The 280,763-nt window shown below is 53.6% G+C and overlaps 6 protein-coding genes and 2 long non-coding RNA genes across 30 annotated transcripts; 2 read left to right on the top strand and 6 right to left on the bottom strand.

Annotated features, from left to right (window-relative positions):
• Positions 1-52,901: 52,901 nt before the first annotated feature.
• On the bottom strand, positions 52,902-91,813 carry UBE2G2 (ubiquitin conjugating enzyme E2 G2). Of its 5 annotated transcripts, none has more exons than XM_055279921.2 (6): positions 91,665-91,813; positions 72,052-72,087; positions 71,912-71,957; positions 61,144-61,262; positions 57,379-57,519; positions 52,902-55,351 (listed from the first exon to the last, which is right to left on the bottom strand). In XM_055279921.2, the coding sequence occupies exons 1-6, from the start codon at positions 91,705-91,707 to the stop codon at positions 55,239-55,241; spliced, it is 498 nt and encodes a 165-aa protein (XP_055135896.1). In that variant the 5' UTR covers positions 91,708-91,813; the 3' UTR covers positions 52,902-55,238. The 5 variants fall into 5 exon arrangements, with proteins under 5 accessions (XP_055135896.1, XP_055135898.1, XP_055135897.1 ...); XM_055279923.2 differs by lacking the exon at positions 91,665-91,813 and adding an exon at positions 91,412-91,546; XM_055279922.2 differs by lacking the exon at positions 91,665-91,813 and adding an exon at positions 89,343-89,475.
• A 3,747-nt stretch (positions 91,814-95,560) lies between these two features.
• SUMO3 (small ubiquitin like modifier 3) lies at positions 95,561-108,580 on the bottom strand. Of its 2 annotated transcripts, XM_063640504.1 has the most exons (4): positions 108,321-108,580; positions 104,350-104,478; positions 99,321-99,392; positions 95,561-96,984 (listed from the first exon to the last, which is right to left on the bottom strand). In XM_063640504.1, the coding sequence occupies exons 1-4, from the start codon at positions 108,339-108,341 to the stop codon at positions 96,895-96,897; spliced, it is 312 nt and encodes a 103-aa protein (XP_063496574.1). In that variant the 5' UTR covers positions 108,342-108,580; the 3' UTR covers positions 95,561-96,894. The 2 variants fall into 2 exon arrangements, with proteins under 2 accessions (XP_063496574.1, XP_063496575.1); XM_063640505.1 differs by lacking the exon at positions 99,321-99,392 and having other exon boundaries at positions 108,321-108,499.
• A 17,990-nt stretch (positions 108,581-126,570) lies between these two features.
• Positions 126,571-151,657, bottom strand: PTTG1IP (PTTG1 interacting protein). Its single transcript, XM_055279927.2, has 6 exons — positions 151,427-151,657; positions 143,267-143,319; positions 138,596-138,704; positions 133,142-133,313; positions 132,156-132,202; positions 126,571-128,611 (listed from the first exon to the last, which is right to left on the bottom strand). The coding sequence occupies exons 1-6, from the start codon at positions 151,539-151,541 to the stop codon at positions 128,565-128,567; spliced, it is 543 nt and encodes a 180-aa protein (XP_055135902.1). The 5' UTR covers positions 151,542-151,657; the 3' UTR covers positions 126,571-128,564.
• Positions 151,658-163,365: 11,708 nt separating this feature from the next.
• ITGB2 (integrin subunit beta 2) lies at positions 163,366-209,167 on the bottom strand. 4 transcript variants are annotated; one of them, XM_055279931.2, is made up of 16 exons: positions 208,760-209,167; positions 188,556-188,616; positions 188,116-188,204; positions 184,702-184,882; positions 181,032-181,202; positions 179,160-179,401; positions 177,993-178,148; positions 176,712-176,807; positions 172,488-172,577; positions 170,932-171,072; positions 169,205-169,392; positions 167,322-167,566; positions 166,617-166,836; positions 166,034-166,236; positions 164,146-164,312; positions 163,366-163,842 (listed from the first exon to the last, which is right to left on the bottom strand). In XM_055279931.2, exons 2-16 carry the CDS (start codon positions 188,611-188,613, stop codon positions 163,780-163,782), a joined length of 2,310 nt encoding a protein of 769 aa, XP_055135906.1. In that variant the 5' UTR covers positions 188,614-188,616; positions 208,760-209,167; the 3' UTR covers positions 163,366-163,779. The 4 variants fall into 4 exon arrangements, with proteins under 4 accessions (XP_055135906.1, XP_055135905.1, XP_055135907.1 ...); XM_055279930.2 differs by lacking the exon at positions 208,760-209,167 and adding an exon at positions 197,835-198,147; XM_055279932.2 differs by lacking the exon at positions 208,760-209,167 and adding an exon at positions 191,518-191,696.
• On the top strand, positions 198,154-206,569 carry LOC129483101 (uncharacterized). 3 transcript variants are annotated; one of them, XR_010121169.1, is made up of 4 exons: positions 198,154-198,365; positions 203,802-203,999; positions 204,619-204,661; positions 204,846-206,566. It is a non-coding gene; the product is annotated as an uncharacterized lncRNA (long non-coding RNA). The 3 variants fall into 3 exon arrangements; XR_008657893.2 differs by having other exon boundaries at positions 198,277-198,365; positions 203,802-204,661; positions 204,846-206,569; XR_010121168.1 differs by lacking the exon at positions 198,154-198,365 and having other exon boundaries at positions 200,892-203,999.
• A 2,324-nt stretch (positions 209,168-211,491) lies between the features above and the next one.
• On the bottom strand, positions 211,492-217,221 carry LOC129483099 (uncharacterized protein encoded by LINC01547). 7 transcript variants are annotated; one of them, XM_055279934.2, is made up of 4 exons: positions 216,877-217,196; positions 214,796-214,935; positions 212,583-212,846; positions 211,492-212,071 (listed from the first exon to the last, which is right to left on the bottom strand). In XM_055279934.2, exons 2-4 carry the CDS (start codon positions 214,859-214,861, stop codon positions 211,613-211,615), a joined length of 789 nt encoding a protein of 262 aa, XP_055135909.2. In that variant the 5' UTR covers positions 214,862-214,935; positions 216,877-217,196; the 3' UTR covers positions 211,492-211,612. The 7 variants fall into 7 exon arrangements, 1 of the variants encoding a protein (XP_055135909.2); XR_010121166.1 differs by lacking the exons at positions 211,492-212,071; positions 212,583-212,846; positions 214,796-214,935; positions 216,877-217,196 and adding exons at positions 213,446-213,631; positions 213,937-214,312; positions 215,702-215,887; XR_010121161.1 differs by lacking the exons at positions 211,492-212,071; positions 212,583-212,846; positions 214,796-214,935 and adding an exon at positions 213,446-214,312 and having other exon boundaries at positions 215,881-217,221.
• Positions 217,222-217,225: 4 nt separating this feature from the next.
• On the top strand, positions 217,226-255,866 carry SLX9 (SLX9 ribosome biogenesis factor). 7 transcript variants are annotated; one of them, XM_063640500.1, is made up of 7 exons: positions 217,278-217,470; positions 220,950-221,078; positions 230,259-230,280; positions 236,962-237,030; positions 243,875-244,022; positions 250,553-250,618; positions 253,760-255,866. In XM_063640500.1, the coding sequence occupies exons 1-7, from the start codon at positions 217,342-217,344 to the stop codon at positions 253,881-253,883; spliced, it is 687 nt and encodes a 228-aa protein (XP_063496570.1). In that variant the 5' UTR covers positions 217,278-217,341; the 3' UTR covers positions 253,884-255,866. The 7 variants fall into 7 exon arrangements, with proteins under 7 accessions (XP_055135913.2, XP_055135914.2, XP_063496571.1 ...); XM_063640499.1 differs by having other exon boundaries at positions 217,280-217,470; positions 250,550-250,618; XM_055279938.2 differs by lacking the exon at positions 230,259-230,280 and having other exon boundaries at positions 217,226-217,470; positions 220,950-221,055; positions 250,550-250,618.
• Positions 255,867-274,608: 18,742 nt separating this feature from the next.
• On the bottom strand, positions 274,609-279,938 carry LOC129481934 (uncharacterized). The gene is made up of 2 exons (XR_008657552.2): positions 279,654-279,938; positions 274,609-275,054 (listed from the first exon to the last, which is right to left on the bottom strand). It is a non-coding gene; the product is annotated as an uncharacterized lncRNA (long non-coding RNA).
• Positions 279,939-280,763: the final 825 nt, after the last annotated feature.

The following is a 280,763-nucleotide window of genomic DNA, read 5'->3' as shown; positions in this document are numbered from 1 at the left end:
AAGCAGGCTGAGTAAGTGCTGCATTGCTAACAAGGGAATTCACGGCCCAACAGGCCCTCACAGCACAGGAGGGAACGGCAGCCCGTCCCAGGTCTGCTAACTCTGCCTCCAAACGACAAAAGAGAAATGTCCCAAGAACTTCCCCCAAACACATCCTTGTGCAGGCTGTCACTCAATTTGTCTGCTTCAAGGGAAATAGAGACGATCAATAGAAGAGGAGGAGGGGTCCATCCATTCTCTAAGGACACAGGTTGTTAATCAAGTCAGATCAGTAAGCAAACCCCAGGAGGTCATCATGGGCTTCCTCAAGCTGCAGAAATAACCCTGAGCATGTCATTGTTTGGCCAAAGGTGGCTGTGAAGTGTGTCCATGTCTTTAAACGTTCAACATGCCCCAGCCAGGGAACAATGCATTCTCCAAGAAAACAAGGAACAGAGCTCAAAGAGAAGCTGGAAATGATAACTGTATGTTACAAAAATAACACTCTTACATTCACTCCTCCAGTTTTGTATTCTATTAAACTAAACCATCACTTCTGTGGTCTATGAACCCCAGAAGGACTTTGTATTTTGGTTTTTGTTGTTTCTTTTTTAGAGATAGTGTCTTGCTCTGTCGCCCAGGCTGGAGTGTAGTGGCAAGATCATGGCTCACTGCAGCCTGGAACTCCTGGCCTCAAGTGATCTCCTGCCTTAGCCTCCTAAGTAGCTGGGACCAGAGAAGCACATACCATCATACCCAGCTAATTTTTAATTTTTTTGTAGAAATAGAGTCACTATGCTGCCCAGGCTGGTTTTTAATAATTTAAAGACACGAAAATTCTTCCAGGATACACCATCACTTGGTATATAATGACCACTGTTGTATGACATTTGAAAAGGTATCTGGAAAAAAAAGAGAAGGCACACACATGGCGTCTGACAATGAGTTTAGATAGACTGGGGAGTACTTGGCAAGCTTGGACAATGAGCATTAGCCAACTCTCTGGGTGATATGGCCTGGCTCTGAGTCTCCACTCAAATCTCATGTTGAATTGTAATTCCCAGTGTTAGAGGAGGGACCTGGTGGGAGGTGATTGAATCATGAGGGCGGATTTCCCCCGTGCTGTTCCCGTGGTAGTGAGTGAGTTCTCAGGAGATCTGATGGTTTAAAAGTGTGTGGTGCTTCCCTCCCTTGCTCTCTCTCTCCTGCTCCACCATGGTAAGACGTGCTTGCTTCCCCTTCACCTTCCACCATGATTGTAAGTTTCCTGAGGCCTTCCAGTCATGCTTCCTGTTAAGCCTGTGGAACTGTGAGTCAAATAAACCTCTTCATAGATTACCCAGTCTCAGGTAGTTCTTTATAGCAGTGTGAGAATGAAATAATACACTAGGGTTATATGCTCTTGGGCCAGGCCCTCCAAGGCTGGGCTCCCCATCACTGAGCAGTTGGGTCCATCAGTCACTGAGTCAACTGGCCAGGCAAAGTGAGGTCCATTGTCTCCAGAAAATGCATGCTAGAATTCCAATTTGAAAGTCATTTAGATATCATTAGTTAACAAGAGAATAAGAGATTATTTTCTCACATAAAGAGTTTTTTTTTTTCAAACAAGAACTACTGTAGGTCTTTTATATTACTAAGAACAACATAATTATTAATCTTGACCTCCAAGGAGAGGAAATTTTGGTTCTCAAAATCTAACACTAGAATCTGACCCTTGACCTATTACGTTAGGGTTCCCATTTATTTTTCTTTTTCTTTTGAAGAGATCCTTAAATAGTAGGGTATTACCCTTTGTCTGCTTTATCCTGCTTGCTTCTTTGTGTGCGTGTGTGTTTGTGTGTGTGTGTGTGTGTGTGCGTGTGTGTGTGTTTAGAGATGGGGTTTTGCCATGTTGCCCAGGCTGGTCTTGAATGCCTGAGCTCAAGTAATCCACCTGCCTTGGCCTCTCAAAGTGCTGGGATTACAGGCGTGAGCCACCACGCCCGGCCTGCTTCCCTTTTTTGGATGCTTTGTTTTACCTTGTCATTTTACCAGGTATTTTAAATGTTCATTTAGTCAGCAATATTTTCTTTGAGACTTTATGGGTCTTAAAATACAATTTTTATTCTAATGCTCGCTAAACTTGGAGACAATTTTTGAATTACAATTTTTAGACTTTTTTGCTATTGAATTGTATGTGTCTATTTAGATCTCTCTTCCATCTGGAATGTGATTTTGCATATGGAATGCAGTGAATCTAACTCTGTTTCCAGAAAGTCATTATACACATTCCATTTATTACATACTTCTTTCCCACCACCTTGAAATGTCACATTTATGATTAATTAGGCTTCTATATATACTTGGATCTATTCCATGAATCTTGGCTCTATTTATCTCTGTCAATTACCTTTGCCAGCATTATATTATTTTAATAACAGTATTTATAGTAAGGGTTCATACTGATAATATATGCATTAGTTTCCCTTTTCAAAAATGTGTTAGAAATTCTAACATACTTACTCTTCCACATGGACTTTAAAAATTATTGGTTTCCATCTGCACCTTCCAAATCAAAATCAAACAAACAAGGAAAAAACACTACAGAAATACCTATTAGAATGGCAATGCATCCATAGATTAATTTGAAAATGATGGACATTTTTATCTCAGATGGACATTTTTATGATATGAAGTCTTCCCACTGAAGATATCTGTTTATTCCAATCTTCAATTATTTTTTTAATTATAGTTTTGACTGTAGAGGTCCTGTATTTTCTCTGTAAAGTCCCTCCTATAAATTTCTTTGTGATTTTATCATTATTGTAAACATATTCGCCCATTTCTATTTGTAATTGGTTATTGCTTGTATAAAGAAAATTGTTTCATTTTGTACAGTTATATCTAGCAACCTTGAATTTACTATGTGATTTTAGAATCTCTTGTTTTTCTAGGATAATTTTCCTCTTCAGTTTTACTATGTGTACCAATAGATTTGTTTTCTTATTTTATAGCATGAACTAGAACCTTCAAAGCAAATGTTGAAAATAGTGGCCACAGTAGACTTCTTATTTCATTCCAGATTTCAGTGCTAATGGCTGTGGGGTTTGGTAGTCATTAACATATTAAAGAATTGTCCCTCTTTTCCTCTCAGAGTAGGAATGGCTGCTGAATTTTCTTAAATGCTGTTGCACATCAGTTGATATGGTTTCACATTTCCAATTTTAGTTGTTAATGGAATGAATTACAAGTATTGCTTTCCTAATGCTGAACCTCCTTACAGTCCTGGAATAGATTCACAGAGTGAGGATGCATTTTTCTTTTAATACGCTGCTGAGTTCAGTCTGATGTCGCATTTATACACATTCTTCTCTTCTTAGTGCTCTTTCCAGGCAGTCCCCTCAGGCTTTGGTCTTCCCTAAATGCAGAGATTAAGAAATGGGTGCCACAGCCCACCCCTCTCCACTGAGGTGGGAAATGTTTCCCATCTCAAAAATGACCCCCCATCCAGGGGTTCAGGCTAGAAATCCTCACGTCATCCTTGGCATCTCTCTCAGGAAGTCCCACTGAGTTTAACCTCAAGCACTCCTGCTCTCCTTCCTGGCCACCTTCCTGGTCCAGCCACTTTCGTTGCCCGTGGCCTTCACTGCCCGACAGTCTCCCACATCCCCTTCAGGTCCCCTGGACCTATTCAGAGCAGTCTCTGCAAAACCCGGAAATGGTTAGGCCAGAGCTCCCTTCAATGACTTCTGGTTGTCCCCAGAATAAAGACGACATTCCAGGATGTGACCTATAGGGCCCCAGAGTGGTCTCGCCTGCCACCCAGCTGCAATTTCAGGCCTGCACATGCCCTCCCTTTTCTGCTGCAGCCACTGGTGTCTCCCAGGCATGCATCCATGATGAGCTTCCGCCTACCAACGCTGCCCCCAGGCTGGGCCCTCTCCCTGAACACCGTTCCTCTGTCCCTGTCCCAATTAACTCCTCTGGGGAAAGCCACCCCATTAGGAGCTCTCACTGCACCATGTGCTGCCCCTACTTCAGGGTGGTGGTTTTCATCCTTTGTTTAGGTGATCATTGTGTGTGTTTTTGCCCAGACTGGGAGCTGCAGGTGACCCAGACCACGCTTCTTTAGGTTCAGCCTTGTATCTTCAGTGCCTGCCGTTCAATAAATGCATAACCAATCAGCGAATGAACTCATTATCTTGAGTGTGGGCTGATACTAAGATTATGCTAGCTTTATAAAATTAATTGGAGGGCTTTTCATGCTTTTATATGGTCTAGAATATTTTGGCTAATAAAATTTGTTTCCTAAAGATAAACTGGAACTCGTTTGTGAAAACTTTTGAGCCTTCTTCACCTTGCAACATTTAAAACACTTTTCCAGCCTACAGAAAATTTGACAAACACTCTTCACCCCAATGCACTGCTATTTACTACTTTGTCATATTTGCTTTCTCTCTCATGTCTACATGTGCCCATGTAAACTCTTTTTTATTGTTGAATCATTTAGATGTAAATTATTAACATGATTTTCACTCTTAATTATTTCTGCATTGTCACCTCAAAATAAGGACACTCCAAATTTCTACAATAAGATTATCACATCTAAGAAAAATATCGTTGATCCCATAAAAATAGCTAATATACACTCTACATTTCAATTCCAGCTGGGGACTCTTTAGGTGATAAATGCTTTAAACTTTCATATTTCTCGTATGATTATCGGTTCATTCCGGTTTTTTACTCTTTCATGAGATAACAGTGATGACATAGTTTTCTGGAAAATCACCTACTTCCTCCAAATTTTCAAATTTATTAACAAATAATTAACATAAAATGTCCTTAAACTAAATCTCTTCTGCATCTGCAATTCTGTTTTCTCATATTTAATGTTGCATATTTTTGTGCTCTGTCCTTCTTCCTTAAATTTTCTCATGAGTTTATCTATCAGTCTTTTGAATACCCAAGTTTTCTAAATGTATGTTAAAATTATGTTTTACCAAGCCCTTAGATACTGTGTTTTTCCCCTGGACCTGATATTTTATTAGCTTTATAATTGTTCCTTTCAGTTTTTGATCTTTAATACATTTAGACATATTTTAAGTACTTGGGTACAGTTCTTACTCTGCTTTTTCTCCATATAGTAGACAGTTTTACCAACATTGCCTACAAAACAATCCATTCTCCTACAGTTTGTGTGAGTGTGTGTGTATGTTTCTGAGCTCTCTATTCTGTTCCATTTCTCTCTCTAATTCTGTCTATTGTTGTATTATAAATTCTGATGCTATATTGTTAGGTGCATATATGTTCATGATCATTAAGTGCTCTGCATTTCTTTTTCCCTGGTTGGCACATAACATTCCTGTTTATGCCTGAAGCTCTCCTGAGCAGCTCTAGCTCTGCCTCGGCCCTCACTCCACCAACATTCACAATGTTTGATGTCCCTGTCACTTGTCTCTGCTTTCACTCACCAGACACCACCATACAGACTTCCACCTGACAACAAAAGTACCACAAGAGCCTACAGGAGGGGTATGGCTTTGAGGAGTTGGTGAAAGAGTCACAAAATGGGAGACATTTGAACCAGTCCTAAAATAGAGATACTTTGTAAATCTCCACGGTAAGGAGCCCAGGATTAACTAATTAATTTCATGTCAAATAGAACCTAATGCCCAGCTTATCACCACCCTCTGCTTTTCCTCTTAATCACTTCTTTTTACCAGACTGAAAGGAGTGGTACTATAAAATATCATTCACGATATTCAACCAAGTCAGTAAAGAAAACTGTGCTGGACATAAACTGAGTCCCACACTCTCAGGAAAGCTACCCCTTCCAGGGATCCAGGACTGCCTGCTCAGAGCCCATGAGAAGTATCCTCAGAGAAAGTGCCTTCATTTGGAAAAGTAATGATGCTCTTACATTTGCTAGTGTGATGGTTAATTTTATGTGTCAACTTGGCTAGGCCATGGGACCCAGATATTTGGTCAAACATGCCTGGATATTGTTGTGAAGGTATTTTTTAGATGAGATTAATATTTAAATCAGGAGACTTTGAGTAAAGCAGATTACTCTCCATAATGTGGGTGGGCCTCTTCCAATCAACTGAAAGCCTTGAGAAAAAGATTGACTTCCCCATGAAGAAGAGGGAATTCTGCCAGAAGTTGGCCTTCAGATTCGAAGTGCTGTACCAACCCTTCCCTGGATCTCCAGCTTGCTGAACTCACCTGCAGATTTTGGACTTGCAAGCCCCCACAATCACATAAAGCAATTCCTTAAAATAAATCACTCATATATGTATATACACACACACACACTAGGAAGTGGGTGATTTTCCAGAAAAACATGTCATAGATAGATAGATAGACAGATGATGATAGATAGATAGATAGATAGACAGACAGACAGACAGACAGACAGACAGACAGGGCCGGGCACAGTGGTTCATGCCTGTATTCCCAGCACTTTGGGAGGCCGAGGTGGGCGGATCACCTGAGGTCAGGAATTCGAGACTAGCCTGGCCAACATGGCCAAGCCCCGTCTCCACTAAAATTACAAAAATTAGCCTGGCCTGGTGGCATGTGCCTGTAGTCCCAGCTACTCAGGAGGCTGAGGCAGGAGAATCGCTTGAACCCAGGAGGCAGAGGTTACCGTGAGCCGAGATTGCACCACTGCACTCCAGCCCGGATGACAGAGTGAGACTCTGTCTCAAAAATAAATAAATAAATAAATAAAAAGATAGGGCAGTGCTTCTGAAATTATTTTCCAACATACACCCTAAGGTAGGGTGGGGAGAGTAGAGAAGGTGGAGGAAGAGGATGGAGTTGAACTAAGGGAGTGAGGTTCCTGGATCTTCACGTCTTCACAAACAGAGGAGTTCTGCTTTTATTATCATCATATATTGGAGTTCTATGTAATGTCACTTTGGGGGAAAAAGATTCTCCTAAATTAAAGTGTAAAAACCTGGAAACCACTGTTCTAGGGAATATATATATATATATATATATATATATATATTTTTTTTTTTTTTGAGATGGAGTCTCACCCTGTTGCCCAAGCTGGAGTGCAATGCCACAATCTCAGCTCACTGCAACCTCCACCTCCTGGGTTCAAGCGATTCTCCTGCCTCAGCCTCCCGAGTATCTGGGATTACAGGTGTGCGCCTCCACGCCCAGCTAATTTTTGTATTTTTAGTAGAGAACGGAGTTTCACCATGTTGGACAGACTGATCTCGAACTCCTGACCTTGTGATCCACCTGCCTTGGCCTCCCAAAGTGCTGGGATTACAGGCGTGAGCCACTGTGCCCGGCCCTCTAGGGAATTTCAATGTGACCTATTTGATGGTAAGAGCTGTTTTCTTTTCTTTTTTTTTTTTTTTTTTTTGAGTCAGAGTCTCACTCTGTCACACAGGCTGGAGTGCAGCGGTGCAGTCTCGACTCACTGCAACCTCTGCCTCCTGGGTTCAAGTGATTCTCCTGCCTCAGCCTCCCACATAGCTGGGACTACAGATGCATGCCACCCCGCCTGGCTCCTTTTTTTTTTTTTTTTTTGTCTTTTTAGTAGAGACGGGGCTTCACCGTGTTAGCCAGGATAGTCTCGATCTCCTGACCTCGTGATCTGCCTGCCTCTGCCTCCGAAAGTGCTGGGATTACAGGCGTGAGTCACAGTGCCTGGCCGGGATCTGTTTTCAATGGACCCCCTTCCTTAAGTAGGTTGACACATGAATTAGGCATTTATTTACTGTTTTCCACAATATTCTGCTCTATAATAACATCCCATAAATTTCTATGACTCTTTAGTATGAACTCAGCCCAGACAAACCCTTTCCAAGGACTCAGTAAATTACGTCACATTTGCAACTTAAGGAGGGCCCTGGAGTGTCTCTTTGAAGATTCTGGGCTCTGCCACGTTTGTCCACAGTCGGCCTGATGTCCCTGTGCAGAAGGCAGGTGTGGAGTGGCTGAGGGAGCCATGCGTTCCAGGAAGACAGAAGGCAGCTACTGTTGGCGGGGGGTGGGTAAAGGCTTCCTGCATCTCTACGTATGACATCTCCGCACGCAAAACTCCCCTGCCCCAGCCCAGGCCATCATTTCTACAATCATTTACTGCTGGAGACAAAATCTCCAAAGGACTGACTTAACAGTATGTTTCCTCGCAGAGAATCAAGGGAACAGGGGTAAGAAGGAACTGTTTCCCTCCTTCTCCCTCAATAACTGACTTTTGGCTTATTTCAAATACCAGAATCTGCATCAGTGCAAGCATTCAACTTAGTTTTCTTAGCTCGTTAAGGAAAGGAAGCCGACGTTCAGCTGGCAAGGCTTTCTGGTCTAAAGGCACAGGCAAGGGAGCGTTGGCCATTTGTTTCCTAGACGACCAGGCTGCCTCAGCCACGGTGGAGGCCACCGGCGCGCCTTCCCCTCGGGTTCACCAAGCCTGTCATTTTCAGCTTGCCCGAGGCACCAGTTCCCACCTCCAGGCAAAGCCCACCCTACCCAGCCAAGCATGTTCTTAAAATTCTTGACAGATTAACCCACATTAATCTAAACCCGGTAAAGGCAAACGTTTTCCCTTCCACCGTGAGCTGCACTGTAATTTACCCCAACAACCTGTTGAAAAGACCAAGGGAGCTTAGCAACCAGCCGTCCCCAGGGCCCTGGAGGGAAGCTGCAATTACCGGGTGCGAGGCCGGCGGGGCCGCAGCCCCCACTTCAAAGGCGCGGGAGGAACCCAGGGAGGCAGAGCTGTAATTAGTGCGGCCCCGCCGGGCGACCACGGGCCTGCTCACGCCTCGCGGCCTCCAAGGAGCAAGGAAAGGCCCGCGTGGGAGCGAAGAGCCAGGGAGGCACAAAGACGCCTCCTGTTTGATGTGAATCACCCAGAACTAGGGAAGGGAGGCGGGCGCACCTCTCCCGCCCAGTCCCTGCAGAGTCAGGGCGCAGAAGGAAGCCTGGCTTAGGGGCGATGGCATGCGACGGCGACCCCGCCCTGCCAGTGCTCCCCCAGCGCCTGAAGCAGGATGGAGATGCCCTGGTCTGCCTCCCACCAGGCTCCCTGGACCTTTTGGGATCTGCGGACAAGGGCCTGGACTGGCCACATCCCTGCTCCCAGACAGAGCACAGACCCCGCTGGGGCCGGCCCTGGGTGTCCGCATAGGGAGGGGGCTGGAGAGCAGTAGCCCCCCCGGCCCGCGCCTAAGGGGACCAGGAGCCATGGGGAGGGTGCTGTGGGGAAGCTTCCAGAAGGAGCCACCCAGAGAGAAGGAAGGGTGGGATTCAAGGTGGCCGACCACCAGCCACCTGCCTGATGGCTTGTTGATCCCAGACTGCCTCCAAGTCCGAGTATGCTGGCCTCCATATTGGTGTGCTATGCCTGTTATCTTAAGGCGTTTTTAAAACCGGGTTTTCTAAGGACACAGATGCAGGATGTGGCCTCCGGCAGCAAAGTGCTGACTGGGGCTCAGGGTCTGTGTGGGTGGGTGCGCCTGTGAGTGCGGACAGGTGTGTGTGTAGGCGTGCCTTCCTAGAATGAATCCAAGAGGAGCCTCCGTGGGGAAGGTGGTGGGGCCAGGTGGGAAGGCTCTGGCTCCGTGCACATTTCTGTAATATTTAAATATTCCAGGTTTCAATCATGGATTACTTCTTTTCTAGAAGGACCAAAAGGGATCATTTGGGATTATGAGCTATTTTTCTTCTTAAGATTTTCTAGTACATTTTTAAAAATCTGATAAAGTGGACAGGCGCGGTGGCTCACGCCTGTAATCCCAGCACTTTGGGAGGCTGAGGCAGGCAGATCACCTGAGGTCGAGAGTTCGAGACCAGCCTGACCAACATGGAGAAACCCCATCTCTACTAAAAATACAAAACTAGCCGGGTGTGGTGGTGGGCACCTGTAATCCCAGCTACTTGGGAGGCTGAGGCAGGAGAATTGCTTGAACCCGGGAGGCAGAGGTTGCAGTGAGCCGAGATTGCACCATTGCACTCTAGCCTGGGCGACAAGAGCAAAACTCCGTCTCAAAAAAACAAAAAAGTCTTAAACTAGGACCATGCTTTTGGGGCATGTCGCAGGGATCTGAGGCCTGGGGTAAGCCTTGGAGACTGGCTCATTTGGAGCTTTTGGAGCGTGTTGCGGGGACCTGGGGCCTGAGGTAAGCCTTGGAGACTGGCTCATTTGGAAAGGGCTCACCAGGCTGCAGTCACTGTGTGGACTTCCCAAGGGCCACCCTGTGCCTTGCTTAACATTTTGCCAAAGACAGAAATGGCAAGTTCAAAAAAGTGAGGTTGACAAAGTGAAGAGATAACCCACAGAATCGAAGAAAATATTTGCAAACTATCCATCTGGCAAGGGATTCATAATCCAAATATATGAGGAGCTCAGATAACTCAATGGCCAAAAAAAAAAAAAAAAAAGCAGCCAGGTGCAGTGGCTTATACCTGTAATCCCAGCACTTTGGGAGGCCAACGCAGGTGGACTGCCTGAGCCCAGAAGTTTGAGACCAGCCTGGGCAACATGGCAAAACCCTGTCTCTACAAAAAATACAAAAATTAGCCAGGTGTGGTTTTGCACACCTGTGGTCCCAGCTACTCCGGAGGCTGAGGCGGGAGGATTGGTGATTCATTGCTTGAGCCGGGGAGCAGAGGCTGCAGGGAGCCATGACTGTGCCACTGCACTCCAGCCTGGGCAACAGAGTGAGACCCCATCTCAAAACAACAATAACAAATAATAATCATCCCGATTAAAAATGGGTAAAAGGTGTGAACGGACTTTTCTCAAAAGAAGACATACAAAGGCCAACAGGTGTTTTAAAATATGCTCAAAATCACTAATCAGCAGAGAAATGCAAATCAAACCACAGTGCATTATCATCTCAGCCCAGTGAAAATGGCCTGTATCAGAAAGACAGGCAATAACAGACGCTGGTGAGGATGTAGAACACTGTGGGTGGGAAGGTAGCACAGTACAGCCCCTGTGAAAAACAATACAAAAAGCAGAACCACCATGTAATCCAGCAATTCCACTACTGGCATTTATCCAAAAGGAAGGAAATTAATATGTCAGAGATCTCTGCGCTCCTGTGTTTATTGCAGCACTGTTCACAATAGCCAAGATGTGGAATCAACCTAAGGGCTTATTGGTGGATGAATGGATAAAGAAACTGGTAAATATACACAATGGAATATTATTGAGCTATCAAAAAGAATGAAATCCTGTCATTTGCAGCAACATAGATGGAACTGGGGGTCATTATGTTAAGCGAAATAAGCCAGGCACAGAAAGACCAACATCTCACGCTGTCACTCATGTGGAAGCTAAACCAGAGGCTCCCGTGGAGGCAGAGTGGAATGGTGGTTCCTAGAGGAAGCAGGCGGAGAGGCAATAAAGGAGGGAAATCTAAACGTGTTTCTTGTCACTGAGCTGTACGCTTTAAAATGGTGCAGATGGTACATTTTATATGTATGTTATTCCTCAATTTAAAAATTAATTTTAAAAGCGAGGTTAGCGTTGCAAATGTTGTCACTGAGGCACCCACGTGTTTACCTTAAATTGCGTTTTGTGGCACTCAGGGACAGGCAGGCTATTTAAAGAGTGCGCATTTTTTCAGCTTCACTAGAAATAGAATTTGTGGCAGTTTGTGGACTTTGTCACGAATCAAGCTTTCCTTTGGCAAGATCTTTCCTGTGTGGGCTTGGGTGAGTGCCTTTGCCTGCTGGAGGGAGGGGGAGCCTGCCTCAGTGGTGGTGGGGGCTGTGGGGATGGGGGGGTCTTTACCCCATAAGGAGCTCTCAGTGTGCCCAGGCACCTCATAGGGATTGCACCCACCATCCCCATGGTGGGCTGATTCCAGGACTCACCAGCAGCCCTCATGACCCACCTGCTGGGCACCGCGAGCCCGTCCCAGCTGCCCTGCAGATCACAGATACCAGAAAGGCTCCCGGTGCCTGCTCCTCCTCCTGCAGCTGAGCAGCCAGCCACGCCCGCTCCTCCTCCCCAGGTCCACAGCTGCCAAGTTCTGAGTATCCCCCACCCCAAGCCTGTCCCTGTATCCACCAAGGGCCAGCACAGCCATCTGGGTTGTCCACACCAACTCCACTCCACAGTCCTCACTCCTGAAGGCACCCCTCCCTGCTTAGCCCCGCTGCCTCTTCCTCTAAGGGACCCCTCCTGGACAGGGTTCTCAAAGTCTAGTGCACGCAAACCCCTGGGGGTTCCAGCTTGTGAGGTCAGCATGGGCTGGGAGTGCCCTGACCCCACTTTGAGAAACACCACAGCTCCATCCCCAGCAGAGGTGCTAGTCCCCCCAGGGTCCTTCTCCATCTTGGAGGGACATGTGCCCCTCACTTGCTCCTACTCAGGATCTAGGCCTCCTTGCTGCGCCCAGCACAGCTGCCCTGAACTCCCCCTCCTCTCCGCCGCAGCCTCCCCTCCGCCACAGCCTCCCCTCCGCCGCAGCCTCCCCTCCGCCGCAGCCTCCCCTCCGCCGCAGCCTCCCCTCCGCCGCAGCCTCCCCTCCGCCGCAGCCTCCCCTCCGCCGCAGCCTCCCCTCCGCCGCAGCCTCCCCTCCGCCGCAGCCTCCCCTCCACTGCAGCCTCTCTGGCCTCCTGTGAACTCCTTGGCTGTTCCTAAGCCTTGGTCCCTGGACAATCCCAGGTCCAGCTCAGCACCCACATCCAGGTGATGCTCAAATGGGCCCAGCTTCAACTCTCAGCCCGCAGAGCTCAGAGGACGGCTGAGGCCTCCGGTCAGAAGACCCCAGGCTTCCCCGAAGGAAGGGACACCTCACGAGGACAGCCTGTCACCACAGTCCTAATGGACTTCCAGGGACCACAGTGCCAGCACTTTCCATCAGAATGGCTGACAGTATTAGAGATCATACGTCATTCATTTGCCTCACGAACCCTGAGGGAGTGCTTGCTCCAGAGAGACCCCTGGGCTCCCAGAGCCTGGCGCTGGTGACAGTGGCATGGGAGGGGCACGTGAGCCGGGTGGCACAGCAGGGCAGCACAGTGACCCTAGGGGTGCTGTGGGCGGAGAAGATGGGGGCAGTCCTGGGCCGCTGAACTTCTCTGAGGGGTCATCGTCCTTCAGGCAAGTGGCAGGAAGTGGCCCACAGGCTTCCAGGCCGCAGGAGCAGAGTGAACAAGCAGCAGGAAGAGCTGAGGGTCCTGGGAACAGCGGAGGCTGCCTGGAGGGGACAGGAAGGGGGATGGAGTCCGGGACAGCAGTGAGAGACCCAGAGGACAAGAGGCCCGGAGACATCTGCAGCCCTGGGAGACGCCCTGGCAGCCAGGGCTCCGGAAAAACCATCCTCAGAGAAGACACACGAGGTCAGTATTCAGAACAAAACTAGGTAGATAAAAGCATATCCTTTGGGAGGCTAAGGTGGGCAGATCACCTCAGGTCAGGAGTGCAAGACTAGCCTGACCAACATGGAGAAACCCCATCTCTACTAAAAATACAAAATTAGCTGGGCGTGATGGCGCATGCCTGTAATCCCAGCTACTTGGGAGGCTGAGGCAGGAGAATCACTTGAACCCAGGAGGCAGAGGTTGTGTTGAGCCGAGATCGCGCCATTGCACTCCAGCCTGGGCAACAAGAGCAAAACTTCGTCTCAAAAAAAAAAGCATATCTTGGCATTAGTGCTATTCTCAGCATCAGAAGTCAAATGGCAACTCATTAAGCATCACCACCAGTGATGTTTGTGGTGGGAGAGTGGAGACCATAGACCCCCAGCATTGATAATGTTGGTCCAAGTAAAATGCAAGAAATTCAAATGCAAGGGTCAGAGTGTCCCTTGAATAACCGCATTTTTCTCGGGTAGAATTCCAAATTACAGCGAGTTCATAGCACTGGTCCTGCCCCTGCCACGACGACCCACTTGTTGATGGACGAGAACGCGCTTGTGTCTTACTCATGCATTTTGCTAAACTAACAACCGAAAGGCCGTCGCGCCCTCACAGTTTTATTCCCCACTGACAGATTTGAGGGGAGCTGTCAGGTGGGAGGCTTCTGAGAGCGTTCTAGCCTATTACACCCAGCAAATAGATTACATCACTTAGACATACATTTGCTTTTAAAAATAACTTTATTTTTCCTGTGACACAAGTAATAATAGGCCCCTTGTTGAAACCTCATCACATATTGATGACAAAAAGTAGGAAATGAAAACTGATCACAATTTCACCATCAGAGATAGACACTGAGCATCTCGGCACCGTGCAGCAAGAATGTATGTAGATACCCATGGTAGATAAGATATATGATATATGGGCATAGAACATGGACTGTCCCATCATCTTCTGTGAGCCGCCAGCACAGCTGATGATGTGGGTGGCACAGGCGTTGAGTCACCGCTGGGAGTGGTCGTCATCCCTCTCCTGAAGAGATGGCGGATAGGAGGGCCCGTGGGGCACCTGGGGATCGTCCCCTCCTCCACATGGCCTGTGCAGCTGGTCAGAGTGAGCTCACCAGGAGCACCGGCTGCTCCCAGCCCTGGGCCCCCTTGAGTTCTCCACCAGCACCCCACCCCTGTGAATATGCACAGATCAGGGGGACAGGGCCCTGCTGGGCCACAGAATCAGGACAGGTGACCATCCGAGAGGGCCAGGAAGGGGCGGGTGCTGGCCATGCCCTTAATGTTCCCTTCCAAACACACATTCTCATTTTTTTACATTATGCATAGGCTGAGGATTTTCCAAATCTTTAAGTTCTGGTTTCTTTTTGTTTAACAGCTTGGTCTTGAAATCATTTCTAGCATCTCACATTTTACCCTAAGCAGCCAGGAGGAACTAAGCCATCCCTTCAACACTTTGCTTACAAACCTCCTCAGCCAAGTATCCTGTTTCATCACTCTCAAGTTCTGCTTTCCACACAACACCGGGACACGCACACAGTTCAGCCGAGTTCTTTGCCGCTTTTTAACAAGGTGGTCTTTCCTCCAGTCGATGCTAGCATGTTCCTGGTTTCCATCTGAGCCTCCCCATCCAGGGTTCTGCTCACGATCCCCTAGGCGTCCTCTGAGAAGACAGAGGCTCTCCCTGCAGTGCTCCTCTTCTTGCTGAGCCCACAACAGAATCACCTTTAAAAAGCTGTTCGTAGCCATCTAGGCTTTTTCTAGCATGTGGCTCTGAATGATTCCAGCTGCCCCCATTCATCAGTTCCAAGGCCACATCCACATTCACAGGTGTTGGTTGCAGCAGCTCTCACTCCTTGCACTGATCTGTCCTGGCTTGGGTGCCGCAACAGTGCCTGTAGACTGGATGGTGTTCAGAAAACAGGCATTTATTTCCTCACAGTGCTGGGGACTGAGAATTGGAGACCAGGGCACCAGCACAGTTGGGTTCTGTTAAAAGCTCTCCCAGGTTGCAGATGGCTGTCTTTTCGCTGTGTCCTCACACAGTGGAAGGGGCAAGGCAGCTCTCTGGGGCCTCTTTTATATGGACACGAATCCCATTCACAAGGGCTCCACTCTTATGACCTCATCAGCCCCCAAAGGACCCATCTCCTAATACCCTCACCTTGGGGGTTATGGTTTCGACAGATGTATTTAGGGGAGACACAAACATTTAGTCCATGACAATGACCACAAAACCCAGATTTTAAGTCAGTGAAATCCAAAGAGCATGGCAAGACTCCTGGCATCAAGATGCTCAGGTTTTATGTCACATGGAAAGCTAGTCACAGCCCCACCTAACACAAGTCCTATCTGCAAAATGCTGACAACCTGGTGGCAAGAGGACGGTGAGGGAAGGAGAGGGATGGGCAGGAAAGGCAGGCTCCACAGAGGAGATGCAGGTGAGGGGAAAGGAACACTGGGAACGGCTGGGCGTGAGACTCACAGCCAAATACACAGCAGTAGAGGGACTTCTGCCCCTGCAACAGTGAGGAGGCCCCTGCGGCCTGGGCACCTGCAGCCTGGGCATGGGAGCTCAGGAAGCAGCAGGCTTGGGAGATGCCTGGAGCTGAAGGAGCGCAGCCACAGCAGGGCCCAGACCAGGCACGTCCTGCAGGGCTCAGCTTTCCTCAGCACAGGTTTTGTTCTTCAGCTCAGTTTTAGGTATAGGATAAAGCGGCATTAAAAGACAGAAGCAAGATGGGGGTAAATGAAAACAGACTGTGGTTTCTGACACCAAATGTGTGGGTTTCCATACCAATTCTCCAATTCTGCGTCAGTGCCAATGGGGTGTCCCGCAATCTAATTCAGTTCTGACACTAACTGACCAGGGTCAGCACAGACCCCTCAGGCCGAGGGACGGGCCCAGGAGACTGTCCCCACTCCAAGTGCCAATCACAGGTCCCGGGGTGTCACCTGTCCCCAGCACCTCGGCTATAAATTGGGAGTTCCCATGACCCCCTGCTTGGGTTCAATAATTTGCTATAAGGATTCACAAAACTCAGGGAAACGTCACTTCCGTTTGCTGGGTTACTCTCCTAGTAAAGGGTGTGCTGAAGGACACACACGAGCAGCGGGTGAGGGGTGCACAGGGCAAGGCCCAGAGGGGGAGCCCGGGCTGCCCCGCCCTCCCAGCTCAGGATGTGTTCCCAGCCCGGTAGCTCTCTGCATCCGCTGTGTGGGGGTTTGAAGGAGCCTCCGTGATGCGTGACTGGTGAAGTGAGTGACTCCTGGTGACTGACTCAGTCCCCAACCTCTGCACCGAGGTCACAGTTTCCAGCAAGTCCCAGCCTCAAATCCTGCCTTGGTCTTTCTGCCACCAGCACCCCATGAAGCTGCCTGGGGCCCCGCCTCCTGCCCTGGTCTTTCTGCCACCAGCACCCCATCCTGAAGCCGCCTAGGGCCCACCTCCTGCCCTGGTCTTTCTGCCACCAGCACCCCATCCTGAAGCTGCCTAGGGCCCCGCCTCCTGCCCTGGTCTTTCTGCCACCAGCACCCCATCCTGAAGCTGCCTAGGGCCCCGCCTCCTGCCCTGGTCTTTCTGCCACCAGCACCCCATCCTGAAGCCGCCTAGGGCCCACCTCCTGCCCTGGTCTTTCTGCCACCAGCACCCCATCCTGAAGCTGCCTAGGGCCCCGCCTCCTGCCCTGGTCTTTCTGCCACCAGCACCCCATCCTGAAGCTGCCTAGGGCCCCGCCTCCTGCCCTGGTCTTTCTGCCACCAGCACCCCATCCTGAAGCTGCCTAGGGCCCCGCCTCCTGCCCTGGTCTTTCTGCCACCAGCACCCCATTCTGGCGCTGCCTAGGGCCCCGCCTCCTACCTTGGTCTTTCTGCCACCAGCACCCCATCCTGAACTTGGCTAGGGCCCCACCTCCAATCATCTGCCTTGGTCTTTCTGCCACCAGCACCCCATCCTGAAGCTGCCTAGGGCCCCGCCTCCTACCTTGGTCTTTCTGCCACCAGCACCCCATCCTGAACTTGGCTAGGGCCCCACCTCCAATCATCTGCCTTGGTCTTTCGGGCCACCAGCACCCCATCCTGAACCTGGTTAGGGCCTCGCCTCCAGGCATCTCATCAACAAACAGAAAACATTCATCTCTCCCAAGAGTCCAAGGGTCTTAGGAGCTAGGACAAAATACTGTAACACACGATGTTTCTCTCACTCCATCGCTCAGGAAGTTACAAGGGCTTTAAAAGCTACATGCCAGGAACCCCAAATCTATATTTCTGATTATGTCGCGGGGCCTTCTAGTACCGGGGCAGAGGCTGCATCCAGGCTACTGCACGGCTGTGTTTCTGGAATAGCAGATCCATACGGAGTGTGCCCTGACTCTTGGGCAGGTTTTCGGCTGTCTCTGATGGCTGTGCCTGCCTTCCCTGCCCCTGGAGCTGGGCCTGGCGGTGGGTCTTCTGGGTGGGGGCGATTGCTGGTTCTTGGCTCTGACTGCTCGCTTCCTGGGCTTTGGGCCATGGGCAGCAGAAACTCAGGGCATGGGGTACTCCCTCCCCTTGAGCCTTGGGTAACTTCAACCCTCCTTGGACTTGTGACATGCAAAAATAGATGTTGGCTGTTTTGACCCACGGGGATGTGGGCTGCGCGTTATGTGAGCTGAATGGCGCATCTGGGCCAGTGTCTCGTGACTGACTCAGCTGCTTTGGCTCTTGGCCTCATTGTGTAGGGTGCCCGGCCTCAGAGCATTACCCCTGGGAGGTAAAACGCTTGTGGGGTCAGGACATGTCATCTATGAGAAAGTGCCACGTGGCCTGAAGTCAGCCTCCCCACACGTGCTGTGGCTCTCTGTCCTCTCCGAATGTCACTGCTCAAGATGGGGCCTGGCTTGGGTGGGGCTGCAGGCGGCTTAAACCCCCCCTGGGTGAGAGGGAAGAGGCAAATCCCTTCACTTCGCTGGGCTTCCATTTTCTGACCCATAAAATGGGAACCCTGCTGGTGGCCAGTGTCCTGCCTCCCCAAGTTCCTACAAAACAGGTGGCCTGGGTCTGGGCTCAGCCCCTCCACTGGGCCAGGAGATAATGCCGTTCATGTAACCACAGCAGTGGCCATTCCCAAATGCCGCTCGGCCCCTGGAAACTCAGCCTTCCATCCAAAGGGTCCCCGAAGTGGGGAGCAGCCCTTCAGTCATTCCACACAGCAGGGCCCACCCACACCCCCGTGCCGGGGATACATGTGCTCAGGGCACACTCCACATGGATCTGCTGTCTACCTCGATGACTTTTCACCCACACATGGTATTCAGGGCATGATACGGGTCTTCAGGACACATTTGTTTAATTCCTGAGCTTCCCAAAACTTGGAGGTTTGGGAGAAATGGGGCTGGAGCTAGAGCAATAGCCATGTGCCCTGTGGACTCTGGCCGGCTCTTGCTGCCATCCCGCCTGCCCCGGCCCCGTCCTCTCCCAATTCCCATTTCCAGCCCTGCCCTCCGAGCCTGTCCCAGAGGATTCTGCCTCCTCGCTGTGGCCAACGCCAGGTCATTCCCTACTGTCAGAGCCTCCCTCTCCCAACCCCAGGCCCCGGCTGCAGGGAGGGTGCCAATAGGAGGGGGCAGGACAGGAGAGGCCCCAACCCCAGAAATGAGGCCAGAGCTGCTCTGGGAATGGCCAGGGCTGCCTGGCGGCAAGTCACCAGCAGGGCCTCACTGTCCCAGCGTGGCTTCCCAGCCTCCTGCAGGGGCCAGGGCTGGGGTGCATTCTCTGTCTTCTCAGTGAGGAAGCGTAAATGTTCCAGGATGGAAGATAAATGTTCAGGAAAACGAGGACCCAGAAATTCTTCATGGGCTGCATGAGTGCTGAGGCCCAACTGGCAGGCCACTGAGGTCACCTGAAAAACCGTTGACAACGGGCGGGCTCAGTGGCTACCCAGAGACGATCCGAGCAGGCGGAAGAGCCGCACTGGCATGGAGCTCCCAGGCTGTGGGACCCCAAGCACTGCTCTCCCCAGCCCTCGAAGCCAGGCTGGGGTCCCCAGCTCCTAGTGTTTATCCAGCAGGCCCTGCCTTCTGACTAACTCTGAAAGGCATAAAACGTGTGCTGTGTGCTTTGGCTCTCACCTAAGATAGATGACACAGCAGAACACATAGAGGGTGTCCCACTTGAGGAGCCTGCACGCAGGCAGCGAGGTAATCCAAAGCTCCGAATTCCAGGTCAGGCCCACGCACCACGAGGAGAGAGGAAGCAGATGGTCCTCCCTGCAGGGATGTGTCACGTCCTCCCACAATACACGGGGTCTCCATCCCCCAACGGGGTCATGAGTGCTCCCTGCAGAGTATGAGACAGTGTCCTTCCTCGTGGTCTAGGCTGGAGAAAGGTAGACTTCAGGGGAGAAGAGCTGGTTCCTCTCATGGTGGTGGCCAGGGGAGAAGAGCTGGTTTCTCTCATGGTGGTGGCTGGCTGAGATGTCAGGAGTGCCAGTGTCCTGGGGTTGCTGTGACAAACAGCCACAACCCGGGCAGCTTAAAGCAACAGAAAAGTCTTGTCTCAGGCCTGGAGCCAGAGGTCCCAGATCAGAGTGTCACTGGGCCACACTATCTCTGGAGGTTCCAGGGGAGGATCTTTCCTGCCTCCTCCAGCTCCTGGCAGCTGCAGTGTTTCCTGGCCTGTGGCCGCATCACTGCAACGTCTGTCTCCGTTGTCATGAGGCCACCTGCTGAGTCTCTGTCTCCACACGACCTTCACATAAGGACATATGCCTCTTGGGTTAGGGCCACCCCAATGACCTCACCTGCACTTGATTATACGTGCAAAGACGCTTTTTCCAAATAAGGGCATATTCACAGGAAGAGGACTTCAGCATCTTTTTTGGGGTGGCCATGCAGAATCATGGGTGTTTCTGTGAGCCACTGCAGAGGGCCTGAAGTCCAGCCTGTCGGTGGTGAGCTAGGGAAACTGAGGCAGAGAGATCCAGAGGCTTCTTTGAGGCACAGCAAGCTGGAGAGGAGCTGGGCCCACTCCTGGCCGGATCCTCTGGGGCTCTCCAGAAGCCTTGCCTTGAGGCCATCGCAAAATCCCTGTCCTGTTGCCACATCCCTGGGTACCCCAGGCCCACCTGACTTCCCACTCTGTCCTAGCCAGCAGCAGCAGGGCCATTGCAGGCTCCACATGCTTCCAGGGCACCAGCCCTCCCTGAGTGACACTCCCTTCTCATCATCTGCCAGTTCACCCACACAAGAGTGGACAGGAGGAATGGGCATCTTCTTCAGGGTCCCTGTGGCAAAGCTGCACAAGGTTCACTGAGATGATCATTTACAGTAGGCTGCGTGTCCAGAGGCCAAGGAAATAGCCTGGTGGGAACAAGTTAGCAAACATGGCAGGACACCACAGTCCAGCTGAACTCACAGAGCACGGGCACCAGGCCAACATAGTGAGTGATGCAGCTGCCCTGACTGGGCCGGGCATCCATGGGAGGGGCAGATACCGATGCTTAGCAAGGACCTGCAGGGCCCTGTGCCCTGAGATAAATCACAGTTCCCTCCTGAGAGCCCTTCTGGGTGTCCCCCATCTGCTGTGGGGCCACAGAGGCCATGTTGTGGTGGACCATGGAAACAAATGTCCCACAGAGGGGACAGCAAAGAGAGACGGGGCAGCTGGGATGCAGCAAGCAACCAGCCAAGCCTCTCTGAGAAGGGACTTGATGCAGAGGCCCTCTGCAGGGGACAAGGCTGAGGTTTCCAGAGAACAGCCAGGGGAGGGGTGGGGAGGGGGAAGGACAGGTGGGGGCTGGGCAGGTGAGCAGGGGAGGGACAGGCGAATGGGGGCAGGCTTCATCTGTTTTGTGGGCAGGGAAGGGTGTCTGTGTCTTACTCTGGTGTAACAAGGAGCCAGGGAGGGTTTGAACAGGGTGGGGTGCATGATCTGAGCACTGGGGAGAGGAGACTTGGGGGCAGAGGTGGGAGCAAGAGACTGTTGGGAGGATCTAGGATGTCCTGGAGAAATGATGCTTGGATAAAACTAACATATTTTAAAGGCTGGACAGACAGAGCTGAAGGAGGATGAGATGTGGATGTGAGGGAGGAGAGCAGGCATGGGGAGCCCTCTTCCCTCACACACCACTGCTTGGCCAGACAGCAGGCAGAACAAAGGATAGGGATAGCCTGCCACTGCGTGGACTCTGGTTTTTCTCCTACTGGTCAAAAATGCAGCATGAAGAGTGATTTGGGGGAAAATGAATTTAAAAGGTATCATATTCCAAAGCATTTTGAGTAATAAAGGAAGTTTCTTCCAAATGGATGAGGGAAATAAATGATTTCCCCCAAATTGTCCCCTCTCAGCCCAGCCCTCATCCATTAAACAGGCAGCCTGCTCCTTCTAAACAGCCCACTTGAACAGTGGAGTTTGAACCCAAAGATGGAGGAAGACCCTCAGAGCATGGAAGACAAGAGACTCAGCCTGGGCGTGGCAGGGAGGGCTTCCTGAAAGACAGGGTGCATAAGACAGGTTTTGAAGAAGGGGTTTTTGGGTGGAAAAACAAGGGGGACAGGAGTTTCAGGCAGAGAACATGTTGGTGGATGCCAGAGCATCCAAAAAGGAGAGTGCAGGAGAGTCTCAATCAAGATATGCTCGCAAAGGAGCCGACATTCACCAGAAAGCTCATTAGAGGCCTTAAGAGCTCACCACAAATTGTCATGAAGGCAGAACCAGAACCAAATGTTTTCTTTGTTTATGAAAGGCAACATTGGTCTTATGCACCTGGTGGAATGTACAAGTCATGTTTATTTGCGAGCAATCTCTCAGTATTTAAAATGGCAATACCTCTGACCCAGTGATTCCTGTTTGGGACTTTTTTTATATATACAGATTTACCTCCACATACATATAACAACATAAGAACCAAAATATTATGGCAGTGTTGTTTAAGAACAGAAGATGGAAACAAACTGGCTGTCAATACAGAGGGGACTGAGTAAAGATTGAGATGTCAATTCAAGGGACACTATGCAGACACTCAAATGAAGGTGGTACATCTGGACATTTTCCATGACACAAGATCCCAGACAGATCACTAAGAGAAGCAAAGATGGCAAACAACCATCTCTCCAAGGATGTATGAATCCAGCAGCTGGCAGAAATGGGTTGGAGGAGGTCATCATCACTCTATGCAACTCTAAATCATGTTCCTGCATCACTATTCAAAACACTCAATCTAAGTCAAGGCCTTGGTCTGGCAAGCACCAGCTAAGTGGGCTCTCTGTCCTTCCTGCAGAGACCTCTGAGCAGCAGCTGCCTGGTGTCCTCCACAGGGGCCAGCCGCTGACCTGGGAAACCCTGATGAGCCTTACCTTTCCACTCAGCACACATGAAATCAAGAGGAATACATCCTGTTTCCAAGCTTTCTCCTGTCCTGAAACCAGGAGCCCCAAGTCCCCTGAATGGCATAGGCCCCAAGGCCAGCCAGGCACCTGTTAGCAGGGGAAAGATGAGTGGGTGCTGGACAGGCCAAAACCATATACATCCCCACAGAGGCAGTGGCAATAATCCCAGTGAGAGAGGAGCAAGAAAGAAGGAGGGACAACTATACACAGACTTAAGAGATGCAAGGGGAGTGAATCAACAGCAACCTTAGAAAAAAGGTCTTCAACCAGGGGCTAGCCCCACTCTCTCAAGAGCATGCAGTCCTCAGAGGATCCAAGCCCGAGAGCTTTAAGAGATTATTTTCTTGAAATGTAAAGTGAAAAGTTGGCATTAAAAAAGGGATGTTGAGGCCACAATGGGGTGCTCTGAAGGTAGAGTGGGCACAGTGGCAGTTATCCTTAACTGCTCCTTTTCTAGCCCCTGCACTTGCCAAAAAACACATTTCTCCTGGGGCAGTCCTGTTCAAGCAATGACAATGTAGGAAGAAAGCAAAGATGGCAGTGTAGATCCCAAGTCCATGTAGAAGACACCTGGGACAAGCTTCAGTGTCCCTCCCTCTGTCCATCCACCTGCCCAGCCATCCATTTATGCATCTATTGCTCCTAGACCTAGGGTATCATGTTACCCAAACAGCATGCTGTGAAATGCCACTCTGCATCCTCTCTGTTCTGGGCCATGAGAGAGGGCTCCACTTCTGCCCCCTGCACCTCAGCCCCAGGGTCAGTTGTATATTTGCAGCATCTCAAGGAGGAGGAGGTGGGAAGTTTCACATTTCCTTCTGATGGACCAGTAATAAATCTTTAAGGAAAAGGACACACATCAGAACTCCCTCTCCCTCTTTCTTCCTCTCCCCCATCTCTCAGAGCCCAGCTGCCATGTAAAAATGTCCAGGCTATCCTGCTGGACAGGCCATGTGGTACAGAACTAAAGCACAAACTGACTGCCAGCCCTGTGAGGAAGCTTTCTTAAAAGTGACACTCCTTTTAAACCCTGCAGATGATGCAGCCCCAGCCAACATCTAACTGCAACCTCATAAGATGTTCTGAACAAGAACCACCAACTAAGCTGCTGTTGAGTCCCTGACCCCTAGAAACTGTGTGCCATAATACATTTGGCTGTTTTAAGCTACTGTTTGGGGACAGTTTGTTACACAGCAGTAGACTATAGTGCATACTATAAATCCAGAGTCACTTTGCATTTGGGCACAAGTCTTTCTTCTTGCTGCCCAGCTGCTATGTTTCCACTTGTCCATTCAGTCCTATCAGTCCTGACTTGACTTAGATCACATGAACAGCAACACAATGCCAATTCTAGCTTAAATAAGACATGTAACAGTCTTCAAAATACTCATCCTAAGCTCCAGACTTATTAATGGCCAAGACATTATTATCTCTTTGCTTTTAATTTCTACAGAGCTCAGTTTCATTCTATCACAAAATGATGATAGATGCAGGAGGCAGATAAGTGAGGGTCCCCAGAGAATCCCCAGCCCACCCCACAAGTGTTTATATCAGATGCTTTTGTGCAGATGAGGAAACTAAGGAGTAAAATCCTGCATCATTTTGGTGGCTCCTACAGGGACACAAGCAAAGGTGAGTAAATGTGGACCAAAACATCTTTTTCCCTTTTGTTTTTGAGCCTATTTGTCCTCAGACTTCTTCTGAAGGTAAAGGAAACAGGTCCCCACTCTTGCCACTCCCAGGGGTCAAGAATGTCGGCCTCGGTCCAACCCAGACTTCCTATGGCATTTTCCTTCATTGTTTGGGACACGTGAGTGAGTGGCAACTCCCCCCCTCCCCCGGCCTCCCCTCCCAGCTGGGGCTGGGGTGCATAGCTCAAAGGCTGCATGTGGCAGCTGGACAGGCCATGTGGTACAGAACTAAAGCACAAACTGACGGCTGGGGTGCATAGCTCAAAGGCTGCATGTGGCAACTCCCCCCTCCCCCGGCCTCGCCTCCCAGCTGGGGCTGGGGTACATAGCTCAAAGGCTGCATGTGGCAGGCTGGCCAGCATTCCTCACCATGTGTCCATAGTGTCTCCCCATTCCATGACTGAGGAGTCCAGCTCCATTCACAGCAATAAGTTTCTCTTCCTGTTGGAGGAAACTATTTGCATAAGAATAAGAGGTTCTTTCCCAAGGCATCTTTCCAACCCTGCACTTTAAGCTTTTTTTCTTTTCTCCACGAGGTCAGGAGTTAACTTTTAAGTAAGAGGGTTTTTTCCCCCCTTTTAGAAAGCGTTTTACTAGGCCAGGACCCTAGCTATCATTGTTTTTCTCTGTAAAGTTTTAATTATGAAAAAGGATTTGTGGGCCAGGTGCAGTGGCTCACACCTGTAATCCCTGCACTTTGGGAGGTCGAGGTGGGTGGATCACCTAAGGTCAGGAGTTCAAGACCAGCCTGGCCAACCTGATGAAACCCTGTCTCTAATAAAAATACAAAAAGTTAGCTGGGCATGGTGGTATGCACCTGTAATCCCAGCTACTCAGGAGGCTGAGGCAGGAAAATCACTTGAACCCAAAAGGCAGAGGTTGCAGTGAGCCAAGATTGCGCCACTGCACTCCAGCCTGGGCAACAAGAGTAAAAAAACAAGGAAGGAAGGAAGGAAGGAAGGAAGGAAGGAAGGAAGGAAGGAAGGAAGGAAAGAGGGAGGGAGGGAGGGAGGGAGGGAAAGAAGGATAGAAGGAAGGAAAGAAAGAAGGAAAGAAAGAGAGAGAAGAGAGAGAGATGAGAGAGAGACAGGAAGGAAGGAAGGAAGGAAGGAAGGAAGGAAGGAAGGAAGGAAGGAAAGATTTGTGAGTTGGTCTTTAGCTACAGCCAATCTGGTGTGCTCTGCATGTCTTTCTGTATGGTCAGTAGCAAACTTTGCTGCAGGCCTCCATCTTGTTTTATGTCCTTGGGAGCATGACCTGTAATGACATGGCAGTGCTTTGGTTTAGCCTCCACCATTTTACAATGGCAGCCCAGGTCCAATCCTGGCTTAGGGAATGAGTTCTTTCTGGTTTGATATCTACATGACCTTTGCCATTTGTTGATTTCCTCCCCCTCCACAAACTGCCTTGGATTTTCCTTTCTCTGCACCTTCAGAAAAGTCTGAAAGCCAGAAATATTGGCCGCTTGGCATGGCTAAAGTTGGGTAATGAGATTTAAAAGGATTTTATTAAAGAGCACTCAGCTTAATTAAAAGTGGATATCCAAGTTATAGGTATATTTAAAAGGCCTTTGTTTTTCTCTTCTTGGATCTTGTTTTGCTGGAAAGAGGTTTTTTCTCAGTCGACTGAATTATTTTTCTCCATTTTGCCTTGCCACTCTTAATGCACACATGAGAGAGGAGAGACCTCTGATTTCCTCAAGGAGCCCCAGGAATTAGAGGCAGATGGATCCCTCTCAAAATCTGTTTTTGTCTCCCAGCTATACTTGTTTATGAGAGCCTGGAAACTGCATGTTTTCCTAGTCTTGCTCTTAAAGGGGTCCACCCAGAGGCCAATAATCCAATTAGGAGATTGGTAAATAAAAAATAGTATAGCTACTGAATCTTCTTCTGCCTATGTAGTTATATATGTGTTGTGTGTGTGATGTCTATAAAAAAAAGAGCTCTAATTAATTGACTTAAGGAAGGATAAGCACTTGGATCAAATATTTTTTAAAGGGAAGACAAAAGCTGTGGTACCTTTTAGCTCACATGACTTTAATTTATGGCTTTTCCATAAATTGAGCATTGAAATAAAAGCCCAAAAGGGTTCTCTTAAGACACTAATCTGCTATCTAGCAAAATTTGTAAAGGGTTATAAAAAGTTTTTGCTTCTTAAAAAAATGTCTGAGTCATCATTTTGGTGAAATAAATAACTTATGGAAATCTGGAATTCTATTTCATAACAATAACTCTTTTAAACCTCTAACATATTTGACAGGCTTTCCAAAATCAAACTCCTGTTTCAAAAATTGTCATTCCTGATCCCTGGCTTTTGGATGCTACAGAGGGCCCCTGGAGCACCCAGAAGAGAGGTAAACAGGATTACCTGACACAGTTAGGTACATGGGATTGCCAAAATGATCTTTAATATTCTTCAGGTTATATTTTAGGGAATAATATTAATATATGTGTCAAAGTTATATGGGATTTCTAAAATTCTAATGTCTGAGTGTCAATCACAATTAAGGTTGTTAAGTTATTGTAAACTATGGAGATAACCAAATGTATTTGTCAATCACGTTTCTGACTGTAACTACCCTAGACATTTTGTTATTCATAGACAATTGTTGTCTTGTTTTGATCCTCTTCAAAGGATGGTTTATAATCAGCTACAGAACTTCGCCAGGTGCTCTCAAATGCAGGTTTCTAATAACTTTGGAGATTGTGACATTAGAATAAAGGAAAAATGTACAGGACTCATGAAGAGCTGAAATGTTCACAAATATCAAGTAAAACAAGAGTTAACTGAAAGGACTGAACTAGTAGAAAACTGAAGTAATATTTTTTACTTTTGCTTGGAAAATTGCTGATCCTTGTTTTGTTTTCAGAGTCAAGGAAACATTTTGAGCTATTTACGGCTTTTAATAACTGAGTAAGGTATACTCCTGTGAACACAATTTGGACCATATTTGTCTCTCTCTCTGCCTGGCTTCTCCAGGATTTGGAAACTAGTTGTAAGTATTCTTAACTTATGGCAATATAGTTGTTTGCATCAGTGCAATAAGAATCCATTTTCTTTTGCAACAAGACACAATTGGAGAAACTGGTTGTTTTACCAAGGCTTTGATTAGAAGGGTATGCTCACCTTGAAGGAGTCAAGCTCGATTTGCAGAGCCAATAAAAGCCCCTTGGGAACACTGGCCTCATACCTGGTCTACACAGTCCCCATACAGGGTTCCTAACCTGTGGTGAGTAAAGCATGTCACTTTCTAACAGGTCCAGGAACTCCATGCTATTGGGACCTCAAGAAGAGAGGAGTTTACCCAGCTCACAAGTATTTGAGGGTACAAAACCCATGGCTGGGCTCAGCTTTAGAAAGTCCTATCTGAGATTCCTTGTGAAACAGAGTTCCATCAAAGCCCAGGTAAATCTAAAAGGCCCATGTTAAAATAATTATGCTTGCTGCTCTTTATGCAAATAATCAGGCCAAGTATAAGACTAAAGTCTATTTTGCAAAAACTCAGTCCTATCATGATTTGTTTTTAACAAAAATGAGGACTGGAGAGAGAGACATTATGTTTCAAAACTTATCATATATTTGTCATTAAATTCTATACTCATTCGTTGTTTTTACGTTTTTGCCTACATTTTAGACTAACCCTGATTATTCCTGTGAACCAACCAGCGATCTCCAACTGTAGCTCAGAAGGAACAAAAGGGGATGGGTAATGTAAAAATCTGGATCAATATTTAATTCTGAGCAATGATCCTGCAAATCCTGCCAGGTGATGGGAATAAATATAGTGCCTATCACCTGGAGGTTTCCTTTTTGTGAAAGTAAGACCAAGGGAGCTAACCAAAGCCAAGCCCCACGCACCTAAATCTTAGTAAGCATAACTATATCCACCAGTTATCAGGGCGTGTCACAGGACATCCTTTTCTCTCCCTTGTTGGAGGAGGACTCAATTCCACAGCTTCACCTTACCGTTCAACCTCTGATAAGGTGTCCATGCAACCTCCTTGAGACACATTTTTGTCCCAAACTCAATTCCAAGCTTCGGGTCAAAGCCCTAGGGAACAAAATTGGATCTGAAGGACCCAGAGGCAGACGATAATGAAGTTAAAAGGCACAGCACAGGTGATTCCTGCAGGTTAAGCCGAGCCTCCTGTTTCATGCATAAAGGTCATGCTAGTATCCAAGGCATAAGCGCGGTCTAGGCAATTCAGAGGCTACTGATAGCAGGGGAAATAGGACGTACATGGGTGAGAGCAGATACTCCCACCCCCTAGGCCCCCCTGGTAACATGGGTGAAGCCGATTTGACACCCATGGGTGGCACCCTGTCGTGGTCGCTGGGACCCAGGGATATGAGGATGGAAGAAGAAGGTTGCCTCACTTTATCTCCCTCACATACCCCAGGTATCTGCTAGGAAGAGAAGGGAACCTGGGATGCCTCAATTCCCTCCTTCTAGTGGGTAGCCATCCACCTTCATCTGTACCCCTTTTAAATGCCATCCTGACCCCCTGGGACTCCTTTGAAAAAAAAAAAAAAAGCTTCTTTTTTTCCTCTCTCTTCCTCTGTACTGTCTTCATAGATAGGTAATTGTGTCTCTGTACAATGGGACACTCCCCTCAGATGCATCCTCCAAACTGAGAAAAGTTAATTTCCCAGACCTTAAACTGGTTGGCTTAGGATTGGACGCGGGGAAGGGATCCCAGAAGTGCAACATGCCGGCAAAAGGGTCAAGGTTTTTCTTTTTGTTTTGTTTTGTTTTACCAGTTGGGTTTTTCGCCTCCCTCTCCTTCTGCAGACTGGGAAAAGGCCTCAGGGTTTTTGAGTTGTCCTTACCCCCCAATTATTTCATTTCGATACATGTTTTCTAATAACCTGGTTTGTCTCCTCTCACCTTCAGACCATCAAACTCCAATCGGTCTTGCAAGGGGGGCCTCGGACGATAGCCCCTTCTGCTGGGAACCCTTAAATAGGCCTCTGAGGGAGCTGACTGCTGTTTCCCCAAAACAGTGCCCCTGTCAGCAGGAAGCAGTTAAGACTTCATCCTTATTCTTATACCAATTAGATGTACTTCTTTAGAGGGGGAATGACAGCCGCAGGAGACAGATGAGGGAAGCTGCCCAGGGCTTTGTCTGGGCATGCCCACAACGGACTGGGGGCCCACCTGCGTACTGGGAGCCCACCTGCATACTGGGAGGATGCGGTGGAGCCATGGGAAGTTTGGGCCTTATGCAGGGGGAGGAGCCTTGTCTCTGGCTCATGTGTGGTGGCCTGGAATTCAACCTGTGTGGTGGGAGCCTGTTGGCAGGACCTCTTCTTTTGATGAGAGCTTTTTTTTTTAGTAAATTCTGCTTTCCTCACCTTTCAGCATGTTCATGTGCCTAACTTCTTCCTGGTTGTGGGACAAGAACCCAGGTTTTCACTGAGCTAAGGAGGAGAAGTCCTGTATTGATGACACACGGACTGCGTGAATACTACATGGAGTATGGACATGTGAACTACAGAAAAAATCCCACCACCTAAGCAGGAGACACACTTTCCAAACAATTACCTACTTCACTTTTCAGTATTTTATTAAATATTATAATTATGTTTGTGGTGTTAGCAGAAAAATCAAACTCTGTAAAATTAAATTTTAAAGAGATATTCTGAGCTAACATGGCTGATGATGGCCCATGGAAACACAGTCTCATGAGGCCTGAGAAAGTGTGCCTGACATGTTGGGTTATGGTTTGTTGTTGTTGTTGTTGTTGTTGTTGTTTTCAGACGGAGTCTCTCTGTCGCCCAGGCTGGAGTGCAGTGGCATGATCTCAGCTCACTGCAACCTCCGCCTCCCGGGTTCAAGCGATTCTCCTGCCTCAGCCTCCTGAGTAGCTGGGATTACAGGCATGCACCACCACGCCCAGCAATTTTCGTATTTTTAGTAGAGATGGGCTTTCACCACGTTGGTCAGGCTGGTCTCAAACTCCCGACCTCAGGCGATCTGCTCACCTCGGCCTCCCAAACTGCTGGGATTACAGGCCTGAGCCACCATCCCCGGCCCATGGTTTGGTTTTATACGTTTCAGGGAGACAAGAGTTATAGGGAAAGACATAAATCAATACATGGAAGGTATACACTGGTTCAGCCCAAAAATGAATGTGAAAGGAAAATCAATCTTGGGGCCCCAAAATCACTAAGCTAAAGGGAAAATTCAAGCTGGGAACCGCTTAGGTTAAACCTGCCTCCCATTCTATTCTGCCGAGACCAGCTCGGTCCAGGAGACCCTAACCCAGCAGCAATAGAGGAATTAAAGACACACACACAGAAATATAGAGGTGTGGAGTGGGAAATCAGGGGTCTCACAGCCTTCAGAGCTAAGAGTCTTGAACAGAGATGAGATTTACCCATTTACCCACGTATTTATTGACAGCAAGCCAGTGATAGGCATTGTTTCTATAGATTACAGATTAACTAAAAGTATTCCTTATGGGAAACAAAGGGATGGGCCGAAATAAAGGGATGGGCTCTGGCTAGTTATCTGCAGCAGGAGCATGTCCTTAAGGCACAGATCGCTCATGCTATTGTTTGTGGTTTAAGAACGCCTTCAAGCGGTTTTCCCCGCCCTGGGTGGGCCAGGTGTTCCTTAACCTCATTCCAGTAAACTTACAACCTTCTAGCGTGGGCGTCATGGCCATCAGGAACATGTCACAGTGCTGCAGAGATTTTGTTTATGGCCACTTTTAGGGCGAGTTTATGGCCAGATTTTGGGGGCCTATTCCCAATACTATTCAAAGTCATCCCTCTGCTCACTGAGATAAGTGCGTATCTGATTGCTTCCTTTGGAAAGGCTAATCAGAAACTCAAAAGAACACAACCATTTGTCTCTTGTCTACCTATAACCAGTAAGTCCCCTCCCCACTTTGAGGTGTCCCACCTTTGCTTCAAGTTGTCCTGCCTTTCTGGACCAAACCAACGTTCATATTGTTGGATGTCTCATGTCTCCCTATAATGTTTAAAATCAAGCTTGCTCCAACCACCTTGGGCACATGTCAGGACCCCTTGAGGCTGTGTTACTGGCAGGTGTCCTTAACCCTGGCAAAATAAACTTTCTAAAATGACTGAGACCTGTCTCAGATATTTGGGGTCACAGGCAGAATATTGTGAATGGGGGGCAGAATATTGTGAATGAGGTTGTAGGTAGATTCAGAGATTATTTCATTTGCAATTGGTTAAAGGAATAAAGCTTTGTATAAAACTTTGGAGCAGGCAGAAAAGAATGTTTAACATCAGGAAGTCTTCGAACCAATACACTGGGTCAGCGTGACCTATGGGGTGTGTGACTTAACCCTTGTCTGGCATGAGCTTAGGTCCTGTTTATACTTTGTCAGTTTTGGGGCATTGTTTTGAGACACGGTCTTGCTCTGTCACCCAGGCTGCAGTGCAGTGGCGCGATCATGGCTCACTGCATCTTGGAACTCCTGAGGTCAAGGGCTTTTTGCGCCAGGAAACAAATATGTTTTTCAGGTTTTTCTGGGGTCCCCTTGGCCAAGAGGAGGTCCATTCAATTGGTGGGAGGCTTCCAATTTTATTTTTAGTTAACAGTGCAGTTTTATACATTTTTGTATTAATATTTAAGGGCAAATCTAGAGAAAAAAATAAAAATATATATTTAGCACTTAGATCCTTATGTTCATAGAATTTTTTAAACTTTAATTTCAATTAATATATCTATTTTTTGTTGCAGGTGAGTGTGATGAGCAACAAAAAGACTTTCTGGAATAGAAACACCTCTTTTACAACTGTGAGGAAGCAGATCCTCTGTGTCTTTGGAAAACCAGATCACGTTCCATGGTATTCTCCGGGCCTTCGCTCCTTTTACTCTCCCTGGCCCTTGCAGAAGGCTGGCTTAGCGGGGTCTGAGTCCACTGAGCCCTGTGCCGCCTCTGTTAGACCCCACAGGGCATCAGCAGCTCTCAGGGGGCCCCAGCCCAGGCCTGAGTCAGCCTCTTGGAGGCCACCAGCTGCGTTCACCAGGCGCCAAGGTTGGGAAGCATGGCTCTAGGGCAGAGCCTCTCAAAGGCTTTCCCAGACCAGCCCCAGGGCTATCACCTGGGAACGCATTAGAAATGCAAATTCTCAGGCCCCACCCAGCCCTTCGGAGTCAGCAGGCAGGGCTGGGGCCAGCCCTGTCTTAACAAGCCTCGGAGTGGCTCCGATTCTCTCTATGGACTGGGAACCAGCGCTGGGGCTTCAGGGAGAAATTCAGCCACGCTGAGACTAGCACTGTAAGGCATTTGGAAAGTGGGGGCAGTGGATGAGGAGGGGCAGTGGCAGGCAGGGGAATGAAGCCCAGGTTGACGAGAAAGAGTGAGATTTGAGTAACTGCAAGGAAAGGCCAAGAATCCCGCAGTCAGCTCACGGCCTTAGATGTGGCCCACAGGCAGGGACGGGGAGACCTTGCCGGCTTCAGAGGGTGTCAGGGACCAGGATCCTGGAAGCAAAGGATGGGAGCAAGGAAGCAGCGCGACCCTTCACACCCCACCTGGAGGCCTCGGTCGGGCCTGGGCGCCGGCACGGAGCTGGTGAACAGACATCCTCGGGGGAGCTCCCGCCGCAAGCACTGCGGCTGCCCAGGCAGGCCGGGAGAGACCCAGGGTCGGCTTCTTTCCAGACCTCGCAGTATTTCTGTGCCCTCACCTGGCTGTGAGCTGCAGGTTCAGAGAGAGGCCAGGACCGAGGCAAGGGAGCCCAAGGAGAAGGCCGGATCCCCTCACGGGGGTGGCCCTGGATTCCTTGGCTGGGCAGAGCATCACTGGGGGTCTCCAGACAAGGGACACAGGCTTTGATGAAGGGGCCCCAGCGAGGATGTCGGTTCGCCAGCTCCGTGTCGGCGCCCTGGGCCAACCGAGGCCTCCAGGTGGGGTGTGAGGGGTGGCGCTGCTTCCTTGCTCCTAACCTTTGCTTCCAGGGTCCAGGTCCCTGACACCCTCTGAACCCAGCGAGGTCTCTCTGTCCCTGCCTGTGGGCCACGTCCAAGGCTGTGAGCTGACTGCGGAATTCTTGGCCTTTCCTTGCAGTTACTCAAATTTCACTCCTCCTGGGCTGGTCCAGGAGACCCCAGCTTGGGACAGGGCCTGTGGCCCCCCCAGCAGCACGCACTGTGCCCACCCACCACTGGTTAGGAGCTTCCAGGAGAAACACCGCCATCCAAGGGCAGCACCCCACACGACTGGCCTCCCCGCACTGGGCCGGCACCTCACAGCGCCAGTCACCCACCCCACACGGCTGGCCTCCCCGCACCAGTGCCAGTACCCCGCAATGCCAGTCACCCACCCCACACGGCTGGTCTCCCCGCACCGGGCTGGCACCCCACAGCGCCAGTCACCCACCCCATGCGGCTGGCTTCCCCGCACCGGGCCGGCACCCCACAGCACCAGTCACCCACCCCATGCGGCTGGCTTCCCCGCACCAGGCTAGCACCCCACAATGCCAGTCACCCACCCCACACGGCTGGCTTCCCCGCACCAGTGCCAGTACCCCGCAATGCCAGTCACCCACCCCACACGGCTGGTCTCCCCGCACTGGGCTGGCACCCCACAGCGCCAGTCACCCACCCCACGCGGCTGGCTTCCCCGCACCGGGCCGGCACCCCGCAGCGCCAGTCACCCACCCCACGAGGCTGGCCTCCCCGCACCGGTGCCAGCATCCCGCAGCGCCAGTCACCCAGAGTCCTCCTGCCCCAGGAATGAAACCATCCTCAGGCTGGGCGCTGTGTCCTCGGTGGTGGTGTCTAGGAATGGGGTACACAGCCCAGCCTCTGCCCAGGGGTCAGAAGCCCTTGGCCAAATCCCAGCTACTCCCTGCTCCGGCAAGCTGAGCGAGGTCCGTGCATGCTGAGCCAACCAACCAACAAATGTCCCTGCCGTGTGTGTGCCGGGTGCGTGCCGGGGCGGACGGCCTGCTGGCTATGGATGTGGGGCTCCCTGCAACCCCATGAGGCTTGCAGCAGCCTGGCTGTGCCCCTGCACCTCTGTGTGTTGGCAGAGGTCAACAACACCTGAACGCTCCACACTGGCCCCCTGCCTCTCCATTCCCGCTTCCTGCCTGTGAATGTGCCGTGCCCTAAAGTCATGCTTCCTCCACAGGCTGCACTCCATCTGCCCAGGTGATGAGAGTCACTCAGACACTGTTGCGTATACAGCCGCACACACATCACTAGCTGGTTTCCTGTTCCAATAATACTGGTATTTTTTAAAAGCAAATTTAATTCCTTGATCCACCGTGGCTGGGTGGAGTTTTGTAAAAGGTGGAATTAGACACCAGGTGTGTGTTAGATAATTGAACCAAGCTCACAAGGCACAGGTTAGTGAGTGTGACAATTGTCAGAGGCAGGCAGAGACTGTGATGGCCTCGGCTCTTACAGAGAACATTCCCCAAGGGAGCAAAGCCTGGCAGGAGGTGTCCCTTGGAATTCACTGGAAACTTCAGATGCCAGTTACAGGGGAGCATCGAAACCGAGAACGCCGCATTTATGCCCAGGCCCTCGCCCGCAGCGACCTAACCCCTTCCAGAGGCTCTGCTGGCTGGGGCTTGCACCTCTTCCCTGCAGCTGCTGCAGCTCCTGTGCCTGCTCCTGCACTTCGCAGGGTGAACCTTCAGAGACCCAGCGCCAGGCTCCCTGTGCTGCTGAGAATGAAACCCGCCCTTGGTGGATGAAGCCGACACCGGCTTCGGGCTCACAGTGTCGCTAAAACATCCGGCCAGGTTCTGCAAAACGGCGTCTCGGGGGCACAGCCTCTTCACAGCCATGGGGCCTCCCAGGAGGAGCACAGGCTTCTGGGTGTGCTCTGTCCCTGGGACCCTCAGCTCACAGGCCAGGAAACGGCCGCACGCTCCCCATGTCCCGTGCGACTGCTACGGAAAGATTCCCAAGAGGAGTGGGGGAGGGGGCGCCACCCAAATCAGGGAGAATGGGTGCTGTGGCCGAATACACAAGCATGTCGCCGCAGCATCTCACAGGCCCCACATCCAAAACAGGGCCCCACATCCATGGCTCCAAACCTGTTTCCGGCCCCTTGGTCCTCCCCATGGCTCCAGCCGCCCCCTGCCCAGTGTCCCACTGGCAAGCCCTCGTCCTTTCTCCCTCCGCCCCCTCCGAGCCATTGGCCCATCCTGTGGATTCCACTCCGAACCCATCTCAGATTAATCAGCACATCTTGTGGACTCCACTCTGAATCCATCTCAGATCAATCGGCCCATCCTGTGGACTCCACTCGGAATCCATCTTGAGTGCACCTGCTGTCTCCCTCTCCATAGCGCCCCCGCCCCCACTTAAGCCTCCGGCCTCCCAGCCTCCTCCTCCCTCAACCCGACTCACCAGCAAGAGGGACCCCTTGAAGACCCGAGTCCCAGCATGTGGCTCCTCAACCTCCTCCAGCCTCTCCTCGCAGGACGGTAAGCTCCAAACCCTGAGGTTGCCCGATGGAGCCCACGGCACCAGACCTCTCCCCACCAGCTCTGCCCGGGAGGCCTCTGCAGGAGGCCCCGGCCCGCTGGCTCCTGGACCCCTCACCCTCTGCTCAGCCCGGCCTTCGCCTGTGATGCTCCCAGAACGACCCTTTACAGCCACTGCAGATAGGAAGCCCCCTCCCACCCGCCCAGGGCTGTGTGGGTTCACGGCGGGCGCCCTGGGCTGCTCCTCACCGCCTCGAGCACTGGGCTGTGTGGGTTCACGGTGTGCACCCTGGGCCGCTCCTCACCGCCTCGAGCACTGGGCTGTGTGGGTTCACGGTGTGCGCCCTGGGCCGCTCCTCACCGCCTGGAGCACTGGATGCTCCCTTCATCCATTTTCACTTGTGTATCGTCCAACTCCCCCAAATCCACGAGGCCCACAGCTGCCGAGTGTTTTCTCCACTGTTATCCTAGCACCAAGCACAATATGCCGGCCACCTGATGGGTAGTAAATAAGTGCGGAGAGAAAGAGGGAGAGAGGAAGGAAGGGAGGGAGGGAGGAAGGGAGGGAAGAAGGAAGGGAGGGAGGGAGGAAGGAAGGGAGGGAGGGAGGGACAAAGGGAAAGACCGGGGAAGGAAAAGGGAACTTTTAAACTTCTAACATTTAACAATTTGTTGACAACTTATTGCATAAAGATGTGATTTTGGCAACAGGAGCCAGGAAATGCTCAGTGCTTCTTCATGTGCTGAGCCTCCGCCATTGCACATGGCCTCACTGCCCGGGGCCTACAAGCTGTGTGTGCACACAAGAGTGCATGTATGTCCATGAACGCATGTGACCGTGTATGCATGTGTGAGTGCGTGTGCATGTGTGTGTGCATGCTTGTGTGCATGTGTGCTGTGTGCACGTGTATGTGCATGTGTGTGAGTGTACCTGTCTAACCAGCAAGAGCAATAGCCTCATTAGATTCCAAGGCTGCGTGAGTCACCTCCTGCCACAGGTAATTAAAACTAGGGAAAGGCCCATGGCTTTGAATGGGGCAGATAGAATCTAGCCAGATAAAGGAAATGATTGCATCTCCAGGTGGCTGAAGGGGAGGAAGCTGGATTCATTCCGAGTGTGACTCCAGGTTTTCAAGTGTAAAACACGAGAAGATGTCAGTCGGGTGGCACTGCTAATGAGGCAGCCCACAACTGGTCTCGACGTGCGTCTGTGCCTGTAAAAGATGAAAGTGCGGCACCCTGAGAGAAATCACACATCTTCGCCGTCCGTGCTACCTGTTCTGCGTGTCTGTGGCTGGGCCGTGTATTCGTAGTAGAATCCTGTGTCAAAGCACCCACGCTCAGAGGCTCCTGGGGGAGGCCCAGTTCTGTCCAGCAGCATGGGAGAGAGATGGTGCTGATGAAGAGGACAACACGGGGCTGCTTGCAGAGCACCTGCCATGCGCCAGCCTCTGTGTCCACAAGCACGGCGGCTGCTCCCACACGACGGAGCTCATGCGGCAGCTCCAGGACTGTCTGATGCCAGAGCCCCAGCTCTCCGCCAGCCCCAGGCCACTGTTCGAGGCCCTCAGTGAAGAGGGGGCCGTGACTCTGGCTGCAGGATGCATGGGCTCAGGGTCGGTTTCAGTCAATCCTTGATTTCTCATCGTTGCAGCATCTCAGAGGAGTCAGTTCACAATGAGCAGAACAGCTTCCTGGAGAATCCTCCACACAGGAGGTAACCATGGAAAAAGTGTCTACATATGGCTCTGATATGAAAAACTAAGCTCTGGACTTAAAACAGTGTAGCAGTCCATAAACTAGAGAGGTGAAGTGAAGAGACCCACCTGAGTCTGTGCAGCAGCAGCCCAGGCCGTCTGTGCCCTCCTCATGCTGAAGACCTTTCCAGAGCTCGAAAAATATGTCTAAAATCTCGTGAATATCATCAAAGAGGTAACAAGCCAGTGAGCACTCCTGAGCCAAGACCCAACAGAGGACAGAAAGCCAAGAGATGGGCCCAGGGTTTGCAACCGCTTTGCTCTGGAGGCATTTGACAACCTGCAGGAGGCAGCTAAGTGGCTGAGCTGAGTCGCCCATGACCTGGAGAACAGGAACTGAGGTCTGCCTAACAAAGGTGGGTGCCCCAGGCTGGGCGCAGTGGCTCACGCCTGTAATCCCAGCACTTTGGGAGGCCGAGGCGGGTGGATCACGAGGTCAGGAGATCGAGACCATCCTGGCTAACATGGTGAAACCCCGTCTCTACTAAATATACAAAAAATTAGCCAGGCATGGTGGCGGGTGCCTGTAGTCCCAGCTACTCGGGAGGCTGAGGCAGGAGAATGGCGTGAACCCGGGAGGCGGAGCTTGCAGTGAGCCGAGATCGCACCACTGCACTCCAGCCTGGGCGACAGAGTGAGACTCTGTCTCAAAAAAAAAAAAAAAAAAGATGGGTAACCTGGGAAGCACCTCTGCCTCATGCCAGGACCCAGAAGGTTTGCACTCTAGGACCAGGTTGAGCAGAATACAAGTTAGCCCTTGCACAGCCTGCAGCCTGGCTTCTAGGCATTCAGGCCAGGAAAACATCAAGCCCAGAAATTATGTTAAGGCAATCTCCAAATACTGATGCCAGCAGGCACCTAGCAGAAGTAATTTGTAAAATCCTATCTGGAAGAAAATAACACTATCCCAGGCCTCAAATTATTTTTTATGAATAAGTTTCCAAATAAAATGCCCAGAATATAAAGATGACCAAGCATACAAGGATACACAACCACATGAACAAAAACTGCCGAAAACAACAGAAAATAGACCCTCGAAGACTCCAGATTAGACATAGATGTAAACATCCAGGCAAGCTTGGAAATTTTGGCAGGAAATGAGAAATTATGAAAAGTGGAATCTGCATGTTTGAAACACTACAAACAAATTGCCACAAACTTAGAGGCTTAAAATAACATAATTTATTGTCATACAGTTCTGGAGGTCGGAAGATCAAAATGAGTCTCCCTGGACTATTCCAACATATTTTTAACTCCAATCCCAGAAGGAAAGGGGAGAGAAAATGGGGGGAAAGGAACATGTGAACAGAGACTAGCTGGCAATTTTCCAAAACTGATAAAATGCATCATTCTGCAGATTTGGGAGACCAAGAGAAATCCAAGCTGGATAGATAAAAAGAAACACAGAGTAGACTCATCATAGTGAAACTACAGAAAACTAAAGTCAAAGCATTACAGCAGCCAAAGAAAACTGCAGTTTTCCTTCAGAGGAGCCACAGGAAGCTGCACAGTGGCTGTGGAAGCCAGGAGACAGAGGGCAGGCATTTCCGGTCCACTCCCAATCTACAATCCCCCACCACGCAAATGCCCCTGGATGTGACCTCCATTCTTTGTACAGCAGCTGGGTTGGTAAAATGGAAACTTCAATATCCTGCCACCTGGGGGCACCACTCATTCCCCAAACATTTATAGGGGACTGTTCTGTATAATGGGTTAAATGTCCTCTGGGTGACACAGCAAGTCTCTGTCTCAAAAAAAAAAAAAAAAAAAAAAAAGAATGCCACCTTGACCCTCTTCGTAATAATTTCTTTGAGACCCTTTGAGACCACCCCCCTGCCCCGTAAAAATTCAAATTACTTTTTAATTTGCAAAATTTATTTAAGGGCTGGGCACAGTGGCTCACGCCTGTCATCCTGGCACTTTGGGAGGCCAACGCAGGAGGACCACTTCAGCCCAAGAGCTTGAGACCAGCCTAGGCAACACAGCAAGACCCCATCTCTATAAAAAATACAAAAATTGGTCAGGTGTGATGATGGTGCATGCCTATAGTCCCAGCTATTTGGGAGGCTGAGAAGGGAGGACTCCCTGAGGCTGGGAGGTTGAGGCTGACGTGAGCCGTGATTATGCCACCACACTCCAGCCTGGACAACAGAGTGAGACCCTGTCTCACACCCACAAAAAAATTTAAGAATGAACAGAACTGGAGTGATGCAGAAGAGGGAGGGCACTACTACTGAAGTTCAGGAATGTGGGAAGGTTCTAGAAGGCCAATGGCTACAGCACCAAAGCATGCTGGAGCAACAGGGAGGCAGGACCCAAAGGGCCCCAGATCTGCTTTGCAGGGCCACCAGACCCCACATCTAACCCCGTGGACAAACATTTCTCTTGAGACTTGTCTGCTGCAGTTTGCCATGGTTACTACAGTTACCATGGGACTGAACGAAGGAGGACAAACGCAGAAATGAAAACTTGAACGGTTTTAAAGAAGGGGTCTGGGGAAGAAGAGGGCTCCCTGCTTCTAGTGAGCAAGGGCCACTGCCCCGAGCTTCTACAGCCCTTCATATTTATTAGGTAGAAAGAGCAGGAAGGCGGTAACGATCACTCAGCTGCTTGACTGATCACAGGTTCACATTATTGCTCACAGGCTTCAGATGTGCCTAATCACAAGAAACACTGAGCTTGAGGCGTAACTGCCCTCAGCATTTCTTCGGGGCAGCAGACGCAGTTTGTCAGTTTGCCAACATTCTGCATTTATGAGAACAGTTTGCTGTTTACTCGTATAGCCTCCAGTGGTATACTGAGCTGATCACAACCCTCACTCTTTCGGCCTGCAACACTTGTCTAAGCATGTGATGGGGCCTCTGCTTCCCTGCTCCCCTCAACAGCTGTCCAGCCATCTTAAGGACACAGTCAAGAATATGAACAAAGATAGTGTTTGCAATGGTTTTCATGGTAGAAAAGACCTGACTGCCACAGGGAAGACTGATAGGGCCTCTGAGGTGGCTCTGAAGTGGGGGACCACTCAGACGCCTGAATGCCAACTGGAGGGAATGTGCGTAGGGGCTGAGAAAGGCCGTGAGTCTGGGATCAGGAGACGTGCAGGGCTGAACGCCGTCTGTGCCCTGGAGTCGGTCACTATAGTCCATCAGGGCCCCATCTTGGTGCCGGAGACACCAGCAGGCAGCATGAAAAGGCTCCCACTTGCTTCTGACCAGGCCCACCCTCGCCACCTCTGCCATCCCCAGCATCCTGGTACAGAGCCCTGTGCCGGGTATTAAAATACCCAAAGACAGGGCACAAGACCAGGGCACCAAGAAGCAATTAGCAGCAGTGCTGATCCAGACCATGGATATATTTTAGCTCCAGCTTTTTGCTAACCTTTCTTTTCTAATTTCTCCAAAATGATCATAAATTGATTTTTCACTGAAAATTAAAAGGCTTTTTTTCAGTGTTTTGTCTATTTAAGGAGAGGCCACTGCCACGGTCCAGGTGAGAGAGAACAACCTAGAACGCAGGTCGGGTAGTTTGAGAATCACCAGGACATGGGGCCATGTGTTCAGGCAGGGCCTGATGGGGAAGACACGGGGACCCTGGGGCCTGATGGGGCAGCTGGGGCTGGTGACTGGAGCTCCAGCCACAATGACTGGACCACTCAGACGGTTTGGGACAGGGAGGGTAGGGAGGGCGTGCACTGACGTTTTCAAGAAAACCATGAGGAGACTGTGGAGGGAGGCAAGTGCTGGAAAGCAGATGCTCAGTTGGAATCCCAGAGAGCCCAGGTGGAAGAGGCAGTTGAGGAGGGGCTGCCAAAGAGGAGACCGCACAGCAGAGAGCTGGGGGGTGGGGGTGGGGGTGGGGGTGGCGGGTCACGACAGGTGTGGAGGAGACCGCACAGTAGAGAGCTGGGGGGTGGGGGGGTCACAAGAGATGTGGAGACGGAACCCCAAAGTCCCTGAATGCTGAAAACCAGCACAAGGCTGGGTGAAATATGAAAGCATCAGGGGAGGTAGTTTAAAGAGGAGCTTGGCCGACCGTTCCCCTAAGCCCCCAGCAGAAGCAAAAGCAAATGGTCTCGGGGGAAACACACCTCCAAGGCATGCCTGGCTCAGAATGGACTGGGCACACAGAGGGAAGGCCCCACTGTCTGGGGGGCTGGACTCCCTTCCTAGAACTGCCACAAGGCAGTGGCAGAAGCCCCACCAGCCTGGGTCCCTGAGTGACTCTGTGGAACAGAGCCCCTCTGAAGATCTCACTGGACTGGTTGGTAATGAATGAGAGAAGCAAACTTACCTCAAGCCCTAGGATTTGGGGACCATTTGCTTCTGCAGCATAAGCCAGACCCACTCTGACTAACAGAAACACGTCCCCAGCCGGGACCCTGACAAAACCATACGCAGGCCACAGGTATTTGCCGCATGAGTGGCCACAAGCAGCCTCATGTGGTCCACAAACCCCCAGGGCCAGTTCCTGAGGCCCAGCATGGTCCTGCAGCCAGAGGGTGCCACCTCCCTGGCCTGCGGTGTCTTCCCCCAGTGCCACCCACTCAGCCCTCAGGGATTGGTGGAAGGGGCCAGCCAGTGTCCGAGGCAAACCCCTCAGGCTGCACTCTCTGCCAGTGCGGAGCTCCAGGCACCATGAGCGACACCCTCAGCCACCAAGGCCCAGCTGGGGTGTGAGCCGGCACCCACGGGTGACCTCCTCTACCACCTGCAGGTGGACATGCCAGCAGCAGCCTGATATGGGGGGCTGCAGGGACCCCAGCTCCCCCTGCAGGGACACTCACCTGGTAGCCAAGCCTGTGTAGGCTGGCAAATCAGATGATTCAGGTGGCTAATTTATTTATGACAAACAGGCTAAATTTAGGTTAATTACTTTGTAATCATTGTCTGGAGAGCACATGGTAATACCAGAGGCAGTCCACACACACTGGGCGCGGGCAAGTGAGCGCTGTCTCAAGGACCTGCTGCCAGCCGCCCGGGGCCGTGCAGGCTGGAGGTATCTGCCCGCGGCAGGCGCCCCAGGAGTGGGACGAGCCCAGGTGGAGGAACATCAGGCGTCACCTGTCCAGGGCTTGCACACTGGCGCCCTGGGCAGTTCGTGGTGCACACGTGTGTGCATGCAGAGCCTGTTTGCCCCCAGGTCCTGCAGCCCCTCATCCTCCCCTGGAACTGTGTGTCTCTGTGGTCCCTCGTGAATGTGGGGCCCCTTGTGATACCTGGGGCGGCCCCTCCTCACTGTCGCCAGCTGGCCCCTGGGCTCCCGCCACAGTCTCCTCCTTCCTCGACTCCATCCTTTCCCACACAACAGCACAAGTGAACATTCCCGAAGGTCAGTCTGGATCCCGAGCTGCAGGGCCCCCCAGAGCCGTGCCATGCCTCCCTCACATCCCCCACACCCAGGCACAGCCCCACCAGGCCAGCTTAGGAGCCCCTGCCTCTCCCTAAGCTCCAAAGCTCCATCCTCATTCCAGAACGAGCTGCTGCCCTGAGCCCTCCCCACCCTGACCTGGCTCCCTCTGCTGAGGCTCCAGCCTTCCCTGAGCCTGCTGAGGCCGAAGCCCCACCTCCGGGCCACACTCTCCAATCAGCTGGCCACTCTGGCTGACAGTGGCTGGTAGGCCTCTCCAGCTCCCACAGCCATGGAAGCAAGGGACTGCTCCACCCCTACAGAGGGCTCTGGTTGGGCACACAGCAAACCCCACCACAGTGGGAGGGCCGGGCCACCAGGCCAGCATGGCCTCCTGCCGGCCCCCTATGAGCCACAACCCAGAAAGAGCCTGGAGCTGAGCGGCCCCTGCTGCCCTGTGGCCCCTCTTCTCCCCATGGACACCAGGCCAGCAGTGTTGCCAGATGACCATCCCTGCCCAGAGGGATTTGCCCTCATGGCAGTGGTTGGTGTCCTTGCACAGAGCCTACTGACAACCCCCCAAGGCCAGCTCAGGGCACCGACACTGATGGGCAGCGGCCTCTCTGAGATGGGGCTTCTGGCCTTTCCTGCTTCTTTGGATGGGCCTTAGCCAAGGTCTGTCGGAATCTCCAAACGCCAAGTGTGGGCTCAGACGCCCAATGACTAAAGCCAAAATGAGTATCACGTAAGCTCTGAATGCTCTCTTTAAAGGGTGATGAACAGGCATCAAAACTGAACTTATGTTTGCTTGTGTCCCCTCCCTGTAGGTGTGCGGCCCTTACTCTCTCCCTGCAGCAGACTTCAGGAGAAAACGCAGAAGATTTGGCTGCACCCACTCCTGCCCCTCAGAGTGCTGAGCGAGAGCGGTCGGTCTGAGCAGTCGGGCAGAGTTGTACCTGCAAAAGGCGGGCCACAGATTTTACCAACATTCCCATCGCTATTTCATGATTTTCAAATTAAAAAAGTGACACATATTGGCTCTAACAAGGGAATCAATACAAAACAAAGGTGTGAATTCCCTCAAGGTTCTGCTGCTGACTAGAATGGGGGCCTAGTCCTGGACCAGCACGTCTGCCCTAAATAGTCAAACACTGGACGGAACGCACAGGCACCTGTCTACAGGCGCAGGTGGGTGAAGGCTGTGATCCAGGGGGAAGGACACACTGCAGGTGCCACAGCTCCCTTCCCAGGGCAATTTGTACCCAGGCACAGAGGCTAGACTCCAGGCAGAGCCTGGCAGGGCCCCCGAGCCTAGGAGCTGGAGACGGAAGCAGGAGTGCACAGAGGTGGGGCCTAAAATTCATGGAGCCCCAAGGCCTCAGCTGGGTGCTGCTGCATTTACCCAGAGGGAGCAGGTGGCAACCGACAGAGAAGCTGCCTTGGGCTGCGGCGGGAACAGACAAGAAGTGGAGGGTGCTGGGGACACGGAGCTCTGGCCAGGCCAGCATGGAAAGAGCCCTCGAGTCCCTCTGAGATCCCCTGAGCATCCAGCCGAGAAACTAGAAAGGCCACAGCTGAGAAGTGAGGAAGACGCCCTCAAGTAAGGTCTACCCTAGACGCTGGCCATGCCTAAAGACAAGCCCTGGCAGGAGCCACAGGGGAGACGGAGGGTGGACACGGAGTCTCACTCAGGTACAGAGACTTGGGAGGCCCTTGTGACATTTCTCAGATCCCACCCAACAAAGGGTAAAACCAAACTCGGACCAATTCAGGTGGACCCACCAGTTCTCAAGCGCCAAGGGGACCAAGATCAACAGTTGTCTTCTGGAGAAGGGGAGAGTCCAGGCCATCTTCCACGAACAGTTACATTGCTTTTCTCTCCATGCTCATCACTGCCTTGTTCTGAAGCGGCTCCAGCTGTGCTGAGCTGCACGGAGCAGGGGAGACATTCTCAGAGCATTCCAGATTCCAGCCAGAGACGGTGGGGAAGGGGCCCTGGAGCTCCTGGGAAGAGGGCTGGGCAAGGCCTCTCACTCAGGCATGGACCAACGAAAGTTCTTGGCTCCCCAAAGCCGCACACACAGAGAAAAGTTCCATGCCGCACAGAAAAGCTCCCGAGAGCTCTGCCGCTACCACCAGAGTCTGGAAACATAACATTCAAAATACTCACATAAAATTACTCAACATATAGTGAATTTAAAAATTACAATTCCCGAGGAAAAGATAATCAACAGATGCCAACCCCAAGACGCGGCCGAGGCTGGAACCATCAGACGAGGCTCTAAGGCAATTCCGGTAGCGTCCTCTGGAGGCGAAGGTGAGCACACCTGGGCTGCGTGAGGAGACAGGTGTTCCCAACAGAGAAACGGAGAGCAGGAAACAGACCTACACAAAGACTGTAGAACTAAAAAATACAACACACGAAATACAAACTTTACCCCATGGGCGCATAGCAGAATGGAGATGGTGGAAGAGTCAGTGGCCTTGAAGATGGGTGAATAGAAACGGCGCATTCTGAAGAACAGAGGGCAAAGGGTGTGTGTGTATGAGTGAGCACATGTGAGTGGCTGTGTGCCTGGGCGTGTGTGGGCGTGGCGCTGTGTGGGTGCGCAGGTGTGGGGGTCTGGCACGCGAGGGTGGTGCAGGGGCGTGGCCGGCTAGCTCCCTGGTCCATTCCCCACCCCACTGCCCTCCAGCACCTGGTGTTCGGCGTGTCACGGGCTCTGCCCTCCTCTCCTTCCCTGTCACCACCCACATCGTTGTCCAGGGCAAACCCCGGCCCTGGGTTCTCAAACAGAAGCAGCCCAATGGAAGATTAGGCTGACTCGGTCCAACTGAGTTCCGGGGTTGGGTCCCTGTTTGGAGGCCCACTGACCAGCACCCCAGCCTCTACCCGCTGGAGGCTGACAGCACACCTCCCCCCGCTGTGACAACCAGAAAGGTCTGCAGATGCCGCCCAGTGTGCCCAGGAGGCCAGGCAGCCCCTTGTTAGGAACCCCTGTGACAAACACAGAAGGCGACTGGGTTGGAGATCACACTCAACTGGAAGTTACGTTTTCACGTTTCTTGCTGGAAGCAGCTGGAATGGACAGGCACTGGCAAGCCGATTCCAGGACCTCTGGCCAGGAAGCCCGGGGCCTGCAGCTCTCTATCCAGCTCCCAGTGTGCTAAGAGTCGACCTTGACCGTGCCGCAACGGCCAACTTCAACCAGGAAGGGCTGCCACAGCCAGGCTCGCTAGGTACCCTTGCTAGGTAGCTAATTCAGTCTCGTCAGAGCCACCAGACACAGACTCTCAGGACCCCACGTCATCAAGGAGGGTTACGTGGCTGGTGGAGGCAGGATGAGGAGCCAACCTCTCTTCCATCCACGGACACAGCTCCCAGGCCCAGATGGCAACCCAGCTCCACCCAGCCCTGGGGTCTTTGAGGCAGGCCCAGGAGTGGCCAGCTAAGGGCAGGTGTTTGTCTTGCCCATGTCCCCATCAGTTCCAGGGATCAGGTTCTTACCACATCCACCTCTCTGCAGCCCCTGTGGGAGGAGAGACGGGTGTGCTCCAACGCTGGCTGCTCTGGGGCTATCTCTACCATGTACGCCCCTGGAGCCCACGAGCCGCTGGCCTCACTGCCCCTGGGCTCCACCCTCCATAGCAGGTCAGGGCTGACACGACAGGACACCTGCGGAGCATCCCAGGTGCGAGGGAAGAGACAGAGACAGATGGAGAGACAGAGACAGAGAGATGGAACTTCACAAAAGAGCAGGCCAAATGTTTTGCTGCAACTGCTCCAAAGGCACACACAGGCACACACACTCTCACACACGTGTGCACACACACACATGCTCGGTGACGTGGAACCTGAGGTCTGGGTGGGATCGGCTGCCCCCGGGACATTTGGGATCGTGCTGCAGCCCCGTCCTCTGCTTCAGGAGCTCCTTCAGGTGGGAACCAGTCCAGCAGGAGAAACCCGTGAGAATCCTCAAGTCTCTTCTGCCCTTAAGCTGCAAATGTTTCATGTGGTTCCAACTCATTTAGTATATTATCCAGGATTTCAAAGATCCATTAGCAAAGGACAACCTTCCACGTTTGTTTCCATCTGAATTGGTTCCAACATGAGACAGTCCTCTGCCAGAAAGCCCCACACACACACACAACCTGAGAACTCCTCTGGTTTCCCGCTGCTCCTCCACCAGCCCTGAGCAAACAGGAGTGCCGCGCACAGAGGCTGGGGCCATGGCAGGTGTCCAACGTGCTCCCTGCCCAGCAGGGATGTGCCTGTCATGGGATGTCCAAGGGACAGGCACCCAGCACACCTGGGGTACCCAGCACACCCGGGACACCTACACGCCCGGGCACCCAGCACACCTGGGCACCCAGCACACCCAGGACACCCAGCACACCCAGGGCACCTACACAACCAGGCACCCTGCACACCCAGGCACCCAGCACACCTGGGCACCCAGCACACCCGGGGCACCTACACACCCAGGCACCCGGCACACCCGGGACACCCAGCACACCTGGGCACCCAGCACACCCGGGACACCCAGCACACCCGGGGCACCCTACACACCCAGGGCACCAGCACACCCGGGACACCTGGCACACCTGGGACACCCGGGGCACCCAGCACACCCGGGGCACCTACACACCCAGCTGGGGCACCTACACACCCAGGGCACCAGCACACCCAGGCACCCAGCACACCAGGGGCACCTACACACCCAGCCGGGGCACCTACACACCCAGGGCACCTACACACCTGGGCACCCAGCACACCAGGGCATCCAGCACACCCGGGACACCTGGCACACCCGGGCATCCAGCACACGCGGGACACCTGGCACACCCGGGACACCCACACACCCAGGCACCCAGCACACCCGGGGCACCTGCACACCTGGGGCACCTAACACCCAGGGCACCCAGCATATCCGGGCATCCAGCACAACCGGCACAATTGGGGTGCCCGGGACACCTGGCACACCCGGGGCACCCACATACCCAGGCACCTACACACCCGGGCACCCAGCACACCCGGGACACCTACACACCCAGGGCACCTACACACCTGGGCACCCAGCACCCGGACATCCAGCACACCCGGGACACCTGGCACACCCGGGACACCCACACACCCAGGCACCCTGCACACCCGGGGCACCTACACACCCGGGGCACCTACACACCCGGGCATCCAGCACACCCGGGACACCTGGCACACCCGGGACACTCACACACCCAGGCACCCAGCACACCCGGGGCACCTACACACCTGGGGCATCCAGCACACCCAGGACACCCTGCACTCCTGGGGCACCTAACACCCAGGGCACCCAGCATACCCAGGACACCCTGCACTCCTGGGGCACCTAACACCCAGGGCACCCAGCATACCCGGGCATCCAGCACAACCGGTACAATTGGGGCACCCGGGACACCTGGCACACCCGGGGCACCCACACACCCAGGCACCCACACACCCAGCACATGCCGCCCCAGGCCCATTGAACTCGTGCTCTGATCTGAAAGTTCTCTTCAGACTCAGACTGTAATGTTGAGGATCCGAGATGGTGGCTGCCTGGTAGGGACCTGGCCCTGCAGTGGGAGGGTGAGCAGCTAGGCCCAGGCCTCTCAGTGGGTGACCTCCTGGAGGGATGCCATGCAGGGTGGGGCTCCATCCACCCCACGTTGGAGGAGCTCTCTTTCGGACAGGCCTGGGTGGGAAGGCATCCAGGAGCCATGTTGCTGACTGCTGCCAAGTCTCAGGTGGCCCCGTGGCTGTGCCCTGGAGGTGGCCCCATGTCACCCTTGTGAGGACGATGCCCCCTTCCCTCCTGGCACGCGTGCCCACTGCCACCTGAAGAGCTGACCGGGCAAGGGGCACAGCTGAGGACAAGATGTCCTGGCCACAGCTCAGACATGCGCTGGACTGGGAGGGACCAAGACAGGAGATCCTGCCCTGAGAGGCGGGCGGGGGCAGCCTCCTGGACACGCCCACGACAAGGAGGGATGCTGTCTCCCGAGCTGCTCCATGTTCCCTGTGCTTTGCACACATGCTCTTTCATCCTCACCACCACTTAGGGCTGGGGTGTGACTGCCATCAAACCCATTCCCAGACCAGAAAACAAAGACCTAGACAGCTTCCCTAGCTAGCCCAGGTCGTACAGCTGCTGGGGTCTGAGGAAGGCCAAGCCCCAGCAGGCTGGCCAGAGCCACCTTCAACTGCCAGGGCCACAGCTCACCCACAGCCACTGACCAGGCAGCAGTGGGGCTGCCCCATGTCAGCCTCTGCCCACAGGGCAGGACCACAGAACATACCCTGCCCTCCTTCCGACCCTCCCCCCCACCACCACCCCACACCAACTCTGCCCATGCCTATTCGGCGAGCCCCAGACAACAGTCCTGGCAATGCCATAAGCAGCTTTCAGGTCTGTGGCCCCCACACGACGGCGCCTAGCCCCACCCACAGTCACACGACAGGGTGCCACTGCAAAGCCTAAACCGGGGATAGAGACCTGTGTCGTCTCCCGACCACAGAGATGGAGCTGAATGCTCTGTGCTTACACACCTGAAAAACCAGTTCCTTTCACTTTGCCATCCCAGCCTCTCGTGAAATTGTACTCAAAAAAGAAAGCGATGGCAAAAGAAAGCTACAGTATGCGTTCTTGTTATCCCTATGACAAGCAACTTAGAGCAACAGCACTGCCAACTACCAGGCTGGCCGATCTTCACCCCAGCCCCCGGGGAGTTCTGATAAGGATGTAGGGGAGTGAGTCACCTGACCAGTGCACCACCCAGCTGGGGGCAGGGCCGCAGGCGGCTGCAGGGCCATACTTGTGGGAGGTGGACAACATGCGTGGCCACTGCAGCGGGAGGAAAATCTGGAGTCTGCAGCAGAAGGAAAGTGGCTGGGGCGTCCAGGGCTCTTCCCCGCTGAGCTGGTGGACAGAGGAACTTCCAGGAATGTAAGGGAGGGTGCTGAGGGCCGGGCCCTGGTGTCTCCTGGCCCCGAGTGGAAGGTGAGGCTTTGCCAAGTGCAGCAGGTGGGCTAATGAGCCTGATGGTGGGGGTACTTGGAGGACCAGATCAGGGTGCGAGAAGAGGTGTGAGGTGGCTGTGTCGCAAAGGCCAGCATCTGAAGCAGGGGAAGGTGGAGCAGTGGAGGCTGCCCAGCAGGCCCCTGGGTCTGGGTGGACACTGCAAACGAGGGTGCAGTGGGCCTCATGCCACCAACCGCACCCCATGGAGGCAGAGGGGCCACAGTCCTGGAGGGTGGGGGGCTTTGCAGATTCAGTGATGCATCGGGGCATGGCGAGGACCATTTCTTGGCTGGGGCTGTGGCAAATGACCTCACCTCCCCCACCTCAACTCCTCAGAGCACGTCCTCGGACATCTCATGGCTGGGTTCACAGGGAAGCTTTCAGAGGGGAAGATGCCCGGACGTGTGAGGACTTGCCAACTTTGGTGTCAGAGCTCGGGCCCTGGAGGTCAGGTCACAGGCAGCAGCACTCACAGTCCAGGCATGGGAACGGGGGCACAGGATGGGCACAAAGGTGGAGAGCCCCATCTCCCTGAGGCTCCTACAGAATCCCCGAACCGGTGCACCCACCCAGCAGAGGGCAGGGCTGGTCATTCAACGGGGTGAGGCCAAGGGCTGGGGTTACAGCTGTTCGCCAGGGGATGACGAAGGGCATGTGCCAGCTGCCTCGGGGGCACCAGACAGTTGGCACTGCACAGTGGGTGGGTTCGGTAGGTGTTGAGGCCTGGAAGGTGTGTCCGGGACGGGCAGGGGGTGCAGGCTATGGCTGGCTGAGTGGTGCTGGGGTTTGGGGGAGGAAGCTGGTGTTTCCTGCCTCTGCAGGGAGGTTCACATTGCTTTGTCCCCTCAACAAAGCCAGGCTCTCATGACAACGGGGCACAACCTGGATAGATCCGAGGAGCTGAACACCTCCAGCTTCCACAGGGCTCAGCCAGGACCTGGGCCCAACAGCATGCCTCCCAGATGGGGCCACCACCCCACATCAGCACAAGACCTCCTCCCAGGGTGCCCCCCACAGCCCAGGGTCCAGGCCCCAGGCCAACACCCAGAGGGGTTGGCACTGTCCACAGCCCCTCTCCAACCCCTGCCCCCACCCCAACCAGCCCCACGGTCCCCTCCAGGGCAGGGTTTCCAGAATCCACCTGTCCTTAGTGTGTTCACTGCCACTTGGCAGCCCCGAATCTTTGTACCTGTTTCCTGTCCCCTCCTTGTGTCCAGGTAGCATCCCCAGGGCCCTCGCCTCCAGCACAAATTCCAGCCTGCAGAAACCTTGTCAGCTCAGGGGGCCACGGTGCAGGGCACGCCCAAGGGAGGGAAACTGGGGCTGCCCTGGGGTGCCTTTCTGTGCAGCTGGAGCAGTTCTGTATCCTATGAAGAAACTGATACAGAACAGCACTCCTCTGAAAAATTAGCAACCTCATCTACACAGAGACTGGACTGGAGAAGCCCCAGCAGGTGCAGCAATCCTGGAAGTGAGAGTCAGAGCTGTGGACGCCACCCCTGCTGTGGCCCAAACAGTGAACTGGGGCCGCTAACCCCCAGAAAGGGTGAAAAGCCCCAACACCCAGAAGATGAGACCCTAGAGCTTCCCTGGCCACCCCAGCAGCCCTCCCCATCCCAGGAAGCAGACAGGCGCATGGGAAAATCAAGGACGGCACTCAGCCAGACAGGCAAACAACTGTGGCAAACCAGTGCCAGCAGACAAAACCCAGAAACACAGAGCAAATGAAATGGTAAAAATCACTATCAACCCCTAAGGCTATCTGTGCAGAAAGGGTCCATACAGTGGGTGGGGACGGCCGTCCTGAGGCCCGCTGGCCGGGCTGGCCCTTGGCTGGCATCTGGGAACTGGGATTTCCGAGGGGCTCTCCGAGCCCCGCCTCGCTGGGCCTGTGCTGTTTGCACAAGGTGGTTTAGGCAGAACACCCACATCCCTGCTGAGTCTGGAATTGTAGCACAGCCCAGGCAGAAGCTGCTCACGTGACCAGTCCCCAGGTACATCACCAGGCAGGGCATCCCCAACATCGCATGCGCAGCGTCCCAGCTGCTTGCAGGGGAGTGAGGCGCGTACTGCGTGACCCCCACCCCAGGAGAGGCCTCCAAACCTGAGCCTGGTGCCTCTGGACTCGGCCCCAGGAGCCTTTCCCTTGGCCGATTTTGCTCAGTGTCCTCTCTGTGGGAAATCACAGCCATGGGTACCACGACCTGCGTGGCCTGTGTCCTCCTGGAGAATCACCGCCCTGGTGGTCTTGGGGACCCCAACTCAGTATCACATTAGAGTTCTTAGTCATTAAAAAGTATGCTTAGTGAGAACACTGGGCAAAGGGCAGAACAAACATGCCTGGGGGCCTGTGCTGAGGCACTCGCCCAGTGCACCCCACCAGGAGCAGCCTGGGAACCAGCCCAGGGAACGAGGCGCCAGCACCTGGGGAAGCCTGGGGACCCTGCCTCACAGGATTACAAAGGAAAGCTGACCACCAACTACCAAAACAGAAACAGCAAATCACTGACACAGGAATCTGCCTCTTTATTGACATGCTAAGTAACAAGACGCAGAGGCAGGTCTCATCGCAACCGACTGTGACCACAGAGGACCACAGAGGAGTGATGACAGGGAGCTGTGCTTCTACGCAACTGCAGGAGGGAAGGGCGGTCGGAACAGCCTGCTGGCTTCTAGTGGTCAAATGTGCCACTCACACGATGGCATCTGCTGAAAAAGCTAAAATGTCATTTATAGGTTAGTGAACACATCCGTCTCACAGACCCCAACTAACCTGAGAATTCCAGAGAAAGACCACAGGATGACGGAAGGGAGATCAGAAACAGAGAAGAAAACGTGCCAGAGCTAACCCAAGTCTGCAGAAAAGCCCCCGCCGTGAGGAATCCCAGCTGGGATGACCAGGTGTGCTCCCTGGGGGCAGTGGCCACAGGCTCCTCTGACAATACGACAAAGGGACACACACTGCAGGGCAGGGAAAACACAGAACTTTATTTCAACAGTGATTAGGTTCCACCACACAACAGGGACACCACGGCATTGTTTTTTCATTTAATAAACACAAATGAATAAAAATACTTTATTTTGTCAAGAGACTGCCTCTCCTCCCTCTCCCGATCTCACAGAAGCCTCCATGCAATTGTGTGCCCCTCCAGGGCCTGCACCCACAGACCCCGTCTACTTGCACAAATGACTCTTCTTTACAGAGAGGGCTCCATCTCATTTGCCTGAGAATACTACTTAGGTACAATACCGCTCCTTTCCCCCATCTCCTTCCAAATACGAGTTCTTGCCCTGCGTTCCATTTCTTTTTTTTTTTTTTTTTTTTTGGAGACGGAGTCTCACTCTGTCGCCCAGGCTGGAGTGCAGTGGCGCGATCTCAGCTCACTGCAAGCTCCGCCTCCGGGTTCACGCCATTCCCGTCTCAGTCTCCGGAGTAGCTGGTACTACAGGTGCCCGACACCATACCCGGCTAAGTTTTTGTATTTTTAGTGGAGACAAGGTTTCACCATTAGCCAGGATGGTCTCGATCTCCTGACCTCATGATCCGCCCGCCTCAGTCTCCCAAAGTGCTGGGGTTGCAGGCATGAGCCACGGCACCCAGCCTCCAAATTTTGAATGAGTCCCTTGTGAGAAGGAAAAGAATCTGCTGTCCACAGAAGCCCAACGTGGAGCTACTTCAACCAGAAACTGTCACCCATGACACTCTGTGTGGGTTCAGTCACACAGACCACGATCCATTATGGAAGGGAGGGAGAAAAGGATCACATCAAATCTACTGTATGCCTCGCAGACCATCCCTTATTTCAAAAATAGAAATTCCTATTTAAATGCCGCCTGTGTGCAACAGGCCTAATATTTGCTTCTGCATGTGGCAGATCTGTTATTGCTTACACAGTGGCCTCCTGGCCTGTGCTGCTCAGCTGGCCCTGTTAGAGAACATGGGAATCACATCAAAATCCTAAGTCATAAAATAAGGGCTCTGTCCCCAGCCTGGGCCCAGAGGCCCACATGCCCACCTCCACAGCCCAGTCAAGTGTGGGGATAAGGCACTCCTCTGTGCTCTGAGCTACAGTCCCTTCTGACTTTTGAGTTGCAAAGAATGATTTTGTGCTAATAAATTCCCAGTGCATCCAAAATGTACAAAAACCCTAGAATTTCCAGTTTTTAGATTGGAAAAAAAAAAAATTTCCGTAGATCCAGAAGAAACTTCCATTGAAACTTTAAAGACCTCACCTGCACCTGCTCTAGTAATGCACTAGTTACTAATATGCAAATGTAAATCCTTGATGAGTATGGTCGGGAAAAAACTGTCCTTGTGATCAGCAATAAATTTCTTTTTTTTTTTTTTTTTTTTTTTTTTTTTTTTTGAGACTGAGTCTCGCTCTGTTGCCCAGGCTGGAGTGCAGTGGCAGGACCTCAGCTCACTGCTACCTCTGCCTCCCAGGTTCAAGAGATTCTCCTGCCTCAGCCTCCTGAGTAGCTGAAACTACAGGTGTGCACCACCACGCCCAGCTAATTTTTTGTAATTTTAGTAGACATGGGGTTTCACTGTATTAGCCAGGATGGTCTCAATCTCCTGACCTTGTGATCTACCTGCCTTGGCCTCCCAAAGTGCTGGGATTACAGGCATGAACCACCGCGACTGGCCAATCAGTGATAAATTTCTATCTACCCCATTTCTTATTAATTCACACTTTAAAAAAGCATTTCCTGGAAGTATTTCTAAGTGTGATGGTTTGTAATACATAACAAATGAAAAAGATGTAATTAGATTATAAGAAAAGCATCTGCCTGTAAAATATGAAGGAAGAAAGGAAGTAATGGACTTCTCATGGGGCCCACAGGGAACCAGGAGGGACCCAGAAAGGGTGCCGGGCCCTTCCCCTGTGCTGCAGCTACAGGGCCCCATTTCTTCAGAAGGAGCGTTCTGGGTATTCCATCGTGCCCTGGAAGTCTGGCAGGTACAACCCCCTCAACACTCCAGGGATGGAGGGAATCCACAGGAAGCCATGAACTGCTGGTTTCAGCGGGGAGAGGTAGTGCTGACAGCTCTGATAATCTACCTGAAGCCCTTTGTGAGGAATACTGTAAAACTGCAGTAAGCTGTCAATATTCGACATTAAGTCATCATTTCAGAAGAGAAGCCTGTTTGAAGTGGGAAAGGTTTGAAAAAAAAAAAAAAGATGCTGTGGTTCTTGCAAGTCTGCCTTGTTTGGTACCAGCACAGAGTATCACTGTCACTAAGTGCTCGGGGGAGAATGCTGAGCTGCTTGGCGGTGTGTGTGCGCCTGTGCGAGGCCCGGTCTTACAGTCCCAGAGACTTCTGGACGATCTGCTTGGCAATCTTATAGAACTGCTCCCGGTCATCGCGCCACATTTTGGACGCATCCACGTTAGCTCCACTTTCATCATTGGGCTCTGAAAGAAAAGGGAACACCCTCCATGTAAAAGGGATCTTATACATAAGCAGGCTGGCAAGGTCTCCCATTTATTTAAAACACTGGAGGGGGCTTTCAAGAGCCGTGTCCCAGAAACAAACAAGAACCCGAGAACCGCGTGGGGTCGGTCCCACCTCTAGAGTGCTGGCCACGCAGGTCTCAAAGACAGCCACTCTCATGACTCCTGCGTGAGTATCTGAAGACACCAGGACAAGTCTTGCTGTGAACATGCGACAACCACCTAAGCACAGGCCCACATGGCCTCCCACAGCAGCCCCCTGGGCCACTGCACTTCTGGCACCTGGACAAGCTACACGGGGCCCACCTACTGCTTATTTCACCTTTCTCAAGACACTCTGCAGTGTGGCTTCTCTCTCACAGAGCGCCCTCTCAGCAAAACTGCCCCTCACAGCTCCTACCAAGACAATCCCAAGCAAATGTGCAGCCTAAGGTAGACACCAGACCCCAGGATACCTGACCCACCCCCTAGCCCGCGGCACTGGCAGTCACTGCAGAACTGCAGTTAGGAGGCACGGAGGGAGTAGCCAGGGCCTGCCGGAAGGCAGAAACGAGAGAGACCACCAGAACTGGATGACATGTGCTGAAGCAGCAGCTGTGCAGCGTGGCGGCGGCGGCGCTGCTCAGAATGCACGTGGGGACTGGTTCAGAGCAGAGTTGATGAGGATAAAACCCACAGCTGACATCTGAGGACAGCCTGAGCCACTGCCTTCCTCCCAATCTCCAATCCCCTGGCCTGGCTCCCTCCACTCAGCACATGAAGAGGGTTCCGCCTCAGCCCTCTCAGGATACACACTCGCGTCACAGGCCCCGACGTCACATTCCTCTAGACCCCACTCCACAGCACCCAAGGGCTCTGCAGAGAACAGCTGAGGGGCCTCACTCTGGCATCGACCCCTGGCCCTCTGCTGGGTCTTCTCTTTCCTCTCGGACTCGCCGCCTTCCTTTCCCACACCCTTCCTCCTGCCTGCCCTGGAAGACTCCTCCCTGCTATGCTGTCACCCTCTGCCTCTTCCAGAAATGACCCCACATCTTCACTCCCATGTCTGACCCCCTTTTGTGGATGGAGGCCCCTTGTCCCACACACCTCAAACTATTCCCGAAATCCTGCTGTCTCCTGAACCCAGAGCAGCACCTCTGGTAGACAAAGAACCAGGAGTCCCAGAGCCTGTACCTTCAAGGTCTCCCAAACCCACCCCTTCCTCTTAGCCCTGGGACCACTCAGCCCTTCTCTTTTCTCTCCAGGCTACTGCAACACCACGAAGTCTCTGTTTGTCTTCCATTACACTACTGGTAACTGCTTCAAGGATGGCCCTTCAAAGGCACAGCTCACAGGACGTCACACCCCCAACTCCAATCCCCAGGGTCTGCTGGGGCTCCTCTCCCTGCAGCCTTGGCTCCAGCCAAAATGAGCTGGCAGTGCCCCCATCAAGTCAGCCACCTCCTGCCTCTGGGCCTCAGCCCAGGCTGCTTCCTTTGCCCCAAAACGTCATTCCCTCCCTCCTACCTCATCAACACCTACCTGTCCTAAACACACCCCAGACAGCCCCACCAGGAAGTGGCCCGAGAGTCCCTGCATGTGTCTGATCTCAGAGTGCATCCCACTGGCCTCTAACTGCTGGTAGGCTTGGACAGTTGCCTAGAATGTAGGAACACAGAGTTGGGGTCTTTGTCACACAAAGCTTTACACCCCCAGTCCAGTGTGTGGCATGTAGCAGGTCCTCAATCAACACCTACTGAGGGAAAAAGACGATCAAGGACCAGAGACCAGTTAACTATGGCCGACAATACAACATACGACACCAGGCTGTGCTAGAAGGTATGCTTACAATTGGAAGAGTGTATGCAGATAACATTAAATGGCAATAGCATGTGTAAACTAACTGCAAACGAGTAAAAGTACATTATAAAGACAGGATGACGCAAGGCAGGAGAACACCTGCAGCCTGGGTGTCCACAGCAGCTCCTGCCAGGAGGCTCAGGCCTTACCTGCCAGCATGCTCACCACCGACAGCAGGATCTTCTCCACGCTCTGCACAGGACTCCACCGCTCCGCGCTGCTCTCGTAGCCCATTGGGTCGTCACCTGGCGCGTGGAGGATGGAAATGCAGACTCTCCCATCAGGGTAGACTGCAAGGGTCAGAGGCAGCCAGGTGAGCCCAGGAATGGTGCCCAAGGCGTCGCCGCGCTTGGGCAGGCTCCACAGATAACGAGAACAAGGATTGCAGACACAGCAACCAAGCTGTTTGCACAGCTGGGGCATAGCCTGGGGCCCTGAGTGTCACGCTTCATGTCTGCAGGAATCCTGGTGGGGCCTGCTCACTCACTGACAGGCTCCAGGCTGACCCAGCCAGTTCTAATCAGCTGTAGTAGTCTAATCCACTTTCATATGAATGTTTTTCAAGCAATACATACAAAAAGAGTAAATGAAAGGTTATCTGGCAAATATTTTATCAAAATATCTGATGTGATTAGGATTATTTACAATACTTTTCAGAGCTAGTTCCTTAGATATTTCTAATTCTACCATTAAATCCCTGAACTGGCCTGTGTAAAATATATGTTCACATGGCTACGATAAAGGCAACTGGAATTATTTAAATATCTACAAAAAGAAAGGCACCAGGATTTCTCTTGGTAGCTTACTCTAATAATAAGTAAATTATCATCAGTACAACCTGGAATGTAGGTCCGTGTGTCTAAATCAAATCCCTTTCCACCAAATATCATCATTAAAAAGATACACAAGGTCTGATAAAGAGAAATAAATTTTCAATTCACAGCATGTAATCAGTCCTCTTCTACATATAATTGAGAGGAATTATCAGATGGCTCCGTATATACTCAGATATCCAGTAATCCATCTAGATAGACTCAACTGTAAAATTATAAAGCCATTAAAGTTATAATAATAGAAACAGCAATTTTAAAATACATTTATTTAACTCACCTGAATTAATGAGTTCTGAATTTCATGAAAATTTACAAATGCTAACGGTCATCATTTACCTTCAAACAGTCTTGTCTTTCATACCTGGTCCTATGTGTTTCCACTCATCCATTGTTTCAGTGGTGAACGTTCAGCGGTGAACGCTCTCTACTATCCAGGAACTGAATCACAACTTCTCATTCAAGAAGAGTGGAAGAAACTAGAGGCATACTTGCCCTGGACATCAGGCTGTCCACCTAAGATCCACATCCACAAAATCAGGAAGTTTCCCACTTCTGTGTTGCCTTCTCCAGGAGTTGGTCCCATAGGGTGATACTGCATCCACAGAAGCACCAAAAGCACCTGTGTCCCTGCCACAGCCCCTCCTTCACCAAGTCCCAGCAGTGCCACATCCTAAACCTCTCGTGGATCCACCCACATCTCTTTATCTTTAGTGCCCACATTTAGTTCCCAAGTTGCCGGTGTCTCTACCCTAGACCACTATGGCCGAGGGCCTGCCTGGCTTCCTGCCACCTGTCCTTTGCACTGTACCCAGAGCGAGCCGTCAGAAATCATTCCGGTCATGCCACTCCCTTGGAGTCTTTCAATGGAGTTCCCCCACTCCCAGGAGAAAATATCAAAACCTTCAGTATTGACCAAAAGGCCTGAGGTAGTTTGGCCCCGGCCTTCCTCTCCCGTCACTTCCTGCGCTGGGCCTTTGCACATGTGAAGGGCCACTCCTCCCCAAATCACTCAGGTAACTCCTGCTTCACTCCCTACAGATGGTCCATCCAACCACCACCTCTTTAAGGTGCTGCCTGGAACCTCCTGATGTGACTTTGCGTTTTGTTTGTGTGATTCACCTATCAATGTCCATCCCTGTCCTTGGAATATAAGCTCCTGAAGGTCTATTATTATTTGCTCACCACTGTATAGCAGCAACTTTCAGTAAATGTGTTGAATTGCTTTTATTTACTGACTGTCTAATTTTTATGATATTGGTAGATCTACAGTTCTCAAAGATAATTTTTAAAAAATCAAAATAATCCAATTACACTAAGGCAAAAATTTAAAACTATATTATCTAAGCATTAAAACTAATTACCAGAACATTAAAAATAATAATCAGACAACCTGTAGTACAGTCACATAATGTAATCAGTTTATTGATCATATTTGTCACTAATGCCATGTCACAGGTATTATTCTGAATAATATATGTATCCTCAATACAATCTTAGTATTTTAATTACCTACAATCCTCTTCATAGTTGCATTTTATAGCTAACCAACTTGAAACTGACTACTTCAATTACTCTTACATATCAATTATATTTTTTAACTTTTTATTATGGAGAATTCCAAAAACACACTCAAGTAGACAGCGTATGATGAACCTCCATGTTATCATCTAACTCGGGCTCATGGCCAGTCTCCCTGAAGAAGGCACGCTTCTGAGCATCTCCTGTGCACACAAGACTGAAGTAGCTTTGAGATAAGAAAAGAAGTACCGAATGGTCTCTCTCAGGCGGCCGCCTACTACCTATGTGTACCAATATCTGCAGTAAATGAGAAATCCTAAACGAGGGTTAGGACAGCAAGTCTAACAGCAGACAGCATTTCCACCAGGGAAGTGGCCGGGGGTGGGGGGGCAGTCCTGAAAACCCCTATGGCAAGGATGTAAAAGGAAGAATGTAAAAGGAATGTAAAAGGAAAAAATAAAAACTACAGCTGTTCAGGAATTCCAATTCCTACTACTGGACACATTTTCAAGTAAGCTACAGTACAATTCACTTAAATGACCTTATTTTTTTCCTCCTTTTAAAATTAATATATATTAATTTTAGGGCAAAAAAAGATTTACAAAAAGGAAAAAAAATTTCAATCCGAAAAAAGAATCACTTTTAACATTTTTGTGCTTACTTTTCCAGTTATATATTTACATGTGAATTTATTTTTCAAGAGGAAATTATAACAGTCCTACTGCTTTTCCCAGTCAATATAACACAAATATTACTTTGTATCATTGATTCTTATTTTAGATCATTTTAAAAATCTACATCACATTCTAACATATATGATATAGTTTGGCTGTGTCCCCACCCCAAATCTCATCTTGAACTGTAGCTCCCATAATTCCCACGTCATGGGAGGGACCCAGTGGGAAGTACTGAATCATGGAGGCACATCTTTCCCATGCTGTTCTCATGATAGTGTATAGGTCTCACGAGATCTGATGGTTCTGTAAAGGGCAGTTCCCCTGCACACACACTCTTGCCTGCTGCCACTAAGATGTGCCTTTGCTTCTCCTTTGCCTTCTGCCATGATTGTGAGGTCTCCCCAGCCATGTGGAACTGTGAGTCCATTAAATCTCTTTCCTTTATAAATTACCCAGACTTGAATATGTCTTTATTAGCAGTGTGACAACACACTAATACAATATATAACTTAATTTATCCTTGTGTTAAAAACCTAGGTTAAGTCAAAATTTTCACCATTACAAATAACACTATGACAAAGATTAGCATAACCCCTTCTGAGCACACACCAATGTGTAAAACTTCCTCCCCGGTGAAGTAGGTGGCTGGGTCAAATGGTATCCAGTTTTAGGTGCCTGTTGTCTTTTATCTACATTAAACTGACCTTCAAAATTGAAATCATGTGCTTAATACCACCATGCTTACTTGGCTGAATTTCAAAACATAAGAAGTGTTTTCTAAAGATCTACATCATAGACATATAGAATATACCACATTTCAGGTGGCTGATAATATTATCTCCGTACCTATCCTGGTACCACAAAAACTACTTCCAAAAGCACTTACTGTTGGGATGAAACATCTCACAGGTAAATCTCATCTTTGGGGGACTTAACGGGTAATCAAGTGGGAAACTCAGGATGGCAGGAAAAACGCCAAACTCAAAGCAGGTGTCTTCTGGGCCCCTAGAAGATATAAAATATGTAGACTGAACTTCGAAGTACATTTTTCAACGTTGAACACAATTGACAAATGGGTTAAGAACATTTTTACCACTTTAAAAATGCACATGAGGCCGGGTGCGGTGGCCCACGCCTGTAATCCCAGCACTTTGGGAGGCCAAGACGGGCAGATCATCTGAGGTCAGGAGTTCGAGACCAGCCTGGCCAACATGGTGAAACCCTGTCTCTACTGAAAATATAAAAATTAGCTGGGTGTAGTGGCACATGCCTGTAATCCCAGCTACTTGGGAGGCTGAGGCAGGACAATCATCTGAGCCCGGGAGGTGGAGGTTGCAGTGAGCCAAGATCTTGCCACTGCACTCAAGCCTGGGTGACAGAGCGAGACTCTGTCTCAAAAAATAAGCAAAAATAAAAATAAATAATAAAAATGCACACGAAAATATTATCTAAGTAACAATGAATTGGTACTTTTTTCTCAATGGAAAGCAATGTCTCATTCTCCTGTTTCAATCTGGTCTAAATCTTAGGTACAAGTACAAAGACTGAATTCCAGGCAGTTTTCACACTTATAAAGGTTAAGAGTCAAGCAGCAGAACCTCTTGATAAGAAGGGGATCAGAGAAAAGAACTAATGTCAATGCTCTAAGATCTGGGATTTTTTTCTGCAGATGTTGTACAATCACATTTTAGGATAAGGGTATGAATTACGGCACAGGGTATAGCAAGATTCCATTGTATTTCAACAGATGAGGGGCTAAGGGTTGTATTTCAAAGGTGATTTTTAATTTTTAAACGTGCCCAAGAAGGCATCTTTGCAACCTTCAAGAAGCAGATGAGGAGCACATGTGATCACTGCTGCATGCTCAGTGAAAGGCTAGGCACACAGGTACCACCACTCCAGGCTGCACCTGCAGGCCCACGTGCTGTGCCTCATCCCACTGATGCAACATTGAAGCAACTCCCCGTCATGGACACAGACACAGGCACGTGAGTCTCCCTGGACCTATACTTTCCTCACGTGTAAATGGAAGAAACAGATGAAACCATTTCAGAAATCCTGCTTAAGGTTTAAAACCCAACAAGTATAAATTAACACTATCTTGACCAACAGTTCAAGGCATGATGGCCACAGGAGAGGAAGAGTGTCAGCCACCATGTCTGTACCTTCACACCAGAGACAAACTCCTCTTCTCCTACAAATCACATTAATAAAACACACATTCGAGGAGTTCTAAAAGATCTTGCACCATCTTTCTTTGATAAGAAAGCAGGACCGCTGAATGACAGTGACAGACACTGAAACAGTGGAAACTGCATTGGGTGTGACTCATCAGATCAATAAATAAGTCAGTAAATCCGTTCTACTTCTATGAACTGAAAGAACAAGTCCCTTCATAAACAGCTCTGCTCCTCTAACAATAAAGGCTAAGGCAGAAAGAACAGTTACGCAGCGGCCAAGGCCTGGATGAGCAGAGGACAGTCCACACCAGACCTACTGCCTTCAGAAAGAATCCAGGATATGGCACAGGAAAAAAATAATTTTAAAAAATATACATTTTTAATCTTCAGTTAAAAAACAGATTTCTTAAAAGTAAAAATTTGTTTTAAAAATCTTAAAATTATCTTGGTTCAGTGAAATTAATAACAACAGATTTGGAAATATTTATCTCTACAATTAAAGGAAAAAGACAAAAATCAAAAAGAAACTGAAGGAAGAGCTTTAGCTTTCACCTGGAGGCGGCACTCAGGGCTGTCGGCAGCAACAGCAGATGCCAACACGGCTCATGGCCCTGGCGGGGCTGATCTGCGGGCAACAGTCAGAAGAGAACAAAGCAGTGATTGCTTCATGGAGACAAGATTTTTCAATCTAAAAGACAAATTTTGATTCTGAAAACTGTCTTTGCTACCTTTTCGGAAGAAGATAGTGAATATGGCCACTTTGTTTTGGGGAGCCGGGGTGGGTGTGGGGGGGTTACTGTGTGACAGTCCCCAGAGCCTCAGCATGACCAGCACAGGGAACGCCACCGAGGGAGGCACGAGCATGAGCTCTTGCTACTGGTAAAACAGCCACGCTGGAGAGGGCAGTGTCCGGATGAGTACCCCCCCACCCCGGCCCACACTGGCACCCAGCGCCCGGCAGCCTGGGGACGCCTCAAGCCTAGGTTACTCTGCTCCCCCTGCAATGGCCTCAACAAACACATTCCTGAAGCCCCACCTTCTCAACACAGGATGGGCACACACCGTGTATCAGAGTGATGCGTGGCCACCCTGAGCCTCCTGTCCAGTACAAGAGCTCATAGCAAACGATAACCGCCACCCATTCACTCTCCACATGCCCTCTGATGAAAGGGCACCAAGGATTGTGGTTTTCATTTTACAGTCAAGCAAGGCTGGAAAATCCAAGGATGAAATGACTTAGTCAAGGTCCTAGATCAATTTAGTATTAGAGTTAAGAGAACACAGTTCAAACTGCGAAATCAGAAGTCAGGCACATAAAGATACTATCTTTAAAAGTAACACTGTTCATATGTCAGGAATGCTTGCCAGCACTCAATATTTCTGGCACCTCTGAGTCTAGAATAAGAAAAAATGTCTGGGTAGTGTTTTTGGAATGAGCCAAATGGTATTTGCTCAATACTTTGATAACAGTTCTTTGTTTCTCATAATAGGGCTTTCTTTTAAAAAAATTTTTTTTAATCCACCGGGTCGTTCCTAGCCTCAGAAGCATGACCAAACATTTCCTGAAGTGCGCCCACATCTTAAATATCAAAGTTATTTGCAAATGCTCCGGTTTACTACTGGTTTGAAACTGGGGTTTCTTTCTCTTTTCTAGAACGCCTGGCGCCCAGACAGGAGGGCAGGTGGGCAGTGGTGTGCAGCAGCATGCCTGACCCTATGGAACATGCCTTCCAGGCAACTCCCGAGCCAGGAGTGGGAGACGCCACAGTGCTGTTTTTGGACAAGTTTTATTGCCATAATCCCAGACAACCTCACTTCTCTTTCACCGAAGATGGCCTTACCTGGGAATCTTCAAAAGAAACAACAAGAACAAGGAGGACGCAAATATATCCAAAGCAAATGTAAATTTTTCAACGCCTGCAAATTATGCTGTCTTATTGATTGAAATCATGACCTAAACTGTTTTGGAGCTGAGCTAAGGACAAGCATTAGATGAAGCATCATAACCACCCTGCACTCTACACAGGAGGCACGCTTGCAACAGCTCAGACTGGTTTGCTGTCTTGTGGGTGATTTTAGATACAAAAGCCAATATTGAAAACACCCACGGCCTACTCCAACTGACTAGCAATTCTCCCGCCTCACAAAGGACAACTGCCTTGTCACTGTCCTCCCCCAGAGCTGTGACCATTCCTCAGCAACAGTGTGGGTCACTTATAATGCCAGTGAAAAGCGACGATCAGCCTCTTCCGTCTTTCCACACTCAACTCAAGGGAGAGATTGTTCTTCTTTGCATTGCCTTTCTAACACTTTTTACTTTCTAGATAACAGAAGCGGCAGGCAGGTCAGAGTGCCTTATGGAGCACCCAGGGCAAGTGGGTGCCCTGAGCTTCGCCAGCAAGCGGTGCTCCAGGAACTGGTGTGCTCGCCACTTCAGCTGCATGCAGGTGCTGGGAAAGCCGACTGCTTTTGCTGCTGTTCTCTTTATCAAGTTTGTCACAGCACATAGACAAAAAGTCTCCAACGCACATGTGATAAAGAATTAAAATCACAGAGAATGCAAACTCATCCATCAGTATTTAAAACCTGAAGTGGATGACTAAGGGACGATGACCCTCCAAAAGCTGGAGCCAGCTGAGCTGGAGACGGGAAGGGCAAACTGCTTCACGGGCACCCTCCACTCTGGGGGAAGGATCCGCACCTCCCTTACACTACAGAATTGACAGAGGGCACCCAGCAGGAAGGGCATGAGGGCGCCTGGCATCTGAGCTTGGGTGCGTCTCCTTCCTTCAGTCCCTGCTCTGCAGTTCAGCAAAAGCTTCTTGCCGATGTCCCCACCCCACTAATGCCCGGGACAGCAGGACCAAGGTGGGCTGCACACACAGCCCCCACACCGGGCACTTTAAAAGCCCTAGGATGCCGGTTCTGCTATGCCAGGTTGTGCTTGTTGCTGTGCCAGGCAGTGAGGAGTTAAACAGAAACTGATCCCAATACCCTCGTAGCAAGAGGACGAGGCTGTAAAAAGCCATGATTTGGGGGAAGTGCCTTCCTGCACTTTCCTCGAGCACTTGGTCTCCACCAGGATGACATATTTGACCCTCACCCCCACAGCAGGGCCCTGGCTCTGGTCTAAACCCAGAGATCCCCTGTGTTTCCTTTCTGTTTTGTGGTGTTCTAGGCACTCCAGGCGATGCTCAGATAGATAACCAATGCTAAGAACTGCTGGGAAGAGAAGGGGGAACATTTCCATTTTATGAAATCGTAGTGGGGCAAACAGAGCTTTTGCTCCATCTAATTATTTTCATAGTTAAACCTGTCCAAAAGGCCGCTACAGCTACACCCTAATTATTTTTTGCAATATAGATGTTTCTTAAAATTTTTAAATCCAATATATTTGAACTATAAAGCATACTAAAAAAGTTCATCAATTATAAGAACTTTACAGTATATTCTAACATAGACAATCACTTTTACAACATAAACTTTGACCTTATTTAACTAGGAAAATAAGTTAGCCTGGCGTGGTGGCGGGCGCCTGTAGTCCCAGCTACTCGGAGAGGCTGAGGCAGGAGAATGGCGTGAACCCGGGAGGCGGAGCTTGCAGTGAGCCGAGATTGTGCCACAGCACTCCAGCCTGGGCGACAGAGCGAGACTCCGTCTCAAAAAAAAAAAAGGAAAATATAAGAATGTTGGAAAGTATTCAAATACAGAAGTATATAAAATAAAAAGCAAATACCTCCCTCACTCCCCCTCCCAAAATCACCTCCTTGAGGTAACCAGAGTTAAGTTTGGTTATTGTTCCAGCTTTTCTCTGTGTGTGTATAAATTCATATACTCTGATCTACAATACTGGATTTCTAAAAATTCAAATGTATCATGGCATTGATGAGAATTTGAAAACAACTAAATAAATGGAGAGACAGTCCATGTTCATGGATTAGAGCACCTCAGTATTGATAGGATGGCAATATCCCTCAAACTTATCTAAAGATTCAGTGTAGTCTCAATCAAAATCCCACCAAGCATTTTGTAGAAATTGACAAGCTGACCCTAAAATGTAATGGAAATGCAATGGCCCAGTAAACAATCTTGAAAAAGAACAAAGTTGGCAGACTTAAATTTCCCAATTTTAAAACTTACCATGAAGCTACAGTAATCAAGACAGTGTAGTAATGGCCTAAGGAGAGGTATTGATCAATGGAATGCAATTCAGAGTCCAAAAATAAATCCTTGCATTTATAGTCAACTGATTTTTGACAAAGGTGCCAAAATTATGCAATGGGGAAAGAACTGTCTTTTCAACAAATGGTGCTGAGACAACTGGGTAACCACATACAAAAGAATGAAACAGACTCCCACCTAACTCCATACATGACACTAACTCAAAATAGATCAAAGGCCTAAATGTAAAAGTGAAAAAACACAAAACTTCTACAAGAAAACATAAGAGAAAATCTTTGTAACCTTGGGTTATATACAACACCAAAAGCATGCTCTATATAAGAAAAAAAATGCAAAATCGCACTTCATCAAAATTAACAACTTTTTAGTTTCAAAAGACTCTATTAAGAAAACAAAATGGAGAGTTGCAGATTGGAAGAAAATATTTAAAAATCCTATGTCTAATGAAGGACTTGTATCAAAATATATTTAAAAAACTCTTATGTCCCACCAACAAGAAAACCACCTAATATAAAAATGGGGAAAAGTTCTGAAGTTCACCAAAGACGATACACGAATGGCCAATAAACCCATTAAGAAATGCTCAACATCATTAGTCTTCAAGGAAATCCAAGTCAAATCTGTAAGGAGACCCCACTTTACACCCACAAGAACAGCTGTTATCAGACAACAGCAGTGTTGGTGTGGAAGTGGAGAAACTGGAATGCTCATACACTGCTGGTGGGAATGCAAAATGGTGAGCTACTCTAGGAAGATAGTCTGACAGTTTCTTAAAACATTAAATGCAAATTTACTCCACACCCCAGCAATTCCACACCTCTGTATCTGGTCTAGAGAAATGAACTCCATGTCCACACAGACAGTGTGACATGACAAGTGTTTACAGCAGCATTGCTCAAAAGAGCCCAAAAGTAGGAAGCCCAAATGTCCATCAACTTGGGAATGGAAAAGGAAGGAGCTGCTGATACATGGTGTAACATGGATGAATCGCAAACATGTTCTGCCAAGTACAAGGAGCCAGGCACAGATGATGAGACAGTGTATGATTCCACACATAGGAAAAGTCAGAAAAGGAAATCTATAGTCAGAGGAAAGAGTAGGGATTGCCTGTGGGTTGGAATGGAAACGGACTGCAAATAGCCATAAGACTCTTTTTGGAAATGTTCTAAAACTGGATTGTGGTGATGAGTACAAAACTCTAGAAATTTACTAAAACCACTAACTTTTATACTTAATGCAGGTAAAACTTACAGTATGTACATTATCTCAATAAAGCTGTTTAGGCTGGGTGCCTTGGCTCCTGCCTGTAATCCCAGCACTTTGGGAGGCTGAGGCAGAAGGATTGCTTGAGGCCAGGAGTTCGAGACCAGCCTGGGAAACAGAGCAAGACCCCATCTCTACAAAGCATTTTAAAAACTAGCTGGGCGCGGTGGTGTGCACCTGTGGTCCCAGCTACTTGTGGGGCTGAGGTGGGAGGATTGTTTGAGCCTGGGAGTTTGAGGCTGCAGTGAGCTGTGATCAGGCCACTGCACTTCAGCCTGGGTGACAGAGCTAGACCATGTCTCCATAAGAAAGGGAGGGGCGGGGAGGGAAGAAAGGAGGGGAGAAAGGAAGGGAGAGAGGAGAGAGGAGAGGAGAGGAAGGAAGGACGGACAGACGGTTCCAGACCTATTATTCTAGAATCTGCCTTTTCCATTTATATTGTGTACATCTTTCCATGCCAGGATGAAAATTCCACCTGAAGTGTTTTACAGCTACGTGGCATTACTCTATATAGATGCTCCATAAATTATGTGGAACAGTGATGTTTCCTTTTTTATTATTACTGCAATGAATGTGGCAATAACTTCTTCATATAGGGATCTTTGTAACACTTTTGTTGAAGAAACTGCTATGGTGAGATTACATACAATACAAATTATAAACACCTATTTTATTATCTCAGGTTTATTTTAGCAAGGCATAATACTGCCAAGAGATGCTCTGTGACAGGCTTCAGTCAACAAGAAACCTGGACATAAAGGGAGGCTACTGTGCCCCGACACTTGCCCCCAGTGTGAGAAGGGCTCCTGGTAGAAGAAGTGGCAGCCTGGGAACCCTCAAGCTGGCTGCCGTGAGCCAGCTGGAGAACCTGAGAGCATCCATCCACCAACTGGGCCCCAAACACATCATTCAGTAAAGGAAGGTCCTTCTTATTTCACCACAGCCTCTAGAACCACTGGTCTGGGGAGGTGACAGCAGTCAGGCATGAACCAAACAAGAAGGTCACCAAGCCAGCTGATTTAGGAATGCTGGGGCAGGACACAGAGGACAGCAAGGGCCAAGGGACTCCACGTCTTGTCCGGCCACTGGGGATGAACAGCTATCAAGGGTTCCTTCTGTCCTACATAAGTGCATCAATGAAAGAGGGCATCCACCCTCTCTGCAGCTACACCCCTGTCACCATGGCTTAGTGGCAATGGGGTCACAGGCCATGGACCCTAGAGCTGGGTAAGACCTGTAACCATCTGTCTAGAAGATGCTGATAAACCTCTCTGTTTTGATCCAAGTAAGTCAAAGAGAGGCAAAGTGACTGGGCCAAGAGCAGCAGGCCATGCTAGCAACCACAGCCACGGTGGCCACATCCCCTGGTGTGCCGCCATCCCAGCCACACTCCATTTGATCCCAGGCTCAGACTCCACCTGTTCTTCCAAGGTAAAGATTTCAGTGCATCTTTGACATGTCTGCATCCTCAGACAAGGGTCCTAATATATAAAAGGCACTTAGATATCTAAAACGACATTTTCTTCACCGGCCCTTAAGGCAATCACAACAGCAAAAACCAACAGCCATTCGACTTCCGTGAGGCAAGCCCGGGTTTTAGAAATACTAGGGTAGAGAGGCGGCCCTGGAAGCCATCAAAGAATAAAGAGAAAAAGACGAAACTTATCACCAAGGAGCAAAGACTTAGCCAGATGTCTGCCAAAATAGCAGGGTGAGACAAATCTATGGGAGGACAGTTAATTCCCTAATAGGCGTTCTAAGTGCACTTGTAAACGGCCTCTTGTTTGTGAAGGGTCTGGAACAGAACCAAAACCCACAAACTCACCAGGATCTTCAAGCAGGGGAATTCCAAACTAATGCAAAAAGCCTTGTTCAAACACAAAAGTGCTCTACCTAAAAATAGTTCTAATTACTTTTTAAGACAGGTTTTCAAAATATTGGTTTAATTTTATACTGTTTATTTAAAATTCGTAATAGTTACCCTAATCAATTTTTAACAATGAACATTTTTTTAAAACCACACTGGACGGCTCAAGTGTTCCTTTAATGAGCTTCCAAATAGGCCTACTGAGGAGCCAACATCCCCCAAATACTGCAGACCCGACAGGCGCCTTCAACCTCTACACATAAGACAGGCCTCCCGCCACTCTGCCCCGCTGGCATGAGTGCAGGTGCGCCTGCGTTAACACATGAAACAAGCAGGTTACACATCAGTTCATGTATATGATCTCCTGCTTCTACAGAAATAAAAAGAGCTGCCCCAATATAAGTACACAGCCCCACAGTCCACTAATGAGGACAGCCCAGACTGTGGGACTCGCCACCCATCTCATAACTGCCTTGGGGGCCACATTACACACAAACACAGATTCCAGAAACCTTCAGACACAGAAAAAACGTGTGCCATAGGCCCAAGCAATTAGGATATTACAAATGATCAGGAAATGGCAGGCGTGCTGTACCATCTGAATAGCGTTTGATGATTTTTTTAAAAACATTTTGTTTATCCAAAATACTAATTTTCATATCAATTTAACCTCCACAGACAACACTTAGCTGCAATCTGTTTCTCAGACCAACCCATAGAGCATTAAGAATTAATGTGATCCAAGCAACTGGCAAATTCCAAAAGCATAATGAAGTTTAAGGTCACATCAAGCCAGAGCTCACACTTCTTTCACGGCCCTCACTTTTCTGGTCCTTGCCCTCTAGAGCACTTCTCAATGCAACAAAATCCAACCCGAGACCTTGCTGCAAATTAAAAGACCTCACTAATGAGAAAACAGACTGGGCTTGGCGCGGTGGCTCACACCTGTTATCCCAGCACTTTGGGAGGCCAAGGCAGGCGGAACACCTGAGGTCAAGAGTTGGAGACCAGCCTGGCCGACATGGGGAAACCCTGTCTCTACTAAAAATACGAAAATTAGCTGGGCACGGTGGCAGGTATCTGTAATCCCAGCTACTAGGGAGGCTGTGGAAGAATCACTTGAACCCAAGGGGCAGAAGTTGCAGTGAGCCAAGGTCATGCCACTGCACTCCAGCCTGGGCAACAAGAGCGAAACTCCATCTCAAAAAAAAAGAAAGAAAATGAAAAGAAAGAAAACAGAGACTGATTACAAATTTCAACTTCCTGGCCGGGCACGGTGGCTCATGCCTATAATCCCAGCACTTTGGGAGGCCGAGGCAGGGGGATCACATGAGGTCAGGAGTTCAAGAACAAATTTTGACTTCCTAAATTTTATTTAACCTCACTTTGCTGAAAATACACTAAGAATGGCCAAAAATTGCACATCTAAGGTAGAAAGAAGAAAAAGCAAAGTGAGTCAAGGCCACAGAACACTCTAAAATCAGGGGTCCATGTGTTTCTCTTTCCAAGCAACGTCACCCTAAGTGTAATGCCATGAATCCCAGAACCACACTGCTCACTTACTAAGCCATGTCTTGGGTCAGAAAGAATGCAAGGCCAACAAGCCCAGACAAGGCAACAGAAAAAGGAGAAGCAGCACAGGAAGATACGAAGTGGGAGGAAAGGAGAAGAAAAAGAAGTCCTGGCCCAAAGCAGGGCAGGCGAGGCTGCGCTAACATGCCTGGCATGGTCAGACACATCTTTGAGGACCCTTTTCTCATTAAAATTTCAGACACATCTTTGAGGACCTTTTTCTCATTAAAATTTCAGACCTGTAGGGACTACTTTTGGAAGCCAAAGCCACCTACACCATTTGAGGTTATTTTAACCACGATCATACAACATTCCAAAATTACCACCTTAAAACTCTCAAATATATAATACATATATTACATAATTATAACTAAACCTTTGATTGGCTCTAAGGAAACACTCGGTTCTTTTGGATCAACACTCAGGTTCTCTGCTTTCAGACCAGCAGCCTAGACGAGAGCTGGGCATTACTGGAGAACTTAGTCTTTTTTCCAGCTGATGCTTTTGGGCATAGTCACACTGGCTGATGTGATTCTTACATCTGACTCCCAGCAAAGCCCTAAAAACTAGTACACCTAAGATTAACTTACATGATCAATGCCTCCCATTCAAAAAAATTCTCTTCATTCATGGGGCCTGTAGGGTGAGAAAAAATTTCACAACATTTTAACTTTGAAGGAACTTTGGCAATTAAAAGTAAATTATAAGGAAGTTAACTTTGGTACCTTACCTGCTACAATTCCTTCCGGAGGATTCAGTGTTAATTCTATAAAATTAATAAGTAAAACCATTACCAAACAGAATAAATGTTACATTGTCATTTTAACAAAACACCTTTACAAAATATATAAGCCTATAAACCATAGAATATGCATATTAACAAGTGAAAATTCTGTTTGCCCAAAGTGAATACCTAGTACAATAACGGTTCTGATAAAGACTACACAAACAGTTTTTTGTTTTTTTTTTGAGACAGAGTCTCACTCTGTCGCCCAGGCTGAAGTGCAGTGGTGCGATCTCAGCTCACTGCAAGCTCTGCCTCCCGGGTTCATGCCATTCTCCTGCCTCAGCCTCCCAAGTAGCTGGGACTACAGGCACCCACCACCACGCCCAGCTAATTTTTTGTATTTTTAGTAGAGACAGGGTTTCACCGTGTTAGCCAGCATGGTCTAGATCTCCTGACCTCGTGATCCACCAGCCTCGGCCTCCCAAAGTGCTGGGATTACAGGCATGAGCCACCGCGCCGGCCCAAATAGTTCTTTATACCAACAAAACATAGACTTTTCATTTTTGTTTTTACAAATGCAAAAGCAAACATAAGGGGTAAACTGTCTTTCCAAACTGTTCCTGCTGGTTACTTTGTTGTTTAGTTTTGAGACAGGGTCTCACTCTGGTTGCCCAGGCTGGAGTGCAGTGGGCAGAGTACTGGGGAAATTAATAAAACAGTAAGCAAACATACAGAAAAAAAAAAAAATCAATGAAACCAAAAGGTGGTTCTTTGAAGAGACAGAAAATTAATAAATCCTTGCCAAATAAATATAAGGTATAAGGACTGAAAAAGAAATAAAACTCATTATTCACAGATGCTATATCCATATACACAGGAAAGCCCAAAAGAATCTAAAGATAATTAGTAAAAGTGAGTTTGGCACAGTTGCTGAATATGAGGTGTGTGTGTATATATATATATATATATAGAGAGAGAGAGAGAGATATAAAGAGATATATATACAAAGATATATAAAGAGATATATATATAAAGATACATAGAGAGACATATATATAAAGATATATATATAAAGAGACATATATATAAAGATATATATAAAGAGATATATATAAAGATATATAAAGAGATATATATAAAGATATATATAAAGAGATATATATATAAAGATATATATATATAAAGATATATATAAAGAGATATATATATAAAGATATATATATAAAGATATATAAAAATGCAAACAATCAAGAATAGCCAAGACACTATCTTTAAAAAGAATAAACAGAGGGCCGGGCGCGGTGGCTCACACCTGTAATCCCAGCATTTTGGAAGGCCGAGGCGGGTGGATCACCTGAGGTCAGGAGTTCGAGACCAGCCTGGCCAACAGGGCAAAACCCCGTCTCTACTAAAAATAGAAAAATTAGCCGGGCGTGGTGGCATGCACCTGTAGTCCCAGCTACTTGGGAGGCTGAGGCAGGAGAATCACTTGAACCCGGGAGGTGGAGGTTGCAGTGAGCGGAGATCATGCCACTGCACTCCAGCCTGGGCGACAGAGCAAGACTCCATCTCAAAAAAAAAAAAAAAAACAGAAAGCTTCATCTATGAGTTACCAAGCCTTCCTTACAGAGCTATGGAAATTAAGGCAACGGAGCACTGGCTCAAAGTTAAATTGAACAACGGGGCAGAAGAGAGAACCCAGAAGCATACCTGTGCCAACATAGACCCTGACTCGAGGGAACACAGAGCTATGGCCCAGAGGCAAAGGGCAGTCTTTTCCATGAATGACGCTCATCTCTAAGACAAAAAAAAAATCAAACTTTCCCCATCTCACACCACATATAAAAATCAAAATAGGTAAGAAGAAAAATGGAGGCAGAGTTGAACAGAGCCACTGCCAGAGTCAACACTCTGTGGTCCAAACGCCTGTGTCCCCCAAAAATTCCTATGTTGAATCCTAATGTATGTGGTATTGGGAGGTGGGGCCTTTGGGAGGAGATTAGGTCAGGAGGGCAGAACTCTCACGAATGGAGTTAGTGCCTTTGTAAGAAGAAACGAGAGGTTTGCCTCTTGGCCATGTAAGGGCACAAGGAGAAGACAGTCATCTGCAAACCACGAAGACAGCCCTCACTGGACTTCCCAGCCTCCAGGATTGGGAGCAATAAATGTTTGTTGTTTAAGCTCCCTGGTCTTTGGTATTTTTTTACAGCAGCCTGAACTGACTAAAACAGACGGCAAATAAGCACATGAGAAAATGCTCAACAGTGTGAATCATAAGGTAATGCAAATTAAAACCACAATAAGATACACCTCAATAGCTTCAGCATTATCAATATCTTTAGTCACAAAAGAATGGCCAAAAGCAAAGACTTAAACTGCCGGCAGGCTTAGCAAGTAGATCTCTCATGCACCACTAATGGGAATGCAAAATGGTTTGGTTACCCTTTGGGAAAGAAGTTTGACCATTTCTACTAAAATTAAATATATACTGACCCTAAGACCCAGCAATTGTACTGGGTCTTATGTTGCCATAGACTTTTGTGTGAATGTTCATAGTAGCTAAATTTGTAATAGCCCCAAACTGGAAACAACCCAAATGTCCATTGATATGGTTTGGCTTTGTGTCCCCACCCAAATGTCATCTTGAATTGTAATCTCCAGGTGTTGAGGGAGGAACCTAGTGGGAGGTGACTGGATCATGGGGGCAATTTCCTCCATGCTGTTCTCATGACAGTGAGTTCTCATGAGATCTGGTGGTTTTATAAGTGTTCGAAAGTTCCTCCCTCACTCTTCTCTCTTTCTTGCCACCTTGTGAAGAAGGTGCTTGCTTTGCCTTCGGCTTCTGTCATGATAAGTTTCCTGAGGCCTCCCTAGCCATGTGGAACTGTGAGTCAATTAAACCTCTTTCCTTTATAAATTACCCAGTCTCAGGGAAGTTCTTATAGGAGTGTGAAAACAGACGAATACAGTAAATTGGTATCAGGGGTACTGCTATGAAGATAACCTGAAAATGTGGACGCAACTTCGGAGCTGGGTAGCAGACAGAGGTTGGAACAGTTTGGAGGGCTTAGAAGAAGGAAGATGTGGGAAAGTCTGGAACTTCCTAGAGACTTGCTGAATGCTTTTGACCAAAATGCTGATAGTGACATGGACAATGAAGCCCAGGCTGAGGTGGTCTGAAAAAAGACATGAGGAACTTCTTGGGAACTGAAGCAAAGGTCACTCTTGCTATGTTTCAACAAAGAGAATGCTGAGATTTTGCCCCTGCCCTAGAGATCTGTGGAACTTTGAACTTGAGAGAGATGATCTGAAATTGGACCTTGTGTTTAAAAGGAAAGCAGGGAATAAAAGTTTGAAAACTTTGCAGCATGACGGTGCAATAAAAAAGAAAAACCCATTTTCTGGAGAGAAATTCAAGGCAGCTGCAGAAATTCACATAAGTAACAAGAAGCCAAATATTAATCGCCAAGACAATGGGGTAAATGTCTCCAGAGCAGCAGCCCCTTCCATCACAAGCAGGGAGGCCTAGGAGGGAAAAATGGTTTTGTGGGCCAGGCTCAGCCCCGCCGCTACTCTGTGCAGCCTTGGTACTTGATGCCCTGTGTCCCAGCTGTTCCAGCTCCAGTCATGGCTAAAAGGGGCCAAGGTACAGCTCAGGCTGTTGCTTCAGAGGGTGCAAACCCCAAGCCTTGGCAGCTTCCACATGGTTTTGGGCCTGTGGGTGCAAAGAATTCAGTAACTGATGTTTGGGAACCTTCACCTACATTTCAGAGGATGTATGGAAATGCCCGGATGTCCAGACAGAAATCTGCTGCAGGGGCAGGGCCCTCATGGAGAACCTCTGCTAGGGCACTGCAGAAGGGAAATGTGGGGTTGGAGCTCCCAGAGTCTCCACTGGGGCACTGCCTAGTGGTGCTGTGAGAAGAGGACAACCATCCTCCAGACCCCAGAACAGTAGATCCACCAAGAGCTTTGCACTGTGCACCTAGAAAAGCCGAAGACACTCAATGCCCACCATGAAAGTAGCTGAAGGGGGTGGGTGCAGGAGGGCTGTACCCTACAAAGCCACAGGGGTGGAGCTGCCCAAGACCATGAAAGCCACTCCCTGTATCAGTGTGCCCTGGATGTGAGACACGGGGTCACAAAGGAGACCATTTTGAGCTTTAAGATTCAATGACTGCCCAGCCGGATTTCAGACTTGCATGGGAGCCTGTAGCCCTTTGTTCTGGCCAATTTCTTCCACTGGAAATGGGAGTATTTATCCAATGCCTGTATTTCCATTGTATCTTGAAAGTAACTAACTTGCTTTTGATTTTACAGGCTGCTAGGCAGAAGGGACTTACCTTGTCACAGATGAGACTTTGGACTTGGACTTTTGAGTTAATGACGAAATGAATTAAGACTTTGGGGGCCTTGCTGGGAAGGCATGATTTGTTTTGAAATGGAATGGTTTTGAAAGGAACATGAGATTTGGGAGGGGTCGGGGGAGAAATGATATGGTTTGGCTTTGTGTCCCTACCCAAATCTCACCTTGACTTGTAATCCCCAAAGTGTTGAGCAAGGAACCTGGTAGGAGGTGACTGGATCATGGGGGCAGTTTCCCTCATGCTGTTCTCCTGATAGCGAGTTCTCAAGAGATCTGATGGTTCTATAAGTGTGTGGCAAGTTCTTTCTTGGCTTGCTCTTCTCTCTCCTGCTCTTCTCTCTCCTACCGCCTTGAGAAGGGGTCTGTTTCCCCTTCTTCCATGATTATAAATTTCCTGAGGCCTTGCCATTTATGCAGAACTGTGAGTCAACTAAACCTCTTTCCTTTAAAATTACCCAGTCTCAGGTAGTATCTTTGTAGCAGTATAAGAACGGGCTAATATATCGATTAACCATTTAATGAACCCACAACCTTGTGTAGAACAAGGCCTACCCAAGGAAAAGTTATTTCACTCAAAATGCCACTAAAACCTGCTGAGAAGCCCTGATCCAGGGAACAGAGGTCCTGAAGAGACCTAAGTGCTGTCACAAGGGTGTGCTGACACCCAGAAGTGAGAGGAGGCAGAGTGGCAAGGAGGGGCCAGCAAGGCAAGCCAAAGGCAAGTGCTGGCCCCAAGGGCCAAGTGCATTAAACATTTCAGGGGCGGATGGGAACTGAATGTGAATGAGGTCAAGTACCAAGCCGACTAAGACCTTGGATTTCACAAGACACACCCTGATGGTCTCCCTCTGTGTCTCTTCATGTGGAGCAGATCAGGAGAAATAACCACAGAACCTAATTTGCCAGGCTTCCTACACCCAGTCATCTAAAATCTAGTCCCATTCTTGTGTCTCGAGCCAAACCGCCTAATTATAAGAAAAAAATAACAGATTAAGGCAGACAGACTGTAAACTGCTAAGCAGGTGGGGTGCGGGAGAAACACAATGTCAGTGGGCAACTAAGTAGAGGCCTGGCAGCAGAACACACAAGTTTTACAAATCACTTTCGTGGGACCATGAAGAAGAGCTCGTACCAAAGAGAGCTGGCTTTATTCTTCATCTGGAGTTCCCCTTTGGCACTCCCCTGTGTGACACCCTCCCTTAGGGAGGGGAAAGGGTGGTCTAAAAACTGCAGCTCCAGACCTGCTCCTGGCAATGCAGGCTCTGCACACAGACCTGCCCGGGTGTGTGCTTGCCTTCCCGCCAGCTTTGTTATTCAACAGTGACCTCTACTGGTCAATAAAGAATTACAGCAAATGAGTTCAGAGGCTGGAGGGAATGGTTCTGGACACTTGATTTTTTCCATTTTGTTTTTTGCTTCCAAAGCATATACGTGCGTACACAAAATAATATACAGTTTCACGTTTACTGATAAGAAACAAGTTCAAAAAAAGAGACGAATCTTAGTATCAGGGAAATTTTCAGAGGCCATTCCTTGCCACTTAAAATGGCTTAACAAATAGCTACCACACAAAGTGAAATATAAATTTAACCTTTGACCCAGCAATTCCATTTCTAGGAATCCATCCCACAGATAACATTGGTGAAGATAAAAGATGTATACACAGGCTATTCATTTCAGGACTATTTGTAAAAATAAAAAGAAATTAAAAAGGACTCGAGTGTCTATCAACAGAGGACTAGTCAAATTATGATACATATACCAGTGGGGTACTTTGCAGCTATAAATACCTCTACCTGCTAGTACAGAACAAACTTCAGGACATATTACATGAAAAAAAACAAGGTGGAGAAAAGTGTGTAACTAGGGCCTTTAATGAGGTAATTAAAATTAATGTGGTCATTAGGGTGGACCTTAATCCAATCTGACTAATGTCCTTTTAAGAAGAGATGAGGACACAGGCATAGAGGACAGGGCCTCAGAAGAAACCAGCCCTGCCCTATCATTGATCTTGGACTTCCAGCCTCCAGGACTATGAGGAAATACATTTCTGTTGTTAAAGCCGCGCCCAGCCTGTGTGGTAGAGCAGCCCTAGCAAACACAGTGCTGAAACAACTGCACTGACATTCACAAATAATTTACAAATAAACCTTGGCCTTTATGTCACACCATATGGAAAACTTTGATATGGATCCTAAACCTAAATATAAGAGCTGAAACTATAAAACATCTTTCAGAAATCATAGGAGTCCTTCCTTCCTTCCTTCCTTTTCCTTCCTTCCTTCTTTCCTTCCTTCTTTCCTTCCTTCTTTCCTTCCTTCTTTCCTTCCTTCCTTCCTTCTTTCCTTCCTTCCTTCTTTCCTTCCTTCTTTCTTTTCCCTTCCTTCCTTCCTTCCTTTCCTTCCTTCCTTCCCTTTCCTTCTTTCCTTCTTTTTCTCTCTCTCTCTCTCTGTCTTTCTTTCTTTCTTTGCCTCTGTGGCCCAGGCTGCAATCTACTCGGCTCCCTGCTGCCCGCGCCACGGACTGCCTGGGACTGCCAGCGCGCGCCACCGCTGCCTGCTTTTTCTCCTTTGGCTGCAGGCACGCATTCGCCATCTTGGCCATGCTGGTCGCCAGCTCCTGACGCCGAGTGCTCTGCCCGCCTCAGCCTCCCGAGGTACTGGGACTACAGACGGAGTCTCACTCACCCGGTGCTCGGTGTTACCCGGGCTGGCCTCGCGGCAGCCTCCGCCTCCCAGCCGCCTGCCTTGGCCTACCAGGGTGCTGGGATTGCAGCCCCTGCCCGGCCGCCGCCCCGTCTGGGAGGTGGGGAGCGTCTCTGCCCGGCCACCCATCGTCTGGGAAGTGAGGAGCGCCTCTGCCCGGACACCCACCGTCTGGGAAGTGAGGAGCGCCTCTGCCCGGCCACCCATCGTCTGGGAAGTGAGGAGCGCCTCTGCCCGGCCACCCACCGTCTGGGAAGTGAGGAGCGCCTCTGCCCGGCCGCCCCGTCTCGGAAGTGAGGAGCGCCTCTGCCCAGCCACCCACCATCTGGGAAGTGAGGAGCGCCTCTGCCCGGCCACCCACCGTCTGGGAAGTGAGGAGCGCCTCTGCCCGGCCACCCACCGTCTGGGAAGTGAGGAGCGCCTCTGCCCGGCCACCCACCGTCTGGGAAGTGAGGAGCGCCTCTGCCCGGCCACCCATCGTCTGGGAAGTGAGGAGCGCCTCTGCCCGGCCACCCATCGTCTGGGAAGTGAGGAGCGCCTCTGCCCGGCCACCCATCGTCTGGGAAGTGAGGAGCGCCTCTGCCCGGCCACCCATCGTCTGGGAAGTGAGGAGCGCCTCTGCCCGGCCGCCCCGTCTGGGAAGTGAGGAGCGCCTCTGCCCGGCCACCCATCGTCTGGGAAGTGAGGGGCACCTCTGCCCGGCCACCCATCGTCTGGGAAGTGAGGAGCGCCTCTGCCCGGCCACCTATCGTCTGGGAGGTGAGGAGCGCCTCTGCCCGGCCGCCCCGTCCGGGAAGAAGTGAGGAGCGCCTCTGCCCGGCCACCCATCATCTGGGAAGTGAGGGGCGCCTCTGCCCGGCCACCCATCGTCTGGGAAGTGAGGAGCGCCTCTGCCCGGCCACCTATCGTCTGGGAGGTGAGGAGCGCCTCTGCCCGGCTGGCCCGTCCGGGAAGAAGTGAGGAGCACCTCTGCCTGGCCGCCCCGTCCGGGAAGAAGTGAGGAGCGCGCCTCTGCCCGGCCGCCCCGTCCGGGAGGAAGTGAGGAGCGCCTCTGCCCGGCCGCCCCGTCCGGGAGGAAGTGAGGAGCGCCTCTGCCCCGCCGCCCCATCCGGGAGGAAGTGAGGAGCGCCTCTGCCCGGCCGCCCCGTCCGGGAAGAAGTGAGGAGCGCCTCTGCCCGGCCGCCCCCTCCGGGAAGAAGTGAGGAGAGCCTCTGCCCGGCCGCCCCGTCTGGGAGGTGAGGAGCGCCTCTGCCCGGCCACCCATCGTCCGGGAGGTGAGGAGCGCCTCTGCCCGGCCACCCATCGTCCGGGAGGTGAGGAGCGCCTCTGCCCGGCCACCCATCGTCCGGGAGGTGAGGAGCGCCTCTGCCCGGCCACCCATCGTCCGGGAGGTGAGGAGCGCCTCTGCCCGGCCACCCATCGTCCGGGAGGTGAGGAGCGCCTCTGCCCGGCCGCCCCGTCCGGGAGGAAGTGAGGAGCGCCTCTGCCCGGCCGCCCCGTCCAGGAGGAAGTGAGGAGCGCCTCTGCCCGGCCGCCCCGTCCGGGAGGAAGTGAGGAGCGCCTCTGCCCGGCCGCCCCGTCTGGGAAGTGAGGAGCGCCTCTGCCCGGCCTCCCACCGTCTGGGAGGAAGTGAGGAGCGCCTCTGCCAGACCACCCACCGTCTGGGAAGTGAGGAGCACCTCTGCCCGACCACCCATCATCTGGGAAGTGAGGAGCGCCTCTGCCCGGCCACCTATCGTCTGGGAAGAAGTGAGGAGCGTCTCTGCCTGGCCGCCCTGTCTGGGAGGTCTACCACGGAGGCCAGAAGCAATGTGGGGGCTGGACGTGGTGGCTCACGCCTGTGGTCCCGGCACTCTGGGGGGCGAGGCGGGTTGATCACTTCGGGCTAGGAGTTCGAGACCAGTCTGGCCAACTTGGCGAAACATGAAAAATACAACAGACAAACCAACCAACCAACTCAGTGACAACAAAACAGGTCTACCCTGGAGTCATACTCTAATTTTTTTCTATTTTCCTCCCTTTCTGATCCTTTATCCCACTTTCTTTTTCTTCCTCTTCCTTCTCCCTCTTCTTTGTCAAATAGAGGATTGAGTTATTATCACTGATCCATATAAAGTCCCTCTCTCATTTATTTTAACTCCCACCCCCCATTTCTATTCTCCGACTTCCCATGTGCAACCTTCCTAATATGTTTGATACACATCTTTTGGTTTGTATGTATTTTTAGAAAATGTTTATTGTTTTTGTGTGCAAAAAAAATTAATTAAAAAAAAAAAAGAGGCCGGGCGCGGTGGCTCAAGCCTGTAATCCCAGCACTTTGGGAGGCCGAGGCGGGCGGATCATGAGGTCAGGAGATCGAGACCATCCTGGCTAACACGGTGAAACCCCGTCTCTACTAAAAATACAAAAAATTAGCTGGGCGTGGTGGCGGGCGCCTGTAATCCCAGCTACTCAGGAGGCTGAGGCAGGAGAATGGCGTGAACCCGAGAGGTGGAGCTTGCAGTGAGCCGAGATCGTGCCAGTGCACTCCAGCCTGGGGGACAGAGAAAGACTCCGTTTCAAAAAAAAAAAAAAAAAAAAAAGAAAAAAAAAAAAAAAAGAAAAAAAAAACAAAAACAGAAATCATAGGAGAAAATCCTACTGCCACCTGATGTTTGGCAGTTATTTCTTAAATATAACACAATAGCAAGAAATATTTTTAAAGTCAATAATTGAATTTTATTGAAATAATAAAAACTCTCCTTTTTTATTTTTTTTTATTTTTTGAGACGGAGTCTTGCTCTGTCACCCAGGCTGGAGTGCAGTGGCGCGATCTCGGCTCCCTGCAAGCTCCACCTCCTGGGTTCACACCACTCTCCTGCCTCAGCCTCCTGAGTAGCTGGGACTACAGGCGTCCGCCACCATGCCTGGCTAATTTTTTGTATTTTTAGTAGAGAGGGGGGTTTCACCGTGTTAGCCAGGATGGTCTCGATCTCCTGACCTCGTGATCTGCCAGCCTCGGCCCACAAAGTGCTGGAATTACAGGCGTGAGCCATCGCGCCCAGCCAAAGAACTAAAACTTAAGAAAATCAACAGTTTTAAAAGAAGCAAAGACTCAAGTCACTTCATCAAAAAAGACATATGGATGGCAAATAAACACGTGAAATGATGCTCAACAGTCTTTTTTTTTTTTTTTTTTTTTTTTTTTTTTGAGACGGAGTCTCGCTGTGTCCCCCAGGCTGGAATGCAGTGGCGCGATCTCAGCTCACTGCAAACTCCGTCTCCTGGGTTCACGCCATTCTCCTGCCTCAGCCTCCCGAGTAGCTGGGACTACAGGCGCCCGCCAACATGCCCGGCTAATTTTTTTGTATTTTTTTAGTAGAAACGGGGTTTCACCGTGTTAGCCAAGATGGTCTCGATCTCCTGACCTCGTGATCCGCCCGTCTCGGCCTCCCAAAGTGCTGGGATTACAGGCGTGAGCCACCGCGCCCGGCTGATGCTCAACAGTCTTATGGAAATGCAAATCAAAACCTCAGTAAGGGTCGGGGGCGGTGGCTCACGCCCATAAATCCCAGCACTTTGGGAGGCGAAGAGAACTCCTAAGGTCAGGAGTTAGAGACCAGCCTAGCTAACATAGTGAAACCCCGTTTCTACTAAAAATACAAAAATTAGCCAGGTGTGGTGGCACACGCCTGTAGCCCCAGCTACTTGGGAAGCTGAGGCAGGAGAATTACTTGAAGCCAGGAGGCAGATGTTGCAGTGAGCCGAGATCATGCCACTGCACTCCAGCCTGGATGACAGAGTGAGAGCACCTCAAAAAATAAAAAATAAAAAAAAAACCTCAGTAAGACTGCTATACACCCAATAGAATGGCTAAAATTTTTAAAACTGGATGGGCGCAGTGGCTCACAGTTGTAATTCCAACACTTTGGGAGGCCAAGACGGGCAGATTGCTTGGGCCCACGAGTTTGAGACAAGCCTGGGCAACATGGCGAAACCCTATCTCTACCAAAAATACAAAAATTAGCTAAGCGAGGTGGCATGCGACTGTAATCCCAGCTTCTTGGGAGGCTGAGGTGGCAGGATTGCTTGAGCCTGGGAGGCAGAGGCTGCCGTGAGCCATGATTACACCACTACACTCTAGCCTGAGTGACAGAGTGAGAACCTGTCTCAAAAAAAAAAAAAAAAAAAGAAAAGAAAGAAAAGAAAAGAAAACAAAAAACAACTGGCCACGCCAAGTGTCAGCAAGGAGGTGGGGCAACAGGAACGCTTAATACACTGCTAGGGAAATGTGAACTAGAGGAAAACAGTTTGGCCATTTCTTTAAAAATTAAACATATACTTCCCATTATAACCCTGGTTATTTACACAGGAGAAATAAAAGCATATATCCACAGAAAGACATGTACACAAATGTTCATAGCAGGTTTATTTCTAATAGCCTAGACCTGGAAACAATCCAAATGTCCATCAACAAGTAAATACATAAACAAATTGTAGTCTATCCATGCAATGGGCTACTACTCTGCAATAAAAAAGAACAAAATACTGACAACAACACAAATGAATCTCAATATAATAACGCTGAATGAAATAAGTCTGACAAAAGGAAAATACAAAACAACCTACATGGTAGGTGAAAGTAGATGGGTCACTGCCTGAGAACTGGGGCAGAAGAAGGGAGGAAGCGAGAGATGAATTAAAAAGGGGGCAGGAGGAAACTTTTGGGGATAATAGACACATTCATCACCTTGACTGTGGTGATGGTTTCATGGGAATACACACATATCACAACTCACCAAATTCTATGCTTCAATACATCAGTTTACTATACATCAATAGTACTTCAAAGCCTTTTTTTTAAGGTGGCTGGGGAAAAAAAGACAGCATAAAGGCTAAAAAGATGAAGCACAAACAGGGACAAAATAATTATAGCATGTATAACCAACACAAGATTAGGGGTACATAAAGGGATGGGAATATAGAAAGAACTCCTACAAGTCAATAAGAAAAAGACAATTCACGTAAAATTGATTAAAAAAAAAACATGAACAGAAATTTCACAAAGGAAAAAATATGAATGGCCTATCTACATGGAAGGATGCTCAACTTCATTCAGAGTCACAGATGTACAAATTAAAACCTCAAGATACCACATCATACTCATTGGATCACTAAAAATGAAACACAGCACACCACCAAGGTGTTAGCAACCATGATCAGCACTGGGAATGTTCAGCTGCTGCTGACAGCAATACATACTGGACAACCACACTGAAAAACAGTTCGGCATTACCTAGTAAAGCTGATTATGAGTGTTCTGTGACCCTGTGTTACGACCCAAATGTGTTCACCAAGATACATATTCAAAAACATTCACAGCAGCATTATTTGTAAAAATAAAAAATTGGAAATAACTCAAATGTCTAAAGATTAAATGGATGAATTCTGGCTTATTCACAAAATGAAATACTACTCAACAGTGAACATAAACTAAGGCTACAGTTATGCACGACATAATGCCATTTCAGTAGAGGATAGGCTGCATATACGAAGAGGGTCCCCTAAGATTATAATGGAGCTGAGAGATTCCAATCACTAATGATGTGTGTTACATTTTGCCTGCAGTATTCAGTACAGTCACATGCTGCACAGGTTTGTAGCCTAGGAGCAACAGGCTCCACCATATAGCCTAGGTGTGTAGTAGGCACTACCATTTGGGTTTGTGTAAGTACACTCTAGGATGTCTATACAATGACGAAATCATCTAACAACACGTTTCTCACTACCCTGGCATTAAGTGACATGACTATAAATGCTTCAACATACATGAATTTCAGAAACAAGGCTGAGCAAAAGATTTGATTCACAGAACACATATTGTATAATTCCATTTCTACTAAGTTCAAAAACAGGTAAAAGTAAACACTATGTTAAGTGGTATATATAAAGAAAAGAAAGATTTATACAAAATTCAGAAGGGCAGTTAAGTTTTGGTGGTGGTAGGATGGAGCACAAAGACTTCCAAGTTGCTGCCACTGTTCCATTGAAACTGGTGCCATGGACACAGATATTCATTTTACCATTTAATCTGAACATACACCTTTTCTATACTTCTACGTATACAATATTCTTCACAACAAAAAGTTTTAAAACTGGGCAAGACCCTGTCTGTACAAAAATAAAGTTTTTAAAAACTAAAAAGGGGCAATCATGGGGAAACATGACAGTAATAGGAAGGACAGATTGAGTCTGGTGGTTCAGGGAGGGCTCCTCCTTGTAGTGGGGAGGGCACAAGTGATGAAACCAGCCAGGGAAGGAAACGGTCACTGCACCCAGGAGCCCAGGAGAGGAGCATATCAAGCCTGGAGAGTTAGTGGACGGCAATGAGGCCAGGAGGGCTGGAGGAGAGGGAGCCAGGGGAGAGCATGCAGAGCCACACAGGGCACCATGAGAACTCTGGTTCTGCTGCGACAAGGGTCCTGAGCAGGGCGGCATGATCACTCTCTGCCACGCTGAGGGCAGAGGAAAATGTGTCAAGAGCAGGCAGTAGAGGACCCAGCTGGATTCTACGCTAGAATCTAGGCCAGAGGTGAGAGGTGCTTGGACCAGCAGGGAGCAGTAAGTTAAGGCTGGGATGAAGTCTAAAGGAAGGACACCAGATTACACGTGGCTATAAAAGAGAGGTATTAAGGACATTCTAAGGATTTTAGCCCAACAACTGGAAGAACAAGGCTGCTGTCAGTGCAGAGGGGGAAGGTTGTGTCAACAATGACAGCGGAAAACGCAGCTCAGTTTTAGAGCTCAGTTTCATACATGTAAGTTTTGGGTTCCTATTAGATACTGTACTGGGTTAGCGTCCCCTGAAAATTCAAGTACACCCAGGCTCTGTGACTGTGACCTTATTTAGACCAGATTGGGTCTTTGCAGATGTAATTGAGTTAAAATGAGGTCACATCAATTAGGTGGGCCCTAAACCCAATTACTGGTGTTCTTTTAAGAGAGAATATGGGCACCAATGCACACAGGGGGAAGATGGCCAGGTGAAGATGGAGGCAGAGATTGGAATTACACTACCTCAAGCAAGAGAACGACAATAAATGCCAAGGATGACCAACAATCACCATTAGCTGGAAGAGGCAAGTAAGGGTTCTCCCCTCCAGCCCTCAAGAGGAAGAATGACCCCATCAACACCTTTATTTTAAGATGTCTGGTCTCCAAACCTGTAAAAGAATGAATTTCTGTTGTGCTAAGCCCCCCATGGGCAGCCCACTTCTACCTGGGTCTATCTCTGACACTCCTAGGAAAGGCTGGATAATGAATGAAGACAGAACATCAAGATAAGACAGCAGTTTACAACAACTGAGTTCTTTCCTGGCTCTCCTTTTTTCCTGTTAATGAACCTAGGCAAAATCATCTTGTCTGTTCCTCAATTCCGTAAAATCTGTAAAATTAGGGGGCCTGAACAGAATCATAGCCAAGGTCCCACCGCCTCTGAATTTCTGCAGTTCTACGAGTACTCCCAAATACAATAAAGTGTGCCTGAACATCTATCCAAATCTATCTAAACCCCTTCTATGTAGAGATTGATTCTGTCAAGTCCACCTTTACACTGGAATGTGCTACCTTAAAATACGTTATGAGGACAAACTACTAGATGTTAAGATACACAAAAAAAACCACTAAATGATACACAAAAAAAAACACTAAATTTTATCACATTATTAAGACACAGTCCCCTCAATAACGAAGTCCCCTCAATAACACGCCGTATTCATCTTCTGTCACTGCTGTAACAAATTACCACAAATTTAGTGATTTAAAACAATACTCATTGATGATCTCAGAGTTTCCAAGTGTCAGAGGTCTGAACACAGCATGGGCCAGCTAGTTCTCTGCTCAGAGTCTCACCAGGCCTGCCACTACAAGTTCACTGAGGTTGCTGACAGAATTCATTTCCATGGGGCTGTTGGTCTGGGGTCATTCTCAGCTTCTTGAGGCTGCCCCCTTCCTTAGGTCATGGCTCCTTCTTCCATCTTCACAGCCAGCCACAGAAGGTAGAGATCTTGTCATATGTTGAATCTCTCTGACTGCCCCCATCCTGCCTTCACTGCGTGCTTTTGAGCCTTATGTGATCATTGGATCCTCCAAGGTAATCCAGAATAATCTCCCTCTCTTTAGGTCTGCTGATTAGTAACCTGACTTACATCTCCAAAGTCCCTCCACCGCAGTACTAGAAAGTGCTTGAATAACTAGGGCATGGGAATCTTAGGGAGATATGTTTAGAGTTATACCTTCCACACATAGTCCAAAATTTCATGTTAACATGTAAAAACAACACAACACACTTCTGTGACAAACCTTCGGAAATCAACCATTATTTAGGTCTTATTACTGCAAACTAATTGACAATATAATTGAAATAACAGATGAAGCTTCTGTCAGGACAGTAAAAAGGAGAACATACCTTTGCTAATGCAAATACCCTTAGAAAATGCAAGTTCAACAATGCAAAGACTAGCCTGAAGCAGCAGCCTGAACTTAATTTCCTATGCAGGGGTTTAATGATTTTCTTCTCAATAAAAATGAGAAAATACCTGCTCACAGTCTAGCCTAACCCTAGAAATAGGGCTAAAATAAAACTAAAACAGAGACACAAACACAAACCAGGATACCAAGAAATGGTAGGTGTTCACACATCTGACCCACCAGCCAGGTTTCCCATGAGGACACAGAAGTAACAGTCCTCCACATCCAACCCTCTGTTCGAGTATGAACGTTGTCAGAATCAAAATGGAGTCACTTTCGCCAAATCCTGACAACATGGAGGGAGGTCAAGATGAAGACAGAAAAATCAGCCAGGTGTAGTGGCACGTGCCTGTAGTCTCAGCTACTCAGGAGGATTGAGAGGATAGCTTGAGCCCAGGTCAAGGCTTGCAATGAGCTGTGGTTGTGCCACTGCACTCCAGCCTGGGTGACAGAGCAAGAACCTGTCTCAAAAAAAAAATAATAAATAAAAATAATAATTATTATTATTTGCCAAAATACGCTTAATTTTTATTGCTAAAAAATGCTAACAATCATATGAGCCTTCAGCAGGTCATAATCTTTTTGCCGGTGCAGTCTTGCCCGGATATTGATGACTGCTGACTGATCAGGGTGGTAGTTGCTGAAGGCAGGAGTGGCTGTGGTAGTTTCTGAAAATAAGACAACAATTAAGTTTGCCACAGGGACCGACTGTTACTTTCACAAAAGATTGCTCTGTAGTCTGTGATGTTGTTTGACAGCATTTTACCCATAGTGGAACTTCCGTCAAAACTGGAGTCAATATCCTCAAACCCTGCCACTGCTTTATCAACTAAGTTTATGGAACAGTCTCAATCTTTTGTCATTTCAACAATGTTCACAGCATTTGCACCAGGAGTAGATTCCATCTAAAGAATCACTTCTTTGCTCATCTATAAGACTCAACTCCCCATCTGTTCAAGTTTGATCATGAGATTGTAGCAACTGAGTGACATCTTCAGGCTCCACCTCTAATTCCAGTCCCCTTGCTATTCCTACCACACCTGCAGTTGCTTCTTCCCCTTAAAGTCATCCATGAGCGTTGAAATCAACTTTTTCAAACACCTGTTGTTGATATGGTGACCGCCCATGAATCACAGATGTTCTTAATGCCATCTAGAATGATAAATCCTTTCCAGAAGACTTTTGATTTTCTTTGCCCAGATCCATCAAAGAAATCACTTTTCATAGCAGCTATGGCCTTATGAAATGTATTTCTTAAATAAAAGTCAAAATTGCTCCTGGATCCATGGGCTGCAGAATGGGTGTTGTGTTAGCAGGCATAAAAACATTTATCTCCTTATACATCTCCCTCAGAGCTCTTGAGTGACCAGGTGCACTGTCAGGAATAATATTTTGAAAATAATCTTTTTTTCTGAGCAGTAGGTCTCAACAGTGGGCTTATATTCAGTAAACCATGCTGTACAGAGATGTGCTGTCATCCAGGCTGTTTTTCCATCTCTAGAGCTCAGAGTAGATTTAGCATAATTTTTAAGGGCCCTAAGATTTTCTGAATGATAAATGAGCACTGGCTTCAACTCAAAGTCAACGTAGTGACCGACATTAGCCCCTAACAAGAGAGTCGCCCTGTCCTTTGAAGCCAGTCATTGACTTCTCTCTAGCTGTTTACGTTGTATATGGCATCTCCTCTCAGTACTGTATAAGGCTATTTTACGTACCTTGTAAATCTACTGCTTAATTTAGGAGCCACTTTCATCTTGATCTTAGCTAGATCTTCTGGAAAACTTGCTGCTTCACCTTGTGCTTTTGTTATGGAGACAGGTTATTTACTTCAATCTCATGAACCAACCTCTGTTAGCTCCCAATTTTTCTTCTGCAGCTTCCTCACTGCTCTCAGCCTTCATAAAACTGAAGAGTTAGGACCTTGCTCTGGTTTAGGCTTTGGCTTAAGGGAATGTTATGGCTGGTTTGATCTTCTATCCAAACCACTAAAACTTTCTCCGTATCAGCAGTAAGGCTTTTTCACCTTATCATTCATTGTGTTCAACAGAGCAGCACTTTCAATTTCCTTCAAGAACTTTCCTTTGCATTCACAACTTGGCTAACAAGAGACCCAGCTTTCAGCCTATCCTGATTTTCAACATTCCTTCCTCACTAAACTTAATCATTTCTAGATTTTGATTTGAAGTGGGTGGAGTGCAACTCTTCACTTGAACACTTGAGCCCACTTGTACAGTTACTACTGGCCTAATTTCAATGTTGTGTTGTCTCAGGGAAGAGAGAGGCCGGGAAAGAGATGGGGAAACAGCCAGTCAGTGAAGCACACACAACATTTATTAGGACTACCATCTTTCATGGACATAGTTCGTGATGCCCCAAAATAATTACAATAGTAACATCAAAGATTACTGATCATAGATCACCGTAATAGATTAAAATGTGACAGAGAGACACGAAGCGAGCAAAAATGGTGCCAACAGACTTGCTCCCATGCAAGGTTGCTTGTAAAAAACTTGTAAACTTGTAAAAAACGCAAGATCTGCGAAGTGAAGCTCAATAAAGCAAAGCGCGCGGGAAAGTGAGGTGCGCCTCTATGTTCTGCTTTAGCAGACACTAGGTGGCGAGCGTTATTTGAACGTTTACAGGAGGCCCTGTGTATCTGCGGCTGCATATCCACGGATCCGACCAACCAGGAATACAAAATTTGAAAAAAAAAAAAAAAAACAATAAAAAATGACGATTTAAAAATACAAGTAAAAAAATCAGTATAACTATTTGCACAGCATTTATATTGCATTAGGTACTATAAGTAAGCTTGAGATAATTTAAAAGTTATGACAGGCTATGCATACATTAAATGCAAATACCACGCCACTTTATAGTAGGGACTTGAGCATCCGAGGATTCTGGTATCTGCAGGGGGGCCTGGTAACAATCCCCTCCAGATACCAAGGGAAGAACGACCATAAGTGAGTGGGCCTGTATTTGCAATGTTTGGGTCTGCTTAAGCCAAACATCAACTCTCACTGTGCAGTGTCACCAACAGTTTTACGAAATCAAGCTACATGTATAGTCACCACTCTTTTTTTTATCACATTCATTCTTTTAGCTTATTTTTTAACTTTCTTCCAAAACCACCCTCAATCTAATTACAAAAGCAGCGGCTAACTTTATTAAGAGTTACACATCAGGTATTTTGCTAAGCACTTCACCTGCAGTATCAAGTTTAACCCTTTCAGATAGGGAAACTGCAGAGACAGAGAGAGGAACAAGGTCAAAGAGCTAACAAGCAGAGAGGCCGGGTCTGAACTCAGGCCCTGCTCTTAGCCGGCTACTGTCTTGTCCCCACCAGCGAGTCAGGCTCCTGGCGCTTTCCACACAATGGCATTCCAAGACTTCTCGCAGCAGTTCTTCCAAGCGGGCATTCGGTGGAAAACGATGGAATGCCAAGTGTTCCTAGGTTCTCATTTCTCCCTTCGCTCTCCTCAGACATTAGAAATATCTAATTTACCGGGTACGAAAGCACTCAAGAGGTTTTCTCAACACTACCTAAGAGGAGTGACAGGTGGCACTGTTCAAAAACCCTTTTCCTTCATTAGAGGGAAAGCCAAAATCTGACCTTTCACCTAAGGCTCCACCAACGAGCCTTTCCCCTTTTAACGCATACACTTTTCCCTCCTAATTCCGCAGCAGCAAGTCAGGCCTTCTTCCTCAAGCTCTCACTGCACGTTCTCAAGGCTGCCAAGAAAAAATAGAAGAGAAAAAAAAAAGCCCGCAAAGACTCAACTGTGTGTGCTCCCAACTAACACGGCGCCGGCGCTGCCTTTACTGATGCTGGGAAGGCTTCTCTTCACGACTCCACGCGTGAGACCGGGCAGCGGGCGCAGAGCGCGGCACTCCGCGGGACCCACAGCGGGGCTCGCGGTGGAGGCCCCGGGCCCGGCTCCCCCGCCAGGCTCCCTGCCCCAGCCCCGCCAGACGACGCGGGCCCGGGAGCAGGAACGCGGGACGGTGCTAACGGCCCGGGTCCCCGAACTCACGTTTGTACTCGGCCATCAGCCTCTTGAGCGCCGTCCCCGCCATGGCCCCGCAACAGCTGCGCTGAGCGACCTCGCCTCAGCAGCTCGCGTCCCTCCTGCCCCGACACCGGGGACTGCTTCCGGGCCACCGTCGCGGGCCCAGGAATTCTTCCGGGGCGTGGCGCGTAGCGCGTGTAGCGCGCGTGCGCGATCGCCGAGGCGCGCTGTCGGGGCGGTGGGAGGTCAACCGGCGGCCGGGGGTACGGTTCTCTTGGCTCCTGCCCCAGCCTTAGTCGCTCTGCGGGGTTGGTTCGATCCCGGCACTTCCAGAGGCCTCAGGGTCCTGGTCTTGTAGAGACTTCCTGAACGGTGGCGCCTGTTCTGTGCCAGCCGCGCGCGGCCGAAGGGCGGGAGGACAGGGGTTGTGGAGGGGAGGATGGTGGTTGGGGAGAGAGAGCGGGGACGAGATAGGAGGTCGGGGGGTGGGGAGGATGGTCGCGGGGCGGTCCGGGGCTGGGGACAAGGGGCCTGAGGCGCGGGGACGCACTGAACGTTCCGACCGTCCCCGGCCGGCCGGGTTTCAGGTTTGAAAAGGTGGGAAGGTTAGCTGTCCTGGCGCATTTCCTCCACGTGTTGTGCGGCTCCGCTCGAGTTCGGGTCCAGCACCTTCTACTCCGAGGGAGAAAGCCGCGGGGAGAGCCCCGTTCGGGCCCGCGGCTCGAACTGACCGCCGGCTCTGCCGAGCAGCCTCGACCCCAGAGCACCCCCGGGAGGGAGGGCGCGGCTCAGGTCCCTGCCCGAGCCCCTGGGGTGCTGAGAGACTCCCCAGCGCCTCGCGTGGGCGCCCGGCCTCTCCACAGTTAAGGATCCTGTAAGGCGCGAGCCCTTTTCCCATAATGGCTGTAGTGAGTGGGTGTGCTTTCTGGATTGACCAGCTGTGAGTAGGTGAGCGATTTTAACCCACATCCTTACTGACTTCACAGCACAGTAAGTGCTTCGTGGCTGTCCAGGGCAAGGATGTATATACACACACACCTTTGCAAAAAAAGTTTGCATCTCTTGCCTGGCTGTTTGTTGCAATAACCTATCATTTGTCTTTTCCTTTCCAGCATTGCAGATGATCCCTTTAAAAGAAGTCTGATCACATTCACAAGCTGCTCGGCCCATTTCACTCAGTAAAGCTTAAGTCCTGCAGTGCTTTGCTCTGCCTCCGGCCACCCCGCCGTCCTCCCAGACCCTCCCTCCCTCTCACTCCACTCCAGCTGTCCTGGCCTGGTTCAGACTCCCTGACTCTTCCCTCCCCGGAAACACTTTCTAGCGGCTCTTGTCCCCGACTCTTCCCACCCTCTTTCAGTCTTTGCTCCAACGTTGCCTCTTCAGCTTGGCCTAGGCCATCACCACCCGGCCTTCACCGCATACATTTTTCTCTGCAACACCTACTCAACACACTGTACTATAGAACCTACTAGCATGCTATAAATGTATTACCCTTATCTGTTGCCTCTAACCAAAAGCGTGTTCCATGAGAGCCATGGGTCCCTGCCTACTTCTGTCTTGTTTCTGGGGCAGCCTCTGTACCTGGACACCGTATACTCTTAACACGGATTTGTCAAATCAAATGAAATTTAACAATACAAACTTCACAAGTATGCATAGTGTAGGAAAATTCCCAAAAATTCAAAATTTCAGACTACCTCTATCTTTTCAAATGACCACAGTGCTTTATAAAAATGACATGGTCTTTTGAGGCTGTTTCAGAGAGTACTTTGTGCAAATGCAATGTGCAAAAAGTCACAGTGGAGGTGTTTCCTCCCCCATTCAAGAGCTGCTCTCTCTCTAATCAGACAGCACCCCACACCCCAAGGCAGTCTGTCCAGTGCTACTAAAGGAAAGCGGCTCCCCTATTCCAGTTACGGGAAATGTGGGCAATAAAGCATTACTGTCAATGCCGTGATGCTCACTGTAACATCATATGCTTGATGTCTTCATAATTTTATCAATCTTTTCCAGACATCTTACTGTAGAACACTGTATGTTCTCCAATTATTATTTTTCAGAAATGTGCTTTACAACTTCTATCAGGATTAGCTTCAGCTTCAAGTGACAAAAATCCAAAATATGAGTTGCTGAAACAAGATGGCAGTCTTTCCCCTCAACAGGGGTGTTACAACACCTTATCTTCAGAGAACCAGGCTCTCTGCAACATTTCATGGTCATCGTTCAGTACCTTATGTGAAATTCAAGTTTCGCTGGGCATCCTGTATTTTAATTGGCTAACTCGTGCAACTCTCAACTTGGATCAAGTGGCACTGGAGTCCCAGGGATTCTGAGCAGCCAGTGTGTAATACTGCATGGCAGCACACCCTGGGGAGGCCAACTGTACAGAATAAAATTAATGCTTTCTATCTTTAGCAACTAAAGTTCTGAAATATAAAAAGGACCTCACAGCTTAACCCATGTTATATGGTGGGGTTTTCCCGTGAACATCACGCGTTTCCAGCTGGGCACTCCTACAGCATGGCTAAGATGACAACTCAAGTTTCCTGGGAGTGGGGGTTCCTGGGATGTGAACCTTTCGGTGCAAAAACGAGAAGTTCCAGTTGGGACCCCAGGCGTAGATACCAGAATAAATAGGGCCTCTCTCCTCCAGGAGCATCAATTCAACCCAAAGATTCTTGGAGTCAGTTTCACATGAGTAATGTTCCTGAAAATAGTAATCCCAACAGATGTATTTTTCTGTACCATTTGCATACATCTCAGAAAAAAGACAACTGCAAGAACATACCTTTGTTGGGCACCGTGGCTCATGCCTGTAATCCCAACTACTTGGGAGGCTGAGGCAGGAGGATCACTTGAGGCCAGGAGTCTGAGGTCAGCTTGGGCAACTGATTTATGGTTTGGATTTGTGTCCATGCCCTTCCTCTTCTGCCATGATTGTAAGTTTCCTGAGGCCTGCCTAGCCATGCTTCCTGTACAGCCTATAGAACTATGAGTCAATTAAACCTCTTTTCTTTATAAATTACCCAGTCTCAGGTAGTTCTTTATAGTAATGTGAGAGTGCACTAATACAGCAATATAGTGAGACCCCCATCTCTACAAATCTTTTTTAGAAAGAAAGGACATCCTGCTGGTTCTGCTGTGAGGTGTGGGTGGAAGTTCAAGCAGCGCTGCCCTAATACATCCACATAACGCTCCTGGCCATTATTCTCATCTAACCTACGGTGCCTGGGACACATCCCTTTCCTCATGGATTTTGGCAGCCGCTTCGCCCCAGGCTGCCTAGGGAATCTGGCAGATGTCTCCATCTCTGTATTGTGCCTTAATCCATGCACTCTTCCTGGTGCGGGCGTATCACGTGTTCCATCTCCACAGCTGCCCATCTTTCTTCACCTTGGGTTCACTCAACTGATGGGCTAAAACAGCTCATTTTCAACCTGAGTTTTGTTACACTATTGCATACTGGGAAATTCTTAAAGCCAAATCAATGTCAGTTCAGTTTCAAAGCAGATAGGTAAGTTGTCCATGGCAGAAGGAAAGCCGACTTACATTCAAACACCAGAAAACGAGAGATGTCCTAGACTAACACTCAAGCTCATCTGCCTCTAAAATCCACCCTTTCTTGACATAGGAAACCCAGGAGAGGGAGGGTAACACGTCACAGTGATGCTAGCTCAGACAGCTGTCAGCCAGGAGGGCTCTGAGGAGAGGATGCTTCCCTCAGCAGGAAGAAGGCTGGACTAGCGTTGGTGATGTGCCAGGGGAGGGGAAATGAGCTGCCAGGTGAATACTAACCTTCCAGCGGCTAGCTTCTCAATCAAAGTTTCTCAGTGCAGTGGCCGCGCGGAATGGTCAATTCAAACACTGAATTGTACCAGTACGCCCCAACCTTCAAATGCAGTGTTTAGTAGAAGCCAAGAGACAGAATACCAAACTATATTTACTGTTTACAGTAGTAAAGGACAACAAATAATGTACAAATTGGTGAATAAACACAACAGAGGCAACAAACATCCCACCCCAGCCCATACAGCAAACAGGAAATGAGAACATTTCAGCAAGATTTCAAGCAAGCAAGAGATGATGGGTCGTTGTTCAGGTGACTACAAAAGGCAGAGAATGGCCACCAAGCAGCAATGGAGCCTCCGGGAAGGACAATAGGCAGAACTATGAAGATGTTTAATTGGTATAGATCCCAAAATATTTCACAGAACTGAAATCACCAGACTAATGCATAAATTCAATACATATTTGGAAAGCAGCACGGCACAAACCCACGAGAAGAACATGAAGTCATCATTCCATGGGTTCATTTGTAACCACACTTGAAAGTAGCTCTTATACACGACAACATAACTGCAAATTCAGCAATACTTAATCTTACTTTTTAATGTATAGACCATAATTATTCATCAGAAGCAAATACTAGAAGAAATCTGAGGCCACAACACCATTACCAAATGAGAAATGTGGGAATTTCTTCAATATTAAGAGGAAGAAAAAAGCCAATTTTGGTTGTGCCAATCCTTGCCTGTGTACCAACAGGCAACAGGTACTGAGCAGGGAGTGGGGTGGGAGGGGTGGCAGGGGGTGGGTCCTGGGCCTCAGACCCCGAGGTTACATGCTTGAGGGCCAGAGAGCATGTGGGGTCAAACTACCAAAAGACTCGGTTATTTTTTAACCTTTGAAGAAGCATTCCAGTATTTTCCCTTCAACTTTTCCATATACTGACAAAGCTTAAATTTGCAATATTTAGCATTTTAATCACCTGTGCCTGTAACAGCAAGTGACAGTCTGTCCTCCCTACCCACCTTGCCCCCAATACCTGTCTAACAGCTGCATCCCCACTGCGGGAAACACCAATTCTCTATGTGACTGGAGTGAGCAGGGGAGAGGCAACCAACTCAGGAGTCAGATTCCTGGCCAGACTAAAAGCGAACATTCAGGCTACAATTTTGGGGTTAAAAAAATGTTTTGGGGGGCGGGGAACACAAATGAACGCACAAAAAAACCCAAAATATCTTGCAACTCATTTTACCTGAACAAAGATAACAATTCTGATTGGCCCAATTTAAGTTACAGATTCATCCCTGCAGATATAGTTTTGAGTTGCACTTGAAGTACATCAAAGAGAGGAAAATCATTGTGGTGAATGTCCTCGAGTTTCCGCAGACGCCTTTGTGGTCGGCATGGTCACGTGCTCACCATTCAACAGCAATGCGAGGACGGATGGCCCGGGCTGGGGACAGGCCCTCTAGAAACTGTGCCCTGCCAGGCTGCTCTCCGGCGCACCTCCTGTCTGCTGCTGGAACACGTCAATGGTGTCCTCGTCCTCCATCTCCAGCTGTCATGGTTGTCACAACAGGCACAGCGAGAGAGAGGGGAGCCTGTTAGTTTTCATCAGACAGTGGGAAGATCCTCCCTGACACTAGCGACATCACCTGGTCACACCTTGGCTCTTGTCCGTCCCCTCACTGCAGCTCAGCACGCATGGAAGAGGCATTGCTGTGTGCTCTCTACAGCCCTTAGGGTTCAGCAAGCTTCCCCTAACAAAACTCACAGAAGCAGATTCAAAGCTAAAATGTTAACTGAGAGAAAAACTGAGTCTAGAAGATAAACTGAAATGTCTAAAATTCTTACTGAAAATTACACAAAATCAGATTCTAATTAAGAACATCTGATTAGGAGCAGAGAGTCCTACGACCCACAGGAGGCTTGCGATTCTTTTTTTTTTTTTTTTTTTTTTTTTTGAGACGGAGTCTCGCTCTGTTGCCCAGGCTGGAGTGCAGTGGTGCGATCTTGGCTCACTGCAAGCTCCGGCTCCCGGGTTCACGCCATTCTCCTGCCTCAGCCTCCCGAGTAGCTGGGACTACAGGGGCCCGCCAACACGCCCGGCTAATTTTTTGTATTTTTAGTAGAGACGGGGTTTCACCGTGTTAGCCAGGATGGTCTCGATCTCCTGACCTCATGATCCGCCCGCCTCGGCCTCCCAAAGTGCTGGGATTACAGGCTTGAGCCACCGCGCCCGGCCCCATGGCTTGCGATTCATACCAAGTGCGGGGGACCATGCCATGAAAGCCAAAGCCCCCAGCTCACAGAACGGCCCGTCAAGTGAGGGTCCACTGCCGGCTTCTCCCCGCCCCTCCCCGTTCAAAGCCCAGGCAAGGTAGTGCAACACCCCCGCTCACTTCTCTCCTCCCGACACAGTGGGCGCAAAACACCCACCCTGATCTTCTTCCATCCTCTAAGCAAGAGGAAGCTTCTGCCAGTTCCTACAGAGACTCAGCAAGGCTGGAAGCAGTCATGCTCCCAAATGGAAAGGAGTCCCATCAGGGCTGTCGGCCACCCTCACCCTGCCACCGACACTACGGGCTGGAGGGAGAGCCCCCAGGCAGGGCTCCCTCTGCCTCTCGGTCCACCTGTCCGCAGCCTGCCCCCTGACCCCCAGTCACGCCCCAGAGACTCCATGAGGCCCTCCCTGCTCAGCTGCTCTCAGCAGCTTCTCCCTGGTGAACACTCCCAGAGCTGCCACTGTCTCAGCGGTGTGTAGACTTCCCAAAGCAGCTAGAAATGGATACTTATTGCAAAGATGTTTTCAATGTTTTTTAAATACTGAATATTAAATATTTAAAATGTTAAATGTTTTGCAAAAATATTTCCACATAAAACATTCCAGTGGATTCTCACAACTGTGAAAGGGAGAAAAAGCAGGTATTAGTTCCATTTATGGACAGACAAAACTGAGACTCCACAAGATGAAGTGACGGTTGGTCACAGGGCCATCAGCTGACAAATGACAAGAGCTGCAACTTGAACCAAGTTTAAAAAAAAAGTCTGTTTTGGCCAGGCGCGGTAGCTCATGCCTGTAATCCCAGCACTTTGGGCGGCCGAGGCGGGCAGATCACAAGGTCAGGAGATCGAGACCATCCTGGCTAACATGGTGAAACCCCTTCTCTACTAAAAATACAAAAAAAATTAGCCAGGAGTGGTGGCAGGCACCTGTAGTCCCAGCTACTCGGGAGGCTGAGGCAGGAGAATGGCGTGAACCCAGGAGGCAGAGCTTGCACAGTGAACCGAGACTACGCCACTGCACTCTAGCCTGGGCAACACAGCGAGACTGTGTCTCAAAAAAAAAAAAAAAAAAGTCTGTTTCCAAGTCCAAAGCTCTTTCCACGACAGTATGATGCCCTGCGACGTGATAGATGAAATCTCATTCATTTCGGCATGTGCCTGAGAGAAACGAGCTGTGCAGACTGATAATCAGGTGTTATGGCACATTCTGCCCACCCACGTCACTTGTGCAAGATGCTTAAAGGGCACAAGAATCCAGCTGGGCCCTGAGCTGCACACGGGCTACAACGGCAGGTGTCCAGACGATGAGTGGGAAGGGGCCACTGAGTGGTCCTTGCACCCCCGCTTCCCTTACAATGAGGAGGGGCCCAGCACTTGGCTCCATCTCCAAACAGCAAGAATGATGTCTGCAAAGCAGTTTTCTCATTTGAAAATTTAAATTTAAAATTTGAAAAATAAATAATCTAATAATCAATATCATTAAGAAAAAAAAAGGAAGGCATTCTGTATGAGCTGCCATCTACGATTCTCAAATAAGCGTATCCCAAATGGCAGTTACCCCACGCAAATTGGAAGTTGCCCTGGAACCACGCGAAGCCAGCTCCATACCTGTGCTGGAGTGTCAGTTTCATTAATTGGTTGCCCGTCGAACCTGAATCTAATCTGTCTCATTGACAAGCCCTGAAAAGGAAAAGCAATGGCCATTAAATATTTCCAGATGTAGCTTAATTCAAAAATCAAATATTTTAATCCAAGTATCAGCATTCTGATATGCAGATTTATGATCCAGCTCAGTATTAAAAACTCACCAGTGGGCCTACAATCTCTTTCACACGGTGCCTGACACCACTGCTTTCAGAACCCACTCTTCTACCATCTTCTCTCTGATGAGCTAAAACAGCTCATTTTCAACCCGGGTTTTGTTACACCATTGCATACTGGGAACTTCTTAAAGCCAAATCAGTGGCAGTTCAGTTTCAAAGCAGATAGGTAAGTTGTCCATGGCAGAAGGAAAGCTGACTTTCCTTCAAACACCAGAAAACAAGAGATGTCCTAGACTAACATCCAAACTCATCTGCCTCTAAAATCTACCCTTTCTTTACATACGAAACCCAGGTGAGGAAGGGTAACATGTCGCGGTAATGCTAGCTCAGACAGCTGTCAGCCAGGAGATCTCTGAGGAGCAGGAAAAAAGCTGGACTAGCATTGGTGATGTGCCAGGGGAGGGTAAATGAGCCGCCGGGTGAATACTAACCTTCCAGTGGCTAGCTTTTCAATCAAAGTTTCTCAGTGCAGTGGCCGTGTGGAATCGTCAGTTCAAACACTGAATCTTCTCTGTCCTGGTGCCCTGACCTGTCCTGGGTCATCCCTCCCATTTCCTTCCAGAAGCCGAGTAGAACTTCTACAATGCTGGCACCACTACTTCCCCCCTTAACAAAGTTCTCAGCAAGGAACAGGTTGTGTGCCAATGAGGGACAGATAAGAAGGCTGCGTGAGGCCAGGGAGCAGTCACCACCATGACTTTGGCCTTGAGGAGGGCAGCAGGAAGGAGAGCACGCAGCCTTTCTGCGTCCTGAGGGAATGGAGAAATGTGATCAGGGGCAGAAACATTTCCTCAACGAGCAGTTCTGATTTAACTGAAACAGGACAGACGGGGTTAAAACGTGCATCTCTGCTCCCTCCGGAAACCCCACTGAAATGACGTAAATGAAAAAGGCACAAACAGGAAGGACAAAGAAAATGGGAGTGGGGATGGGAAGAGATGTCAATGCTGGGCTGAGCCAGAGGCTACTGAGGCGTGGACACTGGTGGTCTGATGGACACTGGACTAGTATCCTAGGGCGGAGGGACTGGGCACACCCCGACCTGTGAGGCAGAGCTGTGGCAGGCGGCTGATTCTGAACAGCTGCCTGGAAGTTCACATGCAGACCCCTCAGGCAGGACCCCCACAACCCTGTGCCTCCCACGGCAGCACACAGGAGATCTGCTTTCTCAAGAGGTGGGTGCAGAGCTCCAGGCGCAGGGTGGAAACAGGCCCATGAAAGCACGAGCCCTCAACACTGCGCGCCAAGCCCCCTCTCCCCTCCAGATGTGCCCCCAGGAGGCTGGCCGGAGCCTGGAGGACTCAATTCTCAAACTGTAGCATCTGGGTGCCTCCAGAACCTGCAATCTAGACAGATCACCCCATGTGGATGCACAGCCCTGGCAGCACAGCCATCCATGTACACAGCTTTTCAGCAGCTTCCCGGTGCTCCATGCTTGCACAGAAGTCAGCCTGCGTGAGAGCAGTCAGGGAAAGGCTCACTGTGCAGCAGCCCAGAGAGGAGGGGAGGAGCGCAGAGGAGAACGGACAGGAAGGAGGCAGGAGAACACTCCCAACACAGGCCCACACACACGCGCACACACACACATGCACACACACACGCACATGCACACACACACGCACACACCCACACACGCACACACCCACACACGCATGCACACACGCGTGCACACACACATGCACACACCCGCACATGCACACACCCATACACACACATGCACACACACCTGCGCATGCACACACACACGCACACAACCGCACATGCACACACACACATGCACACACCCACACATACACAGATATGCACGCACACACACATGCACACACCCACGCACACATGCACACACACATGCACACACCCACACATGCACACACCCACACACACACATGCACACACCCACACATACACATGCACTAAGACACGGACATACACACCACACACACCTACACTCACGATTCAAATTCTATGGGAAGTAAAAAATACTACTACCTTCAGAAAACAATTGCTACTGAGGATGGGTGCGGTGGCTCACACCTGTAATCCCAGCAATTTGGGAGACCGAGGCAGAAGGATCGCTTGAGCCCAGGAATTGGAGACCAGCCTGGACCACATAAGGAGACCCCATCTCCACAAAATAAAAAAGTGAGCCAGGCGTGGTGGCGTGTACCTGGAGTCCCACCTACTCGGGAGGCTGAGGCGGGAGGATCACTTGAGCCCCAGGGCTCAAGGCTGCAGTGAACCGTGATCACACCACTGCGCTCCAGCCTGGGGGACAGAGTGAGACCCTGTCTCAAAAAAATAAATAAATTGCTACTGAGAAAAAAAGAACACTCAAAGAACAGAAAGAAAAAAGAACTTTTGGAAATTAAAAATCGTGACAGAGATGAGAATGTCCACAGAAAGTGGAAAGATAAAGTTGAAATGACCTCCAGGAAAGGAGCCCAAATGCAACAATAAAGCCCAAAGCAAAATGGGAGAAAAATTATCAAATTTAAAATATCTAGGACAATGAGCAGCAGGAGAAACAGGAACTCCAAGAAGAGGGAACAGAGTCTGGAGAAGGACACAAATTATCAAAGAACTAACATAAGGTGTATTTCCTGAATAAAAATAAACATCCAGACCCATAAAGTACCCAGCAGCATGAGTGAGAAAATCACCCACCTCTGAGGCACATAAGGGAACACTGGAATGCCAGAATATGGTCCCAGATACTTCCAGAGAAAAACCAAGTTACAAAGCACAGAGAATCAGAATCCACTGAACTTCTCACCATTTTTTTTTTTTTCTTGAGACAGGGTCTTGCTCTGTCACCCAGGCTGGAGCAGTGATACGACCTCAGCTCCCTGCAGCCTCCACCTCCTGGGCTCAAACAATCCTCCCACCTCAGCCTCCTGAGTAGCTGGGACTATAGGCTTGCACCACCACACCTGGATAATTTTTTTAATGTTTCGTAGAGACAGGGTCTCCCTGTGTTGCCCAGGCTGGTCTTGAACTCCTGACCTCAAGTGATCCTCCCACATCAGCCTCCCAAAGTGCTGGGATTACAGGCATAAGCCACTATGCCTGGTGAACTTTTCACTTTTAACATTGGGAGCTATTCTCATGGCTGACCTCTGAAATAAAAAAGAAAAAAAGAGGGGAGGGACAGCATTAGGAGATATACCTAATGCTAAATGACGAGTTAATGGGTACAGCACACCAACATGGCACATGGATACATATGTAACAAACCTGCACATTGTGCACATGTACCCTAAAACTTAAAGTATAATAATAATAATAATAAAGAAAAAAAAAAGAGTTTCAACCGAGAATACTATGTGCAGCCACATACTGAAGCGTGAAGGTTTATAAAAGCAAAAGTCACGTTCAGCCATGCAGTGTCTCAAAGACGCTGCCCTTCTGTGCCCGTTCTGACAAGACCCTGGAGGATGTGCTCCACCACAAAACACAAAAGGGAGGAGGACTAATCCAGGAAACACCCAAGAGAGAACCCAAGTTTCTAGAAGGATTTGAACAGGAGGCCCTGGACCACGGCTGAGCAGCCAGCCTCACAAGCAGCAGTGCAGGTGGGGCAGGAGGGGAGCCCCAGGAGAGCAGGGAAAGGGCAGAGCCCCCACCACATGTACACGGCCCCGCACGCCTGCCATCCCGCAGTGCAGAGAAGGTGGGCACCCGGGAAGTCACACACACAGTGGCCACGAGCCCAGGGAGCACAAACTCCAACAAGGGCCAGGGTCCAGCACCAGGCAGAGGCTGGATCACGGGGCCTGCACGGCGCCAGGCCACTCACTCTGCTGGGAAGACCGGGGCCGGCGTGTCTGGAAGCTCAGTCTCACCTTTCGCAGGTGAAAATAAGATCTGCCATCAGCAAACACGAAGAAAGGAAGTCAGAAGGGCTGCTTGCCAATAAAGAATGCAAGGCGGTCGCCAGTGACTGCCCCTATGAGCAGGGTACCCAAAGTGGGAGGGAAAGAGGAGGAAATCTAACTGAAAATCCACAGGCAAAAGAGTAAAATAAAAGAGCAACGAGCTGCTGTATTTTCAAAGCGGCTGAAGAAAAGCAGCCTCTAAGTCCCACTCAGGCAAGCAGGGCTCCCTGGGAAAGGGCACCTGGCTGCAGGGCTGGGCCCCCGACACACCAGGCAGCAGCTGGTGGGCAAAGCCCATAGAAGTGGCCTAGAGAGGGACCCCTTGGCCCAGGGTGAGTCCTCCACAGCATTACCAAGAACAACAGACACACACACACCACGTCACACACAGCAGCCAGAAGGCATCTACCCAGCTGGGCACTGCCAGTGAAGCAGCTCATTATCCTGAAACTGGGGAAGAAGGGGAAAGAACCACGCACTTTCTTGCCTTTCCTAACAAAATGGAAAACCACACTGCAGATGAGGGCAGTGTCTCTCCAGGGTCACGCCAGCTCATACGCAAGGACGGGATGACAGCAGCATGGGGCACACGCCACCTGCAGCCCCAGAATGGCCAGACCTGAGCAAGGCCCCCAAGAGCCTTCAGCATCACAGACTTCACAGATGTTAGTACCCCATGGAGAATACAGCACCCTGGGCAGCCGCCTTGTCAGGAAGAAAAACCCACGACATTTCTCCAAGCCTCTAGGTCCCTCCACCTCACAAAAGGCCATGGGGGGCAAGCCCAGCCTGGGCCAAGTTTACAGCACAAGCCCCCGCCTGCCCATCCATGAAGAGGGCGCCTTGAGCAGCTGCATCTGGGTCCAGCCCCAACGCGCGTGCTCTGGGGATGCCTGGAACGCACATGGGGAGGCCCTGCAGGGGAGCGAGGTGCCGCACCTGCCTCTCGCAGTAGGCCTTCATCAGCTTGCTCAGCGGTGTGTGCCTCTTGATCTTGAACTGCACCACAGAGCCATCCTGCCCGGCCACCTTCAGGTTGATGTGGTCATTCTCTGTCTTCACGCCCTCCTGCAGAAGACACCAGAGACTGGCCTCAAAACTGTGTCTCAAAATAACCGCGACTTGAAAGGGCAAGTCTTTAGGTAATTGTTGGCTTTTTAAAGTCATTAAAACCAACCTAATTCTTAAAATTCTCCAGCAATTCAGAGTCACTCGTGATGGTTTTATTTTTACACAGAATTTATTTTTAACTTCCACTTAAGCATCCATGTGTAAAACAATGCAAGTCTATGGTCCTCTGACATTGTTAATTCAAAGAAAAAAACCTGGTTAATAAATCTAGGGAAAAATAAGAGAAAATCCATCTTTATTTTAAAGTTATTCTTGTGGGCTGGGCACGGTGGCTCACACCTGTTATCCCTGCACTTTGGGAGTTGACGTGGAAGGATGGCTTAAGCCCAGGAGTTTGAGACCAGCCTGGGCAACATAGCAAGACCCCATCTCTTTTTTTAAAAATTCTTATGAAACCAGTAAAAACACATATCCAAAAGTCATGCAGCTATACAGCACTAGTAAAAGAAACCAAAAACAGAAGAAAACATTTGTGACTCAGAGGAACCCTGTGGGACATTCGAGTGGTGACTTCGGGAATCCACCTGAGGACAGCCACTCCCCACAGCAGGCGGCCAGGCTCCTTCTTGCTGCCCTGACATCGGCAAATGTGAGGGAAGCCACCTCCGAGTACTTTCTGGTTTCAAACTGTCCTATCTGAACGGCAGTAGGTGGTACTATTTTATTTTTTAATTCATGCCATACTTGAAGCTACTCAACAATGGCACAATCAGGGTGTCTTGTTGCCTGAAAATGCATTTTGAGTTGAGGCAAAAAGTTGACGTCAAGAGACTGGGAGCCAACTTCGGGGCAGCTCAGTCTGAGCAGAAAAGTGGGGCACCCCTCTGCCGGCCTGCACTGCTGGGATGAAGTCGTTTGTGAGTGAAGCAACGAGGCAGGGCCCTCCGGCTCACTCTGAAAGTCAAGTCTGGAGCGTCCTGGTACCCTTTCACCCCATGCTGAGCTGCTGCCCTCAGGGAGCACTGTACATCACATGCCTTTTCTCTCCACTTCTCCTTTCCTTCCCTGGCTGGGAGAGGGACAACTGTCCCAGCGATGCCCAAATACAGCGAGTGGGATGTAGAAGGCTTGCCCGAGGGTGAACCCGGGGACTGTACCCATGCTTGGTTCCTGGAGACCCTGGGGAGGTATGGTGCTGTCAGGGGGGCTAGAGTGGCCTGCAAGGGGCCTTGGTGAGGGGCTCCAGCTGCGAGCCTGAAGGTGCGTGTCCTGGGGCGGCACTCGCCCCCCAATTCCAGTCTTGGGCCAGACACCCCTGCCCACTCCCGGGACGCCAGTGGCTTGGCGGCAGCCTGAGTGGTGAGCTGGCACACCCCATCCCCCCATCCCGAATGTGGCCTCCAGCGCAGGGAAAACTGGCCTAGGAAGGAAGAGCATGCAAACAGCTCCAGGCAGGATGGAAGTGGGGACCCCTGCATGAGCCCCCTTCACTTCCCCAAGCATGAGGATGCACTGGCTTCTTTAGGGAAGGAAGATATGAGTGTGTTCAAAGGCACAGATGCAGGGCCCAGACATGCCCCCACGGGGTAATGGCTGCAGCCCCGAGAGAGGCTGGGGCAGGGCAGGGCCACAGTGCCTCTGCTCCAAACAGATGGACACCAGGAATGACGATCTGTCCCAGACCCCTGGTGAATTCCTAATAAGCAAGTGAACTCATGAGTTAAAAAGTGAAGCCCTAAAAACATGGGCCTCAGTTTGCTACAGTCAATCTCCACCTCAGCTATCCAGGGAAGTCAGAACCATTCTCCTGCCTGACCCAAAAGCTCTTCTTTCCAGCACCACTGGGCCCCAGAGTCCACTTCTTCCCCTTCCTCAGAGCCCCAGAGGGCAGAGCTGCTCCCACATGGGCTCAGAGGGGACCCACCAGGAGCGGGGCCTGTGAGGTGGCAGCCACTCAGTCATTCTGGAATTAAACAAGTGTTTTCAACAGAATTGGAGCCTGAGATTGACCACGGGGCAGAGTTAAGTGTAAATACTGCTGAGAAAATGAGTATCATATGTATTTTATTACATTTATTCTTCATTAAGAGGAAACCACCTACAAAAACATAAAGAAAGGACATTTATATTTGGCCTAGTTTTAACAAGTATTTAAATATTCAAACAACCCCAGAGTGGGAGAACTTTGACTTCACTGGAGTCAAAATGTAAAAAGCAAAGGTCACTCCAAATGCCATCTGGATAGGGCAGGTTTCCCTGAAGTCTGACCACAGCAAGCAGAGTGCAGACTTCCACAGAGGCCGCGACCACAGTTCCGGACGGTTCCACCCCACTTCCCGCCAGTGTCTGGCACTGAGCCTCCACCCTCATCTGTAAAGGGAGGGTGGTCACCTCCAGGACCAGGCCAGTATCAGAGATAGCCTCCTTACAAGCCTTTAGCTGTAGCCATCTTCCACTGGGATGTAACATAGAGGCCGACAGTGCACACCAAGGGCTTCGGAAAGGTTCTCTTTTTATGAACACTGGAGAACGCGACTACAGACCCTCCCAAGAAGAAATGGCCAGGGCACCTGAATGCAGGGTGCATACCCGAGGACTGAGACTGGAGGGAGGCACACCCCAGCGTGGCAATGGGGGAGACTAAAGCCCACCCAAGGCTGGATAAGGAGGGGTGGGCGCGCATGGCGGGGGAGGCGCAATGCGGAGAAGTGGGCGCACACCGTGGGGCGTGGTAGGGAGGGGTGGGCACACACTATAGCGGGCATGATGGGGAGGGATGGGCGCACATCGTGGAGTGGGTGATGGGGAGGGGTGGGCGCACACTGGGGGTGTGATGGAAAGGGGGACGCGATGGAGAGGGGTTGGCGCACACTGGGGGACGCGACGGGGAGGGGTGGGCACACACTGGGGGTGTGATGGAGAAGGCGACGCAATAGGGAGGGGTGGGCGCACACCAGGGGGCGCGATGGAGGCGGTGGGTGCACACGGGGCGCGATGGGTGGGAGTGGGTGCACACTGGGGGCACGATTGGAGAGACACGAAGGAGAGGGGTGGGGGCACACTGGGGGACGCGATGGCCGGGACGCGATGCGGAGAAGTGGGTGAATACCGGGGGCACGATGGGCGCCCTGGAAGGACTGCAGTGCTGCTCACAGGGGCCAGGACCCTCAGAGCGCGACCCTCGGGGGTAACCCCAGACGGTTGTTCCTGAGCCTACTCCGCGCACTCGACACGGGATCCCGCACCCAGAGCGATGCCAGGGGAGAGGGCGACCCCACCCAGCAATGACTCAGGAGAGGACCACGCAAAGACGCTTCGGGGACACTGCCGGGGCGGGATCCGAGGGCGCCGCGCTCGGCAGGAGCAGCAGCGCGGGGCCCGACACCCGGCGGTCAACGAGGCGCTAGGCGCGCGCCTTCCCAGCTGGGGAGAAGACAGGCGTGGAGCGGAGGCGTGGCCAGGCCCGGAGGGGACGGAGCTCGCGGCACGGCGCCCTTCGCGGGGGGGGGAGAGGGGCGCGCCTTGGGCGGGCCCACTTGGGGGCGGGGATGGGGCGGAGCCTGGTGGGGGCGGGGCGAGGGCGGAGCCGGGCTGGAGGCGGAGCCAGGCTGGGGGCGGGGCGCGCCGCCGAGCGCCGCCGAGCGCCGCCGGGCGGGGGAGGGGAGCGGCGCCGCCGGACGGGAGCGGGGGAGGGGCGGGGACGCGGGCGGCGCCGCAGGCCTGGGCGCGGGTCCCCGTGGGCGCCGCGGTCTCCTAGGGCCACAGGAGCGGCGGGCGGCGGCGGAGGCGCCCGGGACGCCTGCGAGGGCCGCGCGTGCGGGCGGCGGCGCCGCGCTTACCTTGGGCTTCTCCTCGGACATGGCTGCGCGGGCGGCGCGGGCAGGCGGCGCGGGGGAAGCAGCGCGGAGCGGGCGAGTCACGCTCTCGGCCCCGCCGCTCTCCCGCCGCAACTGTGCGCGGGGCCGCGCTTTATCCCCCCAAATCCCGGCGCGCCCGTTGGTCGGCACGGGGTCACGTGGCTGTGCGCGTGCACGAGGCGCGCTCCCCGGGGCGTCGGGCGCGCGCAGGCCGGGCCGCGGCTCCGGGCTGTTGGAGATGCGTCACGGGGCGGGTCCCGCGCGACCCCGGCGGGCGCGGACGCCCTAGGGCGGTGTGGGGCGCGGGCCAGGAGCGTTTACGGGGAGTCCGGGCCCTGGGGACCCCTGCCCGCCTCCCTGCGTTGCCCGGGCCCCGACTCCTTTCCTGGGGGCCGCGTTCCTGGGGCGCCGGGAAGTGAGGCCGGGGCCGCCGCCCATGGCCGCAGGGACCTGGGGCGGAGGAGGGAGGACCCTGGGGGTGACGTTCCCTCTCAGGAGCCGCGGACAGAGCGGAGAAGGCGGCCCGCGGGGTCCCGTCCGCGGAGGCCGCGCGAATCAGGCCAGCACCCTAGACGATTGGGGGCGCCACCCGCCTCCCTGCAAACGGGGTTTTCTGTCAGCCCCAGGCCGGGCTCCTTTGGCCAACGCTCCTACGGGGCTGCCCCGGGCCCCCCACACCCGTCCTCAAGAAGACCCGTTTTACCTATGAAGAGACTGAGACACTGGGAGGTCAAACCACCCCCAGGTCAGCTGCTGGTGAGCGGCGCCGAGCTTGGCCACCCCGTCGCCGAGCGCGGGCAAACCCAGGCTGGACGCCGCCAGTACCGGCGGAACGGTGACCGCGTGGACGCGGGAAACGCGCTGGAGCGCTGGGCCGGCAGGACGGCCTCCCCGGACTTGCGGGCTCCATTCCTGGGATGCCCGGCCCGCCCCAGCCTCCACGTCTGTGATCCCAGGGCCTCGGATGGAACTGACCTGAGGGCGGACGCCCCTGCTACCCTCAGGAGTGCCAGGGTGGTGCCAGCCGGGGCGTGGCGGAGGTCTCATCTGATGGTGAGCCCGGCCGAAGGCGGGGGAGGCCGCACTTCACAGGCTCAGCTGGGAAATGGCAGGGCCTGAATTTGAACCTAAGCGTCTGAGCCGTTTCTGTCCTGCCTGGGAAAGGCTCAGCCAACTGAGCAACGTCGCAAAGCCATGGAGACAAGTCTTCATGGACCATAAATTCACAAACCGTCTTCTAATCAAAAATTCACTTTCTTGGCTACAGCCCCCACTTAGGAGGGGGAAGGCTGCTCAAGTCTCTCGGGGAGAGGGTCTGAGAGTCAGCCCCAGTCCCAGGCAGGTCATAAGGTGTGGTCCCTTCCTTCTGGAACCTGGAGCCCAAGACCTCAGCAGAGGATGTGGAGGTGGGCGGCCAGCTCAGACTGTCCTGGGAGGGGCCTCGCAACCAGCCCCTTCCGAGGGGACGTGGCGCCTCAGAGTCCACAGATTGCTGGCCCTGGAAGTGTCCTAGGGCAGGCAGGGTTCAGAGAGTTATCGACTCCAAGACACCGTTAATCATAAAACAACACGACTGTAGGTAGCACAGACACGCTAAACTCCGGCAGGCTGTGGATGACGGCAGCCCGCTTCAGTGTTGTGGAAGTGAGAAACACGGAGCTTAGAAATCATGAGACACAGAACCCAAATGTGTTACCACTCGAAATTAAGCCAGTTGCTGTGTCACGAAGTGATGCGTGACTACAGTCATGGATAAGGGAAAAAGAGGCTCAGATGACATTAGGGTTTAAAAAGCCAGGCTATAAGACAATGGTGGTCTGAATTCAATTCATGCTGTGTCTATCTCCCACAGTCTGACCTGCCCCGATTCCTTCCTGTGACAGCAAAGATGCAAAAAGGCTCCGTCGCAGCTGTGGGGACACAAAGGACGCCGTTGGTGGACCGAATGCCAAGAGGTTTCTGAAGGACACAGCCAAAGGGGATCGAATGGACGGGGGAACCAGAGCTCAGGAAAAACCATGGCCTACCACGAGCACAGGGTAAAGAACCCAGATGGCCAGAGCCCCTCCAGAGGGTCGCCACACCTGGCAGTGGTCCCAGCAAGAAGACTCACGAGAAGGCAGGGAACTGGCAAATGAGTAACAGGATTGCTGACGTGAAAGCTCGACCCACAGGCTGACTAGGAGAGGGGTCCTGGCTGAGGACACAAAGAACTGTGAGACAAAGTCACAGGACTCTCCCATGATGGAGAAGAGAGGAAAGGTCGGGGCTGGGCTCAGTGGCTCATGCCTGTAATCCCAGCACTTTGAGAGGCTGAGGCTGGTGGATCACAAGGTCAGGAGTTCGAGACCAGCCTGGTCAACATGGTGAAACCCCGTCTCCAAAAAAAATTAGCCGGGCCTGATGGCGCATGCCTTTAATCCCAGCTACTTGGGAGGCTGAGGCAGGAGAATCACTTAAATCCAGGAGGCAGAGGTTGCAGTGAGCTAAGATGGTGCCATGGCACTCCAGCCTGGGCAACAGGGCGAGACTCCATTTCAAAAAAAAAAAAGAGAGAGAGGAGGTCGGAAGGCCGAGACACCGGGCATCAGTACGGGAAGGGCTACATCCACCTGACAGGAGCTGCAGGAGAAGGTGGAAAAAAGGAAAGCAAGACAAAATCAAAGACAGGATTGAAGAAAATATCTCTGAGGCCAGGCACAGTGGCTCACACTTGTAATCCCAGCACTTTGGGAGGCTGAGGCAGGCGGATCACCTGAGGTCGGGAGTTGAACCAGCCTGAGCAATATGGTGAAACCCCATCTCTACTAAAAATATGAAAATTAGCTGGGTGTGGTTGTGCATGCCTATAATTCCGGCTCATTAGAAGGCTGAGACTGGAGAATCAGCTTGAACTCAGGAGGCAGAAGCTGCAGTGAGCCAAGTTCGCACCACTGCACTCCAGCCTGGGCGACAGGGCAAGACCATATCTCAAAGAAAAAATAAAAATAAGAAATTTATCTGAACTAAGGAAATATTTGGCTCCATAAATGGAAAGGGCCCCTGAGTATCAAATGGCTGAGTGAGAAGACTGACACAGATGCGTGGCATGTGAGGAGAAATCCCTGAGGCATTCAGAGACGTTTCTACTTACAATTAGGGAGAACTGGTTGCCTCAGACAAACCCAACAAAAATAGCCCAAAAATCAGTATAAAATATTTTTTAAATCTGTTTAAGGCTATCAGATAGCTAGCAAAACAAGTCTTTCGGCCGGGCGCGGTGGCTCACGCTTGTAATCCCAGGACTTTGGGAGGCCGAGGCGGGTGGATCACGAGGTCAGGAGATCGAGACCACGGTGAAACCCCGTCTCTACTAAAAAATACAAAAAATTAGCTGGGCGTGGTGGCGGGCGCCTGTAGTCCCAGCTACTCGGAGAGGCTGAAGCAGGAGAACGGCGTGAACCCAGGAGGCGGAGCTTGCAGTGAGCTGAGATTGCGCCACTGCACTCCAGCCTGGGCGACAGAGCAAGACTCCGTCTCAAAAAAAAAAAAAAAAAGACTTTCTGTGAGGGGCAAAGACCTTCCCCCACCTCAAAAAAAAAAAAAAAAAGGAAGTGTTTTTTTCCTTTGAGGCACTTGGTGATTAGTATCCTGTGTTAGCCTAGACTTCCATAAAAAAATACAGACTGGGGGCCAGACGCGGTGGATCACGCCTGTAATCCCAGCACTTTGAGAGGCTGAGCCAGGCAGCTCACCTGAGGTTGGGAGTTTGAGAGCAGCGTGAACAATGTGGAGAAACCCCGTCTCTACTGAAAATACAAAATCAGTCGGGCGTGGTGGCGCATGCCTGTAATCCCAGCTACTCGGGAGGCTGAGGCAGGAGAATCGCTTGAACCTGGGAGGCGGAGGTTGTGGTGAGCCAAGATAGCACCATTGCACTCCAGCCTGGGCAACAAGAGCGAAACTCTGTCTCAAAAAAATAGTAATAAATAATACAGACTGAGCAGCTTAAACCATCAATAGTTATTTCCCAGCCTCCAGACAGTTCTAGAGACTGGAAGCCCAAAATCAGTGAGCCATCAGGGTTGGTGTCCAGTGAAGCCTCTCCTCCCAGCTTGTATGCGGCCAACTTGGCGTGTTCTCACAGTGGCCTTTCTGCTGTGTGTGCAGAGAGGGAGAGATCTCTGGTGTATCTTCCTCCTTTTACAAGGACACTAGTCCTCTGGGATTAGGGCCCCACCCTGATCACCTCAGTTAACCTTAATCATCTCTTTAAAGGTCCTGTCTCCAAATGAAATCACATTGGGGGTCAGGGCTTCAACATGTGAATGCTGAGGGGACACAATTCAGTCTCACATATGCAGTGGAAAGAAGTTGACACACTGAGCAGAGCTTTTGCATCTCCTAGGGTTGGGGAGACAATAATTGGTGACAGCCCACAAGATAGGGAGACTCTGATGAGTGACCCAGACCTTCAGCTGAGAGCACTGAGGGCTGCAATAGGGGAGGAAGGCTGAGGGGTGAGTAGATCCTCCCTCTCAAAGTCTGAAACCAAGCTTCCAAAGGGCTCAATCCCAGACTAAGTTGATCTGCCCTCTTTCCCACAGCCAGCCCGAAGCAAAAGGAAATATGCAGAGGAAAATAACATCATCCAGGGCCTCAAATTAACTAAAATATTTCCATATACAATATACAGATTTAAAGTTTACAAAGAAAACCAGGAGACAAATGATCCAAAACCAAAAAATATATATATAAATGTAGTAGGAATAATTCCATGGTATTATCATGTCAACAGGATATTGACATTATCATACACAGACTTTAAGGTAATGTGATTAATATGTTCAAGAAAATAGATTATGAGATGGAAATGTTTGGCAGAGAAGTGGGGTGTATAAAAAAGAATTTAAAAACAAAATAATAGCTGAAGTTATAAATTCAATGGATGGGTTTGAAACAGATTAGACACAGTGAAAGAGATGATTAATGAACTGAAAGATAGGTCAGAAGAAAATATTCAGGCTGGGTGCAGTGTAATCCCAGCACTTTGGGAGGCCAAGGTGGGTGGATCACCTGAGGTCAGGAGTTTAAGACCAGCCTGGCCAATATGGCGAAACCCCATGTCTACTAAAAATACAAAAAATTAGCCAGGCATGGTGGCAGGCACCTGTAATTGCTTGAACCCAGGAGATGGAAGTTGCAGTGAGCTGAGATCACACCATTGCACTCTAGCCTGGGCAAAAGAGCAAGACTGTCTCAAAAAAAAAAAAAAAATTGATCAAAGGTAACAAAACACAGATTACAAATATACTATCAACATCAATCAGAATAGATTAAAAAACACATGGTTACATACTAAACCTGCTGAAAAATGAAGACAAAGAGAATAGAAGCTAGACATATAAAGGAGAAACTAAAGGACTTACACCTGACTTTGTGACAGAACCATGGGAGCCAGGTGACAATGGAATTAACATCTTCAAAGTGCTGAAAGAAAACAGCTATCTACATAGAATTTTATACCGAATGAAAGCATCATATAAAGGCAGAAGTGAAATAAAGATATTTCAGAAAAAGCAAATCGTAGAGAAATCTGAAAGGCAAATAAAAACTTGGGACCCCAATTCACTCTGCCAAAAAGAAAAAATTAAGCTGAAAGCTGAGTCAGACAAGAAGCTGCCTTTCCTTCAGTTCCTAAGCAGACAGCTAGAGGTAAAAAGTTAAACATCACCACAAGTAGCTGCTGTAAGTTCACCTTATCTTATGGAAAGTGCCAATTTGCTGGGGATAAGATGAATACACAATTGACTCCTCCCCACTGGCTCCTTTTCTCTTGTACCATGTACATTCAGTCATGTGACCACACCCTTCCTCTTTCCCCTCTAGCCCACTTTTCCTCTTCAAATACTGAAGCCCTCAGAGTCATCTTTGGAGAAAGGCCCAGACCACAGGCTGTTTCTGTGATTCCATGCTTTTTTCTCCCAGGAATTGTTCTTAACCTTGGCAAAGTAAACTTCTAAATTGATTGAGACCTGTCTCAGACACTTTTTGGTTTGCAGAATTAACTGCCAGAAAGCGTACACTAAAATAAATACTCAAAGGATTTCTTCAGCAGAGGGAAAGTGGTCCCAGACGGTAGTATGAAGTACAGGAAGGAATGAAGAACAATAAAAAGGCTGCATATCTGGGTAAATCTAAATGGACACTGACTGCATAGAACAACAATAATAATGTCTTCTGGAATTCTAAAATTAGAATAAGTGATAATGACAGCATGAGGCAGGAGGAATTAGGGTGTTCTAGGGTTCTTGCAGTGTCTAAAAAGTGGTAACGGGGAGGACAGACAAGTTTAAGATATTTTCAGAAACGCAAATATTCACTGAGTTTTCCATCCACGGATCCTCATTGAAAGAATCATCATGGATTCACTGCAGCAAAATGCAAATGGAACTCATGACAGGGACATTCAAGTAGGATCAGTGTGTGCTGTTGAGTGGACCGTACACTGCACAACTCCAGAAACATCTGGAACCCACCTCCAGGAACATCACTGGTTTTAAACTACAGTGTGATCGATGAGTTCTTTGAGAGTTCTGTATTGTTTCCTGGCTGGAAAAAAAAAAATGAGCAAAGAAACCAGCAAAAGTCATTTTTAATACTAAATACTTTGTGCTGCATACTGTAAAAAAATATATATATATAGTATCTGAGATTAAAATCCCAGCAGATTGTAACACAACAGATGTAAGGTGTAGATGGAGGAGGAGATGGGAAGAAGGGAAGTACAAGCATACTACAGTTCTTGTCTGGTTCAAGGTGAAAACATAGATAAAGATATTAATATTTATTGATAGAATAATGGGAGTTTAAACACATATAAAAATGCTCAGCCGGGCGCGGTGGCTCACGCTTGTAATCCCAGCACTTTGGGAGGCCGAGGCGGGCGGATCACGAGGTCAGGAGATCGAGACCACGGTGAAACCCCGTCTCTACTAAAAATACAAAAAATTAGCCGGGCGTGGAGGCGGGCGCCTGTAGTCCCAGCTACTCGGAGAGGCTGAGGCAGGAGAATGGCGTGAACCCGGGAGGCGGAGCTTGCAGTGAGCCGAGATCGCGCCACTGCACTCCAGCCTGGGCGACAGAGCGAGACTCCGTCTCAAAAAAAAAAAAAAAAAAAAAAATGCTCAAGTTATGTATGCGCTTTTCTGTGTCTATGTTTCATTTCAATGAAAAAGTGGTTTATAAAGAAAAAAATGCACCCACCTGGCCAACATGGTAAAACCTTGTCTCTACTAAAAATACAAAAATTAGCCAAGCATGGTGGCAGGTGTCTGTAATCCCAGCTACTCAGGAGGCTGAGGCAGGAGAATCGCTTGAACCCAGGAGGTGGAGGTTTCAGTGAGCCTAGATTGTGCTACTGCACTCCAGCCTGGGCAACAAGAGCAAGACTTTGTCTCAACAAAAAAAGAAAAAGAAAAAGAAAAAAAAATCAGGATAATCTAAAGAAAATTAGAAGTAGCTTTCAAACCACTGGGAGAAAAGCAATACAGCAAAAATCAACCAATGTAATAAATTCATTAAAAGAGATATAAACAATAAAAATAATAATGGAAGACAATGCGTAGCACTTGTGTGAAATGCATTCCCCTATACCTTTATATGTAGTAATGATAGGAGGTAGTTACTATTATCGCGCCATTTTACAGATGTGGGAGCTGAGGCAAAATCATACAAGGGTAAGGTTCCGCCTAGAATGTAGCAATCTGGGAAAAGCATTGCCCCTAACCTAAAAACAGAAACGCCAAATGACCTACAAAATCATCACTGTTCTTATATCTATCAGGGAGCTGAAATTGCAATGTAATCAACCAGCCTGAAATCCAAGGATAGACAGGGTAATTGGCTCACCCTTGACAAGGAACAGGAGGAAGATGGAGCTGCTGTAAAAGTGGACAAGAAGAATTCAGACAACCTTATTAGAAAATGGCTTAAGACCAAGTGTGGGCTTCTGTGTGAATAAGAACCCCAAGAACTGGAGACGCAATGGAGGTTCACTCTGCTTATAGGTTCTTCACACATCACACCCTGGGCACTCACAGGAAAGGCTGGAGCAGGTGGGAGGCCAGAGGCAGCAATATGTGATGGCGGAGGCCCTGGGAGGGGAGGAGCCCCCACTGTGACCGGGGGTAGAGGAAAAACCCCACCAGACAGTTCTTCCCTATGGAACAGATGCCTTAAGATGCCGGGGAGAGAGGAGCAGAAAATCCTGCCACCTAGGGACCTGTTGTGGCTGGGGAAAACAACAAGAAAATAATTCCACCTCTAAGGGAGGGGTCGAAACATATGTACACTCAGCCCTTCAGAGGTCTTCCATCTCCAGGGAAGGAACAGGATTACTGAAAAAAATCCCACTCCGAGACTCAAGGATGTGAGTCCTGCCTGAGACTGAGCTGGACCAGGGCAGAGAGAAATAAGCAAGAGCAGCCCTCCTGAGTGAGGGGCACCAACAGGCCCTGTCTCAAGGGCAGACATGCAAAGAAGACCTAAGTTAAGGGTGCAGAGCAGGCTCATTAAGAAAAGTCCTGCAGCGAACCATCCTCAACCCTAAGTTCAAGGTCTTGCTACCCTCAAGGTGACCACAGCAACAGCAAAACTCAAATCCAGCTCGACTCCTAGCTTGATTGACTCAAACCCCCATGATGACAACCTAATGGGGAATATCCATTTCCAGATAGAAATCCTGTCTCACATACAATGGCTGGCTTTCAGTAAATAATTATGAGGCACAAAAAGAAAAAAGAAAAAGAAAAGAAAAACCACAACCAGGAGACAAAAATCAGTAGAACCAGATTCAGATATGACTCAGATACAAGGATTTTCAGGTAGGACTTTATGTTAAAGGTTCTAGTGGAAACAGTAAACAATATGAATGGAAAGATGAGGAGCTTCAGCACAGAGATTGAAATGCTAAGAAAGAGTGCAGTGAAAATGCTAGAGAGGAAGGCTACCTCCAACAGGCTCATGAGTAGGCTCAACACAGCCAAGAAAAGAAGCAGTGAGCTTCCAGATAAGTCCACAGAAATTGTCAAAGCTAAAAAACATGAGGAAAAAGTGGAAAACAAATGAAAACATCAGACGTAAAAGAGCAAGCAGAAGCCCTGGAGTAATTTCAAATGGTCTAACATATGTGTAATTGGAGTAACAGAAGAAGAAGAGAGAATGAGGGAGAATAAATATTTTAAAAATAATGGCAATTTTTTTTTCAGGAATAATGAAAGACACCACATCACACATCCAAGTTCAGAAAACCATAGCCAGGATTAAAAATCTTTTTTATAAAGAAAACACCATATTCAGCTGCTCAAAACCAAAGATAAAAGAAAACATCTTGAAGGCAAATAGAAAAAAAAAAAAGACACATTACACCCAGAGGAACAAGAAGTACAACACACTGGTTAGTAGAAAGTAAGCAAGCCAGAAGACAATGAAGTGACATCTTTCAAGACTGTAAACCCAAATTTCTATACCCAGCAAAACACCTTTCAAAAATGAAGAAGAGACTTCCAGTGCTGGACGATATGGAGCAAGCCCTCTCCAGCCTATATTCTTACTGAAGACAACAGAAAGCTCTGGATAACACATAAAAAACTATCTGAGGACTCGGAAAAGTTAACAGTAGGAAGCAAATTAGGGAATGAGACTGAAACACAAAGAAAAAGCTGGTGAGTGAATCCAGGTATTTTTCGTCTTTCATCACCCAGCTTAGACTGCAGGCTGACTCCTGTGTGGAACTGCACAACATATGCGGACTGAAAAAACTCCAAAAGAAATTCTGCTTTTTTTCCTGGCCAGAGGAAAAGGGACCCTGCAAGCCAAAGCAAAGATTGCAGGGCCTCTGTCCTCGCAGCAGAGCATGGGCACCATCCCCTCAGGGCTGGGCCCTCGTTCTTGCCCTGTGACTCTGCAGAGACAATCGTGTGCCCCGCAGTACATGAATTAGCCTGGTAGACAGGAGGCTGGAGAAGCCCGGATGCCTGGCCTGGGTGCCCGTGTGTCCTGGGGAACAGACCCTGCCCAGCCCAGGGGCCTGCCATGCTCTCTGGACATGTTGGGATGTCTAAGGGTGGGGGGCAAGAGAGAGAGAGAAGGAGAGGGAGAAAGGGAGAGAGGGGCGGAGAAGGAAAGAAAGAAAGGTAGAGAAGGAGAGGGTGGGGTGAAGGGGGGGTACAGGGCTGCTGTAGGTCCCTGTGGCCACCGCACAGGGTGGCTGTGGGCTGTGGGGCCTAAGGTTGGGGCCGGCCTATTCTTCGTGTGGGTGTGTGGCTCTGACCCAGCGGCAGGGCCATGCCTTCGCCTGTTGGAGCCCGGCTTGGAGCAGGAGCAGGTGGGGTGTAGGGCAAGGCTGCGGCACCGGTGGCTCTGGGGCCTGGGAACCTGCCTGTGGTGCAGGTGTCTGCCCTTCGTAGAGGAGGCGCTGGGTGAGACCCTCCAGGGTGTTTGGGGCCAAGCTGTGCACACCTTTGATGCCAGCTGTTCTCGGTTTGGAAAGCGTTCACTGTGCATGTGGCGCTGGGGGCTGAGCTGCAGGTTCCAGGCCCCCCCGCACACATCGTGGCCCACAGCCATGAGCCTCGCAGTGCCACCATAAAGGGGAATCATAAATAGGGACCAGTTCCCAGAAGGTGCACACAGCACACAGCACGCGGGGCACCAGCGCCAGGGTACGTCCCGCCCACCCCTCCCAGGCTCACCCCTCCCAGGCTAACCCCTCCCAGACTCAACCCTGGGGCTGCTGGCCCCGCCCACCCTTCCCAGGCTCACCCCTCCCAGGCTCACCCCTCCCAGACTCACCTCGGGGCTGCTGGCCCCGCCCACCCTTCCCAGGCTCACCCCTCCCAGGCTCACCCCTCCCAGACTCACCTCGGGGCTGCTGGCCCCGCCCACCCTTCCCAGGCTCACCCCTCCCAGGCTCACCCCTCCCAGACTCACCTCGGGGCTGCTGGCCCCGCCCACCCTTCCCAGGCTCACCCCTCCCAGGCTCACCCCTCCCAGACTCACCTCGGGGCTGCTGGCCCCGCCCACCCTTCCCAGGCTCACCCCTCCCAGGCTCACCCCTCCCAGACTCACCTCGGGGCTGCTGGCCCCGCCCACCCCTCCTAGGCTCAACCCTGGGGCTGCTGGTCCCGCCAAGCTGGGCAGCTGCTGCCTCAAAGCCTGGCCAGGCAGCCGGAGCGGGCAGGGGATCCCTGGAGCAGAACTTCAGGTTGAACATGGGCTTCCACCTCACGTGGAAGGAAGACAGCTGAGGCATGGGCCTGAACAGGCTCTTGGGCAGTGGCTATCAGGAGCCCAAGGCCAGGGGCATGCACAGAGCAGGGCCGGAGGGTTGCTGAGCAGGGACCTGGGGAGGCTGTGTGGCTGGGCCTCTCAGAGCCATCAGAGTGTGACAAACTTCCAGCCCCACCAAAGGCCACCGGGGGCACCCACTGCAGAGGAGGCCCCTGCTCAAGTGGAAGATGGCCTGTCCCCTAGATGTCCCCAGGCCCCCCATCCGCCCTTGTCAATGGGTCCTTGTACAATGTGGGCACGGTGACTTGAGGGGGCTCTGCACCGACACCCCCTTCCCGAGCCTGCTCCGGCTGCTCTCTCAAGGCCCGGCACGGCACTGTCGTCGGCCCTCCTGCCCGGTCACTGTGAGCTGGCCACGCCCCTTGACTGGTGGGGGGTAGTGGCGGCTGCCAGCGACCGCCCCCTCCCCGTGCCCCTTCAGGCCCAGTGGTGGCGAAGGCTCCCACTGTGCCATCAGGGGCTGCCGTCGGTCATGCTCAACTCCGCCCACACCTCTGGAAGGAAACTCCGTGATTAGATTTGCCTGTGCGTTTTGTGGTCAACAACTTTGCCTGGTCTGAGCCAGGCGGTTCCTTTGCTGGCTTTGCCTGGGCTCACTGACATGGCCGTGGTCAGCTGCTGGCCCAGTGAGAGCTGGACAGTCCGAGATGACCTCAGCCACATGTCTGGTGTGTGGTGCTGGCTGCGGCTGAGCTCCCATCTCCAGCAGGAGAGCCTGGGCTTCTCCACCCAGCAGCATTCCCAGAGGAGACAGGAGAAACACAGGGCCTCTTGGAGCCCGGGAAAGGCACTTCCACCACATTCTGTTGGTCAAAGTGAGCCACACACAGCCAGCCAACCAGCATGGGAGGGGACCAAGAGACGAGATTCCCTGACGGCCATCTCACAGCCACCGACCACAGTAATAACATAGAAAAAAGAGACTCCATCAGTAGATCTGACTCTGCTCCTATGAAAAGTGAATAAAATGGAAAAGTTCACAAGTCTGAAAAAGACAGAATGGAAAAAGCAGTAGAAATTTTAAACGGTGAGGCTGGGTGCAGTGGGGTCGCTACACCTGTAATCCCAGTGAGGCAGGAGGATCACCTGAGCCCAGGAGTTCAAGACCAGCCTGGGCAACATAGTGAGACCCTATCTCTACAAAAAAAATTAACCAGGCGTGGTGGTGCGCACCTGTAGACCCTGCTACTCAGGAGGCTGAAGCAGGATTGCTTGAGCCTGGGAGTTCAAGACCACAGTGAGCTATGATAACGCCACTGCACTCAGCCTAGGTGACAGAGTAAGACCCTGCCTCTGAAAAAAAAAAAAAAAGGATGTTGGCTGGGCGTGGTGGCTCATGCCTGTAATCCCAGCACTTTCGGAGGCCAAGGCAGGTGGATCACGAAGTCAGGAGTTCGAAACAATCGTGGCTAACATGGTGAAACCCGGTCTCTACTAAAAACATAAAAAAATTAGCTGGGCGTGGTGGCGGGCACCTGTAGTCCCAGCTACTTGGGTGACTGAGGCAGGAGAATGGCGTGAACCCAGGAGGCAGAGTTTGTAGTGAGCCGAGATTGTGCCACTGCACTCCAGCCTGGGCAACAGAGCGAGACTCATCTCAAAAAAAAAAAAAAAATTAGACAAGGAAAACCCCTCATCACCCCACAGGGCACAGGCGGCCTCCCACCACTGCCACCGAATCAGGCCCAGAGTCTGACCCAGGACCTCCTCCCCTGCAGCCCCTGACCTCCTCTCCGCTTCCTATTCCTCCTCGGCCGAAATCTCAGCCCCTGAACCAAGCCCTGCCTGACTCCTGCTTGGGTCAAACCCTACTCCGGCCTGGGCTCCAAACGCTAGGAGTCCCTCTGAGCGCTTCCCGTCTAGAAACATCAGCAGGGTCACACTCATTCCTGGGGCGGGGGACATGCAGCCCCCGACTGGGCGGCTCAGGTCTCAGTGGCCACCACGCTGTTCCAAGAACATACCTCTGTGCCCACCCCGTACCCAGCCTGATACACAACCGTTTCTCCTTTGCAGATTGTTACAGGACCTTAACACTTACCTAGCAGCAGCTGTCAGGTCAGGATTTCTGCACTAGAGTCCCTTCTGTGGTCGCTAGAAATACGTTACAGGAATGAGGTTTGGCTCCAGACCCCAAGAGAGGGCTCTTGGATCTCGTGCAAGAAAGAATTCAGGGCAAGTCCACAGTGCAAAGCAATAGCAAGTTTATTGCAAAAGTAAAGTGGTGAAAGAATAGCTGCTCCATAGACAGAGCAGGGCGTTCCCGAAAGTAAGAGGGGGAACGCGTCCACCGTAGGTACAGTGCTGGTATATATGGGGAGATGTGCTCGGATGCGAGGGTTTGTGATAAAGGATTAATTTTCTTTTCTTTTTTTCTTTTTTTTTTGAGACAGAGTCTCACTCTGTTGCCCAGGCTGGAATGCAGTGGTGTGATCTCAGCTCACTGCAACCTCTCTGCCTCCCGGGTTCAAGCGCTTCTCGTGTCTCAGCCTCCCGAGTAGCTGGGAATACAGGCGCAAGCCACCACGCCCGGCTGATTTTTGTATTTTTAGTAGAGACAGGGTTTCACCATGTTGGCCAGGCTGGTCTCGAACTCCTGACCTCAGGTGATCCACCCACCTCGGCCTCTCAAAGTGCTGGGATTACAGACGTGAGCCACTGCACCCAGCCTATTTTCTTTTTTTTTTTTTTTTTTTTTTTGAGACGGAGTCTCGCTGTCACCCAGGCTGGAGTGCAGTGGCGCGATCTCGGCTCACTGCAAGCTGCGCCTCCCAGGTTCACGCCATTCTCCTGCCTCAGCCTCCTGAGTAGTTGGGACTACAGGCGCCCACCACCACGCCCGGCTAATTTTTGTATTTTTAGTAGAGACGGGGTTTCACCGTGTTAGCCAGGATGGTCTCGATCTCCTGACCTCGTGATCCGCCCGCCTCGGCCTCCCAAAGTGCTGGGATTACAGGCGTGAGCCACGGCGCCTGGCCCGCCTATTTTCTTAATTACTGTATTTTGCCAGAATCGATATTACTGTCTTTAAAGCAAAATCAGGAATGCCTTTGTTCTCCAGATATGGGCTATCTGGACACTCCCAAGTCTCAGTCTGTGTAGTAAACATTACTAATCTGTTCCCTTAACAGTAAACATCTAGAGGCCAGGAATGCTGGGCTTTCTGAGAATGCGGCCCACCAAGTCCCAGACCCTACTCAAGATGGAGTCACTCTGGTTCAAACGCCTCTGACAGATGTGTCCAATGCATGGATGAAATTCTGCGGAGATGTTTTGCATCTTGTGCAACCCCTCCAACCCCTTTCCCCCGACGTCTGCAGTTCATCCCCATTCTGCCTGGCTTCTGTGGACGCAGGAGGGAGGCTGGGAGGAGTGGACGGGGGAGGGGGGCCGCCCACGCCTCGCTGGGCTCAGGGTCCCATCTGGTCCTCACAGGGCTGGGGCTTCCCATCTGAGGTCCCCGCAGCGCATCCAACAAGCGGAAGTGGAAACAACCACTAACAACCACTAGGCACCACCCAGGCCCCGGGTGAGGGCGGGACCACGGACCCCAAGACTCCTCCCCCCAGCGACGCCGCAGGGTCCTCCCGCTGTTTCCACCCCCAGCACCCGCAAACGGAGCGGGGGCGGAGCCGGGCTTCCAAAAGTCCCTGTGGCCGGGAAGGAAGGGTGTGTCCTGGGCCGGAGCGCGTGGCTGGGCCCCTGGGATTCTTTGCGTCCAGCAGCACAGCAGGGTTCTCCACTGCCGGGCCCCGTGCTCTGGCCCTGGCAGCCTGGAGGCAGCAGCGGTGATCACCGGTTTGTTCTGGAGAGAGGGCGGTTACTCAATGGCGCCCTCTTGGAGAAAATTCCATGAACCAGACGCCTCCGGCCAGGCCCGCCCTGCCTCATGCAGGTCCCTGCAGCCTCATCAGCAAAGCCCACTCTCAAAAAAATTCTTTTCATTGTTTACTAAGTGCCACTACATGGAAGCTCAGAGAAATCGGATTTGTGGGAGAGAGTACTGAAGAATACTGCTATTGGCTGTATTTTACGATTATCTCTAGTTAGAAATTGTTTCTTGGTATTCAAGGTTTAAAAGAACAAAACATCTGCAGCCTGATGGTGGGTTAAGTAACATTCTGTAGCTTTGGAGGGTGGAAAACCATCAGACTGAGTAAGTACTGGCTGAGCTGGCAGCTCTGACGTTCCTCTGTGACACAGGCTTTTATTCTGCGCACCTGTCGGCCTCTGCTTGTACTGAGAGGTTCCATTGTGGCTTCGTTAAAACGGCTTTGAGGAGGAAGTGGAGACCCTATTAGACAGGGGTCCTCTCCATGCAGAGACGGCCCCAGAGGTGCCCCCACCCACGTGGGAGGTGACTGCCTAGGTCCCAGGGGGTGACCAGCTCTTGCCAGTGGAATGAGTTGAGGGGACAGTCATTCCAACCGGGGGCTTCTCCCCATCTGCTGGAGGGATGGACTCCAAGAGCCCTGGGGAGGCAGAGCCACAGATGAGGGCCTGGAGTCAGGCTCTGGGGTGTGAGCCACTGTGCATGTGGGAGTCCATCCACGTGAGCACCCAAGGGTAACAGACGTGCCGCCGAAGTCCATGTGGCTCATGGGCTGCTTCCATCCTTCCGGATGTGGCCAGCTCTGATTCAAAGGCTGTTTTGTGGGGGCTGTTCCCCAGTGAATGCATGGGACTGCTGACTAAGGGGGGCAGCAAGCAGTCCACTTGGGGACCTGGGCCACCCCGTCAGGCTCAAGCAGACACCTTTGTGTCACAATGACCTGACCACCCCTGTCAGACTCAAGCAGACAACTTTGTGTCACAATGAGGGCTCCCCCTGAAGAGGCGGCTGCCCCAGGTCACTCTGGGCTCACGGTGGATGCACGGTGGACAGCAGCTGCACGGTGGCCTTCACGATGGACTCTGGGGCAGACAGGCTTCTGTAACATGGGCCTCGCAGAGCTAGTCCGGAATGCTGGGGGTGCCCTGGGTACCTGCTGGGACCGCCCATCGAGTGAGCACCGAGAACTGAACTGCCACGGCTACCGCCTGACTGCGGCCTCCACACGGCACCATTCGGCAGAGGGGGGACTGCAGGCGTGCTGCCAGGCTAGGGGTCAGGGGAGCCCCAGGACCACCTGCAGCAGGACAAGAGCGTGTCTCACCACCCTCCTGCCGCCTTCTCAGAAGCTGTGTCTGCCCCTGGCCCAAAGTCAGTGACAGGATGGAGTCAACATCCCGCCCGCTCTTCTGGCCTCCCCGCTTCACGCCCAGGCCCAGTTCTTGCCTTCAGCCGCTGTGGTCCCCATGTTCTCGCCTTTGCCCAGGCCAGCCCCCGAACCACTCCCCTCCATCTGTCCTGCCCCGGGTCAGATCCCCACAGTCAGGCATCTTCTTTGGAGGGAAATTTGGCAGATTCAACTCAACATTTTAAGTACACATCACACACACTTTGATCCAGAATTCTACTTCTAGAAGCTGACCTCACAGCTGATTCAAATGCCACACCGAGGCAGCACGAACTGGACTGCAGGTGGAAGCTACGCCTCCCAAAGCAGACGGGTGGGACCGGGTGAGGACCCTGACGGCCCTGAGAAGCCCTGCACCTGGTGCTCCACGGAGGCCGAAGGACAGACTGGCTTTGGAAGGCACACAAGACCAGCTAACAGGGACGCTGGCCTGGGCACCCACAGTGACTGCATTTTTATTTTTTGAGACGGAGTCTCGCTCTGTTGCCCAGGCTGGAGTGCAATGGCGTGGTCTCAGCTCACTGCAACCTCCACCTCCTGGGTTCAAGCGGTTCACCAGCCTCAGCCTCCCGAGTAGCTGGGATTACAGGCACCTGCCACCACGCCCGGCTAATTTTTTCTATTTTTAGTAGAGATGGGGTTTCACCATGTTGGTCAGGCTGGTCTTGAACTCCTGACCTCAGTGATCCACCAGCCTCGGCCTCCCAAAGTGCTGGGATTACAGGCGAGCACTGTGCCTGGCCAGAAAATTTGCAACTTCTTAAACGATTCTAAGCCTAATGTTTCTGACAAGGACGAGCCTCTCAAACGAGCTACTGGGCACTAATACCACACGATAGCAGTGCGTCTGGGGGTAGCACCATGGCAGTGCGTCTGGGGGGCAGCACCATGGCAGTGAGTCTGGGGGTAGCACCATGGCAGTGAGTGTGGGGGCAGCACCATGGCAGTGCGTCTGGGGGCAGCACCATGGCAGTGTGTCTGGAGGCAGGAGTCACGACCTCACGTCTCCCCATTCCAGATGCAAGTTTGCAGCTGCCACTCATTCCTGAATGAGCCGGAAGCGGGTCGAGCACAGGGGGTTTCTGCTGCAGACAGGCTGGTGCTCGCAGCCACAAACGCTGGGCCCTGCTGGGCAGGTCCACGGGACAGACAGACGCACCAATACTCTGCTGCTCGGACTAAACCCTGTGTCCCAGAGGACTGAAGTGGCAGGAGCAACACAGAAGGGGGCCAGGGTGGGGGGCACTCCCTAAAAACCCGGCACGGAAGACACCCAGGGAAGGACGGGAGGGGAGCGCGGAGCGCAGGAGCCTCATGCAGGTGTGCGTTTCACACAGGGGGGCCAAGGTCGCCCTTCTCGAAGGCAGCCCTGCTTTCTCCCCGGGCCCTCAGCGCCCAGTGCAAGTGGAGGGCATGCGATGGGTAGGGCAGCTGTGGAGGGCAGAGATGGCCAAGACCTCCCCTGCGGGGCAGGCCTGTGGGCACAGTTTTAGGACACAGCCTGGTCCGTTCTGACAGCCACAGGCATTTAGTCTGGAGACTGCCCAGGCATCCCATGATGGGTCAGAGGCCCACTTTACCCAAAAAAGCCAACCTGCCTCCCAGCATTCCAAGCAGTCATGTCGACACCACTGAGATGAAACACAGGAACACACAGCATAGTAAATAAATGCAGGTATTAAACCGTTTTATTGGAAACTGGTTAAAAATTAAGGCACTCCAAGCTTTATGGTTTCCTTGAGGTTACAGTTTTGTGGCTGCTCTTAAGTATATTTCAGAAAAAAGCAGATGGACTAAGACCAATCTTACAGACGTGGGTTTCTACGCTGAACGCAAGGATTAACTACACTGTATTTAACAACCAAGCTCTACCTTCAGCTCAGCAACCTACATTCAGGAAACTGATTTTGCATACACACTACTGTATTCATACAAAGTTCGTTAAAGTCTATTACAAAGGTTCTTTTATGAATAAACAATACAAAGTCCAATTTTGATGGCTGCTATAAAATACTTAGGAATCTCTGCAATACTTTACTACAAATACAAATGCCCAAGAAGTCAGGGAAATCAGCCTGAAGAACTGGGTACAGGTTCTATTCTTTGTGAAAATTTCAGCCTAGGAATGTTATTCCCGGTACAGATGTACACAGTCAAAAAGGCTTATCAAGCTGTTTGATGAGTTCTTAAAGTGTTCTGGATCAGTGATCTGCCTGTGCACTTTAGTTCACGCTGAAGACAGTCTTCTCAGTTTTCATGACTGTCAAGTGTGAAAATGGAATGCATCATTGATCTTAGGTGCTGCTGACCTACTTTCCCAAAGCAAAATGTTTTAAAATTCAAGGCAATCTGGAATGGGGACTATTTTCAAACTTCCTTAGGCAGCACTTTTCAGTGACTTCCCCGCACGCTGCTTTCCCTGCCACGAAGCGCTTGGTCTGCTTATTAAAGCCACGTATCCTGATTTTACAGAAACGTGGGGCAGGTCCAGCAGTGCCACTGGAGAGCTCCCAGAGAAGCCCCTCAGAAGGAAGTGCTCAGATCACCCTCGAGCCAGAGCGGCTGGAAGCTGGACTGGTCCCATGAGGCAGAAGGAGCACCGGCGCCTGCTGGGTGGTGTGGGGAGAGCCCTCAGCTGGCTCTGGACACACTTGCTTCCGGGGCACACGGCCCAGAGCCGGGCCTGTGGACGGGCCTTTCTTTCTTCTTGAGGTGGACCCCGTCCCCACGATCCCTCAATGGCCACCCCCCAGACAGCCCAACAGGCAGGGAGAGGCCTGCAGGGAGAGGCCTGCAGGCACTGAGGATGCCAACAGGGCTGGAGAGAGCTGCAGCGTCCTGCCCCGTCCTCCCCACACCACTGGTCAACTGGTGCTGCAGAGGCAGGCCAAACACCACGTTTATAATTCAAGCTTCCAAGGGAAAAAGATTCTCATGTTCTAGAAAGATACAAATTTTTAAAATTGTCCAAAAAGGGCCTGAATTTTCATATGAAAGTTTTCTGGTGAAATCTTTTAAGTAGGGAGGAAAATCCAATAATTTTTTTTTAAAAAAGGTTTACCTATTCCTATACAATTGAGGTTAGGAAGTAAGTCCTTATCAGACTGTGTACTGGAGCTCCGTGTCATCAGCAAAAGCCACGTGAGTCAACAGGTGTGAAGACTCAAGACGCGCACACAGACACTGTCCGTGGTTTTATGGGGAATGATGAGGGCTGGTCAATTCTCCTCACGACAAGAGTCAAACCGACTTCCCTGTGTTGCGTGTGAAGCTTGTTAGTGGACAGAGAGGAACGCAGGGTTCTGCTGCTGCCCCAGGAGAATGACAGCCACAGCGCTGGGTGCCGTCAGGCGGCTTCATGTGTAGTTAGCGTTTTACAAACTGAGAAGAGTATAAAAAAGCCCAAACCCCAAAGATTTCTTATTTCAAGTGACTAAATCTAGAAACAGAGATGAACAGGCAATAGAAGGTCACCATTTGCAGGACGAGAGGAGGACTGTCCTTCAGGGGCAGCTCTCTGGCCACCTGTCCTGGAAGGCTGGCAGGTTCACTGGTCAAGGTCAGGAGACCTCGATGGCCAAGTGGTCTCCCGGCTGGGCTGTGCTGCAGAGTGTGCACCTCACAGGAAGCGTCGGGACTGACGTGCTGGAGCGCTTTAGTTGTTTTCAAATCTAGCATATGGGTTTTCTTCTTTAAACAGGCCTGAAAACAAAATAAACTTGAATCATATCTTCATTCATTCAACCAGAAACAAAATCTTAGAAAGCCATACAAACCAAGTTTCATAGGAAGATTTACTGAGGACATAGCAACAACGGGTGTTGTAAGCAGGCTCTCATACTGTGCTTAACCTTTTTTGAAGTCAAACCACTTTAAACTTTAAAACTGAAATAAAATTTACTAGAAACAAGAACTCTAACAGATCCTAAGAGATAAGCACTTATTTCCTGATGCTCGGTGAAGAAAAGAAATTTGAGGCAAATATTTCTTTCCACAGCGGTTGGCTAGTTCCACAGTGGATGGCTAGTATTAAACAAAATAACCTTACTTTGTGCTTACACCTGCTCTTAAACCTTTGGAATTAAGGCTACAGAAAGAACTAAGATGACCATCAATCTAACTCTCACGTACTCTGACAGAACTTGGATACAATGTGTATTTGACCATAAGAGTAAACCCATGGTACTTACCCAAAGACCAGGAGTCTTCCCTTCACACTGCAGAAACACACGCACATACACACACTTTCTCTCCCTTTAGTTATTTTTTTTTTTTGAGACGGAGTTTTGCTCTTTGCCCAGGATAGAGTGCAATGGCGCAGTCTCGGCTCACTGCAATCTCCGCCTCCTGGGTTCAAGGAATTCTCCTGCCTCAGCCTCCAGGTAGCTAGGATTGCAGGCACCCACCACCATACTGGCTAATTTTTGTATTTTTAGTAGAGACAGGGTTTCACCATGTTGGTCAGGCTGGTCTCGAACTACCAACCTCAGGTGATCCACCCACCTCGGTTTCCCAAAGTGTTGGGATTACAGGCGTGAGCCACTGTGCCTGGCCTCTCTCTCCCTTTAAAAATCTGTATTGTACACTAAAATTATCTGCAGCGATTACAACAAAGCTACTCACTGCATGTGTTCTGGGGGCTGGGTGGAAGAGGAGGCGGGGAAGCAGAGGGGTGGTAAGGAAGCGCCTAGCCATGTTTCTTTCTTGCCTGTCAAGGAGGCATCAGGCTTTGGGAGATGAGGCTCAAAGTCGGTTTTGGGAAAGAGTCATCAGATACCAGCAAGGAGGCTGGTTAAGGTCTTACTGAAAAACTCGCTCCTGAGTCTACTTCCAGTTTAGAGGGGAAAACCAAAGCCAAAAGAAGGGTTTTTGCGTGCGTGCTGGTATTTTATATAACTGCACCAGGTTGACTCACATGCTTTCTCCCACTCTCCCATCAGGAATTCCTGGGAATTCTTCTAACTAGCCAAGGCTTTCCAAAGCACAGGCCATTCAATGGCTTTATTACAAACTGGCACAAGAAGCTCATTTCATCAATGCAATTAAAGGGCCAAATTAACGACCAAAATGGCAGGTGCAAGTCAATCAGGGCCCTGACACAGAAGACACGGCTCCACCAAGAGCCTGGCCGGCCGCCCACAGCCTCACACCCGCTGGGAGTCGGGGCACAGTAAAGGTGGAGCAACTTTAAACACAGCTTGCGCTTGGTGATAACAGGTGCTGGGCAGTGTGTGTGTGTGTGTGTGTGTGTGTGTGTATGCGTGTATCCACCTTGTCTTTTATTTACATTAACATTAGTCTGGCCGGGTGTGGTGGCTCACGCCTGTAATCCCAGCACTCTGGGAGGATGAGGCGGGCGGATCATGAGGTCAGGAGATCGAGATCATCCTGGCTAACATGGTGAAATCCCATCTCTACTAAAAAATACAAAAAATTAGCCGGGCATAGTGGCGGGTGCCTGTAGTCCCAGCTACTCGGGAGGCTGAGGCAGGAGAATGGTGTGAACCTGGGAGGCAGAGCTTGCAGTGAGCTGAGATCGCGCCACTGCACTCCAGCCTGGGTGACAAAGCGAGACTCCGTCTCAAAAAAAAAAAAAAAATTAGGTGCCAAAAAGCTCTTTTTGACTCTTACATTTCAGGGAAAGCACACTGCCTCCAGCCAAGGCCTGCACAGACGCTGCTGGGCCCATGTTCCACATACACAGGCATGCGCTCGCTGAGAAGGGCAACCCTGGTGCTGCTCCTTGTGACAGTCGCACGCAGGTACCCGGTCACCACCCACTCCAGACACACACCAGGAAACACAGGCAACGGAGGGGCTGGGGCAAGGACAAGGCAGCAGTGAAGAGAACCCAGAAAGTCAGCGCCCAAGCACACAGCACTCAGGAGACTGATGGGTGGCAACACATAGGAAAAAGCCTCCATCAGCCACTGGGCATCTCGAGGCCAGTAGCCAACGCAGCCTCACGCCCCCAAGCCAACACTTCGAGACGGCAGGACTCACATGGCCTCAGGTCACAGCACAGTCACACGGAGGTGACTTTCCAAGAAGGCCAGAACTGACAGGGAGGGGACGTCCCGGCCAGTGGGCAGAGCTACCCAGCGTTTACAGCCCAGGGCGCCAGCAGCATGGGGCCTCTGCAGCCCCCATGAAAGGGAACCAAGCCTCTGGGGGCTACAACGCCAATCACCTGCACCTGACAGAGGCGCCTGGGCTTTGCAGCCCATCCCCCACCCGATGACCAAAACAATCGCAGTGATGCCATCATGCCCCCAGTGGGTGGGATCCTAAAATACCACAAATATATGATATTTCCTAAAACAAACAGAAGACTCAAAACACGTGCATTAGTCAGAAAAGGCTCTGAAATTTTCCAATTAGGTTTAGCCTTTAATACACTGCTTCAAGGAAAGCACCGTGGGCGCAGGACGACAGATTCCTGAGGCCCACGGCTGCCGTGAACCCAGGACCACGCGCCTCGCACAGGCGAGGAGTCAGTTCCCACCACGTCCATGACGCCACACAACCACAAACCCAGCACGGGAGACACTAGACTCTCTGCGGACTTTAAAATCAGGACAGAATCAACGAAGCACGGCCAGGTGGTGGTGTTCAGTGTTAAGCAGTGAACGTCACGTGGTTTGGGGGAGTATAGATAATGTAATGTGCATTTCCAATTCACTCCAACTAAATAAAAGGTTCACACTTGGCAAATACATTCATTCTGGCTCCTTCAAAGCTCCTCTCCAAAACCTCTCCAGACACAACTAAACAAGAACAGAACACCGAGGCTGGGCGAGAAGGAGCGGGGCCGGTGCTGGGGAGTGCTTGGAAGGAGCGCCTGCCACACTCAGAAGATGGCAACGAGCAACGCTCCCGAGGATGAGGGGCCGCCCTGAAACATGCAGCACCTCGGCTACGCAGGCGCGCCCACAGGAAGCCAAACATGATGGCAGAACAGCTGCAGACTTCCGGCCCAGAAGTCTTGGGACTCGATAAGCAAACAGGTATCTGAGAAAACAGACTTCATGAAGACGAGTGGCTGAGATACAAATATTCTTAGCAGTGAGTTCACCACAGCACCGCTGGGGACAACCGCCAGCTGCTCCTCTCTGGAAAGACGTCCTTCTGTTCCAATGGATGAACCCACAGCGCAATCTCAGGCCCCACTGGCACTAACGAGGACCGAGACAGCGTGCCATCGCCTCCCAATCAGTCAAAAAGGAGGCATAAGCAGTCCCCTTACCGTATTTTTTTCTGATTTCATCATGTCTTGTCTTCATCTCTGCCCTCCTAAAACACAGAGGAACATTATTAGCACCGAACTACAGTGCACGGTGTAACTGCTAGACGCGCGCTTCTGTGTCCCTCAGTGGGGGCTCCAGGTTTCTTCTGGTGGCTTCCCTCCAGTTCCCGGAGTGAAACCAGGGTGAGGAGAAGCTTGGTCATCAGGCCACATACCCACCAGGACAGGCAAGGTGACAACAAACCCAGTCTTCAAAGGCCGTTCCAATGTATTATTCTACTCTTTTCAATAAAAGCAATTCAAATGCCCAATACCGTGATTTTTAAAAAGCTTTTTTTATACAAAGAAAACACAGTAAAAATCATACACCAGGTTCTGAAGATTAAGGTTAGGAAAATGAGATTGTCAGCTTTTACTTAGTAGCATGTGACTTCAAGGTGACTACATGGAAAATCTGTCCCGCTTCCACCCTCGCCCGCCGCTAACCTGACAGTTGGCCCCTCAGGTCCTCTCCTTTGCCAGGTGTGGATTATATCACCTCCTCCTGGGGCTGCCCCAGAGCCCCAGCACACACTCAGGAGAGTGCTGTGTCACCAGGGAAAGGGTGACAGGAGAGCTGACCCAGCCACAGTCAGACGCTCTCCCCTCTGAGCCTCAGCTTGCTCTTGGCAAATGCTGGGCCTGGACGAGCCGCCTTAGCAGCCGTCACACACCCGTGACACCGCGCACAGACTCAGCCTTACTGCAACGATGGGAGGAGACCGGGCGAAGAAGCCTGTGGAAGCAAGGTTCACAGCCACTGCTAGGTTCCCATCACAGTCTCTCCCTCTCTACCACGACCTAGAAGATCCCCTGGGCACTACACACATTCTTAATTTCTAAAAACTGAGGAAAACTCAGGATGTATCCATGTGATTTCCACGGCCTTGCAGATCTGAATCCCCTCGAAGTAACCTTCTTCCCAGCAGGCATCGCCGCGACCTCACCGCTCCTCCTGCCGTATCCGCCTCTCCTCCCGCTCGCGCATGGCCTTCTCCTCACTCCTGTCCGGCTTCCGGCTCCGCTTCCTCCTGCAGCAGCAGCAGCAGCAGATGGCAATGCCCAGGAGGATGGTTCCCCCGACCACCGACATGGTGATGATCAATGCCTCAAAGTTCACTGGAGATTCAAGCACCTGGAGTTAGGGCTGCCCCAGACACAGAACCCACCCAGCACAGCAGCCTTCCCTCGTCCCTGGGGAACAACCTCAGGACACAGGAGCTCCTGGGGTGTGGAAAGCCTGTGGCCCTGCCTCCACCCCACAGCGTCCCGCCCTCTCCGAGTCTCCTTTCAGCCACATGTTCCTATCTGTGACTTAGAATTTAGTAACAATTTATAATATTAACCATAATGAACCGAAGTGACAGGGTAGTCTGTCTCAGTTTGAGTTTGAAAAGGTATTTCAAGCCTGAGAAAAGTTAACTAACCAAAATTCCAAGCTACATATTCAGACTCTCATAAGACATTCTAAACTCATAGAAATGGAGGTTAAGCCTGATGCAGCTTTGTTTTTGATTTAAACCAAAGTCAAGAATATTACAATGATTGACAAGAGAAACAGACTCTCAGGGCACATACTGGCGGCCAGGTTCGAAAGGAATGACCGTGCAGGAGCGGACGAGGCAGAACAAGACGGGATCATCTTCAAATCTGAGTATTCTGAGGACCTCGGGGTTGAAGAACGGCTGACTCATCAGTCCCAAACCCCGTTATGATTTCCTTAACCAGCCTTCAGACACACATGCACATTTAAAACAGATCTTACTATTCTTTTAAACTTCTTTTGAAGATCTATACATTAAAATCAGCCAAGATTTTTCCATTCAGTTCAAACCAGAGCCAATTAAAAAATACCCTAAAACTACTTTCGCAAATGTGTTTTCAATCATGCAGTTCAAACAGCCTCCTTGGCTGGACACAGTGGCTCACACTTATAATCCCAGCACTTTGGGAGGCCAAATCGGGAGGACTGCTTGAGCCCAGGAGTTCAACACCCACCTCGCCAACAAAGTGAGACCCACCCCTGCCCATCTATACAAAACTGTTTAGCAAATTAGCTGGGTGTGGTGCACGCACCTCTGGTCCCAGTGACATGGGAGGCTGAGGTGGGAGGATCGCTTGAGCTCGGGAGGTTGAGGCTGCAGTGAGCCGGGCCTGCACTATTGCACTCCAGCCTGGGCAACACGGCAAGACACCATCTCGAAAAAAACAAAAAACACCCAGCCAGCCTCCTGAAGATGGCTTTATAAGCAAACTCCCCTGGGCAGTAGATTACCACGATTCACTCTTTTTAACTACAGTTAATAGCTGTGCCACCACCACAGGTGACGCCCTCTGACCTCCAGGGGCTGGGAGTTGAACACTTGCTGCACGCCTGGGCCCTGGCAAGGAGGCCGACGGCCAGGCCTCTGGGGCTCCCGCAGCCTCACCCCCCTGCTGCCCTGGACCCTGAGATCCGTTTCTAGTGGGTTACTCGTTTAATGGAACTCATTTCTTAGTTTATTAAAATAGTCTGAAAATCAGGAATAGGAGGTTACATCTGATCAAATACCTTTTGAGCTTTTAATCCTGTGTTTTTTCCTCCGCTGACCTGTTCTGGAAGTGCGGAATTGCAAAAATTATAGTAATAGGCAGAACTACAGAGGGGACCTTCATTGGCAGAAGATGTCATTTTTTGACTGGAGAACTCCAGAAAAATCAACTAAAAAACCCAATGAGATCAACAAGATGGCTGGCCCTAAAACATATCTACCCCTCAGATAGCTTTTCTGATTAGCAGCTAAAACTAGTTAAAAAACAAACAGAAATCCTATCACAATGGGAAACGAACTTTGGGCTCCTTTTTGCTGATTCTACATGGTAAAACCCATGAACTTGAACTTGAACCAAAGGATGCGTGAGAGGCCTGGCAAAGAGAGGCATCTCTGCCTCTGGACAAACGGCCAATGCTGTAGACATTTCATCTTCCTTCAAGTAAGTGTGTTTTTCAGGTCATTACAATTAAAGCTCCAAAATAATTTTGCCTAGAACTGGATAAAATCGTTCTAAGGTTATTTGTAAGAATAAACAAGGACCTGTGGTGCAAGACCTAAAACTGGTATCATGTGCGCCATGGCATCTGGTGAAACCAGGAGGGCCCTGAGGGCCCAGCCACAACTTCTCCTCCCGACTCTGCTCCCGTGGACAAGGCTGGACAAGGTCCCAGCTCAGATAGCCTCTTCCTCCTCCTGGCAGGGCCAGGTACACTTCCTGTTTCTCCCGGAGGAGCAGGTGTCAGTTCCCTCTCAGCCTCAGAATTAACCAAACAAGTCCATCGCACCCCACCCTCCTGTCACGAAATGGCTGCCTCCCCGAGCCCTGTTCCCCTGTGGGACCCTGTGTGGCGTGTGGTGTCCCCTCCCCGCTGTGACTGTGACTAGTCACCTGCTGTTGCTGTCATGTGCAGGGCTGGGTGTTGCGTGTCCATCCACTTCTGCAGCCTATCGTGGGAATTTCATTTCACAAGAGAATTGTCAAAAACACCCACCACTTGTAAAGGTGCTCAGCATGATCGGCTAGTCACTGCAGAAATGCAGATGAGAAGCACAGGACACCACTACACACCCACTAGATGGACTGAACTGAGGGTGACTGGTTACCCTAAACGTTGGGAAGGATGTGGAGCAACCAAGTCCCACATTGCCTGGGGGAGGCCAAACTGGTACAGCCACTCCAAAAACATTTGACAGACGTACTAAGGCTGAACACAAATATGCTCCGTGACACAGCAACTCCACTCCTACGCTCCTCCAGAAGTGAGCGCCTGTGCCGGCGCCAACACAAGACCACTCACAGCAGCACCAGAAAGACCCAGACGTCTCCGAGCAGCAGCACCAGAAAGACCCAGAACAGTAGCACTAGAAGGACCCAGACATAGCTGAACAGTAGCACCAGAAGGACCCAGGCGTCCCTTAGCAGCAGCATTAGAAGGATCCGGGCGTCCCTGAGCAGCAGCACCAGAAGGACCCAGGCGTCCCTGAGTGGCAGCATGGCTGAACAGCTGTAGAACACTGCACGAGACAGACAACTGGTACAGGCAACTGACATGAATCTCGGGCACATGCTGAATAAAACATCCAATAAAGCACAGGATTTCCTCCACATAAAGGCGGGAACCAGTAACACTAATTGTGGTGACGGGAAGTCCAGTCAGTGGCTCCCGTGGGGGTCCTGACAGGAACTGGGCCTTCTGAGAGTCCTGGAAGTCCTACCTACTTTGCTGAGTGGTGATAACCTGTATACGTATGCAAAAATGCACTGAATATATGTAGGCACACACGTGTGTATTATGTAGGCTATAAACCGCGGTCCATGTACACACACACGTGTGCATTATGTAGGCTATAAACCACGGTCCATGTACGCACACACGTGTGCATTACGTAGGCTATAAACTGCGGTCCATGTACGCACACACGTGCATTATGTAGGCTATAAACCACGGTCCATGTACGCACACACGTGTGCATTATGTAGGCTATAAACCGCGGTCCATGTACGCACACAGGTGTGCATTATGTAGGCTATAAACCGCGGTCCATGTACGCACACACGTGTGCATTATGTAGGCTATAAAACCACAGTCCATGCAGAGAGAGACTTCAGATGTGTGCACTTCATCAGAAGCTACGTGCCATTAAAAACACCTCCAGAACGGGTGCTCCAAAGGGCAATGCTCCCCAGGTCCAGGAGCTGTCTCTACAGAGTGGTCATTAAGAGAAGTTCCATGGAAGGGACGAGGCAAGGTGGAGGCAGGCATGACCAGGCCCTGGGCAGACATGACAGGAACACACAAGACATGATGGGCACATGCATGTTCACAAACACACATGCATCACACACAGTACACACATCACACATGAAGGTGCACACGCACCACCACCACCCCCTGCCAGACATCCCACACTACAACCACCACCACCACACAAACTTTTGAATTCTCTAGGGCCTCAACACCAGCAACAAGTTGTTTCAGATGGAGGCTGATAGATTTTGAAATGGAAATCAATTAGAAGAGCGATAAATAAGACGTAAGTTGCAGAGGGATCCAAGACGCAAATAAACAAAAAGAATCATCAAAACACCTTAAGAAAATATTGCTCCTTTACAAAGCTTAGGAACCCTATGTATTACCCCAAAACCTGAAGCCTAAAAGATTAATAAATTCAACTACATAATAATGAGTTCCAGGTTACAAAACACACCACAAACTGATTTAAAAGGCAAACTAGGGGGCCAGGCACAGTGGCTCACGCCTGTAATCCCAGCACTTTGGGAGGCTGAGGTGGGCAGATCATGAGGTCAGGAGATCGAGACCATTCTGGTCAACATGGTCAAACCCCATCTCTACTAAAAAATACAAGAAATTAGCCGGACGTGGTGGCGGGCGCCTGTAGTCCCAGCTACTCAGGAGGCTGAGGCAGGAGAATGGCGTGAACCTGGGAGGTGGAGCTTGCAGTGAGCCGAGATAGTGCCACTGCCCTCCAGCCTGGGTGACAGAGCGAGACTCCATCTCAAAAAAAAAATAAATAAAATTAAAAAAATAAATAAATAAATAAAGGCAAACTAGGAAACAACTTGAATCTCACAAGAGCTGATTTCCCTAATTTAAAAACGCCCGCAAAATCAAATACACAAAGATACGCACACAAAAAAAGAGGGCCGTGTCTACACTAAGCAGGGATTCTTAAGCTGGGAAAACTGGAGATTCTAGGGGAATTCACAGGTTGAGTTTCAGGGGTGACACATGAACAAAACATACTGAGCAGAGAAGTCAAACACGCTGCCTTCAAACTCGCCCTTTCCCCCACACCTTCTGTAACGTGGTGAGATAGAGCTCAGTGCTGGGGCTGACGACCTTGAAGGAGGTCCTCCAGATTCCCCAGGGAGCCCCAGGGCTGCTTTCCCGGTCACCAGATCACCCCTGGCTTCCCACCCTCTCCCTGGCAGTCACAGAGCGATTGGCAGCACATTTTCTAGCAACTTCTGCTAACTGAGCACATAAGATACTATTTTCTTTTTTTTTGAGACAGAGTCTCGCTCTGTCGCCAGGCTGGAGTGCAGTGGCATGATGGCTCACTGCAACCTCCGCCTCCCGGGTTCAAGCGAATCTCCTGTCTCAGCCTCCCTAGTAGCTGGGATTACAAGTGCACACCACCACGCCCACCTAATTTTTGTATTTTTAATAGAGACAGGGCTTCACCGTGTTGGCCAGGATGGTCTCAATCTCCTGACCTCGTGATCCACCCGCCTCCACCTCCCAAAGTGCTGGGATTACAGACGTAAGCCACTGCGCCTGGCCCATACTACTATTTTCAAAGAAGCATCGATTTTGCAAGCAGCAAATGAAAACAATGACTTACCCCAACAAACTCCCCAGCGTGCAGAGCTCAATTTACAAAGGGAAGCAGGTGGCAAGACGCTTGTAACTGGGTAGTCCAGACAAGCCTTGTTAGTGTTGCACCAAAGACACTGAAAGAGACCAACATTAAGCAAGCGTTAGAAACACAACAGAAAAACCAAAGAACTGTCCAGGCTCTGCCCACAGCCCACCAGTGCTGCCATCGCTCTGCGGACGGCTGTAAGGCTCAGCCTCCCTCCCCACAGCTCGTCTCGGCCTTCACCCTCACCACCCTTCAGTCCACACCCAGCACAGCGGCCAGCAGCCCTGTCAGCTCTCCACGGACTCATCCAAGGCCCCTGTCACTCGGACCTCTTCCACAACTCACCCTGCTGAGGCCACGGGGCCTCTGTGCTGCTCCTGAGTGCTGCCAACCCCACCTCCTGCTCACAGCCTCAGCTCAGCCTGCCTGTTCTACCTGGAGTACTCTCCCCATATCTGTGTGGCTCCCCACTGACTGGATGAGCCCTGCCTCGATCAACCGACTGGACACGACCACCTGCCTCCACCCCCTCCTCACCTCCTGTGAGGTTTGCTTCCGTAGACCTCTCCTCCCCACATGCTGGGCACCTGTGCACTTCACTGGCTGAAGTATCCCAAGAACACAGGACATAGCCTGGCCCATCACAGGCACTCATTGAGTTTGTGTTGAATGGACTTGGGTAGGCATGGTCATCATTTGTAGAAAGGACCACGCTTCCTACCTCTGACCTTCATAAATGCACTAAGTTGCACAGCTTGAAAGATGATGCAACTACGGCTCAGCCTGCCCTAAACCGAGAGCTGGAGAGAACCTCATGGATGCTCTTGTCTGAGCCCCTCGAACGTCAGTGGTGAGGCCGCAGTGGTGTGGAGACAACACCATCACACCCGTGTGTGTGTGTGTAAGAGCCCAGAGCTGGGCCCTGCTCATGCCACAGTGGCACACGACGAGGCCTGAAAGTGGTCTATGAGCCAGGCACTGAGGGTGACAGGGAACAGCCTAGCGCGCAGGCAGGTGGCACAGGAAGGGGTGAAAGAACTGTCGTTAGGGCCGGGCGCAGTGGCTCACGCCTGTAATCCCAGCACTTTGGGAGGCCGGGTGGGCGGATCACCTGAGGTCGGAAGTTCGAGATCAGCCTGACCAACATGGAGAAACCCCGTCTCTGTTAAAAATACAAAATAAGCCGGGCGTGGTGGCACATGCCTGTAATCCCAGCTACTCCAGAGGCTGAGGCAGGAGAATCGCTTGAGCCCAGGAGGCGCAGGTTGCGGTGAGCCAAGATCGCACCATGGCACTCCAGCCTGGGAAACAAGAGTGAAACTCTGTCTCAAAAGGAAAAAAAAAAAAAAAGAACGGCCGTTCGGCAGCACCTCACGTGCTAGCCCAAGTCCAGACCCAAGTCCAGACTGCCTGTTACTCCAAATCTCCACATTAACAGTGTTACTGACTTTTTAATAGGATAGAAAGTCATGACGTTTTTGGCCCAGGTTAGGGCTAAAGTCTATTACAAAAAAATATTAATTACAATGTCCCTTAGGCCTTCTTTCCCAGGGCTACTTATACAGTGACCACTTTGGTGTCGTGTTTAAGTGGTTTCCAGCATAATGTAACAATTAACAGTTAAACCCTGTTTATTCTGGTCATTCGGGAGTATCTTATATTTCAGGGGTTTTGCTTGCAATTAACGATTTTTGCCTAATCCTCCCTTTTCAAGTGGCTCAAGTTGTAAGTGTCTGATTTTCCATTTTTCCATGACAGTGGTACCATGAGCCACAGGAGCACATTGGGAGGACACGGCATTCTCTTCTCTGGTTGTTGTGCTGCTTTTCTGATCGATTAAGTAACATGCACATAGCAAGCAGCTCGGGCAGCAGGGCGGAGACACACAGCCCACCACAGCCTCAGCAGCACAGACACACACAGCCCACCACAGCCTCAGCAGCAGAGACACACAGCCCACCACAGCCTCAGCAGCACAGACACACACAGCCCACCACAGCCTCAGCAGCACAGACACACACAGCCCACCACAGCCTCAGCAGCACAGACACACACAGCCCACCACAGCCTCAGCAGCAGACACACAGCCCACCACAGCCTCAGCAAAGTGGAGACACACAGCCCACCACAGCCTCAGCAGCAGAGACACACAGCCCACCACGGCCTCAGCAGCAGAGACACACAGCCCACCACAGCCTCAGCAAAGCGGAGACACACAGCCCACCACAGCCTCAGCAGCAGAGACACACAGCCCACCACGGCCTCAGCAAAGCGGAGACGTACACCCCACCACAGCCTCAGCAGCGGAGAGACACACAGCCCACCACAGCCTCAGGAGCATGGACACAGCCCACCACAGCCTCTGTTCCAACACGCAGGGTCCTCTTGTGGCCTCCCAGGCACTGACACCTCCTTCCAGAAACCTCTTGTGTGCGCAGAGCACACCCACACACGCCTGGAGCTAGCTGTAAGGCAAGCGGCCCTCTTCACCGCCCTGTCTGGGTTCAGAACTGGAGTCAGGCCTTCAGCCCTTCTGGACTGGCCCCATCCACAATGACGTGGGCAAGTCCCTCGGCCGCCTCATCCACGAGATGGCTGTCACCACCACAACCCGCCCAGGGTGGTGAGGGTTACACAGGGCACTATGGTAAAAACGCACTCTAGGCTACACAGCCACATACAATAGTGAGCTATGTTTAAGGCTGAAATGACTTCCAATAGAAAAATCCAGAGACTAAAAAGAAGCACCATCTAGAATTTGCACCAGGACCAGGCGCGTTAGAGCAAGTTCAACATCACCAATGTCAAGATCTGAACCACAGAAATAGCGTCTTTCAATTTTTAATCAGCAAATGCAAGTATCCACTTACGTCCCACAAACTGACAAGGTGTGTCTCAAACCTACGCTACTGTCTCTTGGAGGAAGAGCAGGGCTTTAAGAACACGGCTCACGCCTTAGAATGGAAATCATCGAATACATCTTTCTCAGCCTCCTCAAATCATCAGACCTCACTGCCGGGGAAAGGAAGCCTCTGGCCCTGCAGTTCTCAACACCTGGTAAACCCCTGACTGGAAGGGGCAAGGGGTGGCCTCTCAGGAATCCTAAGAAAAAGGCCCCACAGGATGCTGTTTTCTGCCTAACCACTTCCCGCTGCCGTGGGCCTTCCCTCAGGTTTCCCGCGCTGATTTCATAGCGCTGCGAGGAGACTTGGGTGCTGCCAAACCAAGAGCTGCACGGCAAGGCAAGCTCAAGAGGTGCCAGCCAGGCTGGCCTGGGAGCAGGTCACCACGCAGGGAAAGCCAAAGAACACTGTGCACATGTTTTTTTTTGTTTTTTTTTTTTTTTTTTTTTTTTTTTTTGAGACGGAGTCTCGCTCTGTCACCCAGGCTGGAGTGCACTGGTGCGATCTCGGCTCACTGCAAGCTCCGCCTCCCGGGTTCACGCCATTCTCCTGCCTCAGCCTCTCCGAGTAGCTAGGACTACAGGCGCCCGCCACCACGCCCAGCTAATTTTTTGTATTTTTAGTAGAGACGGGGTTTCACCGTGGTCTCGATCTCCTGACCTCGTGATCCGCCCGCCTCGGCCTCCCAAAGTGCTGGGATTACAAGTGTGAGCCACCGCGCCCGGCCTTGTTTTTTTTTTTTTTTTTAAAGACAGTTTTTTGCTCTTGTTGCCCAGGCTAGAGTGCAGTGGTGCAATCTCGGCTCACTGCAATCTCCGACTTCAGTTTCAAGTGATTCTCCTGCCTCAGCCTCCCAAGTAGCTGGGGTTACAGGCACCCGCCACCACACCTAGCTAATTTTTTTGTATTTTTACTAGAGATGGGGTTTCACTATGTTGGTCAGGCTGGTCTTGAACTGCTGACCTCGTGATCCACCCGCCTCGGCCTCCCACAGTGCTGGGATTACAGGCGTGATCCACCGCACCCAGCCCTGTTCACACGTCTTTAACAAGACCTGCACTGTGGCGCTGCTTCCCCACCACGGGTGCTCCTTCTCCCAGGTGGACATCTGCATCAGACTCCAACAGACTCCATCAGGAAGGCACCCGGGGGAGTCTCGGGCCCCACCTCATGCCGTGGAGGCTTAGGGAACTTTGCTCCAGACCGCTACCCTCTTGTTGAAGGTCACACAGGTATTTAAAAGACCCGGGGACAAAATCCAAACCTGAGCCCCAGGTCAGGACCAGAGAGTGTTATGGACAGCCTGGCCCACTGGCCCAGAGGGCTGGTGTCTCTCTCTCCTTGCTCTGCCCCTTCCAATCCTGTGTGAGGAGCTCAGAAAGCAGCCTCTGCTGCAGCCCCTGACAGCCTGGGAAAACACGGGCTCACAGCCTTGCTTTACGGAGAGCCCAATTTCTCGCTATGGGCCTCGTTAGGAAGGCTGGCCCCGCAGTGCTGGCCCCATCTGCACAGGAGTGAAATCACGGATACTGACCATGCTCAGACAGTAACTGCAGTTTTCACGAGAAGGTTTAACATACCTGAAATGGCTAAAATAACATTTGATAACGATTCCAAAAAACATCCCCCCAAATCCCAAACAACAGAGCCCTCCACACATCCCGGCGACTCTCTGGACCTAGAGAAAGCCCGTGTGCCTTTGGACGGTTCGGACGGCACTCTAGTCTCTAGTCCGCGTGCTACTTACGGAGACATTCTTCAGGCACTCTTCACAGGTTTTGTTTGTGTTCTGAGAACAAGCTGCAGGAAAGAGGCAAGAGACAAGTCAGTCACTAAGAATCAGGCAGTGTAAATATTAGTCCAGCAGGGCAGGGTGGGCACCAGTGAGGGGTGTGGCACCAAGAACCTCTGATGTGGAATTACCAAATGAAGGTCCTCTTCCTGAACCCTGCTGGTAACAAGCCTTCTTCAAGACATGTGGAGCGAGTGCTCAGGAAGCCCACTGCAGGCAGGGCACTGAGAGTGTAAACACGCGGCTCCTATCCACAAGGGCTCTTCTGGGAGAGAAGAGTCCCAGCACAGAAGGCTGTGTTTCAGATCTCTCTGTGAGGGGAGGTGTGCCCTGCGGCTGTGTAATCACTAACCACGAACCTGGGACCTTCCACTCATCAGCAGGCACTCTTTTGGGAACCCAAAGGCCACAGCAATGCCAGCGACACTGCCACGCAGCACACTTGTGTCTTCAGACTCACCTACAGATCTCATGTGACAAAGCAAGTTCTCAGTCCCCTGGCAGCCTCACCCCAGACTGGGCTATGCTCCCTGTACCAACCTGTACCAAGGGAGAGGCCTGGCGCACCAGCCTGCTCCAACCACATAGAACACCCTGAGACTCTGCCCACTACTCAAAGCGCTGCTACTTAGGAAGGGGTCAAACTCCATGCAGCCAAAAGCTCTGGAACTCAAGCCAATCCGAAGCAAGACCGACTGCATGAATAACTTCCAACACGCAACCAAGCTGACTGCCTACTCCCTCGATCCCGTAACACACACACACACACCCACACACACCCACAGTGCACACTGAAAAGAGCTCTGTGCTCATCACCAGTCACCAGAGAAATGCAAATTAAAACTCCAATGAGAGATGACTACACACCTACTAGAATGGCTAAAATTAAAGAGAATGACAATACCAAATGTTGGCAAGGATGTACAGCAACAGAACTCTCACACAGTGTTGGTGGAACTGTAAACGGCTCAACCATTTGCAAAGAAGGTCTGGCAGCTGCTCCCAAACAAACATGCGACCACCTATGACTCAGCAATTCCATTCTTAGTATTTCATCCAGGAGAGAGGGAGCCTGCATCCACAGATGGACCTGCGCAGGAATGCTCTGTGACAGCCCCAAGCTGAACACAGCCCAGATGTCACTCTGTAGGAGGGTGGACAGACAGACTGGAACACTCACACGATATCAGCAGGGCATCAAGAATAGCAAACATGCGGCTCTCGTATGAAGGGGTCTTCTGGAAAAGGCATTCCAAACACAAAAGGCTGGGTTTTTTTTTTTGAGACAGAGTCTCGCTCTTTCAACTCAGGCCGGACTAGGGCGCTATCTTGGCTCACTGCAAGCTCCGCCTCCCGGGTTCACGCCATTCTCCTGCCTCAGCCTCTTGAGGAGCTGAAACTACAGGCGCCCGCTGCCGCGCCCGGCTTATTTTTTGTAATTTTAGTAGAGACGGGGTTTCACCGTGTCAGCCAGGATGGTCTTGATCTCCTGACCTAGTGATCCGCCCGCCTCGGCCTCCCAAAGTGCTGGAATTACAGGCGTGAGCCACCGCGCCCGGCCTGTGTCTCTCCTTTAGAGGTGAGCTATGTGGCTGTGCAATCACTAACACTGTTCAGCAATAAAAAGAAATGAACTGGTCTATGTCAAACATGGACGAGTCTGAAGCACATCATGTGAGTGAAAGATGCCTTCCACTAAAGACCCTACCGTGTAACTTCGTGGCCATGCCGCTCTAGAAAAGGTGAGACTCACCTATGCAGGGAGGGGGGCAATGGCTGCCTGGGGGCGGCCATGTGTCGGGGAGGCTGAATCTTCCAGATCGAGGGTCTGTCTCGGTCGCGGCTATGTGGGTGTAACTCACTGAACAGCATAATTAAGTTTCCCACATTTCCCTGTATGAAAAATGTATCTCAAAAGAAAAAACAAGACAACTGCTGAACTCTGGTACCTGACAGGCATGGTGAAGGCAGGAGAGCACGCTCATGTCTGTGACTGACACTCAATCAAGCGTGGAAGGCTGTGGGGGACACCTGGACAAATGCAACACGGCAAAGCATGGCGACACGGCTGAAGTGGCGGGTATACAAGCACGTACAACAAAATCCTTCAGCTTTGCTGTACATGGGAAGAGCTTCATGATGAAATGGAGGGAAAAGAGCTTCAGCTTTAACTTACAATTTCACTCATTACGTTTACCAAGAGGGACTAATAATACCATCGAGTACATTGTTGTGATCCTTCTATTTAACAGTGTAGTTCTACACTCCACTTTTCTAAATAAATCTCCACTTTATTTGAAATGAAAGCACGTTTTGTCACATGTTCTATAGCAATTATCACTAAGTAGTACTTTTCTCAGAGTCTCTAGTGATGTGCTATTCGGTTTATGGAGAAGTTTCTTTTAAGCCACTTTAGATACTTGAAACAACAGGCTGTATTCAGCCCCAGAGAGGCAAAGAAAATTGACAACCAGTGAAAAGCCTTAATTTCTTAAATCACTGCTGAGAAGCAGGGTTACAGGAAACTTTGATAAGAACAGCACTGCTGACGTTCCGAAGTCCCCAGCGACCTGGCACTGTGGGAGGAAGGAGCAACTGTGGGCTGATGGTGGGCAAAGACCCCCGTGGTGTTGCGATGTGACAGGCACCACGATGAACTCTTGGTTTTAAAATTCAACTCCTAGCTCTGTCCACTGAAAGGGCCTAGAAAGGACAACACCCAGCAGCAGAGGTGTATTCTTGGTGCCCAGGTCGTGGTTTCTAGATGCTGTTCCCCATCAGCAGGAAGCAGGGCTCCTCAGAGAAATGGCTGATTCCAGAAGTGGGGCAGAAGGTGGACAAGATGAGCCACAGACAGTGTGCAGTGCCCAAGAGTGGCACAGACATGAACGAATGGCAAGAGGACCCAGAAGCCAGCCTGGAGGGAGTCTTTCTGGCCAAATCTGGGCCAACTGAACATCAAAATAAATGATAACAGTCATGAACTCTAACCCCTAGAAGCCATACTGACATGAAATAAAGAGAAGGCCGAGTGGCAAATGCTGAAGAAATGATGAGTTGAGAAGCCTCCATTTTACAATCATCACAGCCAACACTAATGCAGGCAAGAACTCCCTGAAGATGCCATGTCCACTGGGTCTGCCCCCGAAGATGCCAAGACCACTGGGTCTGCCCGTGGATTGACAAGACAGTCTCAAAGCACCTCCCCACAGGTGAGTCATTACTCATGGAGAGAAGGTGGCACCTTCCAAGAGATCAGTTATCTCCACCATAACCCAGAACAACATGATGGGACGAAGTGACAGCACGTGCCTCCCACGGAGGACGCTGAGAGGACAGAATCACTGCGCCGTGCTCCTGCCAAAAAGCACCTGAATCGAATCAAAGGAAACACGCGGTAAAACCCACTGAGGGTCCGTCCACAAACTGGCTTTCTGAAAACAAAGAGGAACTATTCTAGATCAATGGAGATTAAAGAGACACAACAATTAAATGCAACTTGTGATCCTGGATTTCAGGGGGTAGGGGAATAGGACATTGTTGGGGTAACTGGTAAAATTTGTATACAGATTGTAAGTTAAATCAGGTATTCAATGTTACATGTCCAGATTTTGATAATTATATAAATTTCAGTTATGTAGAAGAACAGCCTCCTTCTTAGGAGATAAACTCTGAAGAATGTAGGGATAAACGGTCACAGTAGTAACTTACTCTCAAATGGTTTGGTCAAAATAACAACAGGCAATACAATTGTGATTGTCAATTTACAATACATTTTAAAACTATAAGTAGAGATAGAGTCTTGCTGGTCTTGAACTCCTGGCCTCCAGCAATCCTCCCACCTCGGCCTCCAAAAGTGCTGGGATTACAGGTGTGAGCAACTGTGCCCAGCTGAATCAATTTCTAAAAATAAATAAAACACAAACAATTGTATTATAAATTTAAAAAATAACAAGGAGATCTAGAGAGAGAGTGCTAAGGCAAACAGAGCCAATGTTGAGAACGGAAGGGCATCCAGGACTTCATTGCACTATTCCTTCAACTTTCTGCACCTCTGAGGTCTTTCTAAATACAACCTGGGCAAGGAGACACAGCGTGTGCCCAACACACCCACTCGAGTCCTTTCTGAAAAGTCATCTATGAGGAAGGGTGCATGTGCTTCCTTTCCTTAGCCCAACAGTGGCTACAAGTGACAGGGATGATGCCATTCTCGTTCATGGGGATTTTCATTTTTAAAGCTTCTTTCTGATAACTAGGTCTTGTGTGAACTAAAAGAACTGAGCTCCAAAACACACACCATCAACTCCATCTACCCCCAGACCTCTGGATTACCGGTCAGTCTGAGTCAGCGGAGAGGCATGAGAGGAAGAGGGAGAGAAAAACCGCCCAACATTCCTCCTGCTCCCAGCAGGCCAAGAACAGAGCGGGCTTTCAATAAGGGGGAAAACACCAATGTTTACAGTCCTCATGAAAATAACATCAAAGATGAAAAAAGGTCATTCTATTCTATCCTTTGAAAACACATCATCTTGCATAGTAAGAAAAGAAAGGCCAGGTGCAGTGGCTCACACCTGTAATCCCAAAACTTTGGGAGGCCGAGGTGGGCAGGTCACCTGAGGTCAGGAGTTCGAGACAGGCTGGCCAACATGGAGAAACCCCATGTCTACTAAAAATACGAAAATTAGCCGGGTGTGATGGCACACGCCTGTAATCCCTGAGGCAGGAGAATCACTTGAACCTGGGAGGCGGAGGTTGCAGTGACCTGACATCACGCCACTGCACTCCAGCCTGGGCAACAGGGCAAGACTCCATCTCAAAAAAAAAAAAAAGAAAGGCATGAATCATTTGTTACTGCTTCAGAGACAAGCAGTGTTTATTTCTCTAAGAGATCACTATCTCTTATCTCATCACAAGATACAGAAAAACCATGTGCTAGAAAACCAGAGATAAAAACTGCCCTTGTGTTGCTTAAGTCTAACACTGAATGTGACTGCCCCGACTTCTCGGTCCTATGACTGCAAGGCTTCAACTTAGACTCCATTTATCAATTTTTAAAGACCTTTCAGTCTCATTTGTTTCAGAAATTAAAGGAAAAACAACAACAACAAAACAAATAACGTTTTCTTCTGTCAGGATACACCAACCCTCCATGACCCATTTGAGTGCTTTCTTGAAGTTTCAGGTGAGTCAATAAACGCACTAAGCACAAAGGAACACACCAGCAAGTGTACGTATTTCCTCGTCATGCTCCTGTCACACCGCAGGCCACCGGCTGCAGTCTCCATGCTCATCAGCAGAATGAGTGGCCAAAGGGGCATGATGCCCACTCTGCACTGTGACAGAGGCATGGAGAACAACTACACTGTCAATTCCAGGTGAGAAAAGAGGGCAGATATGGAGACAAAAAAATGTCCTTGGAAACTCCACTATTTCAAAAGAAAGAGTTGAAGACTAGTAGTACATATCAACACTGTGAACTCTGTGTACACTGTAGCACTCTGTACAGTTAGAAAGCCACGCTTCTCAGGGTGACAGGGGCAGAACTACGATACCCCCTCCACATCGGGAGTCCCCACTGTAAGGAGCAGCTGAGTGGGACCCACCACCTCGGGGACCTGCACTGGCCACCACTGCGCCAGCCCTCAGACAGCAGTCCAAGCTCCTTTTCGGGGTCGTCTTTCCTCTAGATGAAGCTCTTGGATTGAGTCTGACCCCATACACAAATAAAGTGGGGTCCAAAAGCCCTATCCAGGTTTAACTTCAAGAATCTTGCTCTAGCCGGGCGCAGTGGCTCACGCCTGTAATCCCAGCACTTTGGGAGGCCGAGGTGGGCGGATCACCTGAGGTTGGGAGTTCGAGACCAGCCTGACTAACATGGAGAAACCTCATCTCTACTAAAAATACAAAATTAGCTGGGCGTGGTGGTGCGTGCCTGTAATCCCAGCTTCTTGGGGGGCTGAGGCAGGAGAATCACTTGAACCCGGGAGGCGGAGGTTGTGGTGAGCCGAGATCGTGCCATTGCACTCCAGCCTGGGCAACAAGAGCAAAACTCCGTCTCAAAAAAAAAAAAAAAAAAAAGAATCTTGCTCTAAAGGTCTTCAATACACCATGGGTTCAAGATACTTCAAAGTGTTGGATTTGGATTGGTGTAATGTATTCTTTAAATTCACACAGTGTCCTTGTAAAGGAGACAAAACGTTTTAAACATCAGTACTGTGGTCACATTCCTGTAACCATGACAAGCAGTAAAAATCTCACACTAAGCAAGTACTCTGTGGGAAGAGGGGAGTTCTCCAGGCTATAAATAGCCCCTCTCTCCAAGGACAAGGGGCATGCAGACACCAAGGGCGCCTGGGCAGTGAATGCCAACATGACACGACACCATTCTTCCTATTCCAAGGGGTCCCCAGTGAGAGAAACAACAGTCCACCCACCAGGACTTGGTGATTACTGTAAGTGGAAGCAACCAAGTGCAGCCTCCAAGTGGAGAAGGAAGTGCTTTTCAGCTGACACACCAAATGGCAGTTCTGGATTAATTCCCACACTGTCCACTCCACTTGTCCACACCCATCTCTGCACCCTTCAGGAGTGCAGAGCAGGAGCAATCAGTCAAACAAAAACAGAAGTGCAGAGCAGGAGGAATCACAGTCAAACAAAACCTCATGGTTGTTTTCCTGACACTCTCGCTTTAACAATGCAAGCAAACACACCCCCGAGCCACTGATACAGTTTCCAGTGAATCACACACTCTGCCGGCAGACGCCCATTCTGTTTGTGGAAACGTATTCACTGCACATTTGTGCTTAGAACTCAATCTAGGCCAAAAGTTCCCAGTACAGTACCACTGGCCTCTCTGATTAACAAACTTCAAGGCAGCTGCATTGCTAACGTCACAAACACTAAGTACACCTGGAGGCAGGTAAGAAGAAACATAAATAATCCTGCATCGGAATAAACATTCCATAAGGTCACAAAAAGAAAAGGTGCTCTACTATGCTGAACAGACCCTGACAGAGCCTGGGCTAACAAGAGCTGAGAAAAGTATTCGCCTCTCAAGCTGGGCCCAGGTCAACCCTAATTGTAAGGGTCAGGAAACTGAAGTTAAGGTGGCACTATTCCCCACCAGTAGTGGTCACCTGGAAACTCTACACACGGAAGCCAGCATGACATTCTGAAACGGGTCCAACCATGACACTCTCCAGCTTAGAACCTGCTGGATTTTCCCGCAGCCCACCAGGCCCTGGAGGCCCAGCCCCACAGGAAGCCACCCTCTATAAACACTCCCTGTTTCTGGAACTCTGAGTCTCCTGTCATGCACTTTCCTCCCCCAGCCCCCGCGCCCTCACTGCTTCTTTCTTGGTCAGCCTCCCGGGGACTCAGCTCCTCTTGGACAGGAGCTCTGTCTGTCGGTCACCACTGTGGCCGCAGGGCCTGGCGCAGACGGGATAAACGATGAAGAATGCCACCTGCGGGTCTGGACAGCGTAGAACCGCAATCAGCTTGCTTCAAAATCAGATGCTACAGCCTGGTTTTGGGGACGCCTTCCTTTCTAAGGCATAAGTGCGAGCGTTCGCTGCTGCGCACGGAACTGAGGCCGGGAGGGAGTGGCGGCGTGAACGCCGGCGGCTATAGAGACACACCGGCCGCGGCCCCCATCACCCTCCAGGGGCCTGGGGACGCCATCCCAGCCTGCCCCCGACCAGCTGTGCGACCTCGAGCACGTCGTGAGCCGGCTTCTCGGCTCGGGATGGAACCCGAGAAGAGCTGTCTGGAGTCGCAGTGAGGCTAAGGGAGGCCGCAGGTGCCAAGCGTCCCGCCTGCCGGGCTAGGGCCAACCCGCGGCCACGCGCGAGGAGCGGCCGCAGCGACTGGACAAAACAAAGACAAAGACAAAGACAGCTCTTCCCCGGCCCGCGCCCCAGCCGCGACGGCAGCTCCCGCGGCCGCCAGACCGGCGTGACCCTCGAGGAGCCTCCGCCGGGGCGCCGCCTGCGACCGTGGGCCCAGGCCGCCCGCCGAGCCCAGCGCCCTGGCCGAAACCCCGACCCCGACCCCGACCTGGACCCACCAGCCGCCCCGCCCCCTTCGCGGCCCCGCCCGCCCCGGCACCCTCACCCGCTCCGGGAGGCTCCTGCGCGGCGGCCACCGGGATGAGCAGCAGGAGCAGCGCGGCGCCACCGAGGGGCAACCTCCAGTAGGGCGTCGGCCCGCGGGCCACTCCGGGCGCCATAGTCGGCGGGTCGCTCTGTCAGTCAGTGGGGCTTTACAACTCTGACTCTAGCACAAGCAGTCTCCGCCCGGAAGAGCCGCGGCGCCGGAAGTGGACCTGCGGGGCGGGGCCATGCGAGTGCGCAGCCTCAAAAAGCAGCTCGCCCCGCCCCCTCGCTATCCGCCCCGCCCCCTCGCAACCGGCTCGCTTCCCGGGGCGGCTGAGGCTCAGTGCGCCTGCGCGGTGGAGGAAAGGAGCCTGGTAGTGAGGAGAGCCGCTGAGGCTCAGTGCGCCTGCGCGGGGCGGATGGGCGAGGAGTGACCGAGGGGCGAGGAGTGTCCGAGGGGCGAGGAGTGTCCGAAGGGGTCGCCGCGGCTCCTGCGCCTGCGCGGCGGGGAAGGGCGACCGGCTGAGGGGACTAAGGGAGCGCGGTGCTTCGGTAGCGGAGGTCACGGCGGCCTCCATCCTAAAAGGCTGCGGGCGTCGCGGACGGCGGCTCCAAGCGCTGCTCACGCTGCTCTTAAGTGAGCCCTGGACGAGGCCCGGGTGGGCCCTCATAGTCCGCGCCGGCGCCCTCGCTCCACAGCGCGGCGTCCGGCCCTGGGCTCCGGCCGATGTCCGCGTGGGGCTTTTCGGGGATTTGTTTATTTTCGTACGTTAACCACACTAGAAACGGCCCCAGAATGGGCTGAAACGTGTGCTGCTGAATCTGCCACCTAAATTCCCGAGAGAAGCGTCCCGACGCCCTCGCTGCGGCCTTCCGGGCCCCTCGGTTGATAAAAGGACTAAATAGTGACGGACATTTTTAAGGCTACTTAAGAAATGGCAGAAATACATTTAGAGGTGTGAACCCGAACACACTGCGCGCTTTAAGCCCCGCGAGAGCCGGGCCGCCCGCTTCCGTGCGCCCGTAGCTCCTTTCTCGGGTCCGGGATTCGCCGGTGCCGGGCACAGAAACCTCCTGCCTTCTTAGTTCACGACCCTTGTAGATGAGCTTCCCCTGTTCTCAGCACTGCTTAGACCAGAAGACGGGAAACCGTGACTGCCGCACCCTCTGGCAGGTTAAATGTACCCTGCCCCGAAACAGGCACTGCCCGTCATCCATCAAACGCTGGGACTGCGCCCACCTCGTAGGAAGGACGCTGCGGTCCTGCTAAAAGCCTCGGCCTCTGCCTGCCCGAGGGCACCCTTCCCCTCCCTGCTTCCGAGGGCGGACTCCATTCCTCTGGAGCTGGTGTTTCCGGGTGGGCCAGCCTCCAACTGCCTTTGAATAAACCCCCCTTACATTAGATTCTGACCCTGTGGTGATTTTAGGTTGGGATTTGGGCGCCTGCAGATGGCCCTGAAGCCAGCCTCTTGTGATCCGAGCCACTTCTCTGGCACTCGGAGCGCTGGCACCCGCGGAGCGGCCTTGGTTCACCCGACCGCCTGGGAACTGGCCGGGGTCTCTGGCAGCCTCCCGGGGCTGAGGTTCAGACTCTGTTCCGCCTACCCAGGTCCACACCTGATGGGGCTGGAGTTGAAGCCTGGTTTTAAGGCAAGAGTTTCGTTTGTTATTTCTCCAAAGAGTCAGCTGTTTGCAGGTGACTGTCCTTCGAGGTGTCTATCACTCCTCGCCCATCCGCGCCGCGCAGGCGCACTGCGCCTCAGCCTTAATCCTTCGAAGTTAAGGTTTTGTTCGTCTTACTTGCTAAAGTTTGCAACCTTTTTTCTCCTTCAAATTTGGAGAAGGGGAAAGCAGTTTCTCTTTGAAAAGAAGAAGCGAATCGTGGCTTAAGCAAAATTTGTAATCCATAAAACTGGCCAGGCTCTGGAGCTGAGTTCAATTGACATGTCTAAACTTTCTTCTTGAGTAACCAGATTTTCCCTTACAGTCTTTTGTCACTTAAGAGAACTCATAGACAATCGTCCATCCAAAACAAGTCTTTCTCCTTCAGGAAGGACCCATCTTTGGAAACTCCAGCTGGATTCCTGTGCAGTGCTTATGGCGCCACCTCTTGTCATATTTAGAAAAATGGTCTCGCATAACTTGAGAAAAAAACATTTCAGTGACCAAAGCTGGGTGCCATTGGAATACCAAGCTAATTTACTTGTTTGCTTAATTGGAAAACGCTGGCTCTAGGATAAAACAGAATCTTTGGGAAAGTTATTTTTTATGGTATTTGGAAGCATCCAAAAGAAGTTCTAATAAAGGTATTTATGAGAGAAAAACAAAAATTATCTAAAATAATTTCTGAATTTAAAAAGACTACTGAAATTTCTCCCCCTCCTCCCTCAGCTCCTTCTCTTTATCCTTTGTTGTCTGAATTACCTCGCCCAGATCCACCTTTCTTCCTCCTCCTTCTGTTCTGGGGCCATTTCTCAGACAGGTAGTGTCTCTCACAGGGGACAACTATGTGCCCTAGTTCATGAGTTATGGTCAAAGGTAGAGCTTAAAAGTATAATCAAGGAATTTCCTGATGCTCACCAGGACCCTACTGGTTTTTCCAGAGAATTTAAATACCTGAGCGTGTGACCCTGCCTCTACTTTGGGAAAAATAATTTTTTTTTTTTTGAGACGGAGTCTTGCTCTGTTGCGCAGGGTGGAGTGCAATGGCACAATCTTGGCTCACTGCAACCTCTGCCTCCCAGGTTCAAGCGACCCCTCTGCCTCAGCCTCCCCAGCAGCTGAGACCACAGGCACCTGCCACCATGCCCGGCTAATTTTTGTATTTTTAGTAGAGACGGGGTTTCACCATATTGGCCAGGCTGGTCTCGAACTTCTGACCTTGTGATCCACCTGCCTCAGCCTCCCAGAAGTGCTGGGATTACAGGCGTGAGCCACCACGCCTGGCCATAAAAATTATTTAAAATAGTGAACACAAGTTCTCATTGCTGACATAAGCTTTTGCTGATACAGCAGCTGTGTTGTCTGTAATAAATCCCATCTTGTTACAAGGTTCCATTCCTTGGAGTCAAAAAAAAAGTTCAAAGGGTAGGTGTCACTAATACTCCTGTAATGGCATGTAAATCTCAGCCTATAGCTTTTCAGCTAGGTCCCTTACAAGGGACTCACATTTTCCTTCTGGTTCTGTCAGCTGCCATCCATCTTATAAAAAGAGACTTCTTAGAATTATAATACCCACGTTTCTTTTTCCCAAAAGGGGAAGACGTATTTAGAATTAGATGAGAAAGCTGAGTTACTAGACTTAAAAAAAGTTTCAAAATCTAACCCAATTGCAATCCATATTGCCCTAGAAGACACTGAATTATTGAATAATGAAGAATTACAAAACCTATTAAAGGCAGTACTTGATCAAATATGGTCAGAGTCTTCCACTGACACTGGAAGAATCCTCTTGGCTACCCCGATCAAAGTCCTTTAGTGTAGTGGACTTACTAGCACATCCTTTAGTAGTTCTGTGGATGAAAGTGTTGATTTCTCTTTACCTTTACTTGGGAAAGCAGACAATACACACAGACAGCCATGCTCAGGGCTACACTGAGAGCCCAACTAATGCAAGGACAGTTCTCTTAGATACTGACTTGTTCTTTTTTTTTTTTTTTTTTTTGATGGAGTTTTGCTTTTGTTGTCCAGGCTGGAGTGCAATGGCACTACCTCAGCTCACTGCAACCTCTGCCTCCTGGGTTCAAGCAGTTCTCCCACCTCAGCCTCTGGAGTAGCTGAGATTACAGGCATGCGCCACCACGCCTGGCTAATTTTGTATTTTTAGTGGAGATGGGGTTTCTCCATGTTGGTCAGGCTGGTCTCAAACTCCCGACCCCAGGTGATCCGCCCACCTCGACCTCCCAAAGTGTTGGAATTACAGGCGCGAGGCACTGGGCCCAGTCTTTTGACTTGTTCTTTAAAAAAAAATTTTCATTACAATACGTGGGCAGTTTATTCCTTTGCTCAGAAGATAAGCAAGCTTTTGTAGAAGATGGGATACATTCATTACAACAGCCCTAAGGGGACATAAAATTCCTAAAGAAAAACCTCAATTTTATAAAAAACAAAGTAGTTGGGCCACTTAATACCTAAAGAAAGACTTTCTATTAATCTAGATAGACTGAAAGGAATTTTAGGTTTCCACCAAGAACAACCAAGAAACAGAAGGGTGTGGGGGACTGGCAGGATATTATAGAAATTGGATCCCAAACTTTTCTTTAAAGCTCAGTCCTTATATGTTCTCTTAAAACAGGACATGCCAGGACTTTAGAGTCGGCAGAAGAAAATCCACCAACATTCGAAATGATCAAACGTGACCTTGCTAATGCTCTGTCTTTGGGGCATACAAATTATAACCTTCCATTCTATTATTTGTATATTACATGAAAGTGGTGGAGATTCTTTAGGGGTTCCTAAAACGCTGTTATATGTAAACATTTTTATTTAGAAATAGAATGCTTGTTCCCTGGTGCTGCAAAGAAACAGCACTCGAACATAAATTTAATTCTCTCAGCAAGGCCATTTTTACTTTCTGCAGAAAGGGTGCTCATCACAGATAGAACAATGGTGAGAGCACACCTGAATAAAGGAGGGAAGCAATTTGTATCCCTGCCGCAGTTTGGCCCTGCTACTGTGTTCTGTCTCCATTGGCTGAGCCGGACCTCACCATCTAAACTGAAACCCGATTGGCTAACAGTTTAAAACTTTTCTAAATAGGTAAAAGTAATGGGAAGACAAAGGAAAAGAGGAAGTTGCTTATGCCAAATAGGGAAGGGGCATAGGCTGCAAGCTGGAATGTGCCTGTGAGCAGGTGCAGCACAAATATCCTGGTTAAGGTTCAAGGACCTCTTAGAATGTATTACGTGCCCGTGAGCATGTTTAACAGCTACACAGGATAGGGCTTAACAAGCAGTTATTACCACAAAGCCAGGAGGCTTGAAGGAAGTTAGTTTTTAAAAGAAACTATTATTTTTAACACTTACGATTTATTCTTTAACAAGAAGGGAAACTTTGAAGAGGAACTTTTTACTTTCTACAAACACAAAGATCAAAATAGACAATCATTGCCACAGTTGCCTAAAATATAATCCAGGAAAACCATTATAAGGACAGTTCCCTTTACCCGAGGCCCTTGTGAGGTATGACCACTAGATTCCACGCTGTTGCCACCCTCAGAAACATACAAACATGTTCTGGTAACAAGTGACGTGTTTTCTCCCTGGGCAGATGCATTTCCGTGCAGAAGAGCAATGGCCTTAGCAGTGAGTAAAATTGCTGTAGAAAAAGGTATGGCAATCTGGGGAGTTCCTCTGGAACTCGTAGCAACAGAGGAACTCACTTCACTGGACGGATGATTCAATCAGAATGTAAACTTGGGCCCATCCTCCAGCATTTCCATTGCGCTTACCACGCCCAGTCATCTGGGTTAGTGAAATGCACCAATGGAATAATCAAAACTCAATTGGCAAAATTAACCAAGGCTTTTTAAATTCCTTGGTCAGAAGTTCTTCTACTGGTTCTGTTTAATCAGAGGTCGACCCCTTTAGGTAAACACCAGTTATCTCTGTTCAAAATTAGGCAGACCCATGAAATTATCTCCAAGAAACTGTACATCTATGATATTAAAGGGAGACATATTCAGCTATTGCAGTGCCCTTGCAAAACAATTGATGAAAAATTGTAATTGGCAAAAATAATCTTTTCACAGTGAGCTCCTGGGAAACAAAATTTTCAAGGACCGCAGACTTCAACCAGGAGATTTTGTCTATTGGAAATGACATTTTTAAAAAAGTCTCTGCAACCTGCTATGGACCTTATCAGGTACTCCTGACCAGCCTTCACCGTAAAATTAGAAGACGACCCTTGAATTCACATCTCCCATCTAAAGAAATCTGAACCTCGGCTGGGCGTGGTGGCTCACACTTATAATCCCACCACTTTGGGAGGCCGAGGTGGATGGATCACCTGAGATCAGGAGTTTGAGACCAGCCTGGCCAACATGGTGAAACTCCATCTCTACTGAAAATATAAAAATTAGCCAGGCGTGGTGGCATGCCTGTAATCCCAGCTACTCGGGTGGCTGAGGCAGGAGAAATGCTTGAACCCGGGAGGCAGAGGTTGCAGTGAGCTGAGATTGCAGCACTGCCCTCCAGCCTTGGTGACAGAGTGAGACTCCCTCTCAAAAAAAAAAAAAGAAAACTGAGCCTCCTAAATAAGCTCTTGTACCAGAATGTGACACCCTGGGACAGCTAGGACAGTGTTCTTTGGGTTATGCCGGTCACAAGGTCAAATATTTCATACCATTTCACACTCACCAATCTTCCTCATCTACAGTCTTGTCAGATTCATTCTGTATTCCACTGGTAGCATCATTTAGCTTCCGTCTTTCTGCCGTAAATGGGTATTGAAGGCGTTACTTGACATGTAGAGGTCCTCAGCAGTTATACACAAAAGGCCTTAAGAGATAGCCAGGTATCTCATTATTAAATGATGAACTTACCTGAGAAAATCTGTATTATAAAACCATATGTGGCCGGGCGCGGTGGCTCACGCTTGTAATCCCAGCACTTTGGGAGGCCGAGGCGGGTGGATCACGAGGTCAGGAGATCGAGACCACGGTGAAACCCCGTCTCTACTAAAAAATACAAAAAATTAGCCGGGCGCGGTGGCGGGCGCCTGTAGTCCCAGCTACTCGGAGGCTGAGGCAGAAGAATGGCGTGAACCCGGGAGGCGGAGCTTGCAGTGAGCCGAGATTGCGCCACTGCACTCCAGCCCGGGCGACAGAGCGAGACTCTGTCTCAAAAAAAAAAAAATAAAAAAAAAAAATAAATAAAACCATACGGCTTTAGACATACTCACTGCAGCTCGAGGGTAACCTGTGCTATCATAAAACTAAAAGCTGTGTCTATATCCCAGATAAACCAAATAACATCACTAAATTCATGGCTGATATGAAACCCACATAAACCAACCTTGCAGAGCCAAAACCTCCTCCAAACAACTGGCTAAATAGCTGGTTGGGATCTTGGCAAAATTAGTGACAAAAACTGTTAACTTATTCTAGAAATTACAATCATTTTTTACGTTTTCCTGTTTGCTCGGGCTCAGCATAAAGGGATAAAGTGGATGCAAAGGGACCTTAGTGACAGCAAACTGTGTCTCTGACCCATGTCTTCCAGTTCAAATACTTTATATCTTCATTGGGATCTTCTATTGTATCAAAAGATGTTTAAAAATCCATTTGCAGGCCAGGCACGGTGGCTCATGCTTGTAATCCCAACAGTGGGAGGCCAAGGCAAGTGGATCACTTGAGGTCAGGAGATGAGCATGGCCAACATGGTGAAACCCTGTCTCTAGTAAAAATCCAAAAATTAGCTGGGTATGGTGGCACACACCTGTAGTCTCAGCTACTCGGAGGCCAAGGCAGGAGAATCTCTTGAACCCAGGAGACAGAGGTTGCAGTGAGCTGAGATCGCACCACTGCACTCCGGCCTGGGCCACAGAGTGAGACTACGTCTCAAAAAAAAAAAAAAAAAAATCAATTTGCAGAAACAGAATAAACACAAGTCTAGTTTAGAACTATGCCCCTGAAACAATACAACCACACGATGCTAATTTAATGGTATTTGAAGGACATTAGGTGTTTGTAAACATTAACCAAAACTCGGTGAATATCAGCACATTTTAAACAATGCACAATGGCATTTTAAAATATAGCTAAGTTTTGGGACAACTTAACAATGCAGAAGTTCAAAAAATGCGTGGTATAACCCCAGTTCCTGTTTTAACCGCACAGAAGTCAAGATTTAAAAAGAGGAAATGGGGGGCATTGTGTAATTTAACATGTCTGGAATCCAAAGATACATATTCAATTGTCGAAGAGCTTCTAGCTCAGAGGAATGATCCAAACGGCACATTGTACGGGAAGTACAACCGTAATGACTCTTTAGAGAAACAGAATGATTACTCAGAGCAGTTTGGAATTAAAAGTGCATCTGTCTTTCCATGAAGAAAGATGGTTAGGGAATTAAACTGATACAATCACAATGGTATCAACTTAGGAGAAGTGACAGCTGAGCCCCAGAGCCATGGAGAGGACTGTCCACATGCACAGACAGCCACAGTGGGCGGGGGCCAGAGAGGGGAAATTCCAGGGTCCCCACCTAATTGTGCATATTGGAGTCACCTGCTGGGGACTTCCACCAGAGGGTTTACTTGGTGGTTAAGTGTCTGTGCAGTGGATTTTTTTTGGTCATTATGAGTACATTCCTTGGTAGGTGAAAGAGTTACTTCCAGAGAAGCTGCACAAAAAGAGTGAAGCTTCTGGCAACCCATTAAACCACCAGATGCTTAACACTGGGGAGAACAAGGAGAGCACCTGAAGGTCCCAGACTTTGGACTCACTTTGGAAGGGGCTACACAGTGTGGAGGCTTGGACAGGCAGGGATCAGCAGGGTCTGGGGTGAGGCATGGAGGGAGGGAGAGAGGGCTGGGCCCACAGGCCAGAGCCCATTCCCCATGATGGGAGTAAGCAATGAAGTGGAACCTGCACCCCTGGTGTGTGGGAGGGCTCCTGTGGGGCTGCACACGGTTGGCAGCTTCATGGCTTCAGAGCTGGTCTGTGCCACGCGGGGTCTCTTGTGCTCAGGAGTTTGTCCTTGACCAAGACACAGACAGTTCCGATTGCCCGTCCCTTGCAAGCAGTTACGATTCTCAAAGCACTTCCTGTGCCAACCTCTCTGCATCCTCCCAGGGCCAGGCTTTAGGGATCCCTCCACCTGTACTTTTGACAAGACAAAACACAGCTTGTTCCAGGTCAGGCAGCCAGTAAGAAGTAGAGCTGGACGTGGACTGGGGGCTCACCCTTGGAGTCCGTGCTTCTTCCCCGTGTCTCAGGAGCTCCCCTCAGTTCCCTGGAACAAGGTTGGAACGTCAAAAAGAGCTTCTGAAAACTGGCAGGAAAATGTCAGAAAAACCACAAAATGGATTCAGGGCATCTGACAGTTTGTCTTGCTAGAGGCACGTCTGGGGGTGATCCAGGCCCTTGCTGCAATCACCGAGGTGGATCTCGAGCTGGGGCACGTGTGTCCTAGGACCCTGGCTCAGGGCCTATTGCCCACTGCGCGGTGACATACCAACACACTGAAACAGAGGGAGTTGCCGCAGAGAAAGAGTCTAAGACGCGTGGGGCAGCCAAGCGAGGAGATGGGAGGAAACCTCAAACCCACCTCCCGAGGGGCTTGGGGATGGTGTTTTTCAGGGGTCTGGGCAGTGATGGGGTCTGAAGCGTGGGGATCGCTGATTGGTGAGTATGAGGGGTGAAGTCACGGGATGCGGGACGAAGAATCCGCATTCCTGAGCCGAGTCAGCTCCTTGGTGGGGCCTTCAGACCGGCTGGCGTCAGCTGTTCTGCTGGAATTCAGGGTGTGGGAAACACCTTAAGCCATTCTTGGCTTAAAAGGTCCAGGCTCAGAGATTCCACCTGTAGGAACAACGGGAAGCAGGTGGTCCGTGTGCCGTGTGACTCTTGTTAAGTTAGCAGCTGCAGTGAGTTGGTGGTGGTGCCTGCCACATCCTGGTCGGTGCCTAACTCCAATTCTGCCCAAAGCCTACCTTGGAATTCTCAGTAACCCTGTAAGGAGGGTTTCACGCAGGGCTGGCATCTGATCTCTGCCGGACGTGCTCTGGGCCAGGCCCTCTCATTGCCTGGGTCACCTGAGGTCACCCTTCCCCATCCCTCTTTCCTGAGACGGCATCACCACCCTGCACACACCCCTGTAGACTGTACCTTGATGTCAACAATTTTTTTTTTTTTTTTGAGATGGAATCTAGCTTAGTTGCCAGGCTGGAGTGCAGTGGTGAGATCTCGGCTCACCACAACCTCCACCTCCTGGGTTCAAGCGATTCTCCTGCCTCAGCCTCCCGAGTAGCTGGGACTACAGGCACACGCCGCCACGCCCAGCTAATTTTTGCATTTTTAGTAGAGATGGCGTTTCACCATGTTAGCCAGGGTGGTCTCGATCTCCTGACCTCGTGATCTGCCCACCTCGGACTCCCAAAGTGCTGGGATTACAGGCGTGAGCCACCGCGCCCACCGAATGTCGACAATTTGACCTCCATCTCCTAGCTTTGTCTAGTGGTTCTCAAACTACAGCGTGCATCAGTATCCCTGGAGGACCTGCAAAGCCCAGATTGCTGAGCCCACCTGGAGTGCTGCTGACTAGCTGGTCTGGGGCCAGGCTGAGAATGCACCTCTGACAGGCTTCTAGGTGAGGCTTGTTCTGCTGCCCAGGCCAGCCTTGGGGAACTGAGGCTTGAGGCCAGCGGGTGTCCACCCTGGCTGCACAGCAGCATCCCCGAGGGACACTGAACACCAATCATGGCAGCCTTTCTCCGACAGGGCAGGGGCATTTAAAGCCCCAGGCGCAGGCTGGGTGGAGGAGCCCTGAGCTGGGAAGTGGGCAGTGATGGAGCATCTGGTCATTTCTAGCTACTCCCACCTCCCAGGCTCCCAGGCATGTACAGTAAGAGGTTATCGCACGGTTAGAAGTTTGTTTTTGGTTTGTTTATTTGCTTTTTTTTTTTTTTTTTTTTTTAAGATAGGGTCTTTCTCTGTCAACCAGGCTGGAGTATAGTGGTGCAATCACAGCTCACTGCGACCCCCAACTCCCAGTCCTCCTAACTCAGCCTCCCGAGTAGCTGGGACTACAGGCATGTGCCACCACACTACTAATTTTTTTTAATGTTTAGTAGAGATGGAGTCTCACTGTTCAAGGCTGGGTCACCAGGTGTGCTGTGTGACTCTTGTTAACAGCTGCTAACTTAACAGCCTCAGGTTCAAGGCTGATCTCGAACTGCTAAGCTCAACCAGTCCTCCCACCTTGGCCTCCCAACGTGCTGGGATTACAGGCATGAGCCACCATTAGGTGGTTCTAACAGGCCTGGCCACAGTTAGAATTTTAAAGTAGGGGACCTAAAGCAGATGCCGCCCACATGTGCCCATCTGCAGGTCTGCAGTGGCTCTGGCAGTGTGGCCAGCTGTGTGGCTTGCCCAGACAAAGTAAGGGGTTTCCCAGGACAAGGGCCTTCCTGTGCTAACACTGAGACATTCACCAACTGCAGCCGTGGCCAGCAGCCTGCCTGCGTCCAGAGCTCTCAGGCAGGATCTGTGTGGAGCTTGGTGCTGAATTCTGCTCTGCGGCTGTGAGCAGCTTTGGCACAGCCCAGGGCTGTTTCCACGCTTCCATTAAAGCGGTACTGGCTCCCTCCCCTCTGAGTACCCCAGTGGGAGGCAGAGGGGGCTCTGTAGACAGCCAGAGGGGAAGTGTAGACACAGTTGGAGGAGAGGTGTAGACAGCTGGGGGGGGATGTAGACAGCTGGAGGGAAGGAGTAGATGGCTGAAGGGAAGGTGTAGACACAGCTGGAGGGGAAGTGTAGGCTCAGCCAGAGGGGAGGTGTAGATGGCTGGAGGGGAGGTGTAGACAGCTGGAGGGGAGGTGTAGATGGCTGGAGGGAAGGTGCAGACAGCTGGAGGCAAGATGTAGGCACAGCTGGAGGGGAGGTGTAGATACAGCTGAAGGGGAGGTGTAGACACAGTTGGAAGGGAGGTGTAGATGGCTGGAGGGAGGGCAGACACCCACTTTCCTGCTTTGCTTCTGCCCTGGCCAGGCTCCACCGCAGGCACCTCTTTGGTGGGGCCACCACCATTTACGGAAATGCACGTAGGATTTGGGACAGGGGCTCAGAGCGGGGCTCTGTACAGACCAGCAGGTGAGGAAGGAAAAGGGAAAACAGAACCTGCCCCACGGTCTGAAGCCAGCTGTGTGCCTGTGTGGCAAAGGTCAGCGGGCAGGACAGGGCCCATGCGCACCTGGCCACCTTGCCAGTCGGGGGAACACAGCGGACACAGTGCCCAGTTTCCATGGACAGCCTGTATTGAAGTTTTATTTTTTTTTATACACATGATTGATTAACAATATAATTAATGGGATGTCATTTTATACCCTGACAAGTTTAAATGTAAATAAATCGGCACCACCTTTAATCAGACTGGTGTCCTGACTTGCACAGGAAACATGCACCTAACCTCGCCAGCCTCAAGCCCTCCCTTCTCAAGTCTCCATGCAAAGATTGTGCAGGTCAGAGTGGGGCTGTCCCCCCGACGAGCCCCTAGAAGCACCCGGCCGGCCATGGCTGTCATTTTGAGGGCGGAAAATAACTGGATTTCTGGTTAATTGGTGACATCCTCAAGAGCTGTCGCAAGCCATGTCTCAGCCGCGTGATGGGGCAGACATAGTGGGTCCTGGCGGCCTTGTCTTCACCGAGTGCTCCTAACTCTCAGCAAACTTAGGGTTCATGACTGTCGTGGTGGCGCTCTTGAAAAGGGGATTATCCTGGTGGGAAATGCAAACGGGCTTGTGAGTGTGGGAGGTTTTCAGAGCAGAATCTTTCTCCCTGAGGACACTCCCCGCATGGAAGCCGTCGCTTCAAGGAAGAGCTAGACGCGGGGCAGCCCTCCCAGGGTCTTAGCACCTGCGACCGAGCTCACCCACAGCGGCGGACGCCCAGAGGACAAGCTGCCCGGGGAGGCGGGGGTGCAGCCACACACGGGTGTCCACGGCCTCCCACAGCAGGAGGTCGCATAGTGTGGGACGCATGTGTCCCTCTGCGTGGGACCCCCAAGGACGGCCACTTACGTTGTTCCACTGGGACTTGAGCTTCTCCTTCTCAAAGCGCCTGTACTCCCGGAGGTCACTGAGGTGGATCAGAGCCTTCCAGATGACCAGCAGGAGGATGCCGATCAGCACGATGCCTGCCACGGTGCCCCCGACGATGGCGGCGATATTGGGGCCTGCCACACACTCTAGGGAAGAAGCAGCACACCTGAGTGTCAGTCCAGCCCCATCTCACTGAGCCATGTGTGCCCACAGGTCCGAGGTCACCCCACAACACAACACTTAGAGAGACGGAGGTTCCTAGGGCCCCAGTTTACCATCCATCACCACAGCCAGGGGTCAGTGAGAACCTGGCCCAGCCCCTGCTGGATTCCAGGCCAGGCCCTGTGGTTCCAAATGAAACATAAGGGCCATTGCCACCACCCCTGCTGACAGAGAAGCAGGCAGGGCCAGGGTACCGGGCAGCCAGGACAGAGTGCTAATACGGGGGGTAGGAGACAGTGCGAGGGACCCTGCTCTCCTACAGCAGAGTCCAGAACCAGGCTCAAGGGCTCTGCTGGAGTTCGCTACCCCTACTGTGAAGGTGATTTACGGTAGTCAAGGGCAGGACCAAAGACCTGAGCTCAGCAGGTGAGGCCGGTGCCAGGATGAGCAACGCAAGGTCCTGGTTCCCGCGGCAGCTGTGCCTGCCTCCTGAGCATGGGGGCTGTGGGCCCTAGTGGGGCCAGGCCCACAGCTGCTGACCCTGGGACAGACACTAGCGTTCAGTGCAGTCCCTGGCCCGGCCTGGCACCCTCGCTACCCGTGCCCCCTCCTGCCATCCTGACCCGCACCCTCACTCCCCGTGCCCCCTCCTGCCATCCTGACCCGCACCCTCACTCCCCGTGCCCCCTCCTGCCATCCTGACCCGCACCCTCACTCCCCGTGCCCCCTCCTGCCATCCTGACCCGCACCCTCACTCCCCATGGCCCCTCCTGCCATCCTGCCTTTCCTGGGGGGCCTGCCTTCCTTCACCTGTCCTTAAAGGTGAAGTGACTTGGCCAGGATTGCACAAACCAGACGTGACCCAAATCTGTCCCTCAAAGTGGCCCGCAGGGGTTCCTGCCCTGGCAGGCGGGGGTCTGCAGCCTCAGGTCCACATGTGGGTTGTGAGCTCCAGGCATGTCACCTACAGGCTCAGAGACCCCCACTGCCTGCCTCAGGTCCCTTCCTGGGGAGGGAGGAGCTCCCAGGTCTCAGTCCTGCAAGAGTCCTGGCCGGCTGCTGGCCATGCCTGATGGAGTCGCCAGCGGCCCCCAGCCCCAGCCCCTCTGCCTCTCAGGAGCCTGTGGAACATGAGACCTGAAGAAGCAGGGCCAGTGTTGCCAAGGTCACTGTGGGGCTGGGCCTGGCTCCCACTGGAGCCGAATGAGACAGGGTCAGTGCCACCAAGGTCACTGTGGGGCTGGGACTGGTTCCGACCGGAGCCGAATGAGTGACGGGCAGAGAGTGTTGGCGGACGGTGGTGCCTGGTGGCCCTGGGCCCCTCCAGGGCTGAGAGCCGAGCACCAGGATTTCCCAGTCCCCTCAGGGGAGCCTCACGCAGCAACCTGACCGCGGGCCACTCCCAGGGACCCGCAACTCCAAGCCTTGCCCCGTGAGGCACCAAGTGGGAGATGGCCTGGGCGGTGCGGCACTGGTGGGCCTGCCCGGTGTGGAGCAGTGGTGCCCCCAGGGAATAGGCCATCTGCTGCCCAGCTTGATGTGGGGTCAGGCGAGGAGGGGAGGGAAAGGGGAGGCTGCTGGGGGTGGGGAGACTGGCCTCTGGCCTCCTTGCGATGCCACCAAGGGCATCCCGCACGGCTCACTCACCCTGCTGGGCCCACACCACTGGAGGTGAGATTCTCCTTCCGCACCCCAGCAGCCTCACCTCGGCTCTCATCCACATAGATGAGGTAGCGGTACATCCCATCCTGCTGCTCCAGTGTGTAGGTCACCCAGCAACCCTCTGAGTCCCTCTCCTTGCAGGTCCTGCCCTTCACGGGGTTGTTCCGCAGCTGCAGGTCCAGACACGCCGCGCTGCAGTTCTTCCCTAAGGGGCCCTTTTCGAACTTCAAGCACTCGGCACAGGAGCTGCGGGGAGCCAGGCGTGAGCATGGGTGCCAGGGTGTGCGGGGGCTCCGGCATTGGGGGCTCGGGCTTGGGTGTGTGTCCACCAGGTGGGGCAGGTGGGGTTGGGGTGCCCTCAGGCCAAGGAGGGGGCCCAAGTGGGGCAGATGCGGGTGCAGTGGGTGAACTGGAAGCCTGATCCCAGGGCCCGTGGCAGGTGCGCACAGGAGGGAGGAGGGGCACAGGGGCACGGCGGCTGCTGAGGGCCCCTCAGTCCAGATGTACCCGCAGAGAACCCCGCGGTGCAGAGGTGCTCACTGGGGTCCCCGAGTGAGCCCGGCTGCTGGGTCGGTGGCCGGGGAGTGGGGATCCCTGCCCGCCCTGCCTGCCCCACCTGCACTCACATGTACTTGCTGCAGGGTGACGCACAGCCGGGGCACTCCTGGCACAGAGGCGGCTGGTAACCTGAATGGCACTCACATACGTTGCAGCGGCACTGGCCACGGCCACTACACTCGACACGCCGCGGGTTCAGGCAGCCCTCGGTGGTCCTCTCGCACTGGCACGCAGAGCCCTCGAAGCCCTCGTAGCAGAGGCACTTCCCGCAGTAGCATCGCCCCCTGTCTGGAACACGGGGGCAGCACGGCTAAGCTCCTGCTTGGCCTGGGAACCGAGACCCGCCCGAAACCCCACTGCGGGTTGCTCCCTCCAGCCCGCCTGCCTCCTCCAGCCTGGGGGATGTGCCTGTGCAAAAGGCATGGGGCCACCAGCCAGGCCTTCCAGCCCCCGCCAGCCACGTGGCCACCTCCTGGCCAGTCTGGACCTCCCCCTGCCCTGCTGTGAATGGGACCTCAGTAGGGCTGTGACCGTTCCTCCTGTGGGCCCTCCCCACAGGGACGCCTTGTCCTCATGGACACAGAAACTGAGGCAGGGCGGGGTACAGGGTCATCCGAGTTCCTGCTGACGCCCGGTGGCTGGGCGAGACTTGCGCTGTCTGTCCTCAGGATCCCCCCTTTCTGTTCCACTTGTTGAATGGTCCAGAACGCACCCCCCAACGCCAAGTCTGTGCCGCAGGACGGCCGTTGTCCGGCAGGGACCCGTGGACTCACCCGGGCCGCCGCAGACCTGTCCGTTGTGGCGCTCACAGTTGACGGTGTCACACTCGCAGTACTGCCCGTATACCTGCTTGCCTTGGATGTCGTTGGCGTGGCACAGGCACTGCCCGCAGACACAGTCCCCCAGCCCTGAGCAGACCATGGAGTCGTTGTCCTTCCGGCAGCTTCCTTCCAGCTCCTGGCTGCTCCGGCCCTGTGTCTGGCACTCACAGCTTTTCCCAATGTAGCCAGTGTCACACCTGGGGACAGGAGTGGCCCCAAGGTCAGGCTCCCCCCCGTGATGTGGGACAGGGGACAGCCGCCCTGTCCTCCAGGCCCCTTGCCCTTGGTGGAGAACACCCCTGTGGCACATTGTCTGTGCTTTCCTCGAGGCCTATGAGCACCTGCCACGGACTAAATGTGCTCAAAACGTGCAGGGGCCCTGCCTTCCCTCCCCAGGATGTCCCGAGGGGAAAGCAGACACCTGGCCTTGGCGTGCGCGTGCAGTGGCTCGGCAGGCTCACTGTGGAGCTGTGTTGCAGCCATGCACATGGCCTGTGCTGCGATACCGGTGCTCTGTGAGTGGCTGGTGTCTGCTCCTGCACGCTCCACGTGGTGGCCAGTGGGGACTTGGCACTGCCACCTGCCACAGCCCGCCCTCCCTCCTGCGTTTGTGCACTGACAGGCCAGGTTGTGGGAGAATGCAGGGACAAGGGGTTTTTACAGATGTGGAAGCTGGCATCAAGCCGCTGGCAGGCAGGAGCCACACACACCCTGAGGCATCCTCAGAGACAGCCCTGCCACGGGCTCTCCTGCTCCCCAGAGGAGGAAGCTGCAGGACCGAGTGTCTGAGTACCTATGGCAGGGCACCCCCCGACACCTGCCAAGTGTTCCCACTGAGTCACCCCTACAGTCCTGTGAAGAGGCCACCCCAGGGCTGCACACCCAGGACAGTGGGCAGGGTGGCCACTGAGGCACGGGGACAGCAACAGAGACCACCACGACCACAGAGACCATCACTGTCCTGAGATACGGGAGGAGGCTGGGGGCAGTGGGGACCTGCAGGTGGGGAAGGGCACTGCCACCAGGGTGTGGATTGGCACAGTGGTCAGGAGAGGGGAGGAGGTGGCCAGAGCAAAGGGGGCAGAGCCCTGGGAGGTCAGCCTAGCAGCTCCTGCCAGGCAAGCAAGGAAAGGGGGACAGCCATCCAGCCCCAGGGTAGGCTGCCTGGCTGAGTGCCATGTGAACCTCCCCACTGGGTCCACCTGGGAGGTGGGGTGCCCATGCCTGGCAGGGGGTGTGCATGCCCAAAGGGTGGCCTATGGGGCCCAGGCTGCCAGAAGCCGTCACCTGTCCCAGGAGGCTCTCTGGCCACCCATGCCCCAGGGCAGCCAGCCTGATGGCCTTGGGTCCCCAAGGTCAGAGAGAAGCCAGCTCCTAGGGTCAAGGAATGTCAGGCAGAGAAAGTGACCCACTCAAGGCCATGGGCATGCCCAGTGGGGACTCCCTGTGCCCCTGAGATGGGCCTCCATCCTCTGGTGAGGGGGTCCTCCTGCCCACTAGTCCCCTGCCTTGGGTCCTCCATGGCCAGAGAGTGTAGAGTACAGGCTGGCATCGCTGGTGCCCTGGCTGAGGAGCATGGGCGAGGGCTTGCCGAGGGGTTCTGGGTTCCAATCCCAAATCTCCCCACCTCCTGCAGAAGGGGGCCCCCAGGATGCCTGCTCCATGGGGTGGGGGGAGGGATGGAGCCACCTGCGCCCACCTCACCTGCAGACACCTGCCCTGTGGGGTGCGGCTCGGGGAGGGTTCAACAGGGACCTGCGCCCGCCTCACCTGCAGACACCTGCCCTGTGGGGTGAGGCTGGGGGAGGCTTCACAGAGACCTGCGCCTGCCTCACCTGCAGATGCCGCACTCCAAGAAGCCCTGGCCATGGCAGCGGCTGCGGTCTTTGCTCTGGTCCCGGCACCGGCACTCGCACTGGGGGAGGACCCGCACAGTCACTGTGTCCGTGAAGCCCAGCGCCCGGATGACAAACGACTGCTCCTGGATGCACTCTGTGGCTGTGACCTTCACCTGGAAGGTGATCTGCAGGGCGGTGCTGGGCTCAGGTGGGGACCCTTGGCGGCCAGGGTCACAGCCTGGCTCCCAACCCTTGCCTCCTGGCCTCTGCAGGGGTCCCGGGGGGTTCAGCTTGGAGAGGAGAGGATGACCGGGAGTAGGAAGAGCTGATGCTCAGATCCGAGAAGCTGAAGTCAGCTGGCAAGGAGGTGCTCTGCCCGCACTCCCGCTCTGGCGGGCACCAGGATCTCCTGGGCCACACATCAGCAGAGACATGTGACACGTAGACAGCAAATCAGGATAAGCTGAGCACACTCCCACTCGGACCACCCAACATGAGGGAAACATTCTGGTGAGAATCCACGGGACGGCCGTGCGCCGCGGCTCACGCCTGTAATCCCAGCACTGTGGGAGGCCGAGGCGGGTGGATCATCTGAGGTCAAGAGTTTGAGACCAGCCTGGCCAACATGGCGAAAGTCTGTCTCTACTAAAAATACAAAAATTAATCAAGCGTGGTGGCGCACGCCTGTAGTCCCAGCTACTCAGGAGGCTGAGTCAGGAGAATCACTTGGATTGTAGTGAGCCGAGATCACGCCAGTGCACTCCAGCCTGGGCGACAGAGCGAAACTCCATCTCAAAAAAAAGAAAAAAAAAATCCACAGGCAGCATTTAGGAAGAAATGTGTTTGAAGGAATTCCAAAGTCATATTAAGAAAATGCAATGAAAGCAAGAGTCTTACTGAATATTATTTCACAGCTAGCAAAAAAAAAAAAAAAAAAAAATCAAATGATTGGATAATAAACTTAAACCTGAAAGATTAGGGAAGGAACTCAGTGTGCATTCCTAATCACCTGTGTGGCCCACGCCTTAATGTTTCTGTCAAAAAACAAAATGAAACACGCAGAAAATCGTGAGAACCAACCAACCCGAGCTTGCCATCTGTGCCTGTTCCGTGGGTCTGGTGTCTGCCCCCAGGGGGTGCAGCCATCACTCCATCCCTCAGTCTACACTGGCCCGATCCAGGGATTTGGGGCTCCAGGTTGATGAGTAGGACTCTTGGGCCAAGGCGTGTGTGAAGAACCCTCCCAGCACCCTCTCACTGAGGAGCACCCTCCCGGCACCCTCTCACTGATGTTCCTGACATCAGCTTCACAAGGAAAGCGTCTGGCCTCGGCAGAGAGGAGGTGAAGGAAAGAAACAGGGACTTGCCAGTGGATGCTGCCTGCCCCCAGACAGCCTCTGATGCCTGTGTGCCCTCCCTGCCCCCATCAGAGTCTGGGATGGGGACTCTGGCTCCTCCTGGCTGTCCCCAGGACCCCTCAGTGTGCTGGGATGGGGACCCTGGGTCCTCCTGGCTGTCCCCAGGACCCCTCAGTGTGCTGGGATGGGGACCCTGGGTCCTCCTGGCTGTCCCCAGGACCCCTCAGTGTGCTGGGATGGGGACCCTGGGTCCTTCTGGCTGTCCCCAGGACCCCTCAGTGTGCTGGGATGGGGACCCTGGCTCTTTCTGACTGTCCCCAGAGCCCCTCAGCATGCTGGGATAGGGACCTTCGCGGCCAGGCTCACCGGGACATTGATCTGCACGCCATCACAGTCACCTCTGGGCTGGTTCCTGTGTGTCACTCCATTGCTGCAGAAGGAGTCATAGGTGACTTTCAGGGTGTCGGGGAGGGCGTTGTGATCCAGGAAGACCCTGGAGGAGAGTTTCTGCGGGCAGAGAGCGGCCACTCTTAGGGGCGAGTCTTTCTGTTGTCCTGGCCCTGCCTGGCCCAGCGGTTTAGACCCGTCTCCACTTCTCCTCTCCCTGCAAGTCCCCAGTGTCAGCTGATGACACAGAGGAGAGCACAGCAGGATGTGCTGAGGATGGTAGGGCTGCCAGGGCCACAGTCCTGCCCCCGAGACAGCCCGACCACAGGGACTAGCATGGGGCCAGGGTGTGAGCCTCAGGGACGGGAGCTTCTGCTGCTCGTCAGCCTTGAGTCCCCAGGACCCAGCACAGGGCAGGAGCTGGATAAATTGTTCAAGCGATAAGAGAGATAGGGAAAAACAGAGAGAGGCAGAGACAGACAGACAGAGATGGGCAGAGCCAGAGACAGAGACATGGAGATGGAGAGAAACACAGAGGCAGAGACAGAGACAGACAGAGATGGGGCAGAGACAGAGAGAGACAGAGAGAGACAGAGACAAAGACTGAGAGACAGATGGAAATTGAGAGGAGGCAGAGGGACAGGTTCATAGGGGCATCGGGTGAATGGCCAGGGCAGTGGCGTCACCTGCGTCCTCTGTGTAAGGACAGAAACACCTCGGGCAGTGGCTGGCACCCAGGAGGGTCTGCTCTGGGGGTTTGGGACTCACAGGAGGCTACAAGAAGCAAATGGCACCTCCTCCACAGGCCTTCAGTTTAATTCAATGACCCAGAGTTTGTCGGAGGCGCTAACATGCTGAGCTCCCTCAAGCCAGGAGGACCTTTGGCCTAGAAGGATCCAGGCGAGAATTCTGAGAACATCTCTCACCTGGGGGTAGATTTCCGGAGCAGTCGGGACCTCTGGTGCCTGGGGCCCTGAGCCGCACTTAGTGCGCATCTATGCCTACCTATGGCCACCAGGGCCATGGGCTCCCCAGGGGAGCAGCCCAGGATGCAGCTTGATGGGCCGTGCACCAGGGAGAAATTCAGGCGGTGAGGGCTTCTCTGGGGCTTGCCCAAGACAGGTGAACAGAGCAAGAGGAATTCCACCCCCAGGGTGTCTTCCCAGGGCCCAAGTCCACAGTGGGGGTTTCCTGTGGCCTCCTCCTGTCCCAGCTGCACTGTCTGCCGCCAGAGCTGTCCGCCCCCCTCCCCATAGAGACCCGCAGAGAAGAGTCCGGAATGAAGAGGGCCTGAGCTCGGGTTTCAAGGAGCATCACCCACACCATCAACGAGAGAGGACGCAGAGCTACCCGTGGAAGTCACAGGCCAGGGTGTCCTGGAGGACTGAGGGCCGCTCTGGAGGCTGTAGCCAGCCCACAGGGCAGGGGCTTTCCTCCCAGACCACCCTCCTGCTGACCTGTGGCAGGAGCTGACCTGCAGCGGGGAGATCGCTGGCCACCCCATGGGTCCCAGCTGGGTGGTGCGGGAGACTCACGTTGTAAGCGTTCTTAATGAGATGCACCACGTTGCTGGAGTCCTCAGACAGCTCCCCCACGGCTGACTTGGGGATAATCTCGGTGAGTTTCTGTTGGGTAAGAAGACCAGACAGGGCATGGCTAGGACCCGTGCCATGGCATCTGCACGCACTGGGCTCACCCCAGGGGCTTCTGCACCTGCAAAATGGCTGGGATGGTCCTCAACGCAGTTTTGCACTTGGTCCCTAGAGTGTGTGGTCAGTGATGTGTGGTAAAAGGTTCTTGGGGGTAAAAAGCCCTGAGCTGCCCAGGGGCCACGCCTGGAATCCCAGCACTCGGGAGGCTGATGTGGGAAGATCGCCTGAGCCCAGGAGCTCAGGACCAGCCTGGGCAACATAAGAAGACCCCATCTCTACAACAAATACAAATATTAGAGTGGTGTGGTGTCACATGCCTGTAGTCCCAGATACTCGGCAGGCTGAGGTAGGAGGATCACTTAAACCCAGGAGGTGGAGGATGTAGTGAGCTGAGATCACACCACTGCACTCCAGCCTGGGCGACAGAGCAAGACCTTGTCTCGAAAAAAAAAAAAAAAAAAAAACCCAAGCCAGGCATGGTGGCTCACACCTGTGATCCCAGCACTTTGGGAGGCCAAAGTGGGTGGATCACTGAGGTCAGGAGTTTGAGACCAGCCTGGCCAACATGGTTAAACACTGTCTCTACTAAAAATACAAAAATTAGCTGGGCATGGTGGCGGGCACCTGTAAGCCCAGCTACTCAGGGGACTGAGGCAGGAGAACCCGGGAGGTGGAGGTCTCAATGAGCTGAGATCACACCATGGCACTCCAGCCTGGGCAACAAGAGCAAAACTCTGTCTCAATAAAATAAAATATAAAAAAAATTAGTGTTGCATCATGAGGATAAAAAAAGAAAGCAAAGCCCTGAGCTGCAGCATTGTCCAGGCCTGTGTGAGTGCTCCCGACTGTGGTGTGAGTGCTCCCGCCTGTGTGAGTGATCCCACCTGTGGTGTGAGTGCTCCCACCTGTGGTGTGAGTGTTCCCGCCTGTGGTGTGAGTGATCCTGCCTGTGGTGTGACTGCTCCCGCCTGTGGTGTGAGTGCTCCTGCCTGGTGGATTTCAAGCTGGCGACATCACTGGGTTGGGAGGACGTGCATGGTGGCCAGTGTTGGCCAGAATTTCCACCACACAGGTGTGGTAGGCGGAAGTAGCCCCATGAGGGTGGATCACAGTAAAATCACCAGGAAGCAATCGGCTCTGGGCACTCTACTGAGTTTCCATGGGTGTTAAACAGCCCAGTGATTGGCTGGGCGCGGTGGCTCACACTTGTAATCCCAGCACTTTGGGAGGCCAAGGCGGGAGGATCACGAGGTCAGGAGATCGAGACCACGGTGAAACCCCGTCTCTACTAAAAATACAAAAAACTAGCCGGGCGTGGTGGCGGGCGCCTGTAGTCCCAGCTACTCGGAGAAGCTGAGGCAGGAGAATGGCGTGAACCCGGGAGGCGGAGCTTGCAGTGAGCCGAGATTGCGCCACTGCACTCCAGCCTGGGTGACAGAGCAAGACTTCGTCTCAAAAAAAAAAAAAAAAAACAGCCCCGTGACATCGGTTCTGGCCGGCCAGATGCACAGGGGCGCAGCCAGCCTCCCCCACGCTCACACGTGCTCAGCTTCTTTCACGGAAGATTGCGGCATCATTTCACCTTCCAGGAGCACGGAACAGATGGTCGGGTCACCTCCCCACCCAAATCCTCCCATGACTGCCCTGAATGGACCCAGTCCCTTCCATGGAGCTCCTGGGGTCAGTCACAGCCTGGCCACCACCCTCCTCTGCGCCCTCCGCCCACCGCCCACCTCCATCCGTCCCAGTCTGGGGCCATGCCTGTCTTGGGAGAGCTGGGCCCTCCCACATCCTGTCCCGCTGAGCCTCCTGTGCGCTTGGTGCAGAAACACGTTCGGAGGGGGTGCGGCACATGCGTCCACACTCGCTGCCCGCTGCCTTGACCATCCCCGAAGGTGACCAGGAAAGGCTGAGGAAAGCTTGTGTGCCCCAAGGCTCAGCATCAGGCATGGGGTGGGCAGTTCCTGCCTCCAGTGCCTGGCCCTGGCGCCACACCATCGCCATGGCGCCCATGACAAATGGCAAAGGATTGGGACCTGCTACTGCTGGTGAGGAGGGGACCGTCATGGTCACCTACAGATGGGACACAGGGCTGTGACATCCTGACCAGCGGGTGGTCTCCGTGGATGTCCGGCTCCAGCCCTGCCCTGCGCTGACCTACTGTCCCGGCAGCCTGACCAGCTCTGGGTGCCCACTCGGAGGGTCCCCAGACATCTGCCCCCATCCCGTGTCTCCCGCAGGGTCCTGCTCCCACTCCAGACCCCGGGGAACCTATGGCAGGAACCGCTGGTCTCGCTGTCGGCCCCAACATACCATGAGGTTGAGCTTGTAGCTGGGATACGGGCCTGACAATGGATCTCCGTAGTTCAGCAAATGTGCACTTTACAAAAGCAGCGGCCCTCCCGGGCACCTTCCTTCCCCAAACCCTGAGTGTGTCTCCTCAGCCTAAGCAGCAGGGCAGGGGCTGTGAGGCTGCCCAGCTGGGCAGAGCCCCGGGCAGGGGGAAGAGGGTGCCCTGGTTTCCCGTGTGCCATTTCGAAGAAGATGGCGGTGATGGCCCTGGAATGGCCAGCAGGTCGGTCACTGTCCCGATGAGGATAATCGAGCCCTTAGGGAATTCACCCACTCTGTGAATTCCCTGAGCGGGTGAGCTCAGTAGCCACGACGCCCTGCCAGCCAGGCACCACTGCCCCTTTCACAGATGAGGAACCTGAGGGCTCATGGTAAGGAAGGGCCTGGGGCGTCCTGTGGTAAGTAACAGAGCTGGGTGTGAGGTGAGCGGCCCAGGACCCTGTCCACCTTGAAGAACTGGGCACGTGGCTGGGTAAAGTACAATGACAACCACCTCCTTCCTCCAGCTCAGTCCTTCTGTCCCTGTGGCCTCGGGGCCACACACCGTGCAGGCTGCTATGCGCGGAGGCTCCTTTCAGGAGGGCGTGCAGCGTTTCCTTCCTTCTAGCAAACCCTTGTTACGCAGTAAAGGCTCCACCTAGCAGGCCTGGCTGGCCACACCCCACACATGCCGAAGCGCGATAGGGCCCCGGCTGAGCTCCTGAGAGGTGGCCTCTGAGCCCTTGGCACGTCCTACCCGATGGGGGTGTCATTGTTCCTGGGGCCTCAGGTCACTCTGGATAGTCCCACAGTGTGATTTGGGGTGGGGCCCTGGACAGTTTTCAGCTTGACTTCTGGAGGGCTAGAGACTGAGGTCAGCCGTGGGGTGTCAGCCGCGCCACTGTGACTGACCCCAATAGACACCAAGGCCTGAGAGCCTCCCTGGAGACCGTGTTCCACGCATGAGGCCACACGTCGTCGCCGGGAGGATGGAGTGCCACCCACACCCCCGCAGGGAGAGGACACTGGGAGCTCATGTGCGGTTTCTCTCTTGTGCACCTTTGACCTGCGCTGACTTTTGTCTGTATCCTCCCACCTCGGGCAGCAGCTGGCACCCAGGAGGGTCTGCTCTGCAATAAACTGTAACTGTGAGTTTACTGGTTCCTGAGCTCTGCAAGTCCTTCCAGCAAATCACTGACCCCGAGAGTGGCCTTGGGAACCCCGACAGCACCTGAGCATCTTGACGCACTAACCTGTCCAGGCTGAACACATGGCACTAGCAGCGGAAATGAGGATGAACGTGTTTCACTGGGGTCCTCTGCTTCTAGGGGCAGAGGCTGGTTGTCAGCTGTGCTTCCTTCGTGAAATTCATCCCACTCCGCACTCCAAGCTTGTGAACGTTTTTGTGTAATTTTATCTTCATGGAGAGTGTTGATGTTCAAATGTATGTGAGCATAAAATAAGTGTGTTTCCATAAAATAAAGAATTGTGCTGTATTCCAGGAAAAAACAGAAATATCACCAATGCCAAGATATGCTGTCAACACAGCTGAGTTTCAGGGACAGGGAGGAATTCCTCCTTCTATCAACACACAGGTGTCCTGTCCCCGACGGGAAGCGTCGGGCTCCTCACCAGGGGGATCTGTGACCCGGGCCGGCTGGCTGCCCACGTGCCCAGCATGCGGAGGCGGCGCTCAGACCTGCCGTGGCGCTGGGTCTGGCCTGTGGCTGAAACGTGCCCCCGCCCAATGGATGCTCGGGACCCAGCAGCACTCACCTCGTAGGTCTTCACCATCCTACTGGTCACCGCGAAGATGGGCTGGATGTTGTTTTCAGCCAGCTTGTGCGCCAGCTGGCCCACGGATGGGTAGTCCTGGAGACAGGAGGTCCTGCTCAGCTGGCCCCGAGTCCGGGACAAGCCTTCCAGGTGCCCGCCCCTGTCTGCCCCACTCAGCCTTAGCTCTGCCTGTGCTTCCGACCTTCTCTGGGGAAGGCTGGAGAGGCAGAGGCTGCCACGCAGGAGTGCAGGGCAGAGAGCTGCCATGGCCTCGGGGCAACGTGTGCATAGACTCGGGCGCTCAGAGTCCAGGCGTGAGCAGCATTTGAGGCGTCTCACCGTGGAACTGGGGATGTCCACGGGGGCAGAATCCCAGCCTTCCCCACACGGTGGACCTGTGTCTGCAGAGGTCATGAGTGTCAGGTGCGGCTTTCCCTACCCGAGTTCTGGGGTCCGAGGGCCGTCCCTCCCCTGTCTGTGGCTCCCGGCAGAGGACCTGAGTCTTGTGTCTCTAAAGTCCTTTGCAGCCCCCAGAGCCTACGATGTCAGGCGGCGAGAGCATCGCACCACGGCCAGCGAGGACAAGCCTCTGTGACCGGTGGTTGCCTCTCAGCCCACGGCTGATCCCAGCCAGAGGTCCTGGCCCCTCTGAGCCACTGAGATGCCTCCGCAGAGAGAGGCTCATCCTAACCCCGTGCATCCTGGGCCCCTTCTCGCCTCTGTCCCTCCCCGCATGTTCCTCATGGTCCCCGCAGCCCCTCACCCAGCTCAGGCAATGGGGGCAGGGAGGGGCCACACTGGAGGAGGCGGACTCAGGGGCAGCAGGGAACGTACAGGGGAGGCCGGGAGGGGGAGGAGGCAGATGCTCCGGGATGGGACCCTGGCCGGAGGCAGGGACAGCAGGGTGCAGCTGTAGCCTGGGGGCGGTTACTGTACCTCCACAGCAGCTGTCAGCCCAGGTGCGGGGCAGTGGGGCTGGAGACCAACACGGCCTGGGTGTCCCACAAGGGTGAGGCTGGGCCTCAGCCTGGCTGCCCCCACCAACCCCACCCTCCCCTGGCCTGAGGCCAGTCCCGGGAGACCCCACACTGCCACGTGGGGCTTCCAGAAGTTTCCTCAGGAATCTGCTCCTTGGGTCAGAGGGAGGCTCTGTCAGGTGGAGACCCTGCCCTTGTCTCCTCCGTCAGTGGTGTCCTGCCAGGCGGTGCCCGGGTGCCTGGGGTGGGGACTTACGAATTCGTCCTGCCAGGCAGTGCCCGGGTGCCTGGGGTGGGGACTTACGAATTCGTTGCTCCTCTTGTACATGTTGTCCTCCAGGTGACAGCGGCCGTCGTTGGGGGTCAGGATGGCGCCCAGCTTCCCGTCGCCCGCGAAATGGAAGCCGTCATCGGTGGCAAACACCAGCAGCCGCGTGACGTTGCGCCAGCCGATTTCCTCCTGAGAAGAAGGTGTGGGGGGCGGGGTTACCTGCCTCAGTTTCCCAGACCGGGCCCTCTGGAGCAGAGGAGACAACGCAGAGCTGGTGAGGTGGCCCGGAGGCTGGCACTGGTGCCCCTTTCCCTCGGGTCTCAGGGACCCAGCCGTGTTCCCCCAGATGCCACGCCCAGCAGGAGACAATGGCCCCCAGACACGCCGTGCATGTGTGAGGCGCAGGGAGCAGAGGCATGCGTGGAAAGGCAAGGAGAGACCTGGCTGTGGTCCCTGCACTTCAGAGCTGGGAACAAACCCTCAGGAAACCATCCCCAAGGGGAAAAACCCTCGCAGACGCGTGGGCCACACGCAGAACGAGTGCAACACAGAGGAAAACGAGCCTGAGGGCCCAGCAGGCCTTGAGTCCGCCACTGACAGCCCCTGGCGGGCGCATGTGTGGGCCGCGCGTGTCCTAGGCTGTGACCTCACACTCGTGAGCAGCGTGTCTGCGCTGGGCCTGCAGGGAAGCAGGAGAGCTAACGTGGGTTGTGAGGGGAGGACAGTGCGTGGCCTCAACATGGCCCAGGGACTGCGGCTGCTCTGTTAGGCTCACAGTCACAGACTGGGTGGGCAGGATGTGGACAGCGACACGCACTGGGCAGTCAGCGCCCACCTGGCCTGGAGGGAGGAGGGTGGTTCCACCCCAGGAACCACGGGACCAGCTGCCTAGCGGCCCTGTTCAACCCTTGGCCACTCACAAAATGTTTGGGCTTTAAAAGGTTTGCCCAGGGTCACAAATTTAATTCACAGCAAACAATGAAATCAGCGCATGATTTTCGAGCCCTCGTGGCCACCCTCCCTTCCTCCTGCCCTTTCCTGCATGGGCAGCAGCAGGGTGAGGGGCTGCTCTCCCCAGGCCCAGGCTGGAGTCCCTTAGACGACCTGCCAGCCAGGGTACCCCCCTGCCCCTCCACAGCGCCTGACAGAGCCCCCCACACTGGGGGAACGTGGGGACCCAAGCAGGGGTAGCGGCCTCACCGGGCAGGCGGCGACCTGCATCATGGCGTCCAGCCCGCCCTCGGGTGCATCCAGGTTTCCGGAAATCAGCTGCTTCCCAACCTCTGTCTGAAACTGGTTGGAGTTGTTGGTCAGCTTCAGCACGTGCCTGAAGGCAAACGGGGGCTGGCACTCTTTCTCCTTGTTGGGGCATGGGTTTCGCAGCTTCTCGGGGTGCGTGTTCACGAACGGCAGCACGGTCTTGTCCACGAAGGACCCGAAGCCTGCAGGGCACATGGAGGGGCTGGGGAGGTGGCAGGCTGGGCCTAGTGGGAGGGCCAGCTTCAAAGGGGCATGAGGGCAAGCCTGTTTCCTCTCTCCTAGCAGGGAAGTGGAGAAAGCAAGATGGCACATGTGGAGTGTGTGTGAGCATGTGTGTTGTGCAAGCATGCATGTGAATGTATGTGGGCGTGTGTGTGAACCTGGGAGTGTGCAATCATGTACATGCGTAAGCATAAGTGTATGCATGTGTGTTCCTGCATGTATGTGTGTGACCAGGTATACATGTGGGCATGTGAACACGTGCGTATGTGTATCTGTGTGTGTGCAGCCATCTATCTGCATGTGTAAACATGAGTGCGTACATGTGTAGCACAACTGTGTGTGCACGTATTCCTGTATGCATGTGAGCATGTTCAGATATGGACACACCTAGTTCACATAGGTGACCAGATACATATGTGGGCATGTGTGTTTGTGTATGATTTGTACATGTGAGTGAAGACATACATGGGTGACCATGAGTGTGCATGTGAGCATGTCTGTGTGCACATGTGGTCTTGCACGTGTGTATGACTGTGTGTGCATGTGTGTGCACATGCAAGTGTGAGCATGCATTCACGTGTGTGAGCGTGCATTTGTGCATGTAAGCATACATTCACGTGTGAGCATGCATTTGTGTGTGAGCATACATTCGCGTGTGTGAGCATACATTCACACGTGAGAGCATGCATTTGTGTGTTTGAGCATGTGCGTGTGAGCATGCATTGTATGTGTGAGCATGCATTCACGTGTGTGTGCATTTGTGTTTGAGTGTGCTTTTGTGTGTGAGCATGGATTCACGTGTGTGAGCATCCATTTGTGCATTTGAGGATACATTCATGCGTGAGTGTGCATTCGCATGTGTGAGCATGTATTTGCGTTTGAGCATGCATTTGTGTGTGAGCGTGCATTGCATGTGTGAGCATGCATTTGTGTGTGAGCGTGCATTCACGTGCGTGAGTGTGCATTTGCGTGTGTGAGCATGCATTTGTGTGTGAGCCCGCATTTGTGTGAGCATGCATTTGCGTGTGTGTGTGTGTGTAAGCGTGCATGTGTGCATCCCCACATGTAGGGGAGGTGGCAGAGTGCTGACATGAGAAGCCACGCCCGTCGGGGAAGACATGCACTGTGACTGACACACACGTGTGCTGGAGACTTGCTCTGTGGCGAGGCAGTGCTGGTGTAGAGCGGAGCCCTTGGCCCAGCAGAGCTTGCTGTGTGGTTTCTTCAGTGCTGCCATCGCTGTGCCGTCTATATGCGTTGTGGTCTTTAATGTTTAATAATTGGCACTGTCAGAATTTTGTCTTTTAAACATACCAAGAAACAAATAAAGGAGGTAGAAGGTGGAAGGGAAAGTGGAGGGCTGGACAATGTCTACAAGTGTTGGGGAGGCAGCCCTGTGGATGCCCTGGGGGGACCTGCATCTGGGGCCCCCAGATCTGCCCTGGGGACCTGAGTGCGAGGAGGCGTGTGGGCCACAGGCAGGAGTGGCCAGGGTCTGGGAAAGGACTGGGCCTCGTCCTGCAGCACCTGGCCTTAGTGGCCGGGGTCTGGGAAAGGACTGGGTTTTGTCCTGCAGTGCCTGGGCCTCACCAATGCGGCCGGACTCGGTGATCTCATTGAGGGCCTGGAGCAGGTCGCCACCCAGCTTCTTGACATTCCTGAGGTCATCAAGCATGGAGTAGGAGAGGTCCATCAGGTAGTACAGGTCGATCGGGTAGCCCTTGGCCCGCCGGAAGGTCACGTTGAACACTGCTGCCTGGCCTGCCGGTGGGGACAGAACAAAATGAGGCACACCTCACATCTCACACAGGGTGTCTGGGGGCGTGCGGCCCCAAGCGGGCTGTGCACTGGCGCCCTCTCCTCCAGCCCCCAAATCTTCCTGACCTCCCCTCTCCCTGCCGGGCAGGAGAGCTGAGGACCAGACACAGGACGTCCAGGCAGGCTGGAGTTTCACATGACTTCTGGACGCAGGCATGTGCCTCGCAGTGACACTGAAACCCCGCCTGGAGTGCTTAGAGTTGACGCCAGCGACAGTGGGGATGCCTTTCATTGAGAGTGCCGGCGGCTCACCTGGGCTCACACCTAACCCGGCCCCGTGCCTGCAGTCCCACGGGCGCCCTCATCAGCGGCCACACAGACAGGCATCACACGAACCTGGCACTTCCCAGCAAGGCCCATGTGGGCCGTCCCCAGGAGGCCCCTTTCTCCATCCCAGCCCTGGACTTCCGCTCGCCTGCATCTCAGTCACACCTGCGGTTGTGTAGCTATCTGTTTATGTGTCACCGCAACCAGCCTGTGTCCCCAGCTCCCAGAACCGTGCCTGGTACAAGTCAGCTCTCCATAAACACACATCACGTTAATGAATGAGCAAGGAGGGAGGGTGACCAGGCCTGTCCCCTCTGCCCCACCCTCCAGCCTTCAGCCCCCCTGGGCGGCAGGACAAGTGCAGAACCCACCCCACCCCCAACCTGCCTGCTGCCACGCCCTGGGAGAAAGGGTATGTGCCCCTCCACACAGACACACACACACACTCCTACACATACATACACCACATGCACACACAGTCACACATGGCATACACACCCACATATATGCACACGCACAATACTCACACAAATATACCTCATGCACACAGTCACACATAGCGCACACACACCCACATATACACACACAGCACCCACACACAGCAAACACACCATAAATATGCATACACACACCACAAACACCAAACACCACACATGCACACACACCACACACTCATACACAACACCAGACACACAGCACACATACGACATGTACTTGCTCATATACACAAACACACCACATGCACGCACACACACTCGCACACACACACCGAACACACACACGCACTCACGCACATACACACCACACACATGCACGCACACACACTCGCACACACATACATACACTGAACACGCACATACACACCACACACATGCACTCACACACACATGCATGCCACACACATATACACATGCCACACACATATACACATGCCACACACATGCACTCATACACATGCATTCACACCCATACACACACGTGTCACACATATACACACACCCCACGCACACAATGCTAAACACATACACATCACACACACCATACATACACACACACCACACACACATGCACTCACACACATACACACACACACACACACACATTCACACCCAGCACTCCTGGCCCTGGCCCTAGCCCTGCTGTGCCTTGCAGCCCTCAGAGGCTTCACTTGGCCTCTGGGCCAAGTACCCCAAGCACTTTCTGTGAAGAGCCAGACAGTAAATGTGTTTGGCTTTGGGGGCCGTGTGGCATCTGCAGTGACACGGAGGAGGCAGCCAAGACCATGAACCCACAAGCAGTGTGGCCGTGCTGCAGTCAAAGGGCACAGACATAGGCCTTTGGTGGCTGACCAAGGGGCCCCATCCCTTCCCTTCCAGAGTGGAGGCTCAGCGAAGGGCCAGCAGGCTGCGGGGGTAGGGCCAGGACCCCGCGAGAGGACATTCCCCTCCCAGATCCTGCTGCCCTGCTCTGGGAGCCTGTGGCCCTGGGGTGCTATAAGATCGCTCCCTGGTGCTCTCCCGAGCTTGCCTACGTTCACCTGCACCCACCTGAGCTCACCCGTGCCCTCCCAGAGGCCACAGCATTTGCCCCCTGCACAGTGGGGATGCATGCCAGGCCGTGGCAGCCACTCCCCCACCCATCCCCACGGCACAAGGATGCCCCCGTTCAGGCGCGCCCCCACCCTCCAGGACGATCCTTCCTGACACCTCCAGCACCACAGAGCTGCACAAACTCTGGCCACAGGCAACACCTCTGTCAGCCTCAGTTTCCTCACTGTGAAGTGGGGCGTGGGGAAAATACATCAGAGCTGCCTCCAGGGGCCACAGGGCCAGGCCCTCGAGTTTGTGGTCAGAGGTGGAGGTTCCAGCACAAAGGGGCTTGTGCCTGCTCATGGGGCAGCGAGGGGCAGGCCTGACCTTACCCCCAGGGTGGGGTTTTGTCCCCTGCTGCCCCCAGGGACACCTGGCCCCTGCTCGTGCAGGACCTCCCCACTGGCTCGGCCCCGTCCCTCACTGTCTCCCAGCCGCCTCCCTCCCGGCTGCTGCTGGCTCTCACCTGGCCGCCTGCACCCTGGGCCGCTCTGTCCCAAGGCTAACTCAGTGGCTGCTGACCTGGGCTTCCCCTGAGGGCAGAGCTCTGAGCCCCAGCCTGTCCGACACCAGCTGGTTCCTGTAAAGTCACCCCGGCCCCGTCTGCACCCTCTCCCTGGGAGATGGCTTCCCCTTCCTTCCCTGGCCTCACTGTGGCCTGGGAGGTCACAGGTCGGTGGCCACACCAGGCCTCCTTCTCCCATCTGCTGCACTACCACACCCGCCTTCCTGGAGCAAGGAGGGCACTTCGTTTCTTCCCTCCCTCCCTCCCTCCCTTCCTTCCTTCCTTCCTTCCTTCCTTCCTTCCTTCCCTTCTTTTCATTTTGAGACAGAATCTCGCCCTGTCGCCCAGGCTAAAGTGCAGTGGCACAATCTTGGCTCACTGCAACCTCTGCCTCCCAGGTTCAAGTGATTCTCCTGCCACAGCTGTTACAAGCGCGCACCACCATGCCCCGCTCATCTTTTTTTTTTTTTTGTATTTTTAGTAGATGGGGTTTCACCATGTTGGCCAGGCTGGTCTCGAACCCCCGACCTCAAGTGATCCACCCGCCTCGGCCTCCCAAAGTCCTGGGATTACAGGTGTGAGCCACCGATAAGGAGGGCGTTTCTCAAAGCACTGACAGAGGCCTGTGTTCTGAAACAGGTGCTCTGGTCAAGTCGGTTTGGGCAACACTGGTTTAAACAGTTACTTAGGTCTCTTGGCTGCCAGACTTATCAGAACCTTTACTCTTCTAAGAGTACCCTGGCCTTCTGAGTGTGTAATGGAATAGTGTTTTCCCGATGGTTTGGTCTCCCTTTAAAAAAAAAAAAAAAGGTGCAGAACGTCGGGCTGCGAGAGTGCAGACACTGGGCACCTATGGGAAGGGCGGGGGCAGCTCCGCCTGGGGACCTGGGGACGGAGCGGAAGGGCCCTGAGGAGCTCAGCTTTCCAGCAGCCTTGGGGCTTCACTGGCCCACACAGCCGCCCGACCCGGACACATGCCCCTTCTGGGCAGCCCTGACACCCCAGAGCAGGGCCAGGCTCCCAGCCAGAGCCAACAACCAGCACAGAGGGCGCCTGGCACCCCCACCGAGACCAAGCCTACCTGGTCGCAGGTAAAGCGTCACTTTTTGTGGGGACAGCTGCTTCTGTCCCCCATCATGGTCTTCCTGGGTTTCAGCGAGGCTCCTGGGGTCCATGATGTCATCAGCCGCACAGCCCCTCATGAGCAGCTGTGCCCGGGTGTCGCAGCGAATGGAGTCAGGATCCCCCGGCCCTGTGAAGTTCTGGGGAGGGGGAGTCAGGGGTCAGGAGGGGGCCACACTGCGGGGCCTGCAGGAGGCTGACTGGCTGTCGAGGACTGAGGACCCACCCTGTCCCCTCCTCCTCTGCGCCTGGAATTTGGGACAGAACTCCCTGAGGACAGAGACAGGGAGCTCCTCCGGCATCCCAGACAGCCCCCCACCCGCAGGCTCCCGGCCAAAGCAGAGCCCTGGGGGGCGGAGTATCGCCTCCTCCTCTGCCTCTAGCGGCAGAAAGGACCCAGGACCCACTCTCCAGCCCAAGGCTGACCCAAGAGGAGAGGCCTCAGCGTCTTCTAGCAGCTGGCCCAGGGGCTTCAAGCCCTTCATCAGCAGAACCTTTGTCCAAGGGAGTTGCTCTGTCCCAAAGGAACGTGGCAGTCCCTAGACCCCCAAGAAAGCCAGAACATGGGCACGTTCTGGGCCAAGCCTCTCAGAGTTTAGAAGAACAGAAGCTGGAGGGGAGCCTGGGAGGCCTGGCAAGGGCGCTTTCCTCTCGGCCACCTTGTCCCTGCAAAGCCCCTGGATTCTGGTGAGGGCTGTGTTTGGTGGGTCCTGTCACTGGCCCTGAGCCTGCTGCCTCTACGGGAAAGCGTGCTGGCGATGCAGGGCCAGAAGTGCGTGTTTGTGCACTTGCTTTCGCAGAGGGAAGCTCAGGAGGATAAGCCCGGCCCCCAGAGGCTGGTGAGTCCCGCGGGCAGGGGGGCAGGTGGAAGGGGAGGGCGACAGTCCCCAGGGTGCCTCTTTGTAGGGCTCTGACTTTTGGAACCACAGAAGTTTTTAAAGTCCTCCAGAAATAAAAGTACATCAGCAAGCATCCCAGCAAGAGAGAAAAGAAAGCCTAAATGTAATCTACACAGAAACAAACAAATCTCACTGAAAGGTATTTATTTCAGAGGAGCTGAAAACCTGCAGAAAGGGGAGGGAAAAAACCCAGCCTGACCAAGGTGGTTTCCACCTGGGACCTGGCCACCCTGCTCAGTCCGACGACAGACAGGAGCCACCCGGCTTCTCCTCCCGGGGCTGCTCGCCGCAGTGGTGTGGGCTGGAGGCCCCAAAGCCGCTCCCCGTGGGACGCAAAATTGAGAAATGAGGAAGTTGCTGATGGTAAGGAATGAGACACCACTTCTCCTGCTGCCCTTCCCTTCTTCTCCACCCCTCCCCTTCCCTAGTTTATAAGACAGGAGAAAAGGGAGAAAGCAAAAAGTTGGTAAGAAACAGAAGTAAGATGAATAGCCAGACTATCTTGGTGCCACCACCCGGCCCTGGTGGTTAAAATAATAATAATATTAACCCCTGACCAAAACTACTTGTGTTATCTGTAAATTCCAGACATCATATGAAAAAGTGTTGCAAAACTTTCTGTTCTGTCAGCCGATGCATGTCACGTTCCCCACGCTTGCTCGATCTATCACGACCCTTTCACGTGGACCCCTTAGAGTTGTAAGCCCTTAAAAGGGCCAGGAATTTCTTTTTCGGGGAGCTTGGCTCTTAAGACGCAAGTCTGCCAACGCTCCCGGCCAAATAAAGCCCTTCCTTCTTTAACTGGGTGTCTGAGGAATTCTGTCTGCGGCTTGTCCTGCTACAATGGTGCTGGAGCCCGGACTCTCAGGGAAAGGAACCAGAGCCGTCAGAAAAACATCTGATTCCAGGCTGGGGCAAGGGACGTGAAGATGGGCCTGCAGCATCATGTTGCTCCAGAAAGCAAGAAAGTGCTCAGAAAAATAGAATGGGGACACATGGACAGGACACAGAGCCAGACCCAATGGATTTGAGCATCTCGGGGAAGAAAGGACAGCCACAGATCATGCACTACTGAACAAAATAAAACCGTGGGTCACGCTGATGAGAGAGAGGCTGCGGAGGAGAGACCCTTCCTTAGATTGGCAGCCGTGAGCGGCAGGCAGGGACCCGCATGGCACCAATCTGCAGCCATCGCAGTGATGGCGGCTTCAGGCAGGGACCTCCGTGGATGCTGAGCCTGTGGGTGCGATTTGATGAGAGCAGAACGTCACCAGCCCACAGTGGCTGCGAGGGGATTGTGCAGCGGGATGGGGAGGCTGGGGGGATGCCGTCTCAGCAGAGCCGTCCACGCTGACCTCACCAGGACTGGGACGGGGCAACAGCAGTGCCTCTCGTGGGCACTCAGGACACCGTCACTGAGGAGTTTCTGCCAAAGCACACCTGGGTCCAGGCAGAGGAAACTCCAGACGAGACCCCGAGGGTCATGCTACAAAGCTGCTCTCCTGACTTCCTCAGAAACTCCCAAGGACGGGAAAGACAAAAAAAGCTGAGGACTGGTCCAGATTCAAGAAGCCCAAGGAGACGGCTGAGCATAGCGCTAGCCTGAGTGAGGAGATTCAGAGCGTTAGATGGCTGAGCGCAGGGTGTGAACCTGGGTTAGGAGATTTGGGGCCTGAGACGGCTGAGCACAGAGTGAGCCTGGGTGAGGAGATTTGGAGCATTAGGTGGATGAGTGCAGCGTGTGAACCTGGGTTAGGAGATTTGGGGCCTGAGACGGCTGAGCACAGAGTGAGGCTGAGTGAGGAGATTCTGAGCCTGAGACAGCTGAGCCCAGGGTGAGCCTGGGTGACAAAATCCACCAGGAAAATATGCTCATGAAGACATCATTGGGACAACCAATAAGATATGCGCAGTGTGTAGGTTTGATCATAATGAGATACCAATGCTGAATTTCCTGAATTTGATACATGAATTTATCAAATATAGATATACATGTATCAAAATACATTTCCTCTCAGCCACCTTGTCCCTGCAAAGCCCCTGGATTCTGATGAGGGCTGTGTTTGGTGGGTCCTGTCACTGGCCCCGAACCTGCTGACTCTGCGGGAAAGCGTGCTGGCGATGCAGGGCCAGAAGCGCACGTGTTTCTGCACTTGCTTACGTGGTTTTGTACGTGAAAACCTTGTTCTTAAGAAAGACCTCTCTTGAAGTACTAAGAGACAAAGGGCTCCATGTCTACAACCTACTCGGAAATGGCTGAGAAAAAATGCAAGTGTGTGTTCTGTGCCTGTTTCCAAATAGACCACACATCAGAACCTCAGGGGCCCCTTGAGGGGAGGGTGAGGCCAGGGTCTGGGGACCCCCCCCATAAGAAAATGGAGTTGTTGGTCCTCTGGGTGCCACTGGCTTCAGGGGCAGGAAAGGGCCCCCACCCAGGAGCTGGGCAGGTGGGGAGGGGCCCAGGAGGCGCTTACCAGCTTCTGGCACCAGGTGCAGCCGGGCCCCAACTCAATGCATTCTCGGCAGCTGCTGGCCTTGAACTTCGTGCACTCCTGAGAGAGGACTGAGGGACGAGGCCGGCTGGTGAGTGGGTGCTCTGGGCCGCCCTGCCCACACCCCAGGGGAGCAGAGCAGGAGGGTCAGAGGAGGCCCAGAAAGACAGGGAGGCAGCCTCCAGGAGGAGACCCTGCATCAGCCACCACCCCCAGGTGCAGAGAGGGGCCCTCGGGAAACAGCACAGCTACAGCCTCCTGGCACGTGGGGAGACGCGGCCCGAGTCCCCGACCTACCCCCAGTGGCAAGGTCCTTCCCCAGCCTCCCGGGAACTTCTGTCTATGGGAACATGCGGGCAGACCCTGTTCTCCCTGACCGGAATGTCACATGTGGAGTCCCCTCCGTGGAACACAGAACTCACCGCACCCGAGGGAGAGCAGCCCCACCAGGGCGAGCAGTGGGGGGCGCAGGCCCAGCATGTCCTGTGGAGGGAAGGGGTCTTGGTGACGGTCTCAGGCCCAGCCCCTGGGGCTGACCAGCCACGAAGCTCCCCTCCAGCTGGCCTGGGACAAGGAGCTGGGGCCCTGTCCCTGCTGCAGGGGGTAGGTTAGAGTCAGGCCAGCACAGCTGCGCTGGGCCTAGCTGCCAACAGCCAGGGAGGGAGGGATGCCGGGCCCGGCAGTGAGGGCAGCACACCTGCTCATCAGCCAGGCACCCAGGACAGCTGCAGTGGGCCCCTGCGGAGACACACAACACAGGCACACACACACATGCAGACACGTACACACACCACACATGCACGTGTACATGCATACAGATGCATGCCTGACCACATGTACGCACCACATGCATGCACACACGACACATACACGTGGATGTGTCACACCACACATATGTACACAGAGATGTATACACCCCTTACCCACACCATACTCCCCATAAGACACTACATACCACATACAAATACACACATGCACACGTACACACACGTACACACCACACAGGCACACACACCACACGCACATACCATGCGCACGTGCAAATGTACGCGCACACACACACACCACAACCCCACACACCCGGTGTGTGCACTCTGCCCCTGTGTGCCCCAGGTCCTCCGTGAGCAGAGCCTGTGCTTGGAGCAGAGCCGGGCTTGGCCCTGTCTCTCTGTGGCAGAAACACGGCCAGGAAGAGAAAGCTGGCTTGATGCCCGCGGGTGCCAGGCTGTGTGCAAGGCCTGCCCAGGAGCCCTGCAGTCCTTGCCAGGTGGGAAAAAAGTCACCTGTTTTGCCCAAGCCACCAGTTCCCGGGGTCCTGCCCTTATGTTTCCAGATACACACCCACCCCGTCCTTAACCCAGGCACCCATAGTCAGGGGCGGCTCGGCGGCCACTCACAGGCCCTCGGCCCCAGAGGCAAAATGACGGATCCAGGCCTCAGCCTGGTGCTGGAGGCTGGCAGCACCTCCTAGCAGGCAGCAGGGCCGTTCCACCCCTGGGCTCCCTTCCCTCCATCCTGGAGGTGCCCAAACCAGCCCTAGGTCGGCTCCTTGGGGGGGTCTTAGGGCTTCCTAGGTGAGGTGGGCCCCTGGGTCTGTCCTCCCAGGACCTGAGAACGTTGTAGCTGGCTGGGACCCTTTTATCTGGCACCAAGAAGGTGGAGAGGTACTGAGAAGGGGCACCCAGGAGCCTTCCTGCCATGGTGGGCAGGAAGACATTTCTGTTACCCTGGGGCTGTTATCAGAAGCAAAGATCAACACGCCTCCCCCAGCAAATGCCAGTTCCTTTCACGGCCTCCCAGGCTGCTGGGAGTTTCTGCCCCACTCCCTTCCCTCGGGTGGTGCTGGCAGGGTCACCCAAGGTTCAGTAGGCAGACCCAAGCCAGCAGAGCCCCAAACTAGGGCCTGCCCACTTTGAAGACAGCGCTGGGTGCTGTGCTGTGGCCCGGGAGGCTTGGGTGCCCTCAGCCACAGGCCCTGGCTCCCCTCCATCCCCCCAAAGCCCTGCACCTGTGCCGGGGGCTCTGAGACCGACGGAACACCCACCAAGGGCCCATCTGAGGATCCCACAGCTTAGAGGCCCCAACCAGCCCCAAGGTCCTGTTGTTTTGGAGGTGACCTCATTCCCTGGTTCCCAGCAAAATTATAATCAGAATTCAAAAATGTCAAAAGGGAACCCTTGATCCTTCCCGTTCTGAAAAACAGAACCTGCACCCTGCTGTAACTTCCTGGAGGAGGTGGTTTTGGTTCACACTGGGCCCACCCTGTGTCTGAAAGCCCCCACGTCTCTGATCATTGGGGGTTGTGGTTCAGGCCAAGGCCAGTTCCAGCTCTCCATCTGGGCCCCCTCAAAGTCCTGTGCCTGGACTGACCTTGGTGCCACGAGTGCCCACCAGCCCCTCAGCTGACCGGAGGCCCTGTGCATGCTGGAGCCACCCCAGGGTGCAGGGTCCAGCCGGCTTCAGGACTCCCCCAGGTCGCAGCTGCGCCAAGTGGGGAGGGGGTGCAGACCTGCCCTGGCAGCCTCAGCCAGGCTGGTAAGGACCCACACCCCAGCTCCACGCTCTCCCTGGGGCCGCAGACTTGACGTCTCTGCCCCTAACACAGTCATGACCAGCGGCATGCAAACACTTCGTACCCTCAAATGGGGAAACTGAAGCCCCCAGCAGCGGCAAGATATGGACCTGGCACCCAGTTACCCCGGGCACCCCCACCTGTCCCCAGGGAGAGGGGGGCAGGCGGGGAGCCACCGTCTCCCCACTGTTGCTCCTCCATGAACAGCCCTGGGGGGCTCGGAGCTCGGGGCACAAGAGAAGTCAGGCCCTGCCCCACCTCCCGATGCCAGTGGCTTAGCCCAGACAAACAGCCGGGGACGAAGGTCGGCTTCAGGAGGTAAGGCAGTGCACTGAGCCTGGCAGCCGGCCTCCCTTCTGTGGGAGAACAGGGCAGGGCAGCCCCTCTGCCCAGCAGCCAGGATGGCCCATGGAGGTCCAGGGCTTCACCTGAGGCCTGAGAGACCAAGACCCCATCAGGCCTATCGGCCTCGGTTTCCTCCGTGTGCCTGGAGGTGGTCGAAGGGCCTGTGCCAGCTCCCTGGGGGATGGGAATGGGTAAGGCACAGATGTAGGGCAGCATTCAGGCAAACAGGCAGGTGCCTGGCCACTGACACTTCAGGTGCCCTGAGGCTAAGCCGGCAGAGCTGCAGGGCAGGAGGGGAGGAAGAGCACAGACACCCCCGCACCCCAGCCCCTGAGCTGGCGCCAGAGCTCTGGCCTGGAGCCTGATCACCCTGTGGCCCTCCCTGCTGCCCCACACTGGGGTCGGGTCCCCTCCTCGTCCTCCAGCTCCCGGACTTCCCCCGTCTAAGGGCGGGTGGGTCCCCTTACCAAGACCTAAGGTGCAACACCCAAAGCTGAGGCTGCTCAGGAATCCACAGCCCCACAGGCCTCTCAGAACCTTGCATCAGATTCGCCCTTGACCTCAACCCTGCCCGAGAGGGAAGTGCTGGGGCAGCCCCAGCCCAACTGCAGGAAGTGGTACCTGTCACCAAGTCCCCTGCACAGGGGAAGCGGGGGGGGCTGACGGGGCAGGACCAGGGGGACGAGTTCATCCTTCACAGGAGAACCCCTCGGGGCCGGGCGTCCTTCCCTCCTGGGCACCAAATGAACACAGCTAACAAGAACCCCACTTCGTGGCGAGCAAAGCTCTGAACATTCAGGCTCTGAGACACAAAAGCAGTGTCAGAAGAGATCGGCAGCAGATCCGGGGGCCAAATCACACACACCCTTTCACAGAAGTAGAGGACAGAACAGGAGCAAACACGGGAAACGAAGAGGCCGGCCTGGTGGCTGACGCCTGCAATCCCAGTGTTTTGGGAGGCCAAGGCAGGAGAATCACTTGAGGCCAGGAGTTTGAGAGCAGCCTGGGCAACACAGTGAGACCCCTATCTCTACAAAAAATAAAAATAGAAAACAAATTAGCCAGACATGCATCTCTAGTCCCAGTTACTCAGGAGGCTGAGGCAGGAGGATCACTTGAGCCCAGGAGGGGGAGGCTGCAGTGAACCCTAATGGCACTACTGACCTCCAGCCTGGGTGACAGAATGAGGCCCTGTCTCAAAAAAAAAAAAAAAGAAAAAGAAACGAAACTTCAAGCAAGACAGCAGAGAGAGCGCAGAGCCTATGCTGGGAGAGGAATCGAGCGGGGTCAGGCTTCCTTTTTGTTTTTTGTTTTTTTGAGACGGAGTCTCGCTGTCGCTGTCGCCCGGCCTGGAGTGAGGTGGCGCGATCTCGGCTCACTGCAAACTCCGCCTCCCGGGTTCACGCCATTCTCCTGCCTCAGCCTCCTGAGTAGCTGGGACTACAGGCTCCCGCCACCACACCCGGATAATTTTTTTTTGTATTTTTAGAAGAGACGGGGTTTCATCGTGTTGGTCAGGATGGTCTCGATCTCCTGACCTCGTGATCCATCCACCTCGGCCTCCCAAAGTGCTGGGATTACAGGCGTGAGCCACTGCGCCCAGCCTCAGACTTCCTTTTTGCAACCCCGTAAAACCCTAAGATGAGACTGCTTAAGGAACCGGAGGCCCCACAGACCCATTAGAACGTTGCATCAGAGCTTGCTCCTGCCCGTGCTGAAACCCACCTTGCGCTGTCTTAGAGGCGACACGCTCGCAGCAAAGTGACTTGGAGGTGCATGGGAAGTGATGGACGATGCCGGCAGGGGACAAGTTTGGAAGGAAGAGGAGGTGGGAGCCAACCCCTGCGCTGGGCACTGAAGGCTCAAGGGATGATTATAAACTAGGCATCCACCTTTTAAGCCAAAAGCCAGAGCATCAAGATGGACTCATTTCTGCTTCGTAGGAACATGATAGAGAACTGGAGAGAAGTGCCATTCAGGTGGGGGCTGGAACACTGTTCTTGGATCACAGAGGCTCCAGGAAATCCAGGCACAAAAACAGGTCAAATCAAATAGGAACGAGTGGGAGCAGAGAGGACGCAGGAAAACCCCACCCATGTCTCCTCTGAACCTCTGACCCTGCAAAAGTGTATTTTCCCAAGGGTCAGGGAGACGTGTTCCTACCGTTGGTTTGACTATCTGTGAAGTTTGATAGCACGGTTTTTTTTGTTGTTGTTTTTTTGTTTTGAGATGGAGTCTCACTCTGTCATCCAGGCTGGAGTGCAATGGCTAGATCTCAGCTCACTGCAACCTCCGCCTCCCATGTTCAAGCAATTCTTCTGCCTCAGCCTCCTGAGTAGCTGGGACTATAGGTGCGCACCACTAGGCCCGGCTAATTTTTGTATTTTTAGTAGAGATGGGGTTTCACCATATTGGCCGGGCTGGTCTCGAACTCCTGACCTCGTGATCCGCCCTCCTCAGCCTCCCAAAGTGCTGGGATTACAAGCATGAGCCACTGCGCCCGGCCTGATAGCACAAATTTTAAAGGCCACAATTTCTGGCCAAATGAAATAAAAGGCGACACCCCGCCCCGCACACACACACATATTGATAAGGAATGCTAAAGTACTCTGCTAAATACCTGAAGTCAAAGGGAAATCAAATGATATTTACAGCATTTTAGATAAGGGGACATCTCTCCTCCGTCTAACACGAAGGAGACTGTCTGTTCCCGGGTGGCGACGTGAGGCCGAGGCCCCGGACGCTCTTGCTGTGGACATAAAAGAATGGCCACAAATGTGTAGGACTTCAGTTTTAGGGAATAAAACAATAAAGGAAATAGAAGAATAGGTATCTGAGAGTAAGGAAACCTCAGCATAAAAGCTAAGGGGAGGCGGGGCATGGTGGCTTATGCCTGTAATCCCAGCACTTTGGGAGGCTGAGGCAGGCGGATCACCTGAGGTCAGGAGTTTGAGACCAGCCTGAGCAACATAGTGAAACCCCATCTCTACTAAAAATACAAAAATTAGCTGGACGTGGTGGCGGGCGCCTGTAATCCCAGCTACTCGGGAGGCTGAGGCAGGAGAATCACTTGAGCCCGGGAGGCGGAGGGTGCAGTGAGCCAAGATCTCACCTTTGCACTCCAGGCTGGGCAACAAGAGTGAAACTGTCTCAAAAGAAAAAAAAAAAAAAAAAAAAGCTGAGCGGGAAAATAGCAAGAAGACAGGCTGTAAAAATGACACATGTTGTACATAACAAATTGCATAGAGGAAATAGCTATTATCTCTCTAGTGCAAAAGGTAAATGGTAATCCTCACCTCTAAAGAGATCAGGGCGAGGTGGTGGGCACCTGTAGTCCCAGCTACTTGGGAGGCTGAGGCAGGAGAATGGCGTGAACCCAGGGGGCGGAGCTTGCAGTGAGCGGAGATCGCGCCATTGCACTCCAGCCTGGGGGACAGAGCGAGACTCCGTCTCAAAAAAAAAAAAAAAATGGAATTTCATGGTGGCCGATGAATTATGCTGAAATTGCTCCTCCAGATTCCAAAGCCACCGGCTTTCTTGTTCCCACTGTGACATTGATGAGGATGCTGCTTCATGGCAGTGGGACCTCCCTGCTGGCATGGGCTTGTTGCCACTGTGACTCACCCATTCACCCATCCGTGGGACAGGGGCTTGCCAGCCTTTCCTCTAGGCACGGCACAGGGGCTCCGAGCTGTGCTCCAGGACTCCTGGACTCTGCCCTCTGCTGAGATACTCAGCACCTGTTTTCCCCAACACCTATCCCAAGTTTCCATCACACACAGAAACCTCCTCCACTCCCAACACCAACATGTGTCCCCAGCGAGGCTGTTTACAAATCAGCTGGGCAGGAAGCTGCTCCCCTGGGGCTAACTCTCCTGCACTCTCCGACCCTGAATGGCCGGAGAGAACGTGCAGCCCCGGGTGTCCTCTGCTTAGGACAGTACCAGGGCCCTCTGTGTTCACTTGGGGCCTGGGCTGTACACACACGGGCTCAGAATCGACAAATGCAACCATCTAATCAATGCCCCATGTTAGTGCCAGTTTGTGCCAAGTAGAATGGGAGGGATCATTGCTGGCACCAGGTACAGCTTGGGGTGGGTATCACCCACATCACCATAATTGCTAGGCGCCCACTATAGAGCCCCTTGAGTTGGAGCTTCCCAGAGACCTGGCCTGTACCTGCTGGGCGAATGCCTGTGTTACTGACCCCTGTGGCAGCTGGCATTCTCTTCCGGGAACAGGAGCCAGCCTCCAGTGACATGGCCTCAGCGGGGACCATGGTTCTCTAACACAGGACAGGAGTGCAGCAAGGGGGGCCCACACAGGACCTGTTCCGTGGAACCGCCACAGGCGTCACGCTGCCCCATCCACAGAGGCAAATGCCCCACAGCCCTGGTACCTGGTGGGGCCCGGCCTGGGCCAGAGTGGACAGAGCTGGGCCTGGCAGGAGCCCTGGGGAAGTGAGTTCAAGTTACACGGTTGACTATAGAGACAGCAGGAGTGTGCACAATTGGCCAGACCACCCCTCCAGTTTCACAGATGGGGAAACCGAGTTGCAGGGGACCAAATAGCCTGCTCACCCCACGCCCCTTCCAGACAGGGTGCAGACAGGGCCCCTCCCATCTCCTGGACGGCTGTGGCCCCTGTGCAGAACTTCCTTCATGGGCACCTCGCTGTCTGGGGTCCTCTTCCCCAGGGAGTCTCCTGGTGGTGACCGTGTTGCCTCAGGCTCACTGTGCACTAGGCAGGTCACGTCGATGCCGCCTGAGGGGCAGGGATTACCACCCTGTGGTTCAGGTGAGAAGCCCGAGGCCCAGGAGTGTCCAGCTGCCCGTGCAGTGTTTGGATCTCATGCCAGCCTCTGCTAGGAGGCTCAGCTTCTCCAGCCCAGCCCATGCCCACCAGGAAATGCCCCGATTTACTCCCCTGGGGCAAAGGCCCTTGGGTGGCTGAGCGTCCCCTCTCCCAACACTCGGGGGCATCTACAGTTGCTCAGCTGTTCATTAAGTGCTGGGAGTGGAAACTCATACGCTGAGCGGCAGTGACGCTGCGGAGCTGACACAAAACCCCACAGCCCACCTGGTCACCTGCTTCACCGAGGGCCACAGCCCCCCAGGGTCAGGTGGCCACAGGGGTCCTGGCCACGTGGGACATCCGTTCTGTGGCCCTGCTCAGGATGGCACACAGCGGGGACTGGCCCTGGGGCCGAGGCATGGGCTCAGCCACTGCCCTGCAGGGAGACAGCCAGGGACCTCTTCCTGGCAAAGGGACTCCCCCACACATCCCTGAATACTGAGGGGCACGCTGCGTGCCAGGCTGGCAGGGACCCTGGGGATTCTGCAGCGAGCTGGATGGGGCGGGAGTTCCTTCCTAAAATGTGGAGTCTGGAGGTCACTCTTGGTAAAGTGCTGGCCCCCGGGGATTCTGCAGTGAGCTGGGCATGGAGTTGCGAAGCCGCTCATGGTGAAGTGCTGCGGTGATGGTGGACAGCCCAGAGCTTCTAGCAGCTCGTTTCTGTGAAGCCTCCAGAATCCGGCCTCAGCCCCCAAACCCGCAGGCTTCGCGCCACCATCACGGGGAAGGTGAGTGACAGCGAGTGTCTCCTATGCCCCCACAGCTTGCTCCCAGGCTGTGCTCTCCGGCCATCCCCCCCTTCCCCATTGCAGCCGTGCCACCCCTCCTTCTCCCCACCCAGCAACTGACAGAGGAGAGGGGCCCCGGACGGATGGACGGGGACAGCAGGGCAGAATCCCAGCTCCCAGATCTGGGGGAGGGGGGATTGAGTGTGGGGATGGTGGTGCAAGGGGTGGTGCCAGGGGTGGAGGATGCGTGCGGAGGGCTGGCCCCAAGAGTGCAGTGTTGGGGGAAGGGGGCCAGGTGGGCCTGGGACCCAGGGGCGTGGCTTCAATCCCCCTCCCACCAGGACCTTGGGAACGGCCTCCAGGGGCCTGTCGTGGGGAGGCCAGGGTCACCAGCTGAACCCTGGACCAGAATCGCACGGCAGTGCCTGCTCCCCTGCAGAAAGACGTCACCCAGGGGTCCCCGCGGAGGAGGCAGGGAAGCTCGAGGGTCCCACAGGAGCGTGGAGCATGTGCCACACCACGCTACACTACACACGTGCACCTTACATCTACATACAACAGACTCCACACCACATCACACACGCACACTCGCACACCATACATGCACACACACACACACACCACACTACGCTATGCTACACACACGCACCATACATGCACACACATACATGCACACACCATGCCACACTACACACACCACACTACACACCACAAACCACACCACGCCATATCACACACCACACACTGCGAGTCCATCTGGAGATGGAATCACTGTAGCCAGGTGGGCGGCACGCAGACAGGAGGGCCTAACACAGGCAGGCGCAGAGGTTCACAGAGGAGGCCCCGGGAACCCGCCTCCTGCCCAGCCCGGAGCACCAGACCCCCCAGCCGTCCCCCTAGGGGCTTGTGGGCCCAGTCTCCTCCCGGCCTTGCAGGCCTCACAGTCCCTTGTCCTCCCATGCCGGCCCCATCCTCCGCCGCAAGCGCTCCCAGCACTCCGTGTGGCTCTGCTCGTGGTGGCAGGCACTTCCCCTAGCTGGGTCTCAAAGGGGACCCTGGAGCAGACCGTCTGGAGACCCCTTCCTGCCAGATACCCCTGGGCCGGGGCCATGAGCAGGGCCACCAGGGTCACTCCAGGCTGGGCAGGAGAGTGCTTCCCTCCAAAAATCACCGTGGACATGGCAGGGCCTCTGCACACTCACCCTCGGTGCGCTGGAGGCCTCCGCGGTGCTCCTGGCTGGGCGTGGGGGCTCTGCTACCAGTCTGCCCCGGGTCACGTCTAGAAACCTCAGCTGGAGGCTCGGGTCCTAAAGTCCCGACACTTCCTGTTCCTCTCAGCTCCTCCTTGGAGGAAGTGGTGGGTTGCACCACCGTGGCCCTTCACCCCTGCCCCTCTCCACTCTATAGCTGTTCTGATGTCAGAGACCAACCCTTCGAGACAGGTGGGACATGTCATTTCTCACATGAGGTCCTGGCGGGAAGGACCTGCCTCCATCAGATTCACACTCCGGAGAGGGGCCCAGCCTCCAGGAGCGCCAGGCAGAGGAGAGGGCACCCATTAGGAAGAACACAGAGGCCACGGGAGTGAAAAGTTTGATGCTGGAAAGCAACAGTAACACATTCGGCTACAGAGTGGAATGAAAAACCCTGGAGAGCAAATTCCTGAGCCAGAGAACGGAGTGGAGGAACCAGCCAAGGAGGATAAAGAGATGGGAACAGGCAAGAAAACCTGGGTGCGTGCACACATCGACATCCACCTGCCCACGGGGGCGGGAGCAGACAGAACGGGGACAGCGAGGAGGAGACACTCAGGTCACAGGAGGAAGGCTGCAGATCTGGGCGGGGACGCAGATTGCGAGGCCACTGAACACCCCAGGGATGGATGGATGAGGTCCTGTAACTAGGGACATTAGGAGGACACCACAGAACACGAAAGGAAAAATACTACAAGCTCAGAGAGAGAGAGAGAGAAGGGAGAGGAGGAGGAGGAGGAAGAAGAGGGAAAGAGATTATACCTAGAAAAAAAACCCAGATCAGACATCTTCAGAGCAAGGACTCAGACACATTACTACCCTAAACTCTGTTTTATTTATTTATTTATTTTTTATGTTTTCAATTTTTTTTGAGACAGAGTTTTGCTCTTGTCACCCAGGCTGGAGTGCACTGGCATGATCTCAGCTCACTGCAACCTCCGCCTCCCGGGTTCAAGCAGTTCTCCTGCCTCAGCCTCCCAAGTAGCTGGGATTACAAGCACATGTACCACCATGCCCGGGTAATTTTTGTATTCTTAGTAGAGACAGGGTTTCACCATGTTGGCCAGGCCGGTCTTGAACTCCTGGCTTCAAGTGATCCATCCACCTCTGCCTTCCAAAGTGCTGGGATTACTGGCGTGAGCCACAGCTCCCGGCCCCTAAACTCTGTTTTAAAGATGTCTTGCAGAAATAGACATGAAGAAATCCACGAGAAATATAAGAGCAGATGATACAAAGTTGGGCAAAGAAATAAGTAAAAATTATGATGTCATAACCTGTTGATTTAAAAAATAGGGGTAAAAATATTAACACTGTGAAACAAACACCTAGAGAGCTGGGTTGGGAGGGGCCAGGGAGCACATTGCCATTCCGTCCTATCTGGGGAGGAATATAGATGCTTGTCAGTGGGCATTTTGATAGAAAACATCTACGTATATATGATAACAATTCAAGAGTCTCCTTAGGAATAAAAATAGCATGTATATGCCTGAAAAAAATATGACAAATCTTTATTTTGGGCGTGGTGGCTCACACCTGTAATCCCAGCACTTTGGGAGGCCGAAGTGGGAGGATCACTTGAGCCCAGGAGTTCGAGACCAGCCTAGGCAACATTTGGAGACCCAGTCCCTTATCTCTACAAAAAAATTTTCTAAAAATTAGCCAGGCATGGTAGCACACGATATGGTCCCAGCTACTTGGGAGGCTGAGGTGGGAGAATTGCTTGAGCCCAAGAGGTTGAGGCTACGGTGAACCATGCTTGCACCACTGCATTCCAGCCTGGGCAACAGAGCAAAAAAAAAAAAAAAAGAGAAATCCTTTAAAAGAAAAAAGTAAGGGAAAATAGAACAAACAAGAAAGGTAAATAAAAACCAAACAATAAAGCATTGGGAATAATTTCAAACCCATCAGGAATCACAGCACCTGTGAATGGGTTACATTTTCTCGTTTTAAATCAACAAGGTCTTGCATTGGGTTTTAGAAATAAAGAGACAAAACAAGTTCCAATTAAATCTTCTCTGTCAAGGGTATCTTCTCATTACAGACTTAGCCTAGAAAATAATGAAGAAGGACAGAAAGAGAATATCATTCCACTACACCCGCTGATGACTTAAAGCAATGACCATCGCTGCGAACATCACAGACGCAGCAGACGTTATGCACACACCTTTAATGAATTAGTCTTGATGAAATAACAATAGAAATTAAGAAAAACAGAAAGAACAAATGTTACTATTGAGCCTGAATCAGGTCGAGCCTTTCAGATCTACAAAGAAGCATCAGGAGGGTGTGTTAGATGACATTGTAGGGATGCAATTAGCAAAATCCAGGCTGAAGAAACCCTCACAAGGCAAACAGCAAAGTACAGGAGGAGAGAGGAAGGGAGAGAGACCCTTCAGATTCAGAGATTTAATCTCTTAATAGAACCAATTGCAATGCGTGGACCATATTTTAAAATCATTGTTAATTGTTTTAGGTGTGACAATGGTTTGTGGTTATGTTAAAAAGTCCCCATCTTTTAGAGTTACATGTTGAAATATTTGCAGATGGTGCAGTATGATGTTTCAGATTTATTTCCCAATCAAGAGGGGTAGGCTGGGTCAGGGGAGAGTGGGGAGAGTGGGGAGAGGTAGTGATACAACAAGATCACCTGTGAGTTAATTGTTTTTGAAGCCGCTGTTGGGGACATGGGGCTTCAATAAACTATTCTCTCTACTTTTGTAGATGTGTGAAATTTTTTGTAGTAAGATTAAAAAAAATTTCAAGGAAGTGTAAAGTTATTATTTCACGGGTATAAAGTTTCCGTTTTGCAAGATGAAATGGTTTTGGAGAAGTTGGTGGTGATGGTTGCACAGTAGTAAGTGTCCTTAATGCCACGGAAATGCATAACTTCAAATGGTTAAAATGGTGAGTTTATGTTATGTATATTTTATCACAATTAAAAAGTAAAAAGTGTAAAAAAGGCTCTCTATCAGATAAACTGTTAAAAGAGAACACCGAAGGCTGAAAATAAAGAAATGGAAAATAAACATATATGCTAGAAAATACTAACGAAGATATCGCATAACATAAAAAGACAGAAATCAAAGCAAAATGCATCAAATGAACAAAGGAAGATGTAGCTAATGAGAGTTAGAATCCACAGACAGTTCAGCAGCCATAATCCTCTATGTGCCGAACTTCAAAATATATAAAACAAAGACTGACAAATATATAAGCAAACTGACACAGCCCCAAACAGCAAGTATCTTTAACAGATCTCTCTCAGAAATAAACACATCAGGCCAGTCACGGTGGCTCACACCCGCAATCCCAGCACTTTGGGAGGCTGATGTGGGTGGATCACCTGAGGTCAGGAGTTCGAGACCAGCCTGGCCAACATGGCGAAACCCTGTCTCTATTAAAAATACAAAAATTAGCCGGGCATGGTGGCGAGTGCCTGTAATCCCAGCTACTTGGGAGGCTGAGGCAGGAGAATCACTCAAACCTGGGAGGCGGAGGTTGCAGTGAGCCGAGATTGTGCCACTGCATTCCAGCCTGGGTGACGAGAATGAAACTCCGTCTCAAAAACAAAAACAAACAAACAAACAAGAAAAAATCAAATAGAAATGCAAATTTGGCAGGTAGAGAATTTGAGGAATGTAAGTAACCCTTCGTCTCCAACTTAAACACAATTATGTTACAACGTGGGACAATGATAAACACATAATTACTAGACCACAAGGGAAATAACCACACATTCTAAAGCACAAAGATCATAAGGAGGCCAAATTCATGGACACAACTGCATGAAATTAGATGCTGGCCAAAGGATGGCATGAAAGAAAAAAGACAGCACTCCTGAAAAGTGGACCCAAATATAGCCTAGATTGCATACATCCATGGTGCCACGCGCATGCTACCGGGTAATGAATAAGAGCCCTTGAAGTGCTGGTCTGAAGCCTCGTGACTCACAGATCCGTCACACTGAGATTCTTCTGAAAAGCAAAATGCCGAAGGAGGCATTGCAGAATAACACGCACCTCGTCCCTGGAGACCCACACACCCCTAGAGCAGGACAGTGGTTACCTCTGAAGACAGAGAAGGCTACGGGCCTGGGAGATGGAAGCAGAGGGCTTCAAAGTTCTATTGTAGAGTTTTCTTTACTAAAAAGGAAGAAAAAGTTCTGGGCAAAGTCAGGCAACATGTTAAGATTTGATAAGATGAGAGGTAGCTGTTTGGGGATCGGTACTAGTGCTCTCCACGCTGTTCTGTATTCTTAAAATAGTTTATATCTTTTTTTTTTTTTTTTTAAGGAACTAGGAGGAAGTGACTGCAAAGGAGCAGAAGGATCTTTCAGGGGGTGGAAATGCTCTGAAATTAGATTGTGGTGATGATTGCACAATTCTGTAAATTTTCTTTTTGTTGTTGTTGTATCTTTCTTTTTTTTTTTTAATAGAGATGAGGTCGCGCTATGTTGCCGAGGCTATGATGAGCCAAGATCACACCACTACACTCCAGCCTGGGTGACAGAGTAAGATCCTGCCGGAAAGAAAAGAAGGAGGAAGGGAGGGAGGGAAGGAAGGAAGGAAGGAAGGAAGGAAGGAAGGAAGGAAGGAAGGAAGGAAAAAGAAAAGAAAAAATAAAAACTGAACTCACATGAGAACCACAGCCCACAAGAGGCAGGTCTGGACTTGTGGTCTAACCCTAACCAGGCTGACTGCTAGCAAAACAAAAAGATCATTGTTGTCCAGAGGATTTTAGTAGAATCCAGAGTCTTATTAAATGATATTCAAAATGTCCATGATACAACCCAAAAGTACTCAAACAGCAACAAAGAAAACCTTGAGAACTTGTAAGAGAAAAGATAACTAACAGATGCCAACTAGGAGATAATCCCAGTGCTGAAATGATCACATGGAGCATTAAAACAGCTGTCAGAGGCCAGGCGCGGTGGCTCACGCCTGTAATCCCAGCACTTTCAGAGGCCAAGGCTGGTGGATCACGAGGTCAGGAGTTCGAGACCATCCTGGCTAACACGGTGAAACTCCGTCTCTACTAAAAATACAACAACAACAAAAATAAATCAGTAAAAATAAAATTAGCCAGGCATGGTGGTGGGCACCTGTAGTCCCAGCTACTCGGGAGGCTGAGGCAGGAGAATGGTGTGAACCCAGGAGACGGAGCTTGCAGTGAGCCGAGATTGTGCCACTGCACTCCAGCCTGGACAACAGAGCGAGACTCTGTCTCAAAAAATATATATACAATAAATAAATAAATAAAATTAAAAGAGGCTGGTGGAGGGAGAGAAGGGGAGGGGCTTGGGACCCTGGGGCTTCCCAGAGCCGTGACCTTGCTGTGGGGGGGACCCAGACCTCCATTCCGGGGACTCACTCAGCACTCATCTTACTATCCCCCATCTGATGTGCTTATTGCACAAGGCTGGAAGTCAGAGGCTGCGCACGTTTTTCTTTGTGGAGACAAGTAATCGGTGCGTTTAGTGTAAAAATATCAGGTGTGGCTGCACGGAATGAAAATCACAGGCTCCACGGAGCCGGGAGGCCTGCTGCCCTGCCCTCTTGCTTTGATGAGGAAATGGCAACCACAGAAGGAAGTGTAGCAGCACCGGCAACCGGCATCCGTGGGGCCACACCCGGCTGCTTCCCAGGGCCCTCCAGCCAAGCAGCCACAGGAAAGGGTGGATGTTGATCCCAAGCTAGGACTGAGGAGTCCGTCCCTAAGAGCCGAGGGTGTCAGGCGGGCAAAACTGGCCACATGTCTGGGTCCAACTGCTGAGGGCTTCTCATCTGCTCAATCACCAAGCTAGGTTCTGAAGCCAGGCAAGAGTGAGCAGGACTGGAGCGGGATTCTGGGAACAATCTTTTCCCTCGAGTCAGCCCAGAAATTCCATTTGCAGTAACTTTCACTTATGTCTTCCAGAAAACTACCTGCTGTCATCAGGGGTTGGTTGGTTGAGCCTTTCCCTGTGCTTGCCTGGCAGAGCTGCGTGCTCTGAGGCTGCCCGACCCTGCGCTCCAGAACAGACCATCAAGTTCAGGAGACAAGCATGCCAGCCATGACACAAGGCAGATGAGAGGGACCCCCAGCGTCCACACGTGGAGACAGCGGGGGCGGCCGGTGAGCATAGATGGGGAAGGAGATTCAGAGCCTGAGGGCTGCTCTCCTGCCCTCCCATCCTGGACACTGGCCTGGGCCCCCCAGCTTCCCTTCGCCCAGCTTCCATCCCCATAACACACAACCCCAGAGCTTGGGAAGGAGGTCTCTCTGTGACAGGTGGGATTCTGGAAGTTCCCACAGAGGAGACCCCATAGGAGCAGGGTTTGAAGGTTAAGAAAGATGCTAAGGAAGGAGAGGGCCGGTGGGGAGGGGGTGGTACCAGGCTCACTCCACGGAGGTGCTTGGGGAGCTGCGATATTTTGGCAACACCGAGGGAAGAGTCAGGTCAGTGAGGTTCATCAGGGATGAGAACAGGGTCTAACCAGCCCTGGAGACCCCTGGGGTCTGGCCCCAGGGGGAGATGTCCAAGTGGCAGAAAGCCCCTTCCTGCCTGGAGAGCACCCCCGCGAGGACCCTGGGGACCACCCGGGAACCGCTGCTCCCTCCCAGTCACTCACCACACTTCTCTCTCCCGCCCACTCTCCAACCTGCCTGCAAATTCCCCTGCAACCCAACTCTGGTCTCCTCCCACCCCTGCCCCCACATAGGCCTTTTTTTCTTTTTCACTTCTTCCCCCCAGTGACTTCCTTCTGCAGTGTTGATTCAGCTCCCTTTGCAGGCGAGTGAGGCCTTTTGCAGGCTGGGGGCGGGGGCGGGGGCGGAGGAGAGGGCTGCAGGCAGGGCTGGTGGAGGGGAGGAGGTGACACACTCCCTGGAGGCGAGTGGGGAGGGCACGGGGCAGGAAATGGAGTTGGGGGCCCCAGGTGGGGTGCTCCAAGGACCTCTTTCTCATGGGATCCCCCACAGATCCATACAAACAGGCCGACCGTCAGGGCTGGTCCCAGGCCTCCCGGCCGGGTGCAATGCAGAAATGGAGATCTGCCCCAGCCAGCCAGGTGAGTGTAGGAAGGAGGGAGGGCTGCGAGAAGCTGGGGGCAGCCTCCATCCCCCTGTGACCTGGGTGGGCCTGTGCCCCCCCCACCCCCGACGCAGCTTCCCACGCTGGGAGCACAGTTCCTCCCTCCTCTGCCTTCCTCTGCGTGGTGTGGCTCCTCCTTGAAGGAGAGAGCTGAGGAGGTGGCATTCTTGCTTCCCTGACTCACCCAAAGGAAGATTTCACAGCCCCTGGCAAGGGCTGCCAGAAAGGCTCACCTGTCACCCCCTGTCCAGGGACAGACTGACCGGTAGCCTTGGCTGGGTGGGGAGTTATGCTGGGAAGTCTTCCAGGCTCCCTGTGGGTGGGAAGATGCTCAGTGTTCAAAGGAGATGGAACAAGGAAAACAGTTAAGCAATGATGGACTCCAGGGGGAAACCTGGAGGAGAAGAAACTGTAATACCAGTCCATCCACATGGCTCAGCAGTGAACGACAATTGCATGGTCAGAGAGAGCAAAAGCACCAAGCCGATGGAAAGCAGCTCAAATGCGGTGGGGCAGTGGGAGATAGTGCCCTCATCTACCAGAACGAGGTCTGCCACCTTCGCAGACCACTAAACCTCATTCCTCCACCCACCTCCCCACCCCACGAAGGCCAGCTGACCAGACAGCAGGGCTCCCGAGGGTCAGGTCGGGTCGGGTGGGTGCCCCTTACCCTAACCGAGGCTCTGCCCTGGATTCAGGGTCCACTTGCCCTCAAAGCATGCCACTCTTCTTTCTGATACTTGACATATTTCTTTTCCTGTTCAATTCATGGTTTCCGCCCAAGCGGAGTCACGCGAGGACGTCTTTGGGGATGTGTCTCCAAGAAAAGTCTGGGCAGCCTTCATCACCCTGGATTCCTGTGATTTGGTTTCCATGGGGGCTTTCTAAGCTCAGGGACCCCAAGCCTCCATCAAATCTAATGACCCGCCCTGTCTCTAAACACATCTGTTTTGTCCCTGAGCCCCTCACCAACACCCTCCGCAACCCCCCCCTACACATTTCCCATCCTGAAGTGTCCGGCTCATAGGCCGGCCCATGCATTCCCTTTACCCCTGCTTTGTCCCTACCTGCTGGGGAGCTGTCTCTTCTGGGCCCTAGTGTGGCACTTCACACACGAATATGTCCTGTGGGTGGTATCTGGGGCCTCCCCCTGCAGTGAGGGGATGACCAATGTGCAGAGCTCACTGGGCCTGGATATGGGCCTGGGTAGCACAGAACAGAGAGAAAGTGCTCCGTCAAAGTGAGCTGCGATGCCTCCACTAGGGTGGAGGTGGGCAAGCTCTTCCCTGGAGGGGGAAGAGCTCTCAACCCAGAGGGATCTGACCAGAAATGTTCACCACCCCCTCCACCCAGGAAGCCCCTGCAGACAGTATGTGTTTTAGGCTTTGCTGGCCAAATGGTCTCTGCTGTGACTACTCAGCTCTGCCATTTTGGCTGCAGAGTGACCATAGACCTTCTGAAAGTGAATGAGTATGACTGTGTTCCAATAAAACTTTATTGACAAAAAACAGGTGGAGGGCCAGCCTAAGGGCCCAAGTTTGTAGGTCTCTATTCTAGACCAGTGATTCTCTGGAGAGGAATGGGGCATGGGGAGTGGGGACAGTGTGTGGGAGAAGGGGTGGGACACAGGCACGTGGGAATGGTGCGGACATGGAGGACATCAGAGGCGGGGAAGAGCCAGAGAACCTAAACACTGATGCTGGACCCTGGGCAACTCTAGGTCTCTCCACAGCCTCCTCTTTTAGCCTCTCCCTCCAGTTTCAAAATGACTCCTCCTCTGAGGAGACTCAGGCTCCCCACCCAGCTCCCCAGTTCCCACCAGAAACCCCAAGTGGGTGTTCCAGTCTCTGTCCCACCAGGCCCCCCTGGAAGGCAGCACCGCCAGGCAGGGACCTTTCCTCGCTGCGCCTCCCTCTTCCAGTTCTGAATCCTGGCCCAGAGATGACCTCTCAACCCAGAGGGACCTGACCAGAAAGGTCCGGCCCCCTCCACCCAGGAAGCCCCTGAAGGCTGGAGGGCAGCCCTCCCCCCTCCCTCCCCCTGTTGGTTTTTCTTTCTGATAGAAACAGCAGCAACTGCTAGGCACCTGCTAGGCAGGGGGCTGCACAGCCTCAGGTCAGTTCCTGAAAGGCACCTTTTTCCATTTGTAAATGAGGTGACAGGTCTGCCTCCCAGGGATGAGCAGACGAAGGGTTGGGACTGCAGAGCCTGGGAACACGGAGTGGCAGTGGGGACTGGGGCCCAGAGGCTGCTGAGTGAGGGAAGGCTAAGGGCAGCGAGGCTGGTGAATGAGGCAGGGGCAGAGGATAGGGTGGGGGAACATGCCCAGCGAAGCTGGTGAATGCGGCAGGGGCAGAGGGTGGGGAGGGCGGAACACGCCCAGTGAGGCTGGTGAATGCGGCAGGGGCAGAGGACGGGGTGGGGGAACATGCTTAGCGAGGCTGGTGAATGTGGCACCGCACGGGTGGGGTGGGGGATGTGCCCAGCGAGGCTGGTGAATGTGGCACCGCAGGGGCAGGGAGGGCGGAACATGCCCAGTGAGGCCGGTGAATGCGGCAGGGGCAGAGGACGGGGTGGGGGAACATACCCAGTGAGGTTGGTGAATGTGGCAGGGGCAGAGGGTGGGGAGGGGGAAGATGCCCAGCGAGGCTAGTGAATGTGGCACCGCAGGGGCGGGGTGGGCGGATGCAATCATGAGCATTTCCTCCCCAGGGCCAGCGGAGCAGTGGTGAGGCTGAGTGGGTATATTACTCCGATTTGGGTGGGACCCCATGCAGTCACACGTGGGGGATGCAGGGCTGACAGCCTTGCATGACCCTTTCACACTTTAGCCACAGCAATGCCAAGCCCAGAAAGGCTGCAAGGCCCTGGGGAGAACAGAGGCCCCGGCAGGGGTGGCCAGCTGGGCTTCACTGCAGTCCTCACCAGACAGGATTGAGATTTTAACGTGTTAACTTGTTTTCTGTCTTTTCCAAGTTGTTTATGGTAGCCATGCATTAATTTTATAATCAGAAAAGCATGTTATTATAACTCAAGTTAAATGGCTCCAAAACAAAAGCACCCAGACCCCAGAGCCTGCCCCTCTCTAGCTGGAGAGAGGGACGAAGTGTAAGGAAAAGGAACGGAAAGCTGAAAGGACCCCCGGGCTCTGGAACCCGACCCAAGGGTGATGCCGCCAGGGCTACCAGGAAGCGGCTCCGTGCTGGGCGCAGCCGGTCTCCCACCCACCCCAGACACCTCAGCCCCCAGCCTCTTCCTCCCCCCCCTCCTCCGCCCTCACCACTTCCTCTCAGTGGTCCCTGGGGATTACAGCACGATTATTTTTATTGCAAGAATTTCCCAATGCGGGAACTCCACAGCCCCAAACAGTTTGCATCTGAGCTTCCTGTAGCATCCTGGGGCACGGACAGGCGGAACCGGGCCATCCGCCACACAGAGGCGCACAGGTTGGGTCCGGCCTCGCAGTCCCAGGAACCAAGCGGGGAGGCACGCGTGCCCGTTCTCGGAAATTCATTATGGGAATGTGCGGGTTATGGAGATGCTCAGACCGCGAACAGTACTGCGGGAACCCAAACGATCATTTTTAACCCCAGACGTCCCTGAACCAAAGCCAAAGTCTACAGGTCACTGGGGCAGAGGCCGCCCGAAACCAGCTGTCCCCTCCCTGCCTGGGCGCGCCAGGTCCCCTCCCACCCGGGGCGATCCTTTGGTCGGACAGTGAGGTTGGGAGTCAACCGCACCCAAGTGCCACCGCATCCACCCGGCGCAGGCGACCCCAGACCCCCGACGGGCAGCCGCTCACCTTCTCCTGGCCCCCGGCTTCAGGAAAACTGCCGGGAGGTGGCCGGGGTCTCCCTAGCGGAACCAGGCCTGGCAGAGGCTGGGCGGCGGGCTTCGCGCCTGCCTCAGTCTCCCAATCCGTGGCCCAGGGGATGGAGCCCGCTGCGCGCAGAGGCTGCGGCAGGTCCCAGCCAGGTGCCCTGGAGCGTGGCTCCTCCTTCCCTGAGGCGCTCCCCTGGGCACGAGGATGGGTCTCAAAGAAGGAGGAAGCCGCCTTCCCTCCCCCGCTGCCCGGAGCTGCTCAGCCGGTGCGCGGAGCCTCCCCCGCCGCGGACACCACTATCCGACCCCCACCCTGACCCCGACCCAGACTCCCACCCCGACCCCGGCCGTATTCCGTTGCTTTTGCTCCCTGCCAGCTCCGGGGCCACCACTGAGCACGCGCTGTGAGTAGGCGCTTCCTGGAGCTTTTCCTGTGGGTCCTCAGAAAAACCCCATGGCGTCCCCATTGTAGAGATGGGGAAACTGAGGCTCGGGAAGGCCAGAGCTTGCCCAAAACCTGCGGTCCGCGGCGGGCAGGGATTCCACGCTCCGAGCCTGGCCGCCTCCCTGGGGCACGTGAAGGGAGCTTTCCTTCCCCGGGAAAGGCCGGGGCCAGAGACCCGCACTCAGACCAGGCGGGGGCTGCGGGGCCAGAGTGGGCTGGGGAGGGCTGGGAGGGCGTCTGGGGCCGGGTCCTCCAGGCTGGGGGCCGCCAGCCCCGGGAAGGCAGTCCCGGCCTGTGGATGGGGCCGCGCGTGGGGCCCGGCGGGGCGGCCTCGGGGGGCGTCCAGGCTGCGGGAGCCGGAGGAGCGGCCGTGCGGGCGCCAGCGCCGTGGGTGGAGGTCGCCGTCCCTCCTAAGGGGCAGCCGGTGCGTTTGGGACCCGGGAGCAGAGACCGCGCCTCCGCAGCGGCCTCCCCGGGGTCTCACTGGGTCTCCCGAGCGCGGCGGCTAAGGCCCCGGCTCCGCAGAAACCCGGGGCGGCCGCGGGGAAGCAGCGCCCTCAGGCGACTCGAGAATGGGTCGGAGGAGTCCCCAGAAGGACCTCGCGCATCCCCGCCGGGCTCCGACCGCCTGGGTTCGGTGCGGGACGGCCCAGGCCGCCAGGACCCCCAAGCGCAGCTCAGTCTGCGGGGCACGACCCAGAGGCCAGCAGCAGAGGACGGGGCCGGGGCCGGGGGAGGGCGGGGAGGGCGCTCCGGGGAGGTCAAGGCCAGGGCTAGGCTTTCAGGGTCATGGCCTGGCCCCTCATCCCCAGGGAGGTGAGGGGGCTCTGTGAGCAGAGGGGCCCCGGCGGAGAAGGCGCTGCTAGCCAGGGGCGGGGCAGGAGCCCAGGTGGGGACTTAGGGGTGGCTAAAGGGACCCTCGGGCTGCAGGGACAGGGAGGGAAGCTAGGAGTGCGGCCTGGGCAGGTGCTGGAGGACCGCGGGCGCCCTTTATTCTGAAGCCGAGTGTGCTGCTGGAGTCCCCAGGAACCTAGAAATCCATTTCAAGGTTTTCAGGCGTTTCAGGTGGAGACAAAGGCCAGGCCCAGGTGAAAATGTGGCAGTGACAGTGCGGAGTGAGAACCACGGAGAGAGGAGGTTCCCCAAGGCGGACGATGGGACAGAGAGAGGGGACCAGGATTTTTAAAATGCATCTAAGATGCGTTTGGCAGCCTCAGCGTTGTTTTCCTTTCACGGAGAAAGTGTGGGCAGAAGCCAGCTCTAAAGCCCAGGCTGCCCAGCCTGTACTGGCAGAGCTGACGGAAGGCCAGGGCAGAGGCTTCCCTCCCTGTCGCAGACACGAGCCCTGGAGATCTGGAATGAGGCCGATGTGCCCGGCAAAGCTGATCTGCCCCGACGCCAGGGCCCCCCGGGTACCCCTTTGAGCGTGGAATCGTTGCCAGGTCATGGCTCCCTGCTATTGAACACCGGACATGGGCCATGTGCTGGCACTGGCAGTTCCAGGACTGACACCCACAACGCCTTAGAGGTGACGACTGCCTTCCGGGGGCCTGGCTGGCTGACACTTTGCATGGCTCCTGGAGAAGAGGGATTGAGTGGAGTCCACGGGTCATGGCCACATCCTGGGTGCTGCCTCTGAGGCAGGGCCAGGCTGGGGTGAGGAGGGGCTGGAGACAGGTTCCTGCCAGTTCAGCCTCTAACTGGTGGTCTTCATGCCAAGGAACCCACTGGGGGCCTGTGAAACTGCCGGTGGCTGAGTCCTGCCATGGGGTCTCTCACTCAGCAGGTCTGGGTGGGGCTGGAGACTGTACCCCACAAAGGGTCCCAGGTGAGGCAGATGTGGCCTGGCGCTATGTGGCTCTGGACCTAGTCCTCGGGCTCAGGCTGGCACCCAGGGCCTGGGCTTGAGACAAAGCTGTGACGCAGGCAAGCCATTCACCCCGTTTGTGGGGACATCTTCCTAGCTCGGAACACGCAGGCAGCCAGGGTTGTTATCCACATTCCTCCTCCATGTTCTTCTCTTGAGAACTTTCACCAGGTATGTCAGGAGCTGGGCTCCACCAGGGAGACTCAAGTGGAAAGCCCTCATCCTTGTCCTCCGGGAGACAGGAAAACCTATGGTTACAATTCCAGGGACAAGAGCGATGCATGTGAGGTGTGGCAAATCTCACTGTTCAACTGGAGAAATCAGAGACAGCTTCCTGGAGGCAGTGACACCTGGACAGGCTTCTCCACAGGAGGGAAGCGAGTGGGAGAAGCCAAGTGGGATGGACCCATCACATAGGGTGAACAGTGCATGCAGAACCGACAACCACCCCCACCCTAGGCTCAGAGCTCAGGGAGAGAGCTGGGCCTCTCAGGGGTGACTACATAGTTCCCTGTTGGATCTTAGGTCTTGTCCTTGGGCAGCTCTGCTGAGACCTCTATGCCTGTCTGAGGCTGCACCAAGGTTTTCTGACTATTGACCCTCGACTCTGAGTTGGGAGTTGCTGTATTTTTACTAAGGGATGGAGGGACACAGCCCCCAACCCCCAGGGAGCTGGACTGGCTCTCCCATGGCTCAGCCCATATAGCTCCAGCCCCAGGGATGTCCAGAGGATCAGAAAACTCCCTCCCTCCTTTAAAGCAGCTACCGGCAGAGTCCCCGGAGCTCTTGGGGGCCGGGAGACAGGCAGGAAGCCCACCTGGCAGGCAGGCAGGAGCCCATGGGGGAGGGTTGATCTTTGATCTTCCTCTGATGGCCCAACGGAAACTGTGAGCACCCAGCTGCTCGCTGGGACATCTCGGTGCAGGGAAAGGGCTGAAGCTGGCGCAGCCACGGCAGCATCCCCTCTCGTAGTAGTGCTCCTGAAACAGAGACGTGGTCTGGGTGGCATTCAGAAATGAAGCCTCCTGCTGACCTAGGGCCAGCACACACCACTCCAGGGGCAGAGAGGACAGAGCAGGAGCAGGAGACAGCCCAGGGCAGAGGCAGGCCCATGGAGACCCTCCCTGGGGCACCCCCTGCATCTGCAGGGGTCCAAGCCTAGCATTGGCTCTGCAAGGATTCAGCCACTCACACTGTGCCCCTCCCGCATGGGGCATCTGTGGCTCTCCCTGAAGGTGGGCAGCTGGGCAGACTTCCTGAGGGGTCAGAACATCCTTGCAGACATCAGTGATTCCCTCTGTCCCTTTCACCACTGGCCATGGCTGGGGCAGAGCAGCACCGCATGGTTTGGCTCTGGAGAGCCGTGAGGCCCCATAAGGCCCAGCATGTCTGCAGGGGCCTCTCCTAGCCCCCTCTCTGCATCCTGAGGCTTCACTTGTTGAAGAGAAAGAGGCAGCAGAATCCCAAATAAGAGTGCAACATGTCACCTGCCAGCTCCAGCGCCTGGGGGCTGAGTGTGGACTCAGAGCTTCTGTCCAGCAGAGGCCCCTGATGTGCAGCTGCACCGAGACACCCAGGTAGGGCGTCACTTGCAAGGTCAGCTGCAAGGCTGGGGCTGGGGTTTGTAATCACTGTCGTCTCTTGGCTCACAGGGTCCTCGCACGTGCCGCTTCGGTCCCGATGGGCAGGACCCAGGTCTCTCATTAGACCAGTGTTTCCCCCCGTGAGGCCTGGAGAGGAGCCTTCTGGCCACTCCTGGGTACAACAGGAAGGGAGCAGCAGGCCTGAGTTTTTTGTTTTTTGTTTTTTTTGAGACGGAGTCTCGCTCCATCGCCCAGACTGGAGTGCAGTGGTGCCATCTCAGCTCACTGCAAGCTCCGCCTCCCTGGTTCATGCCATTCTCCTGCCTCAGCCTCCCGAGTAGATGGGACTACAGGCGCCCGCCACCACACCCAGCGAATTTTTTGTATTTTTAGTAGGGACAGGGTTTCACCGTGTTAACCAGGATGGTCTCGATCTCCTGACATAGTGATCTGCCTGCCTCGGCCTCCCAAAGTGGTGGGATTACAGGCGTGAGCCACCGCACCCGGCCAGGCCTGAGCTTTTTATATACACCAACTGCCAAACATTTCACTGTGAATTTCCTGAAACTTCTCTTTGGAGAGCTTCTGTTTGTATGTATAAGGCAATGTGCATGCCAGCATGTCAGTTACAGCAGGAGAGAGGGAACAAGCCATGTGGGAACTGATGGAGCCATGGCCACATCCAGTGTCCTCTGCAGCCGCTATGGAGTGCCAGGGGAAATGAGGGGCAAACGGTAAGATCTTTACGACGCAAGAGAAGCCAGGCGCAGAGCAGGGAACAGTCAGGTTTAATTGGTGTGAAGAACAGGATCACTGAAAAATATTTTCTCATAGATAAAACTCTTTTTGTATAAAAGTCTACAGAATGGCGATAGGAAACCCATAATCATGGTTTCAAGTGGGCAGAGAACTAGGGTCTGGGGTCGGGGAGGAAGGGGAACTGTTCACTGTAAACACCTTTTTTTTTTTTTTTTTTTTCTTGAGACGGAGTCTCGCTCTGTCACCCAGGCTGGAGTGCAGTGGCGCAATCTCGGCTCACTGCAAGCTCCGCCTCCTGGGTTCACGCCATTCTCCTGCCTCAGCCTCTCCGAGGAGCTGGGACTACAGGCGCCTGCCACCACGCCCAGCTAATTTTTTTGTATTTTTAGTAGAGACGGGGTTTCACCATGGTCTCGATCTCCTGACCTCGTGATCCGCCTGCCTCGGCCTCCCAAAGTGCTGGGATTACAAGCGTGAGCCACCGCACCCGGCCTTGTAAACACCTTTTAGGACACTTCCATCAGGATCAAAGGGTGGCTGACTCTGCCACTTTGACGTGAGAATCACTTCTACCTAAGGCACTTGAAAAATGGCACAGGCAAGAGCGTCATCAAATCTCCTTTTCTTCCTGAAGACAGGAGATAAAAACCCTCATGTGAAAGATGCCTTCCTTGTACCGGGCAAAGAAATACTCCTCCACAGGGAGGCACGTCATAGCCGACAGAATTCTGTACCGACATTGAAGTAATTAAAGTAATTCCTGTCATTCTTAAGCCTCCCCACACGGTTTACTTTTCCACAACTGCCTCTTTGTTCAGCCTCCTGCAAAAGCACATAGGTTTTGTCACTTCCTTGCGTCTTCGCTTCCTTAGGAGTGTCCTGTGTGACATAAAAGTGACATTAAATTTGTATACATTTCTCCTGTTAATCCATCTGATTTCAACTTAGTTCCCAGGCCCAGCCAGGAACGTAAGAGGAGGCAGGTGGATATTTGCCTCCTCTACAGTATCATGTACATATATTACTTTTTAAAAAAGAAAATCTGGGGCCATATGCGGTGGCTCACACCTGTCATCTCAGCATTTTGGGAGGCTGAAGTAGGAAGACTGCTTGAGCCGAGGAGTTCAAGATCAGCCTGGGCAACATAGGGAGATTGTGTCTCTACAAAAAAAAAAAAAAACCCAAAAAATTAGCCAGGTGTGGTGGCACATGCCTGTGTTCCCAGATATTCAGGAGGCTGAGATGGGAGGATCACTTGAGCCCAGGAGGTCACCGTTACAGTGAGCTATGATTGCACCACTGTTCCAGCTTGGGCAACAGAGTGAGACCCTGTCTCTTAATTTTTTTTAATTAATTAGTTACCTGATTAACACAGTTCCTTATTGGTGAGGGATTCTCTACTGTGGTCCTCCTGCAGTCCCACCCCATACATGAATGGCTTCTTTTGAGGCTTCCTCCTTTGTACAGGTGAGTATCTTTGTCACTGTCTTACTCTTGTGCTGCTATAACAGAACACCACAGACTAGGTAATCTATATAATGAACTGAAATTTACTGGCTCATAGTTCTGGAGACTGGGAAGTCCAAGACCGAAGGGCTGGCAACTGGCAAGGGCCTCCTTGCTGTGTCATCCCATGGTGGAACAGCAAAGACAGCGCAAGAGTGTGCCAAAAGGGGGGCAAACTAGTCCTTTTATAAAAAATACTTTGATAATAAACCCACTCCCATGATAACAACATTAACCCTTTCCTGATGGTAGAGTCCTCGTGGCCTAATCACCTCTCAAAGGTGCCACATCTTAATACTAGTATGACGGCAATTACATTTCAACATGGGATTCAGAGGGGGCCGACATTCAAACCATAGCAGTCTCAAACACTGGGCTGGCAGTGGAAGAGGGGGCTGATCTTTAAAGAATATAGACTTTTTTTTTTTTTTTTTGAGACGGAGTTTTGCTCTTGTTGCCCGGGCCAGAGTGCAATGGCGTGATCTTGCGTCACCACAACCTCTGCCTCCCTGGTTCAAGCGATTCTCCTGCCTCAGCCTCCTGAGTAGCTGGGATTACAGGCATGCGCCACGACGCCTGGCTAATTTTGTATTTTTAGTAGAGACGGAGTTTCTCCACGTTGGTCAGGCTGGTCTCAGACTCCCGACCTCAGGTGATCAGCCTGCCTCACCCTCCCAACGTGCTGGGATTACAGGCGTGGGCCACCGCGCCTAGCCAGAATATGTTCTTTAAAAACAGGCACAATCCCAGAAGTAAACTCACATTGGAATGGTTAACAGGTAAAGTGATCCAGGTGGCTGAAACAATAGGCATTCACCGGCATCCAAAGTACATAAAGATGAGCACTTTGAGATTGCGCCACTGCACTCCAGCCTGGGCGACAGAGCAAGACTGTGTCTCACCAAAAAAAAAAAAAAAAAAAAAAAGATGAGCACTTTCACCTCAAGAGTCGCTGGGCTCAGATGCGGAAGGCACCCTGAAGGAACTCTAAGGACACCAGCCTCTGGAGTTTTCATCTCTGAAGTTTTCACAGCCAACAGCATTCCTAGGTAGACTGGTTGAGAACATGGCTAGTTGGAGGGTAAAAACAATGACTTGTGAATGCTCAGTAGGTCTCTGAATATGTAAGTAGACACGACTTCAAGCCAGTTGCGCAGCCTTGAATATACCCTAGAGTCTATCACCTTGGGCTGTGAATGGCTCGTGTGGTCATCTGTCCATCTCTCAGCTGGGAGAGAAACTTGATGTCCTTTCTGAGAGGTGGCCCCAGCTCTGCCTGGGACCTGTTACTCTTCTCCAAAGTGCATTTTGTGTGGGTGGGTTTTCACTGTGGGTCCTGGGCAGGCGAGTGCTGGTGCCCAGTGTTGGGGAGCAGGGTAGAGGTGTGGCCGCTACCTGGCTGGGCCCGGACTTGGCAGCCTTCCTTCATGGCCCCCAGCCACAGCCCGTTCCATAGTTTGTTCTGGATGTGTCAGCTTTGTGTCTCCATGAGAACAATGGGCTCCTTGAGGACAGGCATTGTATCGTACCTGTGGTCTCTTCCCTAACGCACCCCAGTACGCCCAGCATAGACAGCACAGGGTGCAAGCAGTCAGATGAGCAGGGCTCCCGTTGCCAGTATGGGACCTAGCCCGTTACCTCGCTGCTACCTTTCCCGTGTAAACGGAGCAATACCCAATTCTAAGGAACTGTTCTGAGGACTAAATGGAATAGTGTAAAACATAAATTGACATGCAGTGAAGGTCAATCAAAATGCACTAGCTCGGCCAGGCGCAGTGTGGCTCATGCCTGTAATCCCAGCGCTTTGGGAGGCCGAGGAGGGAGGATCGCTGGAGCCCAGGAGTTTAAGACCAGCCAGACATCACAGCAAGATCCCGGCTGTAGCAAAACATTAATAACAATTAGCTGGGCGTGGCGGTGCCCACCGGTGGTCCCACCTTCTCGAGAGGCTGAGGCGGGAGGATCGCTCGAGTCCTGGACGTCGAGGCTGCAATGAGCCGATTTCGTGCCATTGCGCTCCAGCCTGGGCGACAGCGCGAGACTCCTTCTCAAATACAGAATTTAAAAAAGGCCATCTCGACTGCCGCGGGGGTCGCGTCCTCTCCATCCCCGACCTCGGACGCAACCCCGGCCTTGGGTCCCCCACGATCTAGACAGAATCTCGTTGTTTCTCGTGCTCCGCGCCACCCGCGTACTCCGGTCTGTTTCTCCCAGGGGCGTCGGTGAACGGCGGAGCGCCGCGACCCTACAACCCCGATCGGGCGCCCGCCCGAGCCGCTTCCGGGTACTTCCGGCGCCCGCGCGGCTCCCGGTAGCCGCGGCTCCTGTTTCCGCCGGGCGGCGAGAACGCAGGACCAGCTTCCGGGAGGCGCTCCGCACGTTCGCCGTGCTCCGCCGGGAAGATGGGAAAAGTGAGGGGGCTGCGCGCCCGAGTGCACCAGGCTGCCGTGAGGCCGAAAGGGGAGGCCGCCCCCGGCCCCGCGCCCCCTACCCCGGAGGCGACCCCTCCGCCGGCCTCGGCCGCGGGGAAGGTGAGTTGGGGAGGCGCTGGCCGGGGGCTGCCGCGTGGGTCCGAGGGCGGGTGAGCTGCGGGGCGCCGCCTCCGGGAGGGTTCCGCGACCCCGGCCTTCCCTCGGGCTCTGCGGGCGTTTGCTGCGCGACAGACGCGACTTTCTTGCTTCGCGAAGCGTCGTGAACTCCGAGGCTCCGCTCTGCGCTGCCGTCCTGGGCACACGGACTCGCGCCGCTCCCGGGGCGGGGAGAGAGCCAGGAACCTCCCGCTGCGGTCCAGGGTTGCCACGCGGACCTCAGAGGTTCCTGAATCGCACTGAGCTCCCAGGAGAGGAAAGGACGTTCCCAGGGTTAGAGAAGAACGGAGAGCAAACTGAAGAGAGACCTCGTTCCCTTTAGCAGTCAGCTGCCTGTTTCCCCATCCCACTCAGCCTTAAGCAAGCACGAATCTGCCTTCTCCCTTTATTCTAGACACTGCATGTGAATGGAATTATTGCTTTCAGGATTTTTTTTTTTTTTTTTTTAGCTTTTGCCTTAAATATTTTGACCGATGTGTCTTGGTGTAGGTATCTTTGTATTTATTTTGCGTGTTCACTGAGCTTCTTGCATGTGTAGGTTAATGTTTTTCATTACATTGGCAAGTCTTCAGCCATTATTTCCTTGAATATTTTTTTCTGCCCTTTTCTGTCACTCCTCTCTTTCGGATACTTCTATTATAAATATGTACGTCGTGCTTAAAGGTGTCCCACAGTGCTCTGAGGCGCTGTTCACTCAGTTTTTCTCCTTTCTTCAGATGGCATAGTCTCTATCTTAATTCAAGTTTACCGATGTTCTGCCAGCCCAGAGCTGCTTTTGAACCTTTCCAGTGAAATTTTTCATTTTTTTTGACTGCAGAACTTACTTTCTTTCTCTTCTCCTGTTCCTCCTCATTTTAAAAATAATTTCTCTTTACTGATGTTTTCTGTTTCATGTGAGAATGTCATTATACCTTCGTTTAGTTCTTTAGACACGGTCTCTTTTAGTCCTTAGAAATATTTATAATGCCTACTCTGAATTCTTTACATGTGGGCTGCTCAAAGCAGTTTCTGTTGCCTGGCTCATGCTGGCAGGTAGGAGCACGTGGGCCTTCTCTGACTGTATCACTTTTTGTGGAAAATTGGGCATTTTGGATAGTTCTGTAGCAACCAGGGATTAGTATTTGCTTGATTACTTTGTTTATTGACCCGGCACTGAACTATGTGACCTCTCTCCTTGTCCCCTTCCGGCTGTGTGCAGCCTCTGATGTGCCCCCTTGCTTTTTTTTTTTTTTCTTCCTGTTTTTATCTTTTAGCCTGGCTACTTGGATCTGCTTAAGCTCCTCACTGGTCAGCAATTGTTCTTAAAGCCTCCTTGGGCAGTGGGTTTTTGCCCTTTACCACTGGATACCTCTGGCTTGGAGGTGGCTGTCAGGTTCAGCGTGTTCACATTTTTGACCTTCATTTCTGCCTTCAGAGGCACAGCCAAGGACTGGTAGCTTACGGAGTCCCTCTGCTCACTCCTACTAGGGTGCGTCCTTGAACATGTGCACGGCCTCCAGACTGCCAGGGATGCGACTTCCTGGGAGTTGTTCCTGGGTCAGAGGGCCTTACTGTCTACCCAGGAGCCTTGGGCACCCTGCCCTCTGCATCCGTCACCACCCAGAGCTCCTTCCTGGTCAACAACACCCTTAGGCGTGAGAGCCCTCGCACGAGCTCCAGACAAAGTGAGTCCCCTCTGGCAGAGCAATGGAGTTCTTCCTTTTTGCAGCCTGCCGCTCCTGGGCAGGAGCTCCGTGTCAGGACACCAGAGATGGGGCAGGAGCAGCTTCAGCTTCTCAGGTGACATCTCTCTCTACTAGCAGGAGAGGGGCGTGCCCTTAGTTGTCTTGGCTCGTTGAAACCTGTGCCAGCATTTTTTTATTAAGCTCCAAAAATATGCATTAATGAGATATAAAGTGCCACCATGGAGAATGTCCCAGGTACAGTGGTAAAAGCAGTCTTCTGCCGTATACCAGCATACATTCATGATCTGGAAGGCTGCACACTCCACCCCTTGTCCCCACCTGGTCCCTGTTTGCCTGTGAGGCCTCAGCCTACCTGTGCTACCTCAGCCACCTGCCTGCCCATCTGAAGGCTGCCCTGGTCTCCAGCACTGTTCCCCCGTGAGTCTGATATTTTCCCACGTACCGACTTTTCTGTCCCTGCCACATAACCCCCCAAGACCAAGGACTTCTCCCTCAGGTGCTGTGGATGAGGGCATCTGGGGAGCTGCAGTCCAGCCCGGCACCTCTTGGTGCCCTGGCTGCCTTCTACCTCACCTGCATCCTGTCTCCTCCTCTGTAATGTGAGGGAGGCCATATTTTACCTCTACCTTCAGGGTTTTTAGGTTGGGCCTGAGATTTAGAATTACATAAAACAGATTAACAGGAGAAAAGCGTACCCATTCACTGAAGTTTTATGTGACATGGGAGCCTCATAAGGAAATGAAGACAAGGAAGTAGGAGAACTTTGTGCTTCTTTGAGAGGGTGAGAGTTGAACAGAGGCAGTTGTGGAAAACTAAACCACGCGGAGAGGCTGCAGGAGGGGAGGGATTATGTTCACCAGGTGTGTCTGTACAGAGTGCTCTTGGCTCCTCTGATCCGTCCCTGATGATAAGAATGTCACTTGCCTTCTGGTATAGGAGGGCATCTTTCATATGGGGGTTTTATCTCCTTTCAGGAAAAACAGGGAGGGGGTTAATATGCCCCCTTGGTACCTGCTATATTTTTAAGTGCCTTTAGCTCAAAATAATTATTTTGCCAAAGTGACATGTTTTGGGGTGGCATATTCTGACACCCTTCAGAAACCTCTGTTGAGGCTGATGCTGCCTTCCCTGCCAAGGTCAGTGAGGCTTGCACATGAATGGGCCGGGCAGCGCGGGGGTCAGGGATGGGGGGTTCTATCTCCTCACAGTGTGGTTGGCAGCTGACTTGGAGGAATTGAAATCTTCATGCAGGGATGAGTGTGGCTCAGAAACAGACCTGGCAGAGAGGCTGCTGAGATGACTGGTTCTGATGGGATGTGGTCCATCTGAGCTGAAGGAGCTGGCAGGCTGGGAGCTGCCTATCCTTCATCTGCTCAGCTGCAGGTTTCTTCTGTGACACAGGAGAATGTTGTAGAAAGAGTAAGACTAAACGGTTGGGAAGGAAATTTGGTTCTTGAGATACTGGTCCTGACTCCTGAAGAACCAGGAGGGAAGCCTGTCTGGTGATTGAAGGCAGGGAGCAGGTGGGCCTGGGCGCTGCGCGTCTGCCCTGGAGCTCTGGAACCGGAGGCTCCTGCTCTGGGAGGTGAGGGTTGTTTCCCCCAGGTCCTCCCGGGCAGAGAAGCTGGGGAATCCGGGTTCTTGTCCTCTATCTTCTCCTCACCTTTCACTTCCCTCTGAAACCACAGAGCAAGTCTCACACGTCTTCTTCTCGTTCTTTTTTGTTGGGGACATTAGGACTGGGCGTTCAACACCAACATCTTTGCCAGGACCAAGATAGACCCCAGCGCCTTGGTGCAGAAGCTGGAGCTGGATGTGAGGAGCGTCACTTCCGTCAGGAGAGGTGAGGCAGGCTTGAGTGCATGGGTTACCATGCTGATGCCCAGCAGATCTGGGATTGTTCACTCACACACCCGAGGTCTCAGCAGCTTTCCAGCTAACCTGTACCTGACAGTGTCCTTGAGCAAGGGATGCCCCTGGCTGTTTCTCGGATTCCCCAGAGTAGATTGCAGCTGTGGTTTTGCCCCTGGGCTGCATCGTGTGCCCGCAGCTCTGCAGGGACTGCCCTGCGTCCTGGCAGCCACGCTGAAGCCACAGGAACTTGGGCTTTGGTGACCAACAGGGTTTGAACTGTTTTCTCCGTGTGTGCTGATTCTCTTGTGGTCTGTCTGTTTGGGGCAGTTTTGATCCTTTTCTTAAACAAGTGCTTTATGTGTTGCAGAGGTTAGCTGTTTATTATTTTGTACAAATAACTCTTTAGGGTTTAGATCCTGAAGCCCAAGCGGGGTCCTCTCAGTTTCATCAGAGCCATGCGTGCCCTTCCCCATCTCCTGGTTGTGCTCCTTGCAGCCCTGCAGCACACACGTCAGCCTGGCCAGTGAGAGAGTCTGGGAACTCCCACTCACTACAGTGTCCGGAGCTTAGCAGGGAACGCAGTCCCCCTGCACCTCCTACTGAGTCTGAGGTGTTTTAGAGAGTTCCAGGCCACCATGGTCCACGCCGGGAGTGTTGACTTTCTGGCTGGAGGATGGTGAGCAGTGTTACTCCCCAGGGAGAAATCCAGGAAAAAGCTTCCTTCACTCATCTAAGGGAGTCGCTGAGGGGCACAAGGAATACTTTTTACATATTGACAGCCTCGGGGAGCCACAGGTTGGGGAGGGAGAGGGCCTGGCTGTGGGGGCAGAGCTTGGGGCACCAGTGTGACAGTGAAGACTGCACATGGCTTCACAGTCGGCAGAGCTGGGAGCGCCAGGACAGGGCAGGAGCCGAGTCTGGGGCCCGTTAAGATCGTGGGCTCCGGGCCTCTGCCCCTCACCTCCTGGTAGCCTCTGGCTGGACACTTGATCGCTCTGGGCCTGGGCTTTGCATCTGTCAAAGGAGGTAACAGTATTTATCTCCTAAGTTGTGGCAGTTTTGAGGTTGAGATGAGTTAGTTGGTGTGAAACGTTTAAACAGTGCAGTTGAAGGCTGTGGGCGCCCGCTCCGCATCTGTTGAACGAGGCTGGTCTGGTGGCAAGGCTGGGGACGAGTGGGTTTTGCAGCTGCCCAGAGGTGGGCCAGCCCTAATTCCTTGGGTACAAGTCATGTGATCATGGGTGCTCTCTGACCTTTAGCTCCATTGTCCACAAAGCGGCGACAGACATAGTTCATAGATGCTGAGGGCTTCACTGTGTCTCTAGAAAGATCCAGGTACATTTAACCAGTGCTGGTTTCCTGCTCCTTCTCTCCAAGGAGGACTTGGTGAGGTGACCAGGCCAGGTAACTCCAGAGAGAAGCTGCGCCTTCCAGCCAGGAACACTTGATGTGGGTGGTCCGCCCGAGCTGTGTGCTCCCTGGTTGCTGACAAGGCCTTTAAAGCTGTCCCCAAGGGGAGGGGAGTCATGGGTCTCACTGACCTGGCTCTGGCCTGAGCTTCTCAGAGCTCTTTCACACAGCAGCCTCTTTCCTCTGCCTTTTCTTGGCCCTCTCCCTTCAAGCCCCTGTGGCGCATCTGGTCCCCAAGGTCATCTGCTGCACTGACCCTGACGTCCCCTCTTCCCCTCCTAATTTAGGGAGACGTCACGCTCACGACCCCTCTTGCCTGCCAGGGAAACTCCTCTTTAGCAGCATCTGGCCTCGCAGCGTTCTTGGGCTGAGGTCGTGCCCAACAGCCCTGTGGCCTCTCCTTCGAGCCACGCTGGGTCTTTGTTTTTGTTTGTTTGTTTTTTGTTTGTTTGTTTGGAGACAGAGTCTTGCTCTGTCCCCAGGCTGGAGTGCAGTGGCATGATCTTGGCTCACTGCAACCTCCACCTCCTGGGTTCAAGTGATTCCCCTGCCTCAGCCTCCTGAGTAGCTGGGACCACAGGCATGTGCCACCACGCCCAGCTAATTTTTAGTAGAGATGGGGTTTCACCACGTTGGCCGGGATGGTCTTGATCTCTTGACCTCGGAGATCTGCCCGTCTTGGCCTCTCAAAGTGCTGGGATTACAGGCATGAGCCACCACGCACGGCCGGGTCTTTGTTTATTGTAAGCTCAAACCTCATTAATTTAGAGTAACTGGTGGGAGAGAGTAGAAGCTTGAACTTTACAGTGTCAAAGATTGATTTCAAATTTCAGAACCACGTTATGAGAGTAGAGCATAGAAATGCTTTCTTGAAATAATTGAACAATAAGTTGAAAAAACTTGAAGATTCTATTGTTTGTGAGTCCGTTGGGTAATTAAATTTTTTCTTAATTCACATACCTTTATTTGTGCATAAAAATCTTAAAGCTTGTGCTGACTGGACTGTAGCATGGCCCATTCTGGCACTACCCAGCCCTGAGCTCGTGCTGACTGTAGCGTGGCCCGTTCTGGTGCTTCCTGCTTGTGTGCAGGTGTTTCCCATAGCCCTCCTTGAGGGGCACAGGGATGGGAATTATTTGAGCCATATGGCAGGGTCAGGGTTTTGGGTGTTGGGGAGGAGCCTTGGCCTGGGGAGGCGCTTAGTGGCTCTGGCCAGGAGCCGGTGGCTTTGTGTACTGCCCATGGCTGTGATTTCTGCCTTGGTGCCCCAGGGGGATTCAGGAGAAGGTGCTCCAAAATGGTGCCTTGGAAGTTGTCCCTGAGGTGCGTTCCAGGTGGCTGTCCTGTGGAGGGGGGCGTTCTGAGCTCATCGCCGTGGGTCCCCATTACAGCCCTCCTGGAGCGAGGCCTCTGGCCAACCGTCTCTGGCTGTGGCCCTCAGCCCAGGGTTCTGGTGCATGTTCCTTCCACCACCTGCTGTGGGTTCTCTGCACTGAAGAGCCCCGGGCTGCATGAAGGGACCATCGGACCTCACAGAGGGCTCAGACGGAGGGACAGGCCTCCACTTCCCCTGCCCTGGGATGTGAAGCACCAGCTTGCCAGGGTGGCAGGGGTGCCTGGCCCCATGGGTGGGGCCCACAGACCCTCATGGGTGGGACCTGCAGACCCTCAGAGGAGCAGCCCCGCAGGCGAAGGGGCTTGCCCTGGTCTGGGGGCCCCAGCCCCTTTTCTTCAGGCCTCCGAGGTATCCAGGCGCCTCAGTGGGGTCCTTCGCATCTTGGCTGCTCCTCACCATGTTCCTCCCTCTCTCCAGGAACAGTTCTGTTTTTTTGGTGTGGTCTCCTCAGCTCCTGATTGGCTGGTGCCCTGGGTCCCTAACCCCACCCACCCCACCCCGGGCTTATGCTGGGGCCTGGGTGCCCATGTCATGCAGATACTGCATCCTGTGACTTGGCCGCCACCCCTCAATACCCCGCCTGGCTATGGAGGTGAGGTGGTGGCCTGTGGGTGCCTGTCTGCCTGGATTAGTGCAACACCACCTTCCCAAGATGTGTCTCATCGTCCTTGTCTGGGCCTGAGTCAGAAATAGCACTGCATGCTGCATCTCTGGCCAAGGAGCCAGGTGGCCTAGGGGAGGGGTCTAGGCTGTGGCCCATCACCTGGTGGACACCCGTGTGCCCATCTGCGCCCCTCCTCTCCCCCTCTAGCCCTGGGAAGTGGTGGGGCTTGTTAGTCCCTGTGACTAACAAGTTCATGGCATCTTTCCTATGTTTTTTTTCAAGCCCTTGGGATCCCAGCTTGCCAGGAAGCCACATCTGCCCTCTGTTCCCTTCCTGTGCCCTGGGGCCTGCCTTATCATTACAGGCATCCTGGGAGGGACTCTCTGAGCTCTGCAGCCTCCTGCCATGGGAGGAGGAGGGCATGGGTGCAGGGCTGAGGCTGGCCCAGAGTCCCCTCCCCGCCCCAGCTCTCTAGACCCCCTGCACCTCCCCAGCAGGACTCAGCTTTGCCTGTGGGCTGGGTTGTGCATGCAGGGGCTTTGCGGCAGCCTGTGGACCCCATGTTGGGGCTACAGCTCCTCCGTGTCCGCTCTAGGGGTGGCGAGGGACCTGTGGCAGAGCCGGGGTGAGCACCCGTCTCCTGAGCCTCCCCCAGTGCAGTGCCATCTGCTGTGCATGCTGTGCGGCCACCTCTAGCTGGCACAGCAAGCTTGTGCGACACCAGAGCCTGGCAGCCGGCCGGGTGTCCAGTGGTGGCTGCATCCTCCAGCCTTGGGCATGGCGCCAATCCTTGGCATCAGGTGGTCTGGGGGAGCTGGTCATGCAGCATCAGGCGGTCCAGGGAGCTGGTCGTGGAGCACGCTTAGAATTGGATTTCTAGTTCTGTGTTCCTTCATACCAGAAAATGAGCCCACCTGTTTTCAGACAGGCACGCGGGACTCAAGCCCAGAGACACAGGCAGAGTGGGGCAAGGCCTGGCATGGACTCAGAGCCGGGTGGGGCTGGGGGCCCCTGGAGCAGAGGATGTTGGGAGGCCTGTCACCATTGCTGGAGTGGGAGCTCACAGCACAGTGGACAGCTTGGGGGCCGGGGGGGCCATGAGAGGCGCCTGTGGTATTACAGGATTTTGGGGGTGTTGCTTTTCTGGCCAGATACCTGTGGCTGGTGGCACCTTTGCTTGAGTTTTGTCCGGGCCCACTGGGCTCATTTCACCCACTTGGCCCGGCAGGCTGTGCTCAGCTCATGCTACTGGCCTGGATCCCACGCCTCCAAGGGAGACGAGTCAGGCGTGGAGCGGTGAAGGGTGTGTGTGAGCAAGTGTGGGGTCCGGCCATTGCAGGCCAGCGCCAAGCCACCCTCAGCCCCCACCTTGGCTTCCTCCCAGAGCTTGTTGATGCCCAAGGTCCAGAGGGGGCCAAGGTGGCAGGGCCTGTGCGTGTGCACACCCAGCCGGGCTCTGACAGCACCCGGGCTCGGCCCCAACCCCCCTTTGAGATTGGAGTGGGCATTGGAAACAGGGAGAGGCCAGGCAGCGGGAGCAAGCATCTTTGAGCCTGCGAGGGTAAGAGTGCAGAGAGGCCATGGTCCTGAGCCCCGACTTGGCTGCTGCTTGCCCCTGCTGGCTCTGTGGAGCATGCAGCCCTGGCTCCCCCTCGCACGGCTTGTGGCCTTGCCCGGGGGCTGCTCCTGATCTGGGAGTGGATTGTGGGCCATGGGCCCTGGGCCCGGCTGTCAGGAGTGTCAGGCCTGGCAGTCACACCGATGTGGGGTGGATCCTAGGGATGCAGCCCAGGCGGCCCTGCACCATAGCCTCCTCCAGAGGAAGCCGGCACCCTCGGCCAGGTGGACACAGGGACCACACTGCTGTCCGGGTCCCCAAAGTGCGGCCCCAGCCCCGCCTACTCCCCAGAACCCTCTATGCAGCCGCAGCAGGCCAGAGCGCACCACGGGGCCAGGCTCTGAAGCCACAGAGGCCCTACTCTTAGATGCCGGGCACAGGGCACCCACCGCCGCCATTGCTGCTCCGGGAGCCACTCCTGCCGCTTCTGCCTGCGCCTCTCCGCTGTGTAATACCTGCTGCTGCTGTCAGTGGAACACGTCTGCGTCTGCAGGCGTGTTGGACTGGGTGACGAGGCCACCAGGCTGTGGTGCAAGGACACCCCGAGCTCCTGCACCCAGCTCTTGGGCAGGGCTGGCTCTCCCGGTCAGCACAGAGCGCTGCCCAGGTGATTGTACCTGCTGAGACCCCACTCCACCCCCAGGCACCTGCGGTGGAGGGACCTGCAGTGGAGGGCGGCGACCTTGGCTTCCTGGCCGTCCTTCTGCCCTGGTGATCTGCCCTGGCCGTCCCTCTGCCCTGGTGATCTGCCCTGGCCGTCCCTCTGCCCTGGTGATCTGCCCTGGCCGTCCCTCTGCCCTGGTGATCTGCCCAGCAGAGGGCAGCAGAGCTGTGTCCTTGTCAGGTCAGCCCAGGTGTGGGACAGTTACGGGATAGAGACGCAGGCTCTCCCTCCTGCCTTGCACAGCGGAGACTTGGGAAGTGCCAGCTCCTCATCAGCCAGTACAGACTCTGGGCTTACAGGGTTGCCTTAGACTCTGGGGTTATAGGGTTGTCTTCAGGGATTTTTTTTTTTTTTAAGATAACTGGAAAATGGCAGAAAATGAGCCTTGCCCCACCCTGCCTGTGTCTCTGAGCTTGAGTCCCAGGTGCCTGCCTGAAAACAGAATGGGCTTATTTTCTGCTATTTTCCAGTATCTCAAAAAAATAAAAAAAATCCCTTTTTAAAGACCTTTTTCTACAATCGTGAAGTCAAGGGTATGATATAAACCATGCAGAACGTACTTGTTGCTTATATCTACTCCCAAGTTGAAATAAGAACAAACTGACGGGGAGATTACGTGGAGATGGCTCCGTGGAAGCGAGGCTTGGGGTCAGATGGCCTCGACTCGGCCGCAGCTCCCTGTGTGTCACCTGCCTTGGCTGCGCGGTGCGGTGGCTGGGAGATCTGCCCTGGCCATCCCTCTACCCTGGTGATCTGCCCTGGCCATCCCTCTGCCCTGGTGATCTGCCCTGGCCATCCCTCTGCCCTGGTGATCTGCCCTGGCCATCCCTCTGCCCTGGTGATCTGCCCTGGCCATCCCTCTGCCCTGGTGATCTGCCCTGGCCATCCCTCTACCCTGGTGATCTGCCCTGGCCATCCCTCTGCCCTGGTGATCTGCCCTGGCCATCCCTCTGCCCTGGTGATCTGCCTTCTTACCTGTGCTCTTGCAGAGAGTGTGGCTGTGCCAGCCAGTATGTTGGGAGCCCAATGACTTGTTATTTCTTAAGCCAGGCATCCTGGTGAGCCACGTGTTGTTGAGACGCTAGACCAGGGGTCGGAGGCATGGCCCATGCCAATCCAGCTGGGAGTGTGGCCCTGTTGGTGGCACTTCTCAGGCCCACGGTCACGCAGTCACATGGTGCCATGCTGAGGTATTTGACTTGGACCAGACATAGTGCTGTTTCCTCCCATCTTAGTGGGAGTCAGGAGCCAGCTGGGGCCTCTGGGGTTCTAGCCTCCTGGGCCTCCTTACCAGCGTCCTCAGGGTTTCTGTGATCAGCTCCTTCATCTGCGAAAGAGGGGTGTCGGGGGGCTGCTGTAGAACTGCTGTGGGTTTATCCTTGTAGAACTTTGAGCACAGAGACTGGCCCAGGCAGGTGTGGGCTGCACCTGGGCCTAAGGATCACGGTGACCCCACCTAGTCCCTGTCCTGGAGCACGTGGTGACGACTGGGTACACGTGTCATGGGCACAGTGCGGCAGGCTAAGCCTTCTTCGGATTAAAGTCGCCGGTTTGATTTAAAGGCCTTAAAAATGGTTTAAACACACAGCAGCAGCCAAACACACAGGAGAAGATTCCTCTGGCCTTGGCCAGTCTCTCCTGTGCCTGTGTCTCGTGGCCTGGCTCCTGTTCACTCAGCTTGAGATGAAACCGCGGCTGCTGCCATACTGGGTGCAGAGGAGGCTGCCACCTCCTGGTGGCGCTGAAGCCCACAGCCATCCAAGGGGCCAACAGCTCGCGGCATCGCGCAGGGAGACAGGAGAGAGGCAGGGAGAGTGGGCATGGGTGGCCCTGGCTTGCCGCACAGCCTGGGAGGAAGCAGAGGGACAGGCTGTGGATGTGGCCCCTTGCCCGTCCTGTTCAAGTCCCAGCTCTACCATCTGGATCCAGGGGCTGAGTCCTCAATGCACGGGGTGAATGGCCGCGTCTTTGCCCACCATGCCCTACTCACTGTCATACCTGTGGCTGAGACTTGAAAGTTAAGGGATCAACTTTTACCTAAAATTACTTTTGTAGAAAATAACATTTCATAATTGAAAAAGCAGTGCATATGCACACATTGCAGAATAGACAAATACGCAACATTGGGAGATAAAAGCCGGGCCCTGCCCCCAGAGCTGCCCGAGCGTGCTGTGTGGGCACCATCTCTCGCTGCCCGAGGGTGCTGTGTGGGCACCATCTCTCGCTGCCCGAGGGTGCTGTGTGGGCACCATCTCTCACCTACATGTGTTCTCACCCAGGCCTGCTGCACGTGCCGATCACTAACCAGGGCGGGGCATCTCAGGAAAGGCCCTTGCCTTAGCTAGCAGTGTCTTCAGGAGCCATTGCTGCTCTTTGTCCGAGCAGGGTTCGCCCGCCATGTGTGGTCGTTGTGGGCCCTGCACGTCTGGATCTCACTGACTCGCCGAGGTCCCTGGGCCGCCGTCTTGGGCTTGCGCTGCTTGCCCCCAGGAAGCTCAGCCACTGCCTTTTTCTATTTGCCAGACAGCAATCGGCAGCTTCCCTGGCCACTCAGGGAGTGACTCCTTCTCATCAGAGCTGTCTGTTGTCAGGGCTGATGTTTAAGTTGTTTCTAGAACTTTCACATCAGAGTGTGTGGCCTGATCACCTTGGGCCTGGCCTGGGGATTCCCAGGGGCCACCTTCCATCACCAGAAGGTTGGCCCCAGGGCCCTCCTTCTCCCCTGCAGGTCTGGCCCCAGCTGCTTCAGGACTGCCCTCCCATGGGGGATGCTGTGCCCAGCAGAGGTCTTTTGGCCGAGTGGACAGTTGGGGTTGTGTGGCCCCATGGGACCCTCCCTCGTTTGGGGTGCTGCTATGTGAGTGTCCGTGTCATGTGCTCCGGGCACCCCCTGCCTGGGAGACGGCGGGACAGTGTCTGAGCATGTGGGTTGCTATTTCTGAACCTGGCACTTGGAGCTCGGTGGCTGGAGCTATTTAAGGTTCTTGACATGTTCTGTTGGTGGGGCCTGGCTGGCAGCATCCTGCTGAGGCCATCTGCACGTCACTCTCCTCATCGACAGCTGGGGTGGGAGGGCAGCTGAGTGTTTTCAAATGGAAACCTAGGGGTGAGCAGGGAAGGGCTGGGGCCCCAGGTGCCACTGTATTCTGGGTGTGGCACTCATTCTGACTTGCAGGCACCATCCTGAGACTAGGAGGTCCCCAGGGCCCTGCCTCTGGTAGCCTCCCCCTTGGCACCCCACCTGGTGTGTTTTCCAGACCCCAGCTGGCAAGGCCCAGGCCGAGCCTGTGCAGCAGGCTCTCCTGATTCACTCCTCAGACACTGGTCCTCATGGGAGGTGGCAGCGAGTGCCCCCCCTGGCTACGGGGCTATCCCTTCTCCTGTGGGCGCATGGCCGGCCTGTCACGTTCAGGGGCCCTGTGCTGCTGTGGTTAGGACCTGTGGGCAGCCGAGGCCTGGGCACTATGGTTTTCTGATGTGCTTGTCCGAGGTGTTGGCAGGTCGTGGAGGCTGTCTTGCGAGGTTCCCTAGGTGAGGCCCCCAAACCAGCTGAACCCACTAAAGAGCTGCGAGTGGCTGTACCTCCCAGGGCAGGACGCCTCTAGGTGAGCAGCACAGCCACTCCCTCGGGCACCATCCCCGGCAGTGGGTCCCTGTGTCCGGGCCTCGGGAGCCTGTCCTGCACCATCCCCAGTGGTGGGGCCCTGTGTCCGGGCCTTGAGAGCCTGTCCTGTGTTGACTTAGGACTGAAGCAGTTCTCTGGGGCTCCTTAGTTTCCAGGTGGGACAGGGGTAGTTTGGGCAGATGCTAAGGACACAGGCCGGGTGTGGCTCAGGAGGCCAAGAGTGCCCTCCGGCCCCGCAGCCTGGGTTCCTCAGTGCAGTAGCGTGACCTTGGCACTCTGCATTTCAGTGTCCCTGGGTCGCGCCACCCCCCGGGGAGCTCTTGGCCATGACTGCTCTTCCCGGCGGCGCTGCTGGTACTTTCCTCGCAGCAAACCTCGGCCGCACCCCAAGGCCTTGCTGAAGCCCTCAGTCCCAGTAGTGTTGATCCTTTGGCATTTTCTGCATCACGACCATGCCATGTATGGGGACGGTGGTGGTTCTGTCTCTTGCTTCCGCATTCTTAGGCCTTTGACGTTTCTCTTGCCTTGTTACCGTGGCTGGGAGCTCACAGGACAACAAGAAGCCACACTGCTCCTGGGGCACATGCTGCATCCACCGTTGGCTGCACTGCCCTTGGGGGGTTCTGGAGGGTCCTTGTGGGGTGAGCTGACACTGGGGGTGGGTGTGGAGTGCGCCAGCAGCTTGCTGCTGTGTCTGTGGAGAGAATCCTGTGGGGTTTGGAACCCACATTTCTTGTTTGTATCAGCTCCATGACACTTGCAAGGCCAGATCCCGTGGACTCTGCGTCTTCTGCTCGGTGGGTTACTGAGAGGAGCAGAGGGGCCGAGCGTTCTGTGGGCGCCATGCACAGGCTGTCTCCAGTGCTCCTGGGGACCCTTCTCTCAGGGGCCCTGTCTCCCAGGCCACCTTCTCTTGGGAGGAATGTCAAACCCCTGGCTGGGGTGGATGGTGTTGGCTGGAGGGTGGGGGCTGCCCGATGTGGCACTTTGGGAACTCCGGCCATCGGCAGGTTTGTCTGTGGTTTGAATGCCCACCCTCAGGTCCTGGGAGAAGGGAGTCGAGGTGAGCTATTTGCCTTTCCTCAGCACCGCAGAAGTGGGCACAGGGACCAGTGGTGGAAACATCCTCCAGCCCCGCAGCCTGGGCTCCTCAGCACAGTAGCGTGACCTCGGCGCTCCGCGTCTCAGCGTCCCTGGGTAGCGCCACCCCCCAGGCGCTCTTGGCTGTGACTGCTCTTCCCTGCAGTGCTGCTGGCACTTTCCTCGCCACAAACCTCGGTGGGGGGTGTCTGCCGATGCAGACCCTGGGTGGCGGTGCATGGCTTGTTCCAGTTTTGTTCCAGGATGCTGTCTTTGACCAGGACAATTTGTTACCAATTTTTAAAAAGGTCTTTGGGTTTTTCTTTAAAATGGACACCTAATGACAAACGTGTAGTATAAAGAAGGAAGAGGCTGGGGACGGTGGCTCACACCTGTAGTCCCAGCACTTTGGGAGGCAGAGGCAGGTGGATCACTTGAGGTCAGGAGTCTGAGACCAGCCTGGCCAACATCATGAAAACCCCCATCTCTACTAAAAATACAAAAATTAGCCTGGTGTGGTGGTGCGTGCCTGTAATTCCAGCTGCTCCGGAGGCTGAGGCAGGAGAATGGCTTGAACCCAGGAGGTGGCAAGATTGTGCCACTGCACTCCAGCCGGGGCGACAGAGTGAGACTTTGTCTCAAAAAAAAAAAAGAAGTAAGAAAGCTTGGAAAACAGAGAGAGACAGGGGAACCTGGCCCTCCCGCTGCCCCGCTCCTAGTCTTCTGTGCTCCTGCCGCGGTGCTAGGCACGTGCACCCCCTCAGATGCTCGCCCACCAGTGCTCCGAGGGAAAGCTGAGCTGTCTCCAGCTTATTCCTGCAGCACTGCCTCTACGTGAAGTTGTGCAAAGTGGCACATGATAGATATTGTGAAAAACTCAATGCAAACTACCGTTGAGTGACAGCCTCCCCACTGCAGACTTGGTCTATCTGCTCCTCTCTTTTCTTTTTTGTGAGTCAGCGTCTTGCTCTGTCACTCAGGCTGGAGTGCAGTGGTACAATGTGGCCTCACTGCAGCTTCCACCTCCTGGGCTCACGCAATCCTCCCTCCCACTTTGGCCTCCTGAGCAGCTGGGACCACAGGCACGCGCTGCTACTCCTGGCCCCCTCTTTTCTTTACAAGTGGGTGTGTGTCTGCCCCTGCTGCTTCCCTGGGCTGCGTTCTAGGGCAGCCTCACATCACGGTTGCTGAGGTTTTGTTGTCCAATGCACCTAGCTCTATGGGGAGTGTGGGCCATCCTTAAAAATGTGAGTAAAGACGTGTAGATCAAACCACAGCATTGGGGTTACTGATCCAGCCTGATGAACATCTGATACTTCACAGGCGTTACCAGGTTGCCTACTGCAGACACCACTGGGAGCAGCACCCAGGTCGTCCTCCGCCTGCAACCTGTACCTGTGGAGGATACGGACGAGGTGTCTGCCGATGCGGACCCCAGCCTGCGGTGCCTGCTATGTAAAATGTGCGGCTCTTCATCAGCAAGGCTCCATTCAGTCTTCATTGCTATGAGCTGCCTATATGTGCCTTTTCCTGTTTTTCTTTTCGGCTGTTTATTGGTTTGAAAAAGCTATGTAGGAAGGAAGCAATCTCTTTTGTTAACTACAGCTGTCTCCCCCTCGTTGGTAGTTCTTTTGAATTTGTTCATGTTATTTTTTTCTCTGCGGAGGTTTAGTTTCTCTGTAGCACATTCGGTGTTTTCTGTGTGTTTTGTGGCCCCTTTGTGTACTCTGCAGTGCTTTTGTAGTGCCTTTTTAATGTATTTAATCCATCAGGACTTTATTTTTGTGTATAGAGTGAGACGGATGATTCCCACTTCATTTTTCCCCAAACGGCCTGTCCCACGATGCATTTCAGCTCGCATTCACCCAGAAGGCATGGCGAGGAGAACCTCGGCACCATGAGGTGCTGCTTCATCCGTGACCTGGGTGGTTTTGGCAGCATCTGAGTGGCTCTGTAGGCCGCAGCGTCTCCCGGCACCCGAGCCCGAGATGAAGCAGCACGTGCCAGCAGCATCACGTCTTGTGTTCTGTCCTGAGCCTCATGCAGATCTTTGTGGAGTGAGAATCACGGCTTGTTGATGGCGTGCACGGAAAAGCCAGTCTCGTGCTGATTTTCCTTAGGGTCCATCAAAACACGTGCCCCGTGAACCGTGTCACCCCACAGCCCAACTCTGGTGAGCCTGGTTCTGTGTCTGCTGACCTGGTGAGGGCTGGGGACCAGGTGAGCTGCCTGTGGCACAGGCGTGCTGTGTAGCTGCCATGTGTGGCTTCCTCCACTGAGGCTGGTTTACTGCGTCTGTTCCCGGGGCCCCTTTGTTAGAGCACAGAGCCCAGGCAGCACCGTGGCAGCTGAGAAGGCTGTGGTTCCGGCGGGCGGTTGGCTCGCCCAGCGTCCCCGGAATTGCAGCTCCAGAGTGCAGGCCCTGGCTTCTACGTGGCAGCATGTCACCTTCGCTTTTCTTGTCACGGGTTTTAGGCAGCCTGTACCTGAGTGTGCACCCATCTGTCTCTCTGTGTGGAGCCATTCAGCTCATGCTGCAGGTTTCTGCCGGGCTGGCCGGCGTTCCAGGGACCAGAGCCACCCCCAGGGCTCTGTGACGAGTCAGCTCAGGGCTGGTTTCTAGTCACTCCCCAAGGGCAGGGCTGAGGTGGGGTCTTCCAGAGTCAAGGGTTAGAGGGGCTGTTCCTTGAATGGCCCTCGAGTCCTCAGAGTGCCTCCCACTGGGCCGGAGGGGCTGTCCCATACGGTCAGTCCCCACACACTGCTTGTGAGCCCGGTGCCTCTATGCAGATCGGCTCCATGGCAGCTGCATCCTGGGCTCCTGAAGACTCAGGCAAGGGCGTGGCTTCTCCTCATCCTCCTCGTCTTCATCTCCACCATCCATCTGCCCTGTGCCTTGCAGTCCAGCTCAGGTACAGGCGCTGTGGCAGCCAGGAGCACCCTGGATACCACCAGGCCCCAGGACCCAGATCGCAGGAGCCACCTCATGCCCTGAGACCTTGTCTTTCACCCTTTGGGCTTGTTCACTGCCAGTAGCAACAGGTGGCCCCAGAGGGTTCCACCGAGTGTGAGGGGGAGTGGATGGCACCTGTAGCATATTCCCTCACAGGGAGGCCTGGGCTTTGTCTTGGGGGGTCCTGTCTCGGTTTTGGGGGGAATGAGGGTATGAGCACCTCCTCTAGCCTTGCCTCAGCCACTGGCTAGGGTTCTGTGAGGTTCAGTTTAATGGGGACTTGCCCGTCTCCTGACACCTTTGAGCCGTGGACTGAGCAGGCCAGAAGGAGTGGCAGTGTGTGAGCCGCCCGTGCAGCAGGTGGCCTAGGGTGTGGAGGAGACAGGGCACGGAAGAAGAAGCCTCTCTGCCTAGAGTGGGAAGCCGAGGTCACAGCCACCTCTGCCCTTCTGAGTGTGCACCCTTCCATAGCCTCAGCTCGGCTGGCCAGTCAATTGTATGAAGTCATGTTTTTACTCTCAGCTCTGGCTTGGTATTCCTGGTGCCCACTCAGACTTGCAGGGCCCGCGTGAGAAGCTGAGGCTCGGATGACCTGCCTCAGGTGTAGCCCCTGCTGCCGTCACTTTGTCACTAATCAGACATGTTTGGTGACCTTCCCCTGCCCATAGCCACTGGGGCTGCAGAGCTGGTGCTGCTGGGATCTGGGTTTGGGGTGAGGCCCAGGACAGTAGCGGCTCCAGACACCCTTGCTTGAGGCCCAGCATCTGCACTCCCAGCCTGGCCCTCCTCCAAGCTGGCATTTCTGCTGCACCCACGGGACGCTCCCGTGCTTCCGCAGCACCTGCGAGGTGGTGTGCTGGCCTTGTCGTGGGTAAGTTTAGAAACCGGAGCAGCTCGAGCTGACTTCACATTGTCCCCACCACAGGGTGGGGTGCGCCCACCTGCCCTGTCCATGTGGCCTTGGGCCTGCAGGGGAGAGAGAAGCGGGACCCACAGGGCGAGCCCCCTCTGTAGCCCGCGGCACTGATTTGATCTCAGTGAACACCCGTCAGCCCATCCAGAGGCTAGAAGGGGGAGCAGGCGTGAACCTGTGCCAGGGCACTTCAGCAAGGGCTCCTTGGGCCCACAAAGTGGCGGGAGCTGGGGGTCGTGGGGCCGCCGCCAGCAGTTCCAGGCAGCCTCTGCTCCGGCTGCAGCATTCCAAGCCCTGTCCTCCTGCAGGAGCGGCGTGTTTGGTTCCTGTTTTCCTGGTGCCATGGCAATGGGGCTGGGGAGCTCCCTGGGGCCAGAGCCGGCAAGGGTCACTGTGCTGTGTTCCCGACCCGGCCTGCGCCCAGGCCTCGTTTTCTTCATTCCAACACAACACAGGTCACTGTTCGGGTCAGTTTCCACTGGTCTTAGATTCATTTTTCTTTTGAAACAATTTCAAAACTACAGAAAAGCTGCAGAATCAGCCCCTCCCCTTTGTGGTCGGGAGGGAGAGGTCGGGATGCTATGGAGGAAAGTAGGTCAACCCAGGCACACCAGGAAGCTGTGGGAGGGGATTAAATCCTGCGGGAGCCCTGGGCCTCGGAGGTTTCACACCAGCTCCTGAAGTGAAGTCTGAAATGCCGAGCGCAGTGACTGCCTTTCTCCAGGCAGGGCTTGCTTCTGCTTTGTTTTTCATTAGACATGGTGGATTTGGTGGACAAGCCAGGAAGGTCTGCATGAATTAAAAGAGATATTGGGAGATGTGTTCTGGGGAGAATGCAGCCGAGGCTGAACCTTCTCGGGAAATCAGTTAAGGCTGAGGAAACGGGGATGCCCTTGAGTCCACTCTGTTTCAGAGCAAACTGGAGTCAGAGACACAGCACCCAGCGCCCTCTCCACCTGTCCCCACCTGCACAGCCCTGCAGGCTCATCCCACCCCTGCCCCTGTCCCCCAGCAAATGAGCCTCGTTTTCCCACCCTCCGGGCAGGTGTCTGGGCTCCACGTGGACCAAGCACAGGGGCACCTGTGGAGTTCACTTTTGGAGGCTCTCTGAGAGGGCCGCTTTGTGGGGTCCAGGGATGGAGCCTCTGGTCCACCGAGCACGTCGTCGGGCCTGGCAGGGGGCAGGGAATACGTACATCGCTGGGCCTGATGTGACCACGCAGGATCTTGGGGATGTCCCCCTAAGGGCCTCTGCCCTATTCATGGCCCACTTCATGAGCCGTCGGGCATTCCTGCATGGCTTCACTGTGGCCTGCCCTGACAGTCATTCAGGGCATGAGTGGGGAGGAGGCCTCCTCGTTGGGACACCTGCTTTCCAGGGCAGGCCGAGGTGAGTGGCCAGGACATCACTGCAGGGGGATGCTGCTGAGAGAGCCTCCTAAGGCCAGGCCGAGGCGTGCTGAAGGTGTCCCTGGTGCTGTGCAGAGCCTGGAAGCCTGAGGGGCCGGCACAGGCCAGACCAGTTGCAGTGACTGTGGCGGCTCTGCAGTCAGAACCTGCCCCAGCCCATTCTCAGGTCATGGGGGTGCCACCTGGACACGTTTTGCTCACTCCCATGTTCTCTTTCCTCAGGTGCAGAGGCCAAAACCGTTTTGCCCAAGAAGGAGAAAATGAAGCTGAGGCGTGAGCAATGGTTGCAGAGTAAGTCCATGCCTGCGTCTCGAGGCAGCTGCCGGCCTAAGTCCCACCCCATGGGCCCTCCTATTCCCACAGCCGCACGATCTGGCCTTCTACACCAGCCACACTCCCCGCAGGGTGCCCAAGGGATCACCCAAGACACTTCAGAGGCTGCTGTGGGGGCCGAAGGACAGTGCAGGCACGGAGAGGGTGGCCATGAAGACTTGGCAGCATGGCCGAGCTGGTCTGGCCTGTTCTGGGTGGCACTGCCACCCCGTCCGTGTGGGCACCTGCAGAGCTAGGCTGCCTCCCTTTGGAGGACGGCCTTGGGAAGCTGCTGCTCTCGGCTCCTTGTTTGTAAAAATTACCTATTTTTGTTCCCCACCGTGAAATTTTTTATTGTGGAGGTAACCTGTGCTTGTGGAGTTTTCATGGTTCAGAAGTGCCTGCAGTGATATGTGAAATCCTTCCAGGCCTTGCCCGCGGTGAAAACAGTGTCTGCGCATAGCGGCGTGGGTGTGGGCAGGGCTCCTGGTGTCCCCAGACCCTTTCAGGCCTGTGGCTCCCTCTTTTCTGAGGTCAGCCTTGCCACGTGCTCCCAGCCACACGTCTCCGCAGGCTGAAAGCCACACTTCCCACTCAGGTTGTTTTGGACTATCTCCTTATTTTTCGTGATGCTGGATATTTGCCAGTGTTTTTCTAAGATTGTTTCTCGTCAAAATTATTTTGTATTTTTTGGTTATCTTTTTAGTGTGATTCTGCTGACTTTGTGAAATTAATTTGGAATATTTTCTTTTTTATGTTACCTGCTATATTTTTTCCTTGGAGGTTTTAAAGAAAATGTATGTTTTTCAGAGGTAGGACCTAGAAAACTTTGTCAATTTCTTTCGTGATTATTAGTTTTATGGTTTCTGTCCCTTTTTGGATATTTCTTAGGGAAATGATTCATTCCTCCATTTTCTTTTTCACAGTTCCTAGCATAGCTGTGAAAGTGGATTTGGACAGGCTACTGGACTGTGGCCATTTGGACCCTGATTTTCTAGGCTGTGATTCTTTGATGATTTGTAAATTTTATTCCATGGCACTTGGTCCTTTTTTTTTTTGTTTTTTCACAACTTGAGTCAATTTTGGCCACTCATAAAATGATCGAATTTGTCTGACGATGGTGTCTCATGTCTGTAATCCCAGCACTTTGGGAGGTTGAGGTGGAAGGATCACCTACGCCCAGGAGTTTCAGACTAGCCTGGGCTATATAGCAAGACCTTGTCTCTTCAAAAAATGTAAAAGTTAGCCAGATTAGGTGGTGTGTGCTTCTGAGCCGCTAGTCCTAGCGACTTAGGAGGTGGAGGTGGGAAGATCGCTTCAGCCCAGGAGTTTGAGGCTGCAGTGAGCCATAACTGCACTACCGCACTCCAGCCTGGGTGACAGAGTGGGTCCTTGTCTCTAAATAATATTAATAATCAAATTTAGTCAGATCTCAATCTTTATGTGTTAGTTGCCTCCTTATTAAATATTCTGTTTTCTTTATCATTCTTTATTTGTATCTCCACCTTCATTTCTGATTAAATTAAGAAGTTTTGTCTCTTCCATTTAATAATTAATGTATTTAATAACCAGTTCTACTCTTTTGTCTTCAAAATTATTTGTTTTTATTTTGATCACTCCCCTGTTTTAGCTTTCTTTGGGTTTCAGTTACTCTGCTTATCCGTTTGTGTCTGTTTTGTTCAGGAGTGAAAGGCTGTTATCTCTAAATACAGCTTTGGCTACATTTCCCAAGTTACTTTTACTTTGTATTTTATTATGAAAAATTTTATTTAGGAAAGTGGGAAGAATTTTATAGTGAATACCCTGTACCCACCACACAGATTTCACAATCTTATTACATAACCGTTCATCTAGCAGTTTCTGTCCATCTACCAACATGGGTTTTTTGAAATGCGTTTCAAAGTAAATGGCAGACATCAGTACACTCCACCCCAAATAATTCTGCTAGAGTTCATGTTTCTTTTTTTTCTTTTTCTTTTGAAGATTGTATTTACATAAAATGAAATGCAGATCTTAAGTGTGCCATTCAATGATTGCTGACAAATGTAGACACCTGTGCAGCTGAAATCCTGTTCAGGTTACGGACCATCACCCCCATTCCCCGGCAGTCCCTCACCCCTCCCAGTCAGTTACCTCTCCCACCTGCCCCAGAGGTAATAACCGCTGTGTCATCCTTTCTCGTCCACAGTTGAGCTTTTCTTGCCTTAGACTTCATATAAATGGAATCATGTAGGGTGCACTCTTTCTGTGTCTGGCTGCTTTTGCTCAGCGTAATGGTTTTGAAACCCATCCAGGCTGCATGTAGCAGCAGTCCATGCCTTTTGATTGCTGAGAAGTATTTCATTGTGTGAATACACCATTTGTTACTCACTTTCCTACCGATGGGCACCTGGGCTTTTTTCCATTTTTAGCTACTGTGAATAAGACTGCTCTGAACATTCTTTACAAGTCTTTTTGTGGACATGTTTTCGTTTCTCTTGGGTAAGTGCTGAGGAATGGAATGCTGGGTCATAGGGTAGGTGTATGTTTAGTTTTATAAGCAGCTGCCAGACGCTTTTCTAGAGTGGTTGTACATTCACACTCCCACCAGAGCCTGTGAGAGTTCTCTGGGCCCTCAGCTTTGCCAACACGTGGTGTGCCGTCCCCTTAGCCTTGGCCGTCTGGTGATCATGAAATGGTATCTCAAGGTGGTACTCATTTTCATTGCCACCAAAAGAGCATTTTCATGTGCTTACTGCCCATTCGTGTTTCAGCGTCAGTGAAATTCGTTTTTCATGAGGCTTTTTGCCTTTTTATTATTGAGCTCTAAGAGTTCTTTGTCCTAGAGTCCAGTCTTTGGTTGGATATGTGTTTTACAGATGTTTTCTCCCAGACTGTGACTTGCCTGTTCATTTTCTTTTCTTTTTTTTGAGACAGAGTCTTGCTCTGTCGCCCAGGCTGGAGTGCAATGGTGCGATCTCGGCTCACTGCAAGCTCCATCTTCCGGGTTGAAGCGATTCGCCTGCCTCAGCCTCCTGAGTAGCTGGGACTACAGGCGCCCGCTACCATGCCTGGCTAATTTTTTTGTATTTTTAGTAGAGATGCGGTTTCACCGTGTTAGCAGGGTGGTCTTGATCTCTTGACCTCGTGATCCACCCGCCTTGGTCTCCCAAAGTGCTGGGATTACAGGTGTGAGAAATTTTTTTTTTTTTTAATAAACGGGAGTTTAATTTTGAGAAGTTTAATTTATATTAGTTATTGCGTGTGTGTGTGTATGTGTGTGTGTGTCCTATTTAAGAAAACTTTGCCTAATCCCAAGTCATGAAGATATTATTCCTGTTTTCTTCTAAAAACTTTATACTTGGAGCTTTCATATTTAGTTTTTTTTTTTCTATCTTGAATTGTTTGTCTGTGTGGTGTTATTGGTTAAGTTCCTTTTTTCCCCCTAATATGGATATTCAGTTGTTCCAGCACCATTTGTTATAAATACTTTTCTTTCCTTATTGGATTGTTTTGATGCCTTTGTGAAAAATCAAAAAGTCTCCTAAGTGTAGATCTGTTTCTAGGCTGTCTTCTGTTCCATTAATCTATTTGTTGTACCTTAGCAAAAACCATACTGTCTTGATTACCGTAGCTTTAGCATTAGTCTGGAAGTCAGATAACATACGTCCTTTTTGTTGGTTCGTCTGTCTTAAGGTTGCTTTGGATATTCTAAGTCCTTGGCATTTCCATATAAATTATCATTAGCTTGTCTATTTCTTTAAAAACAACAACAAAAACCCAGTGGGGTTATGATTGGGATTTCATTGAATGTATAGATCAATTCAGAATTACCATCTTAGCAAAGCAAATCTTCAAATTCATGGACATAGTATATCTCACCATTTAATTTTCATCATCATATTGCTAAGTATTTTATAGTTTTTTATGCTGTCATAAATGCAGTTTTTTCTCAGCTCTCTGCTAGTATGTTAAAATACAATTGGTTTTTTAAAATACTAATCTTGTATCCTGTGAATTTACTAATATTATGCATTAGGTCTGGTAGTCATTTTGTAGATTCCTTAGGGTCTTTAGAAATGCATGTTTTCTGTATGTGTGGATTTTTTCCTTCAATTTGCTTTTTTTCCCCAATATGTGTTGAAATTTTCCCTGTGGATCTGCATGCGCCACCCCACCTCGCCTTTGTGAGGACAAGCTTGCAAACTTTATCCTTGCTGTTCCTCCCCTTGCAGGGCCCTCCCACTCCTGGAGGCGTCTCCCGGTCACTCTCCATCCCTTGCTTTGCTTTGTTTTGTCCACACACGTCCCCAGTGCCCAGGTAGCGCCTCTGTGCTCCACCACACAGCCTGTGCCCCAGCTGTGCTGCGGGCAGTGGCTCCCCATGCCCTGTGGGCAGGAGGGTGGGTAGTTGGAATCACACACATGTCCCACTTGACTTTCCCAACCCTCAGTTGTCCTCCGAGGCGGCTGGGCCAGTTCACACCCACCCATCAGCTCCCTCCGTCCTCGAACACTTGATATTATGAAACATTTAAAAATTTGCCAATCCATGAGGTACAAAATTGTATTTTGTAGTTGTAATTTTCTTTTCCTTGATTTCTGATCCAGTCGAGTGGCTCCTACTGTATTTTTTGGCCTTTGATTCCTCTTTGTTTTTAGTATTTAATTCATACGTACTGATTTTTAGGAACAATGTGAGAGGGGAATCTGACTTTTTCCCCAGGAGGACCCCAGTTTATCTAAACTCACGTGTCATGCTCACACTTTGCCCGGTCTGCCCTGCGTCCACTGAGTGTTCATCAGCACTTTTGCCACACTGTTAATTTCTGTTATTTTATGATTTGCTTTAATATCCGATAGCCCTACTTTCTTGTTGCTTGTTCTTTGTAAAAAATGTTTTTACTTTTCTTATGCATTTAGTTGTTTTTAAAAAATAAAATTTAGAATTAGCTGCACAGGTTTGACTAAAAATCCTGTTGAAATTGTAACTGAGGCAGCATCCAATTTTTCTGGAGTAACTGACAGAGAAGAACTGCACTCTCCCGTTGGTTCTCCTGGCTGCTTGGAAGCTGGTGTTCGTGTGGTGCCTCCCCCAGGTGCTGCAGATGAGAGCAGTGCTGAGTGTTCCCAGGGCGTGGGTCCTGCCCCGCCGCTGCCTCGCTCCCTCCCTCCCTCCCTCCCCCTCAGAATTGAGTGGGCCGGGTGGGATTGTCAATGTTGTGGTCATCTTTTCCTTGCTCGGATTTGTCATTGAGTGTCTAATGTTTTGCCCTGAAATGTGATACTCACTGTGGGTTTCTAGCAGCTCATCTCTGTCAAGGAGCTTCCTTCCATTTGTGGTTTCATTGTAATTTTTCTCATGCCTGGACAGTGAATTGTGCAGAATCTTCTGCACGCTGGTGGTGGTGACCGTAGGCTTTCTCACTGCTTGAGCGGCCACTGTGGAGGGTCGCCCTGAGGCATTTCCCAGGAGAACCATCCTTGCATGCCTGGGGCTCACCCTGCTTAGGCACAAGGTACCTTCTTTGGAAAGGCTTCTGGCTTTGCTTGTTGAGCTGCAGGCCTCTGTGTCTGTCCTCACGGGAGCCACACGCCTCTGCTTTGCTTTTCCTGGCCTGGGTCTGCAGCCTGTGGAGGAGCCATCTGGCCTGGCCCGCCCCTCCCTACCCCAGCTTCCAGGGTGCCCTGGCTCTCTTTTGATGAGGTGCCAAGTAACGTGTCTACCACGGTCCAGGCAGGGTGGAGTAAGTGCTGGATTCTTACCTTATAAACCCCCATGATTCCCAAGGCTGTGGAGAGCTGGTGTACACCTTCCAAGCTCTCAACCTGCACGGGGGGCTGAGGACCCAGAGGAAGGGTGGTGGTCTTTGTCCCAGGTTCTTGTCAGTGATTTGGAGCCAGGTAAACATACCCTGCTACAGGGACCCAGGGCAGGGTGGCATCCCCTGACTTCGGGTTGGTAAGGGTGGGCCCTTCAGACCTTGCTCTGCGAGTCACCTGCCCTGGGGGCTGAGAGGGGCGCCGCTGTCCCAGACAGCAGGATTGGAGAGGAGCTGGCTGTTGTCACCTCTGGAAATCTGGGCACTCCTCCCAGGGGGCACAGGTGCTGCCATGCCCGGGCCTGTGTCACGAGCTGGCAGTGTTTGAGCTGCAGGCCTGTCCTGCTGGGTTGCCTTGAAGAGAGCAGGCTTTGTCTGCACTCCACAGCCTCCAGGAGCCACGTGCAGCGAGCAGCATGTCCAAGCATGTGTTCTCTTAGCAGTTTTGAGATAAATACATTTTTAAATTAAATCAAATCCCAAGGCCATGCCCCTTCTGTCCAGACCCTGCCCAAATCCCTTCTCTAGCGTGGAGGCCTCAGCCCTACCTGCCACCCCCCATGGCCCCAAGCCCTCAGGTCTGTCCTGGGGCTTCTCCCCTTCCCTCTGGGGAGCCTTCTCCCTCCTGGGAACAAAGCTGAGCCTCCCAGGCTGTGACTTGCCATCTGAAGTTGAGGGCCCCTTTTCCTCATTTCCCTCTGTCCACTCTGCTCGGTGGCCGTGTGCAGTCTCCTACATGTGCTCCGGCCGCGGTTGCCAGCGTCCCTTTGCAGGAGAGATCCTCTGGCTGCAGCTCCACCTCATTGTCAGCCCTGCGGTTAGAAAGCCAGCTCTGTCACTAAGGGAAAATAACTCAAGCCTGCCCGCCCTGCAGGTTCCCAGGGGCGGAATGGGGGCGACAGCGGGAAGGAGAGAGGCAGCAGGGCTGGGCACCCCGCCAGGTCTCTTGTGGGCCAGAGGCTCTGGGCCTGGGCTCCTCCTCTGCCTCTTGTTTGCTTCTAACGTCGTTTCTTCTTCCTTAGAAATCGAAGCCATAAAACTGGCTGAGCAGAAGCACAGGGAGGAGCGGAGGCGGAGGGCCACGGTGGTGGTGGGGGACCTGCACCCACTCAGGGATGCCCTGCCCGAGCTGCTGGGGCTCGAAGCTGGCAGCCGGCGCCAAGCCCGCAGGTGAGTGTCCGGGAGGGGTGGCCCTTTCCAAGTTGTGGGGCTGACCCAGGTCCAAAGGTGGAGAGATATGAGTGGGACCCACGGGCCACGGTGGTTCCAAGAGCTGGGGCTTCAGCCGGCGCTCCACGCAGGTACCCTGTTCCCAGGGCGTGAGCTCGTGAGGCTGGCAGGGGCTGTGGGGGACGTTTCAGGGGCACCCAGGCCCACCCTTGTGAGGAGCCTGGTGGCTCTGCTGCTGCCGAGCTCCCTCATGTGCCCCTCCCCCCACAGTGGCCACAGCTCCTGCCATGTCCCGCTGGGGGTCCCCCCACCTCCCTGTTCTGCCACAGCCTCCACCCCGCAGAGACCCTGCTGTGCTCAGCCGAGGCCCCCGAGCATCCACCATGCTCTTCCCGTGCCTCTGACGGGCTCCAGTCTCCCCTCCTGAGTGGACCTTTCCCTGACGCCCGCCTAACACTGCACACCCTGCCCTGCCTCTCACTCTGTCCCACAGAGGGTGGCCTGTGAGGACGGCTCAGCCCTGCTGTTGGGTGTGGTGAGGGTGTGGGACCCACACATACAGGGCCCTGGGACGCACATCCCAGAGCTCGTCCTCATGGGGCGGGAGCTGCCTCGTGCGTCCTCCCCAGGAGGGATGGGGCCTGGTGTGAGTGTGGCCGCTCTCCCGAGCTGTACCTACCCGTGTGGGAAGCACATGCCTCCCAGCCTCACCACGGGTCTGGATGTGGTTTGTTCTTCAGGAAAGAGGCAGGCCCCTGCCCCACCCTTGGCTGCTGGCATCACAGTGCCCCTCTCCCGCCCCTGCTGAGAGCTGGGGTGATGGGTTCTGGGCCCTTAGTGCGTGAGCAGCCGAGCCAGCGGGCCTGGGCCTGGACCCCAGTGGGGCCCCTCCACCCCCCTGCCCTGGGCAAGGCCTGGTCCCGAGCATGAGCCCTCCTCCTGACGCACTGAGGTGCTCCCTCCAGAACCCTGTCACCCAGTGACACAACCCCACCACCCAGTGACACGACCCCGCCATCCAGTGACGCAACCCCCAGTGACACAACCCCACCACCCGGTGACGGAACCCCCATTGATGCAACCCCACCACCCGGTGACACAACCCTGCCACCCAGTGACAGAACCCCCAGTGACACAATCCCGCCATCCAGTGACGCAACCCCCAATGACACAACCCCGCCACCCGGTGACGGAACCCCTAGTGACGCAACCCCACCACCCAGTGAGCCATTTGCCAGTGGCAGGTTCCATGTGCCCTGACAATGTGGATGTGGCCCTGCCAGCCTACTGTGGTGTGTGCACCACAGGACGGCTCAACCAGGAGGGCAGCGTCTGCATGACCCCCCCTGTCACCTCGCAGGGGATGCAGCCTGCCGATAAGCTGCTGCCTGTGGCACCTGTCTCCCGGGATCTTGGCTTTCAGGCTCTTTGTGCCTGGGTCACATGCACGCCAAAGGAGAGCAGCCTCTGCCCTTCCCCTGTGGCTGGGAGGCACCGCCCAGGTGTGGGTGCTGAGGCTCTGGGCTCGGGCAGGGGCTGTGTAGCCACAGCCCAGGTTTCAGGGCTGGCTGGAAAGAGGCCAGGCCACTCTGTTCTGTCTCAGCTTCTGGGCCTTCTTCATTCATTTGTGTCATCTCTATGCCTTTTTTTTTTTTTTTGAGACGGAGTCTCACTCTGTCGCCCAGGCTAGAGTGCAGTGGCATGATCTCGGCTCACTGAAGCTCCGCCTCCCAGGTTCACCCCATTCTCCTGCCTGAGCCTCCCAAGTAGCTGGGACTACAGGCGCCCGCCACCACACCTGGCTAATTTTTTGTATTTTTAGTGGAGACGGGGTTTCACCATGTTAGCCAGGATGGTCTAGATCTCGTGACCTCGTGATCCGCCCGCCTTGGCCTCCCAAAGTGTTGGGATTACAGGCGTGAGCCACTGCACCTGGCCTAATTTTGCCGTTTAAAAAATAATTTTCTTTCTCCTACTAACTTTCCATCTGGGGAGAAAGCAGGGGCTGTGTGCAATGTCAAACCTGGAGTCCATCCTTTCATGGCCCAGCTGCCCAGGCTTGGGGGTGGCAGGTCATGCGCTGCAGGCCCAGGCAGCTCCAGGCTGACATCCCGCGGCGGAAGCACTGGAGCACTGGGTCCAGAATAGGAGCGGCCGCCCGGAGTGGAGATGTGATGACCGAACATTCCTGGTTCTTGGACAAAAATGTGACCCTGGTCAAGTATCCTTTCCCTGTTTTCAGTTTTCTCATCTGAAAAATGTGCTTAGGGCTCCCAGAAGGGAGAGGGCTGTGTAAACACCCAGCCCCCAGGCCGAGGAGGATGTGCCCCTGCCTCAGGGCTGCCTGCGCCTCCGTGCGGGGCTCTGGGCCGGGAAGGCCCATCTGCTCTCAGCCCTGAGAGCCTCCTGTCACTGGGAGTCGGGAGTCCCCATCCCTCAGATGTGGCTCAGGCAGCAGTGCCTCCTGACCCTGCGGGAGCTCTTGGAACGAGCCCTATTTAAGACAGGCTTTAGATTCGTAGAAAGATGGCAAAGGTGGTGCCAAGAGCTCCGTGCAGCTCCCGCGTCCCCGCATGCTGTTCCTCTGACATTAGGGTGGTACGTTTGTCACATGTAAGGAACCAGTACCAATAGACAAATAGTGAGCTTTAAGTAATTAATAGTTAATTAAAGCCCATACCTTAGGTTTCCGTCATTTTTCCCTGACGGCCCCTTTCTGCCTCAGGATCCGTCCAAGATCCCATGTGACATTCACATGTCATGGCTCCCTAGGCCCCCCTTGGCTGTGAGTTTCTCAGACTCCTCTTGGTTTTGGTGACCTTGACTGTTCTGGGGAAGCTGTCCGTCAGCTGAGATCTGTCTGATGTTTTTCTCATGGGTACGGGAAGGGACTGGGTTTGGGGAGGACGCCCCCAGAGGCGAAGTGCCACTATCACTCCACTGTATTGGGTACACCCTGTCACCTGACTCACCGTGAGGCTGAGCTGGCCCCTGCTGGGTTGAGGCCCCCCCGCTCCATGCTGTCCCCTTTGGGAGGAAGCCGCTCTGCAGCCCTGGCCTCGGGGTGGGGGTTGTGCTCCACCTCCTGGAAGACACAGATTGTTTGGAATCCTGCTGGAAAGGAGCTTTGTGTGTTCTCCCCATGTATGTATCGCTCACGCGTTGTGTTGGTCTGGACAGATGGATGTTTAGTTTACACTCGGCGCTACTTGACTTTGGTGCCGAAACTGTTCCAGCGTTGGCCACCGGGAGTTCTTGCAGGTGCCCCCGGCTCCCTTTAGCCACATTGACGTGGGGGTCGTGTTTTTAGCTCTTTCCCATTGCCGAGCACCAACAGGTACTCCAGGCACATCTTGGACATCTCCTGCCAGTCCTGCTGTTTCTCTAGGGAGCCCTGGCCCTGGTATTGCAGGAGGTGTGAGACCCTGAGATCTGGGGCTCGGCGCGCCTGGGCGGCGGGCCATGTCTCTGGGAACTGCACCTTGGTCCCGGCAGGCAGGTCTGCCCCACTGACCACCACTCTTCGACTCTGATGTGCTGTGGGCTTGAGGGGTCAGCAGGCGAGCACCAGTGGCCTGGGAGGCTGGAGGGTGGACAGCCCCTCCCTCCCAGCCTGGAGACCTGTCTCACTTCTCCCCCTTCCCACCTAGCAGGGAGAACATCTGGTTTGGGCTGGCAGAGCCGTCCTTGTGGAACCCAAGCATTGGGTCCTTGCCCCATGGCCCCTCCCAACCCTCAGTCCCCTCAGTCCCCTCCCAACCCAGTCCCCTCAATCCCCTGTCCTGGCGCCCTGCCCTGAGGGCCTCATGCCCCTGGGGTGCGGGATGCAGAGCTGGAATCTCAGAGGCCAGGGCAGGGCCCGTGTTTGGGGCCCACGTCGCTCCTGGCTGGGAAGCAGGCATGGAACGACACTTGACCCCGGTGACACCCCACGCTCTGGACCTCCGCCTCCTGTGTGCGCTTTGTGGGCGATTGTAGGGAGGGGAGTGGTGGTGATGTCGCTGCTCCTGCCTGGAGGGAGTGCCGTGGGGACTGGTGAGGGTTCACACTGGGCGGAGCTAGGCTCCGATTCCTCCACGGCTTCCTACTGCTAGGCCTCGTGGAGTCGCGTCCCTGCCGGTGCATGCCCTTGGCCCATGACGATAACTGCCCAGCACTCTGTCCCCAGGGCCCTGAACTCGGGAAACCCCACTAGGAGGCTGTGTGTCCCACCTGGGAGGATGGGGTGTGGGACGTGTGGGTGGGGGACGGTCCCTGCAGCGGGGAGGGGAGGTGCTGCACCTGGCCTTGTGGGCACTGCAGCCACCCTGGGTGCAGCTTCTCTGCTTTGGGACCTTGGGAGGCATTGGTCCTGCCCCCACTGCTAGTTCATCTCTTAAAGTGAGGGTGCAGCTCCAGGGCCCGAGGTTTCCCCAACCAGGAAGGCTGCCCTGGACCCAGGCTCAGGTCTCCTGACCCCAGCACGTGGCTGCCCAGAGTCCTGGCACCGGGGGTGCACCTAGAGGAGGGGGCCCCACGCTGACGGCTTCTGCAAGGGTGGGGACCCGGGACAGCTCTGGGCAGTCAGTGAGGGAGCTGCTGCTCGGGGGTGGACACAGGGAGGGGGTCAGCCGGCCAGGGGGGCAGAGCTTCTGCTTCGGGGCAAGGCTGGCCCAGGATAGGCCGTGGGGAGATGTCGTCAGCCCCGGCAGAGCCCCTGCAATGAACGGAGTTGTGGCTTCCAGCGGGCAGAGGGGGTGCGAGGGGCTGTCATCTGCTGGTGTGAGCAGGAAGGGATGGGGACTGAACCCTTCCCCAAGTCAGCACAGAGCCAGGGTTAAAAGAAAGCGGGCGCTGAGGGCCATTTTGGGCAGACACAAAATGTCTGTCGTTCATATTTTAAGAGATCCATGAATAAAACATCAAGTCTCCTGGCCCGAGGCTAAGTGTAGGGCTGGTCTGAGGACTCCGTGGCTCTGCCTTCCCGCGTCGTCTGGATCCCATCTCACTGTGTGGACGGGAGATCTGAGAAGGTGCCTGGTGTGGCCTTACAGGTTCTCTGTTCCTTTTAAGGCCCAGGTCGCTGTCCCATCTGAACATTCGGCCAGGTGGGCGGCTGCCTTGGCCGGCTGACCACAGGGAGTGCAGGCGAGCTCCCGAAGATTCCCATGGTTAACTGAGGGTGAGAAGCTCCGTGGGGAGCCAGAGCCTGCCTGGGGTGGACGTCAGAGATGAGAGTGTCCTGGCCACCCGTGCCCTTAGTCAAGGCCCAGCTTGGCAGTTTGGAGATCCCAGGACTAAAGGAAATAGCCAGCAGCACTCAGGAAACCTCCTCAGTTCCTCCACCTGTCCATGGGGGACTGCAGCACTTGTTGGCACCGCCCGCAGGTGCAGGCAGGGCAGGATCTACGGTGGGTCCGTGCCCCTGTCCCCAAGTTCAGTCATCACGAGGGCAGGTGCAGCTCCCCACTGTAGCATAGCATGCGCCTTCTTCTAAAGAGAGGACCTGGGGACATGTAGGCTTGGGTGAGTGACTCAGCCTTCCTGGGAAGTGGTGTGTACTGCAGGTGTGGGACCGGCTCTGCCTGCCAGGGTCCTTTGGCCTGAAGCGTGAGATGTCTGCGCAGCCTGCCCTGGCCAGGCAAGTGGGGTGGAGACGCTGTATGTCTTGAGACGTGTTCCTGGCTGACCACTCTCTCCATGCCCCTCGGAGCCAGGAGGAGCTGCAGGAGTCACCAGATTCCACACGGAGCAGCTTGGGGCCCGCGGTCACAGGACGGTCAGGCAGTTGTACTGCTTGTCCAGGGCGGTCACAGGACGGTCAGGCAGTTGTACTGCTTGTCCAGGGCGGTCACAGGACGGTCAGGCAGTTGCACTGCTTGTCCAGGGCGGTCACAGGACTGTCAGGCAGTTGCACTGCTTGTCCAGGGCGGTCACAGGACTGTCAGGCAGTTGCACTGCTTGTCCAGGGCGGTCACAGGACGGTCAGGCAGTTGCACTGCTTGTCCAGGGCGGTCACAGGACGGTCAGGCAGTTGCACTGCTTGTCCAGGGCGGTCACAGGACGGTCAGGCAGTTGTACTGCTTGTCCAGGGCGGTCACAGGACGGTCAGGCAGTTGTACTGCTTGTCCAGGGCGGTCACAGGACGGTCAGGCAGTTGCACTGCTTGTCCAGGGCGGTCACAGGACTGTCAGGCGGTTGCACTGCTTGTCCAGGGCGGTCACAGGACTGTCAGGCGGTTGCACTGCTTGTCCAGGGCGGTCACAGGACGGTCAGGCGGTTGCACTGCTTGTCCAGGGCGGTCACAGGACAGTCAGCAGTTGCACTGCTTGTCCAGGGCGGTCACAGGACGGTCAGGCGGTTGCACTGCTTGTCCAGGTCCAGCCTCCACGGCCACAGTGCAGCTTGGAACTTGTGGTTCTGCCGTGGTTTGGTCACCTCCGGCCACCACGACGTCCGCTCCAAGAAGGGAGGAGCCAGCCTCTGCCCACGGGAAGGTGTTTAGGGGATGCTGGATGCTGACTGACGTGGCTTCTCTGTGTCTACAGCAGGGAGAGCAAGAAGCCCCGGCCCTCAGAGCTCAGCCGGATGAGCGCAGCCCAGAGACAGCAGCTTCTGTGAGTGCACCTGCCCACCTCCCCAGGGGTTCAGCTCCTGAGTGCCCTCACCCCACCCACCTCCCCAGGGGTTCAGCTCCTGAGTGCCCTCACCCCACCCACCTCCCCAGGGGTTCAGCTCCTGTGTGCCCCCACCGCCCCCTCTCCAGGGGTCCTGAGCGCCTCCGGCCTGCCCTCCCCAGGGGTTCAGCGGCTGAGAGCCCCTGCCCGTGCCTCTAGTCCCCTCCACGCTGCTCCACTGGATCCTGCCTATCCGCTCCAGGGGGGATCTTCAGTGCAGTCAGGTCCTGTGGCCCTGGGGCAAGTCCCGCCTCCCAGGAAGGCTTCCAAGGGGAGTCAGGGATCTAAAATGATGGGCGGACGCAGCCCCCTCTCCGCCCCTCCCCTCCCCTGGCTGGTTGAAATCTGGATGATCATGTTTGGTTCTGTGGCTGGGCACTGCGGCCCCCAGTTAGCAGGGCTAGGACGATGTGATTTGCAGAAATTTGTACTCAGTTGTTCTCTTGGGTACAAAAATCTCCAGATCATGCTCTCTTGCCTCTTCGTAGACTCAGCTCCAGTTTCCACTGAGGGAGCCACATTTTACACCCTTATAAGATGGTTTTAGTTAGCTACTGGAATGATTTTTTTTTCTTTGTTTTTGAAATGACTTTGCTAAGATATTTCTCCGTAGGGAACATTCTGTGTCAGTTTCTACCGAGGCCCATTGTGCCTTCCAGTTTAGAATCTGAAGTCTGTTTTGTGAGTACGATTATGTTTAGAAGCTGGTGTCTGTTTTGTGAGTACGATTATGTTTGGAAGCTGGTGTCGAATGGTAGCTCCAAATATTTCTTTATTGTCTTGGCCCTTCTTCAGGGGCACCAATTACGCACTTACTGGATCTCTAATCTGTCTTCCATCTCGTGTTCTCTAATCCATTTTTACTCTAGACACTTTGTAGAGTCTGGAGTGAAGTATAGATAGTATAGTAAACTGTGTTTTTTAGTTTTTTAAAAAGTTTTTATTTTTATTTTTTGGAGACAGTTCCTTGCTCTGTGGCCCAGGCTGGAGTGCAGAGGTGTGATCGAGGCTCACTGCAGCCTGCGCCTCCTGGGCTGCAGCGATCCTCCTGCCTCGGCCTCCTGAGGAGCAGGGTCTTCCCGTAGATCTTTGTGTTTGTCCTCTTTGGTTTCTGCTTCTCTGTCTATGAACTGAGTTCTTCCCGGGCCAGTCTTGTCTGGAGACAGTTTGCGAACAGTAGAGCCCTCTCCGTGTGGTCATGGTCCTGCCTGGCCTCCCTCTCCACCTCTCTCCAGTGCACAGCCTGGTCCAGGGAGCCCCTCCCTGCTTGGACAGGGCGACGGGTTTTCCTCTTGTAGACTGTCTGTCGCCCACACCCCTTGGTGCCCCCATGTCCTTGCGGTTGCAACATTTTGAAGCAGCTCAGGTTAACAGGTCTCCTGGTTTCATCAAAAATTGAGTTTTGTTTCTTGCTGCTACTGAGAGGAGAGCAGGAGGCCCCTTGTTCACTCCGTGTTTTGAAAGGGAACAGAGGTCTGTTCCCTTTCATGTCCATGGTGCTTTCTGGCGCGTGTGGACAGGGCTCAGGTGTTTGAGTGGCTTGGATCCTTCGATCCCAAGATCCCAGTGGGAAGCAAGAGTGTTCCCCTCCCTGGGTCATGCTCCCGTGGGGGCTTCATGTTGGGTGTGAGCCTTGTAGCTCCTGGAGCTGGTGGTCTGTACCCCAAGGCTGCTCCCCTGAGTACCAAGCCAAGGAAGGGCTTTTCTCTCAGGTGGGAGGCCCCTGTCTATGGGTCTCTGTTTACGGTTGTCCAGGATGGCATCTGGAGGCCTGGCCCAGCATGGGAGCCACACAGTGCCAGGGGCACCGAACCCGTGTCCCATAGTGTCTGAACTCAGGCGCAGGCACAGGCTCCCCCTGCAGCCCCTCCCCGTGCAGCTTCGCTTCCAAGCGTCACTGTCACGGCTCCTTTCCTTCCCCAGCTCTGACCCAGGACTCTGCCCGATGGACCACAGCGCTAAGAACCTGGCCTGGGCCTTCCCCTGGCCTTGGCTCCTCAGTTGCCCCAGGTGGGACCTTGTTGGGTCCTGGTAGCCCCAGAGATCACTAGTGATGTCCAGTGACTGTGACTGAGGCATTTCACCCTGACTTTACGGGGAAAGCCCCAGCTGCCATGCTGGGGCCAGGGTGGCAGTGGCAGGAGGAGGTGGTGGTTAGTGACCAGCAGAGCCCTGACCACCTCCTGCTGTGGAGACAGCCCCAGCCCCACTGTCCTCTGTGGCTCTGGTGTGTGGGCACCCCGCCCAGGCGGTCGTCCAGTGGGGTGTGAAGGAGCCTTGTTAACTGCCCAGGAAACCAGGGCCAGTGTGGTCCAGCCTTGCACAAGGCTCCGTGCACACGGGGCACACAGGCCAGAGGGGGTACAGGTCCCACCTCCCCACCACCAGGCTTAGCGCCTCTTGGCAACCGCGGCAGAGCCCGTCTGGGAGCTGCCCCCGAGGCTTCTGTGCCTGAGATGGGACCCAGGTCACCCTTGTGTTCCACAGGGCAGCTCTCTGGCGTGCGGGTGGCTGCTCTGGGTTTAGAGCGGGAGCTGAGTGGCTGCTGGGCTGGGTGGCGGCTGGAGTGAGCTGGTGCCATGCTGGGTCGTCGCCGTGGCACCCATCTGGGGCTGCCGCGCCCCCCTCTGCTGCAGGCCTCTGCCGGCTCAGGCTCTCGGGTCTCAGCTCTCGGCTCTCCTCCGTATGTGTCTATTTTGGTCGCCCATGGAGGGAGCCGTCTCTTATGTAAGGTGTGAGTCTGCAGGGCTTGTGAGTTGCCGCCCCGTTTCTCAGCCTTGGCAGCAGCCCCATCAGCCCCAGACTTGCTGGCCGGGCGACACCTCAACGGCAAACCCCACAGTGGGCACTGCCAGGGCTCTGGGATGCATGTGGCCAAGAGGAGGGCCCAGGGCAGCCCCTCCCCTCCTGCCGGAAGTTTCCGAGGCCCCGACACTCAGTCCCGTGGTGGCCCCAGGCCTCTGCCATTCATTTCGGTGTCTGACATGCCTGGGTGTTGAGGGGCTGAGCTGTGTCAGATGCTGGGGGTGCTGAGGGGTCTGGGGGTCCCTGCCTGCTGATCTGTGGTCTCCATTCTTTCAGCGAGGAAGAAAGGACCCGGTTTCAGGAGCTGCTGGCCAGTCCGGCCTACAGAGCCAGCCCCCTGGTGGCCATCGGGCAGACGCTGGCCCGGCGGATGCAGCTGGAAGATGGCGGCCAGCTCTGAGCAGGGCAGCGGGCATGCCACAACTCCTCAGGACACATGTGTGGGCCAAGTAGAAAGCGCTGGCCCCTCAAGGACCATGGCCTGAGCCTGGTGGACGCCCTTCCCTCTGGTCGGTTGTGGGGCTCAATAAATGGCTCTGTGAACTTCCCCTGCACCGCCAGGGCCGTTCCCATGAGCTGCTCCCTGATTCACAGGGCTGGGCCCACCCTGGGACAGCTGCCCCCGCTCTCCTCAGGACAACAAGCCACATCGCTCCACTGGGGGCCCCAGCCCCCACGCAGTCAGGGTGGACCGTGCACAGGGTTTGTGGGGACTGCAGTTGCGGAGGCCCCAAGTCCATCCCTGAGCAGACACTGGTGCCCCCAAGATAGCCTCCTGGCTGTGTTGGGAAGGAATTGTGCCTGGGTGTGGCCCCAGCTGTGCCACCAGCCACCCTGATTTGCTTCAGCCTCGGTTCCTGCTGCGGCCCTGGTGGGATCCAGAAGCACTGAGGCCTGCAGGGGCTGCCGTGGGGGCTGGCTCAGGGCCCTCCCCACCTGGGGGTCTGTTTCCCTTCCAGTCTCCCCTGCCACCCTCAGTGACCAGGGACACAGATGGCCCTGGCAAGGCCCCCGGCCTGCTCCTCGCCTGTTGTCTGCATCCCCCCTACCCCACCCATTGCCCTCACCCTACCCAGCTGCTCCACACCCACTGCCTTGCTCTGGGGGCAGAGAGCAGAGGGTCCTTCTGCAGGGAGGAGACGCGGAGTGGGCCCAGCCCTGAAGGTCTTGCTGACCCGGAAGTGAGAGAGGTCCTCCTTTGTTGCTGGAAGCCATGGGATTTGGAGGTTGGTTTTTGGACTGTGAATCAGTGACTGATCAGTCCTTGTTTTCAGGTTGTGGAAAGCAAGGGGATGGTGCGTCCCCAGGCCCCTGAGGCCCAGCTTGGCTCCCTCTGCCCGAGCTCCCCCCGTCCCAGTGCCCTGCGGGGCCTTGCTGGCCCATGTCCTGCAGTGGGGCTGGGCAGGCTGGGTGTGGTGGTGCACCCCACTCGGAGTGTCTGGGAAGTGCAGAGCAGGACCACTCTCAGCTCCCAGGCGGTGGCCCAGCACCTTGAGCCTTCCCAGGCTGCCTGGGGTGGGGGTGGTCCCAGGGACTCCGGGGCCTCCTGGCTCCAGGGCATGTGGGTGGCCCCTGTGCACAGCCTCTCTTGTTGTGAGCCCCCTTGGTCCGACCTCCCCTGGCCCTGCTGCCTGCTCAGGATTCATAGCCCCAGCAGCCCCGCCAAGGCTGCCTGGCGAGTGGGTGGCTGAGGCGAGTTGGAGCCTGTGTCCCTTCTGTTCAGTGTCCTGGCCCTTCCCTGACACGAGCAGACACGGCATCCACAGAGACAGCCTGGACACCCTCCAGGGCCCTGGCCGATGGGACAGATGGGCGTACAGGAGCCACAGGCAGCAGATCCCACACTCCCTCGGCCGGGGCCGGCTTGGCTGCCCAGCCCCAGCTCCTTAGAGAACGGCCTTCTCGCTTCGGAGGAGCTGGTCACAAACCAGTGCTTGCAACAAAACCATTTTTGTGGTAGAGCGAGTGTTGGGAACAATGTCTGTGGGATGCACACAGTGCAGCGCGGTGGGGAGGCAGGCGGGGGCGGCTTCCACTTTCTCCAGCATCCTAATCCCACAGTCTGGGTTTCTTGTGAAAAACCTGGCCGGGCGCAGTGGCGCACACCTGTAGTCCCAGCACTTTGGGAGGCCAAGGCAGGCGTATCACTTGAGGCCAGGAGTTCAAGACCAGCCAACGTAGTGAGACCCCATCTTGACAAAAAAATACAAAAATTAGGCAGGCATGGTGGTGCGTGCCTGTAGTCCTAGCTCCTGGGGAGGCTGAGGTGGGAGGTTGCTTGAGCCTAGGAGGCCATGGCTATAGTGAGGCAAGATTGCGCCACAGCACTCCAGCCTGGGTGACAGAGTGACCCTGTCTCTAAAAAATAAAAATGTAAAAATGCTTCTTGCTTCCTGGTTTTGAAATGACTCCTGTCTGGCTGTGGCTCTCAGCCCCTCTTCTAGATATCCTTGCGGGCTCAGGGGCCTCTAACTCCTCCCTGGGTGAGCAGCCCCCGGCGGTGCCTGAGAGTCGTGTGGAGGAGGGTTCTGTGGAGGGACAGCGATGGGTACTTGGCCGGGCAGGAGCAGCAGCAGGTGTCCCATCGCCTGAGATGGATGCGGACTGTCCGAGGAAAGTAGCCCTTGATAGTATTCGAGGGGTGCCACCCCAGCATTCTTGGCAGGTACAGAAAGCCCGACCCTCAGCTAAGGCCACAGCTGGGGCGGGGTCATCCCGTGACAGAAGAGCGTCCAAGTGTGGGGTTCGCCGTGGCTGTCAGCTGAGCTCTCCTGGCCACCACTGAGAGGGAGGCTCGAGGTAGAGGATGGGGTGTGTGCATTCTCTGGACAGACACCTGGGGCAGAGCCGCTGAATCAGCAGGTCAGAGAGGATGACCAGGAGCCTCAGGAGAAGGAGCATGAATCCCTCGGTCATCGATTTAAACAAGTTCTACAGTCGACTGGGCTCTCATGCCTTTTAGACCCCGGGGCCCCTGGTGCATTTTTCCCAGTTAAAGGATTAACGCAGCAGATCAAAGCTTCCTGGGGCCTGGAGGTGCCTGGCGCTGGTGTGTGGGACTCTTTGAGAAGCTCTGGGCTGGGACCGTGGATGCCAGGCTCGAGGCCCACAGACCCGGCCTGGGCACGTCCCAGGTGCCTCAGCCCCAGGCCCAGTGTTGGCATATGGGGGGCTTCGGGGCACCGTGGGAGACGAGAGGCAGTGGGAGGAGTCCCCCACCCTGCCAGTCCCACAGGAAGGGCAGTGTCTGGTTATAGGGAGTGTGGGGTGTTGGCCAAAGGAATAGCAAATGCCTGGCCCAGAGTGAAGGGCTCCTGGCTGGGACGGCCACAGGCCCTGGAGGGTCTCCCTCAGCCCTGGGCAGGCCCAGGTTCTCTTTCTAGGTGCCCGGGATCTCCTTTGTCCCTGGCTGTCCTCAGGCTGCACTTAGTGTGGCTGCTCCAAGGGGGGCCAAGGAAACCACCTCTCAGCACCTACCAGGCTTCTGTAAGGCCCACACCCAGCAGCTGTTGGATCCACCTTTCCCCAAGAAAGCCCCCGGCCCTCCCATTCTTCTCAGGCCCCTCACTGAGTCAGCAATCCCTGTTCCCAGAAGCTGTGTGTCTGTCACCAACTGCTGTCCTGGTCCTCAGGCAAGCAGGGACCGTTCCCACTGCTCTGGGGCAGGCTCCGCACACCCTGGCCAGCCTCGCTGGCTGAGCAGTTCCTTTCCTGGAGCTGCCATGACAAATGCACACAGTGGGGGCGTCAGACAACAGTGCATTGTCTGTGTCCCGGAGGCCGGTGGTCTGCACTTGAGGTGTCGAGAGCCGCCTCCCTCAGGCTGCAGGGCAGGGTCCTCCTTTGCCTGTTTGGCTGCTGGTGATTACTTGTGTTTCTGATTCCAGACACTTCCTCCTGGTGCCACAGATGCCGGCAGCCCTTGGTGTCCTGGCTTGTGGCCACGTTGCTCGCGTCCCTGTGTCTGTGATGTCCCATAACGACACCGGTCATGTTGGGTTAGGGCCCTCCCTGCTCCAGTGTGGCCTCATCTTGACTGGTTCCAAATATGATCTGGCTCTGAGGTGCTGGGGGACGTGAGTTTTGGGAAATCTCCAGTCTAGGGGGTGGTCTTGGGCACCAGGGTTTTAGACGCCCCTGCGGCAGGTGGGAGGGGGCCTGCAGCTGGAGCTGAGCACCATGGGCGTAGTGGGGGCTGCGGAGGCGGTGTGGGCCTCATGGCCAGGAGCTGGGCTCTGGCTAGCCATAGGGGGCTGCTGATGGCCACGAGTGGGCTGAGGCTGGGATGTGAGGATGAGGGAAGGAAGGTGGAGGCTGTTCCAGGGCCCGTGGGGGCATCCACGCCGGCTCCCCTTGCCCAGCCGGACCTCTGGCCCCTTCTCAAGGTCCGATCTCCCAGCGCAAACAGAAGCACCCGGCCCCTGCCTTTGTTTGTCTGTCCAGCACCTTCCTGGCCTGGCCGCGATGCTCCTGGACATTTTGGGGCCCTGGTTTTCCTTTCTTATTTCCTCACCAGAAGGAAAGCTCCTGAGAGCAGGGTCTTTGCCCTGTGCGCGCTGTGTGAGCAGCACCGGGACTGTGCACAGATGAGTGAATGGGAGGCAGGAGACAGCGGGGCCCGGACGGACCCTGCACACAGAGCCGACTCCAGCGTCCCGATGGACCTCTCCCTGAGCTGTCCGTCTCAACCTGCCCATTCTACCTTCCCCTGCGGGCAAGCGTGGTGGGGTCCACCCAGATCACCCCAGACGTGTGAGTGGGTTGGCTCCCGGCAAGGGGTGTGTTCCATGCAGCATTGGCTGTGGGAGGCGGCGGGACCCTGTGCTGGCCTTGAGGGCTGGCTTGCATTCCGGGTCCCTTGCTCCGCTGCCCGGATCGCTGGGCTCTGAGAGTGCCCCACGCGAGGGCTTTGTCTCAATGAGGCCTGCACCTGGCTTGTCCAGGCCGCACAGCGCCCTTGCACCAGCCTGAGTTTGTCCCTGAAGGTTACATCGGGTCTGTGACCTTCGTCTTGTGTGGGGAGGGAGGGCGGTGACTGGGGCCGCATCGGGCAGGGGCAAGGCACAGCCACGGCCCCCAGGCTGGTGAGTCAGGGTTCTGTGCTGCTTGGAAGCCAAGTGTTGTACAAACACCAGGCGTGTTGCTTCTGGAATGTTCCCTGTGTGGTGATAACGCCGGTGACGGCAGCCACTGTCGTTGCTCCGAGACGTTGGTGGGTGCTGGCTGCCGCCCAGGCCTTGTCTGCCTGCAGCCCCCGGCAGCCCCTCCAGCCTGGTGGGTTCTCAGCTGCCGCCATGACCAGGGTTTTCCAGGGACACTGCTATCAGTGAGTGCTTCCAGGATGCCGGGGTGGCTGCCGGCGGGTGGGGAGGCAGGATGCTGGTCTTGCCTCCTTCCCCTTTGAAGTTGCCGTCTTGGGGTGTCTGCTGGGCCCTGGCTCCTGGCATTGAGACCCTCATGGAAAGCTCCCTTCTTCTAAAGTCAAACAGACCCAATTAAAGTGTTTTTTTCTGAAGATGTTAAAATATTGTGGGTCAGGGTGATAATGACAGGCCTCTTCCTGGCTTGTTTCAGTCTTCCTGAAGATGAGGAAGTTTTCATTTCAAAATTTTTGGTGGGGTATTTCTCAGAGAAAATGTTTTCTGATTCTAAATACTTCTTCCCAGTGACACACATGCAGAGGCGCCTGGGGACTGACAGTCCCTGCAAGACTGTGGAGCAGAGGCCTCATCTCCCGGTGGCCGGAGCCACATAGGACAGAAGGCCCTGGAACCCTGAGTGGGGAAACTGAGGCCCAAGAGGAGAGAGCCTCCCTCCCCAGCCAGCCAGGTGATGGCGCTGAGATTCAGGAGCACGGAGCTTCTGGCTCTCCCCTCCATGTTCAAGGTCGGCGGCCACCCCAGACCCCGTCTTGCTTGCTGAGCCTCCTGCTGTGGTCAGGTCTGTGTGAGGGGGACTGCGGTGCACACTCCAGTGTCCCAGGAGGAGCGGCGCCCAGGCGTCACGGGGCTGGAGGCAGAGGCCGCCTCTCCACAAGGTCCGAGACAGGATCTGTTTTCCATTTGAGCCCCTCCCTCCTGAACTCCAAGTTCAGGGGTGGGATTTCACACACTCACACCCCACTCCACAAACCCCACACTCACATCCCTTCACATACCCCCCCACAGACACCCCTCCCCACACCCCACACAGACCCCACATACACCCCTACACACACCCTACACACACACCCCCCACACACCCCCACACACACCCCCACACACACCCCCCATACACCCCCCACACACACCCCACATACACCCCTACACACACCCCCCTCCCCACACACCCCACACATGCCTCCCCCATATACCCCACACAACCCCCAAACACACCCCACACATACATCCCACACATGCCCCCGCATTCACACCCCTCCATACACCCCGACACACACCCCTCACATTTGCACCCCTCCACTCACACATCCCACACACACTGCACACACACACCCTCCCACACACCTCCCCACAGTCCCACACACCCCTCCATACACCCCCCCCACACAGCCCCCCACACACCCCCACACTCGCGCCCACCCTGCTGTCTCAGGAGAAGCCGCCATGCTGGGTCTCTGGCCTCTCCGGCTCTGGCACCCCCCACCAGCCCCGATGGTGGCGGTGACCACACGCAGTCGTAAGGATGGGCGGCATGAGGGCCCCGCTGAGCCGAGTGTGACCTGTGTGCTCTGGCCTGGAGCTGGCATGGCCAGGGCGCCCCTCATGGGTGGCAGATCCCTGGCCTCCCCGCCTTCCTAGTGGGCAGCACGCTCCCCTCTTCTCCAGCCTTAGCTCTGGATTTCCTGGCACAGCTGTGATTACTCCACGTCGGCCTCTCCCCTGGGCCCGGAAGACTCTAATTAACCCTGATGTTTAATTGGAGAACGCGGCTGGGCCTGTGTCTGTGCGGCCCCTGTGGGATGGGGGCAGCCTCCTGTCTCTACCCTCTGGAACTCTGCATGGCTCCTGGGTGGCCTGGGGTTTGACTGGACCTGGCGTTTGTTTGCCCCACAGCCCCTCCACCCTTGGCGAAACTGCCCCCACCCACACAGGGCCTGGCTCCCACTGCCTGAAGCCTGTCCCCGGCAGGGCCCACAAGCTCTGTCTCATTTGTGCGACAGCCGTGATCCCTGCTCTAGCCCACCGCCTCGGAGCTCAGCCACGGGGGCATAGGATGGCCACAGGAAGTCCTGTCCCCTGTGCCCTTAGGCTGGCCCTGAAGTCTCCCGGGAGGGAAAGTTCTGAGTGGAGGGTGGTCAGCCCTGGGCCCTGGAGAGATAGCCCCAGTGGGGACTGAGGAGGGTGGAGGCCAGGCTGGGCGCGCAGCAGGCAGCTTCCAGCCAGGAGGTGCTCGGGGACCAGGATCCCCTCTCCCGACTCTGCCGCTTTAGGATGAGCGGGGCCTGCCGGCCTGCTAGTCTCATGGCAGGCTGCTTGTAAGAGAAGACCCAAGTCCTGGTGGCTGGTGTTTAAAATGCGGTGGGCCTTCCCGTCTCAAAGTGAGAATTCTGGGCACAGGCAGTCCCAGCCTCTGCGATGCCATTGGTAGCCCAGGGGCCACCACCATTCCCTCGTTCTCATGCCAAACAGCTGCCAGAGCCCCAGCTGTCACGTCTGCATCCCAGTCCCCCAGATGAGGCTGTGGGCCCCACGAGACTGGTGCTTTTGCTTACAGCTACTGAGCGTGGAGGCAGCAGGGAAGCTGGCAGGAAGCTCCCTCCCCTCCGGGTAAGGTATCTGCCCCCTGCTGCCCAGGCCATGGGCAGGGACAGGAAAGCAGCTTACAAATCCTCGGGCTGGCTGGGCTCGGGCAGGGACCCCACGTCACAGACGTGCCCAGCCCTGCAGGCGGGAGCTTGCATTTTCCAGAGAGAAAGAAAGTCCAGAGCGGGTGGGGGGTGAAAGGTGTGCCAGGGCTGATCCTCTGTCAGGCCCTTGTGGTCTGGTGCTGCTGGAGCGCTCTAGGGGGAGAGGGTGCCTGTCCCAAGGAGCAGGGACGGTGCCCTGTTTACTGCAGAAACACAGGCACACCTGGTGTCTGTTAGAAGACAGCCGCTCACCTGCACCCCAATATGCCCCCAGAAGATGCCTGCACCACCTCTGGGAGAGAGTGGGCAGCTCAGCCAGGGGCCCAGGCCAGCCTGGGCAGGGGTGGCCAAAACCCATGCCAACAGGGCATCTCTGGCGTCTGGGGACAGAACCCGGCACCATCGAAGCCTTGGGAAGGCCTGGACTCTGGGGAGCCCTCCACAGAGCTTGGGGGGAGCCCCAGGGCCTCTCTGTTCCCGTCAGCAGCTCTGCGGCCTGCGGTCCCGGGTTCCTGTGTCCACTGACCACGTGCCATGATCACTGCACGCTGGAGAGCAGGACCCAGGGTGAGGTCTCTGCCCCCAGCGTGAGGCCCAGTGGGTGGTTTGCTATTGGCTTGGCCTCAGACCTGGTGGCTGAGGCTTTGGGGAGGTCATGCTCCCTCTGTGGGCCTCAGTTGACTCTCCATAAGCCAGGAGTGGACCCCTGAGCTGGAGTGGACCCCTGAACCCCTCCTGGCAGCTCTGTTCTGGGGCTCCCGTGCCCCTGTAATGGACGCGCTTCCTTGGCCCCAGCCCCCACCTTTGGCAGCTGCTGCTCACCGCCTGTTTCCACTGGACCCTTCAGCCTCCAACCTGCCTGGGCCTCCCCGCCCTGGGCAGTGGGCACATGGCCAAGCCCAGCCGGACCGACCCTCAGTGTCACCAGGAGGCATCTATGCATGGGTGTCTCGAAAACCCAAAATCCTTTCCAACGGGCACAGCTGCTGGTCAGTGTCAGCCAACCTCTGTGGCCTGGTGCATGGGGAGGGTTGGTGCTCCAGGTCTGCAGACACGAGGCAGCAGCCACCTCTTCTCAGGATGGCGCAGGGCCCTGGGATCCCTCAGACCCAGCCCACGGACCCCAGGCTCCGGGGTGCCATACTGGGTCACGTTCCTCCCTCGCAGAAGCATCCTGGCTCCCCCGGCCTCAGTGAGAAGTGGCCAAGGACTCAGGCCAGGGGACAGCTGAGGCCAGTGGGCACTTGGGTCCACTCAGACAAGGCCCTGCCTGAGGGTGATGCCAGGGGCCGGGGCAGTGACCGTGCTGACTGCTGGCTGCTCAGGGTGGGGGGCCCCATACTCCCCACTCAAGCTTCAGGGGGTGGGCTGGTGTCCAGGTTTAGACGAGGCAAGTGGGACCCAGAAGCAGGCTGGTTACGGAGCAGCAGGTGGTTCTCATTGCCAGACGGACAGGCCTGGGACCAGCCTCTCAGCCCTGGGGTTCCTGTGCGCTCCAAGGACCTGCGGCCTCGGCTGCAGGAGAGGCCAGTGCAGCCAGGCAGGCCCAGCTCCGAGAGCCAGGCTGGGGTGGGCTTCCCGCCGGGCCCTGCTCCACCCGCCTTCTCCCTGAAGGTCCCATTCCACCACAACTGGAGCCGAGGCCCCTGCTCATCCCCAGGCCCCGAGCAGTGTCGCCTGCAGAGGACTCATCTCTGCCACGTCCCCCATCGCAGTCTCCTCCCAGTGTACTCCAAGGCTGCCTCCTCCGAGGAGCCTTTCCAGCTGCTCCATGGGTGGCCCTGTCCCTGCTCGTCCCTCCCGTGGCCCTGTGGATCCCTCCTGTCCCTCTTTTCCAAGGCCGGAAGTCAGACACCTTTTGGGATCTGCGTGCCTGAGCCCTGCGTCCCTTCCTGGAGGGGAAGCTCGGCAGAGCCCCCCAATTCCCTCCCACTCCTCACCACCCCTTCCTGTGGTCCCTGGGATGGGGAGGGCTTATTCACAGCCGACTTGGCCAGGGAGGTGTGGGCCAGGCCGGAGCCACTGCAGGCGCTTCACACAGACAGGCCGGAGCCCGTGGGCTGGGACGAGGACAGAGTCACAGAAGCTGCACAAAGATGTTTAGGGGCCGCGTGCTGCTGTGGAGGCCGTGCATGAGATTGGCCCCATCCAGAGCCCCGCCCTTGTAAGAACAACTGGCCTGTGGCTGCGTGGGCTCCTCAGGTGGCCCCCCCAGGGTGGAGAGCAGCCGAGCCAGGGCCAGTGCTCTTGGTCCACACGGGCTTCCCAGCTGGCTTGCAGGGTCCCTGTTTGCCCGATTCCCCAAAGGACACCTCCTGTCACGACAACGTGCATGCTCCACAGCCGGGGAGGCGCCGCAGCTGCAGAGGACGGGCACGCGGCACTGACCCCTGCCGAGGGGGCACCTGAGCAGCCTCATCCTTCCTGCAACCCAAGGAAGGAAGCCTCAGGGTTTCCTAAAGTCCTCAGGAAAGCCTACTGAAAAGCACAATCGCACCTAGAAAGTCAAGACACACCCGCAGTCTCGCCCTTGCTCTCTGGGGGGGAGCTAGGGGGCATGTGTGCGTGCGTGTGTGTGTGCATGCGCCTGTGTGGGCGTGTGTGTGTGCACGTGCGTGTGTGCGCGTATGCATGACTGTGCATGTGTGTGCATACATATATGTGTGCGTGTGTGTGCACATGTGCGTGTGCATGGTTTTAGCGGCAAACCCAAGCATTCTCAACCAGTACATAGGCATTTGCTTTTAGGCACACAGTCTATCAGAGTAGGAATGAAAACCCATCATTCCTAATTGTGGAACACTTTTGTCAGGAGGGGATTTTATTGACTTTCCTCTCGGTGCCCTTTGAGAAAATTAGGTGTTTTTCTATTGTTTATCCTGCTGGCAGGTGAAAGGTGTTTCCCTCCTGCGTGCTGCACAGCCTGTGTTTCTGAAGTTCCGAGCTCGGGGACGGGAATTCCTGGGTCGGGCTGTATTTTGCCTGCCGGGGCCTCATTTTGGAGTTGTCCTCTGCCCATGAGTGAACTGGCCTGTAACCTTCTGTTCCAATTTCATGTTCTGGGGCAGCAGAGGGTTCCTCCTGGCTGGTGTCCTGCCCTGGCTGGACAGAGGCCTGCCCTGCAGTTCAAGAGTGGTGTCTCTGACGCCTTGGGGTTGCAGGTTTTCAGCAGCGTCTCTGAAGTTGCAGCTGGTAGGGAGGGGGATGTGCTTGCCGGCCACCTCCCTGCCTCTGCCCTGACCTTGGCAGGTGGTCCCCCAAGCGGGACCCCACCCTGCCTGCCCTGCTGCTCCCCGACCTGGTGCCGCATAGAGGTCAGGACCCCTAACTTCTCCCCCCCCCACAGCTGCAAACCTTGCTGGGGGCTCACAGCCAGGCAGCCCAGGCCTGAGGGAGGCCCGTCTGGCAGCAAGGCTTGTGTGTGGCTTCTCAGGACCAGGCGTCCTGTCTGTCCTTGTCCCCACCCAGAACTTCCCCCTGGGTGGGGGTCCTGGGGTTCTTTGAGGCCGCTGCTGCCCACTACTGCCTGCTACTCCCGGGGGTCTCAGCACTGGTCTGGCCCTCGGATGTCCTGATGCTCGGGCCACTGTCCTGCTCCTGACATTCCAGGATGAGCCCAGTCCGTGTGTTCTCTGGGTTTGTAGGCCTCTGACAAGGTTGTTCCCTTGAATTTCTCACTAGACAGGCCTCTCCCATCCTCCCGTGGGGCCTACTCATGTCTCCTTGTCACTGTTTGACGAAACCCTGTTTGTGGGATTCCACACTCTGGCGGGTGAGCATGCAGCTGAGGTCGGCCCCCTGGGAACAGTGCCACTGCAGCTGCGATGTGCACACGTGAGACCCCCGCCCCAGGCACACCGGAAGGCTGGAAACAAGCCCTGTGTCGCACTGAGGTGAGAGGTGCTTGGACACTCACCCGATGCCCTCCAGAGCCGCTGTGAGGTCAGAGAGGAGCTGATGCCGCCGTGGCAGACAGCACAGGGCAGCTTCCAGAAGGTGGCCAGAAACACTTACTGGGAGGAAAACTTCTCATCTAAAATGTTTTTATTATAAACAAGAGAATACAAAATAGATGAACTAAACATTCAATTCCAGACAGTAGAAAAGAAAACCATGACAAGCCCAGAGGCTGAGGAAGCAGAGCGTTGTTCGAGGGGAGATGAAAGCCAGGCTTGGCAGACGGAAAACAGCTGCTGTGATAAACCCAAGGCCGAAAACCGTCTCTGGGGAGCAGCTCGCGTGGCACCTGGGTGACCTGGCAGCTTTCTGACCTGAAGCCGCCATCCAGAATGTGATTCATCCCCTCTCTGCCCGGAGGATCCATCCCAAGAGGGTCAGGAGCAGCCCAGGGGCCAGATGACCATGGCGTCCCTGGACCATTCTCTGGAGCTGGCAGCCTGGGGCAAGGCACATGGCCTCTCTGTGCAGCACCTGGCCCTTGTGCAACACGGATGGTGGCAGGCTCTGGGCAGAGGAGGGTGGAGAGGCCTAAGGTGCCCATGCTGCTGTGTATGTAGGACGGTGGGGCCCAGCCTGCGCCCCGCAAGCAGGAGCTGAGCCCTGGGCCTGCAGATTCTATGGTGTGTTGGTGCAGGGCTCAGCATCAGCCGTGACGGTCACACTGGCACTCGCTGTCTGTGTCACGCATTCGCATCCACTGTCAGCGCGTCACAGTGGCATTCGCAGTGAGGATGGGGCATTGCCGTTGGCCGGTGTCTCGGAGCACTGGCTGTTGGGCTGGTGCCCCTGGGTTTGCTGCTGGCGTGCTTCTTCTCCCAGCACTCGCCGTTCACGTCCTCTCCGTCCCACACTGGCCTTTGCTGTCTTCTCCACGCGGGTCTTATGGATGCTGTCGGGGCTGTGGAGCATCTGCCCTCCTGGCCCTCCTGCGCCTCGGGCTGTGCTCTGGATGAGTGAGGGCAACGTTAGCTGAGCGAAGGGAGCCTTGAGGCCTTTGCTGCACTTCCCCTAAGGCTGAGGTCCCTGGGGACCACTGAGCCGCCCCCTGGGCCCTCACAGCACTGCCAGTGCCAGAGGGCAGAACTCGGACTGATTCTTGCCTCATCTGCCCTCTGTTCCGAGGAGAACCCTTCTGGACTGGGCCACAAGGAGTCCAGCTGAGGTTCAGAGGGTGGTCAGGGCCCTGGCTGCCCCAAGGGGGTGCTTCTCGGAGCTTTGGGAAGACACCGGAGCCCAAGGGTCTGGACGGCCGTGGCTGAGCTGGGTCTGAGAGGCCAAGGCCAGGAGGGCGTCATATGCACCTGTGTCAGGGCCAGCTGGGATGGGAGACTGAGGCCGGGGTGGGTGTCCGGGGTGCCCCCCACAGCTGTGCTGGGGCAAGTCTGGGGACACCACCTCCTCAGCCCTGTCCAGGAGTGTGGACCCCAGATAGCAATTGTCCAGCGGCCTGGGGCATCCACGGGCCACACGGCAGCACTGAAAACACAGGGCCCTTGCACCCAGGGCAGACCTCAGCACAGTTGGAGACATCACTCCTGCCCTCCTTGTGCTCGGCCCGAGAGCTAGAGCTTGCTCAGCCCCAGGAGGAAGCAGAACCACAGCCTCCAGAACATTGGGGTGACCCCGTCGCTGAGGGTCCCCTGGCCCAAGGCCAGCGTGTGTCTTCTAGGGGAGGAATGACCTCTGGAGCCGCCATCCCCAGCCTCGGCTGTCCAGGGTCCGGGAGCCAAAACTCAGCAGCTGCTGGGTGTGCAGGGAAAGTTGTTTAGATAAAATCCAAACAAGCACCTCATATATTACAGGAGGCTGTAAAACAAACTTAGCCTTGTGCTAATATTTTGGTTTGGTTTCCACTATCCACACCTAGAAGAATGTGAGCGCCATCCCAGCCCGGCGGTCAGTAACATTCCAGGAGCTTTGGAGAGCGTCTGCGTTGCCAGTCAAGAGCCAGGCGCCACGCACCTCAGTCCGGAAGGATCGCTCAGCCTCGGGCTAAAAAAGGGAGAAAGCACAAGCGGACAGCGTCCACAGCCGCGTCTCCAGGCCACAGCGGGCACCGGCAGGGCAGCTGGGAATGGGAAGGGCAGAGGCGGCCAGAAGCTCATGACCTCACTGAAGCCGGCTCTGGCTGTTCTTTCCAAAAATTGTCCCACTCAGCTCCCTGAGTCCCACGGATCAGGCGCCCTTAGCCTGCTGTGCAGGGGGTGGGGGAGACTGAGGCACAGAAGGCCGGGCCCCCCAGGCACCAAGCACGGCCCACGACCCAGAGCCATGGAGTCACCCAGGCTGCGCAGCTGGTGAGAGCAGCCCCAGCTGTGGCGGAGCCACTGGGTTCAAAGCCAGAGTTCCTGCTGCACCCCCGACCCCTGGCCCTGCCATGGAAGGTGCCAGGAGTCATGCTGCCTGGGCTCCTCTTCCCCCAAAAGCCTCTCCTCATGTATGCGTGTGTGTGTGTGTGTGTCAGTGTGTGAGTGCGTGTGAGTGTGTCAGTGTGTGTGTGTGCATGTGTGTCAGTGTGTGTGCGCGTGAGTGTGTGTGTGTGTGTGTGCACGTTTCCCTGCCTGAGTACTGAGCACACCTCCGCACAGGCAACAGCTGCCACCACCTCATGGTCTCCCAGTGGCCACTATGAGGAGGGCAGAGGCCACCGCCTCTAGTCCAGCAGGATAAGGGTCTCCTGACCCCTGGGGGGTGGGCAGAGCAGGGTCGGTGTGCCTCGTGACCCCTGGGGGGTGGGCAGAGCAGGGTCTGTGTGCAGGGTTCCTTGCCGGGCACGTGGCCAGCACTGCAGAAGCTGGCATTGTGGTGGCCCAGACGCCCTGACCCCGTGTTGATGTTTTTGGTGCAGCCCCGCCCGCGTGGCCTTAGGGTGACCTGTGTGACCACAGCCCATGGCAGGCACAGCACAAGGGAGGCCACTTCCAGGCCTAGGGGGTTAGACTGTGGCTTCTGGCACCTGGAGGAGACTCGGCAGCCTGGGGGTGCCACGTGGTCAGGGGTCGAGGCCTCCCCACAGCCCCGTGAACCCCGTCCTGGATGCGGGGCTGCCCGTGGCTGCCACCTGAGCCACAGCCACCAGCCATGCTGCCCCTGAAACGGGGGAGCTAACACGTGGAGGCGTTTTTAAGCTGCTGCGTTTTGGGGTTATTTGCTACACGGCTATAGATGTCTGATATGCTGTGGGGTATGCCTCGAATGTGGGGTATGCCTCGAATGTGGGGTCTGGTTGGCCCTAGGTTAGCATCAAGCTTTGAGCAGCCAGGGCCCCAAAGCCCCCACCCCTGCCCACTGTGGCCACGCGCCTGCAGGACCAGTCCCACCGCTGTGTGAGCCTCGCCTCTGGACACAGGCCCCAGGACCCCGCCACTGAGGCTGGCCTGGCTCCACATCCTCCCGCCCATTCCCATTCAGTGCTGCCGGGCACCGTACCCTCTGCTGCCCGCCAGGACCCGGCTCCTGGCAGGCCTGAGCCCCTTCCCCATCTCCCTTCCCCCTCCCTGAGCCCTCCCGGGCCCGTGGGTGCAGCCTGCTGAGGGTGACTTCTTCACACCCAGGCTCTTGGCTCAGGCTCCTCACCCCTGTCCCTGGGACTTCCTCCTGGCCACACCGTCCTTCCAGCAGTGCTCCCAACACACATGGCCATCCCCGGGGAGTCTTCCGGGCAGCCCTACCCACCATCTCCACCCGCCTCCTTCCCACCTGCTCACCACGAGGTCCTGTTCCCAGCATACGGCCTTGCTGCTGGCCGGGGAGGAGACCTGACTCTTCCTGCGTCACTGTCAGCATCCCCAGGATACAGTGCTGCTGGCCACCCTTTGGAGTCCAACCCTGTCCCGTCCCCACCCGTCCCATCCCCACCTGCCCCGTCCCCCCACCTGCCCCATCCCCCCACCTGCCCCATCCCCCACCTGCCCCATCCCCCCACCTGCCCCATCCCCCACCTGCCCCATCCCCTCACCTGCCCCATCACCCTACCTGTCCTGTCCTCACCTGTCCCGTCCCCACCTACCCCGTCCCCACCTGCCCCGTCCCCTTACCTGTCCTGGTTCTGGTGAGCCTGTCAGGTGACACACCCTGGCTGTCTCCTCCACAGGGCACCCAGTGAAGCTGAGGGAGGACCCTGGGGCTGGGACTCAGTTTCCCCTCCTAGGGGCCCACGAACTGGTCTGGATGTCACAGGCTGCTGAGGGAGGACAGGTCGAGAGCACCATCGAGGGTTAGTCTTGGTCGGCTGGCAGAGGGCTGGCCCAGGGAGCCCCGTCCCTCCCTGAGGTCCCCACCTGCTCAGTACCGTGGCCCGTGGTCCGGGTTTGGCCTGTCCACCAGATCCAGCCCTTCGGCACCCGTGTCCCCAGGGCCCTGGGCTGTGAGGGGGTGTGGAGGGGAAGGAAGGACATTTGGGGGTAGCTGTCACACATGGGAGCATCGCTGACGGAGAAGTTTTCCTATAAATGCAGCTGTGTTCGTGGATGTTCTAAATGGAACTGCCAGCTGGCTTTTGGTTTGTGAGACTTCATTAAAGATTACATTTCTGTTTAGTTATTTATTAGGTGTTTAGCCAATATTTCTAAATAGAGGACATGATGCTGAGACTGGGGCTACGTGGCCATGGATGTGTGAGTGTGCGTGTGCACGTGTGAGCGTGTGCGTGTGTCGTGTGTGAGCACACGAGTGTGTGTGTGTAAGCGTGAGCGTGCGTGTGTCATGTGTGCATGTATAAGTGCGTGTGTGTGTGTGTGTGTCAGAGCATGTGTGCGTGTGTGAGCGTGTCCGCATGAAACAGAGCTTTCTTGTTCTTGAACTTCTGGGGCCCGAGGCGTCCGAATGCTCGAGGAACGATGACCTGCAAAGCAGGATTCCGCAGCAAGTCGGTGCCCGCAGAGGCTGAGCATCAATTTGCTCTTGGAGAATTTTCCACGTTCTTCCATCTCCCCGTTTAGGTGCCAGGTCCCGGCCTGCAGGGTGGGGCCGTCGGCCCTCTGCCACCTGCTTCGTGGTGGGACTCCTGGGCGCCCACAGCCTCCGCCTGGCAGGCCAGCCCAACAGAGCCTGTTTCATCAGATGGTGTTTCCAGGAGCCAAATAACAAATACACTTTCCAGAAAAAGCCAGGAGGAGCAGCTGTCTCCCAACAGGGGAAGGAAAACAAGAGGCCACTGCGGCCCCACTCCCCATGACCACCTGGACCTGCAGCCGGCTCGTGCAAAGGCCCTGGAGCAGTGGCCACTGCTGTCTGTACACCAGGGCCCAGCCTGTGGCCAGACCTGGGGCCAGTGGGTGTGGACTGGAGCCTGGATTGGCTTGGGGCTCTGCCAGCCCCTCCTCTGGTGCCAGGCTGATCTCCCTAGGCCCAGAGGAGGTAAAAACAGAGTGTTTAATGACACCAGGAGCCATCAGCCTTCAACCACTGCCCCCACGGTCTGGGCACTCCAGCCAGCAGCTTGAGGGCCTGGCCCAGGCAGAGGCTGGGGCAATGTGGGATGCCGTGAGGGCTGCAGGCTCTGGTGGGGGCGCAGCTGCCACCTGCCCAGAGGCCATGGCCTCCGCCTCGGGCACCTGCTCCCAGAACAGCCGGCTGCAGGGGAACCTGCCTCCATCACCCCTCAAGCCTGGGCCCTGATGCAGGGCGAGGGGGGAAGCCCCCCAGAGGAAGATGCAGGCTTGCAGGCAGCTGGAGGTCGTGGCCTGAGCTCTGTTGAGACTCGCGTAGGACATTGTGTAGAAAATCTGCTTTTTAAACTCAGCCCTGCTGCAGAGATGAAAGGAGGCTCTGTGCCTGCGGCGCTTTGCTGCCCTTTGGAGTTGGGTGTTGGCTTTGCATGGGGCCAGTGATTCTGGCAAGCTTGGCCTGTCCGCAGAGTCTGCAGCCCTTGCCAGCTGGGGCAAGCTGTGGAACAGGAGCCAAAGACAGGGTCCCAGCCCACCCTCCACAGGGGACCCATGTTGGGAAAGACAAGCGGGGGGCTCGGGACAGGTTCTGCAAACCTTGAGGGGTGGCCACATGGGGTTCCCAGCGTGTGTGACCTGGGGATGCAGCGGCAGGGCAGCTGGCACCATGGGCAGGTAGGTGCAGAGCCAGCGAGGCGCCCAGCAGCAGCCCTGCCCGAACCTCCAGGCCCACCTGCCTCCTTTCCCAGCCTCAGTGGGGAAGGTGGAGACTTTCAGGCCCCTGGAGTCTGACCAAGGCCCCAGCTCCAGTGCAGGACCCATTGGCCAAGATGCAGGGGAGAGAAAGGGCCCCCCTCTGAGGTCCTCAGGAGGCTGGGGAGGAGCGCTGGGGGCCGCTCAGTGGTGAGGTCTGTTCTGCCTGCCCCTGCCTGCCCCCCTCACTGAACAAGGGCATCCAAGGGCACATCAAAAAGATCCCAGAGTGGCTCTGGGTGGAACAAGAAACAGACCCAAGAGGGGTCTTTGCTGCCTCCGCCTGGCCTGCTCCAGAAGCCGCTGGTTGTGGGTCTGAGTGCCCGAGGGCAGGCTGGCGGCTGCTGACCCCTCAACCTCCAGCCATCAGGCAGCGGTTGGCACAGCCTCCTCCAGGTCCCTGGGCTCCTTTCAGCTCTATAACCTGGGAAAGAGCTCACAGGGCACGAGCTCAGCCCTGTCGCCTCCAGGAGTCTCACCCTGTATTTTTTGTCTGCATCTTCAGCTTTGCAGGTGCCCTGAGGATGAGGTGCTGCTGCTGGGTGTTTTTTAAAGCGCCTTGGAGAAGGCTGAGCAGCTGGTGCCAGGCCAGGCATCTCTAGCCCTGAGCAGGGAGATCCCTTCCGGCCGTGGTCCAGGAGCCTGGGGCTGGGGCTGGTCTGGGGGCTCTGGGCCACCTGCACCCTGGGGACTGCTCTGGAGGCTGCCCTGGTCCCCTGTTCCCTGTGGCAGGAGGAAGGGGCTGTGGGGTGAGCCTCGAACCCTCCCTGGGTGAGCAGATGACCCCATGTGGGAGAGGCCAGGCCCTGGTGTTTGCACGGCCTGGTCAAGGCCACCCTGGCTGGGCAGGTGCAGGTGCATCTGGAGGCCGTCGTGAGACTCCCTGCCCAGGACTGGACACAGGCTGGACATGCTGCCCCCGCAGACACAGCTCCCCAGGAGCCTCATGCCACTGGGAGGAAGGTGGGTGGGGTGGGTGCCACGGGAGGAAGATGGGGTGGGTGCCATGGGAGGAAGATGGGGTGGGTGCCATGGGAGGAAGATGGGGTACTCTGGGAGGATAGTGGGTGCCCCTGGAGGAAGGCGGGTGCCCCAGGAGGAAAGTAGGTGCCTGGAAAGAAGGTGGGTGCCCTGGGAGGAAGGCACCCGGGTATCCCTAGAGGAAGGCGGGTCCCTGTGGAAGAAGGTAGGTATGCTGGGGAGGAAGGTGGGTGCCCCGGGAATTGTGGTGCTCTGGGAGGAGGGTGGGTGCCAAGGTTCAGAGTTGCTCAGAGCTGTGATTTGCTCAGCCCTGAGCAGCTGGGAATGGGGGTGCTCAGCCCGATGCCAGCTCTGTTCCTGCTCTCGGAGATGGGGCCCTGAGTCCTGTTTCTGCTGCTGGGCTGAGCAGGGTGGCAGGGCAGGGCCAGGGCGAGGCCTCAGGGCTGCCTCCACAGCAGGCGAGAGGGAGCCACCGTCCTGATGCCCCTGCAGCTCTGGGAGCTGGGCCACGGGCCGCTTCCTCCTCCCCCGGCGATGGGGGTTGCTCACATCAGCCCTGCAGGGGAGCAGCCGACGGGGCTGAGTGGCAGCAGCTGTGTGGGCTTCCTGCTTCTCCCTCAGTGGTGGGCTGGGTCTGAGGCAGCACACCCAGCTGCGTGGGGCAGGCCCTGGGCCCATCTCACAGCCAGGAGGGGGAGCACAGGCTGAAGTTGCCCCTTGGGAGGTGGCACCAGACTGCAGCCTCCACAGTGGCTGCGGTGTCAGGGGAGGCCCGGGCCTGTGGCAGATGATGCCACGTGGCTGCTCAGGTCCCATAGCCCTGCTGGTTCAGACGCCAGCGCCGTGTGGACTCTGATGCCTTGCTGGCCTGATGCCTAGCTCTCCCTCCACCCCACCCAGGGCCACGAATGCTGTGCCGTAGAGGCGTCCCTCAGGCAGTGGTGGTGGCAGTGGAGACAGCCTGGCCTCCCTCCTGCACACCCTCGCTGTCCCTGCTATGTGGAGCTCTCCCCGCACCAGGCCATGGGCTGGCAGCAGGGACAGTAGCCAGAGTCTGGTCTGCCCCCTCTGGACCTCCTGCGCCCCAGTCCCCATCTTCTGAGGGTGGAAGGGGTCCCCTGGCCTGGGCCCCATCAGGCACCTTCCGGCCTCCCTGGGACGGGGAGAGACAGGTGCGCAAGCAGCGGGGGCTCAGCCAGGCTGAGCTCAACCTCTGACCCTGCAGGGAGTGGTTTGGGGACCCCCGGCCTCAGTTTCCCTCATCTGAAACAGGAACCTGGACCACATGTCCTTGGAGCCTCTGCCCATACCACAGTCCTTGATCCACACTCCAGAGGGCTTGGCAGGGAGCCTGGTGGGATGGTGCCCTGTCCCCTCACCTTGGCAGGGAGCCTGGTGGGATGGTGCCCTGTCCCCTCACCTTCGTAGGGAGCCTGGCAGGATGGTGCCCTGTCCCCTCGCCTTGGGCTGGGAGCTTCGCAGGGGGGAGCAGCTTCTGTGCTTTGTGCCAGGAGCCTCTTGGAGAAGGCACTGTGTGCCACCCTACCTCTCCCAGGAGAACAGGGCTGGTAACATGGGCCTGGCTCCCTGAAGACGGTGGGGGAGGCATGGCCAGAGCTGCTTCCCAGGCCAGTTCTGCCTACCTCTCGCCCAAGACAAGCCCCGTGCAGAGCAACGGCTCACGAGACAGCAGCCCAGGGGGCCCTTCCGGTCTCAGAAGAGAAAAGGGGAATAGGAACCCTTCACTCTTGTCTGTTTCTGCCAGCCAGGGTTCCAGGGCTCTGGGGCTCTGTGCAGGGTCGGGGGTCGCGTCTGTGTGGATCCCGGGAACCTGACAAAAGGCCAGGCTGTGCGGCACCATCTTGGCCATGGGGCCAGTCCTGGGCGTGCCCAGCGCCTGGGACCCCCGACCGGGCAGCACGGCGGCTCTGCGCAAACGTCCCCCTGCAGGGTCAAGCAGAACTGTGGTCGCTGCAAGGCTGCCTGGCACCTCAGCACCTCGGCCCTCGCTGCCCACAGGAATCTGTCAGGAGCCCCACCCCACCCACGCTGGCGCCCCTGGGCTGGGCATGGCGCTGGGCAGAGGCTCATGAATCTGTTGAGTGGATGGACAGACACAGCCCACAGGTGAGCGATGGCTTTGCCAGTGTGAACCTGTGTTCCTGCAAGGCTGCTTTAAATTGCTTTTGGATAAATTAATTTCCCACTGACTTGTTATATTTTCAGAAACACTTTCTCTGTTTTCACTCATGATTGAGCTTTCCATCGGCCGTGGCCCCCACGTGTAGCAGGCACCTGCAGGCTGCCCGTCTTCACCACATGTGCTCCCCACCTAAGCGATGCGGAGAGGCCGCTGTGGGGGTCACCTCTACTCAAGGAAAAGGACAGGGCTGGAGGCCGGAGCCCTGAGTTCAAGCCCCACGTTGGCCGTGGCTGTGCGGTCTCCTCCTGGGTAGGGTGTTGGCCACTTCTCAGGGCACCTGGCTGGAGCCTCATTCACTGTGAAGTGACCGCAGATGTCTGAGGAAGAGGCATCTGCTCCTTCAGGTCCCTCTGCTCAGCAGGTACCGGGCACCTCTTCGGAGCTGGAGCTCTCAGTCGGCAGACACTTGGAGGCCAGGGACGGTCAGGCCTCAGAGCAGAGCTGGAAGACAGACGGCATCAGACAAACATCATGTGGCTCTGCAGGAGCGGGGGCCTCCAGGACGGAGAGGCTGGGCTGTGTTGGTGGCAGGTGGCCGGGAGGATGCCCCAGGGACCTCACAGCTGTTGTTGCACCCCTAAAACTCACTCTGCCCAGAGTCCTTAGGGAGTCCTTGCTGCACAGGTGCTGGTGCTGCTGTCCGAGTCACTGTGTGCAGCTTAGCCAGGCAGGAATATTTACACCACAGTAACTGGCAAACACTGCACACGGGCAGCCAGGTGTCGGATGGGCACCCTGGCACTGGAGATTTCACTGGCCAGACCCCCGCCCCCAATTCCACAGGAAACCCCAGAAGGACAGTGCTCATGGTCCTGCCCTGGTGACTCTCAGTCCATTCCTGGGTCACAGCGGTGCCCCACGCAGGCTGCCCCACAGGGACTCCATCCTGGGCGCCATGCTGGCATCTCTCCCCCAAGTTCCTGTGTCATGGGCATTAACACAGTGAGGACAACACCTCCAGGCACCCATGCTGGGCGTGGAGCACGGATGGGAAGGCTGCGAGTCCTGAGGGCTGCTTGTTACGTGGCCTGGCCCCGCCCATCCCCACCTCCGGGGTCAGGGAGTTGCTTGCTGCTGCCGCAGAGGACGAGTGATTGCAGGCACCTGTGCGTCTCACGTGTGACACCTTCTTACCAAACTCGCAAAACCTGCGGAGCCTCGGGTTCCCAGCAAGCTGCCTCTGCCAGCCAAGGAAGAGCATTCTGGAAACTGCTGCTGAGGCTGCTGCACTTCCTCGCCCACACTCAGCACTTCCAGCGTGACCACCCCTTTGTCCGGGCGGACCCTCCAGTCGGGGAGCCAGGGCTCAACAGAAACCTGTCCTGGGCTTGCACCCAAATTAACCGAAAACCTGTATTCACACAAAACCTGGGAGTGGATGTGGAGAGACGCTGGTTTGTAACCCCCTACGCACTGGAGAGAACTCAGGTGCCCATCACCGGCGAGGGGATAAAACAGCTGTGGCCCCCCCATACCGCGGGATCTTGGGGGCAAAAGGCAGGCGCTGGTCCTTCGCAGCACAGGCGAGTCCCAAGCGCGCCTAAGTGGAGGAAGCCAGACGGGCCGCATCCTGTGAGACCTCATTTCTGTAACTTCCGGAAAAGGCAAAACTTTGGCGACAGAGCAGAGACATAAATCGGATCCAAAACCAGACCCTGCAGATTTCCGCGGTGCCTCAGCCTAAGCTTCTGCGCAAGCCGAAGCCTGGACCCCGCGAGCACTCATGGCTCTTCTGCCGGGGGGTGTCTGTGACTTCAAGTGCACCCTGAGAAGAAGCCCTCCGTCACTCGTCCAGGGGGACTGGCGGTAGGTGGCCAGGCTGGTGCCCCTGACGACACACACCGAGGATGCTCTCCACCCTATCGGCTTCCTTTCTTGGCGTGGTGGCTCCTGCCCAGTGACTCACGCACAGAGAGTGGTAGGAAGCCAGGGAGGACGGGCTGGCGGAGCTCTGAGCCAGGAGCACGGACACCAGCGTGGGCCAGGGCCTGTGGGGCGGGAGAGGCCGGGAGGCAGCGTGGGCTCTGAGGCTGGGCCTTGGCCGCTCTCGCTCAGCTGGGGGCCTGGTAGCAGCAGGGACGTACACAGACGTGGAGGGGCATCCGGGCAGGAGCCGTGGACATGGGAGCCCCACACGCCTGAGGGCATGGCGTCCATGTGGCCACCGGGGGCCAGGATGCAGCTGGTTTGCGGCTAAACCAGAACTGCAATCGGGGTCTCCTGAATTCCCCAGGCTCGTGCTCCCACCCCCCAGCCCACGAGTGCCTGCAGAGGAAGGCGACCCTGGATCCAGCCACAGCAGCAGGGGGTGGGTCTGGCAGCCCATGTCCCTGCGTGGAGGTCCCGGGAGGACCGGCCCCATGCAGGGCACCCATGCTGGGACAGTGGATCCCGAGATGCTGAGTGGGGGCAACAGGCCTGGAGGCGCTGCTCTGCACCCCTAGAACTTGGTCTCAGCCCTGAGCTTGCCAGGATGGCCAGGTGTGAATGCGGCCAGGCTGAAGGCCCAGCGTCCCATGCAGCTACTGAGTCAGCTCTGCTCACCTGGGGGCTGCTGCCCCTCCAGGTAGTGTTGTCCCAAGCCCGTAGTCAGTCCTGCCTGGGGTCTGGCGTCTGCCCTGCTAACTCTCCTGTGAGTGGGCTGGGCACGGGGGCTGAACACCTGTGTCTGCACCTGCCCCAGCCCCCTTAGGCCTCCAGGGAGCTGCTCTAGAAGGTCCAAGAGCCAGCACCACGGCCAGCTGCTCTGTCCTCACAAGAGGCCGTGATACAGCCTGGACACCCAGGGGCTGAGAAGGGGGCTGGGGAGGGGCCTGGGGAAGATCTGGGGAGGGGCTGGGGAGACTGCTGGGGAGGGGTCAGGGAGGGGGGCTGGGGAGGGGCTGGGGAGGGAGCTGGGGAGGGGCTGGGGAGGGAGCTGGGGAGGGAGTTGGGTGGGGAGCTGGGGATGGGCTGGGGAGGGAGCTGGGGAGGGGCTGGAGGCCACTCAAGTTAGCACGAAGAAGATGCCGGTTTGTGTGGAGGTGCAGGGAGTGCCCTGCCTGCTGGCACGCCCTTGACGCGCAGACAGGGAGATGCTGAGTGGACTTGATCAGAACAGCCCCTGCGGGCATTCACACCACCTCCTGGGGTCACGCCTAGTGGAAGGGAGGCCCAGCAAGGAGACCTTGACCTCGCTGGCCCTGGGGCTGGGACCGGCGCCCTGGACAGTGTCCACTCTCCCATTTCCATGGAACCACTATCCTCTCGGGCCTCCCCAGCTGCCAGCACACGCCCTGGAGTAGAGCCCTGTGAGGGGCCTGCCGCGTGCAGGGGCAGGGGTGTATCACGTGGGGTGGGACGCGGCTCATCTCTGGGCCTGGGGCCCCACTACCGCCCTCTTAGGGCAGCGAGCTGCCTCCCAGTCCCCACGGCCTCTGCTTGGGATGTGGGGCCTGGCCCGTTCCTGCTACCAAAACCCAACTCAAGAGTTTTCCCAGGTGCCCCCGGGACCCGTAAAGGCTCGAAGGAAGCCAGGTTGGTGCCAGGCCCAGCTCTGTCTCCTGCCTGCTGGGTGCCTGCTTGGGTTGCCCCCTCATCCGGAAGGGGTGCCAAGTGCCAGGACAGCGCCCCAGGTCCAGGGCACTCACGGGTGACAGCATCCTCCAGGTGTGGACTACAGGGTAGTCGGGCAGCTGGGATCCTGCTCCTGGCCCAAGCGCAGCGGAAGGGACAGAGCCAGACCCTCCAGCCACCCCCTCCAGGCTGTCTCCTTGTCCTCAGAGTGGGCAGAAGATCCCTGCCCTCCCCACCTCCCTGCTGTGGGGTCAGCTAAGACAGTGGGTGTGGGACCTTCCATGAGAACAGCCCCCTGTTAATAAAATGAGACTCAAAGGAGTGAGAGCACTTCGGGGGGCCGGGTTTTTCAGGCAAAGATTGCACCAGGCAGGGGGCCGAGACTTTGGAGAGGACCTGGCTGGAGGCCTCGTCTGCACACAAGGAAAACAAAGTCTGCAAAGGAAAACAAAGGCTCAAAGACAGGGCAGAGCTCAGACCCTCAGTTCCCAAAGTGGTGCCCCCACCCCTCCCAGGACTGTGTCCACACAGTGGTGCCCACCAGGGTGGGCAGGAGGTGTCCATGGACATTACAGCAAGGCCAGGGGCCGAGAGGGAAGGTTCAGGGAAGACAGGCCAGCTCGAGGGGATCACAGAGGCTGCCCTGGCCTTGTTCCTAGCGTACAAAATAGAACTGATAGCTGCAGGCAAAGCCAGGCACAGCCCAGCACAAAGACAGACAGCTGAGGAACTGTGCTGCCCCAGTAGTTAAGGGCCAGAAAGATCATTTTTAAAGATGTCAGGGTTGGCTGCCAGAATCCTCTTGTACAACATTCCATGACTGGACGTTGGGGACTTGAGTTCCAGGCTGGCTCTGCCCGGCCTTGAAAGCCTGGCTGGGCCTCGGTTGCCTCCTTGGAAAATGAGGGGCTAGACTGAGGCCCTGGGGGTCCTGGCTGTGCCCAAAGCCTGCCGTGCCAGGCCCACGAGGAGAGGTCAGGGCTGGGGGTGCCGAGCCAGCTTCCCCAGGCTCATGGTCGGGTTACCCAGGTGGGAGGGAGGCCTAGCACCTCCCCCACTCTGAGGTCTTGCTTCTAGAATCTCCTGCAGAAACACAAACTCATCTCACTACACTGTAAACACAACATCCTTGGAATTGGAAATCAATGGCAGATGCAGGCAGATTCGGTCTCCGAAGCCACAGAGGGGCTGGGAGCCGACCGGAGCCAGGAGTTGCCATGGGAGGTGGGTGCCTGGGAGCCCCAGCACAGAGGTGGCCCCTCTCAGACCAGGCTGGGCCACAGCATCTGTGGGCCCCTCCACGCCCCCTCCCATCCGTGCTGGCCCCATCAGCCTGGGCTCGCAGCTGGACTGCTCCCTGGGTGGGGGCACCAGGGCCCACCGTGGTATGGCCTGGCATTGGTGCAGGCTTTTAAGCATAGATGGCATCTTTAACAAAAATGATCTCTCACAGAATGTTTTTAAATTAAAATATAATTCACATACCTTGGAATTTACCCCTTGAAAGTCCAGGCAGTTCAGCAGCATCTGGTCCACTCCCACTGTGGTGCAGTGCCAGGGTCAGCCGGCCCACCGCCCACGGGAGAAACAGCATCCCCACAGCCAGCCCTCCTGTGCCCCCTCCTCCCAGCCCCTGGCAGCCCTTGCCTCTGTGCGTTTCCCATGGATGAGGTCATAGAGCGCGTGGCCTTCCACGTCTGCCTCTTCTGGGCAGCAGCATGGTGGGTATTTCTGAGGCTCCTCCGTGTCATTCCACCCGTCAGTACTTCATGCCTCTCGAGGATGGGCCACATTTTTAACCTGTCCATCAGCTGACGGACATTTGGGCTGATTTTATCTTTTGGCTATGATGAATAATGCTGTGACAACATTGATTCACAAGTTTTGTGTGGACTTGTTTTCAATTGTCTTGAGTATCAGCCTAGATGTAGACTTCCAGGGTTATACGGTGATATAGTTCAAATGCACGTCCTTGCCAAGTCTCATGTTGAATTGTGTTCCCCCGTGTTGGAGGTGGGGCCTGGTGGCAGGTGTTTAGGTCACGGGCGTGACTCCCTCAGGAATGGTTTGAGCCATCCCCTTGGTGAAGAGTGAGCTTTCACTCTGGGTTCCTGTGAGATCTGATGTTTAAACATGTGTGGCACCTCCCCTACCCCGCTGCTCCCGCTTTCACCATGTGACTCATCCGCTCCCCCTTCACCTTCCGCCGTGAGTAAGAGCTTCTTGAGGCCTCCCTGGAGGAAGAAGCCCTTATGCTTCCTGTACAGCCTGCAGAACTGTGAGCCAGTTAATCCTCTTCTCTTATAAATGGCCTGGTCTCAGGTATTTATAGCTCCGTAAAAACAGCTTAACACATATGGTAACTCTATGTCTAAGCATACAAGATTAAAATTAAAAAAATACATTCACACCATCTTCTATATTGACCTCCATGGTTACCTTTACTAGTGTTTCTTTCTTCAAGTTGATGTAAGTGGCTGTCTAGTGTCCTTACATTTCAGCCTGTGGGCCTGTCTGTAGTATCTGGTCTGCTAGTGATGAATTATCTCAGATTTTGTTTAAAAACTTAAAAAAATTGATATATAGTATGTATAC

This window comes from Symphalangus syndactylus, chromosome 5 (genome assembly GCF_028878055.3).
Source record: "Symphalangus syndactylus isolate Jambi chromosome 5, NHGRI_mSymSyn1-v2.1_pri, whole genome shotgun sequence".
NCBI classification, from domain to species: Eukaryota; Metazoa; Chordata; class Mammalia; order Primates; family Hylobatidae; genus Symphalangus; species Symphalangus syndactylus.
The sequence above is the reverse complement of the archived record's forward strand: the minus strand, read 5'-3'. Positions and strand labels throughout refer to the sequence as shown.

What these genes read in the sequence shown, in the direction of transcription:
- SUMO3 (XM_063640504.1), bottom strand. Translation starts at nt 108,341, where the DNA reads ATGTCCGAGGAGAAGCCCAAG. An exon ending in TGTCCGAGGAGAAGCCCAAG is followed by an intron (nt 104,479 to 108,320) that starts GTAAGCGCGGCG and finishes TGTCTTCTGCAG; the next exon opens with GAGGGCGTGAAGACAGAGAA. An exon ending in AGGCCTACTGCGAGAGGCAG is followed by an intron (nt 99,393 to 104,349) that starts GTGCGGCACCTC and finishes TTTCCTTTTCAG; the next exon opens with GGCTTGTCAATGAGACAGAT.
- ITGB2 (XM_055279931.2), bottom strand. Translation starts at nt 188,613, where the DNA reads ATGCTGGGCCTGCGCCCCCCACTGCTCGCCCTGGTGGGGCTGCTCTCC. An exon ending in GCACCTGGTGCCAGAAGCTG is followed by an intron (nt 184,883 to 188,115) that starts GTAAGCGCCTCC and finishes CCCCCTCCCCAG; the next exon opens with AACTTCACAGGGCCGGGGGA. An exon ending in GCGTGCAGATCAATGTCCCG is followed by an intron (nt 169,393 to 170,931) that starts GTGAGCCTGGCC and finishes ACCGCCCTGCAG; the next exon opens with ATCACCTTCCAGGTGAAGGT.
- SLX9 (XM_063640499.1), top strand. Translation starts at nt 217,342, where the DNA reads ATGGGAAAAGTGAGGGGGCTGCGCGCCCGAGTGCACCAGGCTGCCGTG. An exon ending in GCGTGAGCAATGGTTGCAGA is followed by an intron (nt 237,031 to 243,874) that starts GTAAGTCCATGC and finishes CTTCTTCCTTAG; the next exon opens with AAATCGAAGCCATAAAACTG. An exon ending in GCCCAGAGACAGCAGCTTCT is followed by an intron (nt 250,619 to 253,759) that starts GTGAGTGCACCT and finishes CCATTCTTTCAG; the next exon opens with CGAGGAAGAAAGGACCCGGT.
- PTTG1IP (XM_055279927.2), bottom strand. Translation starts at nt 151,541, where the DNA reads ATGGCGCCCGGAGTGGCCCGCGGGCCGACGCCCTACTGGAGGTTGCCC. An exon ending in AGTGCCTGAAGAATGTCTCC is followed by an intron (nt 138,705 to 143,266) that starts GTAAGTAGCACG and finishes GGTCTCTTTCAG; the next exon opens with TGTCTTTGGTGCAACACTAA. An exon ending in TGAAATCAGAAAAAAATACG is followed by an intron (nt 128,612 to 132,155) that starts GTAAGGGGACTG and finishes TTTTGTTTTCAG; the next exon opens with GCCTGTTTAAAGAAGAAAAC.
- LOC129483099 (XM_055279934.2), bottom strand. Translation starts at nt 214,861, where the DNA reads ATGGGGTGGGACTGCAGGAGGACCACAGTAGAGAATCCCTCACCAATA. An exon ending in TAAGGAACTGTGTTAATCAG is followed by an intron (nt 212,847 to 214,795) that starts GTAACTAATTAA and finishes TGTTGTACCCAG; the next exon opens with GAGTGGCCAGAAGGCTCCTC. An exon ending in GCCCCCAGGCGCTGGAGCTG is followed by an intron (nt 212,072 to 212,582) that starts GCAGGTGACATG and finishes TCTCTGTTTCAG; the next exon opens with GAGCACTACTACGAGAGGGG.
- UBE2G2 (XM_055279921.2), bottom strand. Translation starts at nt 91,707, where the DNA reads ATGGCGGGGACGGCGCTCAAGAGGCTGATGGCCGAGTACAAAC. An exon ending in GCTGATGGCCGAGTACAAAC is followed by an intron (nt 72,088 to 91,664) that starts GTGAGTTCGGGG and finishes TTAATTTTATAG; the next exon opens with AATTAACACTGAATCCTCCG. An exon ending in TCCGGAAGGAATTGTAGCAG is followed by an intron (nt 71,958 to 72,051) that starts GTAAGGTACCAA and finishes CTCACCCTACAG; the next exon opens with GCCCCATGAATGAAGAGAAT.